The sequence below is a fragment of the Mus musculus genome, chromosome 4 (assembly GCF_000001635.26).
Source record: "Mus musculus strain C57BL/6J chromosome 4, GRCm38.p6 C57BL/6J".
Lineage (NCBI taxonomy): Eukaryota > Metazoa > Chordata > Mammalia > Rodentia > Muridae > Mus > Mus musculus.
In genome coordinates, this window is record NC_000070.6 from 132217806 (window position 1) to 132492473 (window position 274668).

The window sequence follows — 274668 nt, forward strand, 5'->3', positions numbered from 1 at the left end:
GGGTGGCAGAAGAGACTGCAGAAGCAGGACCATACACTGCCAAGATCAGGAGATGTGGGGTGGCCACCTAGCTGAAGCCTGTGAAAAGGCCAGGCCCCAAGTAAGATGCATCCCAAGGGCTCTGGGAGGAAACACTGTTATCAGAACTTCTTGTAGCAGTTGCTTCTGTTTCTGTTTGAAGCAGGAGCTCACATAGACCTGGCTAACCTCCAACTCAGAGTGTAGCCAGAACTGCCTTTGAGGTTCAGGTCCTTGGCCACCTGAGTGCTGGAGTCGCAAGCATGCACTGCAGCTGACTTCCCGTTTAGATTTCTGGGAATGGATCTTATTGGGGATTGCAGGTGTGGGCCACCAGTGCCACCCACCTTCACTGGTTTATACACATGTATTGATCATCCTGTTCTCACACTAGTGGCTAAGCTGTGGCTCTCAGGAGACCAGAGATGTGTGAGAACCCAGGGCAAGTCTCCAAGGCAGAGCTCTGTTACAGTTGAGCAGCTTTACCAGACATAATAGGAATTTCAGGTAATGCTACCCAACAGAAGTTATTTATCCAGAAAACTGAGGTGTGTCTTAACACAGTCCATGATCCTGGGTAGAGAATGAAGCAGGTGTAAAAGATAGGCTTTAGTGTGTGTGTGTGTGTGTGTGTGTGTGTGTGTGTGTGTGTGTGTGTGTGTATATGCGAGCACGTGTGCACACACACACACACACACACACACACACACAGGTTGTCATGGTTTGAATATGCTTGGCCCAGGGAGTGGCACTACTTGGAGGTGTGGCCTTGTTGGAGTAGGTGTGTCATTGTGGGGATGGGCTTTAAGACCTTTACCCCAACCCATCCGGTAGTGGTGGTACACGCCTTTAATCCCAGCACTTGGGAGCTTGGGAGCCAGAGGCAGGTGGATTTCTACAGAGTGAGTTCCAGGACAGCAAGGGCTACACAGAGAAACCCTGTCTCGAAATGCTCCCCCGCTCCCCAAAAAAAGACCTTCACCCTAGCTGCATGGAAGTCAGTCTTCCACTAGCAGCCTTCAGATGAAGATGTAGAACTCTCAGCTCTGTCTACATCATGCCTGCCTGGATGCTGCCATACTCCCACCTTGATGATAATGGACTGAACCTCTGAACCTGTAAGCCAGCCCAATTAAATGTTGTCCTTTATTACACTTGCCTTGGTCGTGGTGTCTGTTCACAGCAGTAAAAACTAAGACAAATGTATATAGAGATACATGCATATGCAGATATGCATATCACATGCACATATGGAAGTCTGAAGATGTCAGGTTCCTGTTCTTTCCATTCTTCTTTTCTTTTCTTTTTTCTTTCTTTTTTTTTTTTTTAAGATTTATTCATTTATTTTATGTGAGTACAGTGTTGTTCTCTTCAGACACACCAGAAGGGGGCATCAGATCCCATCACAGATGATTTCGAGCAACTATGTGGTTGCAGGGAATTGAACTTATGACCTCTGGAAGAACAGTCAGTGTTCTTAACCACTAAGCCATCTCTCCAGTCCCCTTCTTATTTTCTTGAGACAGGATTTCTCACTGAACCTGGAGCTAGACTCCCAGCCTGTGAGCCCTCCCAACACTGGCATTTCTGCCCACACAGCAGTGGGTTCTGTGTGTGCATGAGGACACATCAAGCTTTTGGCATGGATGCTGGAACTCAAAGTGAAGTTCTCTAGCTTACACAGGAAGTACTCCAACCCAGTGAGCCATCCCCCTGGACCCAGATGTGCTCTTAGAATCTGTGTGCTCTGGAAAACTTACCTTGTGTACATACCCAGTACATGACAAAGGGTGTTTCAAAACCAGATTTGGTGGTACAGACTGGTCATCACTGCTTCTTAGAAAGCTGAGGAAGGAAGTTCAAAACCAGCCTGGAGCCAGGCAGTGGTGGTGCACACCTTTAATCCCAGCACTTGGGAGGCAGAGGCAGGCGGGATTTCTGAGTTCGAGGCCAGCCTGGTCTACAGAATGAGTTCCAGGACAGCCAGGGCTACGCAGAGAAACCGTCTCAAAAAAACTAACTAACTAACTAACTAACTAAATTATATATAAATAAACAAAGATGGGACAGGAAGTTACTAATGTGGCAGAGCATGAGAATCAAACTATGGCTTTTTAGGAGCTGAAAAGATGATGCAGAAGAGGAGTGTAGATCAAGGATTCTGAGTTCTTTTTTTTTTTTTTTTCACAGTCCACGAAGGCTTTTTATTTATGCTTTACATTTTAAAAAGGAATCCCAGGATTTTCCCTCCTGTATGTTTTCGTCTTGCCTCTTCATGGTTCATGATGCCAGCCTAGGTTGTCAGCACAATGAAGCCAAACTGCCGTGAAGGGAGCAGGTTGTTCTGCCATTTCTCTAGGTCTTTGAGTTGAACATCAAATCTAGGGCTTATAACGCCACACTTGTTCAACCTTCCTGTGAGGTTCACAACAATCTTCCCAGCTCTGTGATCATCAATGATCTCGAATTCACCAATGTACCCGTGCTTCACCATCACGGTTAAGAACCGAACGATGACTTTAGAACATGGCCTGATGAGGACCTGGCGTTTGCCTCTCTTCTCAGCGTTGTTGATGCTCCTGAGAGCATCCGCCAGAACATTCATTCGCACCATGGTGGCGGCGAGGGAAGATGGCAGAAAGAGTGCGGATTCTGAGTTCTTTCTGATGTCCTCCTCAGTCCTGAACAGAGGGACAGAGAACAGGCTTTGAAGAGGAAAGAGTCCCCTGGGGTCCCTTGGACAAACTGGGCTCTGGGTGTTTACCTGAAACAGGATTTCACTTTAGAACCCACACTGACCTCAAGTTCAAGCTCTTCTGACCTCTGGTCTGTACAGGAGGAGTTACAGGTAGGATGCACCACATCTGGCAACCTTGGTTGTTTATTAGCACACTATAGATTATACTAGAATTCTTATCTGGGGCCTTGCACCTGCTAGGCAAGGGCTTTTGAATCACACCGCTGCCTCTACACTAGGATTTCCCAGGGAAAAATTATTCTAGGTGGAAGGAATATGCCTCGCCTCTAAGTGATCGACTGCTTGGAGGAAATCGTCTGGAGGAAATAGTCTGGAGGAAATCGTCTGGAGGAAATCGTCTGGAGGAAATCGTCTGGAGGTTGCATTGGGACTTTCTCTCACCGAGTTTATCCTGTCCTCAGGATTGACCAAAGCAAACCACAACTTCATTTATTTTTTTTTTTCAAGATGTGATTTCTCTGTGTAGCCTTGGCTGTCCTCGAGACAAGTCTGGCCTTGAACTCAGAGATCCAACTGGCTCCTACGTGCTGGGATCAAAGATGTGTGCCACCACCACTTTGTGCTTAATTTCAGAATTCAACCTTTTTTGGGGAGGGTTGAGGGAAGGATTCTTTTCCATCTCCTAGATAGTCCTCCATTATGGGTCAGTTCTGACTCAATGACTCCATATTTCACAACAGTTTTGTTATTTATAATATCACCCGAAGAGACAGCTCAGTTGAGAGCATGTATTCATTCAGAGAACCTGGGTTGGATTTCCAGCGCCCACATGGTAGCAGACACCATCTCTAACACCAGTTCCAGGGGATCAGAAATGTTCTCCGACCAACCACGTCAGATACCAGGCATGCGTGAGAGGTGAGGTGCACATACATACTTGCAAGAACAATTATAAACTAAAATAAATACATGAAAAAGAAAAAATCTCATTGGGCCAGCAAGATAGCTCAGTGAGTAGAGGTGCTTGCTTGCCAAGCCTGGCAAACTGAATTTGACCCCTGGGACCCACACAGTGGAAGGCGAGAACTGAATCCTGAAAGCTGTTCATTGATAAAGACACCATGTACTCCGGCATGCCACACACACACAAGCACACTAAATGTACATTTTTTTTTTTTGTAAATAAAATCAGTACTCCCCATATATACTTATCTATAGTGTCTCTCATGAAATGGGACAAACCAGCAACATTAAAAGAATCACCTGCTATTCATCTATATTAGTTCTCTCTCCTGCTATGGCAGGTGAGGGAACGACACACCAAAGTGGGTTTGAATCTTGAATGTCTATTGTCCATGGGGGAGGGGGGAGCGACACAAACAAAAGTAGAGTAACTTTGGGTTTGGGATGTGGAAGCCTAAATTTCTGGTTTGTGAGACAGGATCTTGAAGCTTTCTCTCTTCTTGCCCCTGCCCTCTGGGGCCGGGGCCCCAGGCACGCATGCAGCACCACTCTTTGGAAGCCTAGAAACTGAGGAGTAGCAAGAGCCAAGTGTGATAGCTTTAATCCCAATGCTTAGGAGGCAGAGGCAGATGGACCTTTATGAGCTCAAAGCCAGGCTACTCTACATAGCCAAGTTCAAGGGCAACTAGGGTATGCAGAGAACTGCCTCAGATTAGCGGAAGCCATTCAGACCCCAAGCTGAGTAAGTGCTTGATCTTTTGTGCTTAACTCCAGGCCAAAAGACCATAGCTGGGGCTGGTGAGATGGCTCAGTGGGTAAGAGCACCCGACTGTTCTTCCGAAGGTCCAGAGTTCAAATCCCAGCAACCACATGGTGGCTCACAGCCATCTGTAACAAGATCTGACTCCCTCTTCTGGAGTGTCTGAAGACAGCTACAGTGTACTTACATATAATAAATAAATAAATCTTTAAAAAAAAAAAAAAAGACCATAGCTACAGTCACCTCAACCTAAGGTAAAATCTCACCAGGGGTGGCTTCACCTCTGTGACTTTGCCTGTTGAAACCTAGGAACTAAAGACTCAGAGTCCTTCCCAATATTTAAGATAAAACAGGATCACAAAAGAAACCAATGACATTAAAATACGGTTGACTATTCACTATGGCAGTGGTGGTGCACACCTTTAATCCCAGCACTTGGAAGACAGAGGCAAACAGATCTCTGTGAGTTCCAGTCAGCCTGGCTACATAGTGAGAGTTCCAGGACAGCCAGGGCTACACAGAGAAACCCTGTCTCAAAAAACAAACCAAACAAACAAAAAGTGTGGTTAACTGCAAAGATGTCTGGGTATGAACTTCTTAAGAACAGGAATTGTCTTGTCTGCAAGATCAGTGTCTAGCACAAAACCTGCATCTTCATGGTACTTACTGGGGCTTAGGTGACGCAATCAGTTGGCGTTTAGTACTTATACATAGACAGTACTTACAAATGTTTATTTAATGAATGGCTAGAGAAAAGATAGCTACCATCAAGTCAGCCTGAGGAGTAATTTCATTGCAACTGCCTATTCACACATCAGAAGCTTGCATGTGTATCACCCCACCTAAAATAATCTAGACCAGGTCTGTGAGAGATCTCATCTCTCCAAGTACCACTGCAGCTAGCAATGACAGCAATTGGAAGACCAGGAAAACAGCAAAGCTCATGTAATCTGTTTTAAGTAAACAGGCTCTGTCTCAAGAAGGAAATCTGACTTTGGAAGCATGCTGCTCACACAACCTTTAATGACACAACAGCTGTGAAGAGCAAAAAGGCAGGACCTGAAGGAGCCTGCCTCTATTCTCTAGGGTGCCTCCCGTGTCCTGAATTGGTCTGCCCATCTCTGGAAAAGAGAAATGACCTAAAGGACACAACAGGGATGCGATGTGGCTTTCTAGGTTCAAGTAACAGTTTTGGTCTGAAGACCGAAACTTTTAGAGCAGGCAAGATGGCTCAATGGATGAGGGTGCTTACCACCAAGCCTGGCAACCTGAGTTCAATTCCCAGGACCCACATGGTGGAAGGCGAGAACAGACTCCTGCAGGTTGTTCTCTGATCTTCACATACATACCGTAGCAAGCTCACCATCACACACACACACACACACACACACACACACACACACACAGATAAATAAATGTAATAAAAATTCCTATGTATTAACAAAGTGTAAGGAAGGCAGGAATAAATTCCTTCTTTCACCAAAAGCTTGTCCTAAACAAAAATTTTTTGAGACACTATTTCATATATCCCAGGTTGGTCTTGAACTTGGTATGTATGACCTTGAATTTCTAAGTCTCCCGTCTCTATTTCCCAAGTGTTAGGATCAGATATGTGGCCCCATGCCCAGTTTACTTCTGGCTGGAGACTGAGCCCAGGGTTTCATGAACGCTAGGTGACCACTTTACCAATTCAGTTCTGTCCCCAGCCTAACTAAAGAGTCTGAAAAGAAAAGTCCAGTTTTAAAGCTGAAACAAATCTGAATAGAGTTCAGAAGCCGCACTCTTCAGGGTCTTCAGAGTGATCCCTGAGGGCTTGCTTCCCTGGTGACACATGGCCGTCTAAGAGATGGAAGGTGCAACTTTTGGTTGCTTACAGGGTTTTCAAAACCTGCAGGCAGGAAGACAGATTTAGACAGGCATCCTTCTCTATTTTTTTTTTTTAAACAAAAGCCAAAATTTTACTTTTAATAATAATAATAAATCCTCCAGCTCCTAAGCTGTATGCTTTTTTGACCTATAAAGTCACCTCGAGAGTCTCTATATTTTCCCTAACATAGTAAACAATATAATTAAAGAAACCAGAAACTGCTTACTCTCCCCCAAACGCTGAAGAGAATCAACGACATGGGATCACAGCAGAAAGAGTGACCTAGTAGTACCGAATGTACAAACAGCATTTAGGAAGAAGCCCCACGCCTGGACGTTACTGACACTCCTGTCATACTTCTTACAATGTCAAATACAATGTCCCTTTCCCAGAAAGTGCAGCTCACTCAGGAGCCATCTAGTCCACACCTCAGGAAAGGTGTTACCAGTTGTCCCTGCCAAGCCTAAGCCATTTTATGAGTTCGGTATCTCACAGAAACATCTGTGGTATCAGAAGAGGAGAATGGCAAAGAGAATGAAGGCAGGCAGGCACCTGTCACTGCTGTCTGCCAAAAAGCTACTGAGCATGGGGTCCAGCAGACGGAAGGAAAAGAAAAGGAAGCACCAGGGAAATGACTGCTTTTGGTTCCAAACCCGAAACATGTACACACACACACACACACACACACACACACACATACACACACACACACACACACTTGCATGCTTACGTGCAGGGCTCCACCAAAAATAGCAGCTGGTCTGCACGAGGGACTCTGCCATTCCTGGAGTCAAGAAACGAAAAATGATGGCCTTGGAGCCCCACCTCCATGACAGCCACAGTCCAAGAATTAGAACAATTTATACCACATCACAGTCTGCAAAGGAATGGACTGATAGTCCTGGGCGAGGAGGGTGAGGGCTTTGACAAGGCTGGGGGCAAGGTGAGCTATCCCAAAAGCACAGCTGTGACAATCTTTTGATTGCTTTGTGTCTTTCTATAATCTCTGTCCTCTTCTGAAATTGAAAATGGTACCCAACCCTCAGAGAGCGCAAGGGGCATCAGATGCACCTCTGGAAGACCATTCCTCGGCCCCTCCCTGTCAAAGGGCTCCCCCTATGAGCTGCTGATCACACTACTTTCCACCCTAAGCAGAGCCAACCTCCTGTTCTTTCAGTTTTGCACACCAGCATCTGAGGCCATCATATCCAGGACACAGAGGCAAGCGTGCTTCTGTATCCACAGCAGAGCTGGTCATCTTCTGGAGTCAGATCTGTGTTCCAGGGTCTGGTCAATGCGTCTTTACAAGAGTGAGACCATGCGTGTATACACAGACAGACTATTCTGGAAAGGATTCCTGGATATTTTGACACTTCCCCTAAAAGCAATTACCTTCCTTGGGGAAAGATGGTTCAGACCCTGGGTGCCCTGTTTCTAACTTCTGGAAAGGCAGCTTGTTCTGTCCAGTTGTCAATGAGGAAGTAGGAGGAACCCAACATTTGCAGTTACAACGAGATTTTGTAGTTTGGTTTTTTTTTGTTTGTTTTTGTTTTTTTTTTAAAAAAAGTTCTATGTGGAAATGAGCGGGACAATGATAAAAATAAACATAATTAAAATTCCAAACCAAAACACAGCTCTTGGCCCTGTCCCCAATCAGTCCTCCAAGACCACAATCTCCACATTGTGGACCTGATGCTGGTGTTCTTCCATTTCGGCTACCACTTTCTCCTCAGTCCTCAGCCCTGTCTCCAAGATGACTGCTTTGCCCTCAGTGTCGTCAGCCTCGGAGTCTGGGGCAGGGTCGATTTCAATGATGGTCTGCCCATCCTCAGAGGTGCTTTCAACAGCCTGGATTGCTGACGTCAGGCCGGACTCCATGGCCACCAGCTCCATGGGGCTCACCATGGTGGCCATGTTGCCCAGGGAACTCCCATCCTGCATAGAGGTGGAGCTTAGCAGTGCCAAACTTGAGGAAGGGTGGATGGTCACTGTGTCTGGTGAGTTGCTCTTGGCAGAGGAAACCACCGTGGCATAGCGGAAGAGCTGAGGGCCAGAAGGCAGTGTGTGGACAGTCACAGGACTGGAGCCCTGGCTGAGGGTAGCCACTGGGATGTTGCCCATGGAGAAGGACTGGCCCACAGGAGTAATGGTGATGGGAGAGATGACAGTAAACTGAGGCTGCTGGACGGGAGAAGGGCTCAGGACGGTGGTGGAGGCTGGCCGCTGGAGCCGGGGTCTTTTTGGAGGCTTTGGGGTGCTCACGGGCATCAGTACCACATTTTGAACTGTCTGGGATTTCAGTCTGGGATCTTGGGCTTGCTTTTTTTGCTCCTCCAACTGCCGTTCCAAGTCTACGGGGAAAAACAAAACAAAACAAAACCAGCCAGACTTTGTGGAAAGAAATGTTATTTTGGGAATATTCACCGGGGGCCAGGAGACACAGGGTCCTGTCATTATGTAACCTCAGGCACAGCATACCACTGTTTCTCAAGTGAGTCCTAGAGAGGATTCGTTTTCTCTTTTTAACCCTTCAGGAATTGCATTTAGTGGTGGGATTATGGGCTGGGCCTTTCGGAGCCTTTAAACTGTGGTCTTACTTAATTCATCACACACTCCTCTGCAAATTTTTCATCTCTTGCCAAAACACAAATCCAAGAAGCTGCCATGGTCCTTTTCCTTTTCACCAGTGTGTAATTCACACTCAGGACCACGGACACGCTAAGGGTGTGCTCTGGCGGAGCTACAGCTCCCACCTGCACACATGTGTGAGCATGTATCCTTGTGTATGTGGATTTCTGTGCAGACAAGAGGACAAACTCAGGTGTCACCTATAGGAGCACTGTTTATCTCCTTCAAGACAAGGTCTCTCGTTAGCCTGCAACTCACCAATTAGGCTCCAGTGGCTGTCTCTTGGGCTGAGTTAAATAGTGTATCAGTTAGAGCTATCTTTTAAGAACACTTATAGCAGCCGGGCAGTATAAGAGCAGAGGCGTGTCCCTTCAGTCTTCACAGCTCTCCCCGGGTCTACAGGAAAAGTCTTTGTGTTCTTCTAGCACACCTACACACCTGAGCATTTTCTTGTCTTTATCTGTTTCTACATTTGCTTTTCCTTAAGTTCCTTAACGACCCTGAAGAGACAGAGGCTATTTTGTTCCATATTACATTTCTAAAGCTTCTTTGGCAATGAACAAAGTAGGTGGAAGAATTAAATTACCAAGATGCTCATAGTTCCTGACTGCTTTGTTTGAGTATTTTTGTGTTTGGGGTGTAGGTAAATGTTAGTGTGGGGATGTGCCCAAGTGTGCGGAGAGCTATTCCCTTGATCACTTTTCACCTTATGTTTTTGAAACAGGGTCTTTCAGTGAACCTGGAGCTCCGCAATTTGGCTAAGTAGCTAGCTAATGAGCTCCAGGCATCTCCTGTCTCCTCTTCCCCAGTGCTGGGATTGCAGGTGAATGCCCTAAGCCTGGACTTCTCGTGTGGGTGCTGGGGATCTAACAGGAAGTCCTCATGTGTATAAAGCCAATACATTACAACTCAGCCAGCCATCTCTCCAGTCACAATTTATGGTTATGACAAAAAAAAAGGAAAATGTACAAAATCCACAGTTAGCAAAAACGGCAATAAAATAATGTGACAAGGGAAAGCGGACTGTTCTGTCACCATCATTCCTAGACTATTAGAACAACCTAGTGACATGTCAGCCCTCCAAAAGGCACTCAAGAATAAGCACATTCTGAGAAGAGGGAGCTCCACCTACCTGCCAGGGTGTAGAGAAACTGCTCCTCGCCCTGCTCCACTTGCTTCCGTCTGTTGTCCAAAACTCTCTTGACCGCGTCCATTAGGCCAAATGTGTTCGCCACATTGTTTAGAACAGCAGCATCTATTAAACAAAGCACAGGCCTGTAGAGTCAAGACAGAAGCTCCTACCAGCTCCCTCCTGTGCTAGCTACAGACCTGAAAGAAGAGCGGCGGTGCATGCTTGCAAACCCAGCACACTTGGGAGACACAGGCAGTATGGTCAGGAGTTCAAGGATAGCCTAAGCTATAGTGAGCTCTAGGCCAGCCTGAGCTATGTTAGACTCTGATTCAACCACACCTCTCTTACTCACTACAAGGAAAAGAATCAAGATATTATGGGACTCTCTTAACTACATCTCAGCAATTGTGGTGGTGGTGGTTGAGACAGGATCTCACTGCCTAGGCTCTCCTCAAACTTGTCTAAGATAACTGCACTCCTACTTGCACATCTCTAGTTCCGAGACGACAGGTGCTCATCACCATGTCTGGCAATTTTTTTAAGCCAAGATTTATCACATGGATTTAATTTTGATTTTGTAACATATTTGCAGAGCTTCCTACGTAAACAATCACACAGGGGTAGGAGTATGGCGCAGTGGCAGGGTGCTTGCTCATGTGATGATTCCATTCCGACTACTGTAAAAACAAAGGCCAAAATCAATGAAGAAGAGAAATAATATTTTAAAAAACACACACACACACAAAAGAACACCAAACACAACAAACTTTAAGCCTTGCATCTAGTTTTAAATTCTGACCCACTGTTTAGAAAACAGGATGGTAAAAGCTGGGTGTAGCAGTGGGCAGCCACAGCCTCAGCTGAGGCACAAGGACTATTTGAGCCTAGGAGTTCAAGATCAGCCTGAGCAATATGGTGGAACTTCATCTTTGAATAACACAATAGGCCAGGGATGATGGCTCACACTGCAATCATAGCATCTAGGAGGCTGAGGTGAGATCACTGCCTTGAGTTGAAGACCAACCTGGGTTAGAGTAAAGCCTTGTCTCAATATGTGTGTATGATTATATATATCAATAAATGAAAAAAGAAAAAAAATCAATAAATGGCTAGGTGTGGTGGTATATGCCTTTCCCAGAACTCAGGTGGCAGAGACAACTTCTGGGCTAGCCTGTTCTATATAGTGAATTCCAGGACCGCCAAGGCTACATATAGAGAAACCTTATCTCAAATAACAACAAATACCTATACAAATACACAGGCACACATGTCAAACATGAGGCCTTGCATACAATACTGCTAAGTAATACCTATACACAGATGAATTCTTCAAATCAGACCACTTTACATACACTTCTTTCCACAGCTACTTCACCCAGTTCTATGTGTTACTTTTGGTGTTTAGAGAAAAGGTCTTGATATATAACCAGCTAGGCTTAAACCCCTGAGCCTCCACTTCCTGTGGACTGGGATTATATATATATATATATATATATATATATATATATATATATATATAGAGAGAGAGAGAGAGAGAGAGAGAGGCAGAGCACAGTGTCTGCCTTTTAATCCACTAAGGAGCCGAGACCACAGGCTGGTGCTAGTGTGTCCAACGCAATGGTTTTATACATATAAAAGCTGAGAGCTCCCACATGTAGTTCCCCAGCTCCACTGTTTCCTGTGTTCCACACTCACACCCCCACCTAACTCGCTGACCCTTCTATTTGAAGACCTTACAGTCATCTCAAGACAGTGGCTAAATGGAACAGTGTATACTTAGCCCGTTCAAAGCCGCGGAGCCAGTGGTTAAGAGCACTCTGCTCTTCCAGAAGCCCCGTGCTAAGTTCCCGGCACCCACGTCAATCAGTGCACAACTGCCGGCTCCTGGTGAACTGGATGCTTCTGCTCTCCACGAGCACTCACACTTATGTCACATGCAGACACACACGTGTGCTAAAGTTTCATATCAACTCAACACAAGCTAGAATCATTTCCAAGAGAAAACTACAATTTGGAAAATATCCGTACCAGAGTGGTCTGTGGGCAAGCCTGCGATGCATTCCCACCCCCACCCCTCAGACAGGGTTTTGCAGGGATGATCTTTTTGTGCACAGTGTAAAGGTTGTTTTTTTATTATTCAAGTGCTGATTTATGTACTGGCAAGGATCTGATTATCGGCCATACTTTGGTAATGTTATTTATTTATTTTGGTTTTTCGAGACAGGGTTTCTTTGTGTAGCCCTGGCTGTCCTGGAACTCACTCTGTAGACCAGGCTGGCCTCGAACTCAGAAATCCACCTGCCTGTGCCACCACTGCCTGGCTGGTAATGTTATTTTTATGGTGCTTCACCTGTCTCAGCATTTTGTAACCATCTTCTCCATCACCTCCTGATTGAACTGCAGAGCCTATAGCAAAGAAGGAGAAAATAGGGGACGTCTGGGGACGTCTGGGAAAGAGTCAGAGGCTGGAGATTCGCCATCCACACAAGGAAGAAAAGGCAGGCTTTTTTGTTGTTGTTGTTTTTTTGAGACAGGGTTTCTTTGTGTAGCCCTGGTTGTCCTGGAACTCACTTTGTAGACCAGGCTGGCCTTGAACTCAGAAATCCACCTGCCTCTGCCTCCTGAGTGCTGGGATTAAAGGCTTGCGCCACCACGCCCGGCTAAGGCAGGCTTTTTTTTGTACTCCAGAGGTGAGGTGTAAGAGTGTCAGTGACAGAGTGGGACCTAGAAGCTTATGATGAGATAAGCCCTCCCCAACACACGCCCAAGTTGCTTCCGTTATGCTGTTTCATCACAGCAATAGAATTGAAAAAGAAGTCTTTGAAAAAACAAGATATGAACAAACCAAAGTTTAAAACCCAGTTAATGAATAAAATAAAGTAAGGCTGGGGAGAAATCTCAGTGGAAGAGGCTTTTAGCAAGTTAAGGCCAAGTTAAATCCCTAGGACCCCATAAACAAAGCACAGTGGTGAACGGTAAAAGACAATGCCTTAACTTCTCCAAGCCTTACTTTTCTTATCTGTAAAATGAAGGTGCGATGCCTCTGCCTCTGGAGTTGTGAGGCCACTTGCGAGTATTTGAAATGCTGGTTAATTCCGGACTGAGTGGACTCACCTGTGACCTGGAAAGGGGCCTGAATGAGCCGCTGCTGAACGCCCCTGAGCAGCTCTTCCATCTCCTTCTGGATGTTGCAGACGACCTCCTCCATCAACCCTACATCAGCTATCCCCTTCCAGAACATCAAAGTGTCCTCTGGCACAAACCGGATGAGACAGAAGGGGAGCAGACACATTACCCAGAAACCTCAGCACATGGCTACAACGTTCATTTCCATTCCAAAGGATTCTGTGTTAAAACATGAAAGACTGGCTGCTTCCACAAGTTGGTACGTAATTATTAGCCCCTGCAGTCACTAGGGGTTTAGGATATTTACCTCAATTTGTCAGACCCTTGATTTGTTCTGATTCTGGCTATAAAAACAGGCATCTCACTCCAAAAGATATTCAGTTAAATATTAATTAGCCATTCAATATTTAAGGCTAAGTATTACTTGATTAAATTTAATTTTAATTTTGCTTCGATTAGATAAGATTTAATGTTATGAAGGTTAGCTAATAAAGATAGTACACTAAATATTAATTAAAGATTAATCTTTATTAGTTCTATATTAAAGCAAACACCTGGGTGGGAGGGTCTGCAGGTTTCCCTGGAATGGTCACTAAGTCTCTTTATGTACCCAGCAGATAGCAACAAATATGTATTAGGGAATGATTAGCAGAAGAAAGGGAAGGCGCTTTCTTAGTCCCTCTAAGGGAATTAATAATCACTACACTATGCTGCCTGCTACCAGAATTTTCTTTCTAATATCTCCCAGTTGAATTTGCCTGAGAAATGTGCTAGAGATGGGACTGCTGGGTAGAGAGAAGCAGAGACAATGAAGTCCAATAGCGCCCATCTGTACTGTGTAACCGGTCTCAGGCCACCTTAAGTCACACCCCACGCATGTTTAAACTGTGCTTTTGCAGGACGGTTGCTGGGGGTGAGAGGAGATGATCCCAGTTACATCAGTGCTCATGTTTATGAGGAAAACCAGCAGAGGTAACAAAGGGGTCTATAACCCTGAGCTGTACGGGAAAGTACCTGAAATCTCTTCAGACTCTTTCTTTATACCCTCCTCTGTGGCCATGGTGACAGCGGCGGTGAGAGCTGAGTTCCACTCCAGCCCTGCCTCTTCCATGCTCTCCTCTGAGATGGCGATCTGTGTGATGTTCCCTAAGGAGAGTCCATTAGACACAAAGCAGTCAAGTTTATGAGAACAGCCCTAGCTATCATCTCTCATCCTCAGAGACACAGAGACCTGAGACTTCAGCATGCTGCCTCTTGCCCATATTTAAAAACCCACATCTCTAGGTAAGCCAGGATGTTTACTGAGTTTCCCAAAGAAAACGTGCCCTGCAAAGGAAAAAGCTTTCTTCTTACTCTGAACAGAAGAACAGAAAGCCATACTAGGACAATCTGCTTCCCAGTCGGATGTTTTTGAAAGTTACTGAGGGTAGATGTGCCTTCCGGGCTGCCCACTCCACAGTTAGTGAGGACGAGGAAGAGCTAGGATCACTTAAAACAGTGTGCTTGTCGGGAGCCCTACTACAAACATGTAGCTAGAACACCTGAAGCTGCCGTAGCTAATGGTCAGCCTGGGATGCGAAAGCAAGAGAAACAAAGGAAAAAAGAAAACAAACAAACCAAAAACCAAACAAAACACAAAACACCCAATTGATTAGGTAAAGATCCATGGATAATAGGCACAGGCCTGAGACTGCAGTGATGGGCAGCTCAGTGGTCAAGAGCACTTGCTGGTTAAGGGCGCCTAGGCGCTGAGAGATTTCCCTTTTCTCACCTATTGGTTACTCTCAGGATATGAGGGTTCACCAAGAACTACACCAAAACCAACCCCCCAAAGGCTAGGCTGGAGAGATGGCTCAGAGGTTAAGAGCACTGACTGCTCTTCCAGAGGTCCTGAGTTCACTTCCCAGCAACCACATGGTAGCTCACAGCCATCTGCAATGGGATCTGACACCCTCTTCTTTCATGCAAGTACATATGCAAATAGAGCACTAATACGAATAAAATGAAATAAATCTTAAAACAAAAGCTCAGTTGAGCATACTGTCACCTCAGCACTCAGGAGACACGAGTTCTAGGCCAGCTGGGACTACATAATCAGATTATGTCTGATTACATATAAACAAGATGAAACAACCACCCTAAGTTTGAGAGCAGCTGGTCTACACAGCAAATTCCAGGCTAGCCAGGCTATAAGAAGACTGTATCTAAACGAACAAACAAACAGTGTGCCCACCCTGCTCATCTGTGAGGAAGTCTAGCCTAGTAAGCTCGGGCTCACTCAGGCAGAACACCTGTTGCACATAGTAGTCTTCTCAGCCACTGATGGGTTTGTCATTCCAATCTACTACATTCCAATCTACTGCTCTAACCTTATCAAGTCTCCTTCAAGCCTGACATGCCTCAAGAGGGCCATGAAAGTGAGAGCACTGTGGGAGCACTGTGAGAGCACCATGGGAGCACTGTGAGAACAGAACCATCTTTCCAATACTTGGTATGCACTGTAAGAAAGAAATGAGTGCTGGAAATTAAAGTTCTAATTTAATTCCAGCAGGACAAGAGGTGGTGATGCATGCCTTTAATCCCAGCACTCAGAAGCCAGAGGCAGGTTGCTCTCTGTGAGTTTCAGACCAGCCTGGTCTACACAGTGAGTTCCACAACAGGCAGTAATACACAGAGAAACCTTATCTGGAAGAAAACAAAACAAAACAAAACAAAAGGAAAAAAAAGAAAGAAAGAAAGAAGAAAAACCAACCAACCAACCAAAAAAAAAAAAAAAAAAAAAATCAATTAAGATAGCCAGGCAGGCTAGGAGTAGTGTTACATGCTTTTAGTCCTTGTAGTCCCAGCAACTAGGAGGCAGAAGCAAGTGGATCTCTGGGTAACACATAGAAACACTGTCTCAAAATCACCATCCCCCTACCCGCCCTGCAAGAAAAAAAAAAAAAAAAGCAAGTAGAGAGAGTGAGGTAGGCATGGGCGAGTCAAACCTGTGACTGTAGAGATTGAGAGATGAGAACACTATGTAGCCAACCTGGGCTACATAGTAAGTTCCTGGAGAGTCTGGCCTATGGAAACATAGTCTCAAACAAACAAAAATGAAACATTTTTAAAAGGAAAAAAAAGGACGGGCTGGCGAGATGGCTCAGCCGCTAAGAGCACTGGCTGCTCTTCTGAAGATCCTGAGTTCAAATTCCAGCAACCACCCATAATGAGATCTGATTCCCTCTTCTGGTGCATCTGAAGACAGCTACAGTGTACTTATGTATAATAATAAATAAACCTTTGGGATGGAGCAAGCAGGGACTGAGTAAGCAGGGTTGACTGGAGCAAGCAGAGGTCCTAAAAATTCAATGACCAACAACCACATGAAGGTTCACAACTATCTGTACAGCTACAGTGTACTCACATACATAAAATAAACCTTTAAAAAACAAAAGGACTCTGTTTCCAGGGTAAGATCCTACCCACGACTGCTATAATACCTTACAACAAAGCATCAATGCTCACAAGAATTGGAGATTGGAGAAATACCAGGGGCACCTGGCATAGTAGCTTATGTTTGTGGTTCTAGCACTTGGGAGGCAGAAGCAAGAGAATCACAGCAAGTTCATGTTCAGCCTGGGCTACGTGGTGAGACAGGGTCTCAAATGCAAAAGTGAAGCCACAAAACCACAGAGAGAAGTGGTGCGTGACGCTGTACAAAGTAAGGCTGGTGAAAAGGGCAGACTCCAGGTGGTCTCCTACCCCCTACCATCGGCCGAGGTGGGGGTCTGCACCACACTTGTCTGCTGTCCTGGCACTGGAGCCCTCGCACTGCTGATCAGGAGGTCAAATTTGGTGCTCCTGCAGGTATTGGAGCAAACTTTGTCATGCTGGTAAAAATCGATCTGTCCAGAGTCCATCATCTTCCTGTACAGGGAGAAACAAGGGCAGGTCAGCCTGCATTTCACCTTTGAAAAAGTAGGCCAGAGGGGCAGGTGGGGACATGTCCATGACGAAGATTAGAGAAGCCTAATAATATCTGAGGTCATCAAATTCTGAAAATTCTAGTTAGAATTACAAACGCCCGTTGGTCCCGCCCACATAACCACCACTACTCTTCTGAGACTGTGGAGTGTCAGTGTTCTTCACCACACTGCAGATACACTAAAGAAGTCAGGAATGTCATTATCACCAAACCTGACAGAGCCAGCACAAGGAAGGCAGAGGCCAACCTAGTCTACATAGCAAGTTTCAAGCTATCCCGGGCTACAAAGTTAAGACCCTGTCTCAGAAACAAACAAAAAATAAAACAACTTCAAGCTGAGAATGCTAGAGTATATCGCAGAATTAGGATTCTGAAAGAGATCCTGATGAATTCGTATTCTTAGACCAGGAAGGCCTCAATTCACTGTGATACACAGGATGGTCTTGAACCCCTGATTCCTGTATTCATCTCTTAGGAACTGACAAAACACCTATTTTATTGCCACTTTTAGAGATATAACATTTCAGAAGACAGAGAGAGGAGTAAAAGAGGAAAGGAAAGGAAAAGGAAGGGGTAATATTCTAGCTGCTAGAAGCTATGGCACAGCGGTGGAGTCCTTGTCTTGCACATATGACACAGCCAGTTCAATCTAACAGCAAAAAAATAATCCATTAAAAACTAAATAATCTCGAAAAAAGACAAAAACAAAAACTAAATAAAATTTATAAAATTAAGAAGTCTCCTAGAAATACTGCACAACATTGATGATATAAGGCCCCTTCTGGAAAGTGTCCTTGGAACGAGACCCATGAGCCCCTGCTGTTGCAGACCCTGAGAAAACCCAGGAAGCCTGCAAATTATAGTACACTCTACATCATTAGGAAGCTGTTTAATTACACTACACTTTATACCATCCTGTCACCTGTTCCACTAACAGATCCTTGAACATTCTGTGTCCTTTTAACATCTGTGGGAAATGGGCACATGCCTGCCTTCCTGCACATAAATAAGTTGAGAAGAACAGAGCAGAAAGTTAAGGAAAGCCATTTCTCTCAAACTATATAGCAGGCTCAGGCCTGGGCTCTGCTGACAGTAAGTCTCCACCACTGAGAAACTGTGCCCAGTGGAACCAGCCCCTTGTCTTTTATTTCTACACAGGGTCTCTTTCTGTAGCCCAGACTGCTCTGGGACTTGCAATGTAGCCCTGCTCGCCCCACGTGCTGGAATTAAAAGGGACACTCACACCTAGCTGAGCACGAAGGACTCTTGACCTTCATTTTTTTCTTTTTTTGAATTTTATGTGTATAGGCACATTGCTTGCACGCATGTCTGTACATTAAATACATACTGGTTTCTGTGGAGGCTAGAAGAAGGTGCCGGACCCCCTGGAACTAGAGTTACAGACGGTTGTGAGCTGCCAGGTGGGTGCTGGGAAGCCAGCTCCTTTGACAGAGCAGGCAGCACTCGTAACAGCCACGTCATTGCTCTACTCTTTGCATTGACTTTTTTCTATCAGAAGGTGAAAGTCAAAGGTGGAATACTAACTAATGCACTCACGAGAGAAAACCACAACCTAACCCTGATGGAGCAAAGGTGTGGTGGGCGCTACTCCACACACTGACTTGTTTCTGTCAGACAGTGATGGTCCCAGGGTCTGTCAGTCATGGCCATTAGACTTACTCAGCACCGAGACTACTGCCTCTACTTGAGGACAGGGAGAATTTTCAGCTACTCAGAGCTTCTCTGCCAAGAGAGGATCCTGCTAACCTCCTGACACCAGCAGCCTCAGCCAGGCACACTGCTGTCAGCCTTGGCTACAGGGCAAGTTCAAGGCTCACCTCAACTAGAAAAACTAAGAGATGTGCTGTAGATGCTGGGTTGGCTTGCTTGATTTAATAGATAGGTTGCTGCTCATATAAACTGATTGACTAGTTAGGGCCTGCAGGGGTAACTTAGCAGCAGAGTGCTAGCTTCACAGGCACAAGGCCCTGGGTTCCATCCTGAGTCACAAAGGAAGAAAAGGATTAAAGATAAGTTACGAAAGCCTAACGGTGTAGACTGCCTGAGCTAACCCTTCAGAATGGATACAAGTGTCAAGCTGAAGGGAAGACACTCCCACGACTGAGTGCTTGTCACCAGCACTTACCTGAGCATGATGCCGCCTAGACGGATGGCTCTCTTCCAGTCCTTCAGGGTGGACTTGCCAGCCAGGTGAACGAAGTGCTTGGGACTGATCAGCTGGTCATTAAACTGAAAAATGCAAAGTGGGCCAGTGTCAACGCAGGTGGGTCAGCAAGGAAAGAATGAAGGACTGCTCCCAGACAACGTCACAGCCACCTCCTGTCCTGGGCTGCCAGACAGCATCCCTCTCTCAGTCTCTGACTTCCCCAGGACAACATCACAGAAGATGAGGGTGAAAACATGCTAAACAGCATCTACAAATCCACTTTGAAGCTGGGTGGGGGTGGGGGTGGGGTGGGGGTGGGGTGGGGGAATGGGTGGGAGGGGGGGTGACTGGGTGGTTGGGTAGGTCTAGTCTTCCACAGGTTGGTTAAGTAAACTGAAGAGATCTAAGTAGTAATAAAGACAGATAAGGGAAATAAGTCAACAGTAAAAGCACTAATTGTGTAAGGCTACACACTGAGCTCGAGCCCAGAACCCACATAAAAAGCAGATGCAGTGAGCTGTATCTGTAACCCCAGCACCCTTTTATTTGTTTGTTTTGCTGTTTGAGACAGAGTTTCTCTGTATGGCTGTGGCCATCCTAGAACTCACTCTGTAGACCAGGCTGGGTCTACACAGAGACCCTGCCTCTTCTCCTGAGTGCTGGGGTTAAAGGCCTGAACCACCATCATCTGATTAGTTCCAGCACTCTTATAAGATGGAGCTCAGAGACAGAAGCTAGAAGACCAGTTAGCTTGGAATACTCCATAGGATACGGCAGTAGAAGTCAAGTCAGTTATACACACACACACACACACATATATAAACTGTGCACACACATGTATGTACATTGCACACCACACATACACACACAAACACTGCACACACATATACACATATACATAAACATTGCATATATACAGACAGTACACACACATGCTGCACACACATACCAAATACCTACACACTCACATTGTACACACACATATACACATGGCACATCACACACAAACACACACTGTATACATACACTGCATACACATACATACTCCATACCACACACACACACACACACATATATATATATATACTGCACACACACTATACACACCATGCACGGCATACCACACATGCACTACACATACTATATACACATATATACACACTGCGCATGCACACACCTGCACTCTACACACACACTGAAGACTCTTTTAAAGATTTTTTTTTTATCTTATGTGTATGAGTGGGTGTTTTGCCTGTATATGTGTCTGTGCACCACATGCATGTAGTGCCTACAGAGACCCTGAAGAAGGCATCAGGTCCTGTAGGGGACTGGTTTAGATGCTCTCATTTAATCTGGAATCTGCCAGTACTGACACCAAAGGTCCTTGTCTCCAATTGGTTCTTGATCAATCAATAAAGATACCAGTGACCAATGGTTGGGTGGTAAGAAAGAGGCGGGACTTCCAGGTTCCCGCAGGCTAGGAGAGAGGAGGAGGAAGAGAATGAAGATACCTGGGGGAGAAAAACAGAACACTCAGAGCTACAGGGAAGATCTTCCAAAATGAAGGCGGAAAGGGAAACCGGCCCATGGAAGGGCAGCCAGAAAGTGTCTTGGGCAGCAAGACCAATGGGCTTCACAGAAGATAACTGTGCAACTAAGCTGAGAGCTGATTTAGAGATGTTGAGTTAGGAGAAAAGGTAAGGACACACTAGCCGCAGGAGGCTTAGAAGAGCTTAGCCACTGAGCCAGTAGGGTAGGTTAAAAATGACCTAATGTGTGTGTGTGTGTGTGTGTGTGTGTGTGTGTGTGTGTTTCATCTGTGGAGCACGCCTGTGACTCGCCAGGAGCTCAAAGCATAGCAGTTAAAAAACTTGAAACATATGGCGCCCAACGTAACCACTGCAATATCCCTTGATACTGGAGTTATGGACTGGTTCTGAGCTGCTATGTGGGTGCTGGAACTGAATTCAGGTTCTCTGGAAAGCAGCCAGTGCCTTTAACCACTGCACCATTTCTCCAGCCCCCTAACTCATTATTATTAGCAGTACTATTATTATTTAAAGGAATTATTTATTTAATATACATGAGAACACTGTAGCTGACTTAAGACACACCAGAAGAGGGCATCAAATCTCATTACAGATGGTTGTGAGCCACCATGAGGTTGCTGGGAATTGAACTCAGGACTTCTGGAAGCGGAGTCAGTGTCCTTAACCGCTGAGCCATCTCTCCGGCCCCCATCATTATTACTTTTTAAGGATTCAAGATGTTAGAAAACCTAAGTATAGTAAACAAGCTTCAAAACCCTGAAACCCTTCTTGGCCCTAGGCTGGTACCACAAAGCCCCATGGTGACAATCTGCAGGGATCACTGTGGCCACCAAGGGAGGCAAAACAAACTACTACTTACAGATGCTCTTGGGAGATCTGTCTTTCTTTCTTTCTTTCTTTTTTTTAAAATTAAATTAATATTTTTTTAAAGATTAATTTATTTTTATGTACAGTTACAGCTATTTTCAGACACACCAGAAGAGGGCATCAGATCCCATTACAGATGATTGTGAGCCATCATGTGGTTGCTGGGAATTGAACTCTGGTCCTCTGGAAGAGGAGTCAGTGCTCTTAACCACTAAGCCATCTCTCCAGCCCTTATTTTTTTCTTGAGACAGGGTCTCACTGTGCAGCTCTGGCTGGCCTGGAACTGAACATGTAAACTAGGCAGGCTTTAAACTCACAGCAATCTGTCTGCCTCTGCCTCCCACGTGCTGGGATCAAATATGTAAACTACCAAGACAGGTTCTCATGAGATTTTTCATTTGCTTGCTTGGTTTTGGGGGGCTAGGGTTTCATTATATAGCCCTGGTTGGTCTAGGACTCCCTATGTGTAGACCAAGTTGACCCTGAACTCATTGAGTGCACTATTCTGCCTCCAAGTGGTGACATTAAAGGTGTGAGCCACCATACCTTTTGGGGTTTTTTGTTTTCTTGGTTTTTTGAGACAGGGTTTCTCTGTGTAGCCCTGGCTGTCCTGGAGCTCACTTTGTAGACCAGGCTGGCCTCGAACTCAGAAATCCGCCTGCCTCTGCCTCCCGAGTGCTGGGATTAAAGGCGTGCACCACCATGCCTGGCTTTATGTTGTCGTTTTAATCCCAGGTGTGGGCTATGGGGCTGCCTCCGATTGTCCAGAGCAGCTGACTATGATTTGCCTCCTGTGCAGATAAGTTTCTGTGACTGTGTGATGTGTGGAATTCTGGGGACTTTTCAGAGGGTATATAAATGCTAGGGCCTTGATAAGTGGGTTGCGTTGGTCTCAGTTTGTTAAGTAGTAAAATGCACAAAGAAGAAACAAGAAAAAAAAATTAGCTATCCTGTCGGTAAAGATCAACGCTGCCCCCAGGCCTCAAGGCCCCTATCAGCAGGAAGTTGTCTACTGATTCCTCACCTCCTTTCCCATCTGACTTCCCCAGGGGTCTCTTTCCTTTCCTCTCCCTCCTCTCTTTTTCCTCTTATCTAATGTTAGGGAGTTGAAAGTGTGATAAAAGGTAGAAGAAAAAAAGAATCCACAAAGTAGCAGAAGACTGGATGACTACAGGGTGCCACTCATTAATTACCTCTTGCCCACAAAACAATCTTTGTGCCTCCATGATGGGTCATGACATATTACATCTGCTTATTCTTATCAATAGCAATTAAAATAAGGCTATTATGATGAATACCAGTTCCAGCCATGTTACATATGATTTCATTCACTACAGCACAGTGTATGTGCTATATAAATGTGTGTACATTTATGTGTATACATATTGTTAAGAATGATTGCTATTTTAATTCATAAGACTGAAGTTTTTTTTTCCTGAGACATGATTTTTCTGTGTAGCTCCAGCTATCCTGGAACTCTTTATAGACCAGACTGGCTTCAAATTCAGAAATCTGCCTACCTCTGCCTCCCAAGTGCTGGGATCAAAGTTGTACACCACAATGCCTGGTAAGGCTCTGAAATATTAATTATTAAATACCTTGCTCAAAATCACATGGCTAGGCAGACATAGAGACGAGTTCTGGCCATTCACTCATTGTTGACCAAGTACTTATCAAACACTATTATATATTAGGCACCACACAGGGACAGCACTGCCATGTACAGGTTCTGTCACTACAGCAAGGCATCATACTATGTATTAGGTTTATCTCTGTGAAAACAGACAGTGCCCTCTGCTTGGACAAGACACATGCTCCAGTGGAACTGGCACCAGGCCCATTTTACTTCAAAATCTTCATGTTTCTACTGCCATAGCATAAGAAAACAGCCGTGTGGACAGCAAGATGGCTCAGCAGATAAAGGTACGTGCTGCCTGTCAGAAGCAGAAAGGCCTGTGCCAGTGAAGTTCCGAGACAGTGTATTGTTACTTCAAGACAGGGTCTCACTCTGTAGACCAGCTTGGTTGCCTGTCTCCCAAGTGCTGCAATTAAAGGTGTGTCTCTATGCTGGGCTGGAGATTGTGATGTGGGCACAACCATGCTGAGGAAGCTCAAGGCTTCAGACCATGTGGCAAAATCTTTACCCATTATAGACCAGGCTCACGAGCCCCAGCACGAGTGAGTGCTTATGAATAATTGTCACTGTGAGCAAAGGCCAGCCATGGCGGCCTCCTCCTCTTCCTCCTCTGAGAGCTTTCCAGCCTGAGACTGCTCACCCACAGAGACCCGCTCCCGAGAACAGCTAATCTCTCCCTCTGTGCTGAGGTTCCAGGCAGCGGTTAAGAGCACCCCACCTGACCCAGCTTTACTGTACACGTGGCTGCCCTTTCTTCACTCTCTCGATGCCCCGGCCAGGGTTGCAGGACCCAAGTCAGGAAGGAGTAGCAGCTGTGCTGCCGAGCCTGGCAAGCAGAGTTCAATGCTCAGGTGAACCCATGGTATAAGACAGAAGAGGATGGCACGTTCCCGCTGACCTTTGCATGGCTGCCACGCAAAATAACGAAATAAATGTTAAAAATAAATAAATAAATAAATAAAAATAAAGCATAGGTGAAAACAGCTGCAAAATAAAAAGCTGGTGATGGTTCCGTGGCAGAGCCCTCGCCTGGGATGCTGAGACCCTGAATCAGAGCCTTACATTTCCCAGCAGAAGCTGATCTGGTGAGGGAGACACAGGGAAGGCACTGAAATCAGACCTCAAGACAGGAGAAATTACCTTGACACACTTCACGTTTATTCCTGGACACACGAACTTCTTCCAGAGGAGGACAGCTTTACTCTCCCCACAGGTTATAGGGTAAGCGATCTCCATGTCCTCGTTCCCTTCTATACTGCTTGCATCTGACATGGAAAGGAATCTGGGATTACTAAATGATTCTTTCCTAAACCCAAGTTCCAACAAAGATTTTTGGGTTCCTTTCAGACCATGGGTTGGTTTTTTTTTTTGTTTGTTTGTTTGGTTTTTTTTTGGTTTTTTTTTGAGACAGGGTTTCTCTGTGTAGCCCTGGCTGTCCTGGAACTCACTCTGTAGACCAGGATGGTCTCGAACTCAGAAATCCGCCTACCTCTGCCTCCCGAGTGCTGGGATTAAAGGCGTGAGCCACCACACCCGGCCAGACCATGGGTTTTTTTTGTTTTGTTTTCCTTCCTTCCTTCTTTCCTTCCTTCATTCCTTTCCTCTCTTCTTTTGGATAGGGTCTCATATAGCTCAGGGTGGCCTTAAACTGAGTATACAGCAATGATTATCTTAGATTACGGATCCTGCATTCTACCAACAGCTATATCCCCAGCACCAACAGGGAACTCTTTTTTAAATTATTATTATTTTTTATTTTATTTTTATTTCATTTTATGTGCATGGATGTTTTGCCTACATGCAAGTCTGTATACCGCTTGCTTGCTTGATGCCTGCAGAGAGCAGAAGCAAGCACTGGATCCCCTGGAACTGGAGTTATGACGATTGTGAGCTGCCATGTGAGTGCTGGGAATCTAAGCCAGGTCCTCACAGCTTACTTAAGATTATTAGAAGGGCAGTGGTGGCGCACGCCTTTAATCCCACCACTTGGGAGGCTGAGGCAGGCAGATTTCTGAGTTCGAGGCCAGCATGGTCTACAGAGTGAGTTCCAGGACAGCCAGGGCTACACAGATTAACCCTGTCTTGAAAAAACAAAACAAAACAAAACAAAACAAAACAAAACAAAACAAAACAAAACAAAAGATTATTAACTATTGGGGCTGGAGAAATGGCTCAGTGGTTAAAAACACTGACTTCCAGAGGTCCTGAGTCCAATTCCCAGCAACCACATGGTGGCTCAACAACCATCTGTGGTGGGATCCAATACCCTCTTCTGGTGTGTCTGAAGACAGCTATAGTGTACTCATATAAAATAAATAAATAAATCTTAAAAAAAAGAGAGATTATTAACTACTTAATTTCTCCAGCCCCAGGAATCCTTGTAGAGTTTGACCTAACAGCTATGTCTTACTGGAGGGAGCATGGTGCCATGCCTGTAGAGACCAGATAACAACTCTTGTGTCCTTCTCTTCTTCCACCTTCACGTGGGTTCTAGGATTAAACTCATTTGAAGGTTTTCCTGCTTACTTGACAAGTACTTCTGATCTGCCGTGCCACTCTCCAGCCCCTCAGATTCTCTTGTTTTGTATGTTGGTGGGGATCAAACCCAGGGCTTTGTACATGCTAGTTAAGTGTTGTACTACTGAACAATATGGCCAACCCTACCATAAACCTTTGGGGTTTTTTGTTTGTTTGTTTTGTTTTTACTTTACTTGTTTTAATATTATAATTCTTTTGTTTGTTTTCTGAGGCAGGGTCTTGTGTACCTCAAGTTGCTGTGAACTTTTTATGTAGCCTAGGGGGCCCCTGATCTTGCTGCCACTATTTCCAAAGTACCAGGATTACAGACATGAGACAATACACCCAGAATTTTTAATTCTTCCTATGATCTTTTGAGATGGGAATTACTTTCTATATTTTACATATAAATATATGAGCTTCACAAAGAGGAGTTTCAGAGGGGGGACAGAAGACTAAGGATTGAATGTAGGTCCTGGTACATGCAAGACAAGCATTTTACTATTGAGTTTATGCCCCCGATCTTCTGACTTTGAACTTGCCCTGCAGTATAGATACATCCTAAATTTGTAAGTCTTTTGCCTCAACTGCTCAAATAGCCAGACTTACAGATTCACATCACAGGTCCTGTGCTTGTTTGTTTCTTTTTAATTTGTTTGTTTTTCCCCCCAATGGTGCTTACGGATCCCACATAGAGGCTCAAGCTAAGCATTTTACCCCACCTCTCTCTGCAAGATTTTTTAAATTTTATTTATTTATTTATTTATTTATTTATTTATTTATTATATGTACATGCACTGTAGCTGTCTTCAGACACTCCAGAAGAGGGAGTCAGATGTTGTTACAGATGGTTGTGAGCTACCATGGTTGCTGGGATTTGAACTCAGGACCTTTGGAAGAGCAGTAGGTACTCTTAACAGCTGAGCCAGTTCACCCGCCCCCCCCCCCTTTTTTAAGTATAAAACCATTTAATAGGTTTGAGGCGACATCCATGGAAAGTAAAACATTACTAATTAAGTCCAATCTTATCTTGAGAAAGGGAGAACAGTGGTAGCATGTATAAAACTGGAACTGTTGCTTTAAAAAAGACCGTACCCACTTTATGACAAGTCAGTTTCACTTAAATCAGGACTGCCCAACAAGAACATTGTTAGCCATTCATGATCTGAATTTGGTGTATGAATTAAATTATGGTATACATTAAAAGCCATGAGACAGGTTTTGTAATAAATAAGGCAGAGGAATTACTCATTAGTAGCCTTTTTAAGATAAGCTATTAGGTCTGCCTTTCTCCCTTCTTCTTAATTCCAGTGAAGATCATTTTTGTTCCAGGGATGTACTTTTTGGGATTCTCCAAATACTCCATCAGGGAGGGTGTCCTCTCCCCAGGTGATGCCTTTGTTCTTGTTGGCATCTGTGTAAGAGAATCCAACAGCCTTGCCTGGCTTCCACCCAAGCAGACCATGCAGATTTGGTCCAGTCTTACGCTTGCCTCCCTTTTCCACAGTGTGGCACTGGGCACACTTCTGAACAAAAATCTTCTTGCCTTTTTCAACATCACTCATTTTTAAATTCGATCCGGGCTGGTCAACACCACGAACATTCGGACTCAAAGACAGATGTCCTGCACTCTTGCAGGATTCTTTTTAGACCAAAAAACCCAAACTTTTTGGCTACTATAATATATTGATATTAAGTGATCAAGTTACAGGTCTGCCATCTTTTTGTATGTTTGTTTTTTGGTTTGGTTTTGTATCACTGAGACAAGGTTTCTCAATGAAACCCTGGCTGTCCTGGAACTTGCTCTGTAAACCAGGCTGGCCTCAAACTCCCCAGTGCTAGGATAAAGGGCATGTGCACCCACAACCCAGCTTAGTTGTTTTTTTTAGACAAGAGTTTTTCTATGTAGTCCAAGAGCCTGAAACTCAGAGATGTGCCTGTGTTTGCCTCCTGTGTGCTGGGATTAAAGGTATGCTCCATCATGCCTGCCAAGTCTGCCATCTTAAGTGGCATTATCAGTTGGTACACTGGGTTGGTTGGGACAGAAAATAGGGCACAAAAGACCAGCAAACTCAGGCTGGGGGCCCAGCTCAGCAGTGAACATCCTGCTGGGGGCCCAGCTCAGCAGTGAACATCCTGCTGGGGGCCCAGCTCAGCAGTGAACATCCTGCTGGCTTGGACAGGGTTCTGGGTTTTATCTCCAGAGATTTCACAGCAAAAACATGCACAAACTCACCAACAAGCTGAAGTCAAAGGTACTGGGTAGAATGGCAGAAAGACTTACCAATTCCTTCCTCGATTTTGTGTATTGAGTGGGTCTCTACGGCTACAACTGCTGCGCTATTCTCCGACCCAGCTTCATAAATCCTGTAGTGAAAGTGTCCATCAATAAAAAACTATATAAGTCATGAAAAATTAATATTCATAGTAAGGGGTGAAGACATGTGTTTTAATCAGAAAGGAGTAAAATAAGGGTATTTTCGGCATGACTTTGACAGGTTTCCCATTGTAAACTTCAAGAGGCCCAGACCACTTAGCAGTTACTGCCAGAAGATGAAACAGCTCACCTCACCCCAAGTCAATGAACCCTTCTTACATTGATTCCCTTTGCTACTATGTTCCATGGACCCTCTCCTTCATAACTTTACAGATCTGTGTTACTTATGGGTATAAAACCAGATGATTGCTTATATACATCTACACATGTGTGTATGTGTGTGCACATGCACGCATGTACCTATGGAGAACAGAGGGGATGTCAGATACCGTGGAGCTGGAGTTACAAGTGGTTGTGAGCTGCCTGCCTGATGTGGGTGTTGGGAGCCAAACTTGGGTCCTCTGAAGAGCGACGTGTTCTCTCTACCTGCTGAGCCGTCTCTTCAGCCCTTCCTCAATAACTGGAGGGCAGGTTCTCACCTTCCTTTCGCTGCAGCCTCTGACACAGCTACTAATGCTGTGGGGACCCCAACCATAACATTATTTCCTTGCTGCTTCGTAACTCTAACTTTGCCCCAGGCATGAATCCTAATGTAAATTTCTGTATTTTCTGATGGTCTGAGGCAACCTCTGTGAAAGGGTTGTTCAACCTTCAAAGGGGTCTTGACCGCAGGCTGAGAGCTACTGCTGCAAATGCTCAACACACAGTAAATACTGCTTCAAGTATAGGACAGACCTGTTCATAAAATTCACCTGACTAAAACAGAGCCAGCACACAGCATGAGACAGAAAGTGGCCTGATGACCCAGAAATGGATGGCTCTTGCTGAAATCTGCACATTATAGAGTTGGGGTTTATTTTTTTTTTATAGCCTTTTAGTCTTTCAGAAGCAAATTATTGGCATAAACCAAGTATATAGTAACATGAATCTGCCCCGTGTACCCAGCAATCACCAGAGGTACCACTAAATGGGAGGTTATGCAATCTTCTGACCGTACCACAATGAACACAACCTCTCTCATGTGCTCTTTGAAGCTAATCAGGGTTGTGCCTATGTGGACTTTGATGGAGTCGGTTAGGTAAAGCAGATCTTCCCAAATGTCTCTACATTCAGATGACCTAACATGTCACACGAGTGTCCTTTGTTTCCTCTCTCATCAGTCTTGCGCACTAACCTGAACACACTGGTATCTGAAAGTACCACCGGTACACTGGTCTCTGCAGATGCTGACCCACCACCTGGTGGCACCTCTACTGTGCAGACCTCCCCATTGAATTAATTATGTTTGCAATAATCACCATGCTATTTTTATTCCTGAGCTGAGTATAATGTCACATGTCTGCCATCCCAGCACTTGAGAGGAAGAGGCAGGAAGGGCCAGGAGTTCTAGGTCAACCTGGAATGCAGGATGCTGTTCCAATAAACAAACCCAAACAATACAGAAGCCATTGTCTTACCCCATGCTCTGTCCCTGTCAGGGCTGTCACCCTGCACACTGCATGGGGACTGGGCACTACACTAGACCTCTTCCTCTTTTTCCTGCCTTTGAGTGAAGTGGTGATTGCGTCTATTTCCTTCCCTTTCTTTTGTACAGTGGACGTTAAAATAGACCCTTAGACATGGTAGACAGGCACTCTGTCACTAAACTGCATACCCAGCTCTTCTGCTAGTTTTCCGCTTTGTGCCCTCAGTTCCAACAGCTGTCAAATCTTGCCAGACAGACTCTTTAACTCCAGCCTCGTCCCTGACTCTAACACCACTGCTGCTACTTTGACTCGGGCCTCATTATGTCCAGCCTTGGAAGAGCTTGCCTAGACTCTCATTAATCCTGTATACTCCTACCAGAAAATCATGTGGTTCTCCTCCTTAAAACATTTAAAAATTGGGTTTCTTTGTATTTACAGTTCTAAGGACTAAACCCAGAACCTCTCACGTGCGTCCAGGGTTTTACCCCTCAGCTAAATTGCTATTTATTTTTTTCATCTCTTACTATTTTTTGTTTTTGGTTTATTTTTCGAGACAGGGTTTCTCTGTGTATCTCTGGCTGTCCTGGAACTCACTTTGTAAACCAGGCTGGCCTCGAACTCAGAAATCCGCCTGCCTCTGCCTCCCGAGTGCTGGGATTAAAGGCGTTCACCACCACTGCCCGAATCATCTCTCACTTTTATTTTGAGACATGGTAGTAATGAGTTGCCTAGGCTGGCCTCAAATTCAAGTGATCCTTCTGCCTCAGACTCTACAGTGCTGAAATTACAGGAAGTTCCCTCATCCCCAGCCTCCATTGTTGAGTTTATTTTTTATTTTTGCATTGCTAGGGATAATAGTCATGACTCCTGGAAGTGGCAGCATATGACTTTAATCCCAGGACTGGGGAGGCAGAGACAGGTAGATCTATTTGAGTTCAGGGGCAGCCTGGTCTACAGAGGAGCGCCAGCATGGCTATACAAAGGAACCTTGTCTTAAAAACACACACATACGCGCACGCACGCACGCACGCACACACGAACATCCCAAACCAAAAAAAAACCACCACCACCAAATCCACCTGAGGACCTCACACTTAGAGGCAGCTAGGCAAGCAGTGAACTGACTGAGCTCAGCTCTCCACCTGTCTCAGCAGTTTGCCCATCACTTGGAACTGCCAAAGGGTGGCCCAGCCCCAGGCTGGTGACGATTACTGATGTTGAGAGAGGGTAAGGAGACTCAGAGGAGGAGGAATCAGTCCTTCTCCAGACAGGTATTTACTGGGCTCAGGAGACCAGCAATGCTGCCACGGGCACGATGGGGGAGCTCACTCAGGTAATGGACATCAGCCAGCCTCCACCCTGTGCTCTAAATCACTAGTCTTCGGATAAAATCTGTCATGTTCTTCCTAGTGAGTGTCTTCCTAGTGTGTTACTGACTGTAAAACATATCATTCTGCGCTGATAATTACTTGAACCAAAATGTCAGTCTTCAGCCGGGCGTGGTGGAGGCGCACACCTTTAATCCCAGCACCCGGGAGACAGAGGCAGGTGGATTTCTGAGTTCGAGGCCAGCCTGGTCTACAAAGTGAGTTCCAGGACAGCCAGGGCTACACAGAGAAACCGTGCCTCAAAAAACAAAAAACAAAACAAAACAAAACAAACAAACAAAAAGTCAGTCTTCTCCCTGAGTGATAGTAATTTGTTCCTATAATCCCAGCAGAGGCAGGCTGTAAGTTCAAAGCCAGCCTGGTCTACACACAATGAGAGCTGCAGGACACCCAGGGCTATTACACAAAGTCTGCCTCAAAAAAGTCAGTTATGTCAAGCAGTGTTTCAGGACAGGCAAACTCAGGAGCACACCTGCCCAGGACTCAGTAAGATATTAGCTTCCTTACTTCAGGTGGACTTGTAACAGTCACACGTGACCGTGTTCTCAGCTACCCATAGATTTCAGGTATGGCCTAAGTATATGATGAAGACTCTAAGCTAAGGATCTGGTTATTTTCTATAAAAATCAGTTATTGATTCTGTGCAATGAAAAAGGAGAAGCAAGCCAGGCAGTGCTGGTGTTTAGTGGCAGCACTCAGGAGGCTGAGGCCAGCCTGCTGTACAGAGTGAGCTCCAGGGCAGCTGAGTTCTGAGGTTAAGCCTGCACCAGCCGGTTTTATGTTCCATGTGTTGCCAAAGTGTTTGGATTCTGAATATAATTTTTAATGGTAGTTATAAAACTGTATGAACAAATCAAATTTTAAAATGCTAATTAAGGGCTGGTGAGATGGCTCAGTGGTTAAGAGCGCCAACTGCTCTTCCAAAGGTCCTGAGTTCAAATCCCAGCAACCACATGGTGGCTTACAACCATCCGTAACGAGATCTGACGCCCTCTTCTGGAGTGTCTGAAGACAGCTACAGTGTACTTACATTAAATAAATAAATAAATAAATAAATGCTAATTAAACAATAATAGCAAATGGCTTAGCAGTTAAAAAGAATTAGCTGCTCTTGCAGAGGACTGGGTTCAATTCCCAGCACCCACATGATGGTACACAACTGACACAACTCCAGTCCCAGGAGATCTGACATCCTCACAGACATACTTGCAGGCAAAAAGACTAATGCACATGAAATAAAAATAAATCATTAATATAAATATTAGGTGCTTTTCCTTCTATCTAATGCCTCCAGGATAACCACTCACTCCTCTTTTGGTATGACTGTTCTTGAGCTTTGGTTACAGCGCTGTCAGTATTTAACCAAACATCCTTGGTGCTGGAGAGATGGCTAAGTGGTTAAGGGAACTCACTCTGTACAACAGGCTGGATTTGAACTCACAGAGATCTGCCTGCTTCTGCCTTCTAAGTGCTGGGACTAAAGGCGTGTGCCACCACCACTAGGCTTTTTTTTTTTTTATCACCCCTTAAAGTTAGGCATGGCAGCACCACACACCTATCCTCTCAACACTGAAGAGGCTAAGGGAGAAGGAGAGTGAACTTGGGCCCAATCTCGGCTACGTAACAAGACCTTGTCCCAAAAAAGGAAAAAGAAAGGAAGGAAACAGACAGACAGAGAGATCACTACCATCAACTTGCTCCCTCCAGGGTTTCTCTGTGTAACCCTGACTATTCTGGAACTTGCTCTATAGACCAGGCTGGCATCAAACTCGAGAGATCCACCTGCCCCTCCTTCCAAGTGCTGGAATCAAAGGAGTGTGAGACTACTGCCCAGCCCAAAGAAATGCATCCTAAGTCCTATCTTTTTTTTTTTTTTTTGTTTTTTTCGAGACAGGGTTTCTCTGTTTAGCCCTGGCTCTCCTGGAACTCACTTTGTAGACCAGGCTGGCCTCGAACTCAGAAATCTGCCTGCCTCTGCCTCCCGAGTGCTGGGATTAAAGGCATGCGCCACCATGCCTGGCCTAAATTCTATCTTTTAGGGTTAATATATAACATAGCTCAGGGACAGATCATCTGTGCAGCATAAGACAGGTTCCAGGTTTGACCCTGAACATTGCAAAGGCATTTTAGTCAACTTTTCTAACAGATAGTGATCCACTTAGCCCTTTGTCTTCACTAGGTAAGGGATTCCATACTTAATCCATGCACTTCTGGCTTTTACAATAGATCACAAGCTTCACGGGGGCAAGGACCTTGTACTGTTTCTTCTAACACCTCCACAGTGCATCTTCATGGTGATGGGAGTGCACAGATACTTTTGATAGACTGAGCTTGATAATGCGCCTATCCATGAGTGTTTGAGAGCTTATAGTAGAAATATTTTTGGATGTGTCTTTCTTAGTTTCTGAGTCAGCACCACATTTGAGAAATATGCGCCTGGGCCCTGTGCTAACTAGTGTGGAGAGAGATGAGGGAGCCACAGACGTCACCCCCGAGAGCTCACACTGTAAAGGCAGAGATGGGTACTAGGGAAGAGCTCTAAGATGACAGAGATGGAAACCCGAGAAGCTCTAACTGAAGCAAATGTTTATGCTGTACTAAAGCACTGTACAGCTCCTACTTCCCATCCTTTCAACCTCGCAGTAACAACTGTCTGGAATAGCCAAATTGCTAGCCACTCACCCTTGTTGCACAGGCTGTAACTGCAAGATCACTTGAGTTTTAGTGTCTTCCGGGTTCTCCCCTTCATTTCCTTCAGTGGGTACCACAACCACATCTCCCACTGGGACGCTCACTTCTGCATTGGCCATCTTTCACATGAAGTCAGCTAGCTGGGGCTGCTGCGGGGAACGAGAAGCATGAGTAACTTCACCTTGAAAGAGACAGCTACAGGAGAGGAGCGCCAGATAAGGAACAGCTCAGAGTGCCCAAAGATGTCCTCTGTAAAGGATGAGGACTGAGAGGAGCTGACAGGCGCACACGGGCTCTTAGCGTGTTTTCATAGACATATGACGCACCAGTGGTTTGCCAGAGCCAATGCTACCTGCTCCTCAGACCTAACTGTGCATCTCTCTCAAGTTTGGAGAAATTAAGTTGGTAGCCTGGGATCATCATCGGCCCTGGGAGGGATCCCATCAGCCCAGAAATGAACAGCACTAGAGTGTAAGGGTGGTTTTGTTTGGGGTTTTCTTTGTTTTGTTTCTTGGAGACAGGGTCTCACTATGTAATGCTGTCTGACATGAAAATCAGTACGTAGACCACCTTGGCCTCAAACTCAAAGATGAGTCTGCCTTTGCCTCCTGAATTCTGGGATCACAGAACTTTGCTCTTGGCTTTGGTTTTGAAAAGGGACTCTCAGGAAGTATTCCAGGCTGGCTCCACTTTGCTGATCCTTCCACCTCTGCCTCCCAAGTGCAGCATTGCAAGCATGCAGCATACCTGGCTTGTTTTTTCTGTGGATCAAGTTACAGCATAGACTACTTCCATCCCAAAGAGTGGCCCCTGGAAAGTAGGAATCATACCTATTTTAAGTGCAAGTAGCCATTTCATATCAAGTATGTGATATTACATATAGTGCTCTATCTTTAATCAACACTCAGTAAATATCTGAATTCAGGTATATAGCTGTTTGTAACAGCTGACTTCACTGTCTTAAAAACCTCTCTCTTTCTATCTCTCTTTCTTTGACACTGTTTCTCTGTGTAGCCCTGGCTGTTCTATAACTCAGACTGTAGACAAGGCTGGTCTCAAACTCAGAGATCCTACAACTCACATTAGAGGCATGAGCCACCACGTGGCCAAGAACTTTCTTTTTTAAAAAATAATTTATTTTTGCCAGGCGGTGGTGGCACATGCCTTTAATCCCAGCACTCGGGAGGCAGAGGCAGGTGGATTTCTGAGTTCGAGGCCAGCCTGGTCTACAGAGTGAGTTCCAGGACAGCCAGGGCTATACAGAGAAACCCTGTCTCAAAAAAACCAAACCAAAAACAAAATTATTTGTATTTTCTGTGCATTGATGTTTTGCCTGCATGAATGTCTGTAAGGGTGTCAAACCTAACCCTCTGGGAGAGCAGAGAGTGCTCTAACCACTGAGCTCTCTAGTCCAAAACCAAGTCTCCAGCGCAAAGCAATCCTTCTGCCTCTGCTGCAATGTGCTGAAATTACAGGGTATAAGTCGCCAGACTTGGCTTTAAGAACTTTGTTCCTTTTGTCTTATTTTTCGAGACGGAGTCTCAAATAGTCCAGGCTGACTTGGAACTTTCTCTGTAGCTGAGGATGGCCTTGAACTCTCGATCTGCCTGCTTCCACTGGGAATGCTGGGACTAAGGTTTGCACCTCCACATGAGTCACAGAAACAAATCAGTTGCTCAGAGTGAATGGAGATGACACCGTCTGACAGCTCCTTGCAGAGCTACTGAGGACACCACCAAGTCCCATGTGCTCCTTCGAGCTGACGCACTGACCCACCCAGTCTTTTTGTGTTGTTTAAATAGTTGTATGTCTGTGCACGTGCTGAGACACCCACATGGAGGTCATAGGACAACTTCCAGAGTTCTCTCCTTCAGCAACAATGGCAAGCACTTTTACCTACTGCGCCATTTTGCTGTCTCCATTGTCCTAATCTTTATGAAAACTCAGAGGGTCTCAGGATATCCTGCAGCTGTTAGACTTCAGAACTCAGGAAAAAAAAGATTTTTTTTCAGGGCTAGGAACTCAGATCAGAGCTTTGTGCATGGTGGGTAAGTGCTCTGACAAGGATAAGGAGCAGTCCTCTACACTATACTTGAAAAGAGAGCGCCAGGTGCTGTCACCCTGGGAGACTGATAGGGAAGATTATGACGCATTTGAATACAGCCTGAGATACATAAATTGAAGGGCAGCCTGTCTTTTAAAAAGGAGGAAGAGGGGGAGGGAGGGAAGAAGGGAAACTGCAGTTGGTATAGAGTACAAGAAAATACACTGAATGTCCTACCTCAGTCTTGGTGGGCATGTGAGAGCAGCAGGAGACAGCCATAGTGATCATGGATTCAAGCTGGCATGTGTCACTGGTAGCCAGAGACCCAAGTCACCCTCAGCTCTGCCAGCCTTGTTTGCACACACGTAACATGTCGTTCAAAGTGGACCTGTCTGGCCTCAGAATACTCCAGTTTTATCTACAGTATTCATCTCCAACCCTATCAGCCACTTGCTATACTTTGAACACACACTAATGTGTTTCTAGCACTCTAACCTTTCTATTCTCTAAGTCCAGGCACAAAGCAAAGCCATTATCCCTGCACTTTCTTTTCAGAACTTCTCCCCAAATGTGGCCTGTCACTCTCTCCTGCTGTTTCCACACTACCCAGTTACCTGTGCAGACCCTGACAGCCATAGCTGGCCTGTGCCCTCTCCCGTGCAGACCCTGACAGCCATGTCTAGCCTGTGCCTTCTCCTGTGCAGACCCTGACAGCCATAGCTGGCCTGTGCCCTCTCCCGTGCAGACCCTGACAGCCATGTCTGGCCTGTGCCTTCTCCTGTGCAGACCCTGACAGCCATGTCTGGCCTGTGCCCTCTCCCGTGCAGACCCTGACAGCCATGTCTAGCCTGTGCCTTCTCCTGTGCAGACCCTGACAGCCATAGCTGGCCTGTGCCTTCTCCTGTGCAGACCCTGACAGCCATAGCTGGCCTGTGCCTTCTCCTATGCAGACCCTGACAGCCATAGCTGGCCTGTGCCTTCTCCTGTGCAGACCCTGACAGCCATGGCTGGCCTGTGCCTTCTTGGGTATTTGTTCTGCTTCTTCTGGTGCTTGACCACAGGGCCATGCACGGTAGCTTTTTTTTTCCCCCCCTCTTTTGTGGTTTTTCCTAGACAGGGTTTCTCTGTGTAGCCCTAGCTGTCCTGGAACTCACTTTGTAGACCAGGCTGTCCTCAAACTCAGAAACCTGCCTGCCTCTGCCCCCGAGTGCTGGGATTAAAGGCGTGCGCCACCCCGCCCGGCTAAACCATAGCTCTTTGTTGCTTTCCTTTTGTTTGTTTGTTTTTGTTTTTCAAGACAGGGTTTCTCTGCATAGCCCTGGCTGTCCTGGAACTCATTCTATAAACGAGGCTAGTCTCTGCCTCCAGAGGACTTGGATTAAGGCCCTTCAGTCCTTTCTTGTTAAAATTTATTTATTTATTATATATTAAGTACACTGTCACTATCTTCAGAAACCCCAGAAGAGGGCGCCAGACCCCATTACAGATGGTTGTGAGCCACCATGTGGTTGCTGGGATTTGAACTCAGGACCTCTCCAGCCCCTTTTCTTTTTTTTTTTTTAAAGACTTTTTCTGTGTAGCCCTGGCTGTCCTGTACGTCACTCTGTAAAACAGAACTCAAAAGATCTACCTGCCTCTGCCTCCCAAGTGCTAGAATTAAAGGTATGCACCGCAACACCCAGCTTAATCTTGGTTTTTCTTTTTTTTTTTCTTTTCTTTTTTAAGATTTATTTGTTATATGTAAGGACACTGTAGCTGACTTCAGACACACCAGATCCCATTACAGATGGTTGTGAGCCACCATGCGGTTGCTGGGAATTGAACTCAGGACCTCTGGAAGAGCAGTCAGTGCTATTAACCACTGAGCCATCTCTCCAGCCCTTAATCTTGGTTTTTCAAGACAAAGTATTGCTATGTAGTTCAGGCTAGCCTCAAATGTCCGCCCTCATTGGACCCAGTGCTTAGGCACTGTCCTATTGAGACAGTCTGTGTCCCCATAATTCTTCTCAGCTTTGACGAGAAATAGTGTGAATTCACTTGTCATGTATATGTCACCTGGTCAAATTCCTTCATATCTGGCTTTTTAACTCCATTCAAGTTTGTTTGTTTGTTGGTTTGTTTTAACGGATACTACATCTTTGTATTTATTGACCTTTACTACATCAAACTGAACCATATTCTCTTAAACCTGCTCCTAGATTTCCTGTTTCCCTAAGTGGTGCTAGCCTCCACCTGTTTTCAAAAGAAGGGAGCTCAAGAATTATTTTTGCCTCCTCTTTCTAAATCCAATCAACCACAAAACCCCATCCAATCTCCTCTGTGTGTGTGTGTGTGTGTGTGTGTGTGTGTGTGTGTGTGTGTAGTGTGGTGTGTGGTGTGTGTGTGTGTGTGTGTGAGTGTGTGTGTGTGTTCCTCCCATTCTCCACCTGTGCTACCAACACTGTCACCTGGAGTTTTCCAGCTTTTTTTTTTCTATATCCCAACCTTTGGTCTTGGATTCCTCCAATTCATTCCCCACATAACCAAAGTGATCCTAAGGCCAAGCCTTAATATGCACTCCTGCTGCGGTGAGAAGAACATTCAAGCACTTCACTGTGGCCTACAAAGTCTTGCAAATCAGCCTCCTCAAAGGTGGCATATCAGCTCCTGTCACTGTTTTTCAGCTTTCAAACAGGTCACATTTCCTGGACTGAGCTTCAACCTTGCTTTCTGCCTCAAGGCCTGTCCTCCCCTTCCTTCAGGCTAGTCTCTGTTAACCTTTAGAGATCTCTGAATCATTACTTCTGTGCAAAGGCCTCCAGTGACTTCCTTCACAGGCTTTGAGCTTGTGCTGGTTTCCCATTATGCTTTTCTACCTCTTTGGGTGAGGGGTTGGTGGGGGCTGTTGAGGATTGAGGTGAAAGCTCTTCTGCTTAGTTGTAAGTGCAGGCTGTCTTCCCCACAGCTTGTTTCTGCCATGCTGACAGGCTGGTCTCTAACCTCCGGAGTCATCCAACTATAGGTTTACTAATTTTGCGGTGACCTTGAAAAACCACTGTGTCACTGAGGATGACCGTGACCTGGTCCTCTCAGCTCCCAGATGCTGGCATTATAGATGTGTGCCACTGCGCTCAGCTTTGCAGTATGAGGGTTTGTATAAAATAGTAACATCCTAAGTCTGAAGTAGGGGCTGGAGAGATGTAGCATCAGGTAAGAGCCTTGTTAATCTTGTAGAGGACTCAGGTTAGATCCCCAACACCCACATGGGCTCACAATCACCTTAATTCCAGGCCCAGAGGGGTTGATACCCTCTTCTGACTTCTTTAGGCACAAATGTGGCACGCATACATACATTTAGGTAAAATATTCATGTACATACAAAAAGAAAATAAACCTTTTGCCTTTGTTTTTTTGTTTTTTGTTTTTTTTTTTCAAGACAGGGTTTCTCTGTGTTGCCTTGGCTGTCCTGGAACTCACTCTGTAGACCAGGCTGGCCTCAAACTCAGAAATCCACCTGCCTCTACCTCCCAAGTAGATTAAAGGTGCGCACCACCACTGCCTGGCTTGCCTTTTTTTTTGATAGGGTCTTGTTATATAGCTCTGACTAGTCTGAAACTCACTAAATCAGGTTGGCCTCAAACAAGAAAGTAATTTTTTCTTCAAGATAGGGTTTTTCTATATAGTCTTGGCTGTTGTCCTGGGACCCAATATGTAGACCAGGCTGGCCTTGAACTCACATAGATCCACCTACCCCTGCCTCCCAATACTGTGATTCAAGTTGTGCGCCACCAGGCCCAAATAAGAAAGTAAATATTAACAAAACAAACAAATAACATTTGAGGTACAAATTTGACTCCCAAGTCAAGATTTATTCCACCAAAAAAAGGAGCAGAGTTTTAATTCTGGGAGGTTGTAGGGAGACAGGAGGATGGGACAAGGTCTTGTTATATAATAGTTTCCTGGCTTGGGACTCATTATGCAGCCCAAGCTAGCCTCAAAGTTTAAGAATCCTACTGCCTTTGAGTATTGGGACTATATGTGTTGAGCCAAAGACTGTCTTCAGGTACACAGGGTTTCTCTGTGTAGTTCTGGCTATCATGAGACTCACTCTGTAGATCAGGCTGGTTGGCAACTCAGACATTCACCTGCCTCTGCCTCCTGAGTGCTGGAAATAAAGGCATGCATGCGCCACCACTGCCCACCACGAACTTTATTTTTTCAATAAATAGCTCAGATAAGTTACTGGGTCACAGAAGAACTATGGTTCTTAGAATGGTGCTTCTAATTTCAACCTTCTTCCCAGAAAGACTGAGTTCCTGTGGCCATCTTGAAGAAGGAGGGTGGCTAAGTTGTTAACCCTCTCTGCAGAATTTGTACTTTATTCCTTCCATACCTGGAACCCACTTCTAACAGTCGAGCCTAAGAGTCATCTGGAACATGTTTTTAGTGACAGAGAAGAGTCCACTCCAACAAGACAACTGGTAATTCTTAGTAAAATGAAGTCTAGGTTCAATGTCATCATCTTAAGTATCCCACTTCCAGTGAGCACCTCCAGACCAGCACAGACTGCTCTAAGATATATAAACACAAACCTGCCTGCCCCTTGTGTATAGCAACACAAACTCCAGAGGTGAGATGAGCGAGCTGATCCCATGGGTACCTCACAGAGGAGGCCTTGCAATATCCCTCATGAGATGGCACCGCTGTGAGCTCTGTAATTCTATGAGAACGTACAAAACCATGACATAATTTTAATAAAATTTAGTCAAGGATGTAGAAAGAAGCATTGCAGGGGTAGTACAGCTCAGGGCCGAGGCTTGGCATGAGCCATGGGGTCAACCTACAGCAAAACAGTTTTCTCTGTAGTTTGCTTTTTAGTCCTTGCTTAGTTTTGGGCTGGTCTCAAACTCTCTATGTAGCTGTGGGTGACCTCGTGCTATTGAGCCTCCAGCTTCTACCAAGCTCGGGAATGAAGGCAAAAACCTCCACATTCAGTTACTTGGGTATTTGAGAGAAAAGTCTCACTAAGTAGTCCAGGCTGGGCTTGAACTTTCAATCCTCCTGGCTCAGTCTACAGAGAGCTGGGATTACAGACAAGTGCTAACCGGCTGCTGCTCTGCAATTATTTTCAGGGAAGAAAAAAAAAAAGCCTGGTTACCTGAGTTATAACTCTAAACCTCATGTAAAGATAAACGGAGAGAACCAACTCCATAAAATCCTCCAGCCTCTACCCACCTGCACACCATGGCACAGGCACCCCTCCCAACATTATGCATATAGCATTATAAACTTAAGAATATTTAAAGTGAGCAGGAACAAGGCATAGCAGCACTCTGGGGGTAGAAGCAGAAGTGTTAGGGATTCAAGGTCATCTTCAGTTACATAAGAAGGCTGAGACTATACAAAACCTTTGTTTAAAATAAAAACAAAAACAAAAAAAGGAGATGGGTGCCTGCCTGCAAGATGGCTCAGAAGGTAAAGACAGGCTATTGTTATGGAGCATAAAAACCTGAGTTTGATCTGAAGGACACAGGCAGTGGAAGGAGAGACTCAAATCCTGTGTTGTCCTCTGACCTCCACAAGTATACCAGCAAGGCAGGCAGGCAGGCAGACACACCAATATACACACACAGACAGTGACAGGAACATATACATTTTTGCTGTTGTTTTGAGACACAGGCTGGAACATGCAATGTAGTTGGCCTCAGACTAGGATATCTGCCTGCTGCTGCTTTACAAGTGAGTGAGGACAGGAAGAACAGCGTGTGCCACCGTGCCAGGTAATAAATCTAAATTTAAAATCTTAGCCCAGGAGAGGCAGAAGCAGAAAGATATGCAAGTGTAAAGTCGGTCTGGTCTACACGGCAAGTGCCAGTCAAACCAGAGCTACAGAGAAAGATGCCAAGAAAATAAAAAGAAAGAAAAGAAAAGAAAAGCAAGCACGTGCTTGGTATGATCATCTCCCATCTACAAGCACGAACCTGGGCATCTGAGGCAAGACTACCATAAGTTCAAAGCCAGCCAGGGCTACATAGTGAGCCCCGGTGTCAAATAACTAACATACAGAGCAGCCTGGCATATTTTGGAGGCAGAGGCAGGTGAAATCTCTTTTGAGTTTGACACCAGCCAAACTAAAAGGAGACTTTATCTCAAAAAGAAACAAACAAAAGCCAGGCAATGATGGCATATGCCCTTAATCCCAGCGCTCGTAAGGCAGAGGCAGGTAAATCTCTTGAGTGCAAGGCCAGTAAGGACTACAGAGATACCCTGTCTCAAATACCTAAACAATTGGAGGCCAGTTCCAAAACAGCCAGAGCCACACAGAGAAACCCAGTCTCAAATAAATAGCCAAAACCAACAACAAGTCTCCAATTTGCAACTTTATTACTTAAGCACAAAACTCACTAAGTCCACCGTATGCACTTGGTTGTTCAGCCAAAGTGAACTCAGATATAATGAACCCAAGGTCATTTCACTCTGCAGGAAGTATCCAGAGGAAGTGAAGTTCTATATAAATCACAGATTGGATGGAGACTCCTATATAGGTGTTTGAAGGAATCAAGGAATACGTTTTTAAAAGTCACCCCTCTAAGAGTGTAAGAAATCAAAACAGGGCCCAAACTAACCCAACAAAGCTCAAATACACCTACTCAATGAACTTAAGTATAAAAGAAAAACAAGTTATTATATGGTTGAAAAATTAGAAGCGTTAGGCCCAAGCTCTTATGAAAACGTTCCATAATACTAGCCAAGGAAAGGGGGCTGGGCAGATGGCAAGAGTGTACAGATGTGGAGAAAACCCCTACTTCCTGGTTCTCCTAGAGTCAGTAACAGGTCGCATTTTGAGAGCTCAGGGTTTCCTTGCTCCTTGGACAGCCAGGTCAAGACCCTCGGGTAAGATTCTGCCCACATTTCTCTTGCCTCTCAAACCGAGGACACCTGGCCAATTCCCTGTCATTTCTGAAAGCAAGGGGTACCCTCTTCCCAGCAAGTACCTTCTCACTAACCCCATAACCTTAGGCTTCCCTCGTCTCCTGACGCAGGAAACCACCCTACTCTCCACCTAGCCACCGGAGGCCCTCCACTCTGAAGCCCTCACGGGGACCCTTCTCCTTCTTACTGCCCTTCATCTTGGGAAGGACGCTGCCTCCTCTCCTAAGCCCTCCAAAGGACCTTCCTCCTCCTCCTCCTCCTCCTCCTCCTCTCCAGGTCTGGTGGCCCAGGCCTCTCCCCTCGGGCGAAGGCTTGACCCTATTCCCTGCACCCCACCCCCACCCCAGCACGCCGCCCTCTCCCCCGACCCGGCCCGACCCAGGCCTGACCCAGCTCCTCCGCGCAAGGCCCAAGCTCCCAAACCCCGTATTTTTGGGGTGGGGAGGGATTCCCCTGGCCCCTCCGCGAGGACTTCCGGGCCCCTCGGTCCGGGGGCGCCGAGCCTTCCCCACCCCCCCAACCCCCGCCCAGTACGGGGTTCGTAGGACCCGGAGCCTAGGCCCGGCCGGCCACGCTGGGGGCGGCCCGGCGGCTCGGGCGGACCCAGCGGCAGCGTCCCCCCACCCCCCCCGCGGCGCCGCGACGTCCGCTCGCTCCCCGGCGGCGGCGGCGGCACGCACAGGGCGTGGGGAGGCGCCCGCGGAGGCAGCAGCCCCCCGCCCCCTGCGCGCCCGCCCGCCCTCGCCCTCGCCCTCGCCGTCGCCGTCGCCGGCCGCCGCGCGGCCCCCGCGCCCGCCCCCCCCCGCCCCCAGCCCTCGCCGCGCCGCGCGCCCACCCCTCCCCCTCCTCACCGTCTCCGTCGGGCGGGCGGGCGGGCGGCGAGCGGCCAGGGCGGGCGGGCGACGGAGCATGCGCACAAAGCCGCCACGGCGGCCGCCGCCACCGCCGCCGCCAAGCCGGGCTCCAGCACTTCCGGCCGCCGCGGCGGGCGAGCCGGCGCCTTAAAGGGGACGCGTCCTTATTGCGGGCCGCGCAGGGGATACACCTCCCCCCTCAGCCTAGCGATTTAGGGGAGCCTGAGAGCTTAGGCCTTCGGTCCTAGAAAGGCAGTGTTGGAGAAGTCGCGGGAGGCCCCAGGGGACTGAATAAGGTTTAGATGCAGAGGTCATCTCGCCCTGACTCTTGTGGAGGACTAGGGCTTTTCTTTCTCCAAATCCTCTTTATTGACGCTTACAATTTATCAGGATTTCAGGTTACCAATGTGGAATGAAAAGATGCTGCTGAGCATAGATAGTAACCCCTTCCCGCGTCCAAACCATGGCTCTTTGCGCAGGTTTTCCTGCTTGTCCGGGTTCGGAGTTCAAATTTGAACTTCCTTGGAACCGGTACAACAACTGTGCAGTGACTTGACAACTCTAAGCCACCTATTTCCCGAAAGGTACATGTCGTTCATGTACAATGAAATGATACTTGAAAAGTACTTGGGCAAGTTTCTGAGGCCGGGGAATAGTAACTGACAAGCTTTAAGGCAATGTGGTCAGGCCTTGGGGTTAGATGCTTTTGGTTTATAAATTCCTCAGAGCCACCTTACTCTTTCATTCTCATCTTTGAAAGTTAAACAGGAACGTCGGCACGTGCTGGTGGTACACGCTTTTAATTCCACAATTCCTGTCTAGCCTGGTCTACATAGTGGGTTCTAGGCCAGCTGTGGCTACATAATGAGACCTTGTCTCAAAAAAAAAAAGCAAGCCAAACGTAGAGATGAGGGGTGTGAGGAGGGAAGTAGGTCGGTAGGTAGAACACGTGCAGAAGACCCACAAGGGTTATTTCCCATCTTTCTTCCTATAGACATTGTGTTGTATCTGTCTTCTTTGCTTCCAAAGGGCAGGTTGTGGGCTGTGTGTGTGTGTGTGTGTAGAGATGGCACGTTGGGTGCAGGCTCCTGACCACCTGAGTTCCACCACTCGAACCTACATAGTGATTTTTTTTTTTTTTTTTTTTTTAATTGAGACAGGGTTTTCTGTGTAGCCCTGGCTGTCCTGGAATTCACTTTGTAGACCAGGCTGGTCTCGAACTCAGAAATCCGCCTGCCTTTGCCTCCCAAGTGCTGGGATTAAAGGAGTATGCCACCACTCTAAATGTGATTTTTAAAAAAGATATATAAGTGTGTGAGAGCGGGTTTTTTTTTTTTAAGATTTATTATATGTAAGTACACTGTTGTCTTCAGACACTCCAGAAGAGGGCATCAGATATTGTTACAGATGCTTGTGAGCCACCATGTGGTTGCTGGAATTTGAACTCAGGACCTTTGAAAGAGCAGTCAGTGTTCTTAACTGCTGAGCCATCTCTGCAGCCCTTGTTTTGTTTTTTAAGAATTTATTTATTTATTTCATATATGTGAATACACTGTCATTGTCTTCAGACACACCAGAAGAGGGCATCAGATCCCATTACAGATGGTTGTGAGCCACCATGTGGTTCCTGGGAATTGAACTCAGGACCTCTGGAAAAGCAGTCAGTGCCCTTAACCACTGAGCCATCTCTCTAGCCCTTTTTTTGGTTTTTTGAGACAGGGTTTCTCTGTAGTCCTGGCTGTCCTGGAACTCACTTTGTAGACCACGCTGGTCTCAAACTCAGAAATCCACCTGCCTCTGCCTCCCAAGTGCTGGGATTAAAGGCGTGCGACACCACGCCCAGCTTTTCTTTTTTTTCTTTTTTGGATGTGAGAGCATTTTAACTGAGCAAGCACGAAAAGAAACATTGGGGGCTGGAGAGATGGCTCAGCAAGTAAGGTGTGTACTGTTCTTGCTAAGGATCTGAGTCAGGTTCCCAGCACTCATGTGGGTTGACTCATTATTGCCTGTAACTCTTATCTCTAGGGGATCCAACTCCTGTTCTGGCCTCCGGTGATACTGCATTCACGCGAACAAACACACATACAGTTATAAATAAGAAATAAGATCTTAGGGGCTGGATGAGTTGGTTCATTGGTTAAGAGCACTGACTGCTCTTCAGAGGTCCTGAGTTCAATTCCCAGCAACCACATGGTGCCTCACAACCATCTGTAATGGGCATCCAATGCCCTTTTCTAGTATGTCTGGAGACTGCGACAGCTCTGAAGGGGAAAGCCTAGGTCAGCCACTGGGTTCAGCAGGAGAGCTGTTCCTGCTGGGTGGAGTCCTCTCTGAGGCTGGGGACTAAATGGAGCTGGATGGCAGTGAATGGAGCTTGTAGGGAAAGCACCGAGGAGGAGCGACAACTGTGATTGTGTTTCTTTATTATGTTGCTTGAATGAAGGGAACAAATAATAAACCAAGGTAATAAGATGACTGCTGGCTTTCCGAGGTAAGTGCTATGAGAGACCCCACCCCCACTTAATCACTCCTCCTGTTACCAAATGCTCACAAAGGGTTGGAAAACACAGAATGTATTTCTACTTATAACTGACATATTCCCAGCCAATATTTTTCTATTAATTTTCCTCCTTCTTTACCTTCATGATTTATTATACATACACAATTCTGAATTACACTTTTTATTTTTTTAGCTCACTAAAAGCTGTTTCTTAGGAATTAAAGAGGTGTTAGTATATTTGGGCTTTGATTTGGTTTGAGGGTACTGGGATCAAACCCAGTGTCTGGTGCATACTAGGAATTTACTTCACAGTCAGGTGATGGTTAAGCCCTGGAGAGGCAGAGGCAGGCAGATCTCTCTGAGTTCAAGGCCAGCAAGTCCCAGTACAGCCAAGGCAACACAGAGAAACCCTGTCTCGGAAAAAAAAAAAAAGAAAAGAAAAGAAAGAAAAGAAAAAAAGCAAAGGAAAGAAAAAGAAAGTTGCTTGGACCCAGCCAGGTAGCCCAGTTCCTACATCCTCTGCTACTGGGGAGAGGCATACAGATCACAAGTTCGAGGTCAGCCTGAGACACGGTGAATTTTCTAGTACCTGTGAAGTGCTAGCTTCTTTCTCTAGGAACCCAAACCAAACATATAATACAATGTTATAGAGATGCTCGCTGCCAGGTCTGGATTTGTCTCACCCTTCATCATTCCGGGGGTTAGCCGATTTCGATCAGGGGAGGATTCTGTTTGTTTGAGTGAAAAGGGAAGTTGACCAATGGAGGAGACAACTGTTCTGAAGGGGCGTCTACTGGGGAGAGGCTGTGTGCACATAATGGTGTATGCATATACCAGGACGGGCTCTCCAGGGGACCTCAGGCAGTAGCTTTGGAGGAAAGATTGAGACTTGAATGTTTTAAGTGTATCTCTCTGATTTTTGTTTTGACATACGATCTTCTCCAGTCCCTACAAATACATCTGAAATGCCTCTATACTCCCAACACTGGGTAGGGCGAAGCAAGCAGGGTTATGAGTTTGAGACTAGCCTGAGCTACATAGAGAGGGTGTGTTTGTTTTTTAAGATTTTATTTATTTATTATATGTAAGTATACTGTAGCTGTCTTCAGATCTCATTACGGGTGGTTGTGAGCCACCATGTGGTTGCTGGGATTTGAACTCAGGACCTCCAGAAGAGCAGTCAGTGCTCTTAACTGCTAAGCCATCTCATCAGCCCCCGAGAGGGTTTTTTTTGTTTGTTTTTGTTTTTTAGTTTTAGTGCATTGGTGTTTTGTCTACATAGTAGTCTAGGTGAGGGTGTTAGATCTCTTGGGGCTTGGATTGCAGACAGTTGTGAGCTGCCCTATGGATGCCAGGAATGAAACCTTCTGAAAGAACAACCAGTGCTCCTAACCACTGAGCCATTTCCCTAGCCCTACATAGTGAGTTCTAATCCAGCTTGTGAGTTGTTGTCTCAAGGAGCAAAAAACTAAACAAAACGAGAAGCCCATCCCTCTTCTCTGTAGTTAGGCTTGGTCTCCTCCTGAGGCTCTAGCAGTCAGAGCCTCCTGGTCGTCGGCCTGCTCTCTGCCCTGCTGCTTTAAGTATTCAGTCTTCTAATGCCCCACAGGTCCTTAGAACCAAACTTGAAAACTTGAACTCCTTTTTCAGTCTACCTGCCCTCTTCCTCCTCTTCCTCCTCCTCCTCCTCCTCTTCCTCCTCCTTCTTCTTCTTTTTTTTTTTTTTTTTTTTTTTGGCTTTTCAAGATAGGGTTTCTCTGTGTTCCCCTGTCTTGTGCGCGCTCGACTGGCCAGGAAGAACGACGCTGCAACAGGATCCTTCTGCACACGTTTATTGGGAGAGCTTGATTGTAGAGGCGAAAAGACCTCGAGCCCAGAACTGGTGCTGCTTTTATAGGCCTAGGACAGGCGTTCTCTCTCATCTGATTGGTTAACTTGTCTCTCATCTGATTGGTTAACTTGTCTCTCATCTGATTGGTTAACTTGTCTCTCATCTGATTGGTTAACTTTTGTCAATTCTCAAAACCTCACCTTGGCAAAAGAACCTTTACTGGCTATGTATGTGTGGTGGCCAGCTGTAGCCAACTGCCACTCTGTAACTGCCACTCTGTAACTGCCACTCTGTAACTGCCACTCTGCAACGGCTTCCCACACCCCTGGTTGTCCTGGAACTCACTTTGTAGACCAGGCTGGTCCTGAACTCAGAAATCCGCCTGCCTCTGCCTCCCAATCCCACTGGGATTAAAGGTGTGCGCCACCACACCCGGCTTCCACATCTTTTAATGTTCTTACCCATTGTAGTGGCTACTCCTGGTTGTCAACTATATCTGGAATGAACTACCATCCAGAATTGGAAGGCTCACCTGTGATCCAGATTTTGAGGCTGGGAGAGACAAGTTTCTGACCTGGATCTTGGCATGGAGATCTTGAGGCAGAGTGGCTGTGAATCCCAGGAGACTAAGGCAAGGAGATCTCTGAGTTCAAGGTCATCTGGGACAAAGCAAGTCCTAGATCCAGGTGTGATGACACACACCTTTGATCCGGGCCACACCTTCTGGGAGACCTACATAAGGACGTTGGCAGGGGGATTCACTCTTCTACTTGCCTTGTCAACCTTGGACTTCCATTCACAGCTGACCATTGTTTGGGAGTTGGACTAGACTGTAAGTCACCATAACAAATTCCCTTAGAGCCGACCCATAAGTTCTGTGACACTAGAGAACTCTGATTGATACACCCATATCCAACAGGGCTTCCTTCTGCCTGGACTTGCTCTCCCTTGTTCTCCCTCCACAATACATACTTTCTCTGTGAGGGCTCGGACAGACAGGTTATATTAGTCTCGGAGGACTCCCTGGTACACAGAACTCTCAAAATAATCTGTTGCTTAAGAACTACTGCACTCTCTGTCCCTCCCTCCCCACCCCTCACAGCTTGTCCCTCCCTTCTGTATCATCCACACTTTGAGAAACCAGAATCTAGTAGCAGATGGGATGTGAATCAGAAAAGAAGGCAGAATCAGAAAGAGAGGAAGCTCTGCCAATTGATGGGGGGAAAAAAAACCCCAAAGACAAAAAACAACAGCAACAGAAAAAAAAAAAAAAGAACCCTGAGACTAATGTAGATGTAGACAGGTTAGTCACTGCCTCAGCCACCTCTGCCCCATCTGCCATGTCAACATCAAAGGAAAAAGCTGACTTCGGGCTTAGGAGGAAGGATAAGAATTGAATCCTGCTGGCACTGTGCTTATGAGTCTCTGTTTCAGCCTCAGCATCCCGGTGTAGAGAAAGGAGATGCAGGTCAGGACCACACTGGGAGGCAGAAGCAGGAGGATCTCTGTGAGCTCCAGGACAGCCAGGGCTACCCAGAGAAATCCTGTCTCAAAAGACAAAAAGAAAAGTGGTGGTGGGGATGCCAGCTGGAGCTGAGTGTGTTGGCATAAATCCTTAATCCTAGCAGATCTCTATGTTCTAGTCCAGTCTGATTTACAGGGCGAGCCTTTGGAGTGTAAGCTCCTTGAGCCTGTGACCTCCCCAACAGAAAACAAAAACAAAAAAACTCCCCATTTTCTTTTCTTCTGTTTTCCTTTGTTCTTTCACTCATGCCTTCCCTGAAACAGAGTCTCACTATACAACACTAGCTGGTACTCACAGAGATCTACCTCTGCCTCCTGAGTGCTAGGATAAAGATATCTACCATTACAGTGGTGGCCTTTAATCCCAGCACTTGGGAGGCAGATTTCTGAGTCCAAGGCTAGCCTGGTCTACAGAGTGAGTTCCGGGACAGCCAAGACTACACAGGTACTGTAGTGGCTATTCCTGGTTGTCAACTTGACTATATTTGGAATGAACTACAATCCAGAATTGGAAGGCTCACCAGTGACCCTTATCTGGAGGCTTGGAGATAGAAGTTTCTGATCTGGATCTTGGTATGGAGATCTTGAGGCAAAGTGGCTATGGATTCCAGAAGATTAAATCTCCGAGTTCATCTGGGATTAAAGGTGTGGTGGAACACACCTTTAATCTGGGCTACACTTTCTGCTGGAGACAATATAAGGACATTGGAAGATGGGAGTCTTGCTCTTGCTCCTTCGCCTGCTTGCTGTGTGGGATTGAGTACCTGCTAGGTCCTTGGACTTCCATTCACAGCTACTACTGAACCATTGTTGGGAATCAGGCTGCAGACTGTAAGTCATCAATAAATTCCTTTATTATATAGAGACTATCTATAAGTTCTGTGACTCTAGAGAACCCTGACTAATACAGGTACACAAAGAAAAACCCTGCCTGAAAAAAACAAAAACAAAGCAAAACAAAAAAAGTGCCACCACACCCAGACAGTATTAAACAATGATTTATTTATCTTTATGTGTGTTTGTCTACACTCATGTATACATACTTCATTTGTATTATGCACCAAGGAAACCAGAGGAGGTGGGAGTGCTGGGTCCTGGGAACTGAATAAGTGCTCATAACTGTGGATCCATCTCTCCAGCCCCCACATCCTTTTCTAAAGCTAACATAAGCTGGGCAAAATGGCAGTCCAGTACTTCTGAACTGTGTATCTGTAGATATGAGTAGTTATTTCAAAGACTTTTAATTATATTAATTTATTGGAGGGGTACACCATGGATGGCATATGTAGGTCAGAAGACAAGTGACAGGGTTCACCCTCTCCTTCCACCATTTGGGTTCTGAGAATAACTTCACACACACACACACACACACACACACACACACACACACAAGCAAAAATAAATCTAAGCACTCATGAGGCAGATCTCTGAATTTAAGGCCAGGCTTGGTCTACAAAGAAAAAAAAGGGCCAGCCACGATGAAACCCTGTCTCAAAAATAAACAAAAAAAAAAAAATTTTAAGGGATATGGACATATGTGAGGTATACACACCAAAATATGTAACTCCAGACATAAAGTTTTTTTAAATACTCCATATGAGATGTAGATCAAAAAGGCTGGCGAGAATATGTCTCAGCAGTTAAGAGCACTGATGGCTTTTCAAGAAGTCATGACTGAGTTCAATTCCCAGCAAACACATGGTGGCTCACAACCATCTGAATGGGCTCTGATGCCCTCTTCTGGTGTATCAGAAGACAGTGACAGTGTACTTACATAAAATAAACAAATCTTAAAAAAAGAAAAGAAAAGAAAAGAAAAGAAAAGAAAAGAAATTTATATTGAAGGAGGAAATTTCAGTCAAGTTTTATGATTCCCTTACTCTTCCAGGGAGGCATTTGGAAGTGGGATATTCCTTTTGCCTGCATAATACAATGTAACCCTCAATTTTCTAACCTGTGAAGCAGAGCCATACCCACTCCTCTTAGCAGTCAGTTGCAGGGCTAGAGAGATGGCTCATTGGTTAAGAGCACTGGCTGTTCTTTAAGAGTCCCAAATTTTATCCCAGGTACCTACAGGGTGGCTCATTACCAGTCTTCAACTGTTTTTTTTTAAAATATTTATTTATTTATTATATGTAAGTACACTGTAGCTGTCTTCAGACACTCCAGAAGAGAGAATCAGATTTCGTTACAGATGGTTGTGAGCCACCATGTGGTTGCTGGAATTTGAACTCAGGACCTTTGGAAGAGCAGTCGGCAATCTTAACCGCTGAGCCATCTCACCAGCCCTAGTCTTCAACTGTTAATCCCGGGAAATTCAAACTCAGGCACACAAGCGAATAAAACAAAAATAATTTAAATGAAAATAAATAGCTAAGGGGCTGGAGAGACAACTCAGAGCACTCAGCTACTCTTTTTTTGTTTGTTTTGTTTCTCGAGACAGGGTTTCTTTGTATAACCCTGGCTGTCCTGGAACTAACATTGAAGAGCAGGATGGCCTCGAACTCAGAAAACCACCTGCGTCTGCCTCCCAAACTCTGGGATTAAAGGCGTGGACCACCATGCCCGCCTACGACATTAACTTCTAATTCCAAAGTCCAGAAACTTAGACTTGCTAGCGATAAAAAGACTTAGAAGATCCAGATAATAACCTTAGAAGGTATTATCTACCTAACAAGAAAGTATTTGTAAAATGAACTAAAAAAGCTTCCTCCTGTAATTTAACAAATTCAAGGGCGCCGGGACCAACGATCACCAGCTGCCCAATTACCAAAAAATTATGCTTCCGAAATCTCTTGATGTCGATTCCGCACGCACAGCAATCGAGTTGCCCTGCGTGTGCCACTCACGACAGAAGCCCTTTTTGCTCGAGCGCGTTCGGAAGCACAGTGGCATTGTCGGTCCACCCATCTTACGGTAAAGGTGAAAATAAAGTCTAACCAACTTTCAACTGTATATTGTCGAAGCTAAAAGGCAAACTATCGATTCTTCTCGGGCTGAGGGAAAGCTCTTCACAAAGAGAACTGTTGTGTCGTTTTTTGTATAGCAGTAAAGGAAAGTCCGTGAGTCAATATGCAAATCAGAGCAGTGCTTGCTGGGAATGCTCTGGCCGACGCGGAGGGAGAGGTAGGCGGCGCTGGTGCAAAACAGCTGCTCCCAGCTAGAGGTGGGATGTTGGGTTCGAGGAGCCTTTCGCTAAGTTACTAGGGTTACACGGTGCCCCAACCTGTCAAAACTGATAATGTGTAATTTAGTGCCACTTGTAGCCTCCAACTTGGACGTTATGTTCTAACATATGGGTGCTAGGAACCGAATTCAGGTCTCTGACAGGGACACACAGGAGACGGTCTGTAAAAGCAAAGAACGGAGTAAATTTATCATCAAAGACCTAGATTCTAGGTGATGGGGAGGGATTAAAAAAAGCTGACACGCGCTCTGTGTTCATATGGCGGGGCGATTTATTCTGAATTTCAATGAAATCAGATAGTTTTAAAAATAAACCGCCGGGCGTGGTGGCGCACGCCTTTAATCCCAGCACTCGGGAGGTAGAGGCAGGTGGATCTCTGAGTTGGAGGCCAGCCTGGTCTACAGAGTGAGTTCCAGGACAGCCAGGGCTATACAGAGAAACCCTGTCTCGAAAAACCAAAATAAATAAATTAATTAATTAAAATAAACCGAGTGTGATGGCTCATGCCTGTAAATCAGGAGGCTGACACAGGAGCATTACAGCAAGTTGAGTTCCAAGCCAGCCTTGGCTACATGACACCCCACTTCAACAAAAGCCAAAACACTGAACCGAGTATAATGGCACATGTAATCTTACATGGGAGGCTGCTACAGGATGACTCTGTCTTCTGGTCGGCCTGGGTTTCTGGAGGAATCTGCATCAAAGGACAAAGCACGCCCCCAAAAAGAATGGTAGATTTGTGTGACTTAGGCCCTGAGTTAAGCGATCACCATCTTGGGGCGTTCAGTTGAGCCTACCTGCAAAGGATCATCCCAGTTTGTTGACTGTGTATACCCTCTCAAAGAGGTGGGTGGGGTGGGTAGTCAGAAAACTCACTGAATAGCCAGCTGCTCTAGAATGAACAAGCTATCACGTGGGACTATTAATTGTCGGTGGTATCCAAGAAAGGTTATAGCATGTAAAACAGTAGGGGAGGGTGCTCTATTCATGCACTATAGAAGATTCGTCCAGGCTAAAAATGTGTTTGAAGGTGCAGATTTGGGGGGGACAAATTAACCATACCCCTGTTTAACCCTTCACTTGCTATGTAAATAAGCCACATAAACTAACTGGCTGCCCAGAGTGAACTGTGGTGGGATCATGCCTCAGGTTGCAGCTGGGACTGCAAATGTAGACTTTATGTCTCCTCCAAGGAAGGAAGTTTAGCAAGGGTTTCATCAGGTAGCGCAGGCTGAACTTGAGTGCCTGCTGCTTCAGCCTCCAGAGTGCTTTGGTTTTATATATATATATATATATATATATATATACTATAGCTGGCTTCAGACACACAAGAGAGCATCATGTCCTATTACAGATGGTTGTGAGCCACCATGTGGTTGCTGGGAATTGAACTCAGGATCTCTGGAAGAGCAGTCAGTGCTCTTAACCCACTTGAGCCATCCCTCCAGCTCCCAGAGTGCTTTTTAAGATTTAAAAAGTTAAAAAAAAAAAAAAAAGTGTGCATGTTAGCTCTCACTACGCTGCCTGTCTCCAGGGTCCTCTACTCTGAAAGTTGCAGAGATCCCCGTGTTCAGCTCCCAGAGCTTACTGACATCAGCCTGGCCCAGCTTTTCCTCAGGATATTGGGGACGGCATGCAGATCCTTACATTTGCACACCACGTTCCTAACGTTCCTACCCACTCGTGAGCCCTTCCCCCGCCCCTAATGTTCTTACATTAAAAAGAGTGTGTAGAAGAAGCAGATGAATACTTTTGAAACAAACAAACAAAAAAATAGACTGTTGGGCATTACACTTTAATAACGTATGGAGTTCCCTGCCCTTTATAAAGTAGGAGCTACAAAAGAAAGGAGATTCATAAATGGGAAGAGGTGTAGTTGAAACTGGTGAAGCCGGGCGTGGTGGTGCACGCCTTTAATCCCAGCACTTGGGAGGCAGAAACAGGCAGATTTCTGAGTCCGAGGCCAGCCTGGTCTACAGAGTGAGTTCCAGGACAGCCAGGGCTATTCAGAGAAACCCTGTCTGGAAACCCCAAAAAAAAAAAAAAAAAAAAAAAAAAGAAAGAAAGAAAAGAAAAGAAACTGGTGAGGAGCCCAGTGGTGCTACCCTCTGTCCATCAAGGGGCCCTTCTATAATCCAAGTGTTCATTTATCGCCACACACTTTATTTGACACATGCACCTACTGTGGAGCAGTGGCTAGCTTGAAAACCAGGCTGGCCTCAAACTCAGAAACTGACTTGCCTCTGCCTCCCGAGAGTAGGGGCCAATGGTTTGAGCCAAGATACCCATCCACCCTACCCATCCACCCAATGCTTCCTTAAATACAAATTACCATCTCAATCCTCAGTTTTCATGCCTTTCCACTGAACACTGAATAAAATCCACCCCCCATTTCCACCTGTCCCTTCCTGTCCCCTAACCAAACTTCAGCCTTACTGCTCATCTAGTCTTTTTTTTTGTTTGCTTGTTTTTTTGAGACAGGGTTTCTCTGTGTAGCCCTGGCTGTCCTGGAACTCACTCTGTAGACCAGGCTGGCCTCAAACTCAGAAATCTTGCCCATGCCTCCCAAGTGCTGGGATTAAAGGCATGAGCTAGCACTGCCTAGCGCCTGTAAACTCTTAAGGACAATGATGACTGACTTCCCCAACAGGATATACCCAGCACACAGCAAAAAACAAAAACAAAAACAAAAAAACAGTTTAGTACATCCAAGGATGCAAGCACAAAAACTGATTGGCCAAACTCTGAGAACCATGATAGAAAAATAAAGCTGGGGCTTGAGAGGTGGCTTTCTCTCGAACCTGGCAGTCTTGCAGAGGGCCTGGGTCAATGCCAGCAGTCACATGGTGGCTCACAACTATCTGTAACTTCAATTGCAAGGCTTCAGATACCCTCTTCTGACCTCTTTGTGCACCAGGAATGCACATGGTGTACATATATAAATGCAGACAAAACACTTTTCCGCATAAAATAAATCCAAAAAGAAAAATAAGGTTATAAACAGTTTGCCACTTAATGGTTAAGCCCTTGCATCCAGGATTTTGGACCAAGAGGGTGGATGAGCCTAATGGGATGAAGATACAAAGATAGAATGGATTCTTTATGGGCAGGAACCGTTGATAGCTCTGAGATGTCAGACTTCTATACACTCGTTTGCGAGATCTCTATTTTACTAAGAATCCTTGCCGGGGACTGAAACTGCCTGTTGCTTACATGCCTAGCAAAAAAAAAAAAAAAAAAAGTACTCAAATCTCAGGGCTTAGTGGTTTAACAGTTACTGTACCAGCCCGGGCTTTGGAGTAAGAATTTTCAATTCAAGTTGAGAACCTACATCCCTTAGGAATTTCACGTTTCTTCCACTATTACATGACATACTCCAAGTGAGGGACTGAACCAGTCCCTCACAGACAGCTCTCGTCCAAGTGTATGTTGACTACAGATTAACTAATAGGCACAATCAGCTTCTCTAGTCTCCAAGTTCTCGTGCTGGTTGAGAGTCCCATAGTTGGTATCTATGCAGAACTGCGGTCCCATCCTTATAGCACCACAAAGGCACCAACCAAAAATGGCGACTTGGAAGCTCTCCGAGGCCGTCGGTTACCGGTCACGCTCGTGAAAGAGATGAGTCGTAAAGAAACATCTAGGACAGGGATTCACGCCGTGGTAGGGGACGCAGAGTAGACCCACGCCACCAGCAAGCCACACAGAGCAGAAAGCCCGACCTGCCAAGCCAGGCGCTGGGCTCACAGTCCTACCACGTGTTGTAGTACCATCTGCGCCTGCGCTAGTGAGGCGCGCGCCCGGCGGCCGGAAGAGCCGCGCGTTTCCGGGTTGGAGGCGGGGAGCGGTGCCGGAAGTGCTTGGGGAGGGCCGCGCAGTCGGACCGGCTGCTGAGACGAAAGCTTCACTGGGGCAGTCTCCGCATATCATGGGGAGATAGACGCTGCTGCCTGTGAGTCTTGGGCCCTGGCAGTTGAGGACGAAGAGCGGGAGGAGGGTGTCAGGACCCAGACCCACAGCGGGTCAGTGCTGGAAGAACTAGGCTGTGGAAGAGACGGGGCTGAGGAGCCCAGGCTCTTGGGACGGGACTTGAGGGGTTCGGGCTCGCAGAAGCAGCGGCTGTTGGGGACTCGAGCTCTGAATGAGAGACTTAGGAAACGGGGACGGATGTGGATTCTGCAGCATCTGAGGGAAAGCCTTCTGAGAGGGACAGGATGGTGAGGATCCCGCACTTTATAGGAGGCGAGGGTAGGAACGAAACGGGGCGTGAAGACACAGGCTCCAGAGAGGTAAAAGTGGAGCCCGAGAGGACTCGGGCTCCTAAGAGACAGAAGCGGGACAGTAAAGTCCCAGCTCCTAAGGATTCAGAAACCGGGCAGCAAAGACTTGAGGACTGGAGCTAGAGAAGGAGGCAGAGAAGACTTGAATTTGAAAGGGAATCGAAGCGGGCAGTGAGGACTGGGTCTTCTTTGGGGACAAGATCCGGGCTTTCAGACTCAAGAGTTTCTGGAGGGACAGAGATGTAAGGACCCGAGCTCCTAAAAGTGAAGGAACTAGGGGGTCCTTAACGGCTGGGAGATCAGCCTTCAAGGGAGAAAAGTTGAAAAGGTTTAGCGATCTGTTCTCTGTACCCGGAGGATTAGGATATATATATTCGGGGGAAGACTTCTTGGCGCTGCCTATTTGGCTTTTGGCATTTAGGCTTTTTCTTGTGTCCGTTACTTAACCTAGAAAAGCCACATGAAACGTCTTCGTTTTTCTTCATTATTGTGAATCAGATGTGAAGCTGAAAGCAGTTTGAACTCAGTTATATACTTGATAAGTACCTTAAGCCCTGTTCCATTCAGCCCCCGTTGAGCACAGATCTCTATATCACTAGCAAACTGTCATAGATGGAAGGGCAGCAAAAGAACACTTTGAATTCTTTTACATTTAAGAAAAAGAGGATGCAAAGAGGGATTAGGATCACTGTGAGCCAGATTCTTAGGTTATACAGTACTCTACCATGTACATCGAAGAAGAGATGCTTGCTTGAAATTATTTGAATAAATGCTTTTAGAATCTCTACCCTCAAACTCAGAAGGGATTTTTTTCTAACGGATTTTAATATTTTAGTACCTATTATGTATGGCATTGGCATAAATGTTACAAGGGAGGAAACAAACTTTTAAGTGAAAAGTCTTTTATTTATTTTATTTATTTATAAATTTTATTTTTCAATAAGATGTTGAGAAATTCACAAGTAAATGTGGCCTAGAACATTTTCTAGGGATTGCTTTTAGAAGAGTGACTTGGACCCTGTCATTTCCCTTCATAAAGACCCAGGACTGAAACCTACTCAGATGAATCGTGCACAACTTAAGCACTTTGGGCTTTTTGTTCTGTTTTCTTTTGGTTTGTTTGTTTGTTTGTTTGTTTGTTTTCAAGACAGGGTTTTCTGTGTAGCCCTGGCTGTCCTGGAACTCACTGTGTAGACCAGGCTGGCTTCAAAGTCAAGTCCACCTGCCTCTGCCTCGGAGCGTTCGGTTTAAAGGTGTGCACCTCCACCATGAACAACTTAAACACTTTTAAGTATTCCACCCCTTCCTTATCACAGCCCCACAGTTAAGTATGGTTAGTCCTGTTGTCTGTCCAGAGAGGTTAAGGGGTTTGTCATAAAGTACTGAGTAGCTTATCTGCAAATGTGCCTCCAAAGCTTTCTTGAGCTTTTCTAAGTGGATTTCCTGCCATGTGTAGTATGCATGTGAATGAAATATAAGTAATATTTATAAATCCTTCCACTGAATGAAAGCACACCCCTCCTCCCCAAACTACTTAGCTCCCCCTAGCCTGGAAATTGCTGTGTAGACCAGGCTGGCCTCAAACTCAGAGATGCACCTGCCTCTGACTTCAGAGCGCTGGTGATTCAAGGCTACATCACCAAAACCAGCTTCTTAACTCCTTTTCAAGTCAAGGACTGTAACTTTTAAGATACTTCCATAGTATTTGACATCTGAATTCCTGTGTTTTCACAGAAGCATAAATATTCCAGGTAGAATCTTTCCCATAATAGAGTAGGTTATTTTTATTTATTTATTTTTTAATTAGGGCGACATCAGATTAACTTTGCAGTTAATTGCTAGCATATACTCGATGTTGTGAATGCTCGGGCTATAATTCCATTACATTGGAGGTGGAGGCTGGACGATCAGGAGTTCAATGTCAACATAAAACTTTATCTCAAGGAGAAACAGAAGAAGAGCAGATCAGGTGAGGTGGTTCTCCTGGTAAGGTGATTGCCACAAGGAGTGATGATTTGAGTTCAGTCCCTGAGTCCTGCATGGTGGAAGGAGAGAACCAACTCCCAAAATTATCCTCTGACCACATCAGCACAGACACACTGAATAAAGAAAAGGTTGTTTTTTTTTTTTTTTTTTAACATACTTGAAGCTATTATTTTCCCAGGAGCTTAGCTGCTCTATTATTTTTTTTAAGGTTTTACTAAAGGTGATGAGACCCGAACAGCCAGCACACAGAGAAAAACCATCCACAAAGCAAAGGGGGGATTTTTGAAGCCAAAGCCTCTGGTACCATTTTTAAAGATTTGTTTGTTTGTTTATTCATTTCTTATCGGGAAGGGGCATTGAGTCAGGGTCTCTCCGTGTAGTCCTGACTGCCTTGGAACTCTGCAGACCAATTCTGCTGGCCTCAAATTCACAGAGACCCTCCTGCCTCTGCCTCCTTATTTTTTATGTGTATGAATGTTTTGCCTCACTATGTGTCTGTGTACATCGGTGCTTGATTTAGAGTCCTGAAAAGGGCATTGAGTCCCCCTAGAACTGGGTTGTAAGTCATTGTGTGGATGGTGGGGACAGAAGCTAGGCCCTCTGCAAGAGCAACAAGTTCTTTTAACCACTGACCCATCTCCTGTTCCTGATACTGTTTTCAGAAGCCTGCATAAAAGTGATCAGCATTTTTTTATACCAAGTTATGAGCAAAAGCATACCTTTATCACCATCTTGTTGATTTTAATTTGGGAGGTGGCCGTCTTTTTTAGTTAGGGTCTCACTGTGTACCTAAGACTCTGTTGCCTTGGTTTCTTGAATGCTGAGATTATAGGTATGCACCACAATTGATAGTTCAACTAGTGATAATGGATTGCTGAATTAGCATTCTTACCTATATTTACAAAATACTTGAATTCTTTCTTTTTAAATTATGTGTGTTTGTCTGTCTGTATGTGTGAATGTAGGTACCGTTAGAGATCAGAGAAGTCAGATCCCCTGGAGATGGGAGTTTGGGGCATTGTGAGCTCCTTGATATGAGTGCTGAGAACTTAACGTGGTTCCTCTGAAAGAGCAGATGTACTCTTATCACTGAGCCACCTCTTCAGCTCCCTATGGTGTTCTTTTCTGAGACAGGGTCACTAGCCCACGCTGGCCTCAAACTCTATATAGCCAAGGATGCTCTGAGAATTCTGATGCTCTGAGTGCTGCAATTGCAGGCATAGGCCACTACACCAAGTCTATGTGGTGCTAGGTATCCAGCCCACAGTATGGCCTATGCTAGGCAAGCACACTACCAACTGAGTTACATCCCAGCCCAACATCCAGTTTGTGTTCTGCACTGTGAAACAACAGGTGTGCTAGAATTAGAATCATCTTGAAATATTCACATATGGACTTAATTTTAAACTTACACTGCTTGTTGAACCTTAAAGGGACTTTAGAATCTGCATGGGTTCAGTTGCTAAAACAGATGTAGAACTAGGGTCACAGATGGCACCTAGCTCTCTTCATGTGGGTTTTCCACAGTACCTTTCATAAGCCTCCTGCACACTCTGTTAGTCTGCCACCACCGCTGCCATGCCACCTCCTTCTCATCTTCCTCCTTTTTTCTTCCTCTTCCTCTTCTTCTTCCTCCTCCCTTCTTCTTCTCCCCTTTTTCTTCTCTTCCTCCTCTTCTTCTCCTTCTTATTCATCTTTTTTTTTTTTTTTTTCAGTTTTTTGAGACTGGGTTTCTCTGTGTAGCTCTGGAACTCACTTTGTAGACCAGGCTGGCCTCAAACTCAGAAATCCGCCTGCCTCTGCCTCCCAAGTACTGGGATTAAAGGCATGTGCCACCACGCCCGGCCTTCTTGTTCATCTTATTCTTATTTGAGACAGGGTTTCTCTGTGTAGTCCTGGCTGTCCTGGAACTCACTAGTCCTTTTTTTAAAAGTGGTATCTCATGTAGCCTACAGTACCTTGAACTGACTATGCAGCTCAAGACTACTTCCTGCCTCCACCTCAGAAGTACCGGGATTATAGGCACTCACCACCATACCCAGCTATTTATTTTTATCCTTTGAGATGGGTTTTACAACAAAGCCCAGGCTGCCCTTGAATGCCTGGGCTTAAGTGATCCTCTTGCCTGAGTTTCCAAGTAGCTGGGGTTGCAGGCTTCAGTCTTTCCTCCATCCCACCCAGTGCAGGAGATCAAACCCATAGCCTCATACATACAAGGCAAAATATCTTACCCTAACTTAAATAGCCAGTCTCTTCCCTAAAAAACAAACAAAAACCCTCAAAAATAACTCTCACCATTAGGGCCAATAAGATACCTCAAGAGAACCAAAGTGCTTGCTGTCAATCCTAACTAAGCTTGATCAACATGGTGAAATGAGAGAACCAACTCCCCAGAGTTATCTTCTGACTCCCATACTCTCTATGACCCATGTCTGTCCCTTGCCCAACATAAAAGAAGTAGTAAGTAGAAAAAAATTCTCTAGCTGTAAAAGTGATTACAGAAGTCGGGCATACACTGTGATCTTAGCACATGGAGCAGGATGGGTGAGTCAGGAGAAGCAGCCCTGATTCAAAGTCAACTTGGACTGCTAGCAAGTGCTGATCTAACGAAGGGTCTATAACAACATTCTGTCTCAGAAAGACCTGGGTCTGGTGGTTCAGGCCTGTAATGCCAGCATCTGGGAGGCTAAGGCAGGAAGGTTGTTTATGAGTTCCGTTGTCTCCTAGTGAATTTTGGGTCAATCTGGGGTACATAGCAAGACCCTAAAAACATACCATAAAAAATAACTTCTCCCCCCCCAAAAAAAACCGGGATGGTTATAATGCATGGGCAGTATAATGAGTTATTAAAATGAGCAAAGCTTTTTAATATACCGATCTTGCCACTGTGCACCTTTGGTCCCAGCACTTGAGTAGCAGAGGCTGGTGGCTCTCTGTGAGTTTGAGATTAATCTTGTCTGTGCAGTGTGTGCCAGAACAATAAGCGCATGAGACCCTGTCTCAAAAACAGCAAAAAGAATTCCAGCAGACAACGATGCTGATCCCTTCCCTCTTTAATCCCAGCACTGGAGTCAGAGGCAGGCAGATCTGAGGTCCAGGCTGCTCAGGGCTACATAGAGTTCCTGCTTCAACAAAACAAAACTCCCACAAAGCTGACTTTTGTAACTATGATTTAGAAGAGAATGGAGCATATGCATGTTTATAATATTAGAAAACATTTGTATCCATACACACTCTTCCATGTGCTTTCATTTCAGAAACTCAGTGAACCAGAAAATCAGTGTCAGGTCTCATGACACACTTTGTAACTGTTTTTTTAGTTAAAGGAACTTGGGGAGCCAGAAGGTGGTAGCACACACCTTTAATCCCAGCATCCTGAGAGACAGAGGAAGGTGGATCTCTTGAGTTCAAAGCCAACCTGGTCTACAGAGTTGAGTTCCAGGACAGCCAAGGTCACACAGAGAAACCCTGTCTTGAAGAAAAGAAGTACACAAGGCCTGAGTAAGGAACTATACCTGGATTTAATCTCCACATGCATATGTACACACATCCACAGGACTGAATAACTTGTTCAAGGTAATATAATTGGTACTTGAACCCAGAGACACATGCTCAACCACCAATCTATTAATTGAAAACAATCTACACAAGTCCAACTGTCCAAAAATAGGGTTGGATAGCTGGCACAGTGTATGGGAGCACTGACCAATCTTCCAGAGTTCAATTCCCAGCAACCACGTGGTGACTTACAACCATCTACAATGAGATCGGATGCCTTCTTCTGGAGTGTCTGAAGACAGCTACAGTGTACTCATACACATAAAATAAATAAATAAATATTTACATTTTAAGGAAAAAAAAACAAAAAACTTTTTTTTTCCTTTTTTCTTTTCTTTTCTTTTTTTTTTTTTTTTTGGTTTTTCGAGACAAGGTTTCTCTGTGTAGCCCTGGCTGTCCTGGAACTCACTTTGTAGACCAGGCTGGCCTCAAACTCAGAAATCCGCCTGCCTCTGCCTCCCAAGTGCTGGGATTAAAGGCCTGCACCACCACCGCCCAGCACAAAAACCTTTTCTTTTGCTCCCTAGTCTCAGATCACTGGTTCTTTTTAGTTCAGTAGACTATGAAATACTAATCTGTGTAGACAGCCAGAAGCTGGAGAGGAAACAAACAGCCAGGTAAAACCCAACTATGAAGTCAGGCCGAGCACCATAGTCACAAGGCTTTTCTGCCACCAGCAAACAGTCCCCTTGACTCCGATGTTGTGTTTCAATAATAAAATTCCTGACCATCACAGAAGTAAAATTGTTTAAATAGAATCTGTTTTTATCCCTGTCTCCCAACTTTCCCTCTTTTTTCTTTCACTCATTCCTTTCCTTTTTTCTTCCATCCTTCCTTTATTCTTTTCTTTTCTTGAGATAGGGTCTCACTGTATACCCTTGGTTAATCTAGAACTCATAGAGATCTGCCTGCCTCTTCCTCCTGAGTTATGTAATTAAAAACATCCACTTTTACTTTAAGCTGGTTGTGGTGGCGCATGCCGGTTACTGAAGGAGGCAGAGGCAGGAGGATCACGAGTTCGAGGCCAGCCTGGGCCACTATTACTTTAAAAAGTGATCACAATGTGTTTTTGGTTTTTTTAGCTGTTTTTTTGTTTGTTTTTATTTTTGAAGACAGGGTTTCTCTGTGTAGCCCTGGCTGTCCTGGAACTCTGTAGACCAGGCTGGCCTTGAACTCAGAAACCCACCTGTCTCTATTTCCCAAGTGCTGGGATTAAAGGCATGCACCACCACTGGCCAGCAAAGGAAAGCTTTTAAAAGGAAAGGCCGTTAGAGCATGCCATTCTGTCTGCCAACCCCAGCTTAGCTGTGGCAGATGGGATGAGGGAGGTTAGACTTGGTTATTTAATTGAACTCTCAACCGTGCAGCCTATAGTTTTACTGTTTGAAGTAAGAACAGCTACCTGGATGACTGACTCTGGCCTCATACCCAAGATTCTCCTGCCTCAGCAGCCACATCTGATACAGTACTCTTTTGATGGAGTTACAAAGCCAGGGCCTCACATATAGTAGGCAAGCACTCTAGCACTGAGCTGCATCTTCAGCTGGATCCCTGCTGGTGTAATTGCACCATGCCACACGACTGGAATACTTCTTTGGCCAGGGTGGTACTTGATACTAGTTATTTGTTTACAGGTAGCTTTTGAAAATGGCTGCCTCTCATTACAGTGGGCTTACAGCAGTTGCTGATGTAATTAAAGATCTAGACACTCAGATAGCAGTAAGTAAATTCTTGGAGGCTGCCATGGGCAGAACTTGGTGAATGTGCTTCTGATCTTGACACCACAGCCGATGTCCAGAGTCAGTCTAATGGCTCTAAAATGTAGGATTTCTGGCTGCTTTAGGCAAGAGCCTCAGCATGTCTTGAAGAATGCTAAAACACAATGGAAAAAGTTTGTTACCAGGAAAGCAGAGTTCTTAATAGTTGCTAAAAGTTGTGTTTGTTGGGCAGAGCCCTGCCTTGGATGTAAGCATGTTTTGGAATGCTTCACCATGTTTTGAAAGTGAACTAATTGTTTTCTTAAGCTTTGTGACTGAGTTTCAAGTATTTGATTGTGCTTCTGTTTATTTGAATTTAACATTATTTGATACTTAAAATAATGCATGTACGTACTTAACCCAGTATTCTGCTTGTATGAAACCCTTTAAAATGTCTTACTTATTCTAGTTTACTTTTTAAAATAAGATTGCTGATTTCACTTACTTTTTTCCTTATTTCAATTTTGTGAACTATTTCATTTCCGTTTTGGAGACAAGATGGTTTCTAAAAACCAGGTGAGAGCAATGAAATTCCTTATTCCCTCCATTTTAATGTCAACGTCAAGAGGTCACCCTCTCAGATAAGACTCAGAGTCTGACAGCTTTCCTGTTACTTTCAGAACTCAGCCAGCACTGCAGGTGTCTCTAGAGTAACCCTGTCTGTTTCCCTTCTACAGCTGATTGGCCTTGGTCCTCACAGCTCTAAAAAGAAGCAGGATCTTGACAAGCTCTATGAGTTGAAGTCTAAAGCTCGGCAGATTATGAACCAGTTTGGCCCTTCAGCGCTAATCAACCTCTCCAGTTTCTCATCTGTAAAACCAGAGCCAGCTAGCACCCCGCCACAAGGCTCCATGGCCAATAGCACCACCGTGGGGAAGATAGCAGGCACTCCTGGGACAGGTGGTCGTCTCAGCCCTGAAAACAACCAGGTACTCCCGAGCCTTTCTTCCTCAGAGCCCCCTCTCTAATTTGGCCCTGTCCATACAGAGATGGATGTTGTCAGGCGCTCATTCTTTCTGTTGAAGAAGGTCTTCCACTCTACCAGTTTTATTGAATTATTGTCTACAGTGTCAGGTCTGTTTTTTGTTTTTTAAGATTTATTTATTTATTTCGTGTATGTGAGTACACTGTAGCTGTCTTCACACACATCAGAAGAGGGCATTGGCTCCCCATTACAGATGGTTGTGAGCCATCATGTGGTTTCTGGGAATTGAACTCAGGACCTCTGGAAGAGTAGTCAGTGCTTTTAACCGCTGAGCCATCTCTCCAGCATCAGTTTTTGCTCTTTTGTTCCTTCTTGTAGTTTATCTTACTGCTGCCATCAATGTCAGCAGGGATTCCCTCTTCATACCTGTGAGCCTGATTCCACCCTCTAGAGCAACAAGAAAAGAAGTACACCTTTGCCTTGGATCGTGTAGGCTGCATAGGACGGTTGAGGAGCAATTTCAAGGGAGTGGGAAGAAGGACTGGCCGAGCTGCTTGGGGAACGGTTGGCTGAGCAGAGACCAGCCTGTGTTGACTCTGGAAGCCACTGGAAAAGAACAAGAGAAAGTGGGTGTGGAGGTCACACCTGTGATCCCAGCACTTTCGAGGTGGTAGGAGGAAGGTCAGGAAACAAGTTCAGGACCCTGTCTCAAAGAAACAGAGGGTCACCAAGTAGCAGCCAGTAAAGGCACATGCGGCTAAGCTTGACAATCGGAGTTCAGTCCCCATGTCTGTGGTGGAAGGAGAGATCCTAATTCCTCAAGTTACTTCCACATATGCATTATGGTGGGCACATGTAAACATATACACACACCTAACTGCTGTAAAGCCTTTAATACTAGCACTCAGAAGGCTGAGTCAGGCAGCTCTGAGTTCAAAGCCAGCCTGCTCTACAGAGTGAGCCCCAGGACAACCAGAGCTACATTGTGAGGACCTGTCTCACAAAAAGGGGTTGGGAGTACACACGGTTTGTTGTTTGTTTGTGTTTGTGGTGCTGGGAATCCACTGTAGGATCAAGCCAGGCAAGCAATGTACAGCTAAGCTGAATCTTCAGCTCCCTCATCATGTTTTAATGTAATTTAGATGTGGCATCCCTTTCCTTAGGAAAGAGGGGTGGTAACTTTAGCTGCTTACACATTACTTAGGTATACTCAGATACCTAAATAATTTAGGTGGTTACATGTTGGTTGCCCTCATAGAACTGTTAGATTTTCTTTCTCTCTTTTCTTCTCTTTCCTTTTCTTTTTTTTTCTTTTCTTTTCTTTTTTCTTTTTTTTTTTTTTTTTTTTTTTTTTTTTTTTTTTTTTTTTTGGTTTTTTTTGACAGGGTTTCTCTGTGTAGCCCTGGCTGTCCTGGAACTCACTCTGTAGACCAGTCTGGCCTCAACTCAGAAATCTGCCTGCTTCTGCCTCCCAAGTGCTGGGATTAAAGGCGTGCGGCACCGCTGCCTGGCTTCTGGCTTCTTTTCTCTTTTCTTGTCTTGTCCTTCCTTCCTTCCTTCCTTCGTTCCTTCCTTTCCTCTTTAATTTTTTTTTTTTGGGGGGGGAAGGGTTGTTTTGACAAGAGTTTTTCTGTGTAGCCCACTTTGTAGCCCAGGATGACTTCGAACTTAGATGTCTGCCTGCCTCTGCCTACCTGGTGCTGGGATCTTCCACACCAGTTGGAACTGTTAGCCAGATGCAGAGAGTGTGGAAGACGAAACTGCATAAGCTGCCAGACAAGTTAGATGCTGGCCTCTGCTTTGAATTACTCTCCACCTCTCTCCCTCCACACTGCTCTCTTTCCCATGACAGCTTGTGTCTGGACTGTACCTTTGTAGCTGTGCCACATGGCAGGGCTATCTGAACGAGACTAAACCCAGCAAGTTGACAACCTGTCTTTTGTAGCCACAATAGATTTGCTTCCTTCATACTTATAAAAACTCTTTCCTCGATTCACTGAAGGTATTGACCAAGAAGAAATTACAAGACCTAGTAAGAGAAGTAGATCCTAATGAGCAGCTGGATGAAGATGTGGAAGAGGTAAGGTGGGCTTGGCTACCAAAGGCCGTGTGTCCCTGCTGTTGAGGCAGCATGCATGGTGAAAAGGAGCAGAGACGCTGGGTCGGGGAGATGGCTCAGCAGTTAAGAGCATTTACTGATCTTTACAGAGGACACCAGTTTGGCTTCCAACACTTGAATCGGGCAGCTTACAACTGCCTTAACTCCTGCTGCAAATAATCTGGTGCCCTGGCTTCTTGGGGTATCCTCACACACGGGCATATACGTACACCCACATGGATACATAGGAAGTAAAAATGTGGGGCCGGAGGCGGCTTGGCGTTTAAGAGCTCTTGCTCCTACAGAGGACACTCAGTTCCCAGCACCCATGTGGTAGCTTATAACTATCCATGACTCCATTTCCAGGGGATCTGATACCCATTTTTGACTTATGCAGGTACAGGTACACACATGCTTTATATTCATACATGCAGGCAAAATACTTATAAACAGAAAATAAAATGTAAAAATCTAAAAAAAAAAAGTTTTTTAAATAAAAATAAATTTTATGCAAGGCTGCTCTTCCGGAGGACCTGGGTTCAGTTCCCAGCACCCAGACGGCAACTTATAACTGTCTGTAATTCTAGATTGAGGAGATCTGACACCTAGCCTCCATAGGCCCAGGCACAGATGTACATGTAAGCCATACATACATATATATGAGAGGGAGAGAGAGAGGGAGACGGTGGGGAGCAGTTTTAAAAGTAAACAAAAATAAAAAGAGCTCAGGATCTGAACTTAACCCATAAGGCTGAGTCCTGTCTCCACTGCTCACTGGTTACACAGCCCTGAGCAGGTTGGTCATAGTCTTGCCATCTTCCTTTAATGTCTGGGGATAAACGTCTAGTGGGATGATAGCTGGACCGTTAAGAGCACTTGCTATACAAGCATGAGAGCTAAAGATCAGATCCCAGAACCAGTGTGAGAAGGTAGGCACTTCTTGGGCCTGTAACCCCAGCTCTATAAGGAGCAGAGACATGTGGTTTCTCAGTGTGTGCTGAGAAAGGGTCAGTTCAGAGAGAGACATTGCCTCATAGAAATATCCAAGGTGGATGGAGGATACTTGGTGTCCTTATTAACCCCCTCAAAGAGGCCCTGGAGATGCCGGGCATGGTGGCGCACGCCTTTAATCCCAGCACTTGGGAGGCAGAGGCAGGTGGACCTCTGAGTTTGAGGCCAGCCTGGTCTACAAAGTGAGTTCCAGGGCAGCCAGGGCTACACAGAGACACCCTGTCTCGAAAAACCAAAAAAAAAAAAAAAAAAAAAAAATGGCCCTGGGGAAATGTGTGAGATGTTGAGAGCACTTGCTGCTCTTACAGATAGACCCAAGTTTGATTCCCAGCAACTGTGTCAGGCAGCTCCCAACCACCTGTAACTCCCAACTCCAGAGGATCTGACACCCTCTTAGGTCTTCTGACCTCCTAGGGCAACTGAACATAGATAAATGTATGGTAGCACATGTCTATCCCAGCACTTGGGAAACAGAGGCAGTCCTGGAGTGAGTTCAAGACCAGCCTGGTTGGTCTACATAGCAAGCTCCAGGCCAGCTGTGGCTGTATAGTGAGACACTGTCTCAAAAATGCAAATAGCCAAGCATGGTGGCTCATGCCTTTAATCCTAACCCTTGGGAGGTAGAAGCAAGCAGATCTCTGTGAGTTCAAGGTCAATCAGGGCCACACAGTGAGACCTTGTCTCAAAAATATATCAAACAAACAAATGTTTTAAAGATTTTATATGTGTGTGTGTGTGTGTATGCGCATATGTATGTATGTATGTATACACTCTGATACACACATACATATATACATATGCATACATTGTAGCTGTCGTCAGACATACCAGAAGAGGGCATCAGATCTCATTACAGATGGTTGTGAGCCACCATGTGGTTGCTGGAATTTGAATCCAGGACCTCTGGAAGAGCATTCAGTGCTCTTAACCGCTGAGCCATCTCTCCAGCCCCAAACATAAAAATCTTAAAAACAAAATTTTAAAATGATTGAGTATATACTGGGTGTGAAGTCACATGCCTATAATCCCACTATTTAGGAGGTAGAGGCAGGAGAATTAGGAGTTCAAAGCTATCCCAGACTACATAAGACCTTGTCTGAGGACTAGAAAAATGGCTCAGTGGTTAAGAGCACCGCATGTTCTTCCAGAGGTCCTGAGTTCAATTCTCAGCAACCACATGGTAGCTCACAACCATCTGCAATGGGATCTGATGCCCTCTTCTGGCATGTACTATATATACACACAGAATACTCATACATACATACATACATACATACATACATACATACATACATACATAATAAAAAAAACCCAAAACAACATAAAATAAAAAAGACCCAGTGCCATGGGCCATGTGTGGTGGTACAAGCCTTAATCCCAGTACAGAGGCAGAGGCTGAGGAATCTCTGTCATTTCTTTTTTTTTTTTTCTTTTTTTTAAAACTAATACAATTCATTTTAAAATATTCAACTCAGTATTGACTTTTTTTTTTAAAGATTTGTTTATTTTATGTATATGAGTAGACCACTGCTCTCTTCAGACACACCAGAAGAGGTCATCAGATCCCATTACAGATGGTTGTGAGCCACCATGTGGTTGCTGGGAATTGAACTCAGGACCTCTGGAAGAGCAGTCGGTGCTCTTCACCGCTGAGCCATCTTTCCAGCCCGGTATAGACATTTTTTTAAACCAAAATAATTTATAATAAATGCCTTTTAGATATATGTGATACTAAAGCTAAAAGTAATATGCATTCAATCAGTTTTTTAAAACCTATTTGGAATATTAAACATGATAGAAGTAGAAGAGAATCTCTTATGAAGTCCTCTATGAAAGGAAATTGTTACAAGTTCCTGACTACACAGAAACTGTTCAACTCCAAGGGAGAATATGCAGCATAACTGTGGCTTCATACAATGAATTGGGTAGTGTTCCTTCTGTTTCTATTTTGTGGAATAGTTTGAAGAGAATTGGTATTAGGTCTTTTTGAAAGTCTGATAGAGGGGCTGGTGTGATGGCTCAGTGGGTAAGAGTACCCGACTGCTCTTCCAAAGGTCCAGTGTTCAAGTCCCAGCAACCACATGGTGGCTCACAACCATCCGTAATGAGATCTGACACCCTCTTCTGGTGTGTCTGAAGACAGCTACAGTGTACTTACATATAATAAATAAATAAATCTTAAAAAAAAGAAAAGTCTGATAGAATTCTGCACTAAACCCATCTGGTCCTGGGAGACTTTTAATGACTGCTTCTATTTCCTTAGGGTTTATGGGACTGTTTAGATGGTTTGTCTGATCCTGATTTAACTTTGGTACCTGGTAGCTGTCTAGAAAATTGTCCATTTCATCTAGATTTTCCAGCTTTTTTGAGTATAGGCTTTTGTAGTAGGATCTGATGATGTTTTAAATTTCCTTGGTTTCAAATGTTATGTCTCCCTTTTCATTTCTGATTTTGTTAATTTGAATACTGTCTCTATGCCCCTGGTTAGTCTGGCTATGGGTCTATCTTGTGGATTTTCTCAAAGAACCAGCTCCTGGTTTTGTTGATTCTTTGTAGAATCTCTGTAATTTCAAAGTCAGCCTATTCTACAGAGCTAGTTCCAGAACAGCCAGGGCTATACAGAGAAACCTTATTTCTAAAAATAAAAACAAACAAACAAAAACAAAAGAGTATGTAAAAGGACAGAAATAGCAAGTCTGTCTGTGTCAGCAGTGAGTATCAAGGGATCACCTTTATTTCATGATTAAATCAGGAGATGGCAGAGGTTCAGGGAATGCAGAAAGAACAGAAAATGTGCACAGGATAGTACGGGCTGCTCTTGCTCTGAGGGATGTTTGCCCTCCCCACTCCTCATCCACACTGGCCCAGATGCTGAGTCCAGCCTACTTACTAATGGAGGCTCAGGAAGCACACAGTTGTCCCAGCAGCAGGAGCCTGCCCTGCCAGAGCCAGACTCACGCTCCCATCTCCCCTGCCCTGCCAGAGCCAGACTCACGCTCCCATCTCCCCTGCCCTGCCAGAGCCAGACTCACGCTCCCATCTCCCCTGCCCTGCCAGAGCCAGACTCACGCTCCCATCTCCCCTGCCCTGCCAGAGCCAGACTCACGCTCCCATCTCCCCTGCCCTGCCAGAGCCAGACTCACGCTCCCATCTCCCCCCTCCAGATGCTGCTACAGATCGCTGATGATTTTATTGAGAGTGTGGTGACAGCTGCCTGCCAGCTTGCTCGGCACCGCAAGTCCAGCACCCTAGAGGTAAAAGACGTCCAGCTGCATCTAGGTATGTGGGTTCACTTCTCCCTGGAGTACCTCCATGACTAGTCCATAGGACCTCTGACAAATGTCAGAGAAACCTTCATGCCATTAAATGCATTCAATTCTGAAGCATTGTCTAATAGAAAAAGGGAAGACCTTTGTGGAAGGGGGATGCCCAGGAAGTCAGATTTAAAACAGTCCTCCACTTTCCATCTGTACAACAGCCTGCGTACTTGACTTCTGAGAGTTTGTCTCCATTTCATAAAGTGAAGATCGTAATGTCTTCCTTGAAGATTATATTTATGAACTGGGGGGAAAAGGGCATATTCTACAACTGAACACAAGTTACTCTCATAATATGTATGTGCATCAGATGTAGCATATAATGATAAAATCACAGAATTTCTGTTTGAGGGCCAAGGAGATGGGTCAGTGGGTGGGTCAGAGCACTTGCTATGGATGCATGATGACCTCCATGCAGTCCCCAGCACCCACATAAAAAGACCTCTGCAGCCCTGAAATCAAAGCCCTAGGGAGTGGGGACATGCAGGAGGGCTGCTGGGGCTTGTGGCAGCCAGCCTGGCTGGAAAACAGTGTGTTTCAGATTCACGAAGATCTGTCCTAGAGGAAGGTGCAGAGTCAGAGAGGAAGACACCAGATGTCCTCTGACCCACAGGCACTTGTGCACACAAACATACATACATCACATACATACGTGCACCACATATACATGCATGTATAATACACACATATAACTTCAGTTTGATTTAAGTAGCTGGTCTGTCTAGAGTAAAATAAATTTTATAAAACCAATGCTGTTTTCTGTGCTCTGGGAACACTAATGGGATGGATAATAAAGGGACCCACTTGTATACAACTAGGGACAGGTTAGGAGCCAAATGTGATACTGGCCTGTGATACTGTACTCAATTCCTATTTTAAAGAAATCTCATGTTGCAATTAAATGTGAAGATAGGGTAAAATATGGAAAGGAATAATGGTGTCTGGGTAAACCCTTCTGAATGTGACTTATTCTCTAAGTGTATATATATACTTTTTTTTTTTTTTTAAAGAAAGGGTCTCCTCCCAGTACAGCTGCAGCTAGGGCTTGTTACAGAGAGAAACTTTGTCTTGAAAAACAAAACAAGGAAGAGGCTCGGGGCTGGGGTGGGGTGGGGTGGGGGGGGAAGAGAGGGAGGGAAGGAAGGAAGGGAGGGGAGAGAGAGAGAAAGAAGAGAAGAGAAGAGAAGAGAAGGGAAGGGAAGGGAAGGGAAGGGAAGGGAAGGGAAAGGGGAAGGGGAAGAAGGGGAAGGGGAAGGGGAAGGAAAGGAAAGGAAAGGAAAAAGGAAAGGAAAAAGGAAAGGAAAGGAAAGGAAAGGAAAGGAGTGAGTAACCTTTGGCTGGAACTCACAAAGACCCAACTGCCTCTGCCTCCTACTGCTGGGACTAAAATCACATGTCACCATGCCTGGCCAAAAGTAAAATAAATAAGAACATAATAAAGATTTTTAGCCAGGCAGTAGTGGTGCAAGCCTTTGATCCCAGCACTTGGAAGACAGAGACAGGTGGATTTCTGAGTTCGAGGACAGCCCGGTCTACAAAGTGAGTTCCAGGACAGCCAGGGCTATACAGAGAAACCTTGTCTCGAAAAAAAAAACCAAACAAACAAACAAAGATTTTGAAACCATAAGACATAAGCCAGGCAGCAGCCAGCAGTGTCGTTGTTCCAGCACAGGCAGTTGGATGGCTGAGCTCAGTTCTGCTCTAGGAGGCGCGTTACACTTTGCCTCAGAGCTATACAAATGGGGCTCAGAAGACAGACGCCTCAGTGGTTAAGAGCCTTTGTTATTCTTTCCCAAGTCCCAGGGTCAGCTTCCTGATCCACATCAGGTGACTCCCTGTAACTCAAGCTCCAGGGAATGCCATGCCCTTGTCTGGCCTCTGTGGGTACCACATATACTCACACATACACATAAGTAAGAAACTACATAAAAATAAAAGCTAGAGAGATGAGTTTGTGATTAAGAGTACTGGGTGATCTTCCTGAGGACTCAGGTTTGGTTCCCAGCACCACATGGTGCCTCATAACCATCTTTAACTCCAGATCCTGGGAATCTAGCACCCTCTTCTGGCCTCCTTGGGGACAAACTTGCACAGTGTATACATACATACATACATACATACATACAGGTAAAACACATGACTTCATGCACATAAAATTAATGTTACTAAATAATGTTTTTGTAGAAATTAAAATTAAACAGGTTAAAGAACTTGAGGATATAGCTCAGTGGTAGTGTTTGCCTAGTATGTACTAAACCCAGTGCTAAAAAACAATGAAACCTGGAGAGACTGTGTGTGTCTACTCGGAGTCCAGGTCTGTCTTTGCTTGCAGCTTGTTGCAGCTGCACTGCCCTCTGGCTGCAGCCTCAGTTCTGTGCTGGTGTCTTCCTTGCAGAGCGCCAGTGGAACATGTGGATCCCAGGCTTTGGCTCTGAGGAAATCCGACCCTACAAAAAAGCATGTACCACAGAGGCTCACAAACAGGTGAGGAGCTGGGGAGCCAGGACTGGAGCCTGTGTGCATCTCACAGGGAGTACAAGCAGCTGCCTCCTGGAGTGTCAGTCCCCTGTGCAGCCAACGTGACTGCACCAGAGGTCAGAGGAAGCTCTGTCATAGCTCCCCCAATGCTGCGCTGCTGCAAGCGCGCTTTGCATTTTCATTTAGAGCTCTTGATTCCAGATCTCCTGTGGGCACGCCCACCTGCTCTCATACTGAAACCCGGCCTGGAAAGTCACACACCACGCAGGTCAGAGGAAGAGGTGTGTCAGGCTTGTGCCGGGAGCTACCCAGGCTTTTCTGCCCAACACTCTGGGTTATGTGCCACGATAGCTGCTGTCCTCTGCCTTTCTTGACAGTGTGAGGATGTCATTTCTGATCAAGAACTAGTTGTCCTCATCCTTAGTCCAGTAAGGGCACTGGCCTCCCACTGACAAGCCTGGCCTCCTTGCTGTTGTGATTTCAACAGCTTCCCTGATGGGAAAAGCCAGCTGCACGTGAGCTCGGCAGGCATGGCTGAGTTCTCTTGGGCGTTAACCATCTCTCCGCCCTGTGTGCTGCTCCCTATAATATAGACTGTGCTACTTGCTAGTGGCTTTCTAGATGTGCCAGAAGGCTCCTGACTCTGGCCCCTGTTAACTGCTCATTTCTGTCTCCTTTCAGAGAATGGCACTGATCCGGAAAACAACCAAGAAATAACACAGGGAACGGTCAGGGAATGGACAACGTGTATTTGGAGATACTTGAGCTGAGACCTCAGCCATCTCATCCTTGGATTTTTTTTTAAATGCTTTACAGAGAAGCATATATTTTTTATTAACAGTGCAGCAATATCTATAATGACTGAGAAGATCTGCCAAAAGAATAAAGCCTCCTGCCCACCTTCTGGTCCCTTTTCCCTGCCGTCTCAAAGAGAAGCAGTGTATCTACCAGAGAAGATTTTGCCTGTGGTTTATTATAGAAGTGATTGGCTGTAGGAAGAGCATTTTGGTCGTGTTGGGTGAGACAGTGTTAGCAAGTTTGTAGAGGGTCTGTCTCCTCCTCCCCCCGTCCCTGTACTTTGTAATGTCAGTGTTTCTATGAATATGAACTTGATTTGCTTTTCCAGAATAAAGGAGTTATTAATTGAAGACACAGGGTGCATAGCTGAGAGCCTTTGAAATGCCAGGGTCCCAGCAAGGCTGGGAGCGCTGCAGTCAGCAGGTGGCAGTACAGGCAGTGATCCTGTTAGAGAAACCGGCAGGGATCTCCCACTGTTTTACTCCAAAGGAACAAGCCAGCAGTAGGAGTTGGAGCACTTTCTCTGCCACCAGACACAGTGACCTCTGCTAAGCCCCAAAATAAACAAGCATTCTAGTTTTGATAATGTTAGTGTCCATAGGACCTTTTTGTGTGTGTGTGTGTGTGCGTGTGTGTGTGTGTGTGTGTGTGTGTGTGTGTGTGTGTGTGTATGTGTGTGTGTTGAGGCAAGCTCTCTCGGGGTGTGTGTGTGTGTTTTGAGGCAAGCTCTCGGGGTGTGTGTGTGTGTGTGTGTTTTGAGGCAAGCTCTCGGGGTGTGTGTGTGTGTGTGTGTGTGTGTGTGTTGAGGCAAGCTCTCGGGGGGTGTGTGTGTTTTGAGGCAAGCTCTGGGGTAGGCCAGGCTGGCTTCAAACTCTTGGTATCTTGCTGAGACTATCCTTGAACTGACCCTCTCAGTGAGCTGAGACCACAGGTGTGCATCATCATGCCTGGCTTCTTAGAGCCCCTTTAGACCTCTCTGGATCTCCATAGAAGATTGTATTCATCCTTGTCCCTGAGGAAGGATGTGAATAGCTCTGGGGGAAGTCCTGTTGCTGGGATTCTGTCATCGGAGGAAAGCAGGGCCTCTCTCAACAGCAGGATGTTCTTCCCTGTCATCATCCTGACCCACGCCCAGCACAAGCCTTGTGGATTGTGAGGGACCATGGGCTTAGGGGAGGGTGGCTGCTCCTCCTAGGGGCCACAGCACAGCCACACCTACCTTTGGTCCCTGCTCTGGTCATCTTCCTCCTGAGGCTTGGTCGGAGACGTGACACAGTTCATAGATCTGAGGAGTTCAAAGGCCATGCTTCTGTTGCCGTTTTCTTGGCTGAGGTTTCAGCCTGGAGAGTCAGCAAGGGGACAACCAGCTTCTTCCCTGGTCACGCCTGACACTGAGCTTCTGGGTATGTGGCCTAGCGTCAGGAGGGCCTTAACTCTCCAGAACCTACAGCCACTGGAAGATGTTCTCAGAGGATGCTCTGTTGGTGACACCAGACAGCAGAGGGGTCCCACTGAGTCCGGATAGGAACAAGTAACTGATGCCAGCAGCCAAGATGGAATCTGGAATGACTCTTGAGTCCTCTTTTGAGGACCGAAAGGGACAGGGGAATTGGGGAAGTACAATGACAGAAGTGAGGGACTCATAAGACGTCAAATTATCATTCTTGATCAGCTGTGTGACAGGTAGGTGGCTTTCTCTGTCTCAGTCTTACTGTCTTACCAGCACACCGAAGGACTGTTCATGTCTCTGTAAGCTGTGCCCATTCCTTCAGTAGGCAGAAGCCATAATAAAAGGAAGAAAGGGGTGGACAGTCCTCAGATTCAGTGTGTGGCTTCATTCTGACATCTCAGGCATTGGAGCCCTTGGTTTGGTGAGCTATGTTGGCAGCAGGCTGTTCTTGGCTTCCCACCCAATTCACTTGAACAGTGTCTTTGGTTTTTCAAGGCAGGGTTTCTCTGTGTAGCTCTGGCTATCCTAGAACTCACTCTGTAGATCAGGTTGGCCTGGAACTCAGAGATCTGCCTGCTCTGCCTCTCAAGAGCTGGAACTACAGGTGTGTGCCACCACTACCCAGCTGAGCCATGTCTTAACTGTTGCGATGTGGGAAAGATTGCATTAGACAGGATGATACAGCCTGTTCTGCCTCTGCAGAACGTGTGTGTGTGTGTGTGTGTGTGTGTGTGTGTGTGTGTGTGTGTGTGTTATACTCACAGATGCATATTCACTTGTAGATGTGGAGGCCAAAGAGAAACCTCAGGTGTGGTCCTCAGGAAGGTCATCTGCCTACTTTGGGCCTGGGTCTCTCCATGGACTCGAACCTACCAATTAGGGTAGACTGGCTATCCAAGGATTCTCCTGTCTACACATCCCCACCACTGGGATTATAAGTGTGTACCACCACGTCCAGCATCTCTATGTAGGTTCTGGGCATCAAACTCAGGTCCTTGTGCTCTTAGGATAAGCATCTAGCTATCTCCCAAGCCCCAGTTACCATCTTGATTGTTTAGTTGCCGTTGTCTTGAGGTAAACAGATTTATTGAATACACTGCAAGGAATAGCAGGCTGAATACTGACTAGCACATCACCAGCCTTGTTTCAGTTCTTTTGATGTTGACTTTGTTATGTGTCTAAGATCCAGCTGTCTCCACACCCAAGTGCTGGGATGACCGCTGTGTACTGCCAACCTTGCAGGCTGTCACCATCCCACTCAGAGCAGCTGTGAGTGACTATCTGCAAGTGTCTTTAAGATCAGGTCTGCCAGCATTCTATCATAGAAGGAAGGGGGTGAGAGGGGTCAGTGGACCCTCACTGAGGATTCTAGCCTGCCTCCTCACAAGCTGCCTGCTAGTCCACTCCAGCCACATGTGGTCCTGGGCAGTGCTGGAAGGCCAGCCAAAGAGAGAACTCCATCTCTGCTGTTTGGGGGAGGCTGCCACCAATGCTGGGGTGGGACTTCTCAGTGATGCAGCTGTTTGGTGGTCACCCATGTCCTGTAAGCCAAATAAACTCATTGGTTCACCAAGATAGACTTGGGTGGAATTGTTCTGTCCTTGGTGCCCTGCCTAGACTGAGCAGACATCAGGAAACAATAATGCACCTGAAGGGATGAGGGCAGGGAGCAGACTCTGATGCTGCCCTCACTCGGCTCCGCAGGGGATTGCATATGTCAGTGTCAAGTTTTTCCCCCAGGACTAAAGCTAGCAAGAGGCTGGGGGTCCTGAAGGAAGGAGCAAGGGGTTTCCCAAAAGGTATTTGAAGCCTGACCCAGTGGGGGTTTAGTGGGGAAAGGGTTTGCCGTGAAAACCTGTCAACCTAAATTCAATCCCTAGAAGTCCTGTAAAGGTGGAGGGAGAGAGGCAGGCAGACAATAATATAAATGTTTTTCAAACTGTACACGGATGGGCCTTGTGATGTATGTCACGCAGTATCCATGGAGGACAGGAGAGGGCGTCAGATTCCCTGGAACCAGAGTTAGAGATGCCTGGGAGCTGCTAGATGGGAGCTAGGTATTGATTTTGGGTCCTCTGGAAGAGCCGGTCATCTCTCCAGTCCCAAGTAAATCATTTTGTTTTTGTTTGTTGAGACTGGGTCTCACTGTTCAACTCTTGACTGTCCTGGAACTTGCTCTTTAGACCAGGCTCGCTTGAATTTGCAGAGATCTCACCTGCCTCTGCCTCCCGAATGCTGGAATTAAAGGAATGTGCCAAGATGCTTGGCCTAAATAAAATTTAAACCATATTTGGAATACCTCGACAAAAATATTGGATGAAGAATCACCTATATTAGTGAAGACTATATTAAGTGTGGGACTGGCTGCTTGCTCATAGCTGCTAATGGCAAATTACTTGCCCAGGAACTAAAATGAATATGATCTAGGTGATTTTTTTTTTTTTTTTTTTTTTTTTTTTTTTTTGGGTTTTCGAGATAGGGTTTCTCTGTGTAGTCCTGGCTGTCCTGGAACTCACTTTGTAGACCAGGCTGGCCTCGAACTCAGAAATTCGCCTGCCTCTGCCTCCCAAGTGCTGGGATTAAAGGTGTGCGCCACCACTGCCCAACTAACACAGGGCTTTTGAGAAAGTCTCAGCCAGGTAGTGGCCGTGGCAGCACACACTTCTGATGCCAGCATTTGGGAGGCAGAGGCAGGTGAATCTCTGAAATTGAGGCCAGCTTGGTTTACATAGAGAAGTCCTGAGAAACACTATCTCAGAGAGACAGAAAGAGACAGAGAGAGACAGAGACAGAGAGACAGAGAGAAGGGGTGGAGAGACCAACTGAGAGACTGAGAGAGACTGTCTGGAGCTGGCCTTAAATTCATGATCTTCCTCCCTCAGTCTACTGAGTGGCTGAAATTACAGATATACATCACTATGCCAGCTTGTCTGTTTAAATTGTTGAACAAAACTTGGACTCCCTCCTCTGAGCCCCCCAAAAAATGAATCCAAGAAAGAATTCTGATATTCATCATTGGCACATAGGGACTGGAAAGATGGCCTGAAGACCCTGATTTGATGCTTAGCTCTCACATGGGAGCTCACAACTCTACAATTGCAGTCCCAGGGGATCTGATGCCCTCTCTAGACCTCCTTGGCACTACATGCTCATGATACACAGACATACATGCAGGCATCCCACATAAATAAGTAGAGACATGGTGCATATGTACTTAATGCTAGCACTCAGGAGGCAGAGGCAGGTAAATTCTGTGAGTTCAAGACCAGCTTGGTTTACATAGCAAGCTCAAGGCCATCCATGGCTACAGAATGAGACCTTGACTCAAAAAATAGATAGATAGATAGATAGATAGATAGATAGATAGATAGATAGATAGATAGATAGATAGATAGATAAAATAAAAAGCCAGTGTGGTGGTACATGCCTTTAATCCCAGCACTGGGGTGGTTGAAGCAGGTAAGTTTAAGGCCAACCTGGTCTACAAAGTGAGTTCAGGTTAGCTAGGGCTGTTACACAGAGAAAACCTACCTCACAGGAAAAGAAATGTATTTTTTAAAAAGACTGGCATGTTGGCTGGTTGTATTGGCACATGCCTTTTCTTTCTGTGAGTTCAAGGCTAACCTGGTCTACATGGTAAGTTCCAGGATATCTAGGGCTATGTAGAGAGACCCTGTCTCAAAAACCAGCCAACCAAATAAAAAGATTGACATGAGCCGGGTGTGATGGCGCACGCCTTTAATCCCAGCACTCGGGAGGCAGAGGCAAGCGGATTTCTGAGTTCGAGGCCAGCCTGGTCTACAAAGTGAGCTCCAGGACAGCCAGGGCTATACAGAGAAACCCTGTCTCAAAAAAAAAAAAAAAAAAAAAAAAGATTGACATGTAGAGCAGGGGTCTGTGCAGATAGTCAGAGGCCAGGAAGTTTTGGGTGAAGGCAGGTATGCCTCTAGTGACCAAAAAAAAAAAAAAGCATTGCTGGGTGCAGGGTGTAGTTAGAAACAGACAGAAAGGGCTATCTGGGATATTGCTGTAGTTATTTGGACCAAAGATAAACCCTTGAGGGAGCCTTCTGAGGAAGAATTCACTAAAAATCAGGGGGTTGGAGGGAGTCTTGGGAGAGCTTTTTATAATAATAATAAGTAGTGTGTCTGGGGCTGGTGAGATGGCTCAGTGGGTAAGAGTACCCGACTGCTCTTCCAAAGGTCCAGAGTTCAAATCCCAGCAACCACATGGTGGCTCACAACCATCTGTAATGAGATCTGACGCCCTCTTCTGGTGTGTCTGAAGACAGCTACAGTGTACTTACATATAATAAATAAATAAATCTTTAAAAAAAAAAAAAAAAGAAGAAGTGTGTCTGGCCCACCTAGGACCAGGAAGCCATCATGAAGAAGCCTGTATGGCGTAGGTCAGGAAAAGGAGTGAAAAACTGAAATAAGGCCTTAATGGAGTTAGAAAAGACAAGGCCTCAATAGCCAGGTATGGTGGCATGTATCTATAGCCTCAGCACACAGGAGACAGAGGCAGGAGGATTGCCATGAGTTCCCTTCCAAGGCTACATAGAAAGCTTTTACCTTAAAAAGAAACAGAACTGGGAATGTAGCCCTGCTGGTAGAGTGCTTGCCCTCAGGCCTTGGGTTTGATCACCTATAATCCCAGCAGTTGGGAGCTTGTGGTGGGAGCATCCGGAGGACAAGGTCACCTTTATCAATACTTTTGAGTTTGAAACCAGCCTCTGATACATAAAATCCTGTCCAAGAGGAAGCAGAAGAGGGGGAAGATAATAAGGCCAAGAAGGGACAGAAACGGGAAGAAGACAGGCAGGAGGGAGGAAGGCCACCCTGCTAGGTCTGGGGGCAGAGCACATGCATAAGGACCCTTTGGGGGATGTGACTGCTGGGTCACAGGGAAGACCTTGCAAGCCTGAAGCCCTCCAGAGGTGGCGCAGCCCACAGGATAGAAGGAGGGGAGACTGCAGCTTTCAGGACTACCTCTTCATAATGCACACACACATTGGAGCCACTTGGAGTCTCTAAGATGTCCTCACATCAATGCAGCTTGCCAAGGTGGGACAAAGTATGAGGCAGAACACACTTTGGGCCAGGTGTTGGTGGCTTAATACCAGCGCTCCGGAGGCAGAAGCAAGAGGATCTCTGAGTTCAAGGCCAACTTGGTCTATGGAGAAAAGGGAGTGGGGCATGGTGGTGCACGCCTTTAATCCCAGCACTCCGGAGGCAGAGGCAGGCAGATTTCTGAGCCAGCCTGGTCTACAAAGTGAGTTCCAGGACAGCCAGGGCTATACAGAGAAACCCTGTCTCGAAAAACCAAAAGAGAGAGAGAGAGAGAAGGGCTGGAGAGATAGCTTAGCAGCCTAAGCACGTAGGTTTATCTTCTAGAGGTTCTCAGTTCAAATCCCAGCAACCACATGGTGGCTCACAACCATCTGTAATGGGATCCGATGCCCTCTTCTGGTGTGTCTGAAGACAGCAACTCATGCATAAAACAAATAAATCTTTTAAAAAGAGAGAGAGATAATACATCTTGGGTCTGGCTACTGGAATGTGGGGCCGTGAACTGGCCTCTGTAATTCAGTCATATCACTTGACTGGTTGTAATGAGAGTCTTTGTCTAGAAAACAGTCAAGACTTTTGGACCTGGAGGGTTACTGCGTTGCTATGGAGAAGACCTGAGCCACAGGAGCTCATAGACATGAGTCCACACTGTGGGAAGAGTTCTTATAACAGGTCAGTCCCACCACACCCTTGTGAGACCAAAGCTGCTGGTATTCCTGTTTTGCAGCTGTGTGATTGTAGCCTTCTAGACACTACAGGAAGGTACTGGGCACAATGACATCATCTTTTCCCTGAGTGGCTCCCACCTGGGTGACAGGGGATTTCCAGACTTGTTCTCCCAACCCTGAGTAGAAGGCTTGTTTCATTTTGTTTCTGAGATCCTTCTCACTGCATAACCCAGAGAGGCCTGGAACTCCTGATCCTCCTGTCACAACTTCTGAGTGTTACCCACTCAACCATTCTAAGTGACAATGACAAGAAACAACTGGTTCAAGTTAACCTGAATAACCTATCCCATTGTGGACGAAGTAACCAGGCATGGTGGGGCATGCCTGTAGCCCCATCACTATGGGAGGTGGAGGCTGGAGGATCAGGAATTCAAGGTCACCCTACTTGGTTATAGACTCGGAGGCCAGACTATCCTACATGAAACCTTGTCTCAAAACACAACATACATGACACAAGACATTATAAATGTTTATTGTCACAGACCAGAAGTAAGTAAATCCATTTCCATGACAAACATGAAGGCTTTGGACTGGCTGCAACCACCTGGAGAAATCTAGGTTTCAGATAATTTTTGTTTTGTAGTTTGTGGTTTGTGGTTGGTTGGTTGGTTCATTTTTTTGAGTCAGGGTTTCTCTGTGTAGCCCTACCTGTCCTGGAACTCACTCTGTAGACCAGGCTGGCCTTAAACTCAGAGATCTACCTGCCTCTGCCTCCCAAGTACTGAGATTAAAGGCATGCACCACCACACCTAGCTAGCTGAGCCACTTTTTTTTTTTTTAGATTTATTTATTTATTATATGTAAGTACACTGTAGCTGTCTTCAGACACACCAGAAGAGGGCGTAGATCTCATTACAGATGGTTGTGAGCCACCATGTGGTTGCTGGGATTTGAACTCTGGACCTTTGGAAGAGCAGTCGGGTGCTCTTACCCACTGAGCCATCTCACCAGCCCGAGCCACTTCTTATATGAATGTTTTGCTAGCTGTATATGTGTGCCATATACAAGCCTGGTGTCCTTGGAGGCTAGACTGAAGTGATGGGTGGTTGTAACTCACTGTGGATGCAAAGCATTGAATTACTACTCTACACTATTCACAAGGGCTCAGAACTGCTGAGCCATCTCTCCAGGCCCCTCCCTGTCTCCTCTTTTGTTTGTTTGCTTGCTTGTTTTGATATCATCTTACTGAGTAGCATAGCTCTGGCTAACCTGAAACTTACTATGTAGATCAGGCTGATCCACCTATCTCTGCCTCCTCAGTACTGAGATGAAAGGAATATGTTCTACGCCTTGAACACCATTCTCATAGACAGATGCGGGTTGCCTTAAGGATGGTCAGGTTCCAGGCAGCGCAGAATCCCGAGGTCCATCATGCAATGGTACTCCCGGCAGACACCCTGGTGACACCTCCATGCTGCCTAACAAATCTGCTGCTCACTCAGCCAACCCTGAAAGTCAACTCTAGGCACTGAGCTTGAGTTGGGAGCTGGGAGAAGCACCATGTGTTACTAAGGGCTGGGAAGCTCTAAAACTTCCACTAGAATTCCCCACACTGCCTTGCCAGCAAAGCCGTGGACAGACACTGGGACGCTGTCTTCCAGCCCAGAAACGCTGCCAGAATAACTATGTGGAAGCCAAGAAAGAAGCCCGGAAGCATGGTATTACCATTCACCTGTCAAAGCTGGCAGGCGCTGAGTGAGCAGGCCTATCTCTATTGGCCTTTGCATGTAGCCTGGTCCACTGGAAGAGTAGCCAGTGCCCTTACCCCTGAGCCAGCCACCAAGGCTGACCTTGAACTGTCTACGGAGCTGAGAATGTGTTTAAGCTCCTGATCTTGCCTCTGCCTTTCAAGCTTGGGGATTACAGGTATTTGTGTGCCACCACAAGTCCCAACAAATCCCATACCTGATCTTAGATTTTTCCTCTAGAACGGAGTTGTGCAGAGAACTAAAAACCCAGAGAGAGTCTACCCTAGTGGAATACTTTTGTAATCTCAAGCACCCAAGAAGGTTACTAGCTCAAGGCCAGACTAGGCAATGTATCAAGATCCATTCTGAAAATATAAAAGAGTTGAGGCTGTCTATAGCTAGCTAGCCCTGTGTTGAATTTCTGATGAAGAAAAAAAAAAATCCCAAGAATTAGAAGGCAGGGAGGGACATGTCAGGAGACTGTTGGTATTAGTCTTTTTTTTTTTTTTTTTGTCTGTTGTCCTCCTGTGTCACCAGAGAGTCTGAGGCAGTTACCACTTTAACCCTTTCTCTCCTGGAGTCAACATTGGCATGTGCCTGAGTCCTGCTTCCTGCTAGAGGATCTAGGGTTTGGAGATCTATGGAGGAGCCGGACACCCGCCCAGTCCTTGTCCAGCTTGATGTCCCCCTGCTGCAGGGCCTGTTCGATGGCGCTGGTGACAGTGTCAAAGGCCAGGTCGACATTGCAGTTGCTTTTGGCCGAGGTCTCCATGAAGCCCATGCCCAGAGAGGCAGCAAGTTCCTCTGCTTCCTGAGAGGATACGCATCGGGTGTTCAGGTCACACTTGTGGCCAACCAGTAAGAAGACCACCTTGTCAGGGCCCTGAGTGGATACGACCTCCTGGTGCCAGGCTTGGATGTGTTCAAAGGACTCTCTGTTCGTCACATCAAAGACCAACAGAACGCCCACCATGTTCCGGTAAAAAGACCTGGTGATGCACCTGAAGGGGAGTGTGTGTATAATCGGGAAAATTGTAATGGCTTTAAGACAGTCTTAGAGCCCGCCCACCTCCACCCCGAGATCCACAGGCAGCTTCCTGTGCCTGCATACAAGTCTTCCTTCCCACCCCTTGACATGTCTGCTTCGGCTCTCTGCATCTCTGGGAAAGTCAGAGTTTTAGTGCCAATTCTCTTTATGCTGCTGTTCCTCTAGGGCTGGGTAAGGCCTTTGGGGGTGGGGATGTGGTTCAAAGACCACAGCACAAGCTGGGGCTGGGGGCTTGGCCCACTCCGCGGAGTTTGAAGGATGAATGACTGAATAGGGAGGGGTGCAGGGTAGGGACCATGGATCCTTGCTTGAGCCCCTGCAGTTGGCACCTGTGAGAAAGGGTCCCCCCAAGTGACTGACATTACCCACTTCTCGCCGCACCTGAAGCACTCTTGGCCTGCGGTGTCCCAGAGCTGCAGTTTGACTCGCAGCCCAGCGGGTAGTTGCAGCGCGCGGCTGTAGAACTCCACGCCTACAGTGGGTTCGGGATCCGGCTCCGCCGCCCCCCGCGCGCCCGCCACGTAACACCGTAGCAGTGACGTCTTGCCCACCCCTGCGTCCCCGAGCAGCGCGATCCGAAATTGGTAGCTGCAGCCGGCCGCCTCCATAGGATCTGGGCTCCCCGCTGACCTCAGACAGTTTCTGTGTGGCTCCGCCCCTCTCCCCCCACCCCCACTCCCCCATGAGTCTGTTACTGGTACAGCATCCAGGAAGGGTCAAGATCTGGAGAACTTGATCCTGGAAGGCAATCCCGGATGTAGTTGGTCGGGCAAGACCTAAATCACTACCTCTGTAAAATGGGACAGTTACCACTTTTGCTTCACAGTATAAAGGAATTAAAAAGTCTTTAATCCCACAACTGGTGAGGTAGAGAAAGGAGGATCTCTGAGTTGGAGGCCAGCCTGGGCTACAAAGTTCCATCCAGGGCAGCCAGTGCTATGCAGAGAAACCTTGTCTCCGATTAAAAAAAGAAAGCCGGGCTGGTGAGATGGCTCAGTGGGTAAGAGCACCCGACTGCTCTTCCGAAGGTCCAGAGTTCAAATCCCAGCAACCACATGGTGGCTCACAACCATCCTTAACGAGATCTGACTCCCTCTTCTGGAGTGCCTGAAAACAGCTACAGTGTACTTACATATAATAAATAAATAAATCTTCAGTTGTGGCACACGCCTTTAATCCCAGCATTTGGGAGGCAGAGGCAGGTGGATTTGAGTTCGAGGCCAGCCTTGTCTACAGAGTGAGTTCCAGGACAGCCAGGGCTACACAGAGAAACCCTGTCTAAAAAACAAAACAACAACAACAAAAAAAAAAACCACTTAGATTCAGCTTTAGTGGACTATTTTAGGCTTAGGCTTAGGAGTCCAAGGCTCAAAGGTGTGGCTTGTCCCATGTGGCTTGTCCCAGGTCATACAGTGCTTCTTAGAGTCATAGTGACTCTAAGCCCATGACTGACTCCCTTGATGCCTAAAAAGAGACAGTCAGAAAGCCAGGATGACCCGGTTGGGTCTTGGGTTCCGTTTGGATGAAAGCTCACATGAGGCAGCACGTGTGCACTCAGATCTGGCTTCTAGAAGCGGAAGGAAGGAATCACAGCTGGAGTTTTGGCTGGTCCCAGGCAGTGTTTGTTTGTTTGTTTGTTTGTTTCAAGACAGGGTTTCTCTGTGTAGCCCTGACTGTCCTGGAACTGCTCTGTAGACCAGGCTGGCCTGCCTCTGTCACCACCACCCAGCATGGGCCTAGGCAGTTCTCAACCTTACAAGGAGGTGGTTACTCCACTCACTTCTACAATGGAAGAAACTGAAGCTCAGAGAAATTACATGGCAGGCCCAAGCTCATTCACTAAGGAAGACTTCAACAGCAGGCAAAACCCAGAGTTTTGTTTATTTGTTTGTTTATTTATTTTATTTGAGGCAGGGTTTCTCTGTGTTACAACATTGGCTGCCCTGGAACTCACTTTCTAGACAAGGTTTGTTTATTATTAATTTTCTCACAGGACCAGTCCGAGATCTGGAACAGCCCAGGGTTTTTCTTACCATCCTCCTCTTCCCTCTCCTCCTCCTCCTCCTAAAAAATTATTTATTTATTTTATGTATATGAATACACTATAGCTGTCTTCAGACACACCAGAAGAAGACATCAGATCCCATTACAGATGACTGTGAGCCACCATGTGGTTGCTGGGAATTGAACTCAGGACATCTAGAAGAGCAGTCAATGCTCTTAACTGCGGATCCATCTCTTCAGCCCTCCTCCTCCTCCTCCTCCTCCTCCTCCTCCTCCTCCTCTTCCTCCTTTCTTTTGAATTTACTTATGTGTATGCATGTATGGAGGCCAGAGGACAGCTTGAAGATGTAGGTCCTCCTTCTACCCTGTAGGTTCCAGGGATTGAACTTAGGCCTTCAAGCTTGGCACCAAGTATCTTTACCCAATAAGCCAGCTCCATGGCTCTCTCTCTTCTCACTGACTCCAAACAAAGAAACAAAAGCCATTTATGCACTATCTGTAAATAGTCCTAGCCAGGGCCGGAGAGGTGTGAGACAGCTGGAACTGAGTCCCCCCCAAAGACGGGTTGCACAGCACTCCGGTCAGTGATGTGCAGTGTCAGCATCAGATCCTTTGGACTTTGCATTTTCTGTTTCAGAGGCTCCCACTAGGACTGGGGTCACGTGTGGCCGTCTCTGACTGCACCTGACACCGGAACCCACAGTTCAGCTGATCCATGCCATAGATAAGGCGTGGGTAACCCAACGGGTTAGCAGTTTCCCTCCCCTATACCCTGCTTCTTTATCTGCTAAGGCCAATCCTCATGGGGTGGCTCAGACGGAACTGTCAACCTCAGCAGCAAAGGTCTGCACATTTCCATCCAGGAGATTTTGAGTTGTGGTTCAAGGGCCACTTACTGGTTATGCAACTGCAGGCAAGTTTCATTCACACCCCCCCCACACCCCCCCAATCATCATGTGGAGGCCAGTGGACAACTGTGGAGTCAGCTATCCCTACCTTTTGTGTGGGTTCTGGGCATTGAACTCAATTTTTCAGAGTCGTGCGTGACCTGCTGAGCCCTCTCACTGGTCCGTTCCATCTCTTTTTGCTTTTTTGGTCCGAGTGCTGGGATTAAAGGCGTGCGCCACCACCCGCAGCTCCGTTCCATCTTTTTGTTTTGGTTTTTTTGTTTTGGTTTGGTTTTTTTTTTTCCGAGAGAGGGTTTCTCTGTGCAGCCCTGGCTGTCCTGTTACTCTGTAGACCAGGCTGGCCTTGAACTCAGAAATCCGCCTGCTTCTGCCTCCCAAGTGCTGGGATTTCAGGCGTGCATCACCATCTGTTCCGTTCCATCTGTTATATACAAGTACGCACAGAGCATGGAGCAGACAGAGGAGGGGTTCCTGCTCTTGGGGAGCTCTCATTCTAATGAGGAAGACAAGGAAGGAAACACGTACTTGGGCTAAAGCAGTAAATAGCTCAGCTGGTAAAGTGCTTGCCACACTGGCCTGAGGACATGAGTGCCATCCTGAGAAGACCCGTAATAAAGCCAAGAGGATGTCAGCAACCTCAGCCCTGGGAGGAGGAGACAGGCAATCGCTGGACATTCTCTTACTCCATGGGCAAACTTCAGGCAAATGAGAAACCAAGTCTTTTTTTTTTTTTTTTTTTTTTTTTTAAGATTTATTTATTTATTATTTGTAAGTACACTGTAGCTGTCTTCAGACACTCCAGAAGAGGGCATCAGATCTCGTTACGGATGGTTGTGAGCCACCATGTGGTTGCTGGGATTTGAACTCCTGACCTTCGGAAGAGCAGTCGGGTGCTCTTACCCGCTGAGCCATCTCACCAGCCCGAGAAACCAAGTCTTAAACAAAAGCAAGGAAAGGGCTGGAGAGATGGCTCAGCGGTTAAGAGTAATGACTGCTCTTCCAAAGGTCCTGAGTTCAAGTCTCAGCAACCACATGGCGACTCACAACCATCCGTAATGAGATCTGACGCCCCCGTTTGGTGTGTCTGAAGACAGCTACAGTGTACTTACATGTAATAATTAAATCTTTGGGCCAGAGCCAGCAGGGCTGGAGGGAGTGGACCGGAGTGAGCAGAAGTCCTGAGTTCAATTCCCAGCAACCACATGAAGGCTCACAACCATCTGTACAGCTACAGTGTACTCATATATATATAATAAATAAATAAAATCCTTTTTAAAAAAGGCAAGGCAAGGCAGTATGGTGCATGTCTTTAATCCAAGCACTCAGGAGGAAGAGGCAGTTCAAGGCCAGCGTGGTCTGTATAGTGAAACCCTGTCTCAAAAAAACAAGCTCCCTAAACTACCACTCCCAGCTTGCTGGGGGAGGGGAGAAGGGGTGGTAGGATCCAAATTGTGGTCTTCATGTTTGCACAGCAAATGCTTTTAACCTCTGAGGCACCTCTCCAGCCTGAAACCTATTTTTTCTTAAATTAAAAAAAAAAAAAAAGATTTATTTATTTATTTATTTATTTATTTATTTATTTTATGAGTACATTGTAGTTGTCTTTAGACACATTGCAGATGGTTGTGAGGCACCATGTGGTTGCTGGGAACTGAACTCAGGACCTTTGTAAGAGCAGTCAGTGCTCTTAACTGCTGAGCCATCTCTCCTGCCTGGAAACCTATTTTTTCAGGTGTATGTAGGAGCTAAGGGGAATAGCTTGGGAGCAGCATGTGGTAAGTCCAGTGACACCCTTCCTAACATTGGGGAAGGAAAGAAATTGGACCTGGAAGGATGCTTGTAATTCCAGCTACTTGAGAGGCTGAGGTCTGCCTGGACAAACTAGTGAGATGCTGTGTAAAATAAAAACAAAAAATAAAAAAAAAAAGAAAATGTTACCGGGTGTGGTGGTGCATGGCTTTAATCCCAGCACCCGGGAGGCAGAGGCAGGAGGATTTCTGAGTTTGAGGCCAGCCTGGCCTACAAAGTGAGTTCCAGGACAGCTAGAGCTCTACAGAGAAACCCTGTGTTGTAAAACCAAAACCAAACCAAAACAAAACAAAAAAAGAAAAGAAAATGTCACCTCTCTACTTTAAACTGTAGACGTGATACAACCTGCTAGCCATCCCCCCGGACCCCCGACCGTGACTTTCCTGTCATGAAGGACTGCAATCTGGAATTATAAGCCAAATAAACTATATTCCCCTATCAAAGAAAATAAAATAGAAAAAAAAAAAAAAAAGGTGGGCTGGAGAGATGGCTCAGCAGTTAAGAGCACTGGCTGCTTTTCCAAAGGTCCTGAGTTCAAATCCCAGCAACCACATGGTGGCTCATAACCACCTGTAATTGGATCTAATGCCCTCTTCTGGTGTGTCTGAAGACAGTGACAGTGTACTCATATATACATCAAATAAATAAATAAATCTTTGAAAAGAAAAGAAAAAAAGAAGAACAAAATTTTGGTTTTTTGAGACAGGGTTTCTCTGGGTAGCCCTGGCTGTCCTGGACCTCACTTTGTAGAACAGGCTGGCCTCGAACTCAGAAATCTGCCTGCCTCTGCCTCCCGAGTGTTGGGATTAAATGCGTGCGCCCCCACGCCTGGCTTCTGAGGGTCATTCTTTAAGAAGATCTGCCAGCATGCTGTTACCCTCTAGGCCATCCCGGGATGCTCCGGGGGAAAACTCCATTTTTTTTTTTCTTCTCTTTTTTTAATTTGCAAAATCTCTTTATTAAGCACATCCAAATGTGGAAAACCCTTTCTAAGATCGGTGTAATTCAAAGTCGCCCGGGAACTTAATCCATAGTGATGGCAGTTGGTCAGAGATTTGAGTTGAGCGCTCTGGCCTGGGTCGAAACCACTATCAGGGCCAGACAAGGAGCAGGAACCCGGCTTTGCTAAGAACTACATTTCCCAGAGGCGCCGTGCGTCAGGTGGATGACGCAGACTCAGTAGAGGGCGCGAGAGTATATAATCCTGGTGCAGGCCGTTCTCAGTCCTTTCTCGCTTCATCCGCGGTCCCTGTCTGTTTTCGTTATGGCGCCTTGTACTTCTACCCAACGTTGCCCGCCCCCCATCTTCCCAGCCCACCAGCTCCGTCCGCCTCTCCGGATGATTCGTGAGATACCGAGCCTGCCGGGAAGGGACCGGATTTTTCCGTCTGGTCCAAGGAAGCACGGGTTATGGCCACATGCGCAGTGATAACTCAGGGCCCCACGCCTTTTGACCCGTGAGTGTTGTAGGCTTGGGGGTGACGGGATCTGGTAAGAGCATTTGTGCCTTTACTGGATTACGTGCTTGGGTGCAGTAACCTTATTAGGATGACGCCAATGGAAGGGCCTGTGACCATTACCTCCGAGCGACCTTTTTGTGATTAACCTCGCTCCTATGTTGGGTGGAATTTGGGTCCTACCACGTGCTAGGCGATCGCTATGTCAACCATAGTATTAAAGCCTTAAAAAAAAAAAAGTCAGGATAATGGGCCCTACAGAGTTGGGCAAGGATTATACAACCTCGGCTTTCTCGCTTTCTGATTGCAAAAAGCCGCCATTTTATTCAGCTAAACCTGATGTCCACAGCGCGTTAAAAAGCGTTTGTAGGCGGTAGGGTCATTAATTTGAGACTGCTTTGGGTTATAGTCAGGAACCTATCCCAATGTCTAAAGCTTCACGTATTGAACTAGGAGCCATCGGAGCCCACAGGATTGCCTTTTCAGGCGTCTCTCTAGTAGGCAGTGGTGAGGCATGTGGCTTGTGGGTTTGAGGTCTAGCAATTGCTATCGCTGTCTGTGGCCCTTATCGAAGCTGCAGCAGCTTCTACATAGCTGCTGTGGTCAAAAAGGTGGCCCAGAGAAAGAATTTTCCTTGACGGTCGCAGTTCTGTTTCCTGTAACTGATCTGCAACATTGTGGAAAATGACAGCTTCACCTTACTATTTCTCTGGAGTATGTAGCAATCTTTAGGCTTTTATTCCTGGGGGGGGTGGGAGGGGATAGGAGGTAGACCGGTGAGTGAGCTCAATCTGATTTACAATTCAGGCCTGTATTGATCATCTATTGGTAAATAAACAATGCCTTGGTCACTGTCACAGTCCCTATAAGGTAATGACTGGGAATATGGAACAAGATTATTGTGGCTAATTCTGTTGCCATTCATCTTAGCTGTTGATGAAGATTGTGAGGAGGGAGACCAGAAGATAATGGACAACGATACAGCAGAAGGGTCTGGTAAGCTCCGTTTAGTTGCACTACCCGGGGAGACCTGAGGCATGTTTCCAAGGGCTGTGGCTGCCTGTAGCCATGGGATCTCCAACTGCATGCCAGAGTAATGGAGAGACTTTGACAGCTCAGGTCAGCACAGTGCCTGCAGCTGCCACTCATCTTTCCTATATATGTATATCAGGCCTCAAGTTGAGCGCCCTCTACCTGTGAGGCTATTGTTCTGTGGTATTTACAACAAATGTTTCTTCTGCAGGTTACACTTGAGCTTATTTCTTGGAAGAGTCTGAGAAGACGGCCTGTCAGGCTCCTAACACTAAGGTAATTGCTGGCTAAGACAGCCTGACCCTCCGGTTTCCCTTTCCCATCGGATCTTGACGCTGGTCTTGGTGGTCGTTAAGGAGGAAGAGCACCCTGAAGCTGGCCTCACAGCGATGCAGTCTGCTGTAGAGCAGCAGGCCAGACTCAGACATGCCTGGGCTTTGAAGTGGGAAAACTTGAGAACTGATCAGTATTGCTGAGTAATGGCTTACTTTCATGGTTTTTTTTTTTTAAGGGCCATGTAACCAGTGAAGCAGCCATTATATATGATTTGGTCTACACTTGTTGGGTAAGCTTAAGGATTGTTAACCCTTTTCCTAAGTAGTATAGCAGAAATTCAGGTTTGCATAGTGGCTAGCCATCTATAAGCCACCTCCATAATTTATGTCTGAACTAGTTAGCTGTTCACATCTGGGGCAAAGATGTGTGCCATGTTGGCTGGTATTTGTCAATTGAACATTGCATGAGTACAGACACTGGTCCATGATGAAACCCATTATCAGTGGACATCTATGGATGAGAAATGCGGATATGGGACTGAGACCAGTTCTTAGGAAAGCCTGAGTTGGGGAATGAGCCTGAAGGTGGAACTAACATAGACTTGCACTTCCTTTTCAGAAAAATTCCACAAGAGGATCTCCTGGAAGCTAGCAGAAGTTTTTGGCTTGTACATTGCCAGGCAGCCATTGGAATCGGAGCTGCAGTCAGATTAAGGCCAGCCTGGCCTACATTGAGAAACCTCATTTTGGGAAAGTGAAATACTTTGTCAATTAACATGCAGTTGGTTCAATAAAGACTTTTGGAAAGTGTCCTCTTTTTTATTTATTTATTTATTTATTATATGTAAGTACACTATAGCTGTCTTCAGACACTCCAGAAGAGGGAGTCAGATCTTGTTACAGATGGTTGTGAGCCACCATGTGGTTGCTGGGATTTGACTCAGGATCTCTAGAGCAGTCGGGTGCTCTTACCCACTGAGCCATCTCACCAGCCCTCTGTAACTGAATTTTAAGTGGCAGCTTGGTCTGCTGCATTGTGAGTTCTAGGGCTGCCATGTCCTACCATTGGCCAACCATTAGGTATTCTGGGGTTGGAGTTTTTTTTTTTTGATGAGCACACCAGGATCAGGCAGGCACGGGAAGCTGTTAAGGCCTGTTAACCTATGGTGGGCATTCTAATTAAAGCCACTAGTTGCTTAGCATTGACAGGCTAGAACTGCTAGGGTACTTAAAAAAATGTCATGTGACTCATCTGCTTGTAAAGTAACTTCTATGGCTTTTTTTTTTTTTTTTTTTTTTTTTTGGTTTTCCCAAGGCAGGCTTTCTCTGTGTAGTCCTGGCTGTCCTGGAACTCACTCTGGAGACCAAGCTGGTCTCTAGAAGATAAACCTATGCTATCTCTCCAGCCCTTTTTCTTTCTTTTTTTTTTTTGGTTTGGTTTTTTGAGACATCTCAGAAATCTGCCTGCCTCTGCCTCCCAAATGCTGGTATTAAAAGCTTGTGCCACCACTGCCCACCATGACTTTCAATACAGTTGAAGAAGCCCAATTCAAGGAAACAGTAATTTATTAAAACATTATAAATCACATTCAAAAAGATAGAAGCTTCACAATAGAAAAAGGTCATTATTCTAGGCCTCTGCCTTCACGTCCTGGCTACATCATAGCTGGGATCTCTGAGGATACAGTGTCCAGGGGCTGCCAGTGACAGTCCATCAGAGCATCGTACAGTTCCTCGCTCTGCTCCATGAACTCTTTGTTGGCTTCAGTCACATCCAGCTGTGGGGCTGGGTCTGCAGGAAAAGGACAAGGTTAGGAAAGTGGAGGGTTGAGTGTTCAGGTTTCCTAGGTGGGTGTCTGAGGAAGAGGAACATTGGGATTTGGAGCATGGCAGCTATTGTCCCTCCAATACTCAAAGCCATGCCTGTCTCAGGTCTGGAGAGATGGCTCAGTGGGTAAGAGCACTGACTGCTCTAGAGATCCTGAGTTCAAATCCCAGCAACCACATGGTGGCTCACAACCATCTTAAACCATCTATAACTGAATCTGATGCTCTCTTCTGGTGTGTTTGAAGAGAGCTACAGTGTATTCATACAAAACCTAAAAAAATGAAATGTGGGCTTGGGAAACATTTAAGTTAATGAATATATAGTCCTGTCTCAGAGATCACAAATTTTCAAGGTATAGTGGCACCCATATAACTATTTGTGGGAGGTGGAGGTAGATGAATCCTGAGTTTATCAGACCTTTGGGTTTTGAGACAGAGTCTAGTCCTGGTGAGACTTTTTTTTTGTTTTTTTGAGACAGGGTTTCTCTGTATAATCTTGGCTGTCCTGGAACTCACTCTGCAGACCAGGCTGGCCTTGGACTCAGAAATCCACCTGCCTCTGCCTCTCCCTGCTGGGATTAAAGGCGTGTGCCACCACTGCCCAGCCAGGTGAATCTTAAACTCAATCCTAGGTCAGCTTGGAGGTTTCTGAGGTGCTCTACCATGCTGAGCATGAAAGGAGTTTTACAAAGAGAAGTCCTCAGTACAGTGTCTCCTGGAGTCCTACTGTGTGGCCCTGTCTGCTCGGGAACCAATGCTGGGTCTAAAGCCTGGCACTACCACACCACGCTGAGTTGCTTTCCACCTCGGTTTTCTGGCACTGTGTAGACCAGGCTGGCCTCAGATTCCGAGCTAGCCTTGTCTCTGCTTGGCAGGAGGTGTGTTTAAAGGCTGTGCTGCCCACCACACCTGGTCTCTCTTATACAAAGTCTCAGTGTGTAATCCAACTTGAACTCAAAGTCATCATTTTACCTCATTTTAAAGCTTATTAGCTGTGTTTTAGGGAAACTTGTAGCTGGATATGGTAGCTCAGGCCTCCCGTAATCCAGCACTTGGGAGGCGGAAGCAGGAGTTCAAGATCATCTGTAGCTACAGTGAAAGTCACCCCAATATTCAAACCAAAACAAAGACTGTGGGGTTAGGGTTATTCCAGTGTTTGTTTTTTCTCTAAATTTTGAAGCCCACTGAGTTTTCCTTGAGAACTGTATTTTCCCCTCGAACTCACTGCACAGGCTGGCCTGGGTGCTTATGGCAGCCTCCCAAATGCTAATCAAAAGATGTCATTTCAAAAATGTATAGAGGGATGTAGCTCAGTGTCAGAACTTCCCTAGCATAATAGGGAGCCTTAAGTTCTATGCCCAGTACTAAAAGAAAAAGCAATCTGAAAAATAGAAGACTATAAAGACACAAAATAAACCTTACAATTGGTAAAAAGTAGGAGCTGGAGAGATGGCTCAGTGGTTAAAAGCACTGGCTGCTCTTCCAGAGGTCCTGAGTTCAATTCCCAGTACCCACACAGTGGCTCACAACTGTGTAAGTAACTCCAGTTCCAGAAGATCCCTGACCCACATGCAGGCAAACCACCAAAACACACAAAATATAAAAACCAAACAAAATAAATGTAAAACAAAAAATACAGAGTAACAGTGTTTCTGTTACAGAGACACTGGGTGGGCAGAGAGCAACACTTGGGAATAATGGGCTCCTGGGACAGTCACTCATTTCCTATCAGCAGATGGCTGCAATGGTGGGTGTGTCTACTCCTATTACAAGCACTCTCCCGGATCAGAGGGAGGTGGATCACTGAGTTCCAGAAGAGCCAGGGCCACATGGAGAATCTCTGTCTTGAAAAACAACAAAAAGCAAGCACACACATCTTTGGGTGTCCCTTAGCATCCAGCTGAGGGCTATGTCCCTGTGACAGCTGACAGGGGCATGCAGGGACTCTTACCTTCCAGAGCATCATCCCCAACCTCTTCATATGTCTGTGAAGAGAGGATAGGATGGTGAGGAACTTGAAAAATCTTGGCTGGCTTTGGACAAGTGGAACTGGGTCTCTCCAGCCCTCCCCACGTCCTCAAGGCTCCCGCCCATGAACAAATTTCTGTGGAATGATGGTCCCTGGAGGCACAGTGAGACCCGAGGGTTGCCAACCATGGTTACCTGCATGGTGCTCTGGGTGTAGCCATACTGGGGGTAGCTGTAGCTGTAGCTGCCTGTGTTCTGGTCATAGCCCCACTGGGCATAGTAGTTCTGGTACTGCTGGTAATACTGGTTGTAGCTGTAACTGTACATCTGGCTGTACTCCACTGGCTTTACCCGGCTCCTAACATGAAACAAAACAAGGAGTAAGAGGACATTTCCTTTGACCAAGGATTGTGCAGGTGCTCTGGGAGGGTCCACACCTATTGTCCTGCACACTCCCTGTCCCATCCCTGCTATACAGATGGGGACACAGAACAGAGCGTTTTAAGTAATTGGTCCAGGGCTACATGACTAAGGAACAAACAGAACCCTAGGCAGTCTGCAAACCCAGGCTCTTAAGATGAAGGCCTTTCCTGCTCAGCTGTCCGCCTTGTCAGGCCTTTTTTTTCTCCCCCAAATCCTTTTCTATTTTTTTTATTTTTTGGTTTTTCGAGACACGATTTCTCTGTATAGTCCTGGCTGTCCTGGAACTCACTCTGTAGACCAAGCTGGCCTCTAATTCAGAAATTCACCTGCCTTTACCTCCCAAGTGCTGGGATTAAAGGCGTGCGCCACCATGGCCGGCTTCCAAATCCTTTTTTAAAAAAAGATTTGTTGGGCTGGAGACATGGCTCAGTGGTTAAGAAAACTGCTCTTCCAGAGGTCCTGAATTCAGTTCCCAGCAACCACATGGTGGCTCACAACCATCTGTAATGGGATCTGATGCCTTCTTCTGGTGTGTCTGAGGGGAGTGACAGGGTACTCATATAAAATAAATAAATCTTTTTTAAAGGGTTTTTTATGTAATTTACATATATGGATGTTTTGCATTGGATCTCAGAGAGCTGTAAACTGTCATTCCGGTGCTCAGAACTGAACTCAGGACCCCTGGAAGAACAGTCAGTGCTCTTAACCGCTAAGCCATCTCTTCAACCCCTTTCTCAAGATCTTGGGAGACAGTTGCAAAAACTCAGGAAAACACAGCATAAAAAATCTGGGCTAGCTGGGCAGTGATGACACACCATCTTTAATCCCAGCACTCGGGAGGCACAGTTGGAGGACAGGCTGGCCTACAGAGTGAGTTCCAAGACAGACAAGGCTACATAGAGAAACTCTTGCCCTCAAAATGATAAAAACATACAATTAAAAAAATAAATTGAGGGCTGGTGAGATGGCTCAGTAAGTAAGAGCACCCGACTGCTCTTCCGAAGGTCCGGAGTTCAAATCCCAGCAACCACATGGTGGCTCACAACCATCCTAACGAGATCTGACTCCCTCTTCTGGAGTGTCTGAAGACAGCTACAGTGTACTTACATATAAATAAATAAATCTTTAAAAAATAAATAAATAAATAAATAAATAAATAAATAGAAAATCTGGGTGCCGGGCATGGTGGTGCCCGCCTTTAATCCCAGCACTCGGGAGGCAGAGGCAGGCAGATTTCTAAGTTCGAGGCCAGCCTGGTCTACAAAGTGAGTTCCAGGACAGCCAGGGCTATACGAGAAATCCTATTTCGAAAAACAAAAACAAACAAAAAATAGAAAATCTGGGTTTAAGATGATTCAAGATGGACTTCAAACTTTAGCCTGTGACATCGCCTTGCCTGCACTGCAGCACCCCTAGTCTCTGCAGGAATGTTAATTGCTGTGGAATGAATAGCCTTGCTCATGCTAAGCAATGCTCGACCTTGAGCGCTCCCCTCCCACAGCTGCCTTATTTGTTGAGTTCCTTGGGCTTTGGACGTGACTTTTACAGTGCTGGGGATAAATATAATAGGGTGATGATACTTATCGTCCCCTCATCCCATGGAGAAAACTGAACCTCTGAACAGTTGGGAGTGGACAGACGGCTCAGTGGATGAAGATGCCTAAGCCTGGCAGCCCACACACAGATAGAGAACCAGCTCCACACAGCTAACCTCTGGCCTGTGCTTAGTGGGCCGTGCACACCTTTGTGGGCACACACAGACGTACTATATAATAAGTAAAATGATTGAAAATGTCTTAAGAATTAAAAATTGTGCCAGGTGTGAGGGCTTCAATACCAGCCCCTGGAAGGCGGAGGCAGGGCTAAATAGTCTGACCATCCTGGAAAAAAAAGAATCAAGTCCAGTGACTCGCCCAAGGCTGATTACAGGACCAGGGCGACACACCAATCTCACGTTCCTTTCTTCTTTAGGTCCTGTGACCAATGCCATTCCCAACCAAAGACAGGATGCCAAATCCACAAAGGATCACTGCTTTCAAAGACATAAAAGCCAAGTATTGAGGAACTTCAGAATCAGGCCATTACCATCTCAGTGGTAATCCTTCCTAACTGAGAAAATCTCAGGAGTACAAGTGACGCTCAAGCAATTGACATGGTTCCACTCAGGAATATGAGCTAAGAGTGTCCTGTGACACCAGAAACATGCCAGAGCCAGAGGCCGACTCCTCCACTGCTATGCTAACCAAGCCACACAGGAAGCTGTTAGCATGACCTGAGAACACCTGGCAGGGCAGAGGAGGCAACACTTGGCTGAGCACTTTTAAGCTGCTTTCTTAGGGAAGGGGACTCAGCTACTGCTAAGCAAAACCAACTGCTGATTACGGAAGCAGCCAGCTGTGGACCAGGATGCCTCTCTGTAGGCTGTGTCCTACCTGCCAGTGTTAGGCAGGTGCACCCACCAGTCACCATTCTGACCCCTCCTCTATGAATCTACTGATGTAATCCACTGTGCTGATGGTAACTGAAGTTAGTCTCCCTCACCTGGGCTCCTAGTGTCTCTTTTAGGCTCTGCTCTCTCCAGGGCCTGCCAATCCTTATCCTGAGGGCTTGAGGGCACCTCCCCAGGGGTGGGCATGGATTACTAACAACAGTGTTCAGTGTGGCACAGATAGAACAAATTAGGAGTTTGCACATGGGCCTTTGTTTCTTTTTATATCTATATTGCCAGCGTCTAATGACGAAACAAATCTAAGAATATACCGGAAACAGGCAAAATGATGGACAACAGAGGAATTGTTGGCCAGAACTCATAAATAAAGAAATATGCTGCAGTATTTAAAAATAAGATCATAGACAGGAGCATGCTTGAATGAAGAGAATGTGAGGTCTTAATACCCACTGGCACCAAACAGAAAATAAAACCATAGTCATACAAGCGTGCCACTGCATGGAAAAGTGTGTATATGAAATAAGCTAAGGAAAAAATACATATTACTTATGAAATTCAAAACTGAATGCAAGGCTCTGAGTTTGAATCCCAGAGTTACAAAAAATAAATCCTACCACTTGTAACTGACTTATATGTAGCATATGATCTTGGAAGGGAGTTGAGAGGTGATAATTACTATTTACATTTTCAGTCTGCTTGTCTGCACCACAGGGTTTTACAGCGCTGTCCTGGAGTCTGTCTGACTGTCCCATCTCAGCCCCGAGTACTGGAATTACAGGCATGTGGCACTAATTCTGGCATTACAGCCAATTCAGAATAATGAAATAAGGACTCTAATGATTTACTTGTGTGTTTCTGTGTGGAGATGTGTACTGAGGGCAGAAGAGGGTATTGGATCCCCTGGGGCTAAAGTCATAGGTGGCTGTGAACGGCTCAAAGTGGGTGCTGGAAGAGGAACTTAGGTCCTCTGGAATAACATCTCCCTAGACCTGCAACTTCCTTTAAAAACAGTCTTTCTCTCGAAAAACCAAAAACAAACAAACAAATAAAAACAGTCTTTCTCAATGGGCAGTGGTGGCGCACGCCTTTAATCCCAGCACTTGGGAGGCAGAGGCAGGTGGATTTCTGAGTTCAAGGCTAGTCTGGTCTACAGAGTGAGTTCCAGGACAGCCAGGGCTACACAGAGAAACCCTGTCTCAAAAAACCAAAAAAAAAAAAACAAAAAAACAAACAAAAAAAAGAAGTGATCAGAGTAATTTTATGGACCAGGAGGCCCAGCAGAGAAAGACTGTTTTTTTTGTTTGTTTGTTTGTTTTTGTTTTTGTATTTTTTTCGAGACAGGGTTTCTCTGTGTAGCCCTGGCTGTCCTGGAACTCACTCTGTAGACCAGGCTGGCCTTGAACTCAGAAATCTGCCTGCCTCTGCCTTCCAAGTGCTGGGATTAAAGGCGTGCGCCACCATGCCCGGCTACTCTGATCACTTTATACTGAACATTGAAGTCTTTGTTGCTTCAACAGGACCATGGGGAAGGTCTATCATCCTGAAGTTTGGCTGCCCTTGTTCATTTTGGTAAAGATATCTCAGCCTCGTTCCTGACAGTGGTAGGGTTGTTGCCACCTAAGTCCTAGCTATAGGGCTGCCCTGTGCACCGCAGCAGCACTGCTAACTATGACCGCCTGGATGCTGCTAGCACATCCTCTGTTATAATGACTTAAAATATTTTCAGATGCCACCAACACCTCCTGGAGAGCGAGTGAAATCTCCACCTGCTCAGAAGTACTGCATTGGCTGAAGGATAAGAAATGTCACTCAGGGGCCAGGCCTGGTGACACACACCTTTAATGTCAGCACTTTGTGGCAGAGGCAGGTGGGTTTCTGTGAGTTCCAGATGTCACTGATGGAAAAACTGTTTTGTGTTTGTGTAAGATTCACACTTGGGCTCACAAGAACTTTCTACCGACCTAGCATGACAGTTAAGTGAGACACAGTATTTCAGAAGTTGTTTAGAGTTCTTTTTCTTAAAATACTTTATTTCTCTTTATCTTATATGCACGGTGTTTTGCCTGCACGTCTTATCTATGGGAAAGTGTTGGATCCTGGAGCTAGAGCTGTAAATGGCTGTGAGGTGCTATGTGGGTGCTGGGAATTGAGCCTGGAAGCTCTTGGAGAGCAGTCAGTGAACTGTCTCTGCAGCCTCAACTGCTTAGAGTTCTTAGCCAGTCATTCCCACTGCAAGAGACCCTATCAGGAACTTTAGGAGCCTCAATATAAATATGGCTAAAACTGGAAGAAAAATTCCCCTCTGCTTCATTCTACCTATTTCTCTATATATTTTCCCAATAGCAGTTGCTGGGCAGAAAGTCAGGACAGAGAACCAAATAGCAATTTCCAGTTCCTACCCTCAATGCCTGACTCCCTACCTATGGCTTCTGGGGTGTGTGGCTTACACTAGTTTCCCACCCCCCCCCCCCCAGCCCAACCAAAGCACATGATAACTGTGATCTCTGCCTCTCTACAGCTTCGAATCCCACATCTGCTGTCCTGACTCTGCCTTGGCTCTCTGCAGGACTCACGCTTTAGGGATGGCCACACTCAGCCGCACGGGTTTACACCCCAGTCCCACTGCTCCCTGGCACTCCGTCAAGGCTCGCTTCTGTTCCAACTCATCTGTGAATTTCACAAAACCATAGCCCCTGGAGGGAGAAAAAAACCAACACACTGCTCAGATCACAATGTGACAAAACCTACAGGAAGAATCACGGACAAGAGGGGTAGGAAGAGGTGGGCTGGAACATGGTAGAGAAAGGTGGGGAAGGGAGAGGGGGTCCCATCAAACAGCACAGAGCAGTCAGTGGCAGGCACAGTGTGAACCTGACATTGTGGGAAGTCCTTCTTCAGTCTAGTCCCCTATTCTCCTCCACACTGTCACCCAGGGCTCCTTCTCAAACAGTAGCTTCCCTCCCAAATCACTGTTACCACGGTGTGGTGTAGCTGTGGGGACAGGTGACATCAGCCTGCAGACTTTTCACTTTCTGCTGTGTGGGAAAGCACTTAGGGACAGTCCTGGCTCCTGCTCCTTGGAGGTCAGACTCTATTCAAAGATTGTTCATGACACCCATCGTTAGTGAGTACCTATTATGTACCCCTACCGTTAGTGAGAACCTACTATGTTACCCTAGCCATTAGTGAGCAGGCACCACGTGCTGGCGAGGACATTCTCAGTATCTCACCACACGGAGTGCTACCCCACACTAAAAAGCAGCCTTAAACTTCAGAGAGGTTTGAAAACTTGATGGAAGTCACACACAACAAAACTAGGCCTTAACTTTAGGTCACACTCCCAAAGCCTGAGAGTAAGGACTACACTTAATCAAGAATCAGCCTTGCCAGGCAGTGGTGGCGCACACCTTTAATCCCAGCACTTGGGAGGCCGAGGCAGGCAGATTTCTAAGTTCGAGGCCAGCCTGGTCTACAGAGTGAGTTCCAGGACAGCCAGGGCTACACAGAGAAACCCTGTCTCAAGACAAAAAACCAAAACAAAAAGAGCCAGCCTTTTAGCTGCTGCTGGAGGCGCATGCCTGTAATTCTAACACAGGGGAAGCCGAGCATGGGGAACTGTGAGTCTGAGGCTAGCTATGGCCACATGGAAGGAAAATAGGGAGGCAGGACTGAGGACGCGGCTCTGGTAGGCCTCTGGTTTGGCACACTAAGTACCTGGGTACAACCCTGAGTACTGAAATTTCTTGGAATGGGGTGTATGACTGGGTTCAGCAGTTCTATGCAGTTAAGAGAGAGAGAGAAAAAAAAAGAGCCTCCTTCCTTCCTGGAGTTGGGAAATCAGCCTCAGGACCTTGTCCACACTAAGTAAGCTCCCTAAAGCTGAACTACGTGCTAGCCACTTGACTGTGCTTTATTATAATAATAATTGCTATTATTATTATTATTATTATTATTATTGACAGGGTTTCTCTAGTGTACTTAGTCCTCATACTCAGGCTATCCTGGAACTTGCTCTGTAGACTAAGCTGTCACCTTTATTTTTCTCAGACAGGGTTTTGCGAAGTTGCCTAGGTTACCCTTAAACTCACTGTGCAGCATACAGAGACTCAAATTTGCAATCTTTGTGCTTCGGCAGAGCAACTGGGATTATAAAGTCCACATGTCCAGCCTGACTTTTCTTGTTTTATATTTTAATGTAGGGGCTTGCTCTGTAGTCTAAGCTGGGTTCAGTTCAAAATCCTTAGCTTCTACCCTCCAATGACAGGTCTCTCCATTTTAAAATGGAAAGCTTTTTCTTTTTCTTTTTTTTTTTTTTTTTAGGGGAGGTAGATTAAGAAAGAGTTTCATGTAGCTCAGGCTGGTCTTGAACGCATCAAATATTCCAAGATAGATGGCTTTCATTTTCCAGTCTTCCACTTCCCAAGTGCTGGGAATACAGGCGTGCACTGCCACAGGAGGTTAAACTATAACATTTTTAACTGCGCAGAAAACCTTAGTAACAGAGGTAAGTACAACAACAAACAGCTCTATATATTAATTCCCCTAATCCTTATGTCAACCAAATAAGTGCCACACTCTTCGATTGCCTCAGTTTACAGATTAGAGAATAGTCAGGGACTATCTGTGACTTGTCTAGTACACAGTCCTTGTCAGTGATGAAGCTAGGTTCAAACTAGGTTGCCTGGCTGGAAAGCTCGCACTATGAGCCACCACCCTCCCTAGGGTCTCTTTGATACTCCCCCCAGCGGGTAGGAATGCACAACAGAGAGGAAACATAAACAGCAGGTAAGGCCTTACTTAGACACGCCTGTTGGGTCCAAAACCACCTTGCCTCCCCGGCAGGACGGGTAGACTTTGACAAAGAACTCATACAGCATGCCATCGTCCACGTCGGGGGTCAGGTCCCCCACAAACAGGGAGTACTCAGGGCTGAGAGAAGAGAAGAGGCGGCAAAACGTCAAACCCCACGGTCAGTGTCTGAATCTCCTTTCTCCACTTTGCTTTTTTAAGACAAAAATGACAGCTATAGAGTCCAGGCTAGCCTCAAACTCCCAGCAATCCTCCTGCCAAAGCCTCCTGAATGCCGAAATTGAGCGACAGGCACACGCTGCATTGGCAGAGGAGTTATGGAAATAGTACCATGCCCCGAATTTCCAGGACACTGCACAAAACTTGTCTGTCTTTAAGCATCAAGAGCTCTGTGACTCTGAGGTCAGCCTGGTCTACAGAGCAAGTTTCAGAGGCAGGCCAACCTCTGAGAGTTCTAGTACAGCGAAACCTATTTCAAAAAAAAAAAAAAAAGCTAGGGAGCCAGAGAGTGAGAGCGAGATCGAGATCACGAGAGAGAGACAGAGAGAGAGAGAATATGATCAGATAAAGGGACAGATCAGAGTCATGCAAGGATTAAAAAAAAAAAAAAAACGCTAAACATATGTTAAATGTAATGATAAAATAAAACAAGACCTTTATCTCCTAAAGAACTAAAACTTAGTCAAGATGAAATGCTCAAACTTTGTTGGAACATGGCCAGCAAACTTTTTCTAGAAATGTTTACAAATGTATTTCGTGTGAGATTCAGTTTTTGTCTTGTGCTACCAGGTCTTATTTTAGCATTTCAAGCATGATACATATTCTTTGTGAAAAATTAGAATATAACAACTCGCCAAGAAGCTGGGCAGTGGTGGCACACACCTTTGATCCCAGCACCAATTAGTCAATCGTGGGCAGACCTCTCTGAGTTCAAGGCCAGCCTGGTCTACAGAGTGAGTTTCAGGACAGCCAGGACTATACAGAGAAACCCTGTCTCAAAAAGCAAAAATAAATAAATGAAACAACACAAAAATACAACAAATAAAAACTCACAAAGAAAAATAAAATAGTGACCAGGTATGGTAGCTCACGCCCAGGGAGTCAGGAGGATTCACAAGTTCAAGGCCTGCTTCAGCTGTACAGCAAGTTCAAAGTTGGCCTTGTTTACATGCGACCTTGCTTCCATGCCTATACACGTGGTGGAAAGGAGCTCTAGTGGGGCAAGACCCGCTCCTAACTGCTGAGCCATCTCTCTAGCCCATTGTCTGCTTTTTGAAACAGTCTCATATACGTCAGGCTAGCCTCAAACTCCATAGTTTGCTTTGGATGACCTAGAACGTCTGATCTACCTGCCCCCACCTCCCATGTGCTAGGATTATAAATATGTGTCCCTATGCCATTTTACTTGGTGCTGGGCTTTGAACCCAGGGCTCCTTGTGTAAACATTCTGCCCAGTGAGCTACACCCCCCAGCCCTGTCATTTCTTTTGAACTTACAAAACTTCAGTATGATCCATTACATTTCATTTCTGCTATTTTTAGTTCTCACATATTGCCCAAATTGGATGCAGTGAATCTCCCCTGTAAATCTCAGGCCATCAGGGGCTACCGTAGGAGTCTGCGGTCAGCCTGGGCAACACAGCCATATCGTCAACACCATGATGTCAGGTCTAGAACATGACTTGTGAGCAGTCTAGTAAATGAATGTGTTATAACCGACCCACTTTCTATTATCAGGCTGTCTGGGATTCCTCTCCACATCTCCACATCACACACGTTTTAATGAGCACTTGTGAGGCTGCTCCTTGCACACAACCATGAACGCATTCTGAAGAGTGGAGCTCTGCAGGAACAATACACTCTCCTGCAGTCACTGCATAACTAGCTTGGAAAGCATCTGAGAAACTGTCTTAAGAATTTCTGAAAACTATTTAGCCTATGGAGAGCAACTCAATTTTTTCTGAGTGAGGGTCTCACTCTATGGCCCTGGCTAGCCTCGAACTCACTATGTAGACCACAATGACCTCCAACTTGCCATCTTCCTCTTGTTTCTACCTCCCAAGTGCTGAGAGCAGGGCTGGCAGAGAGCCACCAAGCCTGACCACAGTGCTGTCTCTAAAGGCTGCGATGGGGCTGAAGCTCTGTGACATGGGCAGGACTGCTTCCAATGTGGAAATGCAAAACTGGAGTGCCTGGTCCTGCCTGGACTGTTAAATTTCTAACTCTGAAGACAAATACTTCCAGACAGCCACTGAAAATTCAAAACCTGAAAAGTTAATGGGATGGAAGGCTGAGGAAGGACCAGAGAGATGACACAGCCCTGTCAGGCATGGTGGTACACACCCACAGTATAAGGAGGGCTGCTGTGAGCTGAGGCCAGTCTGGGCAACCTAATGACTAGGTCAGTGTGAGCTACAGAATGACACCCTCCATAAAACAAAAAGTAATTCCAGGGGGCAGTGGTGCATGCTTTTACTCCAAGAACTTGGGAGGCAGAGGCAGGCAGATCTCTAAGTATGAGACTACCCTGGTCTACAGAGTGAGTTTCAGGATTGCCTGGGATACACAGAGAAACCCTGTCTCAAAAACAAACAAACAAACAAACAAACAAAAACAAACAAAAAAACCAGTAAACAAACAAGTAGGAGAGCTGAGGATAAGCTTTGCCTTCTGTAGAAGTTCAAATAAGAAAGGTCCCCCCCCATGGCGCAATCTTTGCATGCTTAGTCTCTGTGAGTAGAACTCTGATAGGATTAGAAGGACCAGGAGGTGGCCTCCATAACAGAAGTGTGCCATGCCAAGTCCATCTACTCAGCTACTCTCCAGCAATGCTTGCTGCCACGCTCCCTGCCATGACAATGGACTAAACCTCTGAAACTCTTAAATCCAGTTAAGAGTCAAGTTGGGCCGGGCGTGGTGGTGCACACCTTTAATCCCAGCACTCGGGAGGCAGAGGCAGGCGGATTTCTGAGTTCGAGGCCAGCCTGGTCTACAAAGTGAGTTCCAGGACAGCCAGGGCTACACAGAGAAACCTTGTCTTGAAAAAACAAAATAAAACAAAAGTCACGTTGGTCACAGTGTTCTCGTCACAGAATTAGAACAGTGACTAAGACACTTTCCAAGCACAAAGTGCAGGGCTCACTCAGGAGCACTGCATCTCTAACACTTACATGTGGGAGGTGGGGGTGGGGGGAGGGGGGAACACACATATTAATCGCAGCTCGTGGAAGGTAGATGGAAGCAGAGGATTAGAATTTAAGGTCATCCTTGACTACACAGGGAGCCTGAGGCCAGTCTGGAATACATGAGACTGTCCTGTGCCATCCAAAGAAGGAAAGACATTGCCTTGGCACAATGGAGGTCAGGGAGTAGGACAATGTCCTTCAGAAGGCAGCAAATTACAGCAGGTTAAACTCTCCACCATCCTATGGCAGTAACAGGCACCGTGACATCTTGTGCCTCTGTCTAGACACATACTGAGGGAGGCTTGACCTCCATTTGGGCGGCTCCTTACTTACCTATTGTCTGGCTGTTTCCCATAAGTGGCATAATTCAGTTTAAAACGTTTTGCCTGGAAATTTAAAAACACATGGAGACAAATTAAAACAGAGAAGCATCTTTCCAAAGTCAAACAATATTTGAAGAAAACTGAAATAAATTACCTTGGCCAAAACATCTCCCCCTCTCTAAGCCTCAGCTTTTCTCCCGTATAAAATGAAGGGGTTGCACGGTTGACCGTGAAGGGCACTGCCAGCTCCATGGTTCTATGAGCCCAGGTGTGGCAGCTGTAAGCTAAGTAACTGTGGGAAGAGCAGAATGTAACCCTCTTGAGATGTGTCCTTGCTGCTACCAGCCTGTTCCAGAGTCTCAATCAGGCAAAAGACTTAAAGAGTGTTGGCTGGGGATTGAACTCAGGGCCTTGGACATGCTAGGCAAACACTCTGCCATTGAGCTACATCCCAGCCCGGTTTCTGAGTCTTCTGTCATAAAGGCAGTGCTGAAGACTGGAAAGGGCCTGGGTTTTGGAGGCGAGCGGTCTTCTGTCTGAGTCCTGGCCCTGCCACTTACTGCCTGCATTGCCTTCAGCAATCACTGCAGCTCCCTGAGCTCCTGGGTCCTGTCGATCAAAGCTAACAGTACCTATGCTGCAGGGCTACAGGATTAAATGAAAAGCTGTGTGTCCAGGGCAATTCACTACGTGGTAGTAATTAAAGACAACCAAAACGGCAAGGCCAGCATCGTCCAAGTGTCCTTACAGGAGTGGCTCCCGGAAGGGGTTTCCCATTAATTTTATGCAAACACTTCTCGGCTGTGGCCAAATCTGCGAATTCCACAAAGCAGTAGCCAGCTGGGATTCTGGAAGCAAGCAGAGAAAGAGCGATAAGGATGCCCAGGTACATCTCGGCCTGAGGAGAGGAAAAAAATGGATTCTTTCTTTCTTTGTTTTTCTCTCTCTCTCTCTCTCCTTTTCTGTTAAAACAGGATCTTACTATATAGCTCTAGTTGTCCTATAACTCACTCTGTAGACCAGGCTGGCTTTAAACTCACAGGGATCCACCTGCCCCTGCCTTCTAAGTGCTGGAACCAAAGGCGTGTGCCCCACAACCCAGCTTGAAAAAAATGGTTTTCAAAACTGTGGGTTTTTTTTTTTTTTTCTGATAGAACCAAACTATTTTTATTTCACTCTATATTCCAAATCAGAAATAACTTTAAGTACAAGAACAGTCAATCTGGCCAGTCCCTGACTGATTTAATAACCAATTATGTATATGTCACATTACCTGTGATGAAATACTGCCAAAAACCCTTAATGTGACCCACCCGACCCTTCAGACCCTTTGTCTAGCTTACTAGAAATCAAGAGTCGTCCCAGAGAAAATGCCAGAATAAATTAATCAAGAAGGTGCTGACTTTTACTCAAAGGCTACATTAAGCTGGGCAGTGGTGGCGCAACCTTTGATCCCAGCACTCAAGAGTCAGAGGCAGGTGGATTTCTGTAAATTCCAGGCCAGCCTGGTCACAGACCAATTTCAGGACGGCCAGGGCTACACAAAGAACCCCTGTCTTGAAAAGCCAAACAAAACAAAAATTAACAGTCCATATTAGGGCACCTGCCTAGTATACAAAAGGCCACTGATTCTTTGTTCAGTTTTAAGGGGCAGGGGGGTGTCACGGGAAAAGCAAAAGGTTGGCTTTGTACGTTATAAGTCTGGAATTCAGGATGATGGCACCTGCCTGTAGTCAGAACACTTTAGATTCTCAAGTTTAGAAGCTGAGGCTAGAGGACTGCCTCCAGTTCAATGCCAGTCCTGAAAATGAGACCCTGTCTTCTACACTATTTGTTTGAGACAGGTCCTCACTCTGGATTCCTGGCAGTCCCAGAACTCAGTATGTAGGCTGCGTTGGCTTTGAACTCACAGAGATCTACCTACCTCAACTGCTGCCTCCAGAGTGCTGGGATTAAAGGCATGTCCTACCACGTCCAGATCCTAAAATTCTTTAATATCTATATTATTTGAGAAGTCTTTGCTTTTTTTTTTGTTTTGTTTTGTTTTCCGAGACAGGGTTTCTCTGTATTGCCCTGGCTGTCCTGGAACTCACTTTGTAGACCAGGCTGGCCTCGAACTCAGAAATCCACCTGCCTCTGCCTCCCAAGTGCTGGGATTAAAGGTGTGCGCCACCACGCCCGGCTAAATCTTTGCTTTTTTGAGGCAGGGTCTCACTATGTTAGCTCTGGCTTGTTGTGGCCTCCCAATACTGGGGTGAAAGACATGCATGCACTACAACCCAGCAACTATTTGAGAATTCTATGCAATGTTATCATGGATCCAAGGTCTCCAACTCAGGTCAACAGGCTTACGAGGCAAGTGTTTGTACCTGCTGGGTCACCTCACTGTCCATCCCCAAACCTTGTACTTCTGAATGCTCCTAATTTCTTGGCAAGAAAAAAAAGGGGGGAGAGGGAGAGGATTGTGTGTGAGGTCACATATACTCAAAACTATATAAAAGAGATATGGTTCAGCAGTTATGAGTTTTGTACTGCTCTTCCAAGGGACCTCAGTTTGGTATCCAGCAACCACCGAAGGGAATATCACAGAATCTGACACCACTGGCCTCCATAGGCACTGCACTCTTGCATACCCTGCTCCCCACATACATAATAAACAAACATAATCAAATGTAAAAATAAATAAAAACAACAACAGCAACAACAAAAATCAAGAGGGGCTGTAGAGATGGCTCAGTGGTTAAGACTGCTCTTCTAGAGGTCCTGAGTTCAATTCCCAGCAACCACATGGTGGCTCACAACCATCTGTAATGGGATCTGATGCTCTCTTCTGATGTATGTAAAGAAAGTGACAGTGTATAAAATAAATATTTAACAAACAAACAAAAGAGCCAGGATTGCTGGCACACCTTGTGGTTGTGGCACTTGGGAGGCAGCGGCAGGGTTGTCATTACAGCCTACATTACTACAGGAAGACTTTGTTTCAGCGTAGAGCAAAATAAACTAAAGCTAAATGAAACACACAGTAACTTAGCAAAGATCACACAACAGTTTTCAAAAATAGGTTCCAGCATCCTGCCCTGAATCACTGGGATACTCAACACCTGAAATACTCAACGCTTCTGCTCTGTAAGCCACCCTCTGTGGTTCTTTCACTACTGCTAGGGATGGCGAGAAGCTCTTACTCCCGCCATATTTATTCCCTTGAATAACAGTGGCAGCAGGCTCTATTAATCGAGAACTGAACGGAAAGATGAAAAGGGAGGTGTACCCAGTGAGGCGGTTTCGGATAATTTTGACGCTCATCACGGTCTCCCCCATGGTGGCAAAGGCTCTAGAGATGAAGTTCTCATCCATGTAGGGTTCCAGCTGCATAAAAACCAGAGCAGAGAGGAGAGGCTCAGGCCCATGACCCGGAGCCCTGTAAGGGGTGGAGCCCCTCCCACTCTGTCCAGGACCCCCCTCTACAGCACTAGAGAGCCAAGCTTCCTACCACGCAATGGGGAACGGTCCCAACCAACTCCTTTACTTCAAATCGCTCCCCTTGCTGGGAGGCGTGGCACACACCGTTAATCCCAGCACTAGGGAGGCAATGGTAGGTGGAGTCTGTGAGTCTACATAACGAGTTCCAGGACAGACAGAACTATGTGAAGGACCCCATCTCAAAAACAACAAAAGAAAAAACAAAAACAAATAAAATAGCTCCCCTTTATAGAACTCCCTGTGCTTCCAGTCCTAATAACAATTCTTGGGGTTCCTCCCACTCCATCCGCCCAAATCATCCCACTCCAAATCTTTCCAAACTGGAAAGGGGGATTCCAGACCCTCTACCCCATAGAGTCAGCATCTGAGGAATCTTCATTCTGATGCCCAGACTCCACTTTCAAAGACTGGGTGAATAGGTCTCGCTACGAAGCCCAAGCTGGCCTAGAACTCACTATGGAGTCTCGAACTGGTGACGATCTTCCTGCCTCGCCAAGTGCAGGGAGTAAGGCATTGGCCACCACACCCCATCTAGCTTCCCGCTGTCACCAAAACCCTTCCTGTTCACGGCCACCCTTCTGGGATCCGAAGGCCCTCTGCTCTCAGGCCCTTCCTCCCCCTACGACTCGAGACCCTCTTGTTCCCCTCAGAGCAGGGGCGACCCTGACTCACGTCTCCCATCCATAGGCTGGCCGCCATCCCGCACCCGGGCGGGGACCCTGAGGGCCTGTGGCGCGCAACCGCGCCAGTCTGCGCGACCCGGCCCGCCCGGAGCCTAAGCCTGCAGCACCTCCTGCGCACACGCTGCCTCGGCGGCCAGAGCGATCCGGGTTTTCCTCCGACCTGTCCGCCGCTTCCGGCCCCCCCAGGGGGCGTTGCTTCTACGGGCTAGGGAGTGGCTCCACGGGATAGGGGCGTGGCCTCGGCTGGGGCACAGTAGGCCTAGCTGGCACCGGCTCTGAAGAGGGTCTCTGTGGGCGGACTGCCCCGCTCTTTAATAAAACCGCGCAAATGCGTCTATAATTATTGAGTTAAGGTTTGCTCTCTGTAGGGAATACCAAGCATAAGAACGGAAGGACAGCTAGTGACCGAAACCCCTCTGGGAGCGCGGAGGATAAGCTTCCGAGGGACTGTGGAGGAGCCGCGGCCGCACAGTGGTCCTCTTGCCCTGCATCCCAGCGAGGACTTTTTGGAAGATGTAGTGGGATTCTTCATTTTCTTAAAGCCCTGAGGTGGAGAGAACTAAAGGACGGTTCTTGATGGTACACTCAAAGTCCATCGTTTTGTGTGTAGTTGGGGGTGGGGAGAGTCGGCGTCGGCATGGTCTCTGTAATCCTTGTTGACCTGTTTAAGTCTGTCTCTAGTCAGAGATCTACTTGCTTCTGCCTGTTTGTTTAATGAACGCCAGTCTTCTCAAAGCATTCCTTCCTTAACGGCTGAGCTTTGGCTCCAGCCCCACACTTTTTTTTTTTTTTTTTTTTTTTTGCCTTGAGACAAGTTTTCATGTTGGTCCCTGGTACAAGCTATATAATCTAGGCTGGCTGTAAACTCTTGGCAATCTTGCTTCAGCTTCCTAAGTGCTAGTTTTACAAGTGAAGGACACCAACCCTGGCTCCTTCCCCGTTTATTATTCTAATCCAATTCACCAAGACTTTACCACAAAGCACAGACGGACCTTTACAGAACCCTCAGTAAACTTGGTTTTTGAGAGCTCCTAAGGTGGTTGTATCCATGCTTCAACATCCAGTTGGTAGCCAACTTAGCAGAGTGGGAAGGTCCTGTGCGTTCAGATTGGTTCTGACAACCAAGTTCATCCTAAGTCCTTTAACTTAGAAAGTTCCCCAAGCCAAGAACTCAAGTCTGAAAACCAGAGGCCAACTATGAGTATAAATTTCCTGTTCCCTTCTGTTACTGTATGAATGATGCTAAGGCACTGGTGAGATGGCTCAGCAGGTAAAAGTGCATTGCACTGAACCTGACAAACACACATGTACACACAAATGTAAAAAAAAAAAAAAAAAGTTTTTCAGAGACTACAGAATGCTTTGGGTCCCATGGGATTGGAGTTAGTATCGTTGTGTAGCACCATGTGGGTGCTGAGAATTGAACCTGGGTCCTCTCCAAGTGCAACTAGTGCTATTAATCAGATCAGAGCCATCTCTCCACCCTGCAGGGAAGGCTACAACTCAAAAGAAGCCTCTGAAACGGACCAATCAGGACCCCTACCCCCCACCCCCCAGAGTAAGCAATAAAAGCAGAGTCCCTCTCAGACCTAGAGGCTGAGCTGCAAAGACATGACTCAGAGAAGCTGTAAAGACTGACCAGCTGCCTGGAAGCAGAAAGCAGCTAAGCTGCCTGAATTCTAAACCAGGGTCACTTAGAAAGGGAACTCTGACTTCCTAAGCTGTACAGTGAGCTGTCACCCATGCTGGGTAAGTTGTGTCACCTCTGCCCCAGTAAGTAATCCCCAGTAAGTTCACTGGTTCACCAAATGAGACTTTGTTGGGATCTGTAATTTCATGTGTTTTGGGCTCCCTACCTGGGGTGAATAGATGTGCCACACAACCCCCAAGGAAAAGGCTTAAATACGCCAGTGGTCGAAAATGCAGGCAAATCAGTAAGAACTTCTAATAATGTGCTCTACTTAAAAACTGGAGGCCGGGCATGGGGGTGCATGCCTTTAATCCCAGCACTCGGGAGGAAGGGGCAGGCGGATTTCTGAGTTCGAGGCCAGCCTGGCCTACAAAGTGAGTTCCAGGACAGCCAAGGCTACACAGAGAAACCCTATCTTGAAAAACCAAAAACCAAAAAACTGGAATTTGGGCCAGGTGTGGTAGTTACATAACTTAAATCAAAAACAAAACAAGACAAAAACTCAGGAAGCAGATGCAGCTAGATTTTTGAGTTCTAGACCAGACAGGGACAAAAGAAAAAACCTCTGGTTTAGGATTTAAAAATTCTACTCCAAAGCCAGGCCTTGATTTCAGCACTCACGAGGCTGAGGCAGGAAGACCAGGTTGTCAGTGGGCTATGCTGAGAGCCTACTTAACAAGCTACCCCGTCTCATAACCATGAAGCAACTGCAGTGGCTTCTACTGCACAACTATCTCAAACACCTCTTGCCTTCTCCAGACTTTGGATTGGATGTATCAGCCATAACCCTAACAAAGGCAGGCTCATAAGCAGGTGTTCCTTTAAAGACAACAAAGCAACTCCATGGACACGCATAAAAACAAAGCCCATTTACAAAACTCTAAGTTTATTAAAGTGTTACAAGATTTTAATCTCCCCTCCAAAATATTATACAATTAAAAAAAATTCAAAACTATTTTCTCAGCCACTGTTACTTTCCTTAGGACCAGCCTCCGCCCCTCCACTCCTCCCTCAGCACCGTTATAAAACAACTCCCACCCCTTTCCCAATACCCTGCCTTGCCTTGACTGCCCAGCCGAGCCCAGCATGGCTATCCAGTCCTCTATGGCAGAAAGGCTGATGGGGAAGGGACAGGTGACACCCAAGGGATACTGGGATGCCTTGTGCTTTGGGAGGACAGTTGGTTTTTTTCAAGTGGGTCAGTGTTTTTGCCCATGGACACCTGTTTAGAGTCAAATATTTGGCTTAGATCACTCAGAGCCTTGAAAAGCCTTTGTCCAGATCTCCCCAGGCATGGGTCCATGACAACTGGATCCGATGACAATACAAACCATCTGTGTCCTTGTAAACTACTGTTAGGAACAGAAAGAGGCTCGTGGTAAGCAGGGCTTCACAGAGTCCCAACTTTTCAGAGTCTGGGCAGCAAAACCCCGGGGCAGGATGTTGCACGTAGTCTTAAGCTACCGTTTTGGGTTTTGTAGGTAATGAGCCAGTGCCAGCTAGGACCACAGGAAGGAGGGTATCAAAGGGGAGGGGGGGAGGTCTAATAAAGTAAGCAAAGATCCTTCTGAGGTCCTCCTCCCATCCCCACACATCCTACAAGTACCAGTATGTTCTAGAAAGAGGACGGACGAAACAGAAGAAAAAGGATTCTGCTGTGGTGATGGGAAAAGACAGGAGATGCTATCTGTTCAGGGTTGGAATCTGTAGCTGGCTCTTTTCCTGTCCTGAGAAGCTGAGCTGGGGCCAGAAGCCAGGCCCACAAAGACTTCATCAGCTCTGTGCCTGGTCCTTAACTAGTAAGACCGTGTGCTGGCCCCCACTGGACACAGTTAACACCACACGGTTCTCCAGCTGTTTGCCAGTCATTTCCACAGGACTCCAGGCATCTTCATCCTGCCCGGTGCCCAGCTGGTAGTTGGTGCCCATGCCCCAGGCAAAAACACGACCTGCAAGGGACAGAAATAGAAGCAGCTATCTTTGGGGTCTGCAGCCCTGCGTTTCCACACCAGGAGATGCCTGGGACATGGTGGTGAACTTTGGCCTTGACTAATAGCAGTCTGGCAAGGTCCCAGCCCAAGAGTTCAAGGGAGACTGGAGAACCAGGGAGCTTATGCCCCCCTCCTTTGCATTCTCTTACCCCAGGCACAGCACCCAGCACCCAGGGGGCTACGTCCTGAATCTCTGTTCTTGAAACCCACCACCTTTACTCTGCTCAGGACGCTCTTGGGTTTGTTATGCCACCCTCTGGTATGTTTTTTTTTGTTTGTTTGTTTTTGTTTTTGTCAGGTCTCATTATGTAGCCCTGGCTGGCCCAGAACTCACTATCTAGACAAGGCTGGCTTCAAACTCACAGAGATGTGCCCAACTCTGCCTCCTGAGTACTGGGACTAAGTGTGTGCCTCCCCCCACCTACCCTCCCCTACCCTCCCAATCCCATCCCTGCTTTCACAGAGGACTGAACCTCCATGGTGCAGTGCAAACTCCACTTCATGAGGAAGTCCTTCCAGATAAGCACAGACACCTTAACCAGCCTGAAATCTGAAGGTTTCCTGGCTATGCACCTTTCTCAGGCTTTGGCTGCTATGTGTCAACACCCTCTTCTGCTGGACAGGCCAGGACCCACATGGTAGCTCACAACCATCATTAACTCCAGTCCCAGGGGATCTGGTACCCTCTTCTGGCCTCTGTAGGCACCAAGTACATACACAGTAAATAGACATACATGTAGGTAAAACAACATAGACATTAAAAAAAAATTCATGAGCCAAGCATGATGGAACAGACCTTTGATCCCTGCACTCAAACGGCAGAAGCAGAGGCAGGTGGGCCTCCATGAGTTCCAGGCTAGCCTGGTCTACATGGTGAGACTCTGTCTCAAAAACAAAAGCAAAAACATGCCAGAGCGTCTGAGAGTCAGTGTCAAAACTGTGTCATCTCTAACACTGCATCTGACTCCCTGTGACAGGAGATACAGCACACCAAGGAATTTGCTAGATATCATGACCCCCCCACTTTCCAAAACCCAACCAGGTCTGAGGAGCCCCACTTACCATCCTTGGACACAGCATAACCCACAGAAGCCCCACAGGCCACTGAGGAGACCACGGGCAGCCGGGAAATGAGGGTGGGTATGCTCTTCTCCTCAGCACCCTCCCCAAGGCCCAGGCGCCCGTACTCAGCCCGGCCCAGGCTGTACGCCTTCCCTGTGGGAAGAAGGAGAAAAGACCATCAGCCGGGGGCATGTGCTAAGTAAGATGAATGCACACCACGGGAGGTAAGACTCTACACAACTCCCCTGTGCCTTCATACTCGGAAGCACCACGACAACCCTCATGGATGCAAATCTATGTCTGGCCCAAACCACAATCCTAGTGATGCGGCTCTTAGGGACTACTGTCCCTAAGATGCAGAAGACATGGGAGTCCTACCTTCCGAATCCATGCAGACTGTGTGATGCTGGCCACCGGAGAAGCCTACCCAGGACTTGGTGGAATTCTTGAAGGATGTCAAGTTTTGAGGAATGAAGCAAGATCCAGTGCCTGGAGTCCCTGTTGTCAAGGGGGACAGAGTTCCAGAAGCTTCTCTGCCACCCCCAGAAATGCCACCTTATATCCACCACGGCTCCAAGGGGGTCAGACTATCCCGGGACTGGAATCCAGGCACTGAGTCAGGTCTGAGGAGGACTCACCGAGCTGGTGATAGTTGGAGAGGCCAAAGCCATACACGTGGCCCTCTCGGGAGATGGCAAAAGTGAAATAGGCGCCACAGAAGGCATCCTGGAACCGCACACGGCCCCGGGTCCCCCTGGATTTCAGCAGCACACATCTGGGGACCAGGAGTCGCCCTGTAAGTATAGAGGAAGCCAGGGTCAGTGACAAACACAGGGTATTTCCCAAAGGAGGCTAATCAGGGTCACCCTTGATTGGCCTCCTGATCAAACACCCTGCTCAAAAATTTAACTCTTGAAATGAGAAGCTTAAGGGGAACTTACCCTGCGCCAGATATTTTTCTGACCAAGACATTTCTCTCTTCACAGTTACCAATTAGGGGCAGGGAGGTGGGGGAGGAGCTAGAGATAAGGAATCAGTCCCCAAAGTCGGAGCCCCATCCCTTCGAGATTATTTACTGGCTGGTCTAGAATTCAGTATGTATACCAGGCTGGCCTCAAACTCAAGAGAGACACATGCCTCTCTGCCTCCCCAGTGCTGATTTTAAAGGTGTACAACACCATGCGTAAGGCCTGATTTTAACCAACACTGGAGGTGCACTGGATATAAGCCAACACAGAATCCCACCTGCCTTTCAACTTCACCAGGGGAGGGCTTACCAAATCCTCCCACCAGAGGTACCAAAGCCACTTACCAAGGCCCTGACGGCCACCTCGGTTGGCAAATAATTCAGGTACACGGCCCAGCTGACCTTGCTCCCCACAACCCAAGGTGTAGAGGTCGCCATCGTTCGTGAGCATCACCAAGTGGTCGTTCCCTGTGGCGAGAGCGGGCACAGGCAGGGCCTGTCTAAGACCCAAGGCTGAACAATACCAGCCAGCTCCTGCCCCGGGTGCCCAACACTTCCCTGAGGTGAGAGCGGGCACAGGAAGGGCCTAAAACCCAAGACTGAACAATGCCAGCCAGCTCCTGCCCGGGTGCCCAACACTCACCCGAGGCCACCTTTACCACGGGCGCATCCAGCTGCACTTGAACAGGTACCATGCTCTTCTTCATGGGCTCCAACAACCCGATCACACCATTATTGTCCTAAAGAGAGGGCCAGAGGCTCAAGCAGCCAGTCCTGCGGCTCTGAAACGGTCAAGAAAGCTGCTTGGCAGTGAGTGACAGCGGATATGGACAGAGAGACAGCAGCAGGGGCCTGGCCACACATGGAAATCCTGAAGAATGGAAATGTCCAGAGTCTGCGAACTGTGTTGGGGGGCGGGGGCAAACCTGGCTCTAAGGAACTTGCTGAAGCAGCAGGTTCTTGATCTATCTTCTTGCAACATGTCATTCTAAGCATTTCTCTCTTTCCTCCTTCCTTTTTTTTTTGAGTTAAGATTTCTCTCTATAGCCCTGGCTGTCCTGGAAGTCACTCTGTAGACCAGGCTGGCCTTGAATTCAGATATTGGCCTACCTCTGCCTCCCAAGTGCTGGGATTAGAGGCGTGCATCACCACCTCCAGGCTATTCTGAACATTTCCGTGTTAAAAACATCCTCATAATTAAATTTTTTTTTTTACAATGACTCTACGGACGGGCAGACAGACTTTGTAAACCCAGCACTAGTGGGTGTGAGTTAAGATCTTTGCGTTTGAACCTCATCCTCACAGTGAGTTCCAACCCAGCTACACAGTGTGAACCCAACTCAAAAGTATCAATGTGGGTCTGGCATAGTGGCCACACTTTTAATCCTAGAGGCAAGAGGAGCTTTGTGGGGGCTGGAGAGATGGCTCAGTGGGTAAGAGCACCCGACTGCTCTTCCGAAGGTCCTGAGTTCAAATCCTAGCAACAACATGGTGGCTCACAACCATCCGTAACGAGATCTGGTGCCTTCTTCTGGAGTGTCTGAAGACAGCTACAGTGTACTTACATATAATAAATAAATAAGTCAAAAAAAAAAAAAAAAAAAAGAGGAGCTTTGTGAGTTTTGAGGCCAGCCTGGTCTACAAGGCAAGTTATAGAACAGATAGAATTACATAGAGAGACCCTGCCTCAAAAAATAAGTAAGTAAATAAAGTGAATGAGTAATTGCTTTTATAGTAGCCTTAATAAAGAAATAATCATAAGATTCTGCTTTGTTTTTTAATTTACTTTTAATGTCCCAAAAAGGCCAACCGGCATTGGCCCTCCTGGACCCTGAGTTGTAACCAACTATAAGTTGCTATGTGGATGCTGGAAACCAAACCCGAGTCCCTCTTGGCATCTCTAGCCACAGCACTGAAGCTGTAATGCCCTACCCTGGGGCTATAGCTCCCTTGACAGTGTGGGTCCTTGCCTAGCACCCACAAAGCCCTCCTTTGGATCTTCTTCTGCACAAGAATGTGAGCTGTATTTCCAACACCCAGGAGATAAAGAAGGAGAATCAGAAATTCAAAGTTATCCTCAGCTACATAGTCAGTATGGGGCTAACCTGAGATACACAAGACCTCATCTTAGGGGAAAAAACCTACAAACAAACAACACAAAGATTATGCCGGGCAGTGGTGGTGCACGCCTTTAATCCCAGCACTTGGGAGGCAGAGGCAGGCGGATTTCTGAGTTTGAGGCCAGCCTGGTCTACAGAGTGAGTTCCAGGACAGCCAGAGCTACACAGAGAAACCCTGTCTCAGAAAACCAAACAAACAAACAAAACCACCAAGATTACACCCCCTGCTTTAGAGAGACCAAGAAGTGACATTTCTCAAACCCACAGACCTTTCTCTCAAAGACTCCAGAAAGGGGGTGCAAAAGAGAAGGAGGCAGGAAATGAGCCTCAGTGGCTTCCAAGGCCAGCTCAGCCCAGAGGCAACCCTGACCCATCCCTTCCCAAAGACACACAATTCATGCATCACTCTCAAGCACATAGGCCGTGGAGTGGACAGGCCCATACGAAGATGCCAGGGATTAGAATCCGGGCCCTACCCATGCATGTGGATCATTTGGGGATCCTGAGTTAATTTCTGCCTGCCAGCCCCAGTCTTACCCGGAAAGAGCCCCAAAGGAAGACACGGCCGTCTTCGGTGAGGGCTGCTGTGTGACTGTCCCCCGCTGACACTTGCACCACTTTCTCTTGCAGTTCCACTTTCCCAGGGACCATTTCTGAGCCTTCGACTGAAGTGTCCCTTCCCAGGGCACCCTCGTCATTGCAGCCAAAGGAGTAGACCTGTGCCCAGGATGTCCCATTAACACAAAGCCTGGCCCTGTGGCCTCCTTGCTTAGGCCCCTCCCTGCTTCTATAGCCAGGTTCTGTTCCATACCCTTGCACCCAGGCCCTATCCAACCTGTCCCAACCCTCTGACCTACCTGGCCACTTTGGCTCAGACACACAGTATGCATGCCCCCGGCCTCAGCCTGCACAACATCCTGCAGAAGGGGCACCAAGGCCGGCTTCTTCCTCTCCAGCACACTTTCACCCAGCCCCAGCTGGCCCACGTCGCCCTGGCCCAGTGTCAGCACCAAGCCTGGTTCTGTGTTGTGGGACCTGTGTGAGACTAAAAGGTGGAGAAGATAGCCCCTGAGTGTATAGGATGAGGGCAGACAGCAGAGGTCATATCATGGACTCTGGGATCGTAATGGCCAGGGGTTCAAGTCCTTGCTCTGTCAATAGGCCATAAGTAAGACCTTTGTGGACCTAAGTTTCTCCCTTTGTGAACAGAGGATGACAAGGGTATCTGTCTCGTAGGGATTTTTTGAGGATTAAAATCCATGCATGTTATTGACACGAGAAAGGAAGAGAAACAAGGAGACACGCCACACAGTGAAATGGATCTGGGCAAGGCACCAGGACAGTGAAGAGACAATTTCCAGGTGAGCCCATTTTACAGGCGTGATCCACACTGCCAACCTTACTAACCGGTTGCTCTACCAACATTAGCTGGCTCTGCAGACCTCCCATATTTGGAAAAGCCTGTTGCCCTTGGAGGCAGAAGCAGGCAGGTCTCTGTGAGTTCTGGGATAGCCAGGGCCATCCTATCACAAACAAACATCAAAAATAGAAGACACCATTTTACAGGATATAGAACAGAGGGTCAAAGCCTTCCTAGGTCATAAAGCTAATTACCAGAGTTTGCTTAGGGCAACTACCTGGTATCAGCTCCCATCTGAATGACCCTCTACCCCCAGGCCGTGATTTCCAACTCCTGGCCATGGGAGGAAAACAGACTGACCCTTCGGTCAGTATTCAGCTGACACTGGCAGCCTCAGAGGAACGGGAAGGAAGGCACAGTAAGAACGAACCCTCAGATATATTTGCAGAGGTGTGGGCCAACCAGTGGGTAGTGCAAGGCCTTTTGGTAGCCAATCAAAGCCTGCCACAGCCCTCTAGTCAATGGCATTCAGTCCCCTTCCCATGGGTGAGGCCCAGCTGCCAGGGCCACTGCTGCTGCACAGAGGCTGCACTGGGCAGGGAGCCATCTGGTTGGGTTTTCTGGTCAGTTGGGCTTGGCCCACGGGCACCTTGGCACGAGCGAGTAGCAGGACCGCGATTACGAGTGTCTGCAAAAGACAGACACTGTCTGAGCGTGCGCCTACGCTCCTCCCTCCCATGTTAGGGGTCAATCTCCCTCGACCTCGCAACACTCTGGGGTTACAGGAGAGAGGAAAACGACAGAACAGGCCCCTCAAACAAAGCTGGGACGTTATCTCCTCTAATTCTCAACGACCCAGGATGACGGAGCCCTTGTCTCCATTCCATCAAGGGAGGCTCTCAGCCTCAGCCAGATGAAGTGACCTGCCTGTGGTTACAGTGACAACGTGGCAGTTAGGAACCAACCCACATCTAAAAGCCCAGTAGGTCCAAGAAGCTCGGGCTTTCAAGCTGTTAATTCAGAGCAAGGGGATCTGAGGCCGAGGACTTTTCTGATTATCGGGGGAGAAGACCGAAGTGCTTTAGACGGGCAAAACCATACATGCGTGTGGGGGCCACGTTCTAGGATCTTGGTTGGGGTTGGGAGTACCAACATAGCTTTGAGGGCTCTCTGATGAGCCTTGGCTTGGGCCTTTTTTCTGACTGCTAAAGAACTGAACTAGGGGAGGTGCAGGAGAACCCCCGGTTGAGCAGGGGCCTTGGACATCTAAGCCCCTCACAGCTTCAAGCCGGGGAGGAAGGAGCGTAGGCCCAGATGTCTCACCGCTTTGAGAGAATACTCAGAGCCCAGAAGGGATCCCAGCCAGCTCACCTTTCACCTTCTTGCTTTTGGGGATGGCATCTTCTGGGGGTGACCTTCTCTTAGCTATGCGCTTGGGTGGCATCTTCTTGTCCTGAAAAAGAAAACCCAGCCAAATACTCCATGTCAGAATAACAAACATTGTCCTGTGCATATTTATCAAAGCCTGAAGAATAAGAGGATTCACCCAGCAGTCACACACAGCTCTTGACATCTATCCCAGAACTGTATGGACTAAAGGCGGGGGATGTAGCTCAGCCCCATGAGAATCTGCCAAGCCAAGTCCAATCCCTAGTCTCTCTCCAGCACTTCACAGACAGCCTGGTGGCACATGCCCAGCATGATCTCAGCACTAGGTGGACTTGAGAAGAGGTCAATCAAAACTAGCGGACTGGCCGCACATGGGAATATCCATGAGGGAATCATACAAAGCCATCAAAAATGATATTACTAGAAATGAATCTATCGAACGGAAAGATAGTCCTTGTGACAAAGAAAAGATGACAGGAGCTGGGTGCGGTGCCTATTCAAGACCCAGCACTGCAGTACCCCAAATTCCAGGCCAGCAAGTCTCAAACACACAACCAACCAAAACAAATAGTGCAGGCCTTTAATCCCAACACTCACTCAGGAGACAGAGACAGGGGGAATTTCTGGTCTACATAGCAAATTCCAGGCCAGCTTGGGCTATACAGGGAGACCCTGTCTCAAAACAAAGCAAAACAGCAAACCAAACAACACAAAATCAAAACGCTCAAGCCCAAGCCACGCCGTCTGAATGCTGCTGCTATCCATTCTAGTGTAGTAACAACTATTATTTTGAAATAGGGTTCACTGCAGCTTTAGATGTCCTTAAACACTTCTTCCTGCCTGCACCCCCTAAGCTGAATTTACAGGCATGTGCTCCCACAAGTAGCTGCCATGCAGGGTTAAATGAGCTGATACAAGGTGCTGGGGTGTGGCTCACGGGCAGAGCACTTGCCTAGCTTGTCTGAGGCTCTGGGCTTCATGCCATAACAGGAAAAGAAGTTTTAATTCAAATAAAGCCAGGTTAGGTGTCCACTTTTAGTCTCAGCACTCGGGAGGGAGAAACAGGCAGATTTGGTCTACAGAGTAAGTTCCAAGACAGCTAGCTGGGGATACATAGAGAAACCCTGTCTCAAAAAATCAAAACAAAAATAAAAATAAAGAAATAAAATAAAGCTGAGAATGGTGACACATACCTTAAACCCCAGCAGACTAGCCAGCCCAGTCTACATACTGAGTGCCAGGACAGTCAGGGCTTTAAAGAAAAGGCCCAGACTCAAAAACAAAAAAACCTCAATCAATGAAAAACGGTCCTACAGTAAATGCTTGCTCAAGAAATTAATGTTGCCGGGCGGTGGTGGTGCACGCCTTTAATCCCAGCACTTGGGAGGCAGAGGCAGGCAGATTTCTGAGTTCGAGGCCAGCCTGGTCTACAGAGTGAGTTCCAGGACAGCTAGGGCTATACAGAGAAACCCTGTCTCAAAAATAAAAAAAGAAATTAATGTTAGTGGTACTATGGTATTTAGGGTCTTCCCCATGTAACACTGAGACCTAAACCTATCAGAATCTAAGCTAGCTCACTCACTGGTCCTTCTTCTGACAGACAGGAGTGAAAACTCTGCTCAAGGCAACAAGAGCCCAGCAAAAGCCCTTCTCAGTGTCCCCTGGGGATCTGGTCAGCACCACCCCATGCCTCCTCCCAGCTGCCTCCTCCCCGCTGCCATCACCTCTATGAGGCTGATGCCTCAAGGCTTCCCAGTTGTCAACTCAGAAGGTATGGACTTCTGACTCAGAGGGAGGAGACCAATGCATTTTACACAGGCCCAGATCCTGCAGAGCCCCTGTAGGTTGTGGCTGGCCCAGCTCTGTCACGAGGCGGCCATTCTGAACTTTGACCAGCTTCCACTCTTCCTGCCATGGGACCCTCCCCTTCCCCCACACTGAAAACGGGACCACTGGGAACTCAAGTTATCTTCCAGGACTCAAGTTTCCTCAATCTTTAACAATCCTTGGGGTTGGTGAGATGACTCAGTAGGTAAGAGCACTGACTGCTCTTCTGAAGGTCCTGAGTTCAAATCCCAGCACCCACATGGTGGCTCACAACCACCTGTAATGAGATCTGGTGCCCTCTTCTGGTGTGCCAGAAGACAGGTACAGTGTACTTATTTATAATAATAAATAAATCTTCAATTCCCAACAACCAGATGAAGGCTCACAGCCATCTGTACAGCTATATACTGTACATAAAATACTCATATACATAAAATAAATAAATCTTTAAAAATAAAGGAGATGACGACCTCTTAGGGTGGATAGAAGCCTACACCGCACACCCCTAGCAGAGAGAGTGCTCAGACAGTGACACCCATCCCAGAGATGTTCTGGAGTGCCTGGGGTTGGGCTGAGATGCATGGCAAAGACAGAGGCGGCCACCCTGCTTCCTGTACTCAGGAGTTTTATCTTCAGGAAGAAAGTAAGCTTACAAAAGTCACACCTTAGCCAGGCAGCGGAGTTCTAGGACAGCCAGGGCTATACAGAGAAACCCTGTCTCAAAACCCCACCACCACTCCCCCAAAAAACATAAACGCACAAAAGTCACACCTTGTTCCCCTTCTCCCAACCCATCCTTCCTTCCCACACACAAAAAAATAGCTAAAGTTGGGCACGTTGGCAAACGCCTGCACTCCTAGCATTTGTGAGGCAGAGTCAAGTTGAGGATAGCCTAGGCCGCGTGAGACCCTGACTCAGAAGCCAAAGCAAAGGGATTGCTGTGCAAGCACGTGACCCTGACTTCAGAACACCAGCACTTACAATCCACGCACAGCACACACAGCACACATCCACAACCCTAGTGCAGGGTGGACAGCCAATGCACCCAATGGCGGAGCTCCGGTTCAGGGAGAAGCCCTGTCTCAGGAAGGCAGAGCACAATCAATGAAGACAGCTGTCGCCAAGCCTCTGACCCCCACATGCACATGCAGTCCCTCATTCGTGTCCGAATGTACAACACGTGTATGCCACACACAACAAACTCAACCCAGTCCAGAGAACTGAAGACACAGTCGCTCCTATTTCATGGTTGAGGAACTGGACACTCGGAAAGGTAAATTCACTTGCTCACGTCCATACACCAAAGGACAGGCAGGAAAAGCACACAAGCATTTTTTTTTAAAAAATAGGGAAAAAAGTCTGCCATTTGTGGTGGCACACACCTGTCATCCCAGAACACAGGAAGCTGACCAAGACTGACCAGGCCACAGAGCAAGACCCTGTCTCACCCTTGCCACCCAAATACTATAACCCAGGTTGGAATTTAAGATGGCCCAAGCCAAGTCCCTTAGAATTCCTGATGGGTTTGGCCAAATTCAAAAAGCAGAAAGCAAAAGTCAAGGGAGGGAAAAGACGGCAGCTGGGATTTGCCTAGAAGGACTGTAGCCGGATCCAACAGGTCCCCCACTGAGAGGAGAGACCCTGAGATACCCCAGTTGTCTTTGAGCCACACATTCCTCATCTGTACCTGGGCAACTCTAGATACTGCACAAACCCAGAAGCAGGGCAGGGAAGGGCAGCACCTTCCAAAAGGTGGGGCCAGCTGGGCGCGGTGGGCAGAGGCAGGGTTTGTGATTGCCACACTTCAAGGCCAGCCAACAAAAATCTAGTGAGACATACCCTGCTTCAAGAAATGAGCCAGGACAACAGGCGTGGTGGCGCACACCTTTAATCCCAGCACTCGGGAGGCAGAGGCAGGTGGATTTCTGAGTTCAAGGCCAGCCTGCTCTATAGAGTGAGTTCCAGGACAGCCAGGGCTATACAGAGAAACCCTGTCTCGAAAAAAAACCAAAAAACAACAACAACAAAAAAAAAAGAAATGGAGAGATGGCTCAGTGCTGGCCACTCTTCAAGACCATCCAGGTGTGGTTCCTAGCACACAGGCTGCTCACAGCCACCTCTAACTCCAGTCCCAGGGGATTCAATGCTCTCTTCTGGCCTCTCTGGGCCAATGCATGTGGTACCTGGGCATACATGCAGGAAAGCACTCAAACATACACACACACAACCCTAAAAAGACTTGTCTTCTGTCACTGTAATCACACCCCCTACTTCCACTCCCTGGGATTCATCTTCAGGGAATTTAAAAACTGGGAGAAAAACGGACAAGACTCAGAATAAAATCCAGGAAGGAGTCAACTTTCATTAATAAGCACCTACGGTGTATGACCCCGTTAAGAGTTCAGACCTGTCCCCATGTCAGGAATAGAATTGCACACCATCCATGGGTGAGATGACAGCTGAGAGGATGCCCCCCATACACACACACACACACACACACACACACACACACACCCAGGACTGGAGCTGCTCACAGCCTTACCTGCTAAGTCAAAGGGGTGGGTAGACTAGGTTAGACAACCCACCAGGAGGAGGGTTTTCCAGTTACTCCCACTTCTGGAGCATTTGGTAACCCCAGCGGTGGTCCCTCCCTTCCCCCCACACTCAGAACTTTCCAGCTAGACTTAGGGAAGAATATCTCTGTGAGAAAGGCTACCAGGAGAGAAGGCAAAGCCTGGGCAGGCTGCTGCTGTGTGCGGCCAGTAACTAACTGAGAACTGAGCACGCTCAAGCCACACCAGGAAGTCCATCACCCAGGTCCAGAAGTAAGTGATACAGCCTCGGGCTATCTGTTAATTTTTTTTTCCTAGAGAGAGAGGGGCAATAGTTCTGGGGGATGTTTGAGTAACTAGCTTTGCACAGATTATAGGACACATTACTTTCCCTTTAAAGGCAAGGAGACTAAGGTTTAAGAGAACCTAGTGGGACCTGCCCGATCCAGACTCCTGCTCTTGGTTGCCTCTGCAACCAGAACCTGGTGAATCACTTCTAACTCATCTTTTCTGAGCTCCATTAGCATGCTCTTCTTGGGTGACGCAGCCTTCTCTGTATCCTCCACACCCTCCCCACAAGCACCAATGTCTATGACCCAAACTCTTCGAGTGGTTGCATGTGCTGTATGTACCCCATGTCTGGATCACCCTGATTCTGTTACCCCAAACATATTAAAATCTCACCTGGAAAGCTATCCCCAACCCTCCACAGCCCGGTTACGGCTTCTGCTTTGGAGTTTCCGGGTCTGTTTCATACCCTCAGCTTGTCCCACGGCACACGTGGTCGGAGGACTTAATTTAGGATGAACCAAAGACGTGGCAGCAGCGACGTTCAAGTTCCACGGGCATACTTTGCTGATCTCAGGAGACCCTAACTGTGGACCCACGGAAGACTCGCCTGGGAGCCCCTGCGTCCCGCAAAGGTCACGGAGACCCGCCTTTGTCACCATTGTTCCCCAGCGGCACGGAACAACCGGGTGACACGGGGTTGAAGAGGGTTAAGGACAGGCCACGGTCTGTGAACGCTGCTGGCCCCTCCCCACCGGCGGCTCCCCAAGTTCCCCGCCGCCGCGCGCGCCCGGGTCCCCGCGCATCAGTCGTTTGAATCTCCCGCCACGGAGCGGAGTGCGCGCCCCAAGCGCGACGGCTAAGGGGCCCGAGCGCCGGCGAGGCGGGGCCCACGCGGGCCGGAGCTCGTGCGCCTGGAGCGCCGCCGGCTTCACGTGCAGCCCGCCATGTAGGTTGCGATCTCGGCCTACCACGACCTCGCGCACCTCCGGGTTTCCCGTCCCCAGGGCTCCCTACGAACCGGAGCGCGACCTACCTCGGGACAGGGCGGCCACAAGCAACTCCGGCGCTCGGCGGCCGGCGGTGAACTGCCCCGAGCATGCGCTCTGCGGGCCTCCGGCCGCGACCCTGGCCAGAAGGGAAAACACAGAGCCGGGCGGCCCCTGGCGGCCACCGCGGGAAGTGCGAGCGGCTGCTCCTAGTTTGTACACAGCATTCTGTACTTGGGAGATTTCCTCCCCAAAGTGGGATGAGTGGACAAATAACCAACTGGAGGAACTACTAGAATTCCTGTTTGTTTAGGAAAATCTGGTGCGTGAGGTCTGCACGGAACAAAACAAGGCTGATGGTTCTTGTTTTCAAATTATATATGCAGAAGGCTCAAAAGACCCCAATCTATACAGAGCCATCTGATTCAGTCTAGGTAGGGCTCAGGAACGGCTAATTAGTCTAAGTGGAAGAGGCATTCAGGATGAATAACATTTCCTTATTTATTATATGTATGAGTGCTTTTCATGTAGGTACATCTGTGTACCACGTATGTATACAGTTCAAAGGCCAGAAAGAGAGCATTGGTTGCAGTAGAACTGGCGTTACAAATGGATGCGACCTGCCATGTATGTGCTAGAATGGGATTCCCATCTTCTGCATGAGCAACAAGCACCCTTAACCACTGAGCCATCTTTCCTGTCCCAGAGAGGTGACATTTGCAATGACAGAGAGTAAGACATGTGAAACTGCCATATAGTCTGAAAGTAGAGGGTAAAGGTCTAGTCTACGGGGACAGTGTGTGATTATGGGAAGGTTCTGCTCACAAGATGAAATGTTCACAACTTTAATGGACTTTGGGTAAAGTGTAACCAAGAATGGAGAGGCAAAGAGCAAGCAGGAAGTAGATTCGGTAATGCCTGGGTTGGTGGCACCGCCTACAATCCCATCATTCCAGAAGCTGAGGCAGGAGGGATACATAGTGAGATTCTATCCCATAAAGAAAGAAGAAGAAGAAGGAAAAAAACCTGGGGCGAGAAGAGGGGCACTGGTTGTAGTTCAGTGGCTGAGTGCTTTGTCTAAGTGTGCGGTGCAAGGCTCAACTACAAGATAGTAAGGGAAGGAGGGGGGAGTAAGGGCTGGGAGCAGGAAAAGATGACTCAGAGCTGGGAATTGTTGGAGTTGGGAGCTAACACCAGAAGCAGAACACTGTGAAAAATGGCTTAGGGCTGGAGAGATGGCTCAGTGGTTAAGAACCCTTGGCTGCTCTGGCAGAGGTCCTGAGTTCAATTCCCAGCAACCACATGGTGGCTCACGACCATTTATAAAAGGGATCTGATGCCCTCTTCTGGCCTGAAGGTGTACGCACTCCTACACTAAAAAACAAATTTAAAAAAGGAAGAAGGAGGAGGAGGAGGAGGAGGAGGAGGAGGAGGAGGAGGGGCTGGAGAGATGGCTCAGCAAGTAAGAGCACTGACTTCTGAAGGTCCAGAGTTCCAATCCCAGCAACCACATGGTGGCTCACAACCACCCGTAATGAGATCTGACGTCCTCTTGCGAGTCAGAAGACAGCTACAGTGTACTTATGTATAATAATAAATAAATCTTTGCTGGACGTGGTGGCGCACGCCTTTGATCCCAGCACTCGGGAGGCAGAGGCAGGCAGATTTCTGAGTTTGAGGCCAGCCTGGTCTACAAAGTACAAAGTGAGTTCCAGGACAGCCAGGGCTATACAGAGAAACCCTGTCTCGAAAAACCAAAAAAAAAAAAAAAAAAAAAAAAAAAAAAAAAAAAAGAAAAAAGAAAAAGAAAAACCAAAAAACTCTCACTAAAATCCTTACACAAGCAGCCCTATAAGATTTAAAGTGTCCCTGAGGAGAAAAAAAAAAAAAAACATTTAATTGGGTATGGCTTTCCTGAGAGCAGTGATCTGTACAGAGTATTTTCTGTGTTTTGCAATCACTTCTGACTCCAAGTTGTCCTAAACTGACATTTTTAGCATTTTAAACAGTTTTCTTTATCTTTATGAGAGAGGGTCTCACTGGGAGCCCCTCCTGTCTCTAGCTCCTTAGAGATGGGACTAAAAAGATCTTCCATCACGCCCAGTTACTAAAGAGCAAAATTGGCACCTGAAAAGGGCTGCCAGCTGGGGGAGGGGTCATTCACCATACACAGCTGTCACCTACCATTGTGTCTGTTCCTGCTTGTGGAGGTCAGAGGGCAACTCTCAGGACCAAGTTTTGTCTTCCCACTTTGTGGGTTCCAGAGAGCAGAGTCAAGCCTTCAGGCTTGGCAGCAGACACCGTTACCAACAGAGCCACCTCCTTTGGACAACTGCTTGTCAGCTGCATTTCCCCTGCTGTGCAGTGCCAGCTCCAAAGCGACCCCCTGATGTCGTCTTACCTTTTCAGGTTGACTTCTGCTTCCATCCTGGCCTCCTCTCCTGGATGGTAAACTGTGAAGTTTCTCCAAGCTTCACCCTGGAAACTGAGGTCTTTCTCCAAGATGGTATTCATTCACATGGCTTAATGTAATTATAGAAAAAGGCCCATCACTGATCTTGCCTTATAAATGATTTTTTTTTATTGTTTTGGTAAAGCCTCGGGCTATCTTCAAACTCCAAATCCTAATTGCTTCAGCTTCCCAGTGCTAGGACTGCACCAAGCCTCTGTCCCTCAATCTCATTTTGTTTTTGGTTTTTCCAGACAGGGTTTCTCTGTGTAGCCCTGGCTGTCCTGGAACTCACTTTGTAGACCAGGCTGGCCTTGAGCTCAGAAATCTGCCTGCCTCTGCTTCCTGAGTGCTGGGATTAAAGGCGTGCGACACCATGCCCGGCTCTCACTGACTTTTAAAATCCACTTATATATTTTATGTATGAATGCTTTATCTGCAGGTATGTCTACATGTCAGAAGAGGTTATCAGATTCCATTATAGATGGTTGTGTGCTACCATGTACCCGTAACACTACGTCAGGAGTAGGACAGGAAACACTAAAAGGATGAAGCCCTTCATTCCAGAGCCTGCTGGAGTCCCTTGCCAGCTAAGAATTCCAGTAAACATTTGGTGTGAAGGTTGTCTTAGAGATATGACCAAGTAAGACTTAAAACAGGGCCAGGCGTGGTGGCACATGCCTTTAATCCCAGCACTCCGGAGGCAGAGGCAGGCAGATTTCTGAGTTCGAGGCCAGCCTGGTCTACAAAGTGAGTTCCAGGGCAGCCAGGGCTATACAGAGAAACCCTGTCTTGAAAAACAAACAAACAAACAAACAAAGACTTAAAACAGGGCTGGAGAGATGGCTCAGCAGTTAAAAGCTCTGACTGCTCTTCTAGAGGGTCAGAGTTCAATTCCCAGTAACCACATGGCGGCTCACAACCATCTGTAATGAGATCCGATGCCCTCTTCTGGTGTGTCTGAACAGCTACAGTGTGCTCATATGCATAAATCTTATGGGGTGAGGTTGGGGACTTAAAAGCAATGAATGATGCTTAAAGTCTGCACATATATGAACTTGGGTATCACCCTACTGCCTTCCCAGATGTGCATTTTCTGGGTATCTCAATACTTACAGTAAACTTATAGGGTATTATCTGTCATGATCTTATCCAGTGCACCCCAGGAACCACCCATGGTCATTCCCATTTCTCAAGGGACTTTTTGAAGCCCAGCTGTGTGTGTGTGTGAAGACAATTAAGCAAGGGCCTGCTCCTAGAAGCCCATGTACTAACCCTTTCCCAGATTAGACCGTGCTTAAATCAGTGATCTTCAACCTGAGTCACAACCACTGTGGGAATTGAACTCAGGCAGTGTTCTTAATGGCTGAACCATCCCTCCAGTCCTCAAACCGTTTCTTTCTTTCTTTCTTTCTTTCTTTCTTTCTTTCTTTTTAAGATTTGTTTATTTATTTAATGCATATGGGTACACTGTAGCTGTATAGATGGTTGGGAACCTTCATGTGATTGTTGGAAATTTTATTTAGGACCTCTGCTCGCTCTGCTTGCTCCAGTCAACCCTGCTCACTCCGGCCCAAAGATTTACTTATTATAAAAAGGTACACTGCAGTTGTCTTCAGACACACCATTAGAGGGCGTCAGATCTCATTGCAGATGGTTGTGAGCCACCATGTGGTTGCTGGGACCTCTGGAAGAGCAGGCAGTGCTCTTAACCACTGAGCCATCTCTCCAGTCCCCTCAAATCATTTCTTTTTAACTATGTCTGTCTGTGTGTGGGTTTGTGCATGAGGGCCCAGTGCATGCAGACTGCAGAATAGGGTGTTGAAGCTTCTGGGGCAGTTACAGATGTGAGGCTGAGAACCAAACTCCAGTTCTCTGAAAGAGCAGCCTCTTAACCATCTAACTCCATTTCTAGGGGATTCCATGCACATGGTACACAAACACACAGGAGTCATTCACATGTTAGTAGGGGGCTGAAGACATGCCTCAACCATTGAGAGCACTCTCCCAGGGGATCCAGGTTCAATTTTCTGCACCACCCACATGGCAGCTCACAAGCATCTAACTCTAGTTCCAGGGGACCTGACACTTTCATAGTTATAGAGGCAAAACACTGATGCACAAATTATATATTTAAAAAGCCTTTATAAAATAATAAATCTTGAGAAAATGGGGGAAATCAGCCCAGTGTTAGCAGTGCAGGACCTTAATCCCTGAATGAGGGAGGCACAGGGGGGCAAATCTGAGGTCTAGAGCAGCCTGGTCTACAGAAGGAACTCCAGGATAGCAAAGCTACACAAAGAAACCCTGTGTTGAAAGACAAAAAGGAGAGTCCCAGAAGTTGTCAGTCATTAGAGGGGTTTTGGGACCTTGTTTCTGTTTAGGGTTGAGCTATCAACTTAATGTCAACATTGGGACTTGAACTCAGGGCCTCTCAGATGCCAGACTAGTGTCCTAACTTTTAAGCTAGCTCAGATCCCCACCAATCATTTTTGTTAAATACTTGTGTACATACTGTCCCGATACATACCTGCGTTCAGGAAGCCAGGATGTTACATGGATACTGTAGTAGGTGCTCTAACCATTGAACCATTCCCAACCCCATTATTCTTATAAGACCTTGTATATGACTGGGTAGTAGTGTGGCACACCTTTAATTCCAGCACTTAGGAGGCAGATGGGAGTTTGAAGCCAGCCTGGTCTAGAGTTCCAGGTCAGGACTACACAGGCTATTATAGTTTATTATAGAACTAGACATTTATAGTTCTGTGCTCTTTACTGCTGAGCCATCCCACCCACTCTATCCAGTTAGGTGTGTACCAATTACGACTGCTAAGATTCCCTATCTTTTGCAGAATTTCACCATGTAAACCTAGAAGGCTTTAAATTTGACAGGTCTGCTCTAGAGTTTAGGAACTAATCTTTCCTACTAATTTAGGGCATCGCGCACTCTAGGCAAGCACTAAGCTATACTCCCAGCCCTGTGTCAAACAGTGAATTGTAAGCATGTTGTATACATGGGTAGGACATCTGAAGGTCACCAAAACAACCATTAAATTTTGGCAATCAAGGGTACTTGCACAAGGGAAGAAATAACACTCTGAAGCACTTGGCCATGGTAGTGGCAGGCAGCTCATCACAAGTGAAGAAACACAGGCAGAAATTTCTGCTGTACCTGGAAGACCAGGTACAAGAAACAAGGGCAGGTGAAATGGCTTTTTACTTTAAAAATCAGAGGTCTGGGCTGGCAAGATGGTTCAGCAGGCAAGAGCAGCTCTTCTGAAGGTCCTGAGTTCAAATCCTAGCAACCATGTAGTAGCTCACAACCTAAATGGTATCTGATGCCCTTTTATGGGATGTCTGAAGACAGCTACAGTGTACTTTCATATAATAAATCATTCTTTTAAAAAAAAGTAGACCTAGGGGCTCCACTAGCCAGTCTTGCAGCTCCATTTTGCTTCACATCCCTTCTGGTCTAAGTGCAAACACTCCCCAACCCCAGAGGCCACCAATTCTCACACCCATTTTCAAGAACAGGGAAACACAGCATCTCTAAGGCCTACCTTCAAGGTATCTCCCCAGTGGCCCCATCACTGAGGGTCTTAACTTTTCCATGATCAAGGCAGGCAGCAGAGTCATCAATTTTCCATTATGACCTAGGGACCAGTCTACCTCATATCATAAGGCCCCTGTTAGGCCTATCCATGTTGAACTGCTTGGGACTAACTTCCCACATAACTCATCCATTCGACCAGTTTCCTATCTCACACTCCAGAGCAGAGGAAGGAACAATCTTAGTATTTGGAGGGACCAAGCACTCACTCAGGGTTTATCCTGACCCACCTGCAGCCTTCTGCTCACACACACACATTAAATCACAGGAAAAGACATTCAAATGCTTTAATTCAGATTTTAACTTATGACAATAATCTTACAGAGAATGTGGGAACAGAAAAATGACATATATGGTTTATATAATATGGTCTGGGGGAAACCTGTTGGGACCTCAAAAAATGAGAACCATGGTGAAGGTTCTCAAATCTAGACATAACCTATCAAAAGAAATGTATTTACCAGAGTTAAGTAGGCAGAAAAGCTTGCCCCAGCTTCTAATGGCCGAGGCTGTAACAGACAAAATTTTAGCACGCTGTATATAATAACTATTCAGTAGGTGCCCCCGCTGATTCTCTTCTTTCCTGGAAGAGGGGAAAAAAAAAACAACACAAACATCAGGTTCCTAAAGTTGACATACCAAAAGCCTTAGGAATTTAAATTTTTGTTTCCTGCATGGTTTGTCTCCTCAGTCATGGTCCACGGGACTCTGAGAAGTCGTAGGAATATGCAGGCGCAGACTCGAAAGCCCAGCTTCATCTCCAACGTTGTGGAAAGGGACTGTACATCACCGGGCAATGCCCTAAGCTCCCGTTCGCCACTAGGACAGAGCCCGGGGAGAGTGACCTCCCGGGATATCCACGTTGGAATGTCTGGTTAGCACCCAAACGTTTAGTCAACTTCAACAGGCGACTACACCCCCCCCCCCCACACACACAGTGTATATCACTAATAACGTACACATGGAGCAGAAAGCACTAAGCCAGCCTCAGGGTGAACGTACCTCCATCAACAAAGTACCTGAAATCATTGACCGGGTCTGCAAGAGAAGACTTTAATCAGTAAGTTAAACCCTTAGAGTACTCGGACGCACCCCCAGATTGCATGACTTAAAAAACTGTTTCCTGCATGGTTTGTCTCCTCAGTCATGGTCCACAGGACTCTGAGAAGTCGTAGGAATATGCAGGCGCAGACTCGAAAGCCCAGCTTTATCTCCAACGTTGTGGAAAGGGACTGTACATCACCGGGCAATGCCCTAAGCTCCCGCTCGCCACTAGGACAGAGCCCGGGGAGAGTGACCTCCCGGGATATCCACGTCGGATAGTCATGGTAATGTCTTTTTTTTTGACAAAATGCCACAGGGTCCTTTTGCCAGACCTCCAGCTGGAGGAAAAACCCCAAAAACGCCTGTCTCCAGAGTGCTGTGACTACAGACTTCAGCCACCTTTTCAGATCTTGAAGCAAACAGAACACAACACCCCCATCGGAACCAAACTATCCAGAAATTATCTACCTAAAAAAGGGTCCTCTGAAAAATGGGAGATTAATGAACAAAAAACTGCAGAAATCCCGTTACAAGGTGAAGAGAAAGTATAACTGGGAAGCAAGGCGAAATGATTAAGTTAAAACCGAACGCTGGAAGGCGGCTAACACTTCAAATCACAAGGCAGGAACCAAAGACCCTGTCCTCTTAAAGTGAACATTAAAGGAAAGTGCGTAGACCAACTCAGTCTCCCAGGCAATAATCCTGCGAGCGTTGGGATCCCCGAAAGAAAACGGTTACTGGGCTCGGAGGCGCGTGACCTCACGCCATGCTCGGCTAGTGAGCCCGGCCTCCCACACCGGGTCCGCCCAGCCGCGACCCTGCCTGTCTGCGGAGCCCGTGCGGGACCGCGCGGGCAAACCCTCAGCAGCCGAGAGCAGCGCACTGTACTCACCAAGAACAAGCACACCAAGAGAGCGACGCCTAGAGAGACAGACCCGCGCCGACGCAGCCATATTTATACCTTAAGTAACGCCCGGAAGTCAGGCGTGGTCGACTATGCCTGCGCCTGCGCAGGGTTACGCTCACTTAGAAGCATTGGAAATGCGCTAAGGCTGATGGGATCGAGAACTTTTACCCTACTAAGGTGTTGGCGGTCTTAGCGTGAAATTGTTGAGCTTGTGAGGTTTGTCCTCTCGGCCTGGATACACTGGTATATGCAAAATGAAAAAAAAAAAAAAAGCCTAGAGAAATATTTTCTAGATTCCAGAGTTTGAATCTACTTTGTTTGTGGAAGGAACAGTTGATACAGAACATAGATGCTACAATTAAAAACTTCCCATGGAGGGGGCCTGAGAGGTGGCTTAGTGGTTAAGATTCCTGGTTGAAGGCGGGAGGGTGGCGCACGCCTTTAGTCCTAGCACTCAGGAGGCAGAGGCAGGCGGATTTCTGAATTTAAGGCCAGCCTGGTCTACAGAGTGAGTTCCAGGTCATCCAGGGCCACACAGAGAAACCCTGTCTCGAAAAAACAAAAACAAAACACTAATGCTGTTTCCCAGATTTTTAAGACATGAAATTAAGCCTGATGAATGTTGTTGTGAAATATTTATTTGAAAGAATGGCTGTCTGGGCGTGATGGTGTAGGTTTTTCTGTTTTGTTTTTTGAGTCAGGGTTTCTCTGTATAGCCCTGGCTGTCCTGGAACTCTTTGTACACCAGGCTGGCCTCGAACTCAGAAACCCGCCTGCCTCTGCCTCCAGAGTGCTGGGATCAAAGGCGTGCGTCACCACACCCAGCTCCCATTGAGCCATCTTGTTGGCTCTGCCCTCTCCTTTCTGACATGGTTTTTCAGACCTCAGTCTCTCTCCACGAAAAACAGTGGGCAGTGTGAACCTTCAGAACAACCTTCTGGAGATGTTTTAACCCCAAAGCTGCAGGAACAAGGGGAGACCTAATAATCTGGACCACGGGAACATGGGATCAGAGAAACATCCAACAAAAAGTTCTGACTACTGGTTTCTTTTCACGCTTAGGGAAGGGTAATGTGCCAAGTGCCAAGCAGCAAATGAGTCACTGCTGAGGTGCCCTGGGCAGAAACTGGGCAGCCTGCCAGAGAGGACAGGCAGTACCAGCCACTCTGGTGACACCAGCCTGGTGACACCAACCTGAGGTTCATTCAGCTGTGGGCCATATTGAGTTAATCCTTGTAAGGGACTGTTGAAACTCCTTGTTCTCAAACATATGTAAAAATGGCATTTGTCAGCTGGGCGTGGTGGCACATGCCTTTAATCCCAGCACTCTCGAGGCAGAGGCAGGCAGATTTCTGAGTTCAAAGCCAGCCTGGTCTACAAAGTGAGTGCCAGGACAGCCAGGGCTACACAGAGAAACCCTGTCTCAAAAAAACAAAAACAAAAACAAAAACAAAAAAAAAAAAAAATATATATATATATATATATAGTATTTGTCTTGACCTTTAAAACAAAAAAACAAAAACAAAAAAAAACAAAACAACAAAAAAAAACAGCCGTGAGTGGTGGCGCATGCCTTTAATCTCAGCACTCCGGAGGCAGAGACAGGCGGATTTCTGAATTCGAAGCCAGCCTGGTCTACAAAGTGAGTTCTAGGACAGCCAGGGATATACAGAGAAACCCTGTCTCGAAAAACCAAAACCAACCAACCAAACAAACAAAAAACAAAAAAAAAAAAACCAACCCTGACCTACACAATCTCATTTTCCAGACAGGGTGGGGAGTGGTTAGGCAGGTGAGGCACCTAGTGGAGTTACCAGACATAGGGGGTTCCCAATACTCCTCTCTCTGCAATTTAGAGAGAGGGGCCGGGGAATGAATATCATATACCCTGGGCTATGCTGGCTGGCTTTGAATTTGTTATATTATTCAAGATGACCTTGAACTTCTGACCCTTCTTGGCTTCAGAAGCACCCACCGGGAACACTTTGTCTTGTTTGATGCTGGGAACTGAACACAGGGATCCCAGGCAAGTGCTCTACTGGGCTATATCCCAGCCCTGTGATTTTTGTTTGTTCAGAGAAACAAACAAACATGATAGTTTCACTTCTGGCTACATTTAACATTATCATTTATCTTCTTTTTATTTGAAGTCGTTAGCAGTATTTTGGGTGTCACTTTTAAGTTGTTTTAATCTTCTTGAATAAAACAAAAGACCAGAGGTGAGGGATATGGCTTAGGGTGACTGTCTAACATGCATGAGGCCTGAGCTCAATGCCCAGCACTAAAAAAGTAAAAAGTAACACAAATTCAGTTTTTTTGATATTCTAAAATACTTTAATAATTAAGATTGGTAGGAAGGCTGATATACAACGTAATTATGTATTTTACAGGATTCTGTACAGTAGGGAAGCATCTTAACATGCGACAGCGAGGCTTTAAGTCCTTTACATTAGGACTGTAAGCTTCCACTTACAGAAAGAAGACACATAATCAACTTTTATATACATAAAAACAAAACCACTGCCTAGATGCAGCCCTAACATATCCTGCTTCAGAAGACAGATGAGATGAACAGAGTCAGAGCCCTTGATGGCACACACAAGCAGACGGGAGCTCAGGATTGGCACGTGAGGGAGAACAGCTGAGAGAAGCCGTTGCTGGCCGGCAGGTATGGTGGGTGCATCTGTGAGCCCTGTACTCGGGAGGTGGAGGCAGGGGATCCTTGGCTACATAGTGAGGCTACATAAGACCCTGTCTAAAAAAAAGGTTACCACACCCCAGACAGCACAGGCATATGCAAAGTACTCTCTAAACCTGGGACAGAGAAGGAGAAACGGGGCGGAGCAGGGTGGAGCAGGGCGGAGCAGGGGCGGAGCAGGGGCGGAGCACCGGCCTTGCTTGTGAGAACTGAGCCTTGGTCAGGATGTAATCGCAAAGGTTAGCAGCTCTGGCAACCTTGTATCTAGACAACTCACAGACTTGACAGAACTGTTGTTTTCTCTTCCTTTACTCAAGCAATATCAAGGTTTGAGGAGATGGGGACGGAGTGGGAAGGAGTCTTTGTTCCATAGACAGAAACTACATGGCAGGAAGAGAAAAAACAAACAAAAGCACTTTTTCCTTCATAGAGAAGAAAGTACTAGTTTTAAGGTCACTTTAGCTTTTTTTGTTTGCCCTATATTCTAACTCTTTAATAAGTGTGATGCTGACAAGGAGAAAATTGCTGAAAGAATACAGACAGGAAATAGAATAAAGCAAAAAACAAACAAACAAGAAAGCAAAGCCTTTTTAAGAGCCACAATCCACTAGCTGTTAAGGTGAGTAGAAGCTGGGTGTGGCCGTTGCCCTCGATGATCGCAGACTGGGAAGGCTGAGTAAGGAAGACTTCAAGTCAAAGGCTAGCCTGGGCTACATACTGAGGTATAGACTAAAACAAAAAGAAAAGCGACAAACCCAGTTACATTTCCCTTCCACTTACAATGTAAGTAGAATCCAGGCAGGAACAGTAAGGCTGTGTGGGTTTCAGGAAAAAAGTTCTTTGAAAAACATAACCAAATCTGCACCCCAATACAAGTGGGGAGGCCTGGCTGCAACAGGAATGGGAAGGCAAGTGAGGTGTTCGTTGTCGGGAGGGGGAGGGGCTAATTCAGTAGAGGGGCTGTGCAGTAAGGAGGGCCAACAGCACCAAGGAGTGAGCATGGGCACCTGTAGCGCACAGTGCTCCCACACAGTGCTCCCACAGGCCAAAGTGATTTATAGTATCATTTGGTACAGGGAACGTATAATAAAGTCTGCCCCGTGAGTCAGTTCTCTGCCAAACCGGCATTAACAGTAAGGCCTTTTTCTTGGTTTGTACATAGAAAATGCACGTGGCTTTCTCATTTGATCATTTGGATTCTGATTACAGCTCAGACTACATAATGAATGGATTTTCCCCATTTCTTTAAGCTCACTTTGAAATCAGGATGAGAGCATGAAGGCTCATGCTTATAATCTCAGCACTTGGGAGGCTGAGACAGAAGTTTGAGGCCAGCCTGGGCTACACAGTGAGTTTGAGGCCAGCCTGAGCCACAGGATAAGATCTTGTCTCAAAACAAAAAGGACCTAGGATGACAAGTGCCAAATGGAGGGAGGAACAGGCCGGAGCCTGCACTGGCTTCCTTCTGGTCAGACCTTATGCAGAGAAGTCCAAGCACTTTTCTGGAAGCGGGCCTTTGCTGGAAGGGCTGGTGTGTCCGAATGTTTTTTTTCCTGGTAAGAGAACCTGAGGGTTGGAATGAGCCTCCCTGAGCGGCTCTCAGACAGGACAGACAGGTAAGGCTCACGGTACAAACGGCCTCAGCACACCAAGTTGTCTTAGGGCAGCGTGTGCCGTAGCCAGAAAAACTCAAAACCTGTAAGAGGCCCTGTGCTTCTGTGGCTGGTGAGAGACACCCTCAAGTCTACTGCAGTGTTGTTAAAAGGCTCAAAGCATCGGTGTCTCATTCTTCTCTAAGGGGAGCACAAGGACACGCGTACAAGCGCTGCCTGCCCTGCCCAGATCCCAGAGCAGCTCTGGCTGTGTGAGAAGTGCTGTGCTCGCCCTGGAGACAAGAAGCAGACCAGCCATGCTTTTCCTTTTCCTGTGGTCCTTTAGCTCCTTTCTCAGGCTTCAGCTTCATGGGCGATGGTAGCTGGAAGGGGGCAAAAAGGGAGAAGTTATCAGACAATGGAGACGGCTTTCCTATTCCTGAAATTTGTTTGGGAAAAATCAAAGGATTCATGATGATTACAAAACTATACACACTTCACGTGTGCTGAGGACTGGGGCAGGGCCCTGTACACGCTGCACACGCTCTGCCACGGAGGGAAGCCTCCAGCTCTAGCTGGGATTAGCACTATGATGCTGTAGCTGGAGGGGAAGGACTTCCAGCACTTCCGAGTTTGAGGCAGGAGGACTGCTTTGAGTTCCAGGCTAGCTTGAGCTATAGTGTGAGATATTATCGCAAGAGACCAAAATTAAAAAAAAAAAAAAAAAAGGAGGAGGAACAGGTCAGAGTCCATTACTCTACAGATGAGAAGCAAAACCAGTATTTATTAGAACCCAAGTCAATAAACAAGAATAAAATCCCTTGTTTTGGTCTCATAGAACAAAAACAAAACAAAAGAAGACAAAATAAAACAATGGATTTTCCCCTAAGGATCTACTGTCTCGTGCTGACATGGGTACCACATTTGCACTCTGGGCTATAGAGTGGTCAGAGAGAGAAAAAGGGCTGCTTGCTCTGTCGACAACAGGCATCTCCGTGTCCGCATGCCACAGGGGCATCGGTCATAAGTATCTGCAGTTTACTTCCCAGTCACCCTTCTGCTGTGACAAGAGCTTGTAGAAACCAAGAGTTCTGTCCTGATTCCATGTTGCAACCAAGGGATCTAGAATTTTAAGTACTGTGTTGTCGGTACTAAGTAAATAATTGTTAAGTAAACTAAGCTGTCTACACAGCTTACTGTCTCACAGATCTCACAAACATCAATCACAAGGTAGAAATACGAGCACTCTGGTGTGCTGGCTCACATCTGTGGTCTCAGCTCTCAAGAGGTGGTAGGAGTATCAGAAGTTCCAGGCAGCTGGGTAAGGCGGCAGGGGCCTGCAAGCCAGCACTTAGGAGACAGCCAGTACATGTGTGGCCAGCTATAACTCCACAGTGAGACCATGTCTCAAAAATAACAATAACAAAAATAGCTAGGGCTTAGTAACTCAAGTTTGTTATCTCAGCACTTGAAGGTAGAGGTTAGACAACTGTGAGTTTCAGCCTAGCCCTGGTTATATGCAAATTCTCAGCCTAAGCTACACAAAATGGCAAAACTCAGAATGGGCATTTACAACTGCCTCTTGGTTTTCATTCCTTTTGTTGGTGGTGTTGCTTTGAGACGGGGTCTGATTTACTTCAGGATGTTCTGGAACTTGCTGTGTAGCTGAGAATGACCTTAACCTTCTGACCCTCTTGCCTCTACTTCCTAAGGGATGGGGTAACGGACATACACCACCATACCCACAGTATGGAGGGCTGGGGGTGGAACCCAGGGCTTTGTGCATGCTGGGCAAGCACTCTACCAGCTAAGCCACACTGCCAACTCTTTGTATTTATCTACTATTCTATTTTTAATGTGTGTATGTGTGAGTGCAGGCCCACGGATACAGCAGTGCACATGTGGAAGTCAGCTAACAGTTTCTGTGTCCCACCTGTTGGAATCAAGGTTTTTTGTTTTTTTTTTTGTTTTTGTTTTTTTTTTTTTTTGAGACAGGGTTTCTCTGCGTAGCCCTGGCTGTCCTGGAACTCACTCTGTAGACCAGGCTGGCCTCAAACTCAGAAATCCACCTGCCTCTGCCTCCCAAGTGCTGGGATTAGAGGAGTGCGCCACCAGTGCTCGGCATGGAATCAGGGTCTCTTATTCACTGCTGTGTATACCAGGCTATAGCTGGCTCATGGGCCTTTGAGAATTGCCCCACCTCTGCCTTCCACTTCATTGTGGTGTGCCAGTATGATAGACACTCACTGCTGCATCTGGATTTATGACTTCTTGGGATCCAAAGTCATCTTACACTTTCGCAGAACAGCTCATCCACAGATCACCCTGGCCCTATTGTCTTTGGATTTTAACTCAAAGTCTCAGAGTCTAGGGTAGCCGTGAACTCAGTACAGGGATGGGCTAGCCTTAAACTCCTGATCCTTCTGCCTCCACCATCCAAGCTGGGATTATGGATACATGCTACCATCCTTGGCTTTATAGATCAGCAGACCTCTTCCTTCTGAACAACTTTGTTGCTTGTCTGTTGCAGAAATTTCACTTAGCCACAAGTATTTGGATCTTTTGGGTCTTACCGTGTAAAGTGTTTGCTGTCTACATGAACCTCCATCTCCGAGCTCTTAAATTCATTTAATTCTTTCCTTATGGCAGCCTGTAGAACAGAAGTAAGATTTGAACATCTTTTCTCTCCCGAAGGGCAGTTGTGTGACCCTCCATATATCTCTAATGGGCTTACCATTAGAAGGAACCACAGGTCTTAGGTGCAGACAAGAGGGGAGAAAAAGCCAGGTCTTGAGAGCCAGCTGAGCTCTGAGCCAAACACGCATTATTCTCCCTGATAGCATGCATGCAAACCTACAAATCTCAAGTTAAATCAAAGTATTAAAAAAATAGAATGTGGGACTGGAGAGACGGCTCAGTGGTTAAGAGCACTGACTGTTCTTCCAGAGGTCCTGAGTTCAAATCCCAGCAACCACATGGTGGCTCACAACCATCTGTAATGGGATCTGATGCCCTCTTCTGGTATGTCTGAAGACCGCTACAGTGTACTCACATACATAAAATAAAAATAATAATAATAAAAAAAAGAATGTATACTCTTTGTAGTTTTCACAGTATATTAAACAGGTATAGAAGTGAAGTAAGTATAATTACTCAAATATAACACCGTATTTCCTCCAATTGTGGCTGTTAATAATATATCTTATTGAGGCTAGAGAGATGGCCTGGCAGTTAAGAGCACTGGCTCTTCTTCCAGAGGACCCAGGTTCAATTTCCAGCATCCACAAGATGGCTCACAACTGCCTGTTAACTCATGTCCAGATGGTCGGCTTCCCTCTTCTGGCCTCTGTACTGATATACACGCCAGCAAAACACTCGCACACATAAAATAAGTGTTTTAAAAAAGTATTCTGGGGGCTGGAGAGATGGCTCAGTGGTTAAGAGCACCGACTGCTCTTCTGAAAGTCCTAAGTTCAAATCCCAGCAACCACATGGTGGCTCACAACCATCTGTAATGAGATCTGACGCCCTCTTCTGGTGCATCTGAAGACAGCTACAGTGTACTTAGATATAATAATAAATAAATCTTAAAAATTTATATATATATAAAAAAAGTATTCTATCTCCATCTCAAGGAACAGGGAAACTCTAAGAGAGTGTGTGACATTTGAGTTACCTTGTCAGCAGGAGTCAGTTTGGTCCATGGTTTGTCTGCTCGCCGGTCATAGTCATGAGCATCAGTTACTTCCACATACTCATTAAACCGCAGAATCTTCCTGGCAAGCAGTTCAGCCACAGTTGGCCTTTGACTGAGCTGCAAGAAACAGCCAATCATGCATTCAGATTGCCTTTACTAGTCACTGAACACCGAGTTACCTGAGGGGCCTGTTGTGAGATAGGACTAGCTCAGCTAGCCAGAAACTTACGGTATCTTCCTGCTGATTCAACTGCCCGGGGCCAGGACAGGCCAGAGGCACCACACCCCGAGTACCTAGGAAACTGTGACTATACCACCCTGAGTGCATCCTCCCCAAAACTCCCCAAGGATTCTGGGTATCACAGGTTTCATTTTGGCTGGCAAGGTAGCTTTGTGGGTAAGAGCATTTGTTCTCAAGTCTGATGGGCTGCGCTTACTTTAATCCCAAGGACTCACTAAGTGGAAAGAGAACTGATGTCCACACGTTGTCCTCTGATTTCAACACGTGTGCTATATATGAAACACTCCATACACACAAAATAAATGATAATGTATGAGAACATTGTAAGGGCTTAGCTTTTAGTTTTAACTCACTTCACTGTACAGAAACACTACCATGCCCATGTTTTGCAAATTAATTTATGCTCCAAGAGGGTCAGGTTACAGTGTAGATGCTACCTGAGCGTACAATTTAGCACAAAGCACATGTTTAGCATTCTTGACATCCTTGTCCCACTCCATAGCTCTGAGGAGTTCCCAGGAGATACTTGGTCAATGCTACCTAAATAGCGGATTCTGTGGGAAATTATGAGTTTTTTTCCTAAAGATATGTATGTATGAGTGCTCTATTTGCATGTATGTCTACATGTCAGAAGAGGACGTCAGATCTCATTACAGATGGTTGTGAGCCACCATGTGGTTCCTGGGAATTGAACTCAGGACCTCTGGAAGAGTTTCTTTTTTTTTTTTTTTTTTTTTTTTTTAAAGATTTATTTATTGATTATATGTAAGTACACTGTAGCTGTCTTCAGACACTCCAGAAGAGGGAGTCAGATCTTGTTAAGGATGGTTGTGAGCCACCATGTGGTTGCTGGGATTTGAACTCCTGACCTTCGGAAGAGCAGTCGGGTGCTCTTACCCACTGAGCCATCTCACCAGCCCTCTGGAAGAGTTTCTAACTACTGAGCCGTCTCTCCAGCCCCAGGAATTTATGATTTAAGGCTTTGACCTTAAATGATGAAAGGCAGGAGATCTAGCAATACCCTCTAATCAGCAAGGGTAATTCCTCCATTCCTGGAGAGGGAAACATAAAATATCCACAATTACACTATTCTGGGAACTTTTTTTAAAAATTTATTATCATTTTTAAAATTTTTAAAAAAAGATTTATTTATTGTTATATGTAAGTACACTGTAGCTGTCTTCAGACACACCAGAAGAGGGCATCAGATCCCATTACAGATGGTTGTGAGCCACCATGTGGTTGCTGGGATTTGAACTCAGGACCTTCAAAAGAGCAGTTGGTGCTCTTAACTGCTGAGCCATCTCGCCAGCCCCATCATTTTTTAAATTTTTTGATTGTTTTTCAAGACAATGTATCCCTGGCTGTCCTGGAACTCACTCTGCAAACCAGGTTGGCCTTGAACTCAAGAGATCCACCTGCCATTAAAGGCGTGTGCCACCACTGCCCGGCTTCAATTATTTTCTTGATTAGAAAACAATCAGTTTGCAATGCAAAATTGAAAACTACCGAATTCTCTTATTATTACTCCTACATATCAATAGAATTTTTAGCCTAAAGGGCTCACTGGTAGAACATCTTTCTAGAATACACAATGCCCTTTATTTAATCCCCTATACCACAAAACAAACAAACAAACAAACAAACAAACAAATACCCAAGTAAACAAACCCTCCAGATAAGACACCTCCGAAGTTCAGAACTTTTGGTTTAAGTGTAAAATGTAAGAGCCTTTGTTTTCAAATTTTAAAACCAAGCCAACAGATGCCATTCCTGCTAACGCGCTGGGGCTGTCCCTGTCTATGCTTACTGTCATACTGATGTAGAGCACAAGTGAAACTCCTGCATGTCAATCATGCAGATCACCCCTACGCAAGGACGCCTGCCGTACCTTTCTAGTGAGGCGACGCTTGATTTCCCGTTTCTCTGCTTGCCGATCAGCTTCATTTTTAGCTTCAGAAGACAGAAACAAACGATATTACTTCAAAATGAAAATCTGCACAGCAAACATCTTAGTAATTATAATACATTTCTTAGAGGCCAAGGAGAGAACAAACCATCTGTGAACGGCTAGTCAGGAACTTTTCCTACCCTGGTGGTGGTGGCGTGCGCCTTTAATCCCACCACAAGGAAGCAGAGGCAGGCACATCTTTGTGACTCTGAGGCCAGCCTGGTCTAGAATAAGTTCCAGGATGGCGAGGACTACACAGAGAAACCCTGTGTCGAAAAACTAAAAGTAAAACACACACACACACACACACACACACTTAAACATAATAATGTTTAAAAAGAAAACATTCATTAAAAAGAACATTCTTGGGCTGGTGAGATGGCTCAGTGGGTAAGAGCACCCGACTGCTCTTCCAAAGATCTGGAGTTCAAATCCCAGCAACCACATGGTGGCTCACAACCATCTGTAACAAGATCTGACGCCCTCTTCTGGAGTGTCTGAGGACAGCTACAGTGTACTTACATATAATAAATAAATAAATCTTAAAAAAAAAAAGAACATTCTCAGAATAACCCCGAGACTAGTCAATTGATATTGCGCAGTGTGGAGGGTGCGTCTACAAAGCTTCTTGCCTCTAAATCTACAGTGTCCAGACTGTGAATAGCTCAGTCCAGCACTGAGCAGACAGGGTATGGAATCATCCAGTGGTGTGCCCAGAAGCCACTCCAGGAGGCCCTTCCATTTCTCTGATGAAATATTATTACTTCCATTCTCACTGTACCTCCTACTCTACCACAGACACCCCATCCTTCATCTCAGTACCCCTTTTCCCTTTTGGTTTCCTTCCTCCTCAGCCCCTGTTATCCCTCCCTCCACATCCACGTCCACAAAACAGCATAGCCAGTGAGCTGGCATCTGAGAAACAAGGGCACAGGGAGTCCCAGGACACAGCTGTCCTTGTCCTAGGGGCTTAGCTCAGGTTTCTCACTGAGGTAGGTACTTCCAAGGTACAAGGACACAGAGGGGCCATGTCCGGAGGTCCAGGAGTGTGCTGAGAGCAAAGGATGAGAGCCCGTGCTGTGAGAAGGGACTGATGTGGCTTGGGGTGGAAGACATAAGGGAGACCCAGAGTGTGAAGGCCCGGCTGGGGCTATTTCTGGTGATTTTAACTGGGATGGAGACAGCAGATGAGCCTGCAGAGCATTCGTCTAGAACAGAGATGAGATGGGACTGAGAGGGGGGATTGTCGTCAAGAGGCCCAGACCCCAGGAGAAGGGGAGGAACCACAGAGCATGGATTTTAACTCAAAACTCCGTGAAACCTTAGATCAGAACACTATTGCAAGAAGTTAACTATGTACAGGGATAGGAAGTTAGACACATGCTTCTATTTGGTGGCTACAGAAATAAAGTCAAGGAATAAAAGTGGAAGGGAAGCCATGGCTCAGGACTGTTCTGAGCCTGAGACTCTACTGGGAACAGCAATGTCGTGTCCATCAGTTCAGCCATTACCCGAGTTCCCTGGACAAAGAGAACATGGCCCAGCCTGACACACTGAGACAGACGCCAACACAGACCCAGGATGCTATGAGAACATTGGAACAAAATTTTCTGGCATATCACACACAGGACACTAATCAACACCATGGTGGCATCTTCCTAGGAAGTGTGGCTTCCCGATCAGGGACTACCTCTCCTCGGCCCTTTTAGCAAATACTTCTGTCCTAGTGCATATGGAATTCATGGAGCACAGAGAAGACCCGGCCTTCATTCTGCTCAACTCACGCTGTAGTATGTTCCGCTGCTCCAATTCTTCTGCTGTTGGTCTCTGACTCAGCCGCCTACAACAGAGACAAAGGGTACTTACTGTCCAGAGTAAATCCCAACACTGTTTTTAAGAATTTTTTTTTTTTTGGCCAAGATTTATATTGATGTGTAACAAATAAATCTCCAAAATTTCTAACATGTACTATGGTGACTTCTTTATTTATCGTGAAACCAGTCTGACATTGAAAGAACTGAGAAACACACACTATTATGTGGAACGTGATGGCTCACAGCTGTGAGGCCAGCCCCTGAGGGCGGAGGCTCAGGATGACAAGATCCTGTTTCAAACAGAGAGGGGCGAGTGTGGCGGCAGCTGGCACTGAAAAGCACAGGCTGTTTTTCCAGAGAACCCGGGTTCAGTTCCAAGCACACAACCAACTCGCTGGCCCAGAGGGTTTCTTCCTGTACTTTTCTAACTATTTAATATAATGAATGTGTATTTATTTTTATACTATAGGGAGAGGAAGAAAAAAAGACCTTTGTAAATCATAATTTGATAGAAGGTCATAATTAGAGAGCCAGACATGGTGCTGTGTGGCTTTAATCCTAGAATTAAAAAAGCAGAGTCAAGTGGATCTCTGTGAGGTCAAGGTTAGCTGGATCTACATGGCAAGTTCTAGGACAGCCAAGACTACAAAATGAGACCCTGACTAAAAAAATAATGTACTACTGACTTATGCCTTCAATCCCAGCACTTGGGAGGCAGAGGCAGGAGGATGGCTCAGTGGGTAAAATGCTTGTTGTGCAAGCATGAAGACTAAGGTCTAGCAGCCGTGTCAAAGCTGGGTTGGTGGCAAGCATCCACAGAGATGGAGGGGGGGGGGGGAGGTCTGGAACTCCCTGGCCAGCAGACTAGCCACATCAGCAGCTCCCCCTCAAACCATCAGGTGAAGAGTGACAACAGGAGATTCTGAGTGACTGCTCCTTGGCTTCCGTATGTGCATACATGGCTGGGGCACATCCTTACCCTCCTACTCTCTCTCCACACAAACTATGCACACACATACTGTACACTATGCGCAACACATATACGCATACTCTTCACACACACACACACACACACACACACACACACACACACACAGATTAAAGCAGATCAAAGAGACAGGGCAACTGGATGTCACACACTACCTCAGACTAGAAATTAGACTTGAGAGCATAAAACCCTGCTATTAAACATATCATTCGGAGGGCTGGAGAGATGGCTCAGTGGTTAAGAGCACTGGCTGTTCTTCCAGAGTTCAATTCCCAGCAACCACATGGTGCCTCACAACCATCTGTAATGGGATCTGATGCCCTCTTCTGGTGTGTCTGAAGACAGCTACAACGTATTCACATACATGAAATAAATAAATAAATCTTTATACACACACACACACACACATACATATATTAATTATAGGGAGCTAGAGAGATGGCTTAGCAGGTAAGAGCACTGGCTGCTCTTCCAGGATCCAGGTTCAAATCCCAGCATCTATATGGCAGTTTACAATTGTCTACAACTCCAAGATCTGACACTCTCACACACACATCACGAAGGCAAAACACCAACACACATAAAATATAAACAAACAAACAAACAAACAAACAAATAAATAGCAAGCCTTCACAAATATATTATGGGTAAGTCAGGCAGTGGTGGTGCACACCTTTAATCCCAGCACTCAGGAGGCAGAGATAGGTGGATCTCTGTGAGTTTGAGGCCAGCTTAGTTTACAGAGCAAGTTTCAGGAGAGTCAAGGCTTCACAGAGAATCCCTGTCTTGGAAGCCAAAGGGGGAAGAAAGTAAAGCTACATGTGTATGGTGGGAAAGAAGGCTGGCCCTGAGTCAATGGACACCTTGCAGGGAGGAAGCCAAGAGCTTGTTCTGCGTGCCCTGCAGACTCCTACCTGCCTGCAAACATGCTCACACAGAAACCAAAGTCCCTCTGCATTTCACCTCCCTCCTTTTCTGATTATACTACTTTTTGAAAAGAAGTGGTTACACGGTATGTAAGTAAAAAAACCCACACAACACAACACAGGTGTGACGAGTTAGGCTGGCATTTCACAGTTCAGCAACCGGATAGAGTCACAGGAATCTGATGTGCCGGGAACCAGCCTGACTTCTTCAGCAACTTTTGAGAAGCCTCCTGCCTTATCTGATGGTTGAACACACCCAGTGCCACCTGTGTAGTCCCTGACCGTCTTAAGCTTAGAAGAAATCCAACTGTACCTAACCTACAACGTTAGAAACTGCTTCCTTAAGACACACGAATGCTTCAGCCCTGAGTGCCGAGGCCTACCGGATCAGCGTGTTCCCGATCTGGTGCCGTATTTCATTCCACTCCTCCTTGCTTTTACGAGGCCAAGAATTCAGGTTGGTCTCTGGTTCACTGGGTCTGCTGCTCAGCTTCATTGCCAGCGTGTCCTTCCTCTTCACTCTGTTGGCCAGGGCACCTTTACAGACGGAGAAAATGCTGAGGCACTGAGGCATGGGCTACGTGAACCAGGTGAGAGTGTGAACACAGCTCTAGCCACCCAGTCGGCTTCTAATGATCCAGCCCAACAGAGGAGGGGACAACATAAGGCATTGGAAGGTATTTTTGGCAAAATGAATGGAGGTAGGTAAATCACTCCTCCTCCCTACCAGCCCTCTACACCTTCCTCATTTATCGAGAGTTTCTAAAGATGGAATCTAGTCTGTTCTGGGACCGTCCTCGATTTAAAACAGGAGCTTTTTTTGTTTTGCTTTGTTTGTTTTTTCGATACAGGGTTTCTCTGTGTAGTCCTGGCTGTCCTGGAACTCACTTTGTAGACCAGGATGGCCTCAAACTCAGAAATCCGCCTGCCTTTGCCTCCCGAGTGCTGGGATCAAAGGCGTGGGCCACCACGCCCGGCATAAAACATGAGCTCTTATATTAATATATTTTATAATCTGTCAATATTTTTTCGAGAGAGAATCTTGCAATGTTGCTGGGCCACTCGCAAACTCCTGAGTTCACTTGATCTTCCCACCACTGCCTCTTAGCAGCTGGATGACATTATGTGATAACTCATCCTGACCTTGCTTCCTTTGCTGTTCTGAGACAGGGTTTCATGTAGCTAACAGTCCCCAGACTCCTCCCTCCCTGCTGCCTGCCTCCATCTACCTCTCCAGCCCCATTTTTGGTTTTTGAGTTCATTTGACAGTTCAAGCTACGTTCCACCTAATTCAATCCTCCTGCCATAGCTGCTCAAGTGTGTGAGCCACTTCATACAAGAACACACTTTTTTCCTTTGGTTTAACAAGAAGTTCATTATATTGGAGAAAATATATCATTTCTCTCTTCTGTTTAAGTCTTTCTTTTAAGACTGTATTTATAATGATGTCTATGTGCTTGTGTCTGTGTGGAGGTATGTGCACAGAGAGCAGGTTTCCTCAGAGGGCAGTGGTATTCGATCTCCTGGAGCTGGAGTTACAGGTGGTAGTGAGATCCCTAACATGGGTGCTGGGAAGCGAACCCAGTCTTCTGCAAGAGTAGTAACTATTCTAAACTGCTGAGCCAGGGCTCTAGTATCTCCTAACTTTTCAACTCTTACCAGTTTTCTCTCTATTTCTTAGGCCTCGATTTCTCATAAATCTTCCCGGTGAATGGGTTTTGTTTGTTTCGGGTGTTGGTACTGAATCCAGGCCCGGTTCTGAGCTTGGCACAGGCTCTATGATTACATTATAACTCTGGTCTCTGGGGGAACAGATCTAAACTACAAGTCAAGAATCTGAATGATGATGGCACACACCTTTAAATCTAGCCCTAAATGGCAGAGGCAGGTGGATGTCTGTGAGTTCAAGGCCACTCTGGTCTATACAGGGAGTTCCAGGCTAAGCTGAGCTACAGTGAGACTTTATCTAAAGAATAAATCTGAATGAGTCTGTCATAAACGTGGCTCCCTCTCACGGCTTTGAATACCATGGCAAAGTGGAGGGGGAGTCCTTTAGACTGGCCTCCAACAGCCAGGGGACTCTGTGGAGCAGGGCACCTGCTTCCTCTCCTGCTGGGGATTTAACCGTTACAGAGTCTCTGCCCAGCACGCGGTGCCCAGTTCCCACACCACACACAGAACAACTTTCCTTTGCACTTTCCCCTCCTGGTCTTACTCTGATGGCTTTCATCATCATCATCATCTTCTTCTTCATCTCGGTACTTAATGGGACCCTCTGAATCTGAGTCACTCTCCTTCTCTTCCTCTCGCAGACACAGTGGTAGGCTAGGAGTGGCTGAGGTAGACGTCACGTCTTCAACAAACGGGCAGGTCTGCTCTTCCTCTTCATCATCTGGACTAATAAATTATAGACATTTTTTTGAATTAGTGAGGCTCTTCAGGGGAAAGGACTGAAGCACACATAAAAAGCCCATTATTGCAAGAACTTGTAAACTCCAGTCTTAGCTTTAACTCTTCCTAAGAAGCTCTTTAGTATTCACCAATCTAAAGCGCACTGGGTCCAAACCCCAGGCTGTTTCTTAGCAGACACTGACACATTCCACTCACGAAAGCCTTTACATACTACTCCCATTAGAGCTGAGATACTGAAAACCAAAAAGGCTGAGTCATATGCCTGGCAACAGAGTGATGTGAAAACTCCAGGCTTCTCTCACTATTAGCAATGGCTCTTAAGCACCATGCAATAAATTTAGATAATACATTTGTATCATCTAAAACTAGTAGTGTTCATGGTAATATCTATGAACAAGTACTTGTGCTATCAATACAGAAATCATCATAAAAATCCATTAAAAAAAAAAAACCGCAAGGTTACAGAAATCAGCAGGGAAAAAGCCCTGCTTCCAGAACTGACTCTTGGCAGAAGCACCCCCTCAACTTGACTTCATCCACGTTGTCTGAAGAACCTTTGCTGTGTGGAAACAAGAGACCAGCAGGAAACACTCACACTTTCAACATCTCAATCGTGATGGGAAGTGACCTGGTACGACCCAGGGTACCAGTGTCCTCGGAGAAGCTGTCACTGTTCTCAAAAAGCAGTGAATGGGCTCTGTGAGTGCCTTCCAAGGGAGGGGTCACAGGAAGGGGGCTGGTAAGGGCCTGCTGAATTCGGATATGCAGTGGGAGTGGGGGCAGCCTGGAGGGTATATGGGACTCCCCAAAGCTCTGATCCTGTATCTTCTTGGGGACTTCTGTTTTCTGATCCTCCTGCTGGGAAATGTCCTGGAATAGATCTGAAGAAGAGGAAAACTCAACCTCTGGCACAATTTGAAAAGTCTTAGCAGGCACTAGAGGGGACCGTGGAGGCTCGGGAGGTATGTGGGTAGGCAGTGGGGGTGATGGGGACGAAGGCGGGATTATCAGTGGTGGTTCCAAACACAAAGAGACAGTTTTTTCTCTTTGATCATTTGCTGTCTTAGTTGTGAACGAAGCAGCAGGCTCCAAGCTGGGTATCGAAGTTGATGGAATGCCTCTCTTGGGTGGCAAGGGTGGGGATGGTTTCGACAGCACTGTGCCACTGTTCATTGCTTGGGATAGTTCAGCTGGAGAGGAGAGAGCAACACTTTGTTACCATGGCTTACCAGAGACAGATCAGAACTAACCTTTCAATTCAACTATGTGATTTCATGGCTGTGCAAGTCCTGAAACAAAATGTATTCAGGCAGAAGGCTGAATGAGAAGGGTGGGGGAACACCTGGATAATTAAAGATGATCAAAACTAATTAAAATTTCATTACTGTAATAACAGATATGACAACCCTATGGCCGGACAGTGTAACTAGAAAGGATCCAGGAAAAAAAAAAACTTATTAAAAAGTTGTTTGTTTTTTAAGCTAGGCAGTGTTGGAGCATGCCTTTAGTCCCAGCACTCTGGAAGCAGAGGCAGGCGGATCTCTGTGAGTTTGAGACCAACCCTGTCTACAGAGCCAGCTCCAGGACAGCCAGACTGGTTTGTTTTTGTTTTTTTGATTTTTGTTTTTGTTTTTGTTTGTTTTCCGAGACAGGGTTTCTCTGTATAGCCCTGGCTGTCCTGGAACTCACTTTGCAGACCAGGCTGGCCTCGAACTCAGAAATCCGCCTGCCTCTGCCCAGCCAGAACTGTTACACATAGAAAGCATGCCTTGAAAAACAAACAAGGGCTGGTGAGATGGCTCAGCAGGTAAGAGCACCGGACTGCTCTTCCGAAGGTCTGGAGTTCAAATCCCAGCAACCACACATGGTGGCTCACAACCATCCGTAACGAGATCTGACTCCCTCTTCTGGAGTGTCTGAAGACAGCTACAGTGTACTTACATATAATAAATAATAAATCTTTAAAAAACAAACAAACAAACAAACAAACAAAACAGGATGTCTATTTGATGTGTATGAGTGTTTTGCCTACATGCACCCACCATGTGTAAACGTATTGGATGAGTGCCTGAGGAGGCCGGAAAATTGGCACTGGATGCCCTGGAACTGGAGTTGCAGATGAGTGTGAGCTGCTACGGCATCTCCTCAGCCAACATTCCCAGCACTCAGGAGAGCACTACAAGCTCAGGACCAGTTCTCTCCCCACATCTGGTTCTAGTTCTAGGCCAGCCAGAGCTATGCAGCAAGACTCTGTCTTATCTGTGCCACTGGAGAGGTGAGGAGAGAAGAACACACAACAAAAGGTGGTCTTAAAAACCCAACCAGCCAGGATGGTGGGACCGTCCAGTGGGTAAGGGCACTGCCTCCAAGCTTGATGAGCTGAGTCCGACCATAAACTCACACAGTGGCACTGAACAAGGATACACAGAGTGTGCCCTCGATACATGTTTATAACATGAGACGCTCTTCCTCTGTATACATGCTTGTAACATGAGATGCTCTTCCTCTGTATCACAGCATATACCCTACTCATCTTCTCATATACCCTACTCATCTTCAAATGACTTAGGCTCTCATCCATGTAAGAAGCAGGCCATCACATCATATAGAAGATAACCTTGTGAACCAATTAAAGAGGCATTCTTTTGATGAACAACCTCTAATGATCTTTCTGAATCTTTTATTTCAGTCTATCCAATGTTCTCAAAGAATCTATAAATTTCCCCCAAATAAAATTTTATTCACCTGGGGCTGGAGAGATAGCTCAGTGGTTAAGAGCACTGATTGCTCTTCCAGAGGTCCTGAGTTCAAATCCCAGCAACCACATGGTGGCTCACAACCATCTGTAACGGGATCCGATGCCCTCTTCTGGTGTGTCTGACGACAGCTACAGTGTACTTGTATAAATAAAATAAATAAGTTGGGCTGGTGAGATGGCTCAGTGGTTAAGAGCACTGACTGCTCTTCCAAAGGTCCTGAGTTCAAATCCCAGCAACCACATGGTGGCTCACAACCACCTGTAATGAGATCTGACACCCTCTTCTGGTTTGTCTGTAGTCAGCTACAGTGTACTTATGTATAATAATAATAAACCTTTGGGTCGAAGCAAGAAGGGACTGAGCAAGCAAAGTTGACCGGAACGAGTGGGCTTGACTGGAGCAAGTAGAGGGAGGTCCTAAAAATTCAATTCCCAACAACCACATGAAGGCTCACAACCATCGGTACAGCTACAGTGTACTCACATACATAAAATAAATAAATCTTTAAAAATAAATAAATAAATACATAAATACATAAATAAATAAGTCTTTTTAAAAAACAATGTCTTTGCCCTTAATCTCACTCCATGCATGCACTCTGAGTAGAGAGTCAGCCTTGGACGGTGACATCACTCATCGTCAGTAAACTGTGTGAACGGTGTATGTGCTAACACGGCAGTGTGCAGCGGGGACCACCATCCAGGGCCACAGAGTGACTCCAAGGACTAGGCTACAGATGAGACCTTGTCCGAAAAACAAAAATAAATAAAAATAAGAAAATAAAACCAAACAAATGAATAAGAAGGATAATAAGAAAACAGTGTATACAATACACAAAGGTAAAAATGGCAGTCAGCTGTTCCATCTATAATGAAATGCACGTAGCAAGTCCTTTTTTAAGCATTTTATTTATTTGTTTATTTATTTATTTATTTATTTATTTGACGATTCTCATTATGTAGCGTATAGGTTGGCCTGATCTCACTATGTGGACCAGGTTGGCCTGGAACTCATCATGCCTGGCCCTAGCTTGTTTATTAAGACTTGCTCTCCCTAAGGGCTGGGGCTTGCCAGATAGTTGAGGCTGGCAGGCCAGTGATCCCAGGATGCACCTGTCTTGGCCTCCCTAGCACTCATAGTGCGACCCTGCACCCACTTTTTAGGTGAGTTCTAGGGGCCATACAGACTAAGCTCTCTCCTGGGCCCTAAGAGATCTTTCTTTTTCTATCTTTAAATTTTTACTTTTATGTATGTTTGTGTGTGGGTGTCCACAAAAGCCAGAGAAAGGTACTGGCTCCCCTGGAGCTAAAATCACAGGATATCAGCCAAGCTGGTTTTGAAAGAACAGGAAGCATGCTTAATTGTGGAGTCATTTCTTCAAGAGTCCCCCCTCCCCCAACCAGCCTATCATTTCTAAGGAGTTCTAAATAACAGCTCATATTAAGTAGTCCAGTTGTGATCATAATCTTTTTGTGAAAGAAATGGTATTTCAGAATCCAAGCACTGGGTGAGGTTATTAATTTTAGAACAGGGTATAACCTTTAAATCAAATCTATTTAATCTTAGTAAAAACTGTGAATTAGCCATTTTCCTTCTGTGAGGGCCTGTAATGGAATAATGTTGATTCTTCCGTCACAAGGCCCACTGCTCTGAGCTATCAGAGCTACTTTAGACACTTTTTGGGTGTTTGTTTGTTTCAAGACAAGTTCTTAGGTAGCCCAGGCTATTCTCGAACTTCTGTAGCAGAGACTGCCCTTAGAGTCCTGCTCCCCACACCTGCCTCCCACGTACTAAGATGACAGAGATGCCAGGTGTGCATTCCTACAACCAGCTAGCTATTGTGTGCGCTGCTACCATAGCTAACAGCGCTGGCCTGAGCAGGAGCACAGAACATGGTCGTGAACCAGCAGCATGAACATCCTCATCCAATCTATCGAAAATACTGATCTCCAGCCCTCACCCAAGATACCGACATCAGAGCCTCTGGGATCAGGGTCCTCTCATCCCAGCTGGCCTTTTAGGTGAAGCCAGTTAACAGTAGCCTAGATGATAGTTTGAGAACCACACTGTAGAGATCAGAGGCATGTTTCTGTCCCACATTAGCTACAGCCTTGGTGAGTCACAGCATCTAATTGTCTCTGCATACAACAGACAGCCATATACTACAGCCCTGGGTGGTTTTGAAAATACATGTGAAAGCCCTTCAGGTTCCTCAGAGATCAGTCAGGACTACATCACCCATTAAGCAGTGATACCACAGTGGTTTCCATCCTGTTCCTACTCCAACCTGTCTGTGTGAGATCGAACTGAAGCCAGATAAGGTTCTAGTCACGCCACCCAGCTTAGTGACTGTCGAGTCTTAGTAGGCATACTTCCTATTCATCACCTGTGCAATGGCTAACAAGAACTATAAGCTGGGTAAGCCTAATGTTATTTGTCCTGAAAAATTACACTTTCACTAGCTCTGAAACACTTACCAGTTTTTGCTTTTCCTTGACTTTCTGGAAAATTTCTGTGGGAAATGCAATTATGATAGGAAAACAGACCTAAGCAAGACTTTAGAAAACGCAAAGTAATTTATGAAGCCTATAAACATGAACTGGTATACTATCCTGCTTCCAGTTCTCAGTGGTTCTGAGGACTGAACCCAGGGGCTATCACATGCAAGGCCAGAGCTATCACATGATAGGCTAGCGTCTATATCCCTGGTCCTCGTTGTTCTTCAGCATTTTGAGACAGGATCTCACTAAGTTCAAGATTGGCTGGTTCTTACAGGCCTGGCTTCTATTACTATCATTTATTTTCATCCATCCATCCATCCATCCATCCATCCATCCATCGATCCATCCATCCATCCATCCATATACCTGCCTACCTACGACCTACTACCTACCTATTTTTGACACAAGGTCTACGGACTCCAAGCTGGGACTTGCTATGTAGACCAGGACAGCCTCAGCTTTGGGAAACCCTCCTATCTCTACTTCCCGAGTGCTCAGTTTACATCATATTTCCACACTTGCATGAGTAGCATTCTTATTTCTCAAGATAAATGTGATTTTATCAGCACAACTTAAATACCTCTGTAGTTCCCATGAAGATATTATACTAGGCACTGGATCACAAGTTAAACAGACATTGGCGAAACCACCATTTTAGCTGCCAGACGTAGGTTTAGAGAAGGAACTGGTAGTTTATACAGATGAAACACTTGCCTTGCCCTTGGAAACTGTGCCATTATTCTAACTTCCTCACTGAGTAATCAATCCCATGGTGGCCAAGCCTATTGTGGTTGTCATATATCTAGACCATCAACTATTGTAATAGATTTTTGTTAGTGTTGTTTTGTTTTTTGGGGTGGGGTTGTTTGTTTGTATGTTTCAGAAAGAGAGGAATCAGAACAGTTTCATGTAGCCCAGGCTAGCCTCAAACTCAGAAATCCAAGAATGACCTTGAATCCTGATTCTCCTGCCTGTGCCACCTAAGTGTTTCCCAAGTGTTACCAATGCCTACTTCTAGGGAATATTCTTTAAAAACTTTTTAAATTGTAATTATCAAATAAATAAGCAATGTTAAAGTTAGTTTTTTGTTTTGTTTTTTTAAAGATTTATTTATTATTATACTATTATTATTATATAGTATAATATATAATTATATTATTATTATAGTATATATTATAGTACATTGTAGCTGTCTTCAGACACACCAGAAGAGGGCATCAGATCTAATTACAGACAGTTGTGAGCCACCATGTGGTTGCTGGGATTTGAACTCAGGACCTTCAGAAGAACAGTCAGTGCTCTTAACCACTGAGCCATCTCTCCAGCCCCAAGTTAGTTTTTTTTAATACTTGTATAATAAAAACATATTAATCTCCCCAGATTTCAAGTTTAATTTTCTGATGTTTGCAATTCATGGACATTTTTGTCTTATTCTTAATTTTTTTTTCCTTCTTTCCTGACTTCCTTCCCCTCCCTCCCTCCCTCTTTTCTTTCTTTCTTGCTTGCTTGCTTGCTTGCTTGCTTTCTCAGTGACAGAGTTCCTCTGAGTACAGTTGTCTGTCCTAGAACTTCCTTTGTAGACCAGGCTGGCCTCGAACTCACAGAGATCCTATACCTCTCCTGAGTGCTGGGAGTAAAGAAATACAACACCATGCCTGGCTCTAAAACTTTTTTCTATATTGAAAATATTCCAAGAGATGAGTTAGAAAAGTCTTTCACAGCTGGGCGTGGTGGCGCACGCCTTTAATCCCAGCACTCGGGAGACAGAGGCAGGCGGATTTCTGAGTTCGAGGCCAGCCTGGTGTACAGAGTGCGTTCCAGGACAGCCAGGGCTATACAGAGAAAACCTGTCTTGAAAAAACAAAACAAAACAAAACAAAAAAAAAAAAAAAAGAAAAAGAAAAAGAAAACTCATTCACAGAACAAATCATTCAATAAAATAACTGTCCATAACCAAACCAAACCCTGAGCACAACCGTGAAGACTTACCAATGATGGGGTTGCTGTTTCTCTGAGCTGGTTTAGGGGGTGGGATGGGGGGTTGCTTGGCAGGGGCTGTAGTGGTGGCAGCAGTGTTAGCACTGGCAGGAGCAGCAGGCAGAGTCCTGGGGGCGGGGGCAGGAGCGGGGGTGGGGCCCACAAAGGACTTAACAGTCTTTGTCATGTCTGTGGCAGCAGTGGTGGCAGCAGATGTCACGGTGGTAGAGCCAGAGGTGGAGGAGACGGACCTTGCTGTACTGCCAGCCGGAACCTCCTTTGCTTCACAAGAAGAGGACAAGGGTCTCTTGGGGGGCAGCAGAGGCTGCTTAGGTGCATGCTCAGGACCAGGCTCGGCTTCAGAGTTAGGCTGGCTTCCAGTTGAGCCTATGCAATGAGAGACAGGATTTAAAGAGAGCCGAGAAATGGGAACACACTTACAACCAACTTCACTAATGAACTTACAGTTTACACATCACTTTCCAGCAGCTTTTAACATGCTTAGGGAGAGTAAGAGAGCCTCAGTGGGGGTAGCAACTCTTCATACAAGAGCCATGTTACCAAGGGCACACGAGAGAAATGCCTGCCACAAATACAGCCTGAGGACTGAGTTCAGATCCCCACACTTACACAAGGGCCCTGCTTGGGGGTGGAGTAGAGTAGATCACTGTAGCTTATTGGCCAGCCAGTCTAGCTGAGCAGTGAGCTCTGATTCAGTGAGAGATGCTGGCTCAAAATCAATGAATAAACCTGGCAGTGGTGGTGCATGCTTTTGATCCCACACTCCGGAGGCAGAGACAGGCAGATCCCTGAGTTCGAGGCCAGCCTGGTCTACAGAGTAAATTCCAGGACAGCCAGGGCTACACAGAGAAACCCTGTCTTGAAATGCCAAAATAAAGCTGGGCAGTGGTGGTGCCTAACCCAAAATAAAATAAACAAATAAATAAAAGTAAATAAATTTAAGTCTCCCCGGACCCTCCCCCTAAGAAGGTGAAGAGCAAGGAGACGCCCAATGCCAACCTCTGGCACTCACCTGTAAATGGACACCCACCCACCCATGAAAGCACACACACAGAATTCCTTGGGGTAGAACACAAGGAATGTGGAGGTTGACACGATCCTACAAAAGAGCTAGGTAAACTAGCTCACATCTGAGACAACCCACTCTGACTTCTCCTGCAGCCGTCTGAGGTAAATAAGAAACCTGTGGCTTTCAAACTCAAAATCCCACGTTTACCAAGTCTCTTCTTTGACTCCTCTTCTGGAGTGAGGTTCCTGAGACTTCTCTCTGGCTCTTCTTCTACCAGGACTGGGCTAGAGGACCTGGCACTGCCTATGGGGGTGGTGTGTCCGTTCTTTAATGCAGCATGGCTCAGCTTTCCTGAATCCTCACCATCTGAGAGGAGAAAAAGAAAAGCGTCAGTGAGGACACACACACACACACACACACACACACAGCAGACGTGCAGCTTGCTCTTCACATGGGTCCTCAACAACTAGATGGGGGGGGGGCGGGGGGGGAAGCTGTTCTAACAACTATTTCCTGTCTGTGGGATATGGTCTTTTAGCTGGACTGCTTCAGCGGAAAAGGATGCACCTAGTCTTGATGGGCCGGGGTGGGGGGAAACCCAGGGCGGGGTCTCCACCCTCTCAGAGGAGAAGGGAACGGGGAGTGTAGGTAAGGGGACAACAGGGCATGGGTGGCAATTGGGAGGAAAAGTGAATAGGAAAATAAATTTTAAAAGAAAAGAAAAGAAAAACAGAAAAGCTTAAGTGGCCAGACTGCCCGGGCCATGTGGGAACAGCCATGGCCCCCACTCTCCTAGCTCCTTTCTCCTGGTAAGGAGGCGTCTCACTGACACTCGCACTACCTGGATCCAGCAGTATTACCAGAAGTGGTAGCTCTTCTTCCACAAGTGATCTATTACCAACTATACAAGTAACTCCTTCACAGCTCATCTACTATGCATACAGATCACATCTCAGCTATAGCTCCAGTAGAAGGCTTGCCTGGCACATGTAAGGCCATGTGACAAACACCCAGCACTGAGGAGAAAAAGGATACTATTCTGACAGAAAGGCTACAGTAAAATGAAGAAAAATCCATTCTTTTGGGTGGGAAAGGGTTTGAGGATGTACCACAGAGAGCAGTAAGACTTGAAAGAGGAACAGAAGCCTACCACATTGGTGACAGTCTTTTTAAACTAAGACAATTGGAGGGGCAGAAAAGATGGCTCAGTAGTTGAGAGCACACACACATTGGTATTGCAGAGGACCTGCATTTTGTTCCCAGCGTCCATGCTAGGCAGCTTGCAACTGCCAGTAACTACAGATCCAAGGGATCTTATGCCTCTGACCCGCATGGGCATCTGCACTCATGTGCACATACCCCAGACACAGACACACCAGGCAGATAAACATAATTTTAAAATAAAGTCTTTTTAAAAAGAAATAATAGTCCATATAAAGGCATACAATTGTGATCAGCGACTGCAATGAGCACATCTGGTAGAGACTAGGCATACATGAGTAGGACTGTAAAGGCAAGCAGGTGCTAGGCCATGAAGACTATAGAACACAGGGAAAGGGGCTAGAAATAAATCCTGGATGAAACCAAAAGCAAGGGGATTAGAAGTAATAGGTAGGCATAATTTTACTTATTTGTAGAAGGTTGGCTCTAAATGCTGTTGGGGGTAGGGTTATAGACAGGCAGTGACTAAACAAGAAAAGCAGCAGAAACAACTGTTTTAACGCTCATGGAACAAAACGGCAGGGGTGACTGAGGGTAGTAGGTCTAGAGAGCCAGGGGGCCTTAAAGGATACATCAGTGATAACATGATGCACACAGCAATTCCAGACACACTACACTACAGGGATGGCCACTGGCCTGGCAGCTCCGAGAAGCCCTGTGGCGATGACACACTGCTACAGAAAGGTAATGGTGCAGTGAGACAACCACCCCCAGGGCCTGCAGTTTCTTAGACTTTTTTTAGAAGACAAGAGTTGAAAATAGTGGGGTCAGGAGCTGAAGAAATGGCCCAGTGGTTAAGAACACTGGCTGTTCTTCCAAAGGACCTGAGTTCAATTCTCAGCACCCACATGGCAGCTTACAACCATCTATAACTCTAGTCCCAGGGGATCCAATGTGCTCTTCTGGTTTCCAAGAACATCAGGTATGCACACTGTGCACAGACATATATTCAAGCAAAACACCCAGACACAAATAAAGAAATATAACTGTACTGGCTAGTTTTGTGTCAACTTGACACAGCTGGAGTTATCACAGAGAAAGGAGCTTCAGTTGAGGAAATGCCTCCATGAAATCCAACTGTAAGGCATTTTCTCAATTAGTGATCAAGGGGGAAAGGCCCCTTGTGGGTGGGACCATCTCTGGGATGGTAGTCTTGGTTCTATAAGAGAGCAGGCTGAGCAAGCCAGGGGAAGCAAGCCAGTAAAGAACATCCCTGCATGCACTCTGCTGGCAGACTGACCAATCCCAGGAGGACACAAAGCTTTTCCCTGTGCTGGGGTGTATATAAGGAGTCCTCCCTGGGTGCGTGAGCGCAACAATGGCTCAGTGGCTCAGTGGTTAAGAGCACTGACTGCTCTTCCAGAGGTCCTGCGTTCAATTCCCAGCAACCACATGGTGGCTCACAACCATCTGTAATGGGATCCGATGTCCTCTTCTCTTCTGGTGTGTCTGAAGAGAGTGACAGTGTGCTCATATACATAAAATAAATAAATACTTCTTGAAACAAACAAACAAAACCAAAACCAAACCAGAAGATGATGAAGAAAGAGGTCAGAGACTACGCCTCACTTCCTTGTCACAGGAAGTGTAGTGTCCTTGCTGGCTTCTCACAGTAATGCTTTGAGTGACATCAGGGAAAGATTTATTTTTATTTTTATTTGTGTGTGCACACACAGATATGCTCATCTCTTGATAGTTTTAGAGTTAGTTCTCACAGACCAGCTCCTCTTATCTGACACACCCCCTCCCACTAAGAGATTAGACAGTATCTTTCAAGCATGCCCAGTAAACAGTGGAATTTGGACTACAAGTATTGAAGAAGAGACAAATAAGTAATAAATGTACCTCTGAAGAAACCGTAACACATTTTTTTTCCCCTTTTTGTTTTGAGGCAGCCTAGACTAGCCTTGAATTGGATCAACCTGGAGTCTCCCTAGTGTTGTTAGGCTATTAGGTGTGAGCTACTACACCTGGCTGTATTTTTATTAAGTTAATGAATTGGTTAATTATTAAGCTAGCTTTTCAGACAATCCTAGTATGTGTCCCTGACTGGTCTAGAGCTTTCTCTCTATCAGGCTGATTTTTAACTTAGAGTAATCCTTTTGATTGCCTCCTAGGATTACAGATGTGTGCCACTGTGCCCAGTTATAGATTTTATTTTTTATTTTCTTTTGTTTTTTTGAGACAAGGTATCACTGTGTATCCCAGAATAGCCTAGAACTCATAATGTAGACCAGGCTGACCTGGAACTTACAGAGCTCTGCCTGCCTCTGTCTTCCAAGTGCTGGGACTAAAGGTATGTACCACTGTACTGGCTGGTTTTATGTGTCAACTTGACACAAGCTGGAGTTATCACAGAGAAAGGAGCTTCCCTTGAGGAAATGCCTCCGTGAGATCCAGCTGTAAGGCATTTTCTCAATTAGTGATCAAGGCAGGATGGCCCATTGTGGGTGATGCCATCCCTAGGCTGGTAGTCTTGGGTTCTATAAGAAAACAAGTGAGCAAGCCAGGGGGAGTAAGCCAGTAAGGAGCATCCCTCCATGGCCTCTGCATCAGCTCCTGCTTCCTGACCTGCCTGAGTTCCAGTCCTGACCTCCTTTGGGGATGAACAGCAATGTGGGAAGTGTGAGCTTCTTGATCATGATGTTTGTGCAGGAAACAGAAACCCTCACTAAGACAACCACCATTTCTAGCTTTTTATTTATTTTTAAAACTATTACATTTATTTCTGAACGTGTGCACGTGTGTGAGTATGCTTTTGTCATGGTTCATGCCACGGCTCATGTGTTGAGACCAGACAATCTGTGGGCATCAATTCTCTGCTGCCAGTACCTTTCTTGCCAAGCCAGCTCTCTGGCACTGCACTTTTGATTTTATTCATTTTCAGAAACATCTGTTGTTGTTGTTTTGTTTTAAAGAGTATTAGTTTTGTCTGTGTGTACATATATCACGTGCTTGCCTGGTACTAGGGGAAGCCAAAAAATGGTTCTGGGACTAGAGTTACAAATGGCTGTGAAACACGATGTGGGTACTCGGAATTAAGTCCTGTCTGTAAGAGCAGGAAGTTCCCTCAATCACTGTGCCAGATTTACACTGCCAAAAACAACTTCCTCTTCCTCCTCCTCTTCTTTTCCCTTCCTCTTCCCCTTCTTCTTCTCCTCCCCCTTTTTCTTCTTCCTCCTCCTCCTCCTTCTTTTGAGGCAAGGTTTCTTTGTATAGCCCTGGCTGTCCTGGAACTCACTCTGTAGACCAGGCTGGCCTTGGACTCAGAGATCCGCCTGCCTCTGTCTCCCAAGTGCTGGGATTGAAGGCGTGTGCCACCACTGCCTGGCCAGTGCCTACTTTTTATTTTTAGAAGACGGGAGCAGGATGGCAATTCTGCCAACACAGTGAACTGCTCCATAAGATAAACTCGAGAGAAATGACAAACACCCAGGTACACTACTGATTTACGTTTATAACCCACTGCTTCACAACAGCCATAACAGATCTCACAGGATAACCAGCAACGAGTGCTGAAACGTCCGCAAGCTATTGATGCGACAGGAAGATGAGGGTGGAGGCAACTGGGTCAGAACTATCAATCAGCAACTTGAAATAACTGTCACCACTACAGGAGACACTCATCTCAAGAAGACAGAGAGACACAAAATCTTTGCTCCCAGGACCCTTCACCAATCTTCCTATTTCAGCTTAAGAGCGAAGCCAGGCATTTGGGAAGAAACAGGGAACTATTTTTAAAGTGCTCCTCCACCGTGACTCCAGTAAGAGTAAAGCAAAGGGAACAATTTCAGAGCCTAGCGAGCGAGACCCAGCCAGAGAGCAATGCACAGACAGCCGTGTGCTGATCGTTTGGAACTCACCCTGCTCGGGGTCCTCCAACAGAACCCCTCGTTTAACCAGTTCTTCTCTTGGTTTTCGCATAGATATTTTTCGCTCTAAAACTAACATTAAATTGGAAAACACAACTCAGAAATTCAGCAGTTGGAAGGTCAACATATCTCTTAGCGTTATAAGTATAAAAGAATAAAGTAGTTCACAGTATTTGTGCTCTTAAGAAAAAAAAAGAACAGGGAAACTAACTTTACATCTAAAAACTTAGCTGAGAGTGGTCCCACATGCCTGTAGTACTAGCACTTGGGAGGTGGAGGCAGGAGGATCAGTCCCAGCACAGCCTTATCTACATAGTAAGGTTTAGATTAGCACGGGCTACACAGACTGCCTCAAACAAAACACATATTCCCATCTGAGACCAAGAGGCTGAGAAAGCCTGCCACGCTGGAGGCCAGCACATTCTGTACAGTGTTAGGCCAGCCAGGGCAACAAGGCTCTGACCAAACAAAACAAAATGCTTTGCTGGAGCTGGGAGTTACATTGACAGTCATGATTGCCCAGCATGTCCAAGGCCCTGGGTTCCACACCGAGAACTAGATATAAAAAACAAACAAGGCAGGCACCGGTGGCGCATGCCCTAATCCTAGCACTTGGGAGGTAGAGGCAGGTGGACCTCTGTGAGTTTGAGATCAGCCCGATCTCCAGAGAAAGTACTAGTTCCCAAGGAAGCTGTACTCACATGACTGCAGCTTAACTAGGGCACAGCAGTAAGGAGTTACAGATGAGCCGTGCTGATGGCAAGTGGGCTAAGCAGAAAGGAAGCACTAAGAACTGTACAGTGAGGCTGGAGCCTCACCGAGTATTCCCATCTGTTCCTGTTTTTATTTTTCTTCTGTTTTTGTTTTCTTATTTTATTTCATGTGTATGGGTACACTGTCACTGTCTTCAGACACACCAGAAGAGGGCATCAGATCCCATTACAGATGGTTGTGAGCCACCATGTGGTTGCTGGGAATTGAACTCAGGACCTCCGGAAGAGTAGTCTGTGCTTTTAACTGCTAAGCCATCTCTCCAGCCGTTCCTGTTATTTATTTATTTATTTATTTATTTATTTATTTATTTGGTTTTCTGAGACCCGTTCCTGTTATTTATTTATTTATTTATTTATTTATTTATTTATTTATTTATTTATTTGGTTTTCTGAGACAGGGTTTCTCTGTATAGCCCTGGCTGTCCTGGAACTCACTTTGTAGACCAGGCTGGCCTCGAACTCAGAAATCTGTCTGCCTCTGCCTCCCGAGTGCTGGGATTAAAGGCGTGCGCCACCACGCCTGGCTTTATATTTATTTTTGAGAGAGGGTCTTACAATGTAGCTCTGACTAGCCTAGAACTCACGTAGCCCCCCAGGCTAGACCTTCCTATGTTCCTTAGTGTGCAGCACTAAGTTTGTCTTTACTGAACAGCTTTAAACCCATCAAAATACCAACCTGGGAATGAGGCTACGGAATGCTAAGTGTCAGCCAGGCTTGCTGAAACAGGCCTGTAAGTTTCAATTATTCCAAAAGCTGAGAGGCAGGAGGATTATCACGGGTTCAGGCAGTCTGTGTAACCTGGTAAGAACCTGCATCAAAATGAAAACTAGACGGGGCCAGCAAGATGGCTCAATGGGTAAAGGTAGACGGTGCCACCCCTGAGAGATGGAGTTTGATTCCTGGAACCCACAGTAGAAGGAGAGAACGGACTGTAAATTAGAACTCCCCTGTGCTGGGACCTGACTCAACAAACAAGCAAACAAATTGTAGTTTAAAAAACAGCAGCACTGGGCTGGAGAGAGGGCTCAGCAGTTAAGAGCACTGACTGCTCTCCCAAAGGTCAGATCCCAGCAACCACATGGTAGCTCACAACCATCCATAATGAGATCTGATGCCCACTTCTGATGTGTCTGAAGACAGCTACAGTGTACTTATAGTAATAAATAAATCTTTGGGCCGGAGTGAGCGTGGCCTACCGGAGCAAACAGAGGTCCTGAATTCAATTCCCAGCAACCACATGATAGCTCACAACCATCAGTACAGCTAAAATGTACTCATAATAAATAAATAAATAAATAAATAAAAAACAGAAAAAGAAAGTGGCTGGGGGTGTAGGTCAGTGGTAGGTCACTTGTCCAACATGTGTCACACCTTACAGGTTTAATCATCAATGAAGGACTATTTATCTGTCTAAATTCTAAACAACTGAACTCTCAAGTAGGAGGTTATAGACATTTAGGGAGATGTGAAAAGTGGGGTGCGGCCGGTCGTGGTGGAGCACGCCTTTAATCCCAGCACTCGGGAGGCAGAGGCATGCGGATTTCTGAGTTCGAGGCCAGCCTGGTCTACAAAGTGAGTTCTAGGACAGCCAGAGCTATACAGAGAAACCCTGTCTCGGAAAAAAAAAAAAAAAAAAAAGAAAAGAGGGGTACTTCTAAAATAGGAAATTCGTTTGGTAGAGTGTGTACCTTCCAAGCACAAAGCCCTAGTTCCAGCTCTAGCATTATATAAACCAGACACAGCACATTCCTTCAATCCTAGTGCTAGGCAGGAAAATCACAAGTTCAAGATCATTCTTGCTATGTCAAGAATACAAGCAAGCCCTGTGCTACAGGATCCCATCTGGTAAATCAGTCAAATAATCCATCAGTCAATGGAACCCACGAGTGCTTTTGTTGTTATTGTTTCCAGGCTGACTTTGAGTTTCCTGTGTGGCCAAGGATAACCTTAAACTCTTGGCTCTTCCAGTCTGCATCTTCCAAGTGCTGGGATTTACAGCCTGTATCACCAAGCCCAACTAACTCAGGGAATTATTCTTTTTTATGCATATGTACAACGTGTATGTACCTGTGTGCAAGCACACTGGGCACACGCATGACATGGGATGATTGTGGAGGTCAGTAAGCTCTGGCTCATCTCTTTGGCTGAGACAGGCTCTCGGTTGGTTGCTGCACACCAGCTGGCCCTTAGGCCTCTGGGGATTTTCTGTCCTATCTTTTCATCGCCCCACAGAAGCACTGCATTACAACAGTGTGTGTGCAGCTGGCTTTACGTGCGTCCTGCAGGTTCCAACTGAGGTCCTCGTGTTTCTATCAAGCACTTTACCTGCTTAGTCACCTCCTTAGCCCAAATGAGGAACTCTTAAAAATAGAAGCCTTGGGCTGGCGAGATGGCTCAGCGGTTAAGAGCACCGACTGCTCTCCCAAAGGTCCTGCGTTCAAATCCCAGCAACCACATGGTGGCTCACAACCATCCATAATGAGATCTGATGCCCTTTTCTGGTGTGTCTGAAGACAACAACAGTATACTTACATATAACAATAAATAAATATTTAAAAAAAATAGAAGCCTTGTTTAGTTGTTTGTTTGTTTGTTTGTTTGTTTAGAGACAAGATCTCCTGGTGCCCGGGTTGGCCTGAAACTCAATGTCTAACTAAAAAGGACCTTGAACTTCTGATCCTTTTATCTCTGCGCCTCCCCTCTGTGGGGTCAGCTGCAGAGCACAAGCACACCAGGTTCTCTGCAATCGGGGAAGAGCCCAGGGCTTTGCTCAAACTAGGTGGGCACCCCCCTCGCTCCTCAGAACATTTAAATCTTAGTACCTTACCTTCTGATGTCTCTTTGAACTTATCACTGCTTTTTTTTTTCCTCCATTTCCACGGCTTGAAGATCTTGCCTAACGCTGAGAACTTGCTTTTCCTTTTGGTGGGAGGTGTTGTGTCCCCTGCTTCCACACTGTCCATGCCCATGCCTGGGTCTCCAGAGGGCTGCTCTGCTTCTTCTGTTCATGGAGAGGAACGGGAAGGGACAGCCAATTTATTATCCTTATATAGCCTCTAAAAATGTCCCCTCTTCCTGTAGCAGTCGGAAAGAATCAGAGCAATGACAATCACGCAGACAGTCACACTCCGGACATTACATGGACAAAGGCCCAAACTCAAACTTAAATCACTAAAGAAGCCATTTAAGAGGAAAATTTAGGGAGATGCTAGAATCAAGCCGACATCATTAGCATACACAATACAGTATAAGCTCTGTATCACTGAAGCAAGGACTCCCTCCGGAGACTGAGGGGATCGCTGTTAAATATTACCCTCTCAGCAATTCCCACGATTCAAGTAACTCAGGGACAGGCAAGTCATCAAGTGTTCACACCTTGTGTCTGTGTATCACATTTTTCTCCCCACACACAAAGAGCGCTGCATAACTGTGGAAGATTGGGAGACGAGGTGGGGACAGGGCGTTAGAGAAGATGCCCTGACATGGAAGGAGTTGGAAGAGTGGAGGTGAGGTTCTACTGCCTGTCACAGTATTACTTAGGGACATCCTGATAGTAAGGATCTATAACATAGGTGACATGCTACACGTTCACGACTGAGGTCAAAGGTCTCGAGACCCTCATAATGACACATGTGCAGGGCTTAGTTAGCTTTGAAGGTAGAGCAGGAAGGCAGCAATAACAAAAATGCAGGAAGGCAGTACAATGCAGCCTGCGCCCCACCCACTGTCCCAGGGGCCTCAGGAGCCATCTAGGGGTAAGGAAAGGCTCTGTGGCCTACTCCTGGGGTTAAGGTGCTTGCTGCATCACAGAATCGCACTTCCCTTCCCACTAGCAGCAACAATGTTGGAGGCAGGAAAAGTCTGACACTTGTACTGAACACAATGATCTCCTTTTGACACTGTAGCTTTGTGTTACTGTTTTCTTTCAATTACATTTTTTTTTTTTTAAATTTAGCTTCTGTGCATCTGTGTGGGTGTGGAGGCAGGGGAGGAGCACACAGACAGAGCATCCGTGGAGGAGAGAGACGCAGCTCACTCCTCTGCTTCCACTGCATGGGCCCCAGGACTGAACCAGATCATCAAGAGTGGCTTCCAGCACCGTTACCTAGGAGGCATCTTGGGGCTGGTTTAGGTTTTTTGAGACAATGGATTGCTAGGTCTGGTCTTGAATGTGTGATCCTCCCGCCTTAACCTCTTAAGTGCTGGAATTACAGGTGTGTGCCTCCACATATGACTCCTGTAAATCTCCTGTTAGCACATCTACAGGCATTCCAGGAAATAATCAGAAAATGTTATTTGACTGAAGAAAGGAAAACTACACCTAAAGTTTTAATTGGACTGAAAATGTTAAAGAAAAGATCATAAAGAAAAGCAGCCAACATTTTAGCAGCACAGAGAAGCTCCTGCCTGAAAGCCTCTCAACAAAGTATCATCCGTCACTTAGCCTCTTCTGCTGCTTAAAAATCATAGCTAATCACTTCCTTTTCCGTTTTCCTTTATGTGAGGGAGGGTTTCTCTGTATGGCTCTGGGTGTCCTAGAACAGTCTCTGTAGACCAGGCTGGCCTCAAACTCAAATTTACAGAGATCCACTAACTGCGTTCCAAATTAAAATTTAATTTGATGCTTTTAAAACTTCATTATGAGCCGGGCGTGGTGGCGCATGCCTTTAAACCCAGCACTCGGGAGGCAGAGGCAGGCGGATTTCTGAGTTCGAGGCCAGCCTGGTCTACAAAGTGAGTTCCAGGACATCTAGGGCTATACAGAGAAACCCTGTCTCGAAACCCCCCCACTCAAAAAAAAACCAAAAAAACTTCATTATGTTGAACAATATATTTATATGTCATCTTTCTTTCAAGGATTCACAACGACAAGGAGTAGGGATGTACCTCAAGTTTCCAAAGCATGTATGTGGCTCTAGGTTTAAACCCAATTGAAACATGCACACACACTCGCACACACACACCCACACACATTCTCATTTTGCTTTGTATAAAGCAGGTCACTGAACATATCACTAAATACAGAAAGTGAAAAAGAAAGTGTTCTCTGTAAACCAAGCTGGCCTCAAACTCAGGGACCTGCCTGTCTCTGCCTCCCGAGTGCCCAGCAGGAACAGGGTCTCCTTTGCTTCTCTCTTCATAAGTATCTAATTTTGTCAAATGTTTTAGAAGAACAGAACCTTGATATTTTCCAATTCATTCATTCATATTAACATTTAATTATTTATCTATCTTTGTATTTTTATTTTTGCTTGTTTTAAGCAAAATTTAAAACCTGGATCTTAAGTAGCTCAGGATGACGTTGAATTTATTTGTAGCTGAAGATAACCTTGAACCCCAGAACCTCCATGGTCTTGTTCTCAAATGCTGAGATGACAGGTGTGAGCCACCACATCCGGCTTCACTCACATCTCTGCTCCTCCTCCTCTCCACTCCCTAGTCTCAATGACAAACTGCATATTATTTCACTGACTCACATGTCTGTCCAAATATTTAGAATCAGCCCAACTGCCTTTATAATATACAGGATCTGCAGGAAGTGGGGCCATGAATCCTTTTAAAACTCTCAGTCAGGTGTGATGGCATACGCCTATAATCTTAGCACCAGGAGGCAAAAGCAGGAGGATCAAACGTTCCAGGACAGCATAAGATGCATAGTGAGACCCTGTCTCAAAAACACAAGGGCAGGGCTGAGGAGCGCCTATGAGTGTGGCACTGGCATGAGGTTCTGCAAACAGCTAAGCACCACAAAAGAAAAAAACCCTAAATATCCAGGGGTCCCTGTCCACCAAGTTTGCTATCCAATTGAAGGAGAAAACTGACTCCCAATCCCAAACACATCATACACTCACACTGATAATAAATAAAATAATAAGGAGCTAGAGAGATGGCTCAGCAGTTAAAAATACTTCATTGAGGGGCTGGAGAGATGCTGTACTTCCAGAGGCCCTGAGTTCAATTCCCAGCAACCACATGGTGACTCACAACCGTCTGTAATGGGATCCTATGCCCTCTTCTGGTGTGTCTGAAGATATCACAACAATATACTCACATATATACAAATAAGTTAATTAATTAAAAAAATTTTCATTGCTTTTGCAGAGGACCAAGGTTCAAGTCCCAGCACCTACATAGTGTACAACTCTAGTTCCAGAGGCTCAGATGCCCTCTTTTGACCTCGATAGGCATTAGGCATGCACACAGTACATATACAAACATACAGGGAAAATACACATACACACAAAACAAGTCATTTTTAAAATTAAAATAATACACAAAATGTATCATGGCAGGACGCACTGGCTCAGACTTATCATCACAGCAGTATCACTATGGGAAGGATTACAAGTTTGAGGGCAGCATAGATTATGTATATAGCAAGCCTTGTCTCAAAAGAGACAAACCTGTAACAATGTATACTGTGTATGCTTGGGTGTAGTGTAGTGGTCCAAATGTGCCAGTCAGCTCAAGTCAGTTCACTGTGTTACACAACACCGTGTCGGTGCGTTGTGTCCTTGTTCTAGCAACTGCTGGGAGAGGGACAGTAAAAGCTCTAGTTAGCAAAGTCATTTGTCGCTGTTTTGTGTGACAAGGTCTTACTCTGTTGGATAATTACAAATTTAATTATGTTTTCCACTTTAAAAAAAAAATTAAGAGCCAAGTATGGTGGTGCATGCCTTTAATCCCAGCACTCAGGAGGCAGAGTAAGGCTTATCTTTGAGTTTGAGGACAGCCTGGTCTACAAAGTAAGTTCCAGGACAGCCAGGGCTACACAGAGAAAACTTGTCTCAAAAAAACAAAAACAAAAATTTAAGGAATTAGTATGTAAGGGTATTTTACTTCCATGTATGTCTGTGCACCATGTGTGTGCCTGGTGCCCAGGGGGTGTCTAGAAAAATAATGTCATATCTGCTGGGACTGAAGTTACAGACAGTTGTAAGCCCCGTTGAGAGTGCTAGGAATTGAATCTTGGTTCTCTGAAAGAGCAACCAGTGTTCTTAACCACTGAGTCATCTCTCCAATCCTTTAATAAAAATGTAAAATTATGTGTAGGTGTGTGTGCACAGTGGTTTGTAGATAACTGTAGAGTTCAGAGGACGGTATCAGATACCCTGGAGTTGGAGTAACAGAATGCTGTGAGCCACCTACTGTGAGTGCTATCTCGCCAGCCCAGATGATTTCGTCTTAAATGGACCCTTTCTATCAATATGAAACTTCCTTTATCATAGAAACACTTCTACCTCTATCTTGTTTTCCTATTTCATTTGACAACTGTCTTTTGTCTCCTTGCAACAAGGTCTATTCTGGCTTCAAACTCAAGTTCCTTCTCTCAGCTTCTTAGCACTAAGGTTACACTGTAAAGTAGCACACCCAGTCAGCCATCTTTAACTAGGGTGCTTAATCCATCTACGTTTAATATTTTCACTGTCACGGTGGTTTTAGCTCAGTCTCTTGCACTTGTCTTGTTTTCTACATCCTTGACTTACTAATTGTGATGGTTTGTTTATGCTCCGCCCAGGGAGTGGCACTATTAGAAGGTGTGGCCCTGCTGGAGTAGGTGTGTCACTGTGGGTGTGGACTTTAAGACCCTCATCCTAGCTGCCTGGAAGCCAGTATTCTGCTAGCAGCCTTCAGATGAAGACGTAGAACTCTCAGCTCCTCCTGCACAATGCCGGCCTGGATGCTGAATGTTCCTATAATGGATTGGACCTCTGAACCTGTCAGCCAGCCCCAACTAAATGTTGTCCTTATAAGAGTTGCCGGGCGTGGTGGTGCACGCCTTTAATCCCAGCACTCGGGAGGCAGAGGCAGGCGGATTTCTGAGTTCGAGGCCAGCCTGGTCTACAAAGTGAGTTCCAGGACAGCCAGGGCTATACAGAAAAACCCTGTCTCGAAAAACCAAAAAAAAAAAAAAAAAAAAAAAAGAGTTGCCTGGGTCATGGTGTCTGTTCACAGCAGTAAAACCCTAACTAAGACACTAATCTATGTGGATTTAGACCTTCACTGCTTCCTGAACAATGAAGGAATCTTACAACCTTTAATGGTCTAGGCTACTATCAAATATACACTTCTGTATACATGCAACAATAAGCCACAGGAACAAGCAATACTTCTGTATTGTCTATATATCATTTATGAACACCATATATTTCTGCAATTCTGTGTACACCAAGGAGGTTTTAATTTAATTCTGAAGATATTTTGGTTGTATATTTTTGGTTTTGTTTGTTCATTTAAATAGTTTTTTGAGACAGGATCTCTGTGGCTGAGGTTGGCCTTGAAGTTTTTGCTCCAGCTTGCCAGTACCTTTTCCTTCTTTGTTCTTACTTTACTTTGTTTGTACTTGAACTGAACCTAGGGCCTTGTGCTTGCTAGGCAAGTGGTTTAGCACTAAGCTATACCCATACCCTTGCTTTGTTTAATTTTAGCACTTTAAAAATGTGTGACAGGGCTGGAGAGATGGTTCAGTGGATAAGAGCTCTTCCAGAGGTCCTGAGTTTAAATCCCAGCAACCACATGGTGGCTTACAACCATCTGCAATGGGATCTGATGCCCTCTTCTGGTGTATCTGAAGACAGTTACAGTGCACTCATATAAAAATAAATAAATAAGTAAATTCAAAAAAAAAAAAAAAGCACCTGTCTCTCTTCCAGAGGACCCAGATTTGATTCCCAGCACCCACATGGTGGCTCCCAACTCTGTATCTCCAATTCCAGGGCATCTGATGCCCTTGCCTGGCCTCTTTGGGTACCAGACAACTTAAGGTACACACCAATATAAGCAAGCAAAACATCCGTACATATAAAAGTAAATAAATTTGAAATGAAATTCATGTGTGACAAAATGTGAATATAACTGAAATCTCTCTAACTTCAAAGTCTGCGGTCCCCTTTCTATCATGCTTTTCTTTTATTTTGTTTTTATATTGTCTCATATTATATCCCAACTGCAGTCTTCCCTCTCCCAACTCCTCCCAGTGCCCCTTCCTCTTCCCAATACACATTTTATTTTTTTAATCTAAAATCTTATTATAATAATATAATAAGTCTTATTATTATATTTCTTTACATTTAAAAAGTTATTGCAGCTTCTTAAATCTGGATTCATTTAGAAACAGAGGCTTATAGCATATAAGTTATAATGGGCAATATAATATATATCTGCAATCCCATATTTGGGAGGCAAATCAACCAATATGAAATATGATATCAAGGCCATCTCAGATAGTATATGAAACCATGTTCTCAAACAAAATAAAAGTTAAACCACAACAATAAATATAGAATAATGCAATTTACAAAGATGGCACATCATAGAACTCTTGTCCTCATGACAACTACACAACTCATGCTAATCCTAAATACCGTAATCCACGTGCTAGAAAGGGGCTGAGACTATGGCTTCGCTGGAAAGGCACTAGCTGACAAGTCTGACAACCTGAGCTTGACCCCTGCTGTTGTCCTCTGACCTCCACATGCACACTGTGGCATGTATGTGCACACACATACAAACAAAAAAACAAACAAATGTGATTTTTAACTTAAAAGGTCTAAATTATAAAGTGATATTCATATCACATTCTTTTTACAAACTAATTTGTCATCCAGTTATAGATCATTACCCTGCACTGTGATCATTTATTAACTCTTTATTCACTTATCTAAAGAAGGTGTATTTTGTTGTTGTGTGTATGCAAGTGTGCATGCAGACCAGAGGTCAGCCCTGGGCAACATTACCCAGGGGCCATCACTTTATTACTTTATTTTACTTGATGTGTATAAGTATTTTGCCTGCATCCTTATCTGTGCGTGATATATGTTCTTAGTGTGTGCATGTATGTGTGTGTGTGTGTGTGTTTTAAGGCAGGGTTGTCAAGATAAATACTTAAATAAACAAAAAAACAAACAAAAAGCCACTAAAAATTGGCAGTGGTGATAAATGCCTTTAATTCAAACACTTCAAAGTTAGTGATGTCTTTAAGGTATAGCCTGGGGTCCATAGAGAGTTCAAGACCAGCCCGGATCTCATCATAGAGATAGCCCTTTGTTTGCATCTTCATCTTCACTAACTATGTGCAAGTTATGACTACATATAAGAGGATAAAGAAAATAACAGGATTAAACAATGCACCCTAGATCAAAGACTGTATAATGCTGCATACTCCTACTCTGGTCGGACTGGGATCGAAACCAAGACCTCCTGCATGGGAGGGAAGCATTCTACAGTAAACTGCAGCCCTAGCCCTCTTTCCCGTTTTCCTCTGAGAAGAGGCTACACTTGCCCAAAATGGCCTTGAGCTCAGTCATCTCAGCTTCCAGAGTAGCAGGTCTTACAGAGGTGGAGCATCACAGCTGGCCTCCAGCGAATTCTCACTCACCTGTGTTGTATGGCTAAGTATAGTCTGCTGTCAGAAACCCACAGAACACAAATCTTCAACATTCCTTCACTAGACTGTAGTAAGCGACTAAATCGCCTGGTTTATTTGAATCCGACCTCTATCATTTGTACCTTATCAATGACATCTTTTTGATATATTTTGTTTTCATCTGTAAGATCCCCCTACCCCCAGTTTATTGTGTACAAGTGTATATGTGTGCATACATGTGCCAGTGCTCATAGGTGGAGGTCAGAGGACAACTTGAAGTTGTTTGTTCTCTCCATCAACCATGCCGGTTCAGGGATCAAATTTAGGACATCAGACCTTAACAACAAGCACTTTTACTAGCTGGGCAATATTTTTTGCCCTTTTTTGTGTTCTGTTTTGTTCTAGGATAGGGTCTCACTCCCCATCTCTGACTGGCCTGAAACTTAATGTGATGCTCCTGCCTCAGCCTTCAGAGCTTTGTAAATAGGCACCATAACTTATGATACTTTGCCACAGTACTTAACAGTCTTGTTCTCTAAAAGAGGCTTACTGTTGGATTTAAGGAATAGTTTCAGAAAACTGCAACCAAATTATAAAGCCAAGTGATTTCACTACTGAACAAAGCAGGTTTCATGTGCAGAGAAGGCCTACAACTTCTGGAGATCTCGCACAGCCTTGGCCATGGGATTAAAAGAACTGGACAGAGGAGATAGGTAAGTTCTCTACAGTTCTACCTCAGGAAAAATGTCTTGTCTGCCACAGCTGCAGCAAGAAGTGATGGAGCCTGGGGCTAGCAGAGTGGTCAAGTGCTTGCTTAGCCTGGAATAAGGCCCAAGCCAGCATGGTAACTTGTACCCATAACCCCAGCACTGAAGGGGCAGGCATGGAGTTAACAGGACCCTGGAGCCCATTAGCAAGCCAATCTATTCAACTGCAATAGAGATCCTGCATGAATAAAATAAGGGGCTGGAGAGATGGCTCAGCGGGTAAGAGCACTGACTGCGCTTCCAGAGGTCCTGAGTTCAAATCCCAGCAACCACATGGTGGCTCACAACCATCTGTAATGGGATCCAATGCCCTCTTCTGATATGTCTGAAGACAGCTACAGAGCACTCATAAATAAATAAATAAATCTTAAAAATTTAAAAAGAAAATAAGAGATAGGGGCCAGTGAGATTGTTCATAGTGTAAGAGCATTTGCCGTACAGTCATGATAACCAAGAGTTCAATCCCCAGACACCAGAGTGGAAAAAAATGAAAGTTGTCCTCTGATCTCCACGCATACACTGCAGCATGTATACATCACATATATGCACACGCATACACATACACACTTTTTTTTTACACACACACTCTTTTAAACATGTTTTATTAAAAGAGAAGAGCAGGGGGGACCAGCATGGTAGGTAGCACCTGCCTTTAACCCCAGCATTTGGGAGGCAGACAGGCAAATCTCTGAGTCTGAGGCCAAGCTAGTCAATCTACTTAGGGATTTCCTGGTCAGCCAGCACCACAAATGAAACCTTGCTTAAGACATGGTGTCTCTGTGTACCTCTAGCTGGCCTCCAACACTATGTAGGCCCTATGGCCTCGAACTCACAGCCATCTGCTGCCTCTGCCTCCAGAGTACTGGGATTAAAAGGAAACACCACCAACACCCCTCATGAGACTTTTTCTTTTAAAAGAAAAGGGAAAAAAAAAGCCAAACAACAACAAACCCAAAAAACTCAAGACATAAAGTTAAGAAGGGTGGGCCACAGTATGTGTTAGAGAAGAGCTATGGAGCGGCAACCACAGGGAGAGCTGATGCTGCACAAGGAGGTGAGGTATCAAATACAGGAGAAGGCTGGCTCGAGGAGCAAAGGGAGAGACGGCAGAGGCTGAGGACGTCTCTACTTTGGTTTGTGATTTTAAAAAATTATTTAATAAAATGTTTGTGTGTGGGAGACTGGGTGTCCTAAAACCTAGGCTGGTCTGGAACTTACAAGGTCGCTCCAGCTGATTCATTCCTGAGGCCCTGACCCTCCTGCCTCTGCCTCCCACTTCTGGGTGGCAGTGCTGACGTGCACCCCACCCAGCCTCTCTGCTAAACTTACTTTCTCAAGCTGGAAAGTGGTTCTGAGGGTTTCTTGTATTTTTCTATAGGCCCTTTTCTATATGGTATTTTACTGTTTAAAAAGTGAAGTACTGAGCTGAGAAAGACTTAGTGCAGCGATCGGAGGAAGGCGAGGGACTGGTTCCCGTTGACTGGAGTCCCAAGTCTGTGACTATGTGAGCACTTTATCATCCACGTGCGCAGCTTCAGAAATACCCGAAAAATACTTTCCTTGGGAAATCAGAAACTAAACTACAACAAATCACCAGACACATCTGAGGCACTCCCAGCTTCTAAACCTGTCTGCGCTTCTTTAGTTAACATAGCTTTTACCTTTTCTTACTGGGATTTTTTTTTTTTTTTTTCGAGACAGGGTTTCTCTGTATAGTCCTGGCTGTCCTGGAACTCACTTTGTAGACCAGGCTGGCCTGGAACTCAGAAATCCACCTGCCTCTGTCTTACTGGTCTTTTTTGAGACAGGGTTTCACTACGTAGCCTTGGCTAGTCTGGAACTCACTGTGTAGACCAGGCTAGCCTAAAAGCAGAGATCTACCTGCCTCTGCCTCCTTGGTACTAGGATTAAAAGTATGCGCTACGGCCATCTTAGACCTCTTCTTAGTGGAGAAAAAAAAAATAAAAAGTAAGGAAAGAGTCTTCCTGATGCTTCCTAAGTCACAGTCACCTTACACAGGTTTTCCCTAAATAGCACATTGTCCAGGAAGAACTGCAACACTCTGGCCTACCCTTCTCCATTTGCACAATTAATCAGCAGCAGCAGCCACGACACCCTACAAAGATAGGAGAACTGTGCTCACTGACATGATGGGAGACCTCATCAGGTCACACTTCCATCTCTGAGCCACACTCACAGCTCCTGTGCAGTCTGAGCTAGCCCCCCCCCCCCCCCAGACAGTAACACTTCACAAGTCCATACAGCAAAGCATCTTAGAAGGAACAAACACTTGATACAACGGAGAAAGTCTTGGAAAGTGTATAACAAATCAAAAAAAAAAAAAAAAAAAAAAAACCTAATCCAACCTTTAAAACAATCCCGTTTTTATAAGTTGGCAGTTTTATTTCTAGATCACACTTAACACTCGCCGGAACTTGGAGAGTACCAGTAAGATACCTCTGACCTCTAAGGAACAGCTCCTGTAACTATTTTCCTCAGAGGCAAGAAATAAACCAATAGGTAACGACGTCCTAGCAATCTAATCTTAAAACAAAACCCCAGAAGCAAGTCAAGAGAAACTGAAAGGGAAATGAATTTAACTGAGTGGGAACAACTTTAAATCTTTCATTCATTTCTCGCAAACTTTAATAAACATGCCAAAGTCTTATATTCCAATTTCTAAGAGAACTAACTTCAGCTGAAGCCGGCCTCGCTGCTGCTAAGATGTCTATTTTCCTGCCTTCCATTACTCACCAACTGCATCTGGATTTACCGGTCTGGAGACATCAGCTTGGCCCATGATTATAATTGTCTTAGATGTATCCCACGACAACAAACTCTTCCTGACAAAAGCAAACTTCTCTTAAAAGACAAATCCACGTAAGGGACCAGCAATCCCGTATCACCACCAAATGCCAGGAAACAGTGTGCGATCTGGAGTTTCTGTTTTGCTGGACACCGGGTACTTGTGGCTCTCACAAACGTCTTCACGCCGGCTCTCTTCACACAGGAATGCCTGTCATTCCAGAGTGCAGTGTGTAGAGCACCAGTGCGGAAGGGGAGGAGACAGCCAACCACATTCTGGCTGCCAGCGGCACAGCCCAAAAGCCCACACCCCCTTTTCCTGACTTTGAGCTTGGCTGGAAGCCTCCAGGCTCAAAGCCACAGAAGACAGGGAGCCTGCCCCAAAGTATAGCAAAGACCCTATGCTTTCAATCACAACAAAAGACCCCACACCATCAGCAGGGTTCAGAGTAACAGTCAAATAGTCCATTTCAAAGGCACATTTTAGATATATTCTACAAATTTTGTGTTGTATATGGACTGAATATTTATTATCTCCCTTATCTGGTCTTCATGAGAGAGAGAGAGAGAGAGAGAGAGAGAGAGAGAGAGAGCGCGCAAGTGTGTGTGTGTGTGTGTGTATGTGTATGTGTTGGGGCTGGAAAACATCATTTGTTGCTCTTACAAAGAATACTGGGTCCATTCCTAGCACTCACATGGTATCTCACATCATGTATACCTCCAGTTCCAGGGGATCCAACAATCTGAGCTCTGTGGGCACCAGGCATATGGAACACATATGCAGGCAAAATACATAAAGTAAAATAAATCTAATATATATTATATTTTATATATAGTTATATATATCCTAAATTCTTTGAAATCTCTGAAGTAAAAAAAAAAAAATGTATGCTGTTTACCCCCTCCTCTTTTGGGACAGTTTCATGTAGTCTAGGCTGGCGTCAAGCTGAACTATGGAGCCTTGAACTGATGATCGTCCTGTCTCTACCTCCCAAGTGCTGGAATTTAGACTGGCATTACAGACTCGTTCTACTATACTTAGTTATGCGATGCTGGGGATGGCCTGGGGCTGTTTATACTAGGCACTGGTCCAGCAACTGTGCTACATTCCCAGCCTCAATTTTAAAAGACTTCCATTCCATTTCTTTATTTGTGCATGTGTGTGAGAGAACACACACCTGTGGAGGTCAGAAAAGCATCATTCTTTTCACCATGTGGATCCTGGAGATGGAACTCGGGTTTTGAGGCTTGGTGGCCAGCGCCTTTACCTGATGAGCCACCTCAGTGGTCTCCTAACCCCAGCTGTCACCTTCTTGTTTGTGTGTATGGTGCAGTACGTGCGTGTGCATGCAGGCAGAGACTCGGGTGGAAGAAGAGGTCGGCTGATGTTGCTCTGTCTTCCTCAACAGCTCTAGTGGTTTCTGTGCTCTATGCTGGGCTACACAACAAGCACTGAGCCACCTCTCCAGGCCTTATGATCAGTTTTGATAGAGAAACAAGCAACAAAAGCCTCAATGGTAACAAGAAAATGACTAAAATACTAAGGCATAAAACAAGAAAAGCCTTAGAAACACTCAGGGATATGCTATGATGATACAATGTGGCTGCCAGACTTCTTTTTTTTTTTTTTAAAGGTTTATTATTATACATAAGTACACTGTAGCTGACTTCAGACACACCAGAAGAGGGCGTCAGATCTCATTACGGGTGGTTGTGAGCCACCATGTGGTTGCTGAGACTTGAACTCAGGACCTTCAGAAGAGCAGTCAGTGTTCTTACCTGCTGAGCCATCTCACCAGCCCGCTGCTAGACTTTTGATCCTTACTAGTAGTAGCATCTGTCAGCAACCATCTCCCACGGTGGTAGCCATGTGTGCCAACTCTTCAGCATGTTTTTCATTTGCGTAAGTTGTTCCTTTGGCCTGGCATTTCTTTCTCTAACCCAGGTGGAGAGGACCTACCCACCCTTTAAGAACTGCCTAAACTCTGCTGCCTTGGCTAAAGGCTTTCCTTAACCATGCAAACAGAATTCCATGGGGCTGGAGAGATGGCTCAGTGGGTAAGAGCACTGACTGCTCTTCCAGAGGTCCTGAGTTCAAATCCCAGCAATCACAAAGTGGTTTGCTACCATCTGTAATGAGATCAGATGCCTCTTCTGGTGTGTCTGAAAACAGCTACAGTGTACTTTCATATAATAGATAAATCTTTTTTTTTTTTTTTAATTTTTCAAGACAGGGTTTCTCTGTGTTCCCCTGGCTGTCCTGGAACTCACTCTGTAGACCAGGCTGGCCTCGAACTCAGAAATTTGCCTCTCTCTGCCTCCCAAGTGCTGGTATTAAAGGTATGTGCCACCATGCCCGGCATAAATAAATCTTTTTAAAAAAAGAAGAAAAAAAGAAACAGAATTCCAACAGACTCACTGAACACTGATTATGTGCCTAGTACTGTGTTGACACCCAAAGCAAGGTTTTTCCTCGGGTGCTTATAGTAATAGGAGCTATCACAGACGATAACCAGCACACAGGGGCTGGGGGAGCAGAGGACGCCTGAGAACAAGAATCAAGAACACTGTGTGAGAGACAAAGAACATTGTCTTCCACAGCTGTAGCACAAGCAGCCCTTGGAGGCAGATGCAGAGGCTCAAGCTCCAGGCTAACCTGAGCTGCATATAAAATACCTAAGAAAACGTCAAACCAAACAATCAAACAAAAAGAATGGACTAATCCAGTGGTTCTCAGCCTTTCTGATACTGTGACCATTTAATACATATGGTTCTTCATGTTGTGATGACCCTAACCCCCCAACCATGGAATTATTTTCATTGCTACTTGACATCTGTAATCATAGACAACCCCTGTAAAAGGCTCATTCAACCCCCAAAGGGGAACGACCCACAGGTTGAGAGCCACTCGACCAGGCAATGGTCTTGGTGGACACACCACCCTGAACTGCACTAATCTTTATAATTCCCTAGCAGTCTAGAAGCTCTTTATGGGCAGGGGCCACGATGCATTATCCTTAAACGAGCTACCAAAGCCTGATGTAAGTAGCCCAGTGCACAGTGCACATGCAGCAAGTCTTCAGCAGCCTGAACCTCCAGCCCTCAAGCGTGCCTCATGCGTACTGGGCAAGCACCAAACTACGGCCCCACCAAGAAACAGACTCAATTTGAACCTTTGCTTATGAAACTAAGGAGCAAAAGACAGTGCACCTGCCTGCGACCTCAGCATTCTGGGTGCTGAGGCAGAAGTAAAGACAAGTTAAAGCAGCCAGGGTTATAAAACAAGACCCTGTTTCAAAGATCATCAGGGCAAAGAGCGTGAGCAATGGAGGCAGGAGAAACCTGTGCCGACCATGAAACATTCTATCATTGCAATGATCATGAGAGCGGCGGCTAGGAAACTCACCTGGGGGAGGTGGTGACACATCCATACCAAATTTTGAAAAATGTAGCTGGACGTGATGACGCAGACCTTGAATCTCAGCACCCAGGAGGCAGAAGCAAGCAAATCTTTGCAAATTTGAGGCAAGCCTGGTCTACAAAGTGAGTTCCAGGACAGGCAGAGCTACATAGTGAGACCGTGTCTCAAAAAAAAAAAAAAAAAAAAAAAAAAAAACACCCTATTTGGGGTGTGGGAATCATATATATTCATATATATGGTAAAAATCCACGTTCCATTTTCTGCACAGGAGGATTGTAAAGAGTACAGAAAAGAACAGAAATGCTAAGTTCTTTATGTGACAGAAGTGAAGAATTAGGGATCACGTTGTTTCAGGTCAAATCAGACAAAAAAGCATGAGGGCATGTCTGTGCATGGAGATGATTACCCATAGATTACAGGAGTAAATCAAGAGACATACCTAGAGTTTACTGAGCAGCTAGCCTAGTGGATATGGGGACCTCTGAGTTCAGTAGGAGACTACGTCTCAAAAAATAAGACAGAGAGCAACAAGCTGGGATACTGTAGTGCGCATGTGCCTTTAATCCCAGCACTGGGCAAGCAGAAGCATGCAGGTCTCTCAGCTCAAGGCTAACCTGGTCTACAGGAGTTCTAGGACAGACAGAGCTACACAGAGAAACCCTGTCTCAAAGCAACAACAAAGGATGGAGGGCAACAGATGAATAAACCTGATGTCCGCCTCTGGCACCTGCATGCACACACCACACACGAGACGAGCGTGGCAGAGCAGAGAAGAGATACATACAGTGAGGACTCATGTACCCCCGTGTGAGCCTACATCTGTACCCAATGTATACTTGCACTTGGGTGCTCACACACACACAAGAACACATGCATTTATATATACACCACATACACAGACCAAAAAATCATGTGAGCTACTACACAAGTGACTAAAATTATTGTTAAAGTCCCTTCCTGTTAAGCCAATAATTTAATCAATTCAATATTCTGCTAAGGGAACAAAAAGGCTCCAGGAAGGCTGGTCAGGTGTGCCACTGTGCACTTTTTATAATGAATCAAAAGGAATGCTTGCCAAATAAGGAAAAAAAATCAAGTGCATTTTGATATTAATGAACCTCACTGGCCACCAATTATTTTATACTCTATTGTTTTTTTCATGTGCAGAATGTAGTTGGTTTTTGTAATTATAATAAAAGAGATTGGGTGGGTAGGTGGGTGCACACCCTCATAGAAGCAGAAGGAGGGGGGATGGGATGGGGGCTTCTGGAGGGGGGAATTGGGAAAGGGAATAACATTTGAAATGCAAATAAATAAAATATCGAATTAAAAAAAGAGAAATTGCTAGGCAGTGGTAGTGCATGCCTTTAGTCCCAGCACTTGGGAGGCAGAGGCAGGTGGATTTCTGAGTTCGAGGCCAGCCTGGTCTACAAAGTGAGTTCCAGGACAGCCAAGGCTACACAGAGAAACCCTGTCTCGAAAAACCAAGAAGAAGAAGAAAGAAGAAGAAGGAGGAGGAGAAAGAGGAGAAGGAGGAGGGGAAGGAGGAGGAGGAGAAGAAGAAGTAGAAGAAGAAGGAGGAGGAGGAGGAGAAGAAGAAAAAATAATTAAGAAGCCTTAGTCTTTTAATGAGAAAAATCAAAGCCTTATAAAATCACATGGAAGAGCCAACTGAATTCTATTAAGGAACCCAGAGATGTCAATGATGTATAGAAACCAGGCAGACAGAACGGAGGACCCACAGCTGGATTTTGCAATGGGCTGAATGTTTCTTAACAGTAGCAGTCAGTGCTGGTGACTCAAAGGGATGACGAATTATGGCTGCTCCATCTTCCTTCTCTCTCTTTCATAACGCTTTACAATTCAGTTGGCTCACAAACTGTCTCCAAGTAAAGGAGACAGGAAATCTGTGCAGAACTGGCCCTCAGTCACGTATCTGTGGATACAGTAACTGAGAATAGCCATGGCACCTGAAAAAGTTACTCAGGAACTTCTAGCAAGGATTCAGGTTAAGGGGCATTCCTTTCCGGCTCATATGCAGAAGAATCCAGCCTTTATCCTCCTCTAAATAAAAAGTCTGAGTAATGAACACCTGGCACCACAGTGAGTCAACAGTAATTCCTGCAAAATAATTGAGGATGACTATGTAAATGTTGTTTCTATCAAACTCACTCCAGCTGGTAATTCAAGTGCACTGTGCTGATTTCATGTATAAAACAGCCCTCCCTTCAAAACCTTCAATTTTTAGAACCACAGAAAGTATAGGGGGTATATAATTAAAACTTTCCAGGCTGGAGAGATGGCTCATCGGTTAAGAGCACTGATTGCTCTTCCAGCGGTCCTGAGTTCAATTCCCAGCAACCACATGGTGGCTCACAACCATCTGTAATGGGATCCAATGCCCTCTTCTGATGTATCTGATGACAGCTACAGTGTCCTCATATAAAATAAATAAACCTTTAAAAATGTTTTTTTCCATAGAGCTTTTAAAATCAAAGAGGAAATTACATTTTACACTACACACACCTTTGCTTCTAAGTTTCATTTTAAAACCAGAACCAAATGCATGCGTGCCTTAGGAAAAGAGCCTAGTAAATCAGAGGAACGTTCAGGCAGCACGCACCTATGCTTATCTGTCTATGCTAAAGCATCCAGTACAATTCTATTTTGACTTTTCTGAAAAGCTTTATGAGTGCTGTGGGTAAATATGAATCCTGAAAAACAGAACCTTCCACGAAACAAGCTTGGTGATTGTCACTTCAACCTGAGAGCTATTTCTTTTCATGAAGAATCCTTAAATGAAGCATGGTCCCACTGGGGTGGTGATGTAGGACTGTCAGTCCCAGCAGTGCAGAGGCTGAGGCCAGGGGATTGCCCTGAGTCTGAGGCTAGTGTAAGCGACAAAGTGAGACTCTATCTCAAAAACTATATCAAACAGATAGCCAGTGGGTTCATATCTTTAATTCCAGTACTCAGGAGGCAGAGGCAGGCAGATCACTGTGATTTCAAGGCCTATACAGTTCCAAGATAGCCAGGGCTACACAGAGAAATCCTGTCTCAAAAAGTCAAAATAAAATAAAATAAAATAAATAAATATATAGAAAATAAACAGGATCCAGTAACCATTAAACACTAGACTCATATTCCCTGTTCCCCGGCTTAGACGCCAAGAACCTAAAGGTACCTAAAATCTAAGGAAGAGCCATGTGGTATTTAATCAGCACTGTGAACTTGACTGGACAGAGTCACCATGGAAACCCACCTCAGGCTTTACTTAGAAGGTATTTCCAGAAGGTTTAACTAAGGCTGGCAAATGGTTTACTACATAAGCCTAGAGACCTGATTTTCACCTCTAGAAGCTACATCAAGGTGTAGAAAAAGAACCAACTCCACAAAGTTGTCCCATGACTGCCACGTGGGTGCTGTGGCATACACATTCGCACAGTACACTAAATAAACAAATAAAGAAATGTTAGAAAGGTCGTTTAACTTAGGAGAAGACTCACACTATGAGCTAATGTCTTGAAGTGAAGAAAAAGTAGAAAGCGGACTGGTGAGGTAGCTCAGCAGTAAAGGCACACTGCTGCTAAGCCTAACAACCTGTGTTCAATGCCCAGGTCCCACACGGGAAGGAGAGGAAAGCCTCCAAGCTCTTCTGACCACCAGAGACACATACCTGAGATGCACACACACTCACATAAGAAAAAAAGGAAGCTGGGCAGTAGTTGGCACACACCTTTAATCTCCGGACTCCGGAGGCAGAGGCAGGTGGATCTCTGAGTTCAAGGCCAGCCTGTTCTACAAAATGAGTTCTAGGACAGCCAAGGCTGCATAGAAAAATATTGTCTCCAAAAAACAAAAAACAAACAAACGAACAAACACTCTTAATTTAACTTTATTTTATATACATTGGTGTGAGGGTATCAGATCCCCTGGAACTGGAGTTACAGATAGCTGTGAGCTACCATGTGGGTACTGGGAACTGAACCTGGGTCCTCTGGAAGAACAGCCAGCGCTCTAAACCGCTGAGCCTCCTCCCCAGCTCCGCACATTTGTTTAAAGTGGAAGGAAGCGCCAGGCAGGATGATTAACACCTTTAATTGCCACACTCAGAAGGCAGGGGCAGACCTGGGAATTTGGGGCTAGCCTGGTCTACACAGGGAGTTCCTGGACAACCGAGACCATGCCTTCTTGAAAACCAGAGCAGCAGCACTCATCCTTCCCTGTTCCCAGCTGAGATGCCAGACAACCGCTTCCTTCTCCACGACCAGGCCCTCTCGCCCAGCAGGGCAGACCCCACTGAAACTGTGACAAAAGCCAATCCTTCCTCCTTAAGGTGCTGCCTTGGTCACAAGAAGAACAATTACCACTAAAAACAAATCTGTTATGCTGGGTTGCAGTGGTGTGGGAAGAGTAAAGGCAATGGGCTACTGAACTACTCCTTTTTTCTTTTTTTTAAAAGGCTTATTTATTATATGTAAGTACACTGTAGCTGTCTTCAGACACACCGGAAGAGGGCATCAGATCCCATTACAGATGGTTGTGAGCCACCATGTGGTTGCTGGGAATTGAACTCAGGACCTCTGGAAGAACAGTCAGTGCTCTTAACCACTGAGCCATCTCTCCAGCCCCACTGTCTATTTTTTTAATACTTTAACTTGAGATTTGTAGGTTTGCATGCATGCTCTCAGGGAGGATAATGCGTGTTTGGCTCAGAGCTCAGCTGGTTCTTAAGCCATCGCTCTAACCCATCCTTTCTTCTTCTTCAAGACAAGGTGTAACATCTCTCAGGCTGTCCTCAGAGTACCCAAGAAACTGAGGCTGGCCTTTCACAGCTCAGTCGCATGGTCTGAGAGCAGACCCACAGGTCCCGAGTACCCCAGGCAGGCAGACTGTCTATGAGCTGCAACCCCAGCTGATAAGGTAATTCTTTCAGGATTTACTGATTGGGTTCAAAATTTCTTTTTCTTATACAAAAAGCTTTCTATAAATTCTGGACTCAACAGAATGTGCGCAGCGCTTTCAAACTCAGTGTCTCCCTGTGTGTATTTAGGACAATAATCGCTAGCCTGGTTTTGGTTCCGTCCATTGCTATGTAGCCCTGGAAGGCCCTGACCTTTCAGTCCTCCCAGTGCTGAGATTACAGACATCTAACACCATGCTCACACTGGCAGGAGATCAAGTCCATGCCCTTGTGCACGAAAGACAAAGTGCTCTACCACCGTGGTCAGCTCAACTCCGCCCCCTTTCTAATTCATTTGATAATTTCTCCCAAGACACTCTCCAGTCTCAGCCTTTCAAGACTTAGGATTTTAGACATGTGTCACTTCTGCCAACAGACCTCTACAGCCCTGGTAGCCCATAATATACTATATAGCATATAGCAGTCTACACTCCAGGCACTTGGACCCCTGAGGCATGAGAAGCAAGCATTCAGAGAACCTGACCTTGTGCCTGATTTTCACAACTCTCCCTCATCTACCCTCATCTTTAGAGCTGGTGACCCTCGGAGCTCTGAGCTGCAACACATTCCTTCCAATCTAACTCACCCAGCCACTCTCTCCATCTTTTCTTTCTGAATCTGTCCAGCTGCCAGGCTTCAACCTCCAGTGCACGTTCCTTCCTTGAACCTTGTCATTCCCGAGAGAGACTGCCTGAGACACTCATCTCTGTGATCAGTTACTGAGGCTATGCCTCTGCCTTCAGCTGCACATGCAACGTTTGCTGCAAGCATCTCGACTTGTCGCTTCCTTGTTGGACTGTATATTCCTCGACAGTAGACATGGTGGGTGTAGTGGCCAGGTTGAGGCAGGAAGACTGCTTGCTGTTTGTTCAAGAGTAGCCTGGGCTGCATGCAGGTATGTGCCACCTTATCTTTCAAAACAATAACTAACTAACCAAATAAATAAGGTGGGGACTGTCTTCACAGCCTCATAAAATAGCAGAGAACACAGTATATTATGGCATTCAAGAACTACTTGGGGACCAGCAGATGGCTTACTGGGTAAAAGGGCTTGCTTCAGAAGGCTGATGAGCTGACTCTCATCCCCAGGACACACATGGGGAAAGGAGAAAATCAACCCCAGGCTCTCTTGAGTTATGGTGCATTTCAATTATGAAATGCGCATAAGCCTAGAAATTATAAACACATAATAATCACCTATCAGTTGTTTAAAAAAGGAAGGAAAAAGACAACATAACTGAGATCATCTTGCTACGTGCGCTTTATGGGTTATTATAAATTGGCTTCCACATGAGGCATATGTTATTATAAATTAGTTTCCATGAGTACTTTTCACAGAGGCTCACTAGTTTACCCTGTGCGTATGATGCAGGTACAGGGAAGCCAGAGGTAGATGTTGGGTGCATTCTTCAATCACCCTCCACCTTATTTTTTGAGACAAGTTCTCTCACTGGGACCTGGAGCTCCCCAGTTAGGCTGGCCTGGCTGAACAGGGAGCCTCAGGATCCGCCTGTTCCCACCTCCCCAGTGCCAGGATTACAACAACAAGCCATCACACCTTCCGTTTTTGCATAGATCCAGAGAGTTTAAAGTAAGTCTTTACCAAATGAGCTAATTCCCTAGCCTCACAACTACTTTTATTTATATAGAAAGTTAACTTTAGGGGCTGGAGAAAAGGCTCAGCGGTTAAGAGCACTGACTGCTCTTCCAGAGGTCATGAGTTCAATTCCCAGTAATCACATGGTGGCTCACAACCATCTGTAATGGGATCTGATGCCCTCTTTTGGTGTGTCTGAAGACAGCAACAGTGTACTCATAAACATAAAATAAATAAATAAATCTTTAAAAAAAGAAAAGAAAGAAAGTTAACTTTATCTGACATTAACAATTCCAAATCTCTTTAATCCCAGCACTCAGGAGCCAGAGAAAGGCAGATCTCTGTGAGTTCGAGGCCAGCCTGGTCTACACAGTGAATTCTAGGACAGCCAGAGATACACAGAGAAACCCTGTCTCAAAAAAAAGTCCAAATCTCTTAAGAACTTAAATTTTATCTTTTCTCTGTGCGTATTCTGGATCCAAGTGCATACAAACATATGTGTGCAGGCCAGAGTCAGTTCTGGGTATTTTTCTCCCAAACAAACAAACAAAAAATCTAAGAAAATTTTATTTTCTAATTAATTCATTGCTTATTAGTAGTGATTTTTTCATGTGCTCATATGTGTTTATGTATAAGTGTGCATGCCTGCATGAGTACATGTTTATGCAGATTCATATGAAGACCCAAGCACAATCCCATATGCCATTGTCCAGACCACTGCCCATCTCATCAGTCAGGCTGGCCTAGGTAGCCAGGGAGACCCCAAGGATCAACCTGCTTCCACCTCCCCAGCACTGGGGTACAAACATCACCACAAGGCCCACCATTTTCTTTTTTTATATGTATGAGTACACTGTAGCTGTCTTCAGACACACCAGAAGAGGGCATCAGATCCCATTACAGATGGTTGGGAGCCACCATGTGGTTGCTGGGAATTGAACTCATAACTTTTGGAAGAGCAGTCAGTGCTCTTAATCGTTGAGCCATCTCTCCAGCCCCCAAAGCCCACCATTTTCAAGTGGGTTCTGGGAATGCTTTACCAACTGAACCATCCCCCAAGCCTGCCTGCCTGCCTACCTGTCTATCAGTCTGTCTGTCTGTCTCTCCATCCATCCATCCATCCATCCAACCACCCACCTAGCTATCTTATTTTTTGATATGGAGAATCATCTGTAGACCAGGCTATACTGGAATTAATTACTTATCTCAGTCTAGCATCAAACTAGTGGTAACTTTCTTGCCTCAGTCTCCAGAGAGCTGGGATTATAGGTGTGAACCAACAGCAAGCATATATTATTCTTAGAGCTTTAAGGAAAAAAAGCAAACACTACAAGAGAAAGATGAACTATCATTACTTTTAGCCTCATTTAATCTCAGAGGAATTTACCTCCTACGCCTGAAGGACTGTAACTCACACAAGTCGATGCTTCCTCCTCCTTTTAAACAGAAGGGAAGGGCTGTATTGTTGACATACGTTTAGCTTCCAGTGTTAAGATAATATCATAAAAAATTTCCCATCAGCGTTAAAACAAGACACACTAGCTAGGAGCATGGCCACTTAATAAATCCCCTTGATCAGATAAAGAGTGGTTCTCACCCTTCCTAATGCTGAGACCCTTCAGCACAGTTCCTTATAATAATAATAAAACAATAAAATTATTTTAGATAATTTGATAAAACTTCAAATTTCAACTTTAAAATTCAATTATAAAAATAGAATTTTGTTGCTACTTCCTAACAGCAATCTTACTACTGTTATGAATCATAGTGTGCATCTCTGACATGAAGGATATCTGATATGTGACCCGCAGGTTGAGAGCTGCTGAGATAGAGGCAAGGAAACACAACAAACCCAAAAGCTCTACACATCATAAGTACTACTCAATTTAGTCACAATAAGAGCCGGGTGAGGTAGTGCACGCCTTTAACCCAGCCCTTAGGAGGCAGAAGCAAAAGGATCTCTGTGAGTTCTAGGCCAGCCTGGTCATTGTAGTAAGTTCTAGGACAGCCTAGAGAGACCTAGTCTCAAAAAAAAAACCAAAACCGAAACCAAAACCAAAACCAAAACCAAAATTAGACATAATAGATACACTAGGCCTTTGGGCCATTGTCACTTTCACCCCTCAAGGGCACCCACTTTACTCTAGAATAACCTCAGACTTCCACACTAAACAAACAGAGCTAAAGGAAACTGACCTTATTGGTTTGGCAAATGAATTGCTCACTACATTAACAAATGGTTTCTTACATTTTTTTAAAAAATGTAACAATTTTAATCAATTAAAAATAGGTATAACAAAGCCGGGCGTGGTGGCTCAGGCCTTTAATCCCAGCACTCGGGAGGTAGAGGCAGGCCGATTTCTGAGTTCAAGGCCAGCCTGGTCTACAAAGCGAGTTCCAGGACAGCCAGGGCTACAGAGAAACCCTGTCTCGAAAAACAAAAAACAAAACAAAAAATAGGTATAACAGGCTAGAGAATTAGTTAAGAGTACGTGTTCTTGCAAAAGACTGGGATTCAATTCTCAGCACACACAGTGGCTCACAACCATCTGTAACTCTAGTCCTATGGACCCAATGCCTCCTTCTGACCTCAGTAGGCACCAAGCACACACACAGTGCACATATATAATGTAGGCAAAGCACTACAATAATATTAATTTTTAAAAATAGTATTACCAGCCAGAAAGTAGTGGTGCACACATTTAGTCCCAATACTTAGGAGACAGAGGCAGTTGAATCTCTGAGTTCAAGGCCAACCTTGTCTACAAAGCAAGTTCTAGGACAGTGAAGGCTACACAAAGAAACTATGCCTGGGGATGGGGTTTAGAGGATATAGATCAATTCAGGGGGTACCTGCCTAGCATGCACAAGGACTGGGCTCAGTCCCTAGCATTGCATAAAACCAGTTGTGGCACACATCTGTAGCCCTCAAACTCATTTTAACTCACTTTATAGTAAGTTTAAGGCCAGCCAACTGGGTTGCATATGATCCTGTCTCAAACCTACTTTAAAAGGACCATCAAACCAAGCAGAGTGGTATTCTTGGCCATCCTGCTCTACACAGTGAGTCCCAGGCCGTCCAGGGATAGATACACAGTGAGATCCTGTCCCAAAAGTGGGTAGAGGGAGTTGGATCTAAATGGCTCAGTTGGTAAAGATACTGACTCCCAGAGTTTGATCCCCAGACCCCACTTGATAGAAGGAGAGACTCTTAAAAGTTGTCCTCTCACCTCTACACTGCTGTGCTAAACATACACACACAAAAATTATTAAAATAAATATGAAAAGACCCATAAGTTAAACATGAAATTCATTTACATGTCCTATACAACTTACAGGTAATTTTATATATTTGTTTTCAGATTGTGGTCCACCCCATTCTCACTCAGGCAGACAGAATTTTACAATTATTTTAGCATTCAAAGAATTTCAGACTTTGTAAAATACAGATTTTATTCTATGTGTACGAATCTTTTTCTGCATGTCTATGCACAATGTATACACAGTGTCCTCAGTCGCCAGAAGAGGGCACTGGAGCCCCTGGGACTGGAATCGCAGAGGGTCGAGTCACTGGGACTCACACTCAGGTCCTCTCTCTGGAAGAGCAGCCAGTGCTCTTAACCTCTGAGCCATCTCTCCAGCCCCATTACAGATTTGAGACTAGTGATGTCCAAACCCAACTGTACTGGAAACATTTGGTGTTACACACACTGTCCAGCCATGGCCATTCTTGTCTCACTTATCTCCCTGTGCTTTGTTCTCTTTTCCTCCCCTCCCTCCCTTCCTTCCCCCCTTCCTTCCGACTTCCCTGTTCTTGGAAAAGATCTCACACAATGTAGGTGTGGTCCTCTGACCCCTGGAGGATGGCCCCCTGCATGCATGTCCCTGTGCAGGGTCACGTCTCACTATCTGCAGCTTATTATATCAACACTATCTTTAGGAACAGTCACGGTGCTATGAAAATAAGTTCAGTCTCTCCAATCCTCAAAATAATTTCAAGAATAACCTGATGACATAACTAGGTCGATAAACAAGGTGCTGTCTGCCCTCTAGTGTTCAAACTAAAGATCTCCCAATGAGCTAGCTATACTTCTATAAAAACATGCTCAGCCACCTAGGCTCATTAAAATCAACAAAACAAACAAACAATCAAACAAACAAACAAGCGTATGTCATCTCAATTGAGGTAAAAAATGTAACCTGAACTTCCTGATTCTGGTTACCAGGTCAGAAAGCTCAGCCTCAGTCACATCAATGGCAACAGAGCAAGACAGAAGAAAATAAATTAATATCTCAAATACAATTCCTAAGGGCTGGGGACACAGCTTGTTTTACAATGCCTGCATATACACAGGAGGTATGTGCCTCTCCTAACCACGGAATCATCTTTTCAGTCCCTTACATCTAATTTGCAATATAGTAAATGTCAGCAAGCAGAAGCTCATTAGGACCCTTAATTATGTTAAAAGTATGAATGGAGTCCAGCACTGTCAAGCACTCAGGAGGCAATGGCAGAGGGATCTCTGAAAGTTCAAGACCAACCTGGTCTACATAGTGAGTTCCAGGCCAGCTGGAGCTACAATGAAATCCTGTCTCAAAAAAAGCAAAACAAATGGGGCTGGAGAGATGGCTCTGTGGTTAAAAGCACTGGCTGCTCTTCCAGAGGTCCTAAGTAGCTCACAAATGTCTGTACCTCCAGTTCCAGGGTCTCTGACACCCTCACACCAATGCACATAAAATAAAGATAAATAAGTTTATTAAAAAAACAACCAGCCAAACAAACAAACAAGAACACCAAACCCCTAGTGCTGGGTATGGTAGCAGAGGCAGGAGGATCTCTGTGAGTTTGAGGCAGACTGGTTTACATGAGCTCCAGGACAGCCAGGACTAGGTAGAGATCCGATCTCAAAAGCAAAAACTAAAAATAAAATAAAGGACAAAAGCTAACAGATGAGAGTATGAACGGATGCTGAGAGCACAAAGTCTGAGAGGCACTGTTCTACATCAGCATCCTGAGCGTGAGATAATGCACTCAACGCTGCAACAGGTAAGAGCAAGCATCCATAAAAAAGCAGGCCATACTCACCCGATGGGTCTTCCATGCCACTGCTAACCAGTGTAGGGAGAGAAGGAGTAGTTTCTGAAAAGAGAAAAGGTAAAAACAATACTGAAAACATCAAATTTACCATTTTCTAAATTTCTTTGAAATAAACCCAACTCACTAACACTTTAATAAGTGCCGGGCATGGTGGCCCACGCCTTTAATCCCAGCACTCGGGAGGCAGAGGCAGGCAGATTTCTGAGTTTGAGGCCAGCCTGGTCTACAAAGTGAGTTCTAGGACAGCCAGGGCTACACAGAGAAACCCCGTCTCAAACAAAACAAAACAAAAAAACCAAAAAAAAAAAAAAAAAAAAAAAAAAAAACCAAAAACAAAAAAAACCAAAAAAAACCCAAAAAACAAAAGTACCACAAATGACAAAAAGAACTGACAGTTCTCGACTTTCACACGGACACTGTGCCATGCATGCACACACAGAATAAGTAATTATTTTAAAAATGAACATTGCCTTCTGGGAGTTTTAAGGGGTATTATTGGGATACAAGCATAACAAACTAAAATATCAGGAAAAATCTAAGTCTAATTGTGTGTGTGTGTGTGTGTGTGTGTGTGTGTGTGTTGTTTCCTGCTTTTTGAGACAAGCTCTCACTACTTTTCATTTTTAAATACATTATCCTCAGTCTCCTACAACATGTTAAATCTCCATCTTGCATTCAATATGTAAAGAAAAGGGCAAAGTTTTGTGTAAATCAAAAACAAACCTGCTTTGTGGCACACCGCTCTAATCCCACTCCTGAGAGGCAGAGACAGGTGGATCTCTATGCGTTTGAGGCCAGCCTGGTCTACAGAGTGAGTTCCAGATAGCCTGAGCTATCTGGACCCTAAATAAAAAGATCCTGCCTCAAAAGCTAATTACATAAATAACAAAACAACTTATATGCATCTCTGAGCAGAGATAAGAAGTATATTTTTACAACAATATGAACTAACCAGTACCTGGGAGCTCTTGTCTTTAGCTGCATATGTATCAAAAGATGGCCTAGTCGGCCATCACTGCAAAGAGAGGCCCATTGGACTTGCAAACTTTATATGCCCCAGTACAGGGGAACGCCAGGGCCAAAAAGGGGGAGTGGGTGGGTAGGGGATTGGGGGGGTGGGTATGGGGGACCTTTGGGATAGCATTGAAAATGTAAACAAGGAAAATACCTAATTAAAAAAAAAAAGAAGTATATTTTTAGGGAGGGAAGTAATTTTATAGAAGAAATTATCTTTTTGGGTACAGGAATCTAAATTTAGGGCACTCACGTATGAAAATAAAGCAACAGAAAAATGTTTTATTTTGTTTTGCTTTTTAAAATATTTATTTATTTATTTTATGTATATGAGTACTCTGCCTTCAGACACACCAGAAGAGGACACTGGATTCCCATTACAGATGGTTGTGAGTCACCTTGTGGTTGCTGGGAACTGAACTCAGGACCTCTGGTAGAGCAGTCAGTGCTCTTAACCACTGAGCCATCTCTCCAGCCCTGCTGTTTTTTGAGACCTGGTTTCACTTAGTATCTGGCTTGCCAATTTATGGAGCTGCTCCTGTCTCTGCCTCTTGAGTTAAATTAAAGATCTCCAATACCATGTCAAGCTAAGAATTTTGACTGAATATAAATATTTACTCAACTTCTTGAGGGTCAAATCTGCCTCATCTAGCTTTGTGCCCAGGCCAGTTTCCTAACCAATCTCTCTTATGTCCTAAGCACATTCCCTGATCAGCAGTATGAATGTAAACTCTAATTGGGATCAATTATTAGCAGAGAGAACTGGGTTTAAGATGGGGTTTTGATGTAGACTACAGGGCAGGGCAGATACAGGGTCAGACATACAGCACAGATTTCTCCTGGCACAAGGTGTTTCGGGTCCAACTCTTAAGAGTTTCAGCCATGGCAGGTGGTGCCATGGGAAGGAATGTACTACTTGACTGCAAGACAAGAAAACAGTAGCTATAATGACAGTGGAATTGAGAAATTACTGTTGGGCTCAACCACTATGACAGAAAAAGAAAACAAACAGGTAAGAGAGATTAACCGTCATCTGACAGGCAGACCGGAAGGCCTCAAAGTATGCTTGGTAACCTCCAAAGTTCTCTCTTGCAGGAAGATGGCAGAAAGCTCTGAGGACCAGCCTAAGAACCAATCAACAGAGTAGCCCAGCTCCAGAGCTAGCTAGTTTACCACAGAAACTGTGGTATATGATCCTATGTATGCTGAACAATGGTATAACATCCTATGTGTGCTGTGGTATACCATCCTACGTGTGCTGTGGTATCCCATCCTATGTGCACTGTGGTATATCATACCATGTGTGCTGTGGTATACCATCCTATGTGTGCTGTGGTATACCATCCTACGTGTGCTGTGGTATCCCATCCTATGTGCACTGTGGTATCCCATCCTATGTGTGCTGTGGTATACCATCCTACGTGTGCTGTGGTATCCCATCCTATGTGCACTGTGGTATCCCATCCTATGTGCACTGTGGTATCCCATCCTATGTGTGCTGTGGTATCCCATCCTATGTGTGCTGTGGTATCCCATCCTACGTGTGCTGTGGTATCCCATCCTATGTGCACTGTGGTATCCCATCCTATGTGTGCTGTGGTATCCCATCCTATGTGTACTGTGGTATCCCATCCTATGTGTGCTAAGGTATACCAACAGAGGGGCCCTGAATGGTAAAGAATGAGATGTTAGTATGGAATCAAGAGCTCTGAGCTGATGCCTGCTGAGGCTTAGATGTGTTAAGAACCTTGTCCCCAAGGTGCTGGTATTGGGAAATTGAACCTTTACGAGCTAGGACATAATGGGGAGGGAAGAATTAGGTACTTTGAGAGAACTGTTAAGTTTTTGAGAGGGCAAGTTGTTATAAAGACCTGTGCCTGACCTTTTCCCTGCTTATGTGTGCCCCCACCACTGCCATGTCATGGGTAGTAAGGGCCTCACCAGAGGCCCTCAGTAAAAGCTGGAAAGCTTACTGGCTCACAGCACTTAGGGAAATCTCTGTCTAATCATTACTTAACCACTAAGGCAAACAAGTGCAGACTGCAGTTGGTACATAGAACAAAGAACACACTTTACAAGTTTAGTCCAAGAAAGCTACCAAGCAAGACCAAAAGAAACCCACAGCAAGGGAAGTTTATTCCAGAGCTGCCAGATCATATTACTTTAAATGGCCAGCCAGTACATATGTGCCTGTGTGTAATGTGGTGTGTATGTGTGTAAAGCCAAAGAAAAAGGGTCTAAAAAGCCAGAGAGTCAACAAATAGGAAAGTATGGCTTGTGATTAGGCAAGAAAAAGCAGTCAAAAAAGCTGAATTGAGCCAGAGGTGTTCCTCTAATCCCAACAGTCAGGAAGCAGAGGCAGTCTGACCACTGTGAGTTAAGAGGCTAACGAGATGGCTCAGCAGGTAAGAGCACTGACTGCTCTTTCAAAGGTCCTGAGTTCAAATCCCAGCAACCACATGGAGCCTCACAACCATCTGTAATGGGATCTGACGCCCTCTTCTGGTGTATCTGAAGACAGCTACAGTGTACTTATGTATAATAATAAATCTTTGGGCCTGAGCGAGTGGAGTTGACCAGAGCAAGTGGGGTGAGCAGAGATCCTAAAATTCAATTCCCAACAACCACATGAAGGCTCACAACCATCTGTACAGCTACAGTGTACTTGCATACATAAATTAAATAAATAAATCTTAAAAAATAAAAAATAAATAAGGAGGAAGAAAAGGAAATATAAAGAAATCCCTAGCTGTTAAACTTAGAAGATTTAAAATAAGCTACTAAATCTAAAGAACCAAGGGCTATCTATGTATGAAGTTCAGTGGAAAACACATTTCATAGGATTTGGTTTCTAACAGCACAAAAAAAAGTCATGTAATTTGGGGGGGGAGGGGTGTTTTCAAACCCTGGCCTTATCCTGTAGTCCAGACTGGCCTAGAACTTTGTGCCTAGTGTGGCCCAAACTCACTGCAAACCTCAGCTAAGCCCCCTGGATGCTGGGATTACAGGTGGGAGCCACCACACCAGGACAGGAGTCTCGGTGACGAGCCGTCCATGTGCACCCTTGCTGTGTGTGTCCAGGCGTCCAGGGTGGACACCCGTTGCTTTGTTCAAGCTGTCTGGAGGGGTTCAGAATCAGAGTGTTGAAAACCAAGTGGAACATACTCTCAGCATTCCAGACCACTCTCTCCCCTAGATAAACAGCTAAACATGTTTACCCTCCGTTTCATTCTTATGTTCAAAACTCCCTCGACCTAGAATAACCTTAGGGCTTGGGAGACAGTTTTTCGTCTGGTCTGAGTCTAATCACCAGAAGATATGCTGGCTAGAACAAGAAGATCCCTGAGGCTGGCTGGCCGGGCCGATAGGAGACCCCATCTCAAACAACTGTCTGTGCTGCTTCCTGTACTGTTTACCAAAACACAATCTTTTCCCCCAGTCAGAGTTCCTCTGTGTAACCCTAGTTATCCTGGAACTTAACTTACTCTGTAGGCCAGGCTAGCCTTGAACTCAGAGATCCACCAACCTCTGCCTTCTGAGTGCAGGGATTAAAGATGTGAGTCACCACTGTTTAACCCAAAACAAATTAAACTAGACATATTGGTACATGCCTTTAATCCCAAAACCCAAGAGAATCATTGTAATTTCAAGGTCAGTGAGGTCCAGGCCAACAAGGGTCATGCTATAGAGTGTGACCCCAGCCTCAAATAAAACAATACAATTGTTTAGTCCCTATCGAAATTTTATATATTTATTTTTTATTAATTAATTTTTTTTTTCTTCTTTGGTTTTTCGAGACAGAATTTCTCTGTGTAGCCCTGGCTGTCCTGGAACTCACTCTGTAGACCAGGCTGGCCTCGAACTCAGAACTCAACCATGCTCTGCCCTCTGAATGCTGGGACTGAGGGCATGTGCCACTACTGCCCAGCTCTAAATTGTATTTTCATTTGATAAATTTTATGTACATGCTTTCCTTTATGTATGTATGTATGTATGTGCATCACATGTGAGCATGCGGCCCTTAGAAGCCAGAAGAGGACATCTGATCCTTGGACTTACAGATGGTTATAAGCCCTGAAGTAGGTGCTAGGAAGTAAACCTGGATCCACTGTAAAACACACAGTGCTCTCAACTGTTGGGTAATCTCTCTAACTCCAGCTTATTTATTTGTGTGTGTGTGTCTGTCTATCTGTCTGTCTGTCTGACTGTGCACATGTGCAGGTCACAGCACGCATGTAAAAGTCAGCATGCCAGAGTTAGTTTTCTCCTTCTGCCATGTATGTGAGTTACAGGAATTAAACCCAGTTTAACCTACAGTGGTGTCTTTACTGCCTGAGCCATCTCAGCCCCAGGTCCCCATCTATTTTTTTGTTTTGTTTTGTTTTTCGAGACAGGGTTTCTCTGTATAGCCCTGGCTGTCCTGGACTTCACTTTGTAGACCAGGCTGACCTCTAACTCAGAAATCCTCCTGCCTCTGCCTCCCGAGTGCTGGGATTAAAGGCGTGCGCCACCACGCCCGGCTCCCCAAAAATAAGTGAATCTTGGGCTGGAGAGATGGCTCAGAGGTTAAGAGCACTGACTGCTCTTCCAAAGGTCCTGAGTTCAAATCCCAGCAACCACATGGTGGCTCACAACCATCCGTAACAAGATCTGACTCCCTCTTCTGGTGCATCTGAACACAGCTACAGTGTACTTAGATATAATAAATAAATACATTTTAAAAAAAAGTAAATCTTTAAAAACAGAAAGAAACAAGCAAACAAGGCATGGTCAACACTTGGAGGGGAAAAAAAGGCGAGAGATTAAGCTGGCTGTCCAATGATTGAGACTTATATTTTTGTTTTTTGGTTGTTTTTTTTTTGTTTTGTTTTGTTTTGTTTTTTTCTGTTTTTTTCGAGACAGAGTTTCTCTGTGAAGTCCTGGCTATCCTGGAACTCACTCTGTAGACCAGGCTGGCCTCGAACTCAGAAATCCGCCTGCCTCTGCCTCCCGAGTGTTGGGATTAAAGGCCTGTGCCACGACGCCCGGCCAAGACTTATATTTAGTGTGCATTTACCATCTGTCTCTTCTCCTACCCCAACTTGGAATCAGTCTGTAAGGTCTGCAACCCTCCAGAGGTGAAAATAGTTTCACTGCTCTGACCTCGGGACCTAAAGCATTAACTTTCACTCATGGCTGAATGGGTAAGAAGATGGATCTGCAAATAAAACAGGCTGACATTTGAAGAGAGGAGTGGGGAATAAGCCCTCACTACAGTACCAAAGCAAGACAGCGCTGAAGCGCATCCATTAGTGTAAAGGCTAAACTAGTTTCCAGGCTAGCACTGAGGAGGCGGAGGCAGCAGTGAAGCGGAGGGTAGCCTGGGCTATGTACAACCTCCATTTCAATCCTATCCCCCAAAGAGAAAACTAACAGAGAGAACACAGACTAATTGCACTGACTCAATTCCACTGGAATGTTATGCATTTTACTTCACAATTTAGTACAAGAGCTGAAATAGGCTGCTGTTTCTGATGTCACGTTCGTGGCGTGTACTGACAGAAAACCCAAACTGAACTGCAGGTTAAGTCTGACCAAAAGTTTTTAACTCCGCATACTCTAAAAAAGTACATGCGTCTGAGTCGTTTTCAGAGTTAGGTCTCCGAGCCAACGCTGCCTTACCTACTTCTCTTACATAATTTTTAGCAAACCTTTAATCATCTTCTGTCCTTTTTTTTTTTTTTTTTTTTTTTTTTACAAAACATGGTCTTATTGTGTAGCTCTGGCTGACCTAAAACTTGTTATGAAGACCAGGCTGGCCTCAAATGTAACCACCTTTTAATAAAAGCTTAAAACCACAACTTAGTAACTCATCACCCTTTTGTCCCCAAGGCCCCATAAAAGTGCTATTCTGCCTAGACACAGGATAAGCAAGCCAGAGTGAAGGCAGCAATATTATAGAAAAGACTTCATGGTTCTATGAATTTCAGTTCCTTATGAATCAGTTTGTTTGGAATGGAAAATATTTCCATAATTTTTCTCTTATATTCAGATCTCAGCAAATTAAAGCAGTTTGTGGACATATGATTGGTAGCTGCACTAAATCTGAGGAAACAGAAAGCCCTAGGTTTGCTCTTTGGTTCAGCTTTCCTACCTAGGCTAATGGAATGGCTTTGGGCCAGTTACTTAACATTTTAGAGGCAAGGCCGCATCAGCTGTAAAGTGAGAACCAATACCTCACGTAATTGTGGTGAGGATTGTAATAGTTACACAATGTGTATTAATAAGATTTATACAACATATACAACTTTCAAAAATAACATGGACACCACTATCCTGTTTGAGTAAATAAGCCAGAATGTAGTGATCCTGCTAGAAATTCACAGCTTAAGAGGTAGGTGCGGTGGTGCCACCAAAATAATCTTACCACTTGGAAAGGCAAAGGCAGGTGGAAAGCCCAAGCCCAGAGTGACCCAATCTCAAGGAAATAAATAAATGCCTATTCCCAGTGACTGAAGAATAGCTGGGGCTAGAGGCACGTGCTGCACATGGTCAAAACCCTGGATTCTATTCCCAGCACAACAAAAAAACAGAAAAAAAAAAAATTGTGGGCTAGCAAAATGACTCAGATGGTAAAGGCTCTTGCCGTGCGTGCCTGGCCATCTGAGCTCTGTTCCAGGAACCCACATGAAAGTAGGAGAACCAACTCCACAGAGTTCTCTAAAGCCACCGCTGTACTGTCCCCACTTCCCACCCTCCCAGACACATTCAAGAAACTTTCTTTTTTTGAGACAAGGTCTCAATAGATCATGTCTACAATAGGTCTACATAGACCTAGCTGGTCTTGAATTCATGCTCCCCCTCCTGCCATAGCCGCAAGAGTATTGGGGTTACAGGGATGTGCCACTCCAACTAGGATAGACAACTGACAGCCTGTATTAAAGATCTACCACCTTGATACATTAACACAACCTAAGAGTCTCAAAGTCATTTCCATTATGAAATGTCAGAATAATGAAGGCTTTGCCTACATGTCTAGGGTGGAAATTTCGTCTCAAAACACCTTTCCTGACTCAAAGGAGTCCCAACTGTCTTCACTCAAGGAATTTGAAATACTAATCGATTTTTCAAAGGATCTCTACCTTGGCCTTTATAAAAGCTTTACCCCTATGCTAAGTCTCAAGATTCGTTCTTCGACGGAACATACAGTTACCACTATCTAACCAAACTGGATCAAATCCACACAATTCATCGGTGTCCAGTAAATACATATTTTATCGCCTTTTTTTTTTCAACCTTTTTTTTTTTAATGCTTTCTAGAATCTACTGGGTATCTAGGTTTTTCTACAAAGCAGGTGCTTTCAGTGAGCTGAGTTTTTCTTTGTGGAGTTGTTGTTTAAAAAAAGAGAAAGGGATGTATTCTGGAGAGTCGAGGAGCAGCGTGGGAAAATGAAGTGCCGAAGACTGCAGGCAATGAATGATGTCCTGGTAATCACTCTGCTCCAATTTTCAGGTTTCCGAGGCAATGATTCGCTTGAGTTCTTTGCGGCCGCCGCCGCACCCCCCCCCCCCCCCCACACACACACACACTCCACAATCACCCAACCCCTCCATCCCAGCTGCCACACGTATCGCAGCAAATTTCCACTCTTTCTCGGTTTCCGGGATTGAGGCTCCAAGTCTCACTTCTTTTTCTTAGACTCCATCCACTGGAGGAGAAAAGCGCCTTAGCGCCTTGAGTTTTGATCCCTAGCTACCGGAGGCTGACATTTAAGAAAGAAGTTGGACAATAACTTCCAGGTTTCCACTGAAACTATGCCAGACTCCTAAGTCTCTTCTCTGCTCAGCCAGGATGCAGAGGTCTGAGGGAGGTCACTTTTGAAAGATGGACTTTGACCCGATCCAGTTACAGTAACCAGATCCCCAGGGCGCAGTCCCCAGCAGGACGTGCGGGCTCCCCTGGAGACCGCGACTCCGTGCACTGCCACAAAAGGGGGAAAAGCGGCGCAGACAAAAGGGCCCCGCGGAGGCTGGGGGGCGGAGAGCGCGAGTGTGCGCCGGCCGGCCACAGGCGGGGACACCGCCGCGGGACCGTTGTGGGAGGGCCGAGGAGGGAGGAGGCTACCGCCCGCCACGCCCTGGCTGCACTGACCGCCGCGGGCGCCGTTAACCCCCCACCCAGGCTCGGCCCGCGACCCCTAGTCGAGCCGAGCCTGCCGCTGCTGCGCGCGCGCGGGAGGTGCTCACTTTCCCAAGTTTGGGGAACTTACCCAAGTCGCCGCTGCCTCCTCGGGTTCCCCAGCACTTTCTCCCGGAAATCCTACCTGGTCTCTGGCCGCCTGGCTCCAGCCAGAGCCTTCGGCCCCAGGGGAGGGGGGGCGGAGGGAGCGGGCCGGACAGTGAGGAGGGTAGGAAGTGCCGCCGCGGAGCCTCACGGGACTTGTAGTCCACTGCAGTGGCCAGCGGTGTGGCGAGCGGGACAAAATGGCGGGAACTGCCGGCCCTCCGCTGCGAGGCGCCTGACCCCTACTCTGCCGATCTGGGCATGCGCCGCCAGAGTCCGGTGCACTGCATATAAACGGATTTGGGCACCTTGCCCAGTTCTGAGCAAGGGGAAGGTCTCGGGACTTGGGAGGACACGTTCGGGAACAGACTCTCCCGGCGATGCCCAAGAAAGGATGTGTGTGTTGTGCTCTACAAAAGAAGTCCAGTTTGTTTCAAACTATTGATAACCAGTTTTAAGTGCAAAAAACTTACAAACAAGTTACCCGCGGTGTTTTGTGAAAGTACAGAACCCAGCCTATTAAGCGCAGACATTCTACACCCCCCCCCTCCCAACTAAATTTTTTTCCCACTAACGATTACCTAGTAGAAGCCACCATCTGTTTCTAAGTGGCACTCATTCCAACCTCCAGGGCTATATCACCCTCCAGACCCCCTTCTTGCCACTGCTGGAGGATCTTTTTAAATGCCAAACCCATGGGTTACACCCATCTTAGACGGAAAAGTATACATACGATACATACAGAGGGAAACATAGAAAAACTTATACCTTTCAAATACGCAATCTATAACATTAAAAATATCAATACGCCGGGCAGTGGTGGTGCATGCCTTTAATCCCAGCATTTGGGAGGCAGAGACAGGTGGATTTCTGAGTTCGAGGCCAGCCTGGTCTACAAAGTGAGTTCCAGGACAGCCAGGGCTATATAGAGAAACCCTGTCTCAAAAAACCAAAAAAAAAAAAAAAAAAAAAAAGCAATAAATTACAACCCAGTTGTGGTGTCACACACCAGTATTCCTAAATGCTCTGGAGACAAGGGTTGGATTATTGCTGAGTTCAAAATCAGTTTGATCTACAAAGTTCCAGGCCAAGCCAACCAGAATTACATAGTGAGACCCTGTCTCAAAACAAACAAACCCAACAAAAACCAATGCAGGCCAGCCAGCTGCTGTCTGGTAATATAATAATAACAACAGTGACAACGACGATGACAACAACAACAATAATAATAATGGCTGGAGAGATGGCTCAGTGGTTAAGAACTTGCTGTTCTTTAAAGGGGCTGAGTTCTGTTCCCAGCACTATATATCAGGTAGCTCACAACTCTAACTACAGCTCCAAGGGTTGTGAACCTCTGGCTATGTGAGCACTTGCACTCATGTGCACATACTGCATGCAAATACTCACCTACACACAACTGGAATTAATAAAAAATAAATATTTAAAAAGTAACAATGTAGGCTGGTGAGATGGCTCAGCGGTTAAGAGTGCAGACTGCTCTTCCAAAGGTCCTGAGTTCAAATCTCAGCAACTACATGATGGCTCACAACCATCTGTTTAGCTACAATGTACGCATATACAATAAATAAATAAATCTTAAAAAAAAAAAGAACAAAAAGGTAAATTCAAGTCATTTGCAGGTTCCTTTTCAGCTTCAAGGAGCTCTTTCATTAATTCTCAGTGAACTCTGCTTGCCCTTCTAAAATAGATAAAATAAGATGAAAAGACAAGTTCTAGAGCAGGATTAACATAGTTGCAAAGCATATAATCAACAAAAGACCAGTATGGAATATACAACAAAACTATCTCAGTTAAAAGATAACCTGGAGAGATGGCTCAGCAGTTAAGAGCACCGACTGCTCTTCCAGAGGTCCTGAGTTCAATTCTCAGCAAGCACATGGTGACTCACAACCATCTGTAATGGGGATCCAATGCCCTCTTCTGGTGTGTCTGAAGACAGCAACAGTGTACCCACATACATGAAATAAATAAATCTTTAAAAAAAAAAAAAAAAAAAAGATAACCCAGAGACTAGGGAAGTAACTCAGTGGTAGGATGCTTGCCTTGCACACAAGATGTTCAAGGTTTAAGTCATAGTATAAATAAATAAATAAATAAATAAATAAATAAATAAATAAATGGTGTGTGTGTGTGTGTGTGTGTGTGTGTGTGTGAATTTTCAATTATTCAGGATTTCTCTGTGTGTAGCTCTGGCTATCCTTGAACTCACTCTGTAGACCAGGCTGGCCTGGAACATAAAGATTCATCTGCCCCTGTCCTAAGTGCTGGGATGAAAGCCATGTGCCAACTCTGCCCAGTGACACTCTATTTTTTTTTTACAGAAGGCTTGAATACACTTTGTAGCAAGAAAGATAAACAGTTTACAAATAATACATGAAGGGTGCTAGATATATACAAATTAAAACCAAATAAGAAGATAACCTACTAGGAGAGACCAATATGGCTACAGCCAGGGCTGAAGAAATAAATGATCTGGGGCTTAAGAGTTCTTGCTGCTCTGGCAGACCTGGGTCCTAGCACCTACAAGGCAGTGACAACCTTCTTAAACTCTTGTTGTAGGAGATCTGATGCCCTCTTCTGGCATCCATGGGCACTGCATGCATATGGTACACACACACATAGGCAAAACATTCAAACACACATAATTAAAAAAATAAACCGGGCGTGGTGGCACACGCCTTTAATCCCAGCGCTCAGGAAGCAGAGGCAGGTGGATTCCTGAGTTCGAGGCCAGCCTGGTCTACAGAGTGAGTTCCAGGATCAGCAAGGACTACACAGAGAAACCCTGTCTCGAAAAACCAAAAAAAAAAAAAAAAAAAAAGTAAATCTTATTTTTAAAAGTACTTATGCCCTGAGTTGTCCAAGGAGAGAACCGAGGCCTCCACCCTCCATATTTTCCCTGTAGCCCACATGTACTCTCCAATCAATCAATCAATCAATCAATCAATGTACTTTTTTCCTCAATACTTCCTTGTTATATTGCTGTCTCTAAAACAACAAGTCATGAATGTTAGCGTGTACCTCAACATCATCTCACGAAATTGGAGGTGTGCAGGCTGGAGAAATGATGGCTTAGTGCGGTTAAGAGCACTGACTGCTGCTCTTCCAGAGATCCTGAGTTCAATTCCCAACAACCACATGGTGGCTCACAACTATCTGTAATGGGACCTGATGCCCTCTTCTGGTGTGTCTCAAGACAGCCACAGTGTACTCACATACACAAAATAAGTAAGTAACTCAGAAAGAAAGAGAGAGAGAGAGAGAGAGAGGGAGAGAGGGAGAGAAAGGGAAAGAGGGAGAGAGAGGGAGAAAGAGAAAGAGAGAGAGAAAGGAGGAAGGAAAGAAAAAGAGAAAGAAAAAGAAAATGGAAGTGTGTACAGAAATCATGACAACTCTGGAGATGCAAAGGTGGGTTGTGGACACCAGATGGTTATGCCCTTCAGGCAACATCTATTATTAAATTGTAATTAAATGTACTGTACAAAAATGCATGGCTTGTCATACTTAAAATTGTTTTTCAGAAAAATAGTTCCTTTATTAGTGATAAATTATTTCTGTGCTGGCAAAACGAGCCAGCTCAAATAAGATTAAAATATATATAATAAACTCAGGCTTACTGGGAAACTTCTCTGAGTGGGTGAGTTCACTGGTCCCAAGGAACCAGGCCAGGAAAGTCACCATGGAGAAGGAGACATAGGAGAAGAGGAAGAGAAAGAGAAAGACACCTGCAGAGAGGGAGAGGAGAGAGAAAGACAGAGAGACCAAAATGTCTGAATTATATAGGGAGGAGGCTCTGGGGGAAAGTTCAGGTTAGAGGGTGTTGTATGCCAGAGGGATGCTGGGAGCAAGCACTTTCTCGGCCCAACCCCTCTTATCTTTTGTTTAAGGCTTTCCTGTTCTATTTGCTTCTCAGAGAAGCAGAACGGCCTCCTATAATAAGGTCTTCTTGTGTTGGGCTGTTTTGACCTTGTTTAAATGTTTTGATCTGTGCTTGTACATTTAGGGAGGAGAGTTGAATAATACTTGTTAGAAATGGTCCTTGACTTTATTTTAACTTGAAATACAGAGCTGGGGGCCGGTGAGATGGCTCAGTGGTTAAGAGCACCGACTGCTCTTCCAAAGGTCCTGAGTTCAAATCCCAGCAACCACATGGTGGCTCACAACCATTCATAACAAAAATCTGATGCCCTCTTCTGGAGTGTCTGAAGACAGCTACAGTGTACACACATATAATAAATAAATAAAATTTTAAAAAAATGAAATACAGAGCTGCATGTATCCCAAGCTGGTCTCAAAGTCACCACGTAGCTGACAATTACCTTGAACTTCCGATCCTTCTGTCTCCACAGCTCCCACCCCTAAGGCTGGGATTACAATTGAAGGCTACCAGACTGTCTTTATGTGGTGCTGAGAATTAAACCCAGGGCTTTGTACATTCGAGGCAAAACCCTCTGCCAACTGAGCTGCAGCCTCAGCCCAAGAAATGGCGTTTTGTTATCTCTGCTTTAGAGAGTACTGGGTTCTGAAAACAAAGCTTTTCTTGTCTCTCAATTAGTGGTGATCTAGAAGCAGACAAATCCCAGCGCTTGTTAAACTTTACTCTATAGATTCAGTTTTGTTAAAACAAACAAAAGAAGCCAAGCAGTGGTGGCGCATGCCTTTAATCCCAGCACTCGGGAGGCAGAGGCAGGCAGATTTCTGAGTTCGAGGCCAGCCTGGTCTACAGAGTGAGTTCCAGGACAGCCAGGGCTATACAGAGAAACCCTGTCTCAAAAAAATAAAAAGAAAGAAAGGAAGAAAGAAAGAAAGAAAGAAAGAAAGGAAGGAAGGAAGGAAGGAAGGAAGGAAGGAAGGGAGAAAGAGAGAGGGAAGGAGGGAGGGAGGGAGGGAGGGAGGGAGGGAGGAAGGAAGGAAGGAAGGAAGGAAGGAAGGAAGGAAGGAAGGAAGGAAGGAAGAAAAGAGCTGGGCAGTGGTGGCACATGCCTTTGATCCCAGTACTCAAGAGGCAGAGGCAGACAGATCTCTATAAATTTGAGGCCACTCTGTTCTACAGATAGAGTTTCAGGACAGTCAGGGCTACACTGAGAAACCTTGTCTCAAATATTTTTTCCATGTTGTTTTTGAAAAATAGAATTTATGAAGTGAAAAGTTGGCTATTATTTGTGTGTGTGTGTGTGTGTGTGTGTGTGTGTGTGTGTATTTTAAGACAGAAGCTCAGGTAGGCCAGGCTGGCCCCAATACTTGGTCAAGAATTACCTTGAACTCCACCTGTCTCAGCCTCCTGAGTGCTGGGATGACAGCTGTCATATGACAGATAACATTAACAGAGACTGTTAATGTTGCTGCCACCTGCAAGCCACAGTACTCCCTAGCAGGTTCACATATCCTGCCCTCGACCCCCTACGAGGTGGGGAAGATTTTTTAGGTCTCCGTGTCTCCGTGGACCTTTGGATTAATTGGAGAAAGTTCTTTTTGTTGTTGTTGCTGTTTTGGGTAGTTTTTTTGGGGTGGTGGTGGATTGTTTTGTCTTTAGCAATTTTCCCTTCCCCCATCACCCTGCAATCTGCCCACAAAACAATTGTAATTAGGGGTTCCTAACAGTGGGGTCTGTGACACCAGATTGGGTTTGCAACTTGTTCTCCACCCCCATGAGTAACACTCAGTTTCCTCATCCCTAAAATACATATGATAACAAACAGTAGTTCCTTCCCAGACTTGCGGTCAAGGGTGGGATCAGGGCCAAGGGAGCACAGTGCCTGACACACAGCGATCCTGCAACAAACGATAAGAGTTGTCAGGCAGAGCATTGGCTAAACAGACAGGTGGTGCCTTAGCACAGCAGATCAGCCGGCAGACCTTTAGCATCTGTTTGTACCGCTTATACCTTGTGGCCTCGGGCAAGTGTCTCAACCTCGCTGAACCTTGCATGACCTTACAGGTGGCTTAAGAGATTAATGAGGTCATCTATGTGAAGTACTGAGACAGATCCTGGCATGGAGTCGACAGATAATAAATGAGGTGACGATAGAGTGATGATTAACACAGAAATAGTTACCAAGCATAGCTACAGGTTGAACAGCACAGACTGCAAACAGGCAGGCTCTGGGGAATCATAGCCTCTGGGCATTCTTCAAATTGTTGGCCAGCTTTAAAAATAGAAATTCACACATACACTTGGTGCACAGATATATAGACAGGCAAAACACCTGTACACATAAAAGAATAATATTTTTTAAATAAAAATTCATCTGGGTGCAGATGTGTTCACTTTTTTTTTTTAAAGATTTATTTATTATTATATGTAAGTACACTATAGCTGTCTTCAGACACACCAGAAGAGGGAGTCAGATCTTGTTACGGATGGTTATGAGCCACCATGTGGTTGCTGGGATTTGAACTCTGGACCTTCGGAAGAGCAATCGGGTGCTCTTACCCACTGAGCCATCTCACCAGCCCCCAGATGTGTTCACTTGTAATCCCCAACCTATGTGGAAGGTTGACACAGAAAGGTTGTTAGTTTGAAACCAGTCTGGGCTACATGGGTAGCATGCCCCTCTCAGAAACAAAGCAAACCAGAAGGCAATCTGTATGGAGTAGATTACCTGTAATCCCAGGACCCCAAAGGGAGGAGAAGGAGGGTAGAAAGGATACGGCCAAAGGGCTAGGATTTAGTTCAAGGGCAGCCTGCTGCTTGGCGGGCAGAACACCCTAGGCTCAAAGCCCAATACCACAAAGGGGTAGAGGGCTGGGCTTTAGCTCAGTTGGTAGAGTGCATAAAACCCAGCCTTCACATTCTAGCACTTGAGTAGTGGAGGCAGCGGATCAATTGAATGTCATCCTCTGCTACATGGCCAATCCTTAGTTAGCCTAGAGTTAGGAGGACCTGTGAAATCCATCAGCCGAAGCCACATAATGAGAACCTGTGTCTCAAAACAGAAACAAATAGCTGAAATTGTGTATTTTGCTCCAGCTTCTTTCAGTTTTAAAATGTAAAGATCTGACCATACAAAACACTCAACTATGAGGAAGATGATGGTGATGGCGTACAACAGAGAAAGCTAATTTATTATTGTAAGAAAGCCAAGTGTTGCTCCTTGAAGAAGAGATATTAAACCAGAGGCACTAGACGGAAATGATGGCAAGCCAGCCTGGGCTACGTATATGTTCCTGGATAGTCCACCCTAGACTACATAATGAGACCCTGTTTCCAAGAAGAGGGAGGAGGAGGAGGAGGAGGAGGAGGAGGAGGAGGAGGAGGAGAAGAAAAGGAAGGAAGATGGGAGAAAATGCTCCAAGCAGCTGTGCTACCTTGTCCTAAATCTAGAGAAGAGAGATTTGGTTTGGTTTGGTTTGGTTTGGTTTGGTTTGGTTTGGTTTGGTTTGGTTAGCCCTGATTGGCCTTGAACTCACTGTACAAAGGCTTGGTTTCCAAGAGCTCTTCCTGCCTCTGTCTGCAAGGTGCTTGAATTGAAGATGTACACCAGGAAGCCCTGCATTTAGTTTCTCCTGGAGGTCTCAGAGCAGCTGGGTGGCCGACACTCAGGGAGCAAGGATGTGAGGGGAGGGAGATTACAGCTTTGATCCAACTCTTTCGCTCTCCCATGAGGACTTGTGTATGGGGTGCCCTGACCCACAGAGTTTCAACTCACAAGTTTTACTTTTAAAACTTTTTTTTTTTTATTTACGTAGTTGGAAACGTGGCTCAGAGATCAAGAACAGTTGCTAGTCTTGCAGTGGACCCAGGATGTCGGCTCACGGCCATCTACAATTCCAGCGCCAGGGAATCCAACACCTTTCTCTGGCTTCTGCAGGCATTGTATGAACATAACGTAGGTAAACCACTCATACACATAAAACAAAAGTAAATAAATATAAAAAGACATTCAGTGGGGCTGGAGACATGGTTTAGAGCTCTTGCTATTCTCCCATAGGTCCCTGGGTTCAATTCCCAGCACACACATGACAGTGCACAACTGTCTGTAACTGTAACGTCACTTCCAGAGGAACTAACACCTTTACACAGAGATACATACAAGCAAGACATCATTTACAAAATTTTAAAGATGTTCAATTTTTTAAATTAAAACTTTTAATTTGTTATGAGAAAGAGAGAGAGAGAGAGAGAGTGTGTGTATGCTACTATGCAGTTCCTCAGGGTAAAGTCAGACTTGCAATCCTCCTGCCTCAGCTACCTTATCAGTAGGCATGGACCTCCACACCCATTAAAAGGCGTTTTGATGTAGTGACTTCTTCCTTTCCTGGTGAGTGGGTTGATCCTTGTAACATCCAGAAGCATTTGCTCTTGAGGCTGGACTCTGGGGAGTAGCTAATTGATATAATAAAGTAGAGGCTAGCCAGGTCAGAGCAGAGGTGAATTCAGGTCATGTAGCTAGCAGTGAGTTTTTGCCATATCTCTTTGTGCTCCTGGTGGATCACACACACGCAGGAGCTATTTGGATCCTCGAATGAAAGACACACGCACACACATTAGCTTATTTTTTTAAAGGCCTTGGCTACCTCAAAGCTGAGCACTCAAAAACCTTCCCCTGCTACCCGAGGCCCAGTCAGGGAAGTAGCCAGTGGAGGAGTGGCAGCCTGGAGGAAGTGGCAGAAACCGAGTGGAGATGCCCACTAGGCTAAAAACATCTGACATTCATTTTTCTATGGAAAAATGAAAAGATTTGACCAAAGACAATAAGATGCAGACCAAAAAAAGATTTGACCAAAAGAAAAGAAAAGATTTGACCAAAGACAATAAGATGCAGAGCTCAATTCATAATACCTAAGGCAATTTGTTCTCTATTAGTAATTTCTTAATTAGTGATCAAGGGGGGAGGGTCCAGCCCATTGTGGGTGGTGCCATCCTTGGGCTGGTGGTCCTCAGTTCTATAAGAAAGCAAGCTGAGGGCTGCTGAGCTGGCTCAGCGGTTAAGAGCATTTATTGCTCTTCCGGAGGTCCTGAGTTCAAATCCCAACAACCACATGGTGGCTCACAACCATCCGTAATAAGAAACAAATAATAAATCTATGGATGGAGCGAAGAGGGAGAGAGGAGGGGGGTTGGGGGAAAGAGTTGAAGAAAAAAAAGAAAGAAAGCAAGCTGAGCAAGCCAAGGGAAGCAATCCAATAAGAAACACCCCTCCATGGCCTCTGCATCAGCTCCTGCTTCCTGCCCTGTGTGAGTTCCAGTCCCGACTTCCTTTGGTGATGAACAGCAACATGGAAGTGTAAGCTGAATAAACCCTTTCCTCCCCAACTTGCTTCTTGGTCATGATGTTTTGTGCAGGGATATAAATCCTGACTACTAAGACAATGTGTGTGTGTGTGTGTGTGTGTGTGTGTGTGTATGTGTAGCTTTGGCTGGCTTGGAACTTACTATGTAGACCAAGCCCCGGCCTCATGCTAGCATTAAAGATGTGAGCCACTACATAAGCAGTCAGAAGACAACTTCTGAAATCAGTTCTCTCCTCCCACCACGGGTTCTGGGATGCTCAAGATGTCAGGTCTCTGTATATAGAGGGTTGGTCTGGTAATGTTATATATTCGAATGTTAAATACTGGCCCCTCCCAAATCTGATTGATGTCAGACCTTCCTATGTAGGGGGTTGGTCTGGTACTGCTATGTATTTGAATGTTAAGTACTGGCCCCCAAAATCTGATTGCCCCCACCATGAGGAAATTCTCACATATACCAGCTTTTGTTGTGCAAACTTTGCTCCCCAAATTAATTGGTTGATAAAAGGCTAAAACCTGTGACTGGGCAATAGATAGAGGTAGGTGGGTTTTCAATTACATAGCTAGGGATTGCAGGTGGAGAAAAGGAGGAGGAAGAAGAGGAAGAGGTGGGGGAGGAGGAGGAGGCCACCAGGACAAGAGATGTACCATGAGCACGTGGCCAGAGAAACAGCAAGTAACAAGGACATATGACTGGGATGTAAATTAGAATGGCTCAATCTGCCCAATCTAGGCTTACAGCTTGCACATAAAATACCTGGGTTGTTTAAAGTTGATTTACATGTGTGGCTTTCATCTTTACCCAGCAAGGCATCCTGTCTTCCCTAGGCAGTTATTATTTGACTCTCTTCACTCATTTAGCATAAAACGGTCCACCAAAATATTGTGCAAAATAATGAATATTTGAACGTTAGAGGTACAGGGATGGATGAAGTACACCCTGTCTGGATCCTTCAGGAATTCACAATCCAGAACAGAAGTGAGTTGTGTGAGAATGGCCGGGCTGGGGATGGAGCACCGCAGGATGGAGCGAGCACCACATTGGAGCTGGAGTTTAGTACGCACAATGCCTTGGGTTTCATCCTGTGTAGTTGAAAAGAATTAAAAAAAAAAATTACTAAGAATTGGTAGGTGCTATGGGAAGACTCTAACAGCGAACCCAACATGCCATAGCCAGTGGGGGAGACATTCTGGAAAAAGGGATGGTCAAGGGTTGGGTGTGCAGGCAGAGGCTGGAGGATCTCTGGGAATTCAAGCCACGCCTGGTCTCCATAGGAGTTCCAGCCAATCAGGGCTGCCTCAAAAAAAAAAAAAAAAAAAAAAAAAAAAAGTTAACTGAAAAACCAGGAGGAAGTTAAGTGACATGCAAGTGTCTGTCCCCTCAATTAAAGCAGGGGCAAGTGCCCCAGACAATAAAATGGATGTAAGAAAAAGAGGGATGTGAGAGAAGCCATTCACTTCTCGAGGATGAGGAAAACGTAGCTGGGAGAGACCAACGGACTCTCGGACCCTGGACCCTCGTAGGCGGCGCTATAGCGCACTAGCACCTGTGGAAACACGTACCACCTACATCAAAGGTCCTCTTAGCTGCTCAGGCAGGTGCTCCTCAGTTTGCCCTCTCTTCAGAGGTCAGGCGAATGGAATGGGAGCGTAAGATGTCCGCAATGCAGGAAGCTGAAATCCTGGCTTGCCAAGTCTGCAAGCATGCTTGATTCATGACTGACTGTCACTTTTGAAATGATGGCTATTTGGTGACAGAGCTCACCTTTGAGCTCATGTCTAAATGGATGCTCAGTTTACTTAATGTGATTCAAGAGCCACATGCTGGGGACCTACTACGTGCCAGTCATGATGCTAGGCACTGCCAGAGTTGCAAACAAGAGAAGACAAGTTCCCAAGCATTGGGCTAAAGAGCGTAGTTACTGACTGACTCTGTGTGTGTGTGTGTGTGTGTGTGTGTGTGTGTGTGTGTGTGTGTGTGAGAGTGTGTGTGAGTGTGTGTGTGTGTGTGTGTGTGTGTGAGTGTGTGTGTGTGTGTGTGTGTGAGTGTGTGTGTGTGAGTGTGTGTGAGTGAGTGTGTGAGTGTGTGTGTGTGAGTGTGTGTGTGTGAGTGTGTGTGTGTGTATGTGTGTGTGTGTGAGTGTGTGTGTGTGTGTGTGTGAGTGTGTGTGTGTGTGTGAGTGTGTGTGTGTGTGTGTGTGTGTGTGTGTGTACAGGGAACTCTAGCTCATGCTAGACAAACATTTTTACTGCTGAATCAAATCCTCAGCCTGACTTTTTTTTTTCAGATGCCACAAATCTGACAGAAACTTTGGGGAACTTATTCTATGGCATCCTTCATCCTTTTAGCATTAGCCATGAGCCCATTACTGCACGAAGCACCTCGGAGCAAATCCAAGCTGGTGTGATAGCTTTCTCTGTTATCCTTGGAGTCATGCTGGTGAGGCAAGTGCTTCGCTTGAGCCAAAGAATTCAAGAGCAGCCTCAGCAACACAGTGAGAACCCATCTGTTGCAAGAAAGAGAAAGACAGAGACAGAGAGAGAGAGAGAGAGACAGACACAGAGAGAGAGAGACCGAGAGAGAGAGAGACTGAGAGAGAGAGAGAGAGAGAGAGTGCTGGTGGGACAGCTTGGTAAATAAAGGCCTTCATCAAAGCCTGATGACATTCTTTCTCCAGAACCAACCATGTGAAGGTAAAAAAGGAACTGATTTCTCAAAGTTTTCCTTTGAACATTCCACCCATGGCATAGGTGAGATCATAGACAATCACAATGTAATAATAATAATAATAATAATAATAATAATAATAATAATAAATTAAAAAACCTTTTGGGGGTGGTAAGATATGATTTCTGTGTGTAGGCCTGACCAGGAACTCTCTCTATAGAGTAGGCTGGCCTCAAAAAGAGAGGCTGGCAAAAATCCTCTTACCTCTGCCTTCCAAGAGCTGGGATTAAAAGTATACTGCACCACCACCCAGCTGAAATCAAATTTTTAAAAAAGATTTATTCATTTATTTTATGTATGTGAGTACACTGTGGCTGTCTTCAGACACACCAGAAGAGGGCATCAGATCCTATCATCGATGATTGTGAGTCACAGTTAATATAAATTTATTATAAATTAAATAAATAATGATCAACTGCCTTGCCAGGTGGAGTCACACACCTTTTGGGAGGCAGAAATAGGCAGATCTCTGTGAGTTCGAGGCTAGTCTGCTCTACAGAACAAGATCCAGGACAGCCGTGGCTACACAGAGAGACCCTGTCTTTTCTTTTTCTTTTTTCTTTTTGTTTGTTTGTTGTTTTGTTTGTTTGTTTTTTGTTTTTCGAGACAGGGTTTCTCTGTAGAGCCCTGGCTGTCCTGGAACTCACTTTGTAGACCAGGCTGGCCTCAAACTCAGAAATCCACCTGCCTCTGCCTCCTCTGTGGTTGCTGGGATTTGAACTCGGGACCTTTGGAAGAGCAGTTGGCGCTCTTAATCACTGAGCCATCTCACCAGCCCCCCTATGTTTCTTTTAAGTGTGTGTGTGTCTTATGTATGTGTGTACTCTTGTGTGTGGTTGCCTACACTCAAAGAGGCCAAAAAAAGGACAGCAGGGGTCCACCTCTCCCACTGTTCACCTTATTCCCTTAAGCAGGTTTCTCACTGCTTAACCTGGAGCTTGCCATTGTTGGCTCTGTCCCCAACTCCGTCTCTGCCCCTGTAGCCCACTGGGATTACAGGGCCTCTCAGCCACATCCAGCTTCTTACTTGGGTGCTGGAAATCCAAAGACACGAATACACGTTCTCATGCATGCACAGTGCACAGGGTGTGGCACTCTCACCCACTGAGCCAGCTCAGGGAAGCACACTGCTTTCAACTCTAATGCTATACTGACATGAGAAGGGAACTATTTTGCAAAAGCTAGTGTCAAGGCAGCATTGTGTGGTATACAGCTGCTACCCCAGCCTTCCTGTAAGGCTTCCGCAGGGAGGCCTGGAGAGGCAGGCCAGCCTGTGCTACATGATAACTTTAAGGCTATCTGGCTATATAATGAGATCCAGTCTCAGAAGTGTGTGTGTGTGTGTGTGTGTGTGTGTGCGCACACACAAACATGCATGTGTGTATGCAGATGTGTGTGTATATAGCTGTGGGTCCATATATATATATACATATATACATATACACATATATACATATATACATATACATACATACATATATACATATACACATATATACATATATACATATACATACATACACACACACACACACACACACACATATATATATGATGTTAGTTATGTTATGCGTTGTAAACTGGGATTAAAAACAAGCAAACCAAACTGATACAAAACCAAAACAGAGAAGATATCCATCAGCCCTGACTATGTGATATGTGACTATCTTCCTGACTCCATGATTGGCTTGGAAGAAGCAGATACGCCACCTCTTCTGTCCGGACAGGGCACAGGTGAAATTTCTGCAACTAAGGAAGTGCAGAACTGGCCCTGTGACAGATGGATCAGAAAGACCCATGTGGTGTTCAAACATGACTGTTTGCGGTGTAGTGTTCAAACATATAGATGTTTGCTTTTCCACGTCCTTATTGGTCCCGGGTCTCAACACAAAAAATGCAAAGGAGGAGGCTAAGATTTATTGATTGTCACGTTGCTGCCCTGGCCTCACAGTTCATTTGATGCTGTAAATACTGGCGTTCAGAAAAGTAGGATTCCTAGCTTAGCAACGCGTTGCTTGCTGGTACAAAATCCTCCTAGAAAGGCACAGTGATAGTGTTCACTGGTTGAATGCATACCGTGTCCACCAGGCATTGTAAATTGAATTCCTCATGTATTTTATTCAATAATTATGGCAACTCTGTGATATAATGACAGTTAACCTAATGACACTTAATCATTAGAGAGAGAGAAAGAGAGAGAGAGAGACTCGTGAGGTTTAGCAGCATCCAGTGTCACATGGTTAACAAGTGGCATCTGTCTGGGTCTGACTTCTCATTACAAATCTGCAACAGCAAATCCACTTCGGTTTCAGATGCTCTGCAAAAGACACTACATGAACCCAGGCCTGGTGGCAGTGGTCTCTAATCCTGCCGAGGCAAGAGCATTGCAAATTCAAGGCCTGCTTGCAATACAGGGAGAGCTCAAGACAAGTTAGACAAAGTAGAGAGACTCTGCCTCAAAATTAGTATAGGGGCTGGAGAGATGGCTCAGGAATTAAAAGCACTTGATTGAAGCCATGTTGGTCTACATAGTAAGTTCCAAGCTGGTCAAGTTTGCATAGACCCTGCCTCCAAAAAAAGAATTGGGGGAGGGTTCTATAGACAAACAAGACCATAGCTGTATTCCTCAGGTATTTAGTTTTTCTATCCAATAGCCTCCAAGTGCCAGTGGAGGATTGTTTTCAAGTATAAAGAAAGCCCGTGCAGCTGAAGGATAGGGAAGATAAGAAAGTGGGAGATGGGCTGGAGAGGTGGCTCAGTGGTTAAGAGGCTGTTCTTCCAGAGGTTCTGAGTTCAATTCCCAGCAACCACATGGTGGCTCACAACCATCTATAATAGGATCTGATGCCTTCTTCTGGTGTGTCATATACATAAATCTTTGTTGTGGTTGTTGTTGTTGTTGTTGTTTTGTTTTGTTTTGTTTTTTTCGAGACAGGGTTTCTCTGTATATCCCTGGCTGTCCTGGAATTCACTTTTGTAGACCAGGCTAGCCTTGAACTCAGAAATCCGCCTGCCTCTGCCTAAATCACTTTTAAGGAAGAGAGAGACAGAGAGAGAGAGAGACAGAGAGAGAGAGAGAGAGAGAGAGAGAGAGAGAGGAAGGAAGGAAGGAAGGAAGGAAGGAAGGAAGGAAGAAAGCAGGATAGCCAGGTGGTGGTGGCGCACACCTTTAATCCCAGCACTTGGGAGGCAGAGGCAGGTGGATTTCTGAGTTCGAGGCCAGTCTGGTCTACAGAGTGAGTTCCAGGATAGCCAGGGCTACACAGAGAAACCCTGTCTCGAAAAACCTAAAAAAAAAAAGAAAAAAAAAAAAAAGAAAAAAAGAAAGCAGGAGACATTGGAATAGAACTGCCAACCAAGAAGGCTGAATCCTGGGGCAGAAATGGGAGAGAGCTAGGAAGCAGCCTGCTGTGTCCAGGAACTAACTGATCTACTGCTATCCCTGGAGGTGGTGAGGGAAGAGCAGCTGAAATAAGGACCAAAAGCAAAAGCAAATTTCATTTCCACACCACGCTGTGTCAGCAAATATGTGGAGGTTTACTCTTTTGAGAGAGTAAACAATACAGGGACCAAGAGGAAAAGTCACCCAGCGCACCACACTAAAAGGGGGACAAATGAGTTTGTCTCTCCGGAGAAAATGAAGATGGATCTGAAGCAGCTTGCCATACGCATAGAAGTTTCCCAACAACCGCTCCCCGTGGTCAGTGACCTTTCTGGTCACTGGATCCCGGACAAGTGACTTCACAGTCAATGACTCTCATTTCAATGCACGGAGCATTCAATCAGCTTTAATTCCACCTTTTACCGGTGAGCCGGGAGCCAAAGATGATAAGACAGGAGGTTTTCCTTTATCAGAAGAGCGGGGGAGCAAACAACAGAGCACATGTGGACGGAACCAAGGCAATGCAAAAAGAGAGAGAAAACTTTAGATTACTTTCTTTTTAAATTGTGTCTATGTGTGTGGGTTTGTGCAGACAACAAAGGGGTTGGATCCCCTGGAGCTAGAGATACAGGAATGGGTGCTGAAAATCAAGTTTGGGTCCCCTGTAAGAGCAGTTTGTTCTCTTAACGTCTGAGGTCTGAGCCATCTCTCCACCACCAAAAATAAAACTTAAAAAAACTATCATGCTGGGCATGGTGGTGCATGCCTTTAATCCCAGCACTCGGGAGGCAGAGGCAGAGGCAGGCGGATTTCTGAGTTCAAGGCCAGCCTGGTCAACAAAGTGAGTTCCAGGACAGCCAGGACTATACAGAGAAACCCTGTCTCGAAAAAACAAAACAAACAAACAAACAAAAAAACAACCAAAAAAAACTATCAAGAATCAAGAGAGTAGCATAGCAGCGCAGCGCCTTTTATTTTCTTGGGTTTATTATTATTATTATTATTATTATTATTATTATTATTATTATTATTATTATTATTTTGACACAGGAATTTTTCTTTGGAACCCTAGTCATCTTGGAACTCACTCTGTAGACCAGGCTGGCCTCAAATTTTGAGACTCACCTGCCTCTGCCTCCGCCTCCCAAGTGCTGGGATTAAAGGTGTGCACCACCACCGCCTAGAATGTCTCCCCCAACACACACTCCTCCCTTTGTCCTTTCCCCTCTTGCCCCTCCCCCCGCTCCACATTCTCCCCCCCCCCCCCCAAGGCTGCAGATGTGTACTGGCTGGTTTGGTGTTAACTTTGCCACACACTAGAGCATCAGAGAGGAAGAAACCTTCCTTGAGAAAATGAGATCCAGCTGCAAGGCATTTTCTCAGTTAGAGGTCAGTGGGGGAGGGCTCAGCCCATTGTAGGCGGGACCATACCTGAGCTGGTGGTCCTGGGTTCTATAAGGAAGCAGGTTGAGCAAGCCAGGGGAAGCATGCCAGTAAAGCAGCGTCCTTCATGGCTTTTGCAGCAGCTCTTAGCTCCAGTTCCTGCTCTGTTTGAGTTCCTGTCCTGAAGTGGTTTTTTTCTGTTTTGTTTTGTTTTGTTTTGTTTTGTTTTTTGTTTTTTTGAGACAGGGCTTCTCTGTATAGCCCTGGCTGTCCTGGAACTCACTTTGTAGACCAGGCTGTCCTCGAACTCAGAAATCCACCTGCCTCTGCCTCCCGAATGCTGGGATTAAAGGGGTGCGCCACCACGCCATGAACAGTGATGTGGAAGTGTGAGCTGAATAAACTCTTTCCTCCCCAACCAAGATGTAATTCAGTGTTACCTCTGTGCTTCTCAAACACAAGGCGCCCTGAGCTGGAGCCTCAGTGATGAGGGGAAGGAGAGAATCTGAGGAAGACACGGCCTACTGAAACCGAAGTGTTATCAAATATATTTTAAACGTTACGAGGGATTGCAGATGATTTCGTGGGTAAGAGTGCTTGCTACACAACCAGGACGTCCTGAGTTAGGGTCTCTAGGATCCAGATAACAAAGAGGTACACAGACACCTGCCTGTCCCGCAGCGCTGTGGGAGGTAGAGCCAGGGATTTCAGGGGCTTGTTGACCAAGGAACCAGGGGGGGTACGGGGGGGGGGAATCAAGGGGGAGAATGGTGAGCTCTGCCTCAAGGGAATAAGGTGGAGAACCATAGGACGACAGGACCCCGCATTTCCTTCTTTGACTTCTGAGGCGTGCACAGGTCAGTACATATGCACTCATACCAAACACACTGCATGTGTGCAGTGTGCATACACACTGGGGGGGGGGGGGAGCACCCGTGTGAGCACACACACACAAAGTTTTGGGACTTGGGAAAGTCAATGTGACAGACATAAAGGGAATTTTCAGGAAGACAGAAAAAGGCTATTCTATGGGGAGCACAAGATGCAGACGTAGAGGATATAGAGGGTTACCTGCCTGGAGGGACTAATGGAATCAAGAGACAGACATCTTGAAAGCAGCAATCATTAAGGACGGTGGACATGGTAGAGATTGACTGGGATTCTAACAACTTAGGAGGCTGATGGAGGGGGATCATATGAGCCCAGGATCTTAAGACCTTGTTTAGTAAATAAATAAATAAATAAATAAATAACAAAAGAACCTTTACCGCTTTAAACTGATCATCCTTAGTCCAAAAAAACCCAAAACTACTCTGAAATCTAAACTTTTTATTATTCTGACTAAAAAAACATTAAAAACAAAATTTTTCATTTATTCGTTGGGACCCCAACGTGTGGGTCCCAGGGATTGAAATTTAGTAGCTAGGTTTGGCAGCAAGTGTCTTTACCAGCTGAGCCACCTTGCCTATTGTATTTTGGCCTTTTTCTTTTTAAAAAAATTTTAACTATTGATTTATTTTGTGCTGGTGGGTACACATGTATGTGCTATAAGCATGAGCGTGGGGGTCAGAGAACAGCTTGAGGAAGTTGGTTTCTCTCTTCAAATTGGTGGGTCCTGGGGATCAAACTTAGGTTGTTACATGTAGTGAAAAGCAACTTTACCCACCTGGCAAGTTCCTGTTGTTGTTGTTGTTGTTGTTGTTTGTTTGTTTCCTTGGTTTTTTTGTTTTGTTTTGTTTTTTGGTTTTTCGAGACAGGGTTTCTCTGTGTAGCCCTGGCTGTTCTGGAACTCACTCTGTAGACCAGGCTGGCCTCGAACTCAGAAATTTGCCTGCCTCTGCCTCCCAAGTACTGGGTTTAAAGGCATGAGCCACCGTACCCAGCTCGGTTGTTTTTTTGTTTGTTTGTTTTGTTTTTTTAAAAGATGTATTTATTTAATGTACATGAGCATCCTGTTGCTGACACACCAGAAGAGGTCATCAGATCCCATTACAGATGGTTGTAAACTACCATGTGGTTGCTGAGAATTGAACTCAGGACCTCTGGAAGAGCAGACAGTGCTCTTAACCACTGAGCCATCTCTCCAGTCCCCTTCCTTGGGTTTTTGTTGTTGGTTTTTAATTTATATTTTATTTAAAATTTTTTATTTTCTGTATATGATTGTTGTTCCTGCATATATGTTTAGTGTACCATGTACATTCCTGGCGCTTGCCAAGGTCAGAAGACAGTGTAGGCAGTGTCAGATTTCTTGGAACTGGAAGTCCAGACAGTTGTGAGCATCCATGTCTGGGCTGGGAATTTGACCTGGGTCCTGGAAGAACAGCCAGTACCCCTAACTGTTAGGCCATCTTCCAGCCTGCGTAAGAATTCTGGAATTTTTGTTTACAAAAAAACAAAAACAAAGCGAACACCCAGAAGTAGTGTAAGTATATGTCTTCCTTTTAACCCCGGGTGTAGGTGTGGGATATGGAGCGGCTCTGCAGCAGCTGACTCTAATTTGTCTCATGCTCTAGCAGAGGCAGGGTTTTGCTAGCTGCAGATGGTTTCAGTGACTGTGTGTCCTTTGGAATTCTGGGATCTTTTCAGAGAGTGTATAGATTCTAGAGCCCCATTAGGTGGGGGGGGGGCGGTTGTTGGTCAGTTAAGTTAGGGAGGCTGTTTGTGATTTGTTAGTGGTCTTGCTCAAAAAAAGAAGAAGAAGAAGAAGAGGAAGAGGAAGAGGAAGAAGAGGAAGAGGAAGAGGAGGAGGAGGAGGAGGAGGAGGAGGAGGAGGAGGAAGAAGAAGAAGAAGAAGAAGAAGAAGAAGAAGAAGAAGAAGAAGAAGAAGAAGAAGAAGAAGAAAATTAGATTCAAAAATTTCTCTCCCCCATCTATCCTTTCTCTTCTATCTAGTGATAGGGGTAAAAGTGGGGGAGGGGATAAAGAGTGAGAAAAAAGTGCTCATTTGGAACAATACAGAGAAGATTAGCATGGTCCCTGTGCAAGGATGAGACGAAAATTCGTGAAGCGTTCCATAGTTTTTGCATATGCCAGCAAGATTTTGCTGACATGACCCTGATATAGCTGTCTCTTGTGAGGCTATGCCAGTGCCTGGCAAATACAGAAGTGGATGCTCATTGTCATCTATTGGATGGAACACAGGGCTCCCAATGGAGGAGCTAGAGAAAGTACCCAAGGAGCTGAAGGGGCCTGCAACCCTATAGGTGGAACTACAATACGAACTAACCAGTACCCCAAGAGCTCATGTCTCTAGCTGCATATGTAGCAGAAGATGGTCTAGTCGGCCATCATTGGGAAGAGAGGCCCCTTGGTCTTGCAAACTTTATATGCCCCAGTACAGGGGAACGCCAGGGCCAAGAAGTGGGAGTGGGTGGGTAGGGGAGCAGGGCAGGAAGAGGTTATAGGAGACTTTCAGGATAGCATTTGAAATGTAAATAAAGAAAATATCTAATAAAAATTGATTTAAAAAAGAGTGAGAAAAAGAAGAACCCACAAAATGGATAAAAGTAATGGAATTTTTTTTTCAATATGTCAGAAAAAAGTTTAATATAACTGTTACCACTGGGATATCTCCCACTTTGCTTCCAGAGGGGATTTTCTATTTGTTTTCTCCTTTTCCTCTTCCTCTTCCTCCTCATCTTTCTCTTCTTCCTCCTCCTCCTTCTCCTTCTTCTTTGTATATTCTATTTCAAAAAAGTTTGAAAGACTGGCTGAGCAGTTGGAAAACTTGTGGGTGGAAATGAAGGAGACTGAGAAACAAACAAACAAAAAGGCTAAAATGGGAAAGGAAAAGGGATCGCTCTGCTCTCTCTTTTCTGAAAGGACTGCAGAGCTGACTGTGCAACTGGAGAGGTTGGTGGTGGAGGTGGAGGAGGAACACCAGGAAAGGGAACAAATAGGCTCAGTCCCGGCAAGAGAGTGAGAGCTCCCTACAGGAGGAAAGGAGAAGAAACTGCACAGGAGGGCTGCTGGGTCAGAGAAAGGGTGAAAAAGGAGGAAAGTCTGATGAAACAGCTGGTTTCAAAAGAAAGGATTAGTCTTGAACCAAGCACACTGCTGGTGTGGGGAGGAGGGGCAGCCTGGGGTTATGACATCACCCATCAGCTTTCCCAGCACACAGCTGCCAATGATATACAATTGTGATGAGACAGGCTGATGTCCTATAGAAATAATAGAGGCTATGATTTCATATGGGATGCATTTGCCTTATGTGAAACAAATTCTAAATAACTGTGCCACTCAAAATGGAATTACTCCCAAGACTGGGATTGGTGACAGCTGTTCTAGAAGCCAATCCAAATTGCAACAGTTAACATGGTGGAGGGAGGAAGCTGTGAATATTGAACAAGAACAGGTTCAGCTTGATGGTGCTACTATAGAACCTTGTGGGTTAGTAGTGGCTTTAGGAGCTTGGGACAGAGTTGAGTGGGGGTGGGGGAATCTACCTCATTTACAGAGATTATACAAGGCTCTGGAGAAGCCTTCACTGATTTTTTTTTTTTTACAAAGATTAGTCTCAGCTGTGAACAAAGCCATATCAGACCTTGACACAAGACAGACTCGATAGGGACGTTGGAATATGGAAATGCAAATACGGAAATGTAAAAAGGTAAAAGACCATTAAAATCAAGAGCAGTTCCTATAGTTGAGTGGATAAGGGATACAACAGGTTCTAATGTGTACCATGCTAATATAATTAATATAGATTAACCTATAGTTAGAAGTCTCCAATATGAAAATCGTCAGTGCTTCAGTTATGGGAAGTACATTCATTTGCAGAGAGACTGTGACCAAGCTGCTAAAGGTCTCAGATCTCAAAATGCCTGGTGCTTTAATTGTGGTAAATACGATTATTTGTAACAAAATTGTGAACAAGGAATCTCTAAGGGCAATGGTTTTTCTAAATATAGAAACAATTGGTGTCAGTAATTATAGCACACAGGTGGCTTGAAGTAAGGCCTAGGCTTCCAGGAGTATCCATAATATATGGCAAGAGTTGGTATTGGACCAATGAGCGTAGGTCCAAAACAGATAATCAAGGTAATTTCTTACCATAGGGAAAGGACGTTGGAGGCCTAGCTCAAGGCCCCAAAGCAAAAAGTACAAACTGTTTCAGCTAAGGAATGACAAGCAAACCTAAAAGTCTTCGTTTGACACTGGAGATTTAATGCATGCTACTGAAAGCAGCTTGGCTCTAGACTTAGTCATAGATAAACATCTTACTCTATCCCCCAAAATTCAATGTTATAAAATAGTCGCTGGAGTTTATGGTCCTTTGCTCTCAGGGACAGGAGGGATGCCCTTGGAAAGGAGTGGATTGACTTCCTAAGGGTTCATTGTGCACCTAGGAATTACAAATGAAGATTTCGAAGGAGAAACTAAACTTATATCCTATGTAAAAGAAAGATGCTTGAAAAACGAAAAGAAAAAAAAGAAAAAGAAAAAAGAAAGATGCAATTTAACACAAACACAGGTGATAGGGTTGCTCAGCCGCCACTCTTTCCCTAAGTCAAAGGCAACGCCACTCCTGTAAAAAAAAAAAAAAAAAAAAAAAAAAAGAGCAGAATCGGTCTCTCCTGAAAACCTTCACCAGTGGCCCGAAAGTGCTTAGTTCATTGAAAAAGTCTCTGTTTATAATTTCCTGCTACATCCAGCATAATTAATAACTTAAGCAGAAAGGGGAAAATGTAGTGAGAATTCTAAAAAAAAAAAAAAAAAAAAAAAGCCAGAAATATTGTAAGAACGTGTTTTCGTTTAATCCCAGGTGTGGGATTAAGAGTCTGCTTTGGCCTGGCGGTGGTGACTTGAGGCTTTAATCCCAGCACTTGGGAGGCAGGGGCAGGCCAGTTTCTGAGTTCGAGGCCAGCCTGGTCTACAGAGTGAGTTCCAGGACAGCCAGGGCTATACAGAGAAACCCTGTCTTGAAAAACAAAAACAAAAAATGCTAGAGCCTCACTAGGTGGGGTTGGTTGCAGTTTGTTAGTAGTTGTGCTCAAAGAAGAAACAGGAAGAAATGAGATTCAGATCTCTCCCTCTCTCTCTCCCTCTCCTTCTCTCTCTCTTCCCCCCTCCCCCCTCCCCTCTCCCTTCTCCTTCTCTCTCTCTCTCTCTCTCTCTCTCTCTCTCTCTCTCTCTCTCTCTCTCCTTCTTTGTCTGCTGACTAGTGTCAGGGGTGAAACCAAGGGGATAAGGGTAGAAAAAGAAAACCTCACCAAGTAGAAAGGCCAGCCACACCAGCTCCTGCTCTTTTGCTTCTGAGACACAATCTCTGCCCAAGGTGTCTTTGAACTTGCAATTCTCCTGCCTCGGCCTCCAGAGTTCAGGGATTATAAGCATGCAGGACCACATCTGGCTGAATTTATTTATTTAATCCTCCCACACACAGTTTTTGGGAAAGGGTCTCATGTATACCAGACAGGTCTCCAATTTGCTGTGTAGCCTAGAAGGGTGGGGTTTGTATATGCCCGGCCCAGGGAGTGGCACTGTTAGAAGATGTAGCCCTGTTCGAGTACATGTGCCACTATAGGTGTGGGCTTTAAGACCCTCATCCTAGCTGCCTGCAAGTCAGTATTCTGCTAGCAGCCTTCAGATGAAGATGTAGAGCACTCAGATCCTCCTGTACCATGCCTGCCTGGATGCTGCCATGTTCCCACCTTGGTGATACTGGACTGAACCTCTGAACCTGTAAGCCAGCCCCAATTAAATGTTGTCCTTTATAAGACTTGCCTTGGTCATGGTGTCTGTTCACAGCAGTAAAACCAGAGGGTAGCCTTGATCTTCAGGTCTCCTGCTTTTTCCTCTCAAGTGTTAAGAGTTACAGGTATGCACCCCCACACTCAGGTGGTGCTACCAATTATTTTTGTTCATGTGTGTGGGTGTTCACACATGTGCAGACATGTACTTGAAGGCCAGAGGTCCACTATGCCCTCCTCAATCCCTCTCCACCATATCGTGATTTTAATAAAGTAAGAGCTTTATGAGTATAAACTGACATCACAATAAATGGGTTTGATTTTCCACTTCGCTTCCAGTTGTCCAAGCCAGTGCCCAAGGGAGCTTCTTACTTGGGTGCTTATCGTCTACTGAGCTTGTTTGTCTGTTTGTTCCGTAGGTTACTCCCATTATTTCCTACTCACACTACCGAGGAAAAACACAGCAGCAATTAGTCAGCTTGACGAAAGGCCGACACGGTGACTCACATCCCGTCCGGAAAGTTCATCTCTGGTGCTCCGTCCACGGGCAGCATCACTGTTGAGAACCTGTCACTGTGGGCAGCATCCTGGGCTAAATCCTCTCTCGGGTGAGAAGAAAGCCAACCACCTCCCAAGCACAAGGACAGGCATCCCTTCTCCTTGGTACTCCAGCACTGGCCACACCACACAGACTCCACAGCCAGGGGGAAAGTGGAAAATTCCATATATCCTTGCTTTACTTTTTGGTTTTGTTTTTTTGTTTTCATTTTTGTTTGTTTGTTTCTTGAGACAGGGTTTCTCTGTGTGACCCTGGCTGTCCTGAAACTCCCTCTGTACCAGGCTGGCCTCAAACTCAGAGATCCACCTGTCTCTGCCTTCCAAGTGCTTGCTGGGATCAAAGGCGTGCACCACAACCACCTGGCTATCTTTTAAATTATATAAAAATTATACATCCATCGTGAAAATATAAACAAGGGAGCTGGGCATGGAGGAAGGGGTCAGTAATTCCAGCAGGAGGAGAATGAGTTTGAGGCCAGCCTAGGATATACAGCAAATGCTGTCTCAATTAAAAATGTAGGAAATTGGAGCTGAGCATGGTGGCACGGGCCTTTCATCCCAGCACTCCAGAGGCGGAGCAAGTGGATCTCTGTGATTTCCTGGATAGCCTGGTCTATAAAGTGAGTCCAGGACAGCCAGGGTTACATAGAGAAAACCTGTCTTGGGGAGACAGAATAGGCAGGAACAGGATGGACAAATGGACAGGGTAGACATACTACAAACAAACAAAACAAAAATAAAAACAACTAGGATCCAAGAGCTTGTGGTTTACACCTTTAATCCCAGCAATTGGCAGATGACAGAGACAGGCAAATTTTTGAGTTTGAGGCCAGCCTGGCCTGCAAAGTAAATTCTGGGACAGCAAGGGCTACACAGAGAAACTCTGTCTCAAACAAACAAACAAAACAAAACAAAAAAAAAACAAAACAAGAAGAGGAGGAAGAGGAAGAAGAAGAAGAAGAAGAAGAAGAAGAAGAAGAAGAAGAATTAGAAGAAGAAGAAGAAGAAGAAGAAGAGGAGGAGGAGGAGGAGGAGGAGGAGGGAGAGGAGGAGGAAGAGGAGGAGAAGGAGGAGAAAGGTAGGGAAGGAGGGAGGAAGAAAGGAAGAAAGAAAAAGAAAGAAAGAGAGAGAGAAAGAGAAAGAAAGAAAGAAAGAAAGAAAGAAAGAAAGAAAGAAAGAAAGAAAGAAAGGAAGGAAGGAAGGAAGGAAGGAAGGAAGGAAGGAAGGAAGGAAGGAAGGAAGGAAGGAAAGAGGCTGAGTTGGAGAGATGGCTCAGTGGTTAAGAGTACTGACTACTCTTAAGGAGGTCCTGCATTCAATTCCCAGCAACCACATGGTGACTCACAACTATCTGTAATGGGATCAGATACCCTCCTCTGGTGTGTCTGAAGACAGTGACAGTGTACTCATACATAAAATTAATAAAAAATAAAATCATATAGGCAGCTATAGTGTACCCATATACATAAAATAAATAATATTTTTTAAAAAGAAAAGAAAGATACAGGCTGCTGGGTTATAGAGATGGCTTAGTAATTAAGAGCACTGGATGCTCTACTAGAGGACCAGGGTTCAAGTCTCAGCTCCTAGATAGTGACTCACAACTGTCTGTGACTTTAGTTCTACCAGCTCTGACACCATCTTCTGGCCTCTGTCAGCACCAGGCACACAGGTGGTGCACAGACATACATGTAGATAAAAACACCCACACGCATATAAAAACAAATCAGAAGTAGGCTGCAGCTCAGGGGTAAAAGATTGGCTTCATATGTGTAAGTCCCTGCATTCAGCACCTACCACCACAGAATGAAAACTAAAGATGCTAGAAGCTGGGAGATAACTCAGCCACAAAAGTGATTGCCCTGCAAGCATCAGGACCTGAGGTTGATACAAAAACCAGGACATAGGACATAGGGGTTCGTGCAGATGGCTTATCTAAGCCTGGGGCTCCTTGTCAGAAAGTGGGAGTCTGTCTTCCTTAATACAGGGTATGATTTTTGCTGGTTTTGTTGTTGTTGTTTTTGTTTATTTTGTTGTTTTTGTTTTGTTCAAGACAGGGTTCCTCTGTCCTGGAACTCACTCTGCAGACAAAGCTGGCCTCAAACTCACAGAGATCCACCTGCTTCTGTCTCCGAAATGCTGGAATTAAAGATGCGCAGTACTGCCCACATAGGGTATGAATTATTATGTGTGAAAATATTTGAGCTAGAACCCAGTCTACAGTATACAACTTAAAATTAGAACTTATAAGTAATTGTATAATAGTATTATTATATGAAAATTTTGCCAGACAAGATGACACATGGACTTAATCCCAGCACTTGGGAAGGAGAGACTGGGAAATCTCCATGAGTTTGCAGTCAGCCTGATCTACATATCCAGTTCTAGGCCAGCTGAAGCTATATCATGTGTGAGACTTTGTCTCACAGAGAAAAACAAAACGCTAGAAAGGGGGGCTGGAGAGATGGCTCAGTGGTTAAGACTGCCTGTAGCTCTACCAGAGGACCTGAGCTCAGTTCCCAGTTCCCATATTGGATGACTCTCAACCAACTGTAACTCTGCCACCACAGGGTCTAGCATCCTCTTCTGGCCTCTGAGGACACCTGAGACATACACGTACACACAGTATACCTTCACAGTTTTGCCTCAAGGATATATTAACTCTCCTGCCCTGTGTCATAATTTAGTTAGAAGGGATCTTGATCGTTTGGATCTTCCACAAAATATCACATTGGTGCACTATATTGATGACATTATGCTGATTGGAACAAGTGAGCAGGAAGTAGCAACCACTTTGGACTCATTGGTAACACATATGCGTATCAGAGGATGGGAAATAAATCCAACCAAAATTCAAGGACCATCTACCTCAGTGAAATTCTTAGGAGTCCAGTGGTGTGGGGCATGCAGAGATATTCCTTCTAAGGTGAAAGATAAGTTATTGCACCTGGCCCCTCCTACAACCAAGAAAGAAGCACAACGTTTAGTGGGCCTATTTGGATTCTGGAGACAACACATCCCTCACTTGGGTGTGTTACTTAGGCCTATTATTATATGAAAATTTAATACACACACACACACACACACACAAACACACACACACATACACACCACAAATAAGTAAATAAATAACTTGAAAATGAAATATTCTAAACATAAATTGGAGCACTAAATGCTGAGAGATTTGGGTTTTTTTTTGTTTTTTGTTTTTAAGATTGATTAATTTATTTATTTTATGTTCCCGAGTGCGCTGTAGCTGACTTCAGACACACCAGAAGAGGGCATCAAATTCCATTACAGATGTTTGTGAGGCACCATGTGGTTGCTGGGAATTGAACTCAGGACCTCTGGAAGAGCAGTCAGTGCTCTTAACCTCTGAGCCATCTCTCCTACCCTCTTTTTTCTTTTCGAGACAGGCCTTCATGCAGCTTAGGCTGACCTTCAACTCCCTGTATAGCTAAGAATGCCCTTGGGCTTCTGCTCTTTCTATATCCATCATCTCTCAAGTGCTGGAATTATAGGCATAAGGCAAGGATCAAACCCAGGGCCTTCTGCATGCAACACAAGTGCTCTGCGAACTCAGCTAGATCCTCAATCCAGCTGAGTCATTTCTGGGTGTGGTGAGTGTGTGTACACATACCACAGTGTGCATGTGGAAGTCAGAGGACAACTTCTGGGAGTAGGTTTTCTCCTACCGTGTGGGTCCCAGGGACTTAACTCAGGTCACCAGGCTTGACACAATTACCCGATGAGCCATTGTGATGACCCCTGCATCTTTATTTAAACCAGCCTAAATACTAAATATATACACACATATATTTCTTCTTCTTCTTCTTCTTCTTCTTCTTCTTCTTCTTCTTCTTCTTCTTCTTCTTCTTCTTCCTCTTCTTCTTCTTCTTCAATACAGGGTTTCTCTGTCCTGGAACTCACTCTGCAGACCAAGCTGGATGGCCTCAGATTCACAGAGACCTGCCTCTATTTACACATATATACATATACACATATGCACATATACACACATATACACATACACACATACACCCTACACCCTACACATATACACATATACACTCTACACCATACACATATACTCATATACACACATACACCATACACATATACACACATACACACATACACCATACACATGTACACACATACACCATACACATATACACATGTACACATATATACAAATACACATATGCACATATACACACATACACACATATACCCTACACCCTACACATATACACATATACACTCTACACCATACACATATACTCATATACACACATACACCATACACATATACACACATACACACATACACCATACACATGTACACACATACACCATACACATATACACATGTACACATATATAGAAATACACATATGCACATATACTTAATGCACATATATACATATACACATTGCAAATGCTACATCCACTGCAGTAGTGACTCGCTTGGCAGGCCTAAAAACCTGGAAGCAGTCCTGAGGCAAAGAGCTTCAAGGAAACTCAGCCTCCTGGAACCATAGCATTCCCATAGCTAAAATGCCCCAGATTTGTCCCTGCAATATCGTGGAGCGTCTTACATGCTTTCTTACAGTATTTTACTACATAAGAGTTAGATATTTCAGGGCAAGCTTAGCAAAGTATACTTAGAATCTTCACTACAGCCAGGTATAGTAGGCTACATTGCATATTAGAAGCAAGTTGGTGAATTCTTCTGACAAATGGAGATTCCCTACAAATACTCAAAAGTACAGCCAAGTTGCCTTCATATATAAGAATTTATCAAGGCCTAGGAAATAGGGGGAGTTGTGATATTGCATTATTCATGAGAAGGTCTGCTAGAGCAGAACCCCCTGGTGCTAGCTTTCACAAGGCCCAAAGGCGTAGCACAAATTGTGACTAGGGTGTGAAATCCTTAGCTGTCATTAGCTGATCCTAGGCAGGGCTGTTCTATCTTTACTGTAAATATTACCTGGTTCCTATAAGTCCTTTGAAGTCATTCCTTTGTTTTGTGTCAGATAACTTCAGTGTACTTTGCCTGCTGTGATATCCTACCCCTTTGTTTTCTGTATTATATAAGACTGGCATTCACTTTATGACATTACACTCAGATTCTACACACTCTCTCCTGTCGTATCTGTTTGTCATCCGCCGACTCCTTCACCCACTTGCCATCAGAGACCTGTTCCATGCAAATAGGAGACCCAAAAAAGGGAATAGTCTGCGGCAACACATGTGTGTGCGTATGTGTATACACACACATACATGTGCGCATACATCTATATCCAAGTGTGAAATGTTTATAATTATCTTGACTAATCTCTGGTGTAGTCTATAGGAAGAGGTGCATAGAGCACAAGGCCTAATGAGTGGACCCCCAGTCCCATCTCCAGCATCACAAATCAGGGTGGGGTGGCACAGAGACTAAAATAAAGTGCTTTGCCTGCTTGAACAACACTCTCACAGTGGCAACTTGCTCCTGGATATGTCTGTTGTCTTTGGTGCCACATACCAGACCCGGAACACTAAGCAAGCAAAGCTGTGCCCCACACTGAACCTCACCACAGGCCCTGAAGTGAAGTTTGAAATTGAGCTCAAACTTCCAAGCCTGTGCTGATTACTGTTGGGTTCAGCTGCTAACCCATACTTCCCCAGAGGAAGCACGCAAGTTTGTCAATACTACAGAAACAGCGGCCGGCGGATGGCTCAGTTGGTAAAGTGCAGGTTGTATAAGCATGAGGACCTGTTCACGCCTCACAGCCCACACAGAAATAAGGGCACGAGGGCCCAGGCTTATGGTCCCAGTGCTGAGACAATGAGAGAAGCTCCTTGGGACTTCCTTGTCACCAATCTAGCCCGACTGGCAAACACCAGGGTTAGCAGGCAACCCTGTCCCTGAGAAGGGCAGATGGCTCCCTGAGTCCTCATGCACACACACACACACATATATACACATATGGCTATACATATACACACAAAAAAGTACAAGAATAATACTGACATATATCAGGCAACCATATGGCAACAGTGTGCTAGGTTCTATGCTTTTATGCACACTGGTAATTTAACTTGTTTGACCTACTTCTGAAAAGTGGGACTATAATTACATGCACAAGGTAAAAGACTTTGTAAAAGCTCACTTCACTGTCCAACATGCACAGAGCTAGGAAGTGTTAGCACTAGATGCCAAAGTACACATCATAGGACCAGGAACATGGTGGAACCTGAAATACATGGTGCCACTTAGTTAACTGCCAAAGGTCGTCAGAGGTCAAGGCTGAGGATGTAGCTCAGTTAACTGGTAGAGGGCTTGCTCAGAGCTCCCGGCCATATTGACCAGGCATGGAAAGCCACAGAGAAGACCAAAGCCATTCATGGCTACATCATGAGTTCAAGGCCAGCTTGTGCTGGGAGACATCCTATAACAAAATACATACATACATACATACATACATACATACATACATACATACATACAAACATACACAAACTGTTTTTTAAAAGTTAGAGGTCAAAGCATCAGACCTTGCCTTGAAGAGTCATATCTCCAGCATGAGACTTAGGAATTAAGGCCACCTTTGGCTACATAGCAAGTTCAAGACCAAGGACAGAAAGTGGCCTTCTTGTGGCCTAGAAGAGACCCAAGAAAGACATAAATTCCCAACTTTTCAGGGCCTATGTTGAAAAGCTTCCTGTTGAGGGTGCTAGAGAGTCAGCTCAAAGGTTAAGAAAGGCCTTTGCTACTCTTGCAGGGACCCAGGTTCTATTCCCAGCACCCACACAGTAGCTCACAACCATTTGGAAACTCCAGTTCAAGGGGATCAGGCACCCTCTTATGGCCTCTCTTTGTGCCAGGAACCTATATGGTGCATAGACATACATGCAGTCAAAACAGTCATTAAGACGGGAGTGGTGGCGCACAGCTTTAATCCCAGCACTTGGGAGGCAGAGGCAGATGGATTTCTGAGTTTGAGGCCAGCCTGGTCTACAAAGTGAGTTCCAGGACAGCCAGGGCTATACAGAGGAACCCTGTCTCGAAAAACCAAAACCAAAAATAAAAAAGAAAGAAAACAGTCATTAAATAACAAAAGAAATTAAGAGAATACAGCTAACAGGGAATAGCCATTGCTTGCCAATGATTTGATGGCTTGTGCAGGAAAACCAAACAAAGCACAAGGGCCTGCCAGCGGCTCACATTTTTCCTCTTTTAGCCAAGACCAGTGGCTCATGGCTGTAATCCCAGCACTTGGGAGGTAGAGGCAGATTTAGAAGCCAGTCTGTTTCCCTTTTAAAATGTATTTGATGCTGTTATTTTTTTTTTAAACACAGTATCATTATGTAGACTTGACTGGCCTGGAACTCCCAATGGAGTCTTGGCTGGCCTTGAATTCATACAGATCCACCTTCTCTGCTTTCCAAGTGCTGGGATTGAAGATGGGCACCAGCATACCCAGTTCTAATTTTTGAAAAAATTTTTATTGGGTATATGCGTTTGACTTTGTGAATGATGACTCATGGTATTTTTTATTACAGCACACTGTGATGGTTTGGTTTATTTTTTTGTTGTTTGTTTTTGTTTTTCTAGACAGGATCCTACTATGTAGACCAGGCTGACCTCAACGTCACAGCGCTCCACCTGCTAGGACCAAAGGGGTGTGCCACCACATGTGGCCACTTAAAAAAACAAAAACAAAAACAAAACAAAACAAAAACCACCTTTATTTTATGTGTATGGGTGTTCTGCCAGCATCTATGGCAGAAGGGGGACTTGGATTGCCTGGGACTGGAGTTACAGTCAGCTGTGATCCTGAGAGAGTGCTAGGAATTGAACAAGGGTTCTCTAAAAAAGCAGCTAGGGAACCAAATCTCCAGCAAGAGACGTCGGAGTTTTAGGCCAGCCTTGGCTACATAGCAAGTTCAAGATCAAGATAAACTGTCATGAACAAACAGCCAAACTCTTTCTTTTCACTTGTGGTCCTGAGAATCAAACCCTAGGACTTGAGCATGCTCGGCAAGTGATCTACCACTTGGGAGTGCTCTTACACTGTGGAGGCTGAGACAGGCATACTGCCATGAGTTCAAGACCAGCTGGGGCTAGAGAGTTCTAGGCCTAGAGTGATACCTGGCCTAAACAAACAGAATAAAAGAAAACGTGTGTGTGTGTGTGTGTGTGTGTGTGTGTGTGTGTGTGTGTGTGTGTGTGTGTGCACGCGCTACTACCTAGGACTGCAACTAAATTGTAGTGTACTGAGGAATGACCATTCTTTCCTACAAAGAGCCAGACAGTATAAATGGCCTTGAATTCAAATAGCACCTGTCTGCCTTCCAAGTGCTGAGATTAAAGATCTGTACCACCAGAACAGCCAGAGATATACAGAGAAGTCCTGTCCTAACACACACACACACACACACACACACACACACACACGGAGAGGTGGCTTAGCGGTTAAGAGCACTGACTGCTCTTCCGAAGGGTCTGAGTTCAAATCCCAGCAACCACATGGTGGCTCACAACCATCCATAATGAGATCTGATGCCCTCTTCTGGTGTGTCTGAAGACAGTTACAGTGTACTTACATATAATAAATAAATAAATCTTAGGAAAAAAAACCCACACACATACAAAAAATATTTCATTCATCTGCTTAATAATTGTCCAGGGGTCTACCTTAGGCCATTCTGGCACGTGCATGGGGTACAAAACCCCTCCCTTATAAACCTCACATTTTATTAGTGGAAAGTGGGGATTCCCATAAGTGAACAGTTATTATTCAAGAAGGAAAACAAAATTTCTATTTCAATTCCTGGCCTTGCATTCTGATCTATACGCTGCTTGCCCCTCCCAAGTGCTGGGATTATAGATGTATGGCACTGTGGCCTATGAGAACTAAGTCTATTTTGAGGGGAAAAGCAAAGTAGGGATACCGGCCCTACTGGTAGAACTGGATCCATCACAAAGCCAATAAAAACATGGCTCTGCCAGCTGCTGGCAGGTAACAAAGAAAAGGCCAGTGGAGGAGACAGGGGAGCTTAAGACAGTCTGGATGTGGGAAGTTAATGTGTGCTAAGGGTGGCACACCACAGAGCCCCGGAGGAATTTGTCCCAGGTGGTGACAGAAACTAGTTCACCACTGGGAGAAGAAAGGTGGGTCTCTCTCTCTACTTGAAACTATGTAGAAGACAGACTTCAAATGGTTTGAAGACTGAAATGTGAAAGTTAAAATCATAAAGTTAATATAAGAAAATACAGGATGGCCGAGAGGTTGGCTCAGTGGGCAAACATACCATCAGTCTGGACCCATACAGCTGAAGGGAAGAATACACTCCCACGGGCTGTCATTTTATCTCCAAATTCAAGCCAAGGCATGCATGTGAGGATGTGCTTGTAACTGCATTTTTGTACACTGATTTTCACATGCGCGCTTGCGCAAGCGCACACACACACATACACACAATGTACTTTAAGAAGATGAGGCTGGGCATGGTGGTGCATGCCTTTAATCTCAGCTCTCCAGAGGTGGAGAGCAAGTGGATTTCTTTGAGTTCAAGGTCAGCCTCACTAACTCAAAAGGATGAAGCTAGGCTGCGTTTCATGAGACGATGCCTCAGAATAAAAACAGAAACAAACGAAAATAAATTTAATTTTTGTGGTTACATGTGATAGAGAATAAAAGTATAATTTAGGACTGGGTATAGTAGTTCATGCCTGTAATCCCAGCCCTCTGGAGGTCAAGGCAGAAGGACTGCCTCAAGTTCAAGGCTGGCCTGGGCTGGAAAGGAAGACTTTGTCTAGTACAGAATAAACACAGAGATTAGAAACAGAGGGAGGCTACACACTAAGGAGCAGTGTCTGAGTGATTGTACTAACACACAGTGGCAGCCTGTCCTAGTTTGCTTTGTTGCTGTGGTAAATACCATGGTCCAAAACAACCTGGGGAATAAAGAAAGGGCTTGTTTCATCTCACAACCCCCCAGGTTACAGCCCCTCAGTGTAGGAACTTGGAGGGATAAATGCAAGCAAAGACTGTGAAGGAATACTTTTTCTCCTCCTCCTTCCTCTTTCTCTCCCCTCCTCTTCCTCCTGTTCCTCCCTTTCTCTTCCTCCTCTCCTCCTTCCTCTTTCTCCTCTTCTTCCTTTCTCTTCCCACCCGCTCCTTTCTCTTTCTCCTCCTCCTCCTTCTTGTTATTGTTTCTCAAGACAGGGTTTCTCTGTGTAGCCCTGGCTGTCCTGGAACTCACTCTGTAAACCAGGTTGGCCTCGAACTCAGAAATCTGCCTGCCTCTGCCTCCCAAGTGCTGGGATTAAAGGCGTGCGCCACCATGCCCAGCTCATTTTGGGGTTCTTTAAAAAACTTTTTTAGACAGTTTCTCACCTGGAACTCTGTAGAGAAGGCTGGCCTCGAACGCACAGAAATCTGTCTGCTTGTCTCTTGATGCAAAACCCCACTCCCACCTGGGTCTTGCTATATTGTCCAAACTGGATCTTAAGTTTCTGGACACAAGTGTTCCTCAGACTTCAGCTTCTCTGGTTGTTGGGACAAATGAGGACAAACTATGCCTTGCTTGATAGTCTGTGTGTTTGTGTTTGAGTGGGATTAGTCAGGGAACTTGTACATGAGTGGTATTAGTTATAGATCTTGTGCATGCTAGCCAAACAGTCTATACTGGACTACAATCCATTCCTCTGAATGACAAACTAAGATCCAAAGTGAGTTATGGCCAGGCTTGTTGGGCACAGGCATTTAACCCCAGCACTCAGGAGGCAAGAGGCAGGCTGGAGCTATGTGAATTCAAGGCCAGCCTGGTATACAAAAAGTTCTGGAACTTACTCTGTAGACCAGGCTGGCCCCAAACTTAGTGATCTGTATTTCTCTGCCTCCTGAGTGCTGGGCCACCATGCCTGGCTGAGAAAAAAATAAATTTTTTTAAGTTCCAAAACCTAGCAACCACAGTGTACAGGCAGTGGTTTGTAGACCTCCACAGCTACACATGCAGGTGTAGCAAAAATAGAACCATCTCTGGTATTTTATTGGTTTTAAAATGTTCCATCAACAAAAATGTCCTTTTCCTCTGTGTGTGTTTGAGTGTGCCTGTGGTTTGAGACAGGATCTTGCTGTCGCTCACGCTGACCTGGATTTTGTGATCCTCCTGTCTCAGCCTCCCCATGCCCTGATAACAGGATGGCTCAAATATACTACTTTCATGAAAGATTAAAACATCTCTACAAAGAATAACTGCAAGGGACCGGGGCTGTAGTTCAGGGGATAAAACATTGCTAAGCAAACACACAAACCTGAGTTCAGGTCCCGGGCAGCAGCTGGAGGCAGTGACTGGCTTTTGCTAACCCTGCTGCTGCAGGGAGGGTGGAAAGAAGAAAGCTAAGGGGCCCCTGGCTGGTGTCTAGATGAAACTGAGCTGCAGGCTGTGAGAGATCTCATCTGGAAAGGAAAGGTGGATAAAGGAGCTTGCTGCCAGGCCGGACAACCTGAGTTCCACACTCAGGCCCCGGATGGTGAAAATACAGAACTGCTGGAAGCTGGCCTCTGATCCCATGTGCACAGAAGCACATGCACACGTGAGACCTAAAGAAATAACTGTAATCTAAAACAGAAGGTAGATGAGCCAACAGTAAATTTCACTAAGGCTGTTGGTAGGATCCTGGGTAAGACTCCTATAAAAAAGAAAGTGGACTGAAAGTTTTCCTGGCAGAAAAAGAAAAAAAAAGAAAAAGAAAAAGAGAAGGAGAAGGAGAAAAAGTATCTGACTTTTCAAATCTAAGACTATGAGCCTTTTGTCTTTCTTCTCTGTGTAGCCTTGGCTGTCTTGGAACTTGCACTGTAGACCACAGGTCTGCCTGCCTCTGCCTCCTGAGTGCCAGGACTAATGTTAATGGCATGCACCACCAGCACATGGCCCTTTTCTTGCCTGAACATGTCTGTGTACTGAGTGTGTGCCTGGTGCCTGTGTACTTCAAAAGAGAGCATCCAATCACCTAGAACTGGACTCCTACGGAAGGTTGTCAGCACTCAAGGATGTGTTGGAATTAAGCCTGGTCCTCTCTGCAGGAGCAGCCAGTGCTCTTTAGCAGCTAAGCCACCTCTCCATCACCAGCTACTTGAATGTTTTTGATTACATTTGTGTGTGGGTGTGCACACATGTGGGTGCAGGACTCAACCAATCCTGTGGAGAAACAGGACGGCAACAGGCAGGAGTCGGTTCTTTCTTTCTCCCATGTGGGTCCTGGAGAGGCCCCCACAGCATACACAATAACAACAATAGTAAGACAGAACTATAGCAATATAGAAGTAGACTAGGAAGGAGTTAAGACGAGTAAGAATCAGAATCACAACTGAGTCTTTTCAGTCTTTATTACCACACAATGCTGGCTCACACCACCATTGTAAACCTTGTATATCAATGGCAAAACAACACAATTTAAAACATATGAAGAAAACAACAAATAAATAAAGGAATAAAAAATGTTTCTCTAAAAAAAACAAAAAAAAAACAAAAAAAAAAAAACAAACAGCCGGGCTTGCGTGTTATCGCACGCCTTTAATTCCAGTACTCGGGAGGCAGAGGCAGGTGGATTTCTGAGTTTGAGGCCAGCCTGGTCTACAAAGTGAGTTCCAGGGCAGCCAAAGCAACACAGAGAAACCCTGTCTTGTATTGAAAAACAAAACAAACAAACAAACAAACAAACAAACAAAAAACAAAAAAAAAAAACAAAAAAGAAAAGAAAAGAAGAGAAAAAAGAAAAAAAAAGCAAAATATTATGAGTTGTTTTTTGACCTTTCCTCTGAAAAGCTAATTTATTCCAGTTCCCTCTTTTTGAGTGGAGGGAGGACTTGAACAAATCTCCATATTATCCTGGGTCTTTCATTGGAAAAGCCTATCAAGAAGATGAACAGTCAGGTTTAATAAGGACCTTGCAGGCACTTAGGCGGGAAGTACAGGGTCCTGAGTTCCAGGGTAGCTAGTTTATGTAGTGAATTCCATGGTAAAACCCTGTTGCAAGAAAAAAGAGACATTACCAAGTGAAGGAAACAGTTGAAAGGAACCAGGTCTCGCCATCATCTTCTGGAAGGAAGTGGGCCCGGCTGGCAGCAGTACCTGGGCTACTTTCGAAGTCTCTCACCTCCCAGGTGGGGACAGGCCTAAAAGGCCGACAAACTTTCTTCATCACATCAGCCTTTTGGGGTCTATTTTTTCCAGGTGAACCAGAGGTTTGAGCTGCTCTGCAAAGTTCCTCATGTCATCAGAGACCATGTCCTGCCCAGCCGGGGCGACAACACTTAATTCCACAAGATAGGAGAGGGACAGGGCCTCGGTGCTGTCCGTGTTCCCTGGGACCAGGATTCGGAAAATCTTGTACACCACAACCTTCATGATGCCCTTCCGAAACAGGTGTCCTTTGGCGACAAACTCATGGTCCATGCGGAAGCCCATCTCCATCAGGAAGTCCGTGAGGTTCTCAGACGTGGCGATGTCCACACAGTTGCGCACCAGGGCGTGGCGGTTCTTGTCTCCCATTTCGGGCTGTCCCAGGTATCGCAGATGCCAGGGTGCCCCTGCCCTGTCCATGGAGCGCCGGGCCCTTAGGACGAACGGGCTGGCCTGCTGGCCCTTAAGCAGGAAGACCATCTCGTGATCAAGGAAGGTCTCAGGCTCCATGTTGTCACACAAACCTCGGAGGCGATGGATGAGGCTTTCCAAACTGTGGTCCAAAACACTTCCTGAAGAGGCACAAGCACAGTGAGTCCCGGCTTTCATTTCATTTAGGGTCATGAAACCAGCGAAAGATACACACACCAAATAAATAGTTCTATGCAACGTTTTCTAAGAACAATCCATGGGATTCTATTTATTTGTCTATTCAAAACGTTTTATATTTAGTCATTCTTGTCTCGGCAAACTCGAGAATACAATGGCACATAAATGTTGGTTGGAGGATAACCCGCTAGAACGGATTCCCTGTGGGTCCCAGATTGAACCCAGGTTGTCTGACTTAGCAGCAAATGCCGGGTAGTGGTTTGCATGACAGTAGCCCCCACAGCTCCTGGATTTGAATGTCTAGTCTCTACTTCCTATTGTTTAGGGAAGGACTAGGAGGAACGTCCTTGTTGGAGGAGGTGTGTCAGTGGGAGTTTTCAAAAGCGGGCCCCCATCTTTCTGTCAGTGGCTCAGGCTGTAGCTCTCAGCTACTGCTCCAGCACCTGCCTGCCTTAATGGGATGAAAGGGGTGTTATCACCATGCCCGGCTTCTTGTTCTGAAGTATAATTATATGAAAAAGAAAATCTGAATTTGTTCTACAAATGGAAAAATTGCATTGGCTATAAATAAATCATTGTGGCTGGGTGTAGATCTGTGAGAGACCATGTGCTCCAGATGCAAGGCCTTGCTGGGGTTTGATCAAGGCACCAAGAGGACCAAGGCTGAGGGATGGAGCTTAACGGCTGAGGACTGACACAGAAGGCTCGGGGTTCAATTCCTAGCACTATAAAATAATAAAATTAAACAACAACAAAGATTAAATAAGATTAAACAGTTATTTAACTGAGCCAGGCATGCAGGCACTCAGGAGTCTGAGGCAATAGAGTCGCTGCAAGACTGGGGCTGGGAAAACCACTCAGAGGTAAAGAGTTTGTACTGCTCTTGCAGAGGCCAGAGTTCAATCCCATCCACATCAAGTGGCTCACAACCTGTAACTCCAACTCCAAGGATCCCAGCACCTCCTGCCTCGCATGCATGTACCATCCCCTGAAACACATGCACAGAGAACTAAAAATGGTATTTTAAAATCTTAAAAAAAGCTGGGCAGGGGTGGTGCATGCCTTTAATCCCAGCACTTGGGAGACAGAGGCAGGTGGATTTCCGAGTTGGAGTTAGAGGCCAGCCTGGTTTACAGAGTGAGTTTCAGGACAGCCAGGACTGCACAGAGAAACCCTGTCTCGAAAAACCGAAAAACAAAAACAAAAACAAAACAAAAAAATCTTAAAAAAAAAAAAAAACAATTAAAAAAACTGAAGCTCCAAAAATAAATATAAAGATAAAACCACCACATGTCCCCTGACCTGTATCAGCTGTTTTCTTTGTAACCAAAAATGAGAAGGAGACCAGATGCCCAGCCCAACTGTACTAGGAGAGGTGAGGGCACTGTGATGTGCTCATATACACATTTAAAATGGAGGCCGTGGAGCAACAAAAAGCTAAGACACGTACCGAAATGAATGAACTATGAAATAACAATGCTAACTCAACAACAGACACAGCCCAGTCAGCATGCACAGCGCATGCACACAGTTAGGCTCAGGCCCGAAGATCAGAGGTTAACACTGCTCCTGGACACCCAGCCAGTTAGAGGTCAGCCTGGGGGTTTGAGAGGAGGCTCAGCAGCTAAGAGTGCTGGACCTGGGTTCGGTGTCCACCAGCACCCACACGGTGGCTCATAATCGTCCACGACTCCTTTTCAGGGAACTGGACATACTTGTCTGACCTCTGACTCCCACACATGCAGGCAAGACACTCATACAGATAAAATAAGATTTAAAAATCTAAAAGAATCATTTTAATCATACTTGAAAAAAATTAATCAGCCTGGGCTCCTTAGTACTGCTTCCAAACAACAAAAACAATATAAATTCTGTCATAGGACATGACTTTATCAAGGATATAATGCTAGGAGAAATAAGCCAGTTGGGGACCTCACTCATGTGGGGCATCTAAGCAGCTAAGGTAGGAAACACAGTGGAGAGGTGAGAGGGAGACTCGGTATGAGGTTTTTTTGGTTTGTTTTGTTTTGTTCTTGTTTTTTGTTTTTAAATTTTATGTGTAAGAAGGAGTGTTTTGCCTGCAAGCTCATCTGTGAACTACCTGTATGCCTGAATCCATGGAGACCAGACTAGGGCATCAAATTCTCTGCAACTGGAGTTACACACAGTTGTGAGCTGCCATGTAGGTGCTGGGAATTGAACCAAGAAGCAGCCAGTGCTTTTAACGGCTGGGCCTTCTCCTCGGGCCTGAGTTTTAATTTTTCAAGATGAAAAAAAAAAAAAAATGAAAGTCATGCAGTGGTGGCTTGTGCCTTTAATCCCAAGCACTTGGGAGACAGAGCAGATGGACCTCTGAATTCTGAGTTCGAGGCCAGCCTGGTCTATAGACAGCGAGAACTATACGGAGACAAACAAAAATAGAGGAAAGAAAGAAAGAAAGAAAGAAAGAGCAAGGGAGGGAGGGAGAGAGAGAGGGAGAGAGGGAGAGAGAGAGAGAGAACAGACAATAGGACAATAGTGGTAAATATCTATAATCCCAGGCCCCTGCAGCCAGAAGGGTCTACAGAGTGAGTTTCTGGCCATTGAGCCATCTTCCCACCCACCCTCTTTTAAACACAGTTACAGGAACCCTACAGTTGCCTATAAGTCATCTCAACTTGCTCTAGCCAGAAAAAACTGAAAACTTGGTAACACAAGCTCCTTGGCTGACTTACCCTGCAGGAGGTACTCCATCATGTTAATGGTGCCCCCAGTGACGGGCATCATGGTGACTGGAGGCGCCTCCATGATGCCTCTAATTAGGTTCAAGACAACAGAACTGCAAACAGATCTTCCAACCGGAGAAGCACAGGATCCACCTGGAAAAGTCACACTTGTCCATACCCTGTTTGCTGCGGCAGTGGCCTTGAAACCAAAGCTCATTCAGTCTTAACTTTGCACATCTGCTTATACAGCCGGTTCCAAGAACGGGTGACTCGGGAATAAGAGGGGTTCTAGCTCCGGAGATACGGAATAGCCATCTAGTATCAAGTTCTGAACCTTATAAACGTTTTTCTATGTAATCTCGAGGCAGCTATGTAACCTCTTGTTCCGAAACCTACTGTCTCGTTTAAAATAAGACCAAGGGTGTTTAACCCCACAGCCCTCGTCTCCCCCACCCACTACCTGGCTCGAAAGAAACCGACATTCATATTCAAAAATGGTAACTACACTGGGCTACACTGAGAGGCCTCGTTTCCAAACATAAAGAAATAAAAACCGGCTGTGTTGGGGGGAACATCTGTAATCTCAATACTTGGGGACAGAGTTAGAAGGACGGCTGCAGCTTCGGGCTAGACTGGTCTATATAGCAAATCCCGGCCAATTAGGGCATCACAGTGAGACTGTCTCAAAGAAAAAACAAAAGAAAAGATCCGAGGGAGACCTAAGGACCTTGTCCACCCTTCACTCTATGCGGAGGCCATGCAGACTCAGGGAAAGGCCCCAGGGCACACGAGCGATGTAACTAGAACTGGTTCTGCCTTTATGAGAACGCCTCTGCAAATGAGCCAGGCGGGAAATATGAAGTTAGAGTGACTGTCCCGGTCCTCCCACGCGGGCAGCCGGGACACGTGTGCACTTACACTAGCAACACGTCTCCGTCCGCGCTACAGATCCTTGTAAAGCTGGAATTAAATCCACGCGTGCACACCCGCAATCCGCACCCCCAAATGCCGCCAGCGCAGAGCCAGAGAAACCGCCAAACTCTCCCTTCAGCACTTCCGGTAGGAAGCTGAGGGACAGGAAACTTCTCCGCTACCGCCCCGAAAAGTAAGGGTGCCGAGAGGGCAAGGAACGCGCCCGCCTTCTGGCACCGGTGTGCAAGAGCGCACGCGCAAGGTTCGGGGCTGCTGTTGCTTTGGGGTCCTAGTCTAGAGTGGTACCGTGGAAGGTGACTGTCATAGGACAGCTCTAGGATACGTTTTTTTTTTTTTTTTTTTTTTTTTCAGCTTCGACGACCTGGATGTTTTGATCAGATCTCATAAAGCCGATTGGATACCATATTTAAATTTTGAACTCAGCCACTGGGGGGAGCGAGGAAGGAGAGTCACATTGAAAAAGAAGGGAGGCGGAGGTGGCGGGGCTGGCAGTGAAAGAGATGTAAAATGAATAAGTTAAAAATTAAATTAAAGAAAAAGAAAAGGAAGGGGTATGTTGTAAATCGGAAACGCTAACCACAGCGTTGTGTATTTATATATAGACCTCAGCAGGAACAATATTTTGTGTGCTTTCAAGGGTCTGGAGAAACAGCTCAGTGCTAGAGCCTTGTCTGACATGTGCAAGGCCATAAGTTTAATACAAAACAACAGCAAACTTGTTCAATTTACAGTGCATACCATAACTTTAAATACATGGGACCAGGCACAGTTCAAATCTGAGAACCTTGGGAAGCTGTGGTAAGGATCTCTCCAGCAGAGCCATTCAACGCTTAAACAATATTGTGAGGTTTTTAATAAATAAATAAATAAATAAATAAATAAATAAGTTAATTAATAAGGGCTAGAGAGATGGCTGAGCAGTTAATAGCCCCTGCTGCTCTCTCAGAGGTCCCAAACTCCCACATAGTGGCTAACAACCATTTATAATTTCCTTTCCAGGGGCTCTATTACCTTGTCTGACTACATCAGTCACTGCATCCGTGTGGTAGACATGCATACACACTTGCAAAAACACTCATAACACAAAATATAAATAAATAACTAGGGGCTGGGAAGATGGCTAAGCAGTTTAGAGCACTTGCTGTTATTCAGAGGACCTGGGTTCAGCCCTAACACCCATATCATGTGACTCACAACCACCTGCCACTCTAGTTCCAAGGGATCTGACACCCTCATCTGGCATCCATGCTAAAGGACATACATGGTACACATATATCTAGGCACACATATACATTAGATAGATAGATAGATAGATAGATAGATAGATAGATAGATAAGGATTTTAAATTCAACAAGTACTTATTGAACTCTGTACATATGCCAAACACATAAGGGACATAGAGTGAGGCACCCTTAATCTTTCAGGACCCCTCCCTCCTTAACATTTCCCCAAAGGTCACTACCTCAGGCAAGGGTACCTGGTTCCCAGTCAGTCTGGGCAGCTTGTATCAGCTCAGGGCTCCACCTTGCTGTCACATGAAATCAGCTTGCTTCTCTGCCACTTTGTTCTTCTTTCTGCCACCTCCTCCCATGGCTTGACAGTTTAATCTCTAATACATCTTTCTTTGTAATCATGGAATGGTCTAGTTCAGTATATATCAACATAATCACTTATGACATTCAGACAACAACAAGAAGTTGAGTATTTAAGATTAAGAAAAATGCAGGGCTATACAGCTCAGTGGTACAGGGTGTCAGGCCTGAGGTTTGATCCCCAGCACTGTAAATAATATTAATAACGCCTGTAAGGCAATGTTTTAAGAGGTTAACGAAGCCGGGAGGTGGTGGTGCACGCCTTTGATCCCAGGACTCAGGAGACAGAGGCAGGCAGATTTCTGAGTTCGAGGCCAGCCTGGTCTACGGAGTAAGTTCCAGGACAGCCAGGGCTACACAGAGAAACCCTGTCTCAGAAAACAAAAAACAAAAAAACAAAACAAAACAAAAAAGAGGTTAATGAAAAAACTCGTGAGACAGTAGCACGCACACTGTAGTCCACACTTTCCTGGAACTCAAGGCTCAGGACAAGTGTGAGTGTGAGCCACCACCCTCTTCATTTAGCTGATGATGTTAAATAACATGGAGAGCCAGTCCTGGTGGTGCATGGGAGGCAAAGGCAGATAGATTTCTGTGAGGTCCAGGCTAGCGTGGGCTACAGTAGTGAGGTCCAGGCCAAACAGGGCTACACCATGACACTCTGTCTCAAAATACACACACACAAAACACATGGGGAGGGGGAGAGAGCACACACTGTGAATCTACACGCAACAGTACGGACTAGACAAGTAAGACTCCAGGTGCATACTAACACTGATACTGAGTAACTGAGTAACTAGCTCCTAAGACTTTAGGGTTGGATTTGAGGCCTGCACCACAGGAGAAATTTCCATCTGCTACTGTAAACCTAGTCAAAAGCCTGCGGCTTGTGAGGTCACCAGTACTAGTAGAAGACACTGCTGTTGTTTTGCTGAAGAACATGAAATACCAGTCAAATTGCCTTCCAAATGGCTACGTTTATAGGTAGAGGTTAATAGGTCTGTCAGCTTTCCTCAAAGAAGCTTCCTTTTTCAGTGGGCAGGGATCCCTGAGGAGACTCCTAACTAGTTGGTCAGACTGATGAGAGACTGCTGGATGTTCAGCCATGAATGAGAGAGCTCCCATAACACTCCACAGCTCAGAGAGCATCACAGAAGAGGAGGCCCGAGGAAGGGGTAGTGCTGCTGCTGTCAAATGCTGACTTCCGGGCATGGTGTGGTCATGGCCGGTTTGAACTCACAGTGTTGTGCTTACCTAGCTAGATCTGCTTAAGATTGGGCCCAACCTGTCCGAGGGAAGGGAGAGGTTTGGGAGGCCCCACCCCTCCCTGAAGACTTCCAGCAATTAAAGTTTATTAGGCGAAGGGGAGACATTTTCTTCAGTGCTGCAAGCTACCGACAAAGCACACCTGCTCCTGTAAGCAAGCCCAACGAAACTCATTGGGGAAACCACAATGGAAGTAGAATGGCAGCTAGGCAGGAAGGAGCAGGGGGAATCTGTGGGACTGGGGAGGGGCTAGAGGAATCCGTAGGGTATGTATGGCTGTGACCAATACATATTCTGTACACGTATGAAAACGTCATATGAAACCCATGATTATGTGTAATTAATATGTGCTAGTAAAAACAAAACAAAACCATAAAAGGCTGGCACTATGCCACCGTAGGTAAAGAAAGAAAGAAGGAAGGAAGGAAGGAAGGAAGGAAGGAAGGAAGGAAGGAAAGAAAGAAAGAAAGAAAGAAAGAAAGAAAGAAAGAAAGAAAGAAAGAAAGAAAGAAAATGTCTGCCACCAAGCCTGAAACTTGCTTTGACTATCAGGGACCCAAGTGTTTGAATGAGAGAGTCCCAAAAGTTGTCTTCTGACCTCTGTATGTATACTGTATACCCTGGCACATGTACACCTTGACACAAGAATAAACAAATAAATGGAATTTAAAAGGCGTCATAAGCAGGTCATCATGGCACATGCTTTTAATTCCAGCACTCAGGAGACATGGTAAGACTCTGTCCCCCACCCCAAATTAAAGGCCATATAAAATGGTTGTGTACGTCTCTGGGTACATTCCTTGCCTTGCATATGTGAAGTCCTCCGTTGAATGCAGAGTGATGAAGCTGCCCATCTGTAATTCCAGGACCCAGGAGGTAGAGGCAATAAGATTAGGACTTCAGGTGAGTTTGAGGCTGGCTCAGCATACAGAAGACCTGGTTTGTTTGGGGATTTTTTTTTTTTACATAATAGAGAATGAGCCTAGGACATCATGCATTTGAGGCAAATACTTTATCACTAAAATATAGCCCCTCCCCAGAGACTCTGTCCTAAAGAAGAAAGAGGAGGAGACAGAATAGGTTTAATGACTCTTCAATGAAGGGAGGAGAGAGAAGACAGAGTCAGAATTCTCCAGATTTTTGCCTTGGGTGCTGGGGCTATAGTAGTACTTTTTTCCCCCCTCCTACAATATTGGGCAAATAAGTGCTCTGTGAGCTCCTGATTGGAGGAGACCTGCTTCTTCTATAGAGATGCAAATTTCAGAACAGAATGTCCAGTGATTTATGTGGGTTATTGAGACAACCAGGTCTTTATTAAAGCTTAAATAAGGTGAGAAGAGAAGAGAAGAGAAGAGAAGAGAAGAGAAGAGAAGAGAAGAGAAACGTGCCCAGGGCCACACTGCTACTAAATATCTGAGCTCATATTTATTTATTTATTTATTTATTTTTGGTTTTTCGAGACAGGGTTTCTCTGTGTAGTCCTGGCTATCCTGGAACTCACTCTGTAGACCAGGCTGGCCTCGAACTCAGAAATCTGCCTGCCTCTGTCTCCCAAGTGCTGGGATTAAAGGCGTGCGCCACCACTGCCCAGCCTGAGCTCATATTTAAATTCCGTTCTCTGTGACACCAAGTCTGTTCCTATTTCTGTGAGAGTAAAATCAAGGCCATTAAATGCTGAGATGATCTGCCCACGTCCCTTTCCTCTCTGATCAGGAACACCCAACCCTCCCCACCTGTGTGGCTCACTCTGGCCTTGCCCTGCTCACAGATCTACCTCCTGTACGGCTTCTGTTCAGCCTTCTAGAAACCTCTATCTTCCCACTGAACCGTAGGACTCATTCACTTGATTTTCATCCCCCTGAAAATCATTTTTTTCAAGCATGCATGCTTGGGGGTGTTGGAGGAGTTCATATGTATGTGTGCCAGAGTACCTGTGAAGGCCATAGGTCAACTGTAACTACTGTTGCTCAAGAGCCTTTCACCATTTATTTATTTATTTATTTATTTATTTATTTATTTATTTATTTATTTGAAACAGACTCATTTGTCCCAGAGCTCACCAAGGTGGCTAGACTGGCTGACTGGCCAGCAAGGCCCAGAGATCCACCACCTGGGCCTCCCCTGCACAGAGATGAAGGCAAGCACGCTCTCTTACTCTCCTCTTACTCCTGTGGTTTCCAGGGACCTCAGATCTTCATGCTGGCAAAGTGGGCTTGACTATCTCTGACGTCTCTCAAATCCTTCTGATTTTTATTAACCGTGCCTTCTCTGGCCACCTGTTTTCATGAGTAATCCAAGCCAGATGTAGTAGAGTATACCTGTGATGGATGCCAGCTACTTAGGAAGCTGAGGCAGGAGGATCACTGAACACCAGCAGCTAGTGACATAAAGATACTCTAATCTAAAGCTAACCAGTAAGATGGGTCAGCAGGTAAAAGAGATAGCCTGATGGGTTGATTCTGATCCCAGATCACACAGTGGGGAGAAACAAATAGCTCCCAAAAGTTGGTCTGTGATGTACACACACACACACACCAATAACAAATTAAATTAAATTAAAAAACAAGACTACAGTTTTTGAGTGTGATGATGAATACCTATAATCCCAAAATTTGAGAGATAGGAGAATTGTCAGTTAGAGGCCAGCCTGGCCCCACAAGGAGACCCTGTCTTAAATTAATAATGGGCTGGGTTGTAGTTTGGTGATAGAGGAGGTGCCTAGCAGATAAAATGCCTTTGATGCCAGCAAGAGAATCAGGAGTTCAAGGTCATCCTTGGCTACGTAGTGAGTTCAAAACCATCCTGAACTATAGAAGTCCTTGTCCACCCTCCCCTGCCCCACTAAAGAAAAAAAAAAAGTTAAGCAAAAGAAACCCCTCTAGGTCCATGTGTCTTCGTGCATTATAAGTGAAACCTAGCGAACTCCGATTCAAACATGTTAGCATTGAGAAAAGGAGTTGAACCTTATAGAGTGGTCCTCTACAAAGATGCACAGCCTCAGTGGGTCTGCACCTTTGGGTTGGCTTTGTTTATTTCTTTGTCTCCTATTATGATAACTGCAGCTTGGTTTTTAATCGTAATCACGAACAGGAAAACACCTGGTGACAAAAAAAATGATACAGTCCTTGGAGTTTGGTTTGGGAGGACAGAGGAAAACACTCCAGGTCGTTTGGTGTCTAATGCTCCTCCCTGGGTGCTGACTCTAGAGTTTATCTTCCGGCACCACCCCCTGGGTGACAAACAGCAGGAACCATTTAATCTGGGGTGGGGGTTATGCAGAAAGTCTACTGCCTGAGGGTAATTGCCATATTTACCTGTTCCCTTCCATCTAGCCAACTCACCCCAGCTGCAGGTTGACCAGGGGTTAAGCTGCCTAGAGGGGATAGCTATAATAGTTAATGTATTACACACGTCCATAAAAGATTAAAGATCAGCTCCTGCTTTTTAGCTGAACTGTAACTGTCTGTTTGGGTCGTCTGTTTCCCCCACCACCACCACTTTGCTGTCTGGGGAAGTCAGCCTTGTTTTCTGTCTGAAGATAATTAACCCACTGGGGCTCAGATTTCCTGGACGGAGGCTCTTAGAGACAGTTCCCTTTAGTGAGCACTTGTTGGGGCCAGGCTCCCAGGTAAACACTTTCTGCAAATCTCTCTCCCTCTGTTACTCCATTTACCAGCCCTCTGAGGCAGATGGACGTCTCACGGTTTGCTGGTTGCCAGAACAGAGTCTGCCATGAGCTCTGCTCTGGGTTTCTGGTCCTTTAACATCTCTTTATCATTAACCCCTTCCTTGAATCAAAGGTTCATAGGCCATTATGTTATCATCTGTACAATGCTGATGTATATCTGCATCTGCACAATGCTGATGTATACCTATCTGCATCTGTACAATGCAGAAGAGATACAGGCTTCAAAGAAGACTTTGTGAAGAAGCAAGGAGCACAGGTCACAAAGCTCCAAGGCCAAAGGATGGCTAGCCACTCAGGTGTGAGGCCCTGGGTTCTATCCTGTACCACAATTGTTTATTGCCTACTGCGGTCATGCAGGTTTATAAACGCAGCTACAGGGAGACTGAGACAAGAGAATCAAGCATTTAAGAGGGGGCTGGAGAAATAGCTGCACAGTCAATAGCATATACTGCTTTTGCAAAGGAACTAAGTTCAGTTCCAAACACCCAAGTCAGACAGATCACAACTGCTTATAAATGCAGGTTCAAGGGGAGTGACGTTTCGGGCCTTCTTGGGCACTGTGATCTCATACATGAGTACACACACACACACACACACACACACATACTTAAAAAATAATCTTTTTTATGAAGAATTGAAGGCTTAGGCTCAAGATGTATATAGCTCAGTTGATAGAATACAAGAGCATGTAAACAAGATTAAGCATGGTGGCAAAAAGCTGCAGCGCCACAATCAGGAGGTGGATCGAGGGAAGTAGAGGCAGCCTGATTTACAAATCAAGTTTTAGGTCAGCCAGGGTGTACTGGCTAGTTTTGTGTCAGCTTGACACAGCTGGAGTTATCACAGTGAAAGGAGCTTTAGTTGGGGAAATGCCTCCATGAGATCCAGCTGTAAGGCATTTTCTCAATTAGTGATCAAGGGGGAAAGGCCCCTTGTGGGTGGGACCATCCCTGGGCTGGTAGTCTTGGTTCTATAAGAGAGCAGGCTGAGCAATCCAGGGAAAGCAAGCCAGTAAAGAACATCCCTCCATGGCCTCTGCATCAGCTCCTGCTTTCTGACCTGCTTGAGTTCCAGTCCTGCATCCTTTGGTGATCAACAGCAACATGGAAGTGTAAGCCAAATAAACCCTTTCCTCCCCAACTTGATTCTTGGTCATGATGTTTGTGCAGGAATAGAAACCCTGACTAAGACACAGAGCTACACAGAGACACTCAGTCTCAACACACAAACAAACAGAAGTTCATCACCAGCTGCATACGAAACTTAAAGCTAACCTGGGTTACAGGAGACTTTGTCTTAAAAATTAAATAAGGACCTGGAGCAATAGCCCAGGGTTAAGAGCACTTGTTGCAGGGTGGAATGATGGATGGCTCAGCGGGTAAGAGCACTGACTGCTCTTCCAGAGGTCCTGAGTTCAATTCCCAGCAACCACATGGTGGCTCACAACCATCTGTAGTGGGATCTGATGACCTCTTCTGGTGTGTCTGAAGTGTACTCATATACATAAAATAAATAATTCAGAAAGAAAGAGAGAGAGACACACAGAGAGAGAGAGAGAGAGACAGAGAGAGAAAGCAAGCACTTGTTGCTCCTGCAGAGGACCAGGTTGAGTTCCCAGCACCCACATGATGACTCACAACCATTGGTAACTCCACTTTTGGGAGATCAACTGTTCTCTTCTGAACTACACAGGCCTCAGGCACTCGAGTGCTGCACATAAACATGCAGGCAAACATTCATACACATGAAATAAAATAAAGTAAAAAAGAGGTAAAGGCCTACCTGAGTACTGACATGGTGAGTTCAAGGCCAGCCTAGAGAGCTTAATTCAGTCTTTTCTGAAAAGGGGGAAAAGATGAAAACACAAGGGCTGGAGAGATGGCTTAGAGAGAAGAACAGTTGCAGCACAAGCCTGAGGACTTGAGTTCAAATCCCCAACTCGGCATGGTTTGCAGGAGCTTGTAAGCCCAGGGTCCTAGGGGTAGAGACAGGTCTCTAGCCTAGCTCCAGTTTCACTGACAGATCTTATCTGAGGATAGGTAAAGCACAGAGTGCTACAGCAAGGTCCCTGCTATGCTCCTCTGGCCTCTGCTAGCCCATATACAGGCACACACACGCGCACACACATACACCATATATAACACATACACACACATACACATAAACACACACAACCACACATACCCACACCATATGCAATACATACCATACAAACACCACACACATATCACACACATATACCCATACTACATGCTCACACCACACACATACATCATATACACACACACACCCACCCCACACAAACACTCACACCCCCCCACACAAAACACACATACACCACACACACGCATCTCCACACCCCCACCATGCACACAAGCTCACACCACAGACATAACACACACACACACACACACACACAGAGACATACACCACAGGAGGAGAGGAAGGAGGGAGTGCTCAGACTCCACACTGCTACAGACACCTAGGAAAAGACCCATTAGAGGCCACAGTTGTTAGTGATGAGGAGAGCTAGCCTTCTCGGTGGGGGCTGATGGCACCGCCACCCATTCATCCTTGGTGAATGGGGTCTATCAGCCATTAGCTATACAAAAGCCACACCAAGACCCACATTGGCAACTGTAGGTGCAGACATGGTTGAAGATTCAGGTCTCAGTTTCCACTCTGGTGGGAAGATGCGAGCCCAGAGTAAATGTGATAACGCACACATACACAGGTGCCTCAGCTCCCCCGCAGGCTTGCCACCCATCACCTCATACCAGAGGAGGAGAGAGCGGCAAAGACGAGCAGCAAATACTCAGAGGCTGAGACACCAGCTCCATCTCCCACAGCCAGGCAACCTCTAAGGCCCAGCCAAGATGAACAGGAAACCCCGTGCGACACACCTAGCCCAGTGTCACGTACAGAGACTGCGGTGCCAGCATTCTGGCCATCTTAATGGTGCAGGTGCAGATGTGGCTCATAGGAACTGTAAAAAACAAAAAACAAACAAACAAAAACCTCAACAAAACAAAACGCTACAAGCAAGAACTGGAAGCAGTGTGGATCCGTCATCTCTGTTATCTGCTCTTCCCCTGAAGGGAGGCCAGGAACAAACTGCAAGATGGCGGATCCTGTTCAAGGTGCGACTTCGGGGGGGAAAAATCCTTCTAACCCAAAATTACAGGCTGTAGACTGGAGTGAGAACAATGTCTTCAGATGCTTCAGACTCTACGGAAGGACGGAGAAACCAAGCCCCGCTGAGATAAAGGGCTCACTCTGACTCTGCAAAACAGCAAGCCCTCAGCAACACACAGGCCTCTTCCTGCTTTCTTCTCAGCACAATCTCTTCGTTTTCAGTTTTGGAGGCTTTTTCGAGAGAGGCTCACTTTGTAGCCCAGGTTGGTCTCCCAAGTACAAGGATTACTACCACCCGTGACTCCTATTTGTAACATATATATATATGATATATATATATATATATATATATATATATATATATATATATATATATATATATATATATATAAATAAAATGTAAAAATCATATGTAATACAGTAACATATATGTGCATATTTATTTATTTATTATTTTAATTTTTCTTGAATTTTCAAGACAGGGTTTCTCTGTGTAGCTCTGGCTGTCTTAGATCTTACCATATAGACCAGGCTGGCCTGGAGGTCTGCCTGATTCTGCCTTTTGAGTGCTAGGATTAAAGGCATGCATGCCTCATCACCACCCACCTATTTGTATTATGTTATGTATGTGTATGTGTGTGTGTGTATGTGTGTGTGTGTGTATATAAATACTTTTTATTACAGTTTATCGCATCTGTGTTGGGGAGTGTATGCCTTGGTCTGAGGACAACTGTGGGAGTCAGTTCTAGCATGTGGCTCCCAGGGATCAAACTCAGGTTGTCAGGTTAATGGAAACAAGACAAGATCTCGCTGTGTAGCCCAGGCTGGCCTAGAAGTCATTACAAAGCCCAGGGCAGTATCATTTCTTTAGTTGTGTAGACCTGGGTGGATTCTTGACCCTGCAATTACCTGTGTGATTTCAGTTAGTGACATAACAACTCTTATCCCAATATTTTCATTTGTCAACTTAAAGAGTGACGTCAGTCTTGCGGGGTTGCCATAAAGGTTGTAGTATATGGTATACGTACTATGCAATAATAAAAATCCATACCTAGTTCCCGTTTTGCAGGTGAGGAACGAGGGCTTGCTACAGCTTCTCCTTTCTGAAGATTGTACTTCAAGGCAAAGGGAGAGAGAGCTTCGGAGATTTGAAGAAACTTCTATGAAGATGGGGTGGGTTTGACTGAACCAACCTCCTCTTGCATGAGGATCTACAGTTTTGTCCTGGAGAGCTAAAGGATCAAGCACCCAGAATCCTGCCTAGCCTCTATGGCCTAGTGGTCAAACAGGTTGTGAAACTACGTAGCAATGACTCAGCCTGGACTTGCTCTGCTGGTCACAGCCAGCAGGCTGAGGCTGTTTGGTTGCAAGCTGAAAGGACATTGTGTCTAACAAACACATTGCCTGTCAAAGCCCTGTCTGGGTGCCAAGCACAGACTGTGAACTCTGGTCACTGGGGCGTCATGAATGACTGAACTGGGGTACCAACGCTGTATGTGGCTCTTGCTTGTTATTCTTGTCTAAGGAAGGCCCAGAGCTAATGTCACGATAAAGGAATGTGCTGAAAGTGGGGAGCTACTCTCAAGGAGAAGCTTGGTTTGACCTTTGAGGCCCTGGGAACCTGTCTTTATCTCCTTCAGACATGAACTTCTTACTATAGAGAATGCTCACCTTGAAAAATTGTCATTTAATGATAAAGAATGAAAATTTTCAGCCGGGCGGTGGTGGCACACACCTTTAATCCCAGCACTTGGGAGGTTGAGGCAGGTGGATTTCTAAAGTAGAGAGCATTCTCTGTAAGTTGATATTAGAATCCTATGGTAAAACTCATCTTCCCCAATTCTACTGGGAACCTGCACTGTCTTGCAAGGTAAGGTTCATATTATGGTAGAATGTTTTATCCAGAAACCATAGAAAAGCAACCCAAACCGAGCATAGACCCCCGCCGCAAGCCAGTTATGTCACTCCAAGCATTTTGGTCATTGGATTTAATCCCTAGGATTGAAGTATTGCAACACTTGGGAGATGGAGGCAAGAAGATATTGGGCCTAAGGCTAGCCTCAGCTATGTAGTGAGTTAGAGACTAACCTGGGCTACATGAGACTCTGTCTCAAAAGAACCAAAAAAAAAAAAAAATCCAAAACCTTTAGGAGTTAGTATGTTACCATGTAGCCCAGGCTGGACACAAATTCATCATCCTCTGGCCTCAGGCTCCTAATTCCTAAGACCTGGGAGGACAGCCTCGTGTCTTCATGGCTAGTTGAGAAAGAAACTGCTAATAAGGAGCTGTGGCCTCTGAAAAATGGTCCGCAAAGATATCCAAGTCAACATCTCTCATCACTTTGCAAATGAATTGAAGAAATGGTGACAAGGGAGGGACATTATCCTGGAAAATCTAGGCGGGCCCTATTTGGGATCACACCTGCCATTATAAAAAAGAAATACCCCAGGCAGTGGTAGCTACTCCCTCAGTCCCAACACTCAGGAGGTAGAAGCAGGCTGATCTCTCTGAGACCAAGGACAGCTCCGTCTAGTCTACAGAACAAGTTCCAGAACAGGAAGGGCTACACAGAGAAACCCTGCTGAGAGGGGGGGGTAGTGTGTTGACTAAGAAGGCAAGCAGATGTGTTGTAATTTAAGTGTGTCCTGAGAAGTTTGTATGTTGGGAACAATCCCAAGGTCAATGCCAGTGAACTGTGAAACTCCTGAAGTGATTGAGTCACGGTGCTCTGCTCTTGTGAGCAGACCCAGGAATGCCCTTGTTATTACAGGACTGGCTTCCTTATAAACAACAGGATTGCCCCCTCCTCTCTCTCCTTCCACCAAAGCCCTGTCTCTTTCCCGTGCCTTCTGCCATGTTCTAATGCCCTCACCGTCCGGAAATCCTCACCCTTGAGAATGTAAAGCCATCAGCTCTTACTCAGTAGCTATTACTCAATCTGAACTGCCGTGGTGACTCATGCCTGCAATCTCACCATTTGAAGGACTGAGACGTGATAATCAACATATGCTTCAGGCCAGCCTGGGCTACATAGTAAGTTCAGGCAAACCTGGGCTACAGAGTGAGGCCTTTCTCAGAGAACAAAACGACAATGACAACAACCACAAAAAAGTTAGGCTAGGACAGGATTTATTCATTTATTTAACATGTGTGCGTGTGACTAGGCAGAATGCTGGGGACACAAGCCACCACGCGGGTGTGTCCTGTGTCATAAAGCAATCTGAAGAAGTTGCTTCTCTCCTTCCAACACACGGTCCTTGACAACAAGTGTCTTTACCTCCCGAGTCATCTGGCTGCCACCACCACTGAATTTTGAAAGTAAAAGAAGCCAGTAGCAAAAGACCACCTATTATAATTATTTTATTTTATTTTACTTTATTTAGACAAACTGCCTTTATAGCAAAGATAGCCTTTAATTTCTAATCTTCTGACATTCACCTCCCTAGCGCTGGGATTGTAGACAAGGCCAGACCTGTTTTTCTTTTTTTCTTTTTATTATATTACTATTGTTGTTATTATTATTTTATTTTTATTTTTTTCCAAGACAGAGTTTCTCTGTGTAACCCTGGCTGTCCTGGAACTCACTCTGTAGACCAGGCTGGCCTCGAACTCAGAAATCCGCCTGCCTCTGCCTCCCAGGTGCTGGGATTAAAGACCTGCGCCATCACCAGCCAGCTTGACCCCAAATTTTGTGTGTGTGTGTGTGTGTGTGTGTGTGTGTGTGTGTGTGGCATCAATTCACCTTGTAACCCAGGCTAGCTTTTACCTTGCAATCATCCTGGCTTCCAACTGAAGAGGAAGAATATACCATGACAGCAACTTACTGTTCAGGTTCCATTGAACAGTCTGTGTTGAGACTGTGTGGTGGCACTCGCCTTTAATCCCAGCACTTGGGAGGCAGAGGCAGGCGGATTTCTGTGTTCGTGGTCAGCCTGGTCTACAGAGTGAGTTCCAGGACAGCCAAGGCTACACAGAGAAACCCTGTCTCGAAAAACCAAAAAAAAAAAAAGACTGTGTATATCTAAACAGACAGAAATTTGCGGGGTTGTCAAGAGTGATGACAGAGACAGATCATTTCAGTAGTTAGGAAGTGGAGGCAGGAGAATCAGTTCAAGGTCATCCTGGAACTCCATGCAAGTTCAAGATCACCATAAGCCACATAAAACCCTGTCGATATTAATACTAATGCTAATGCTAATGCTAATGCTAATACTAATACTAAATTGAAGTAGAAACTTTAGGGTTCTTTGCAAAGGCAGTAATGTTGGACGGTGTTTGCTGGGGCCAACACATGAAGGAATGTTTGGCTGAAGCAGACATAGGTGAAAGGCTGAGGTAGACTTGTGAAGGAACATTTCGCTGAAGCAGAAGGAGGTGAAAGGATTCAAATGCTTGAAAGGTCAGGTGATGAAGGGTTCTTTGCTAACGACACATATGTCTGGTCGGCCTTACATTATGGAGTTGAGCTCATTTTGCCAGGATTCCATAGAGAAAAACACAGCAGAAACTCCTGGTGGAGTGTTATACTTTCTTGCTGCTTCCTTGGACAAAGGTCATTTGGCAGGGTGATGTCAGCTGAGACAGACTTTATGCATAGAGCTTTATTAAGACTTTAGAGTTAGGGCTAGACACACGGTGAGACAAGACCCGTGGAGGACACCGGGTGTTTAGCAGGAATATAAAACAACTTAACAGACAGTGAAGGAGGTGAACTTGACTTGCCTATAGACCTAGCCGATAGAGCTAGCGGCACAACGTTTATTGGTCTCACGTCTTTGCTGATCTTTGTTTGACTGAGAAGGTACAGTCTAGAACTTCTCTTGGTGTTCCCATTGGCCCTGGTCTCTCCTGCTGACTTGTGCTGAGGCTGAGGCCTGGCTATCCCTGCTAGGTCGGGCCACTGCTGTTGATTCGTGTTTACTATCCCAATGCTACTGAACTGGACTGCTGGTGTGTCCCTGAAGGTTTGTGAATGAATCCAGCTGCCTCTGCTGACCTGTGAACTGAATTACTGATTTCCTGACAACTCAGATGATATTTGCTCCTAAAAACCATTTCTAAACAGGTCTACTTCCCCCATATCCTTTCTTTTCCACTACCTCTGGTGGGTTGGGGACTAGAAAGGAGGTAAAGCATTTAAGAACCATCATTAAAAATAGGCTTTAAAAAAATTAAAGTTACAAATACTAATACTAATAAGAACAACAGTAAATAAATGACCCAGTCTTTCACTCAGTTGGTAGAGTACTTGCCTAATACACACACACACACACACACACACACACACACACACACACACACACACACAAAGCTCTAGTTTGATCCCAGCATTCTATAAACTGGGTGTGGTAATACACCAATACCCAGAAGGTGGAGACAGGACGATCAGAGGTTCAGAGTCATCCTCTAGTACATAGCCAGTTAGAGGCTAGACAATAAGCTCAAGATGGCCTCAAATACCCTTAACTCGGTGCTGGGATTACAGATATGTGCCTCCGTGTGTGGGTCTGAAGGCCAAGACAGTAACCATTTTATTTGCTTTCTACTTGGTTTGTCTTATGAGGTCTCCTAAACTGGCTAGTGAGGTCTAACAAACATCTATTCCTTTTCAAGGTGCAATGACATTTCCTAAGTCTCCAGGGACTCTCCTTTGTGGCTGAGAGTTGAGCTGGTTTTAGTTGTTCCTAAAAGTTCCCTGATTCAGAGAGCTAGTGAAGAGACTTGCTGAAGTCATGGTGACCAAAGAACCAAGAAGCATGTTCACGCTGACCCTGGGACCTGGGGACCCACACCAGAGACCACAAGCCAAAGACAAGGCCATGGTATTTCATTTCTCCAAGCTGTGCAGCTCAGCAACCCTCCCCCCTTCCCCTCTCCCCCCTCGCTCTGGCCTCCCTCGATCTGGCTCTGCTCAGACCCTGCCCCACCCTTTTTTGTTTTTGTTTTTGTTTTTCAAGACAGGGTTTCTCTATATAGCCCTGGCTGTCCTGGAACTCACTTTGTAGACCAGGCTGGTCTCGAACTCAGAAATCCGCCTGCCTCTGCCTCGGAAGTGCTGGGATTAAAGGCGTGCACCACCACACCTGGCGCCCCACCCTTTTTTAATCACACTGTAAAGCTCTTCAGAGTGTGTATATTTGAGGCAGGGGTAGTGTGTGATGTAAGGGTGTGTAGGCCAGAGTTCCTCTATCATTTTATATCTTTGAGACAGTGTAGCCCAGGCTGGCCTGGAACTCAATATATAGACCAGGCCGGCCTGGAACTTACACAGATCTATCTGCCTGTCTCGTCCTCCTGAGTTCTGGGATTATAAGTAAGTATCGCTATATCTAGCTCAAGGACAGTTTTTTGGTTTTTTTGATTTGTTTTTGTTGTTTTTCTGGTTTGTTTGTTTTGTTTTTGCTGAGGCAAGGTTTTTTAGTATAGCCTGGTTGTCCTGGAACCTGCTCTATAGATCAGGCTAGCCTTGAACTCAGAGATTCCATGGCCTGGCTAACTCAAGAATTCTGCCACAAGCAGGGCATGGTGGCGCACACCTTTAATCCCAGCACCCGGGAGGCAGAGGCAGGTGGATTTCTGAGTTCGAGGCCAGCCTGGTCTACAAAGTGAGTTCCAGGACAGCCAGGGCTACGCCACCACACCCAAGTCATTTTTTTTTCTTTTCTTTAGTTCTTTTATTTAGAGACTGTCTCATTCAATAGCCCAGGCTGGTCTTGAACTCTCAGCAATCCTGCTTTAGATAGCTCCAGTATTGTTACCAATAGAATTACATGCAAGTGCCACCAAGCTGGACCTCTATCTATCTATCTATCTATCTATCTATCTATCTATCTATCTATCTATCTATCTAACTGTCTATGGGCTGAGTCCATCTCATGTAGCCCAGGCTGGCCTAGAACTCACTTGAGATGACCTTTAAACTTGTGATTTTCCTTCCTCCTTTTCTTCAACACTGGGGTTCCAAGCATAGGACACCATCCCCACCTTTATGCTGTGGTAGGGTCACACCTAGGCCTCATAATGCCAGTTAGGCAAGCACTCTACCAACTAAGATACACACAGCCTCTTTTTACCCTTGTTTTTATTTACTTTTTTAAAAAGATGAGTCTCACTCTGAGCCCAGACTAACCTGAAACTCACTATGTAGAGCAGATTGGCCTTGAAGTTGGAGCAATCCTCCTGCCCTCAGCATCCTGAGGGCTGAGACAGACATAGGTCACCATGCCTTACTGTTTCCCCCGCAGATGCAAATAGAAATATTCACTCCCCTTCAGATCCAATATGTGATGGCTTATACATGCTTGGCCCAGGGAGTGGCACTATTAGAAGATGTGGCCCTGTTGGAGTAGGTGTGTCACTGTGGGTGTGGGCTTTAAGACCCTCATCCTAGCTGCCTGGAAGCCAGTATTCTGCTAGCAGCCTTCAGATGAAGATGTAGAACTCTCAGCTCCTCCTGCTCCCTGCCTGCCTGGACACTGCCATGGTCCTGCCTTGATGATATAATGGACTGAACCTCTGAACCTGTAAACCAGCCCCAATTAAATGTTGTCCGTCTAAGAGTCATCCTTATAAGAGTTGCCTTGGTCATGGTGTCTGTTCACAGCAGTAAAACCCTAACTAAGACACAATCTAAACTTGCCTTTCTTTTCTCTTGCTTTCCTAGTACAAATCTTGTTTTGTTTCTTACACGTCTCAACATACTGGGCACGATTCTCATTGATTCAGCTGTACCAATCTCTGTGTGTTCTAATCAGCTACAGCAGACTTCAATGTGTATCCGTATCTGGAGATGAGGAGGTAGGGCCAGGCCTTCCACAGCTAGGGTTAGATAAGTGCATTTCCAGACAAAGTATCCCCAAGCTGTTTCCAGAAGGTGAGGACGAGGCTGGATAGACAAATCCATACCCCGTTTCCAGGATACTTGAGCGGTGGCTCACTCAGCCTGTCTCCACCATGAGAACTGCTCCTAGCTCCAGAGCCATTCTTGCTCAGGGTTTGCCTACACCGTGCTGGTTGTTAAATAATGTTTTCTCCTTGCCTGCTTGAGTCCCTCTCCAGCTCAGTAGTACTTTGAGCCCATTCACAATAGTTTGGGCCCAATTTATCAACTTTTCCAGACAGATCTGTTCCTAGAGCTACACACACACATCCCGTGGCCTAACCCAGTGGACCTCAGGATCTCTGCCTGTAAAGGCAGCATCTACCTACTCATCTTCCAAGACCAGTTCACCTACATTTCTCCACTTGAAGACTTCCTAACTGCCCCCACACAACCACTTACAACTAACCTCAGAATTGCCTTACCAGCCCGCAGGCTCTGTCACCGCCTCTCATTTGTTAGATGGATTAGATTTTTACTGTCTGTATCTCCTCTGTGAGACCCTAATGCTTTTGAAGGCAAAGACTATACTCTATTTATTCTCCCATCTCCATAAAAGTCTGTCACAATGATCCTGGGTCATTTAATTAATCCTGTGATAGTGGAGAAAGGCATTCATATCTCTGAGATTTGGTGTGTGTGTGTGTGTGTGTGTGTTTTAGTTAGGGTTTTACTGCTGTGAACAGACACCATGACCAAAGCAATTCTTATAGACAACAACATTTAATTGGGGAGTGGCTTACGGTTCAGAGGTCCAGTCCATTATAAAGGCAGGAAGAATGGCAGCATCCAGGCAGGCATGGTGCTGGAGGAGCTGAGAGCTCTACATCTCGTTCTGAAGGTAAACAGGAGAAGACTGGCAGCTAGGAGGAGGGTCTCAAAGCCCACCACTACAGTGACACACTTCCTCCAACAAGACCACACCTACACCAACAAAGCCACACCTCCTAATAGTGCCATTCACTTCCCGGGCCCAAGCATAGTTATTTGTTTTGTTTTCTTTTGGTTTTTTTTTTTTTTTTTTTTTTTTTTTTTTTTTTTTTTTTTTGAGACAGGGTTTCTCTGTGTAGCTCTGGATGTCCTGGAACTCACTCTGTAGACCAGGCTGGCCTCGAACTTGGAAATCTACCTGTCTCTGCTTCCCAAGTGCTGGGATTAAAGGCATGTGCCACCACTCCCCGGCTTGGCCACACTTAAACCACCATAGTATGTATTAGGAATTTAATTTGATGCAGGCTCCCCTGTGTGCTGTAGTATCTATACAAATCTCTACCACTGAGCTATTCATCCAGTTTATTTTTTTATGAAATAGGTTTGATGATATCTCTGTCCCCATTTGTTTTGGTGTGTGTGTGTCTATGTGTGTGTGTCTGTGTCTTTGTGTGTGTTTGCGTGTGAATGCTCAAGTGTGCAGACTAAGATACATAAATAATTTAGATTTATTTATTCATTTTTGATACCACATCTCACTATGTAGCTCTGCTTGGCCTGGAACTCACTAGGCAGATCATTTATCCTGGCCTCAAACTCACAGAGATCCTCCTGCCTCTTCCTCCCAAGCAGTGAGATTAATGGCAGGTGCCATCACGCCTGACCTAATTTTTAGGCATGTATCTACTAGGCATGTCTTGCATTGGACAAACGCTCGTGTTGACAAGGCCGGAGTTCAAATGTTCTCTAGGTAAAGATCAGTACAGGTAAGGACTGTTCCAAACGTCCTTCTCCATAGGAAACAGTGCCTGGCACACAGCAGGGGAAGCGGTGAGTGTTGCTAAATGCTTCTCTCAGTAGAACTGAATCCGTTTCCGATTTGGTTGCCCTTTGCCCTGGATTGCTTAGGTCCTCTCCAGTTCATCCAGGAGGCTTCATCAGACCGTGTGACCCAAAGCTCTCTTGGAGGGTCTCACTTAACTTCTTGCTGAGCTAGACCTCATCTTCCGAGCATTCCTCTGAAGTGGGGGTTGTAGGTGGACGGTGGGCTAGGGAGGGATAGGCTGGAAGTCCTGGATCTGACACTGCCCAGAGGTCTTTGGGCTGACCCAGACAACAGCTGGAACTCATGCCAAGAGAGCGGCTACTGCCTAGTGGGAAAAGCGTTACCCTTACCCTCCCCTCCCCCACAGTCCCAGGAGTCCAAAGTCCAAGGCTGCACTTCTGCTCTGAACAGACTCCTCACCCCTTCCTTTCCAAAGGCTTTTTTTGGTGCTAAAACCACTTCTTTGGTGTGAACCTCTTCACTCCATCACGCTGTCTGCAGGATGCCTTGGAAAAGAACCATGGAGGTGTGGACTCACAGAACCCTTCCATGTCCTCCCTCCTCTGCACACAGTTTCCTCTGAAAGGGAGCCGGGAAGATGACCCAGAGATAAATCGCTACCACCCATGCTAAAACCTATATAATCGTGTCACTAATAGAACAAAGTCAGGAGATTCCTTGGGACTCCCTGGTTTCCTGGCCTGGCTTACTTTGTGAGCCCCAGATTCAGTAAGAGACCCTGTCCCCCCAAAATATGATAGGGCCTGGAGAGATGGCTCAGGGATCAAGAGCAATTGCCACTCCTCCAGAGGACTTGAGTTCAAATCCCAGCACCCATGATGCAGGGAGAAGGGCTCTCCAATCCAATACCTGTAACTTCAGTTCCATGAAATCCAATGTCTCTTCTGAGGGTACCCACACTTATGCATGGGCACACACACACACACACACACATGAATATATATATATGTGAATATACATATATGCATACATGCACCATACACACACACAACAGTATTTGCTTTCTAGTTGCCAAGTGCTCCAGACCTTACCAGGCATTGTATAGAAAACATTGTGTGTTAACGTAATTTCATTCAGAATTTTTCAAACTGGGGACCACTGACTTCTTAGACTGGATGACTTTGTAATGGGGTACATCCTGTGTGATGTAGCATGCTTAGCAGCACCCCTGGTCTTGACCCAATGAAAGTCAGAAGGACTGCCAGCTGGCACGAACAAAAATGTCTCCAGACTTTGTCAAATGTTCTGTCAGGTAAATTATCCATAAATGAGGATGTGAGAATGACGGGGGTTTGTTTTTCATAATTTGAATTTTTTTCATTATTAGTGTATGTGTGTGTGTGTGTATGAGAGAGAGAGAGAGAATGTGTGCACACCAGAACACACGTGTGGTGATCAGAAGCCAACCTGGAGGGAGGGGGCGGGTCCCTCCTTTCACTGTGTGGACACTGAGCATCTTAACAGCTCCTCAGGCCTGGTGGCAGGTGCCTTCTCATGCTGAACCATCTTTCTCACTGGACCTAATGACACCTAGATAGATAGATAGATAGATAGATAGATAGATAGATAGATAGACAGACAGACAGACTATAGCCCTTGCTGTCTTGAAATTTTCTATGTAGACCATGCTGGCCTCAAACTCATGGATATCCCCCTGCCTCTGCAATCCACCTGCTGAGAATAAAGGTGTGCCCCACCACAGCTGTCATAGCATTTTGACTCTGATGATCACATTACCATAGATAAAAAAATTAAACACATTTCTTGGATGAAAACAATTACACAAGTTATTAATGGTCATCTGAGCACGTGGTTCTGTTTGTTTATACTCTGCCCCATTCCAGATGGGCTCCACTCAGATTCGAGGCTCCCCTGTCTGGTTCCAAAGTCCAGGCTCTTTCCCCACCACTAGGCTGAGCTTGATTGTCTGAGATCTGGCCACATAACCAACAGCCAGCCCGGCAGGGAGAGGGGACTGGAAAGGAGCTGAGGCCACTGTCTTAAAAAATCACACTTAGCAGGGAGTGGTGGCACACGCCTTTAATCCCAGCACTCAGGAGGCAGAGGCAGGCGGATTTCTGAGTTCAAGGCCAGTCTGGTCTACAGAGTGAGTTCCAGGACAACCAGGGCTATGCAGAGAAACCCTGTCTTGAAAAAAACCAAAATAAATAAATAAATAAATCACACTTTATTTATTCATTTTGTGGATGTGTGTGCATGACAGTGTGTGTGTGTGTGTGTGTGTGTGTAGATAAGAGGACAACCTCTACCATGTGGGTCCCAGGGATTTGATTTAGTTTGTCAGGTTTGGCAGTAAGGGCCGTTCCTCAGTGAGCCATCTCGCAAGCCTGAGACTGGGATTTGTTGACTGCTGAGGCCCAGCACTGGACCAGACATTCTGTTAAAAAGGAGACACGTGGGACTGGTGAGATGGCTAAGTGGGTAAGAGCACCCGACTGTTCTTCCGAAGGTCCGGAGTTCAAATCCCAGCAACCACATGGTGGCTCACAACCATCTTTAACAAGATCTGACGCCCTCTTCTGGAGTGTCTGAAGACAGCTACAGTGTACTTACATATAATAAATAAATAAATCTTAAAAAAAAAAAAAGGAGACACGTATTCCACATCCATTCGCTCAGCCCCTGCTAGAAGAATAAAACAGAACACACCAAACAGAAATCCCTGCCTCCCTAGGGGTTTTTTAGTAAACAGGAAAATGAGCACACAAATAAACTTAGATTAAAAAAATAAAATAGATCTTTTCTGGTTCCTAAAGCACGATGATTGGGCGTTCACACCATTGCATGCTATGTGCTGCCCGGCCCACTAAACCTTGTTACAACGTGTGCACATTACCTGTCTGACAAACTTAAAAAAAGTAAAATAAATAAAATAAAAGCTTGGAAATGAAAGGTTTTTTTTTGTTTTTGTTTTTGTTTTTTTTGTTTTTTTTTTTTAACAAGGATTGACTGTTTTCTAGGAAGGGATGGGAACCAGAGGGGGGCAAAATTTTTTTTTTTTTTTTGAGACAGGGTCTCATGTAGCACAGGCTAGTCTCAAACTCAGAATATAGGCAAGGATAACCTCTAACTCCTGATCCTGTTCAGACTTGTCAAATGCTGGGATTGCCAACGTTTATCCTTTTTCCTAGCTTATGCGAGGATCAAACCCAGGGCTTTGTGCTAGGCAACTGCTCCACCAACTAAGCCAATATCCAGCCTGAGGTTTCTTCATATTAATCAATCAACTAATTGATTTATTAATCAATTAATTAACCTTGAACTCACCCTATGCAACAGGTTCACCCTAAACTGTATGATAATCTTCTGCCACTGGCTCCCAAATGCTGGGATATAGGGCAGACACCACCAAAGTCTCACTGGGAATTGTTTTGTTATTATTGTCTTGAGGTAGGGTCTTTTGTGGTCCAGTCTGACCTTAAGTGCCTCATCCTGAGTGCTGGAATGAGAGGCTAGTTTTACCATGTCTAATCCTGTGTATGCTTTTCTTTGAGTCGGAGTCTATTTCTGTAGTCTAGGCTGTCAATCATCCTGAATCAGCCGCCCCCAGTGTTGGAATTGTGAGCCGGGGCTACTACACCCCAGTAGACAGAAAACCTTTTTAGATGAGAGGTTTTTTGTTGTTGTTTTTGTTTTTGTTTTTTTGAGACAGGATTTCTCCATGTAGCCCTGGCTGTCCTGGAACTCACCGTGTAGTAGATCAGGCTGGTCTCGAACTCACAGAGATCCACCTGCCTCTGCTTTCTGAGTGCTGGGATTAAAAGCCTGCACCAGCACCACCTTGAAGAGGAGAGGCTTTTATTTTATTTTTTTTTTTTAAAGATTTATTTATTTACTATATGTAAGTACAATGTAGCTGTCTTCAGACACACCAGAAGAGGGCATCAGATCTTGTTACGGATGGTTGTCAGCCACCATGTGGTTGCTGGGATTTGAACTCAGGACCTTTGGAAGAGTAGTCAGTGCTCTTAACCACTGAGCCGTCTCACCAGCCCGAGGAGAGGCTTTTAAACTGCGGCTCGTGAAACCATCTATATCAGGAAGTAAATAAAACCAGCTATAGTGACTCCCACCTGTAATTCCAGAATTTGCAAGGCTGAGACAAGGGGATCATAAGTTCCGGGCTAGCATAAGCTAGTTAATAAGATTCCAATTAATTAATTAATTAATTAATTAACTGGACATTACATAATAAGATTCTAAATGCATAAAGAACTGGTCTTAAAGAGGCTCCATAGAGAGAGATGAGACTTAAGATGTGTGCCGGGCGTGGTGGCACACGCCTTTAATCCAAGCACCTGGGAGGCAGAGCCAGGCGAATTTCTGTGTTCGAGGCCAGCCTGGTCTACAAAGTGAGTTCCAGGACAGTCAGGGCTACACAGAAAAACCCTGTCTCGAAAAACAACAACAACAACAACAACAACAAAAAAGATGTGAAGAGCTCTGGACTGCAAGTCTTTCTAGTCCATTCTGTCTTCTAATAAATATTATCTACCTAAACTACAACACCCCCCCCCCAAAGAGTTCCCAACATCATAGGACAAAGGCTAATTGTTTTAATTTTTTTATTTTTTTACAGGATTGGGTATAAAACCCAGGCACAGGGCACACTGCCCCTAAGCTATACCCCTAGGCCAAAGTCCAAAATTCTACAAGACTTGCCCAGGCCATTTTCCAGCCTTGATTTTCCTCATTTGCCCCTTTCCCGTCCTTTCAAAGCTGACTTTCTTTTCTAGATCTCTTAGGCTGGGTGTAGTGACACATACCTTTAGTCCCAGCACTTGAGAAGCAGAGACAGGCAGATCTCATGAAACACAGAAAAGTTTTTAAATTTTAAAAAAACCAAAAGAAAAAAAATTTATAAGTTAAAAAAAAATTTTTTTTAAAACAAAGGAAGAATCAAGGCAGGACTGTGGCACTCCATCCACGCAACAGACCTCAAGCAGGGCCAGACCTTCTCCCCTTCTAGAGTGATAGAATATCTTGGATATCCCTGGTAAGCATTCTCGGAGGTGCAACTTTGCATACAGCTTTGTTTGAGAATAGTATCTTAGGGAAGGGAGCAGCAGGGCTGGCAAGAAGGTGGGCTGCAATGTAGCTCTAACATATCCAAAGTTACGAAGGGAGCTGGGGTGATCCTTCCAAGTGGCTTGAAAGAGAGACAAAAGGAGCCGACTTCCCAAAGACTTTTTTCTGGGACAAGATCTTTGGGTTGGGCCTATTGATAGCATTGCTTAGTGTTCACAACGCCTCGGGCTCAATCCTTAGCACCACAGGAACCTGGAATATTGCATAGTCCCATCACCCCAGCTCTGTAAACGGTACTTTCTTAGCCCACCAGTCCCGATCTTTGCTAAAAGTGCCGCACATTCTCTCCTCTTTGGCTACAGGACATCAGCTTTTTATTAAACCAAGCAGAATGCAAGAGAGGGAGTGTTTACAAAATACCCAGGCAGGAAATGATCCAATAAAAATAAAAATATCAAAGTCTGAGTGCAGACTCAACTCTCTGCCAGCACCAAATATGCAGAGACAATCTTTACACAGTGCACAATAATATTATCCCGACGCAGCAATCAAGGGCAGACACAGTCTCTCTTACGTAAGGGGTTGGAGACTAGCCTGAGGTTACAAGATCCCCTTTCAAAACAAGAACAAGGAAACAGGGTCTTTCTCAGTAGCCTAGGCTAGCTTTTAATTTGCTCTGTAGCTAAGGCTAGCCTCAGACTCAAGATCCACTTGCCTCAGCTTCCTGCAACCTTGGATTATAGGTGTGTACCACCATCCCCAGCAGACCCCAAAATATTCTTCTGCCATCAAGCACTTGTTGGAAGCTAACTTCGATCACCTAGAGGGGACAAAACCATCAGCCAAGGTATTCCCTCTGCTCCAGTGCAGTTCTAAAAGGACTTAGCTAAAACATTCAGAAACTGACACTCTTGGGGAGGAAGGAAAGTGGGGAGGGGAGGGAGGAAAGGAAGGGGCGGTCAGCAGAGTCTGTGGAAAACTAGAGGAATGTAGAGAAGTTCTCCAACTGTTCTCAGCTTCCAAGAAGGTACTTTAGTGGGTGGGGAGTGCTCTTAAATGTGCTGCCGCTGCTGTAATAGTCTGGAAGAGAAGTTTCTGCTCCGACATTGGAAATCGCTTTGGAGGACCCCGAATTTCTTCTTTGTGATGCCAATCACAACTGCAATGTTCAGTCCTGAGTTGAGTAACAATCCTACATCAGCCTCCTCCACTTGCAGGCAAATCCCAAGAGTGGCAACTTTGTCCCAGAATTTAGTACTCTATCTCCAGGGCTTGGTACTCATTGGCTCGGCAGCCTCTGGTGAGTGAGCGAACAGGTGTTAAAGATGTCACCTCTCCAGCTCTGCCTCCAACCACTGGTCCTCCAGGGGATTCAAAGGTGTGAATTTGTCCAGCATGACTTAATCTCCTATCTGCCTGCCCTAGGGCTCTGAGGACTCTCTGAAAGCAAGCTGCAGGAGATTCCTTCTGCTCCTTCTTCTACTCCAGATAAAATGTTGCAGTGTGCAAACAATTACAACTACAAAACAATTACAAAAATTGTAAAGTCAAACAAATAGATAACTATTAGTACCTAGTATCGGGCTATGCTGCTTGTGGATCAAGAGCCGTTGATTACAATACTGCGGACCAGAACAGCCAAGAGTTCCAGTGGCCAGGAGTTCAAGGCCGTGTTTAGCTACAATGAAAGTTCAAGGCCTCCACAGGCAAATGAGAACACCACCCTCTTCTCAAATAAAACAAAATAAAAATAATAAAGAGAAAGAAGGAAAAAGGGGGGGGGGGGGAGGAAATCTAGTCATAGCTCTGTCTTTCACAAACTCCAAGCAGTTTGGTTGTGCCCAGGTCCTGAATTGTTGGCTGCAGTAATTTAAAACAAATTCATTACATACACCCTGGAGCTGAGACTTTGAAAGTTTTCAGGTCTGTGTGCTAATTGAATACAACATGCTTTTTAAAAAAAAAAAATCAAAATGAAGCTCGGCCATTGATGGCACGTATCTTTAATCCCAGTGCTAGGGAGGCAAAGACAGGTGGATCTATCTTTGTGAGTTCAAGGCCAGTCTGGTCTACATGGAGAATTCTAGGACAGCCAGGGCTACATCGTGAGATCCTTGGGCTCAAAAATGAAGGAAAAAAGATTCAGATTGAGAGCTATTGAAACATCTGTGTGCACAGATGACTGATGCCAAACCTGCCCCAGGTTTGAGCCTTGGGTCCTGAATGGTGGAAAGAGAGCATCAACTGCTTCAAACTGTCCCTCTGACCGCCACACCCACAAAAAAAAAAAAAAAAAAAAAAAATTGGGCCCGGCGTAGTGGCACACGCCTTTAATCCCAGCACGTGGGAGGCAGAGGCAGGCGGGTTTCTGAGTTGGAGGCCAGCCTGGTCTACACAGAGAAACCCTGTCTCGAAAAACCAAAAAAAAAAAAAAATTGAAAAAAAGAAATCAGCCAGTCTGGGAACAAAAGCAATACAAATGGTACAAAGAACGTCTGGCACAGTGGCCACACACGCCTATGAGCCTGCACCCAAGCGGCAGCAGCAGGACTGAAGAAAGCTTGAGGGCACCCTACACGGCTATCTCAGAGGCGAAGTGTTCACAGGTCTCTCACCGGAAGGCTTCTAGGAGGACACACACATTTCAGTGTATGCTGGCAGTGTTCAGGGTAAATGGGAAGCGGGCAGAGAGAGAGGTCTTAGCTTAGTCACTATGTGGTTTTCCTGCTGCACTTTCTAATTCCTGGTACCAAGTAACTTGATCAAGGTTGACACCTTTAAATGAGCAGGAACAACTTTGGGGATGCCTCTAGTTCTTTTCTTCTGTTTTATTTATTTATTTAGTGTGTGTCTTGTATATGCACTTGTGTTGGAGTGTGCAGAGGGGAGTAGCTATCCCATTGTAGCCCTCTTGCCTTATTTTGAGACAGAGGTTTTGTCTTGTTTTGTTTTGAGACAGTTTCTGTGTAGCCCTGGCTATCCTGGAATTTCCACTGAAGATCAGGCCGGCCTCGAACTCCTATTTGCCTGCCTCAGTCTCAAGTGCAGGGATCAAAGATGTGTGCTACCATGTCTGCGTAGGACAAAGGAGGGTGTTACATCTGCTAGATCTGGAGTGGTAGGCAGTTGTACAGGTGCCGGGAATTGAACTCGGGTACTTTGCAAGGGCAGCAAACGCTTTTAGCCCTGAGTCGTTGTTCTCTCAAGTTCTTCCTTTTTATGTCCTCCTCCTATTTTTAACTTTTTTTTTTTTTTGATAGTCCTGACGCCTCAGTTCTAGACAAGAAACATAATGATGTGGTGAGGGGTGACCCCTCAGGTGGCTATCACCCCTATCCCACCCTCACCCCAGTCCACAGGATGTCCACAAATGGGGAAAAACCCAGGAAGGCAGCATGCCAAGGCCTCCATCAACCATGTCCCACAAGAACCCTGGCTCCACGGTCTCATCGATGTCATTTCACCTCAATGGGTTGCAGCTTCAAGGTGGCCTCCCACTACCCAGCTCAGGGCCACCTCGGTCAGAAAACACCACTGCCATTTCCCAGTCCCCAGTGCCAGACATGCTAAATGGGTGGCGGGGCTGAGCACCCAAGCAATGCTGGACTTGGTTTTGTAGTGCCAGGGATGGAGCCTGGGACCTCACACACAGGAGGCAAACAGAATTACTGAGCCTCAAGCTCATCCCAGTTGACTTCCAATGCCAGCGATTCCCAGTCTTGCAATCACTGGGCACAGGCAAAGGCAGGGCCGAGGCCATGGGGTCAAGTCTGTGACGTAATCCCAGCTTCTGGCTTACACTAGGATGTGAACTCTGGCCTTCAGGAAATGGACAAACATCCCATTAGCAAAGACTACAAAACAAACCTCAGCACTTTTATTTCTATTACTGTTTACAAGGTCCAAGATTTCTGCACTTTAACACTGGATGCCCTTCCCCACCCACCCAGGGGACACTGTCGGCATCATCGTGTCCCCTCTAGAACTTCCCCCCATGCTGGGGCCCCCTCCTCTCTTGCCCACCTTCACTGCAGGGAGAGCTTTCAAGCCTGGAGGGGGTACTAGTGGCTTCCCGTGCCTGCACGGGCGTCAAGTGTGGCACACTGGCCAGGCTCCTGTGGTGCCTGGCCTGATGGAGATGAGCTGGAGATGGCAGCAGGGTGTCTTGGTTTCCTCAGACAGCTCTGGACTGGTCTGAGAGGAGGCACCCATCTACTGCTGCTGGTGGAAGGGGAAGGGACATCAGAATTCACAGTTGTTTGCTCTGCAAAGTGCTTGTCGGTGGTGGCTGCTTCTG

The 274668-nt window shown here is 45.6% G+C and overlaps 7 protein-coding genes, 3 long non-coding RNA genes, 7 other non-coding genes and 4 pseudogenes across 40 annotated transcripts, besides 2 other annotated features; 9 read left to right on the top strand and 12 right to left on the bottom strand.

Moving 5' to 3' along the window:
* Positions 1-2087: 2087 nt before the first annotated feature.
* On the bottom strand, positions 2088-2784 carry Rps15a-ps4 (ribosomal protein S15A, pseudogene 4; annotated as a pseudogene). The gene has a single exon (NR_036572.1). The product of NR_036572.1 is annotated as a ribosomal protein S15A, pseudogene 4 (transcript).
* A 435-nt stretch (positions 2785-3219) lies between these two features.
* Positions 3220-43804, bottom strand: Gmeb1 (glucocorticoid modulatory element binding protein 1). Of its 6 annotated transcripts, none has more exons than NM_001122992.1 (11): positions 43686-43744; positions 34626-34688; positions 33870-34027; positions 28181-28263; positions 24520-24644; positions 19306-19409; positions 16944-17101; positions 14207-14338; positions 13181-13318; positions 10067-10189; positions 3220-8657 (listed from the first exon to the last, which is right to left on the bottom strand). In NM_001122992.1, exons 3-11 carry the CDS (start codon positions 33995-33997, stop codon positions 7960-7962), a joined length of 1689 nt encoding a protein of 562 aa, NP_001116464.1. In that variant the 5' UTR covers positions 33998-34027; positions 34626-34688; positions 43686-43744; the 3' UTR covers positions 3220-7959. The 6 variants fall into 6 exon arrangements, with proteins under 6 accessions (NP_001116464.1, NP_064669.2, XP_017175821.1 ...); XM_017320332.2 differs by lacking the exon at positions 43686-43744 and adding an exon at positions 36160-37774 and having other exon boundaries at positions 6369-8657; NM_020273.2 differs by lacking the exon at positions 34626-34688.
* On the bottom strand, positions 26880-28174 carry Gm13252 (annotated as a pseudogene).
* Positions 37230-49303, top strand: Gm28874. Its single transcript, XR_390809.4, has 2 exons — positions 37230-42795; positions 48490-49303. It is a non-coding gene; the product is annotated as a predicted gene 28874 (long non-coding RNA).
* Positions 49304-52273: 2970 nt separating this feature from the next.
* Rnu11 (U11 small nuclear RNA) lies at positions 52274-52381 on the bottom strand. Its single transcript, NR_002865.2, has one exon. It is a non-coding gene; the product is annotated as a U11 small nuclear RNA (small nuclear RNA).
* Positions 52382-56549: 4168 nt separating this feature from the next.
* Positions 56550-75524, top strand: Taf12 (TATA-box binding protein associated factor 12). 5 transcript variants are annotated; one of them, XM_006539109.1, is made up of 7 exons: positions 56550-56682; positions 58818-58979; positions 64989-65240; positions 67239-67316; positions 71510-71624; positions 74058-74146; positions 74822-75524. In XM_006539109.1, exons 3-7 carry the CDS (start codon positions 65073-65075, stop codon positions 74855-74857), a joined length of 486 nt encoding a protein of 161 aa, XP_006539172.1. In that variant the 5' UTR covers positions 56550-56682; positions 58818-58979; positions 64989-65072; the 3' UTR covers positions 74858-75524. The 5 variants fall into 5 exon arrangements, with proteins under 5 accessions (XP_006539172.1, XP_006539173.1, NP_079855.2 ...); XM_006539110.2 differs by lacking the exon at positions 58818-58979 and having other exon boundaries at positions 56550-56752; NM_025579.3 differs by lacking the exon at positions 58818-58979 and having other exon boundaries at positions 56570-56682.
* A 7108-nt stretch (positions 75525-82632) lies between these two features.
* On the bottom strand, positions 82633-85577 carry Rab42 (RAB42, member RAS oncogene family). 2 transcript variants are annotated; one of them, XM_006538847.2, is made up of 2 exons: positions 85294-85577; positions 82633-84877 (listed from the first exon to the last, which is right to left on the bottom strand). In XM_006538847.2, the coding sequence occupies exons 1-2, from the start codon at positions 85530-85532 to the stop codon at positions 84457-84459; spliced, it is 660 nt and encodes a 219-aa protein (XP_006538910.1). In that variant the 5' UTR covers positions 85533-85577; the 3' UTR covers positions 82633-84456. The 2 variants fall into 2 exon arrangements, with proteins under 2 accessions (XP_006538910.1, NP_001075120.1); NM_001081651.1 differs by having other exon boundaries at positions 84389-84877; positions 85306-85551.
* A 5295-nt stretch (positions 85578-90872) lies between these two features.
* On the top strand, positions 90873-93219 carry Snhg12 (small nucleolar RNA host gene 12). Its single transcript, NR_029468.1, has 5 exons — positions 90873-91102; positions 92033-92098; positions 92346-92410; positions 92646-92699; positions 93029-93219. It is a non-coding gene; the product is annotated as a small nucleolar RNA host gene 12 (long non-coding RNA).
* Snora16a (small nucleolar RNA, H/ACA box 16A) lies at positions 91660-91795 on the top strand. Its single transcript, NR_029412.1, has one exon. It is a non-coding gene; the product is annotated as a small nucleolar RNA, H/ACA box 16A (small nucleolar RNA).
* Positions 92148-92264, top strand: Snora44 (small nucleolar RNA, H/ACA box 44). Its single transcript, NR_034050.1, has one exon. It is a non-coding gene; the product is annotated as a small nucleolar RNA, H/ACA box 44 (small nucleolar RNA).
* Snora61 (small nucleolar RNA, H/ACA box 61) lies at positions 92502-92563 on the top strand. Its single transcript, NR_034046.1, has one exon. It is a non-coding gene; the product is annotated as a small nucleolar RNA, H/ACA box 61 (small nucleolar RNA).
* On the top strand, positions 92898-92953 carry Snord99 (small nucleolar RNA, C/D box 99). The gene has a single exon (NR_028537.1). It is a non-coding gene; the product is annotated as a small nucleolar RNA, C/D box 99 (small nucleolar RNA).
* Positions 93220-93957: 738 nt separating the features above from the next.
* On the bottom strand, positions 93958-112891 carry Trnau1ap (tRNA selenocysteine 1 associated protein 1). 8 transcript variants are annotated; one of them, XM_017320388.2, is made up of 10 exons: positions 111548-111738; positions 110664-110761; positions 108141-108240; positions 107547-107684; positions 107403-107455; positions 103874-104005; positions 101650-101769; positions 96400-96562; positions 96188-96221; positions 93958-94201 (listed from the first exon to the last, which is right to left on the bottom strand). In XM_017320388.2, the coding sequence occupies exons 6-10, from the start codon at positions 103951-103953 to the stop codon at positions 94065-94067; spliced, it is 534 nt and encodes a 177-aa protein (XP_017175877.1). In that variant the 5' UTR covers positions 103954-104005; positions 107403-107455; positions 107547-107684; positions 108141-108240; positions 110664-110761; positions 111548-111738; the 3' UTR covers positions 93958-94064. The 8 variants fall into 8 exon arrangements, with proteins under 8 accessions (XP_017175877.1, XP_011248634.1, NP_082201.2 ...); XM_011250332.3 differs by having other exon boundaries at positions 107547-108240; positions 111548-111753; NM_027925.3 differs by lacking the exon at positions 107547-107684 and having other exon boundaries at positions 111548-111733.
* Positions 112892-114113: 1222 nt separating this feature from the next.
* On the bottom strand, positions 114114-127945 carry Rcc1 (regulator of chromosome condensation 1). 2 transcript variants are annotated; one of them, NM_001197082.1, is made up of 11 exons: positions 127841-127945; positions 122120-122201; positions 121398-121436; positions 120246-120433; positions 119926-120105; positions 117912-118008; positions 117614-117736; positions 116940-117095; positions 116680-116799; positions 116302-116454; positions 114114-115197 (listed from the first exon to the last, which is right to left on the bottom strand). In NM_001197082.1, the coding sequence occupies exons 2-11, from the start codon at positions 122190-122192 to the stop codon at positions 115022-115024; spliced, it is 1305 nt and encodes a 434-aa protein (NP_001184011.1). In that variant the 5' UTR covers positions 122193-122201; positions 127841-127945; the 3' UTR covers positions 114114-115021. The 2 variants fall into 2 exon arrangements, with proteins under 2 accessions (NP_001184011.1, NP_598639.1); NM_133878.3 differs by lacking the exon at positions 121398-121436.
* Positions 127500-128347: a transcriptional cis regulatory region, noted in NCBI's record as "promoter|chr4:131900285-131901941 (MGSCv37/mm9 assembly coordinates) targeted for CRISPR interference". NCBI's record gives its function as "positively regulates expression of Rcc1 and negatively regulates expression of Trnau1ap in mouse ES cells" and the evidence as "EXISTENCE:mutant phenotype evidence [ECO:0000015][PMID:27783602, PMID:31784727]".
* On the bottom strand, positions 134128-135881 carry Snhg3 (small nucleolar RNA host gene 3). Its single transcript, NR_003270.2, has 3 exons — positions 135792-135881; positions 134858-134893; positions 134128-134438 (listed from the first exon to the last, which is right to left on the bottom strand). It is a non-coding gene; the product is annotated as a small nucleolar RNA host gene 3 (long non-coding RNA).
* Positions 134517-134721, bottom strand: Snora73b (small nucleolar RNA, H/ACA box 73b). The gene has a single exon (NR_028513.1). It is a non-coding gene; the product is annotated as a small nucleolar RNA, H/ACA box 73b (small nucleolar RNA).
* Positions 134970-135174, bottom strand: Snora73a (small nucleolar RNA, H/ACA box 73a). The gene has a single exon (NR_028512.1). It is a non-coding gene; the product is annotated as a small nucleolar RNA, H/ACA box 73a (small nucleolar RNA).
* Positions 135620-136139: a transcriptional cis regulatory region, noted in NCBI's record as "promoter|chr4:131909305-131909851 (MGSCv37/mm9 assembly coordinates) targeted for CRISPR interference". NCBI's record gives its function as "positively regulates expression of Atpif1, Phactr4, Rcc1 and Snhg3, and negatively regulates expression of Ptpru, in mouse ES cells" and the evidence as "EXISTENCE:mutant phenotype evidence [ECO:0000015][PMID:27783602, PMID:31784727]".
* On the bottom strand, positions 138117-204641 carry Phactr4 (phosphatase and actin regulator 4). 5 transcript variants are annotated; one of them, NM_175306.4, is made up of 14 exons: positions 204540-204641; positions 195265-195318; positions 169087-169260; positions 165477-165557; positions 160600-160758; positions 159375-159749; positions 152721-153315; positions 151929-152110; positions 150097-150250; positions 147770-147825; positions 145926-145987; positions 143773-143910; positions 142670-142746; positions 138118-140479 (listed from the first exon to the last, which is right to left on the bottom strand). In NM_175306.4, the coding sequence occupies exons 2-14, from the start codon at positions 195278-195280 to the stop codon at positions 140464-140466; spliced, it is 2085 nt and encodes a 694-aa protein (NP_780515.2). In that variant the 5' UTR covers positions 195281-195318; positions 204540-204641; the 3' UTR covers positions 138118-140463. The 5 variants fall into 5 exon arrangements, with proteins under 5 accessions (XP_006538519.1, XP_006538520.1, XP_011248474.1 ...); XM_006538456.4 differs by lacking the exons at positions 195265-195318; positions 204540-204641 and adding an exon at positions 180147-182239 and having other exon boundaries at positions 138117-140479; NM_001161797.1 differs by lacking the exon at positions 165477-165557.
* Positions 204642-224228: 19587 nt separating this feature from the next.
* On the top strand, positions 224229-224322 carry Gm23055 (annotated as a pseudogene).
* A 16601-nt stretch (positions 224323-240923) lies between these two features.
* Med18 (mediator complex subunit 18) lies at positions 240924-246116 on the bottom strand. The gene is made up of 3 exons (NM_026039.3): positions 245969-246116; positions 245060-245203; positions 240924-242308 (listed from the first exon to the last, which is right to left on the bottom strand). The coding sequence occupies exons 2-3, from the start codon at positions 245130-245132 to the stop codon at positions 241755-241757; spliced, it is 627 nt and encodes a 208-aa protein (NP_080315.1). The 5' UTR covers positions 245133-245203; positions 245969-246116; the 3' UTR covers positions 240924-241754.
* Positions 246117-268079: 21963 nt separating this feature from the next.
* On the top strand, positions 268080-268189 carry Gm52758 (annotated as a pseudogene).
* The last annotated feature ends 6479 nt before the right edge of the window (positions 268190-274668 follow it).

What these genes read in the sequence shown, in the direction of transcription:
- Gmeb1 (NM_020273.2), bottom strand. Translation starts at nt 33,997, where the DNA reads ATGGCCAATGCAGAAGTGAGCGTCCCAGTGGGAGATGTGGTTGTGGTA. An exon ending in AGAGTCTGAAGAGATTTCAG is followed by an intron (nt 13,319 to 14,206) that starts GTACTTTCCCGT and finishes GGTTTGTGCCAG; the next exon opens with AGGACACTTTGATGTTCTGG. An exon ending in GTTTCTCTACACCCTGGCAG is followed by an intron (nt 8,658 to 10,066) that starts GTAGGTGGAGCT and finishes TTTTCCCCGTAG; the next exon opens with ACTTGGAACGGCAGTTGGAG.
- Taf12 (XM_017320350.2), top strand. An exon ending in AGACGTCCAGCTGCATCTAG is followed by an intron (nt 71,625 to 74,057) that starts GTATGTGGGTTC and finishes TCTTCCTTGCAG; the next exon opens with AGCGCCAGTGGAACATGTGG. An exon ending in CCACAGAGGCTCACAAACAG is followed by an intron (nt 74,147 to 74,821) that starts GTGAGGAGCTGG and finishes GTCTCCTTTCAG; the next exon opens with AGAATGGCACTGATCCGGAA.
- Rab42 (XM_006538847.2), bottom strand. Translation starts at nt 85,532, where the DNA reads ATGGAGGCGGCCGGCTGCAGCTACCAATTTCGGATCGCGCTGCTCGGG. An exon ending in TGCTTCAGGTGCGGCGAGAA is followed by an intron (nt 84,878 to 85,293) that starts GTGGGTAATGTC and finishes ACTCCCCTTCAG; the next exon opens with GTGCATCACCAGGTCTTTTT.
- Trnau1ap (NM_027925.3), bottom strand. Translation starts at nt 111,574, where the DNA reads ATGGCGGCCAGCCTATGGATGGGAGAC. An exon ending in CCCTTCCGGGAGCCACTCCT is followed by an intron (nt 107,456 to 108,140) that starts GTAAGGACACTT and finishes TTAAATTTCCAG; the next exon opens with GCAAAACGTTTTAAACTGAA. An exon ending in GGGAAACAGCCAGACAATAG is followed by an intron (nt 104,006 to 107,402) that starts GTAAGTAAGGAG and finishes CTCTTCTCTCAG; the next exon opens with CCCTGAGTACTCCCTGTTTG.
- Rcc1 (NM_001197082.1), bottom strand. Translation starts at nt 122,192, where the DNA reads ATGCCACCCAAGCGCATAGCTAAGAGAAGGTCACCCCCAGAAGATGCC. An exon ending in CAAAAGCAAGAAGGTGAAAG is followed by an intron (nt 121,437 to 122,119) that starts GTGAGCTGGCTG and finishes TGTCTTTTGCAG; the next exon opens with ACACTCGTAATCGCGGTCCT. An exon ending in CTCCAACTATCACCAGCTCG is followed by an intron (nt 116,800 to 116,939) that starts GTGAGTCCTCCT and finishes CCTTGACAACAG; the next exon opens with GGACTCCAGGCACTGGATCT.
- Phactr4 (XM_006538456.4), bottom strand. Translation starts at nt 180,192, where the DNA reads ATGGGCCAAGCTGATGTCTCCAGACCGGTAAATCCAGATGCAGTTG. An exon ending in AAACAGCAACCCCATCATTG is followed by an intron (nt 153,316 to 159,374) that starts GTAAGTCTTCAC and finishes TCTCCTCTCCAG; the next exon opens with CTGAACTATCCCAAGCAATG. An exon ending in TGATGATGAAAGCCATCAGA is followed by an intron (nt 150,251 to 151,928) that starts GTAAGACCAGGA and finishes CCGTCTGTAAAG; the next exon opens with GTGCCCTGGCCAACAGAGTG.
- Med18 (NM_026039.3), bottom strand. Translation starts at nt 245,132, where the DNA reads ATGGAGGCGCCTCCAGTCACCATGATGCCCGTCACTGGGGGCACCATT. An exon ending in GATGGAGTACCTCCTGCAGG is followed by an intron (nt 242,309 to 245,059) that starts GTAAGTCAGCCA and finishes GTGCCTCTTCAG; the next exon opens with GAAGTGTTTTGGACCACAGT.